General features: G+C 44.9%; 3 protein-coding genes and 1 pseudogene across 15 annotated transcripts; 3 read left to right on the top strand and 1 right to left on the bottom strand.

Annotated features, from left to right (window-relative positions):
* Positions 1-12,640: 12,640 nt before the first annotated feature.
* Positions 12,641-24,538, top strand: Reeld1 (reeler domain containing 1). Its single transcript, XM_060363329.1, is given in 11 exon segments — positions 12,641-12,653; positions 14,333-14,603; positions 15,134-15,137; positions 15,239-15,275; positions 16,995-17,199; positions 19,904-20,067; positions 22,180-22,252; positions 22,254-22,427; positions 22,893-22,956; positions 23,720-24,392; positions 24,504-24,538. Coding segments are annotated over 11 exon segments (1,713 nt in total).
* A 20,718-nt stretch (positions 24,539-45,256) lies between these two features.
* Slc10a7 (solute carrier family 10 member 7) lies at positions 45,257-255,356 on the bottom strand. Of its 12 annotated transcripts, XM_021645308.2 has the most exons (12): positions 255,022-255,333; positions 249,370-249,452; positions 240,570-240,706; positions 235,859-235,934; positions 186,337-186,375; positions 104,669-104,704; positions 86,257-86,340; positions 81,832-81,997; positions 80,936-80,987; positions 72,385-72,458; positions 50,538-50,683; positions 45,257-47,692 (listed from the first exon to the last, which is right to left on the bottom strand). In XM_021645308.2, exons 1-12 carry the CDS (start codon positions 255,119-255,121, stop codon positions 47,663-47,665), a joined length of 1,023 nt encoding a protein of 340 aa, XP_021500983.1. In that variant the 5' UTR covers positions 255,122-255,333; the 3' UTR covers positions 45,257-47,662. The 12 variants fall into 12 exon arrangements, with proteins under 12 accessions (XP_021500983.1, XP_021500984.1, XP_060249186.1 ...); XM_021645309.2 differs by lacking the exon at positions 186,337-186,375 and having other exon boundaries at positions 255,022-255,332; XM_060393203.1 differs by lacking the exons at positions 45,257-47,692; positions 50,538-50,683; positions 72,385-72,458; ... (1 more) ...; positions 81,832-81,997; positions 86,257-86,340 and adding an exon at positions 104,358-104,488 and having other exon boundaries at positions 255,022-255,319.
* A 400-nt stretch (positions 255,357-255,756) lies between these two features.
* Positions 255,757-259,461, top strand: LOC110553403 (RNA binding motif protein, X-linked-like-1). 2 transcript variants are annotated; one of them, XM_021645316.2, is made up of 2 exons: positions 255,757-255,907; positions 257,926-259,461. In XM_021645316.2, exon 2 carries the CDS (start codon positions 258,032-258,034, stop codon positions 259,196-259,198), a length of 1,167 nt encoding a protein of 388 aa, XP_021500991.1. In that variant the 5' UTR covers positions 255,757-255,907; positions 257,926-258,031; the 3' UTR covers positions 259,199-259,461. The 2 variants fall into 2 exon arrangements, with proteins under 2 accessions (XP_021500991.1, XP_021500990.1); XM_021645315.2 differs by having other exon boundaries at positions 255,775-255,907; positions 257,880-259,461.
* Positions 259,462-279,041: 19,580 nt separating this feature from the next.
* LOC110553400 (ATP synthase F(0) complex subunit C2, mitochondrial-like) lies at positions 279,042-279,354 on the top strand (annotated as a pseudogene).
* The last annotated feature ends 9,004 nt before the right edge of the window (positions 279,355-288,358 follow it).

Raw genomic sequence — 288,358 nt, 5'->3', positions numbered from 1 at the left:
GTAGGTTGCTTTTGGCAGGATGGCCATTTTTACTATGTTAATCCTATGTTAATACTATGTTCATGATTCATGAACATGGGAGATCTTTCCATCCTCTAATATCTTCTTTAATTTATTTCTTCAAATACTTTAAGTTTTTATCATAGAAGTCTTTCGATTGCTTGGTTAGACTTAGCCCAATATATTTTATATTATTTGAGGCTATTGTGAAGGGTGTTGCTTTTCTGATTTCTTTCTCAGTCCATTTGTCATTTGTATATAGGTGGTCTCTTTAGTAAAATGAAAGGGCTTTTTTTGTATAATTCAATATAAAGCAAATTACAGGTACAATCCTACAGTACAAGCAGTTGTAGAGAGATCTAATCGTATTTTAAAAGAGATGCTGAATAAACAAAAAGGGGTAACAAAGATCCCCCCAGAGATAGATTACATAATGCTGTATTAACTAAAATTTTTCAGTGCTAATGAGCAAAAACCAACAGCTTCTCAGAGACATTGGATTATGAAAAAACAAGACAAAACAAACAAACAAAAAAACTGCTGAACTAAAGCAGCCTGTTTATTTTAAGGATGTCTTAACTTCAGAATGTGCCAGAGCCCACCAGCAGAGTGCCTGAGTGGGGAGTGGGGACAAATCACACTATGCATGGATCGGCTTGAGAGGGCTGTCAATCTGACTGAAGCAGCTCGGGTTTATTCCAGGGTTCATTATTTACAGGCAAAGCAAAAACAAGTCACATCAATACAAAAAGAAAAAGGTGTGGAAACACTGAAATTCTTTTCAAAAACTACTTCCACAGGTGAAAACATAATAAAGCAGCTTAACAAGCAGCTCTCCACACCACAGTGTGAGTCCTGGTGATCCAACTCAGCTCATCAAGCTTGGCTGCAGGCTTGGCCACAGGTGTGTTACTTTAGCAAGAGGCCATCCGCATCCAGGTGTGGAGGCTTCTGGGTTACCTGGAGCATCCGGGACCGTCTCTTAGGCTGGCTTTGTCTGTAGCTGCGTCCCACGGCTCTCCACAATAAGGGGAGGCATGAAGTGTGTTACCCTGGGGAAGGGGTTTCGTTTTTTGTTTTAACAGAAGAAGAAAAGCTATGAATTCCTTCAAATTAATAAAGCTTATATTTGACCAGGGAGACCTCCTGAAAATCTTGACTATAGGCATGAAAGAAGAAAGCAAGCAGAACAAAAAAACAGATAACATGAATTGCTGATCCCTCTATGTGAGAACAGCTCTGAGACTGGCTGACACATGAGAACATGCCTCTACATAGCCAATAAATTTTATTGGCTGGGCTGGAGAGATGGCTCAGAGGTTAAGAGCATTGGCTGTTCTTCCAAAGGTCTTGAGTTCAATTCCCAGCAAGCACATGGTGGCTCATGACCATCTATAATGGTATCTGGTGACCTCTTCTGGTCTGCATGTGTACATGAAGGTCAAACACTATACACATAATAAATCTTTTTTAAAAAAATCTTATTGGCTACAGAGTACTCAGGACTTATCATGCAATCCTTTCATATGGTATGGATGAAAATTTATATTTCAGTTTAGTTTTATACTCCAAACTGACTTTCAAGAAAGACAAAGACAAAAAGCTGAGAATCATCTTTAGCTGAATCATCTGCACATTTCAGGCAGATGTTAATACAAACATGTTTATTACCTTTAAAAGTTTGTATATTTACAGAGCAAAAGGACTAGACACCAAGGAAGATAACACAAGTAGCTCAGATGATCCAACTGTACAGACTGCCTCAATAGCAGTTTCCTCAGAAATGTGTATCCAGAGCAGCTTCTAACCAGGTAAAATTATTTGGCATCACAGACTGTTCCAGCCAGAACTTCAGTTAAGCCCTACACTTAACCATCACACAGAGACTGGGCAACAGATGATACAGCTTTCTTAGGACTTGGCCATTTTTCCAATTTCTTAGGGCCCCCCAAAGATGCTGTCACCCCTATACATCAAGAAGCAATTCTAAGAGAACAATGCCCCATACCCCAAAAATGGGGTGGGTGGGATTTGGTCATTCAGTGGATGATAGATATTTGTCATTGTTTAAGAGGGGTTGGTTACAAGTTGGTATTGGTCTTGGTCAGGGGAAACAAAATAAAGGAGGTTAGACTCAGGACTCTCTTTTTCTGTTTCTTTTTCTTTCCTCTATTCTTTTTTTTTTCTCTCCTATATAGTGTTAGGGGAAAGTGAGGAGAATGGATGAAAAGGAAAAAAGAGGGGAGATATAAAAATGATAGTATATCCTTATCTCCCCCCCCCCTTTTTTTTTTCATTCTTTCTCCCCCTCTCCTTTTTCCCTTAACACTAGATAGGAGAGAAAGAAGGATAGAGGAAAGCAATAAACGTGGATATAAGGATGACAGAATAAAAAAAAAATATTGAACCTACTTTTAAACTAAAGAGCATTCAACAAGCCAAAAATTTTACATTGATATAGTTCTTTGTATATTGATACAAACTTAAGGTTATTTTTGTTATAACATACTGTACATATATATATATATTTAACTCTTGTGTAAGGTATTGCGCCTATGAAACACATTTTAAAAGGTAATGTGAAGTTGTAGGCTTTGAAAACTGCTATTACAAACTGTTTAAGATAATTAAGAAATGCAAGTTAATAATCAAACTTATGGTCATGTTAGGTACTAGTTTAGTTATTTACAAAAATAAACTTTATGTAGCCTCTTGTAGATATTTTCAGTTACTCAGATAGAAAATAGCTAGAAACAGCAACATTTGCTTATTCATGTATATTGAGATTGATAGATGGTCTTTTAACATCTACAGGAAATGGCACTTAAAGATGTTTTTATTATTAAGAAGCTTTTTTGGTTTTTTTGTTTTTTTTTTAAGAAGCTTTTTTGACAGTGAGACATGTCTGCTCCTGGCAGCACCCCCATTCTACTTCAAAGAAGATGATGGGCATCAAAGAACCCCCATATGGGATTTGTTTCTAATGTGGCAAGCTAGCCACTGGGCAAGAAATTGCCCTTGCCTCAACTGCTGGCACGCTGTCCAAGCTCTGGACAAGCAGGACATGGAAAAAGTCAACTACCCAACTTGGCTAGAACAAGGTAAACAAGTCATTCATAATTCCCATTGCATAAAAAAAGTCTGTCTTATACCAGGTCAAAAGGCTGAAGGCGATGCCCCAACATTGCAGAGGCATCCTAGGTGACTGTCCAAGCAGCAGCTGTCTCTGAAATTTCTATTAGTTTTGGAAGCTGTTTGCTCTGCACTTGCACTTGCTGTCTACTTAGTAATGTTTACTCTTCCAGGCCTCTGATGGTTTTGAAAACTAGATAGTTGTAGTCTCACAATTAAGCTTAAGTTGTTTAGTGGTTAAGAAAATGTTTTGAGGTCTAGAAATTTTCTCAAAAAAACCAGCCAACTCTGTTTCATTGATTCTTTTTGTTCTTTTTGTTTCTGTTTTATTGATTTCAGCCCTCAGTTTGATTATTTCTTGCCACTTACTCCTCTTGGCTGTGATTAAGTCTTTTTGTTCTAAGCTTTCAGGTGTGTTGTTAAAATTGCTAGTGTGAGATCGCTCCAGATTTTTTTTAATGTAGGCATTTAGTGCCTACATAAACTCCCCTCTTAGCACTACTTTAATTGTCAAGTAAGTTTCAGTATGCTACGCATTAGTTTTCTTTGAATTCTAGAAAGCCTTTAATGTCTTTCTTTTTTTGTCTTGACCCATTTGTCACTCAGTAGAGATTCGTTGTTTCCAGGAGTTTGTAAGATTTCTGTTGTTTCTCTTGTTGTTGATCTCTAGCTTTAATCCATGGTTGTCTGATTGGATGTGGGGAGTTATTTCAACAGAAAAATGTATCTTAATAAATGGGCAGTTTTGGAGAAAGTCCATGAGGTGCAGAGTAGGAGGTATGTTCTTTTCCATTTGGGTGTAATGTTCTTTAAATATCTGTTGGGTCCATTTGGTATGTAACATCTGTTCTCTCCAGTGTTTTTGTTTAGATTTTGTCTGGATGACCTGTCCATTGGTGAGAGTTGGGTACTGGAGTCTCCCACTGTCAGTGTGAGGGCCAACATGTGATTTAGGCTGTAGTAGCATTTCTTTTACAAACTTGGGTGCCCTTGTCTTTGGGGCATAGATATTAAAAATTGGAACATCATCTTGGTGTATTTTTCCTTTGATGAGTATGCAGTGTCCTCCTCTACTCTTTTATGTAGTTTTGGTTTGAAGCCTATTTTGTTAAATATTAAAGTGGCTACACCTGCTTGCTTTTTAGGTCCATTTGCTTAGAATATCTTTTCCCAACCTTTCACCCTGCGTTAATGTCTATCCTTAACATTGAGGTGTTTCTTGGATGCAGCAGAAGGATGGATTCTGTTTTCACATCTCTCTGTTTTGTGTCTTTTTATTGGGGAATTGAGACCATTGAAATTGAGGTTAATTATAAATGATTGTTGATTCCTCTTATTTTGGTGGTGGTGGTGGTTGTAGTGGTGTTAGTGTGTGCGTGTGTTTCTCTTTTTTTTATTTTGTTGGTGTGAGATTTTTTTTTTATTAACTGTGTTTTGACTTTCTCATAAAAAGTGTGACTTTATCATAGGCCCATCTATGGTGATTGAAAGTTCTGTTGGATAATCTGGGCTGGCAGCTGTGATTTCTTAGAATCTGCAGCATGTCTGTCCATGCCCTCTATCTTTTAGAGTCTCTAATGAGCAGTTAGGAGTCATTGAAATAGGTCTACCTTTCTTTATTACTTGGTCTTTTCCCCTTGCAGTTTTTTAAAATATTCTTTCTTTGTTCTGTATGTTTTGTGTTTTGTTTTAGAAGTGGTGAGGGGATTTTCTTTTCTGGTTCAACCTGTTTGGTGCTCAGTAAGTTTCTTGTCCCTTTATAGGCATCTCTTTAAGGCTAGGAAAATGTGTTGATAATATTTTCTGGACCTTTGGGTTGGGATTCTTCTGCTTCGTCTATACTTATTACTCTTAGGTATGGTCTTTTCACAGAGTTCCAGATTTCCTGGATGTTTTGTGTCAGGAGTTTTTCAGATTAACATTTTCTTTGACTAATGTTATAATTTCTTCTATCGTATTTTCAACATCCGAGATTCTCTTTTCCATCTCTTGTACTCTTTTGATGAAGCTTGTCTCTATAGTTTCTGTTCAAATTCCTAAATTTTTCATTTCTAGAATGCCCTCAATGTTGTTTTCTTTATTTTTCTGTTTCCAGTTTCAGGTCTTGAACAGTTTTATTAGTTTTCTCCAATGTTTTGTTTTTTCTTGGGGAATTTATTCATTTCTTCCAGTTGTTTGTGTTTTCCTAGATTTCTTTAAGGGATTTATTGATTTTGTCTTTAAGGACCTCTATCATCTTCATATAGTTGGGCTTTTCCTTGTGCTTCAGCTATGTTGAAATATTCAGGGCCTGCAACGGTAGGATAGCTGGGCTATGGTGGTGACATATTGCCCCAGCTGTTATTGTGTTTTGAGGATGGCATCTTGGCATCTGGGTTTGGAATGATGAAGGTCTAGGTGCTGATTTCTAGTTTTGTCTTTTGGGATGGGTGTTTTGTTCTTGGTTCCTGTTTTCTCTCTGGATTTTCAGAGTGTGATGACTGTGTATTGCCTGTTGAGCTGGTGTGTTCACAGGGAATGCCTGCTGGTGTTGGAGGTTGGATAACTGGCATGAGTTGGGGGAAGGAAAGTTGGAGGAGAAGGTCTTTGTTATCCACTGGGATGGGGTCACAGAGACAAGGGAAACCACAGCAGGTTTCCATCTTCAGAGCTGGGGGTGAGACTTGTGGGGACCGGATCTCAGGAGAAGCAGAAGAGGTCCGGGTCTGCCTTCAGCCTAGGTGCTGCACTGAGAGGGGCTGTCCCTGAATGGAGGGGTGCCTGCTGGAGTTGGGGGGAGCTGTCCCTGAATTGGCTGGGGGGGGAGTGCCTGCTGGAGTTGGGAGGAGCTGTCCCTGAATTGGTGGGGGCTTCCTGATGGAGTTGGGGTCTGGGATAAAGTATCAAGTGAGGGGAGGGAATTTAGGAGGGGATAGTTTGGTTGGTGGGATCCACAGGAGATGTGGGTAGGGGTGAGGAAAGCCTGCAGTGCTGGGGAGGAGGGCATTGGATCTTGGGGAACAGAGAGAAGGTCTTCAGGCAGCCTACCTGGTTTTCTGGCTGGTGTGGCCTGTGTTGAAAAATATTTTAAAGAAAGAAAATACACAGTTCTGACCCAGAACTTTGACATTTCTACGATTAAGCAGGATAGGTGATGAACTCATTTATTTCTTCCCACTGTGCATAGGTAGGAAGCTTAGATCGCCTTCTGTTTTTGTCTCTACTTTCTCCTTTCCTCCTTTCCTCCTTTGCTGGAGACTGGACCCGGCGCCTCTCGTGTGCCAAGTACCCACTCCATCCCCTTGCCGTGTCCCCAGCTCTAGCCTACTGCTTACAGGCTGAGACTGCCCTTGCTCAAGGTGATAAACGACAGAGGATGATATTTAGATACGTGAACATAAATGCTGCATTAATTTTAGCAAAGAGACAGTGACAGGTATTCTCATCATTTAAGAATTCTCTGAGAAAGTAGCCTTGGGGGAAGGGAGGGAAGACACCTGCAATGTCCAATAACATGAGGAGGACTCGGGGAGTGAAGTTATGCATTAATGGCGTTTTCCTATGCATTCTGGGAGAAAATGTTCTACAGTCACTTCAGAGGGTGATAGTGGGCTTCTAGGCTTAGAATGTGAGGTCTATAGTGAGAGGAAATTCTAGGTTTTATCCAGACCTTTGCCGTGGATAGAGAAGCAGGAAACTGAACTCGTGTCTTTGATAAACCCTCAGGAGTCACCACACCCTATTTTTCTTGATCGTACAATGACTGTTTCAACTGCATGGAGGTTGGGGGATGACCAGGAGCTGTTCTGCAGGAGCCTGGACCTCACTTCCTGATTAGTCCTGACGTCAGACAAGTTAACCTTTCTGTTCCTCATTTTCCTACTCTGAACATCTTAGAGAATTACAGTAAGTTCTGGCCTTTTGAGTCCTTGAAAAGCATGGACTTCTAAGCTGAGAGATGCCTGTATCATGGTTAGCTTGTACTTCCAGTTAAGTTATTACTGTTGTTGCTTTTACTGTATGTGAGGCAGATGTGCATGAGCGCTCATGCTCGTGCCTGCGTGGAATCCAAAGAAGGATACGAGGTGTCGCCTTTCTATCACTTGCCATCTTGTCCTCAGTAACCCTCCCATCTCTATTCTCCACAGTTCTCAGGGCACAGGTGCTGCTGCAACAGCTGGCTTTTACACGGGCTGGGGATCCGAGCTGGGGTCCTCATTCTTGTGTAGCAAGTGCCCTTGTCCACTGAGCCATCTTTCCAGGCCCCTTACAATGTGCCCAGCGCTGCTCTGTGGTACTAAAGCACTGTGCCTAACGCAACTGCGGGAGGATTCCTGCTCGCCAGGGCCTTAGAGCTAGGTTTGGAAAAAAAGGCAGCAGACCTAAGGCAGGGCAGCGGTAGGCCAAGTGCCTCTGTAAGGATCAGGTGCGCACACAGTGATGCTACATAACAGCTCCAGATAGAGAGGTTCACCAGAGTTCCTCAGCTGCCGCTGAGCACTTTTCAAAGCGAACAGGACATTCTCTCTGCACTGTAGGATCTTCCCTTTGTGTGCTGCTGTAGCAGCATGTGGCCACATGTCCCCTAGCCATTTGTCTCATTGTTTGTAATTTTCTGCTGCTACACCAGTCTCCATTACCAGCCCCAGAGAGATGGAAAGTGCCTGCTATTCATCTTTATAGCCCCCAGCAAGTGACCTGCACTTGTTGGCACTTAGTAAACGCTGGCTGGAGAATGAATGCCCAGACCACATTTCCACCATTTATAACTGACTGCTACCAACGTCCGCCTTTCAGATGCTGCACTGATTGTATGATTTTTTCCAAGCTTTCTAAATGCTGGTCATTTTGATGACCCCCTTAGCCTCCTTAGCAAACAGTTCCCAAAGTTTGTGAGTTCTTCCTTTTACTTCCATTTCCTCTTTCAGCAACTCAGTTGAGGGGTGTGGGGACTATTACTTTGTCTTGGTATAGCTACAACAAACTGCTGACCCTCCCACCATTGTAAGCTCTTTCCAGCCCTCCTCTGCTCTCTGTTGATCCCTCCCCATCTGTCCAGACTCCAAGATCTGACCAACTCCTCTTGCTTCTATTGAGTCTTTCCAGCTCTAAGACCACAGTAATGTGGTTTCTATCTTTCTCCCGATGACAGCTTCTAATCACTGCCAAAGTAGCCAGTCCTTACTATATCCTTGTGAGAAAGCTAATTCTTGCCCTATTTTTACAGATGGGAAAATTAGGGTTCTTTAGTATGAACTCGCCAACAGGCCATTCAGCTGACATTTGTTGTCTAACTTCAGAGCTCTATGTATGAAAGAGAGACAAGATCTCACTACATAGCCATACTGACCTTGGACTTGGTTTGGCTTCTGAGAGAGTGCTCAGGTGATAAGTATGTGGCGGAGTTCTTTAATAAAATAAAATGGCACCTTCTGGAGAAATTCTGTTGCTAGTTCTTTATATCAGCAGTGTATGTCCATGTTACTTTACAGACAGTAACCACGCCAATGTAGAGGGTGAGCTGGGAATATGGATTAATGGTGGCGTACTTGTCCTGTGTACTCCAGGCCTGGAGGACCGGCCCTCAGCACACCAAAGAGAAGAAGGAAGGGAAGAGAGGAGAGGTGGGGAGAGGGAGGGAGCAAGAAGGAAAAAGAAAGAAAAGACCTCACGTTAGCTAACGAGGAGAGTGAAGGACAGGATACGTGGACAGAATAGCTCTAAGCTATTCTGGATTTTAAGGGAGAAAGTATAAGAATCTTGCCTCTAAAAAGGCAAACTTAAAGTTGAGCTTGAAGAGAACTATGGAATTTTTTCCTAAAGACAATCTGAGCACGTCAGAAATCTGTAAGAATTTTTTTTACTTCCATTTTAATGTATCAAGACATTAAAATGTTCATTATAACAAAGGTACTAGAGTTGGCAGTGTCCATATGGTCATTCCAACAGAACTTCATGACCACAGAACAAAGTTAAAAAATGTCCAGAAGAGTAACTGCAGGTGTGCTTTCTGGGACTGTGAAGCAGAGGTCCAGAAGCAGGCCTGGACTGCCAGCTGAACAGCATCACACCGTCCAGGGATGCTCTCAGCCAGGAGTGATGCAGGACGGTGTCGGCGCTGGTGACTGTGGACCAGACAGAGTCCATGGAAAGATGTATTTATTCCTCTATTTTTGTCTCTAAATAAAACATTAAGGACATGTCTAGTTCTCTCACTGGAAGAAATCTAAGAGATTATTCAATTCAGACATTTTATTTTATACCTGGGGCAACCCAGAGAAGTTAAGTGATTTGCCAAAGAACACAAAACGTCTGATTTATAACCACAGAGCCCACCACAAGACTTTCCTGTGTGTGGCATGGATATAACTGTTCTAGTCAGGACTGAGGGTGACAGTGTAATGCATTTTGTCCTGCTAATATATCAAGTCCAGCCAAACTGCTAGTATGAAATGACCTCCAACCACGCGTGGGAGCAAAGCCATGCTTTCTTACTTTGTAGGAGCAAACAGCTGTGTGTGCGCAGGGAACAGGACCGGAATCCTGCTCGCTGGTGCCTGACTCTGGCTTCTTTGCTTGCGGAATCTCCCTGTCACTCACTCTGCCAGCTCCTGGGGACTTGAGGATGCTTCTGCGAGCACAAGCACCCTGTCCCCGTCCCTGGGCATGTATGTTGAGCCCTTCCCGAGACTCATGCCCTACGCCACATGCTAACTCTGCATTGTTCTCCACCTCATCGACATGTCACAGGCATCTTGGCATAGAGTATGGAATTAGCTTCATCTTTCTTCTGTAGATGAGGATACAGTGCGCAGAGTGCTCTGAGGAAGCCTGAAGGTGCTGTGAGCTTTAGCAGGCTGTGGGAGGACTGGGAGTCATGCCTCGCCTATAAAATGGAACAACAGCATTGCAGACTCAATTGTTTCAGTGAGACAAATTTTGTTTTCTTTTTTGAGAAAGGGTTTCTCTGTGCAGCCCCGGCTGTCCTGGAACTTGTGCTGTAAACCAGGCTGGCTTTGAACTCTCAAAAATCCAATGGCCTCTGCCTCCCAAGGGCTGGGATGAAAGGTGAGCGCCTCCACCTCCTGGCTACAATGAGGTAATCCATTAGCTACTTTGCTAGAGTAAGGTACTATTCTGTGTCAGCCTGTACAAACGCATACTCCATGTACTGCTGGGTCTTCAGGATGCATACCTCATCTTACACATTTTGCTCATGGCATCTTGAAGCTGTCAGGCCTGATCCTACAGCCTCACCTTTGTTCACCCACTTTCCCTGGCACTCCCTGGTGCTACCACTTCCCAAGTGTGCTTTCTGAACACTTGCTGTTCTGCTAGTCTGAACTGAGAGGTGCTACAAGTGAAAGATATAGACTGAGGACCCGGAGAGATGGCTCAGTGGTTATGAGTATTTGCTGTTCTCGAAGAGGGCGGGAGCTCAGCTCCAGAACCCACGCAGCAGTTCATAGCTGTCTGTAACTCCAATTCTAGGAATTCTGACACCCTCTCTGGCTCCATGGGAACCCATAAATGTAGACCACATATATGCAGGTAGGCAAAACACTCACACATATAAAAATATTAAAAAAAAAGATAGATGCTGAATACCAAAGACTACTATATAAAAAATGCAAAATATCTTGCTAATAATGTTTGCACTGGTTGCATATGAAATATTATTTCTAACTTATTCAGTATGTAGATACCCTAAAATAAATGGAATTAGCTTTAGTTTTTACAAGACATATAGGAAACTTTTTTTTACATATGGCTTCATTCTGTTTTTCAGCATTGTTTTTTTAAATAATATATTTAATTTCATTTTATGTGCATCAGCATGAAGGTGTCAGATCCCTTGGAAATGGAGACAGTTGTGAGCTGCCATGTAGGTGCTGGGAATTGAACCCGGGTCCTGTGGAAGAGCAGACAGCGCTCTTGACCACCTAGCCATCTCTCCGGCCCCTCAGCATTGTTTTGTAGAGTCGCTTGCTATGTTTTGTTGTTTGGGGGAGATGAAGTGTCACGGGCCCGAGTGAGCAGCAGGCTGCAGACCTCACCTCACAAACAAGCGTTCCCGCGGCAGGCGACCACGTGAGCTTAGAGCACACAGGGAATAGCCGTTCTCCAACCACCCAGAGCTCTTACATTCCTCCTGTTTAGGAAGGTTTCAGATTTCCTCCATCCTAGTGGGACAGAAACTCAGTGCCCTGGGTTTAAAGTGTTTCATCTCTTTGTGGAAGGGCTTGTGGTGTGTGTGGGGGGAGTGTGTGTGCTGCAGTTCTAGGTAACAGAGTGTTTACAGTCTCATTTACACTGTAAGACCTGGGATCTCACAGCTCAGGAGTTCAAGATCACGCCCTTCCCAGAAACTCCCCCAGACCAAGACTCGTTGCAAAAGCAAGAGGTTTATTAACCATTGTACAATGGGGTCACCCCTGCCGGTCAGCAAAGAGTGGCACCGGGAGACAAAGGCCTTTAGGTTTTTAAAAGAAAAATTGCGGGAGATTTGAAGTTGCAGTTTTGGCAACTTAGGATTGGATGAGGAAGCTATAAAGTAAGATAATTGGTTAGTCTTAGGTGCTCAAGCTTGGCCAGTCCAGCCAAGTGTGGATGCAGCTGCAATTGAAGGTGGGGTGGTTAGCTCATCCTTGAAGATTAGGGGCTACAGACTTTTGGCTGGAGGTCAAAAGCTACTCAGAAGAAGTCTAGGTTTGTTGCTAAGAAACACTATCTCAAGGACAAGGGTCTGGTCCTCCTTTTGCTGAGTGAAGGTCATTGCTTGCTTGCCCTTTTTTTATATCTGTCCTCACAGATAGGGTCACATTCCTTTACTCTCTGGAAAGGTACTAAGAGGCTTTAGCTTAACCTGGACCTAACTCAAAACTATAGGCTTTAGAAGACATATAGGTTACAAAGTTAGCCTAACCCTTTCAACACTGGCCAATGAAAGTCTAACAAACGCAGCTTCTCAGCTTCTGCGCTTTGCTCATTGAGTCACTCCTTTCCTGAGAGTTTTCTGAAGTGGAGACTAAGCACCTAGTGAGGCAACCCCTCTCCCTGGAGCGAGCCTCTTTCCTCACGCCACGGTCACTATCAATCCCAACGTTCTCACCGATAACCTACAGGAAACATCAAATCCTACCAAGGCCACCTGCCGTCCCCAGGTCTATTCTCCGTCCCTGCTGCACTGACCCTGCTGTGTGTTATTTGGAGACACACCCCCTGCGGCCCCCATTTGGAAAGCTATTAGGCCACAGGCTCTCTGCTGTTACTGAGGTGATTCTGGGTTGGTTTTGTTGTTTGAGACAGTATCTTTGCACATAGCCCTGGCTGTTCTAGAACTCACTATGTAGGCCAGGCTGGCCTCTAACTCAGAGATCTACCTGCCCCTGCCTCCTGGGTGCTTTTAAAAGCCCAGCTTTTTTTGTGTTTTTTTTTAGAGAGTCAAGTTTGTACCCCAGGCTGGCCTCTAACTGGACATCCTCCTACTGCAGCCTCCTAAATGTTGGGATTCCAGGCATGAGCCACTATGTCCAGCTCAGGTAAGTTCTAAAGTCTGCGAATTCCAACTCTAGTATAACACATTTGGAAAGAGTACTCTGCTGTGAAACTTTTTAGTACCAAGCTTTGCTGTTAGAAGTCGGTCCCAGGAGTAACTTGCTCACCCCACATTGACTCAGGAAGCAGAGAATGTTGTGATCTGTTGGATTCAAACGTCCTCTCTTTGGTGGACAAACCAGGATGGAGACATCTGCCCTCTGCAACACCAGGCACATGTAGTCAGCCCAGCGCTTTCCAGCTCTTCTCCCAGCTGTGATCAAAGCCACAGTTAGAGGTTGAGGTTTGTATGTGCTTCTAGAGGAAAGTCATGGGGTTTAGGTTGGATTCAGACTCGGAAGAATGGTTCATGGTAACAGCTGCTGTGCTTCCTATTAGGGGAAAGACTGGGGAAGAGAAAACACTGTTTACAGAGTGTGCCTGTGCCGCTCTGCCTGGGAGCTGCCCTACCCACCCTGAAGAATGGTGGGTGTGCCTTCGTGAGTGAGTGGTTTTTCAAGGTTCGTGGAGACAGATGGTAAGACGTGACCCTCCAGATCTAAGGTGGGAAAGTGTGAGTTTGTGGCCTAGGAGGAGGCTCTTTCACTCTGCCCCTGTGGGCACCTATGTTTGATCTGGGTTGTTTGTTTGAAAGAACACCACTCTGCTACCAACAGGGGCTCTGGGGAAGTTCCCCAGGGGCTCTTGTGAAAGAACATGGCCAATGTTTTGGGTGCCTCCCCTTAAGACTTCAGCTTCATCTCATGGGCACTGTCTGATCACGTCTAGGAAGCTGCAGCCACACCCCCTGGGGAACAGAGCTTTTGACGGATAGAGCCTGCGTGGAGTAAAGCTATCAGGGAACAGCACTGTCTGTGGCACTCTTAAGATGAGCCTGGGAGGTCACTTTGCTCCCTCCCGAATGCACCTTAACCCTAACCCTGGAGGTGATTCCGTGAATAGTACTGGGCATGATGTATGAGTCACCTGGATTCCTTTCTTCTACTATTGTCATCACTAAAGCTTTTTAGAATTTATTTTTACCTTTTAACCTACTTGTTGAAAGGTAAGACACTGCCTTTCATTGCGAATAGTAGCCAAACTTTAACAATGTTTAGGCATTGTTAAAGGCAAAAACTGTATTTTTAAATGTCCAAGATCATGCTAAATATTCTGGAGCTCCTGTATTTGCACAACTAGTATGGTACAACTGTATGACAAAACTTTCACTGTGGAAACACACACATCTAATCACCCACGGCAGACCTAAGTGTGTACCCCACCAAAGCCCAATTTGCTGGACCAGTGAGTTTTACTGGGGCTTCTTACAGGAATGTGGGTGGAGGGTAACTCACGGGAGCAGAAATGATCAAAGACAGCTGCATCACCACAGCACGGGTGAGAGTTCACAAACTTTGGAACTCAAGGCACACAGCACAGCCTGCAGGCAGCTCAACAGGTTGGGGAGTGGCCCTCCCAGGTCCCTCAGTTGGTCTAAACTTCTTCTAGGCAGCTGGTCTGGTCTCAAGTCTTCAATTCAGTGTTTAGAAATTAAACCATCTCCATAGCTGGGCTTATGCTTTTGATTTTGACCTTGGGAAATAGCACTAAAATTGCCTCAGAAGCAAAAGGAGCCTGGGATTCAGGCCAGCCATGTCTGAAGACCTCACGTCATTTTCCTAAGGACAAGAGCTAAGGCCATTGTTTGTCACATTTCAGAAAAGCACAGGACGAGAGCCCTCGCTGCCCCTGGCTTCCAGCTCAGCTTCCTTTTCCCAAGGTGCCAGCACCCAGGCCTGTGAAGACATGTGGCCCAGGCACACACAAACCCAGCCCGAGCAGCCTGGCACCCACCATGTCCCCATCCATACCAGTAGGTCTTCCAACTTGCCGGAGACAAGATTCCAGGTTTGTGTGTTAGTCACAGGAGCCCAAGGCCTAGTGGAAAGTACCTAGTGTTTGCTGCAGGAAGGAGCCTCCTGCGTTACAGCGAGGCTGGGCCCACCAAACAACCATTTGCCTAATCAAAGCATGCAGTTTTTGTGTTATGGAAGCCATGCAAGGGCTAATGTTTGTGTTGACAGTGCACACTGACATCATTACAAACTACCATTGGTCATTTCTGTGAGATGCAAATATATCTTATTGTAGATAACTACTGTGTTTACCCTGAACACACGTAACATGTGTGTGTGAAATATGCTTGTGCTCATTTATCACTAAAATTCATTCATCAATGAACTCTTCAGGAAGAGATGAAGTGTTATTTTACTTAAATATAGTGACTGTTTCTCTGTGTGGTCTGCGCTGTAGATGAATGCAGTAAAACAGTTAAAAGTAAATAAAATATGCCTGGCCTTCGTGAGTTCGGTCTCCAGCATCAACTAACTAACTAACTAACAACTAACTAACTAACTAACTAACTAACTAATTGGAAGACAAACAGTTCCTGATAACCTCAGGTCTTTTCTTCTTCCTCCTTCAGTTTGGTTAGGCTCGATATTTCACATACGTGAAGTCATATGACATGTCATTTTGCTTCTGGCTTACTTCAGTTCTGTGTTTTCAAGGGTTTCTGTTGATGTTGTAGGGTACATCAGAGAGAGCGGCCTGGAGTTACCAGTTCAGTATGGCATTACAAGGTTTATAGGGCTGGCGCTTGCAAACAAGTACTGTAGTTTTCCATAGCCCTACGAATCTTAGTTGAAAAATCATGCATTTAATTATTTGCTAATTTAATAGATAAAATAGCACCTTGTATATTTGTAAATACTTTTTTATTACATGCCTGTCCATGCTTGAGTATGGAGGTCAGAGGACAGCTTGCAGGAGTGGGTTCTGTCCTTCCACCATTTATGTTCTAGGGGTCAAACTTGGGTCATGGGTCATCAGGCTTAGCAGCAAACACCCTTATTTCCTGAGCCATCTTTTTGGCCCATACTTTTAAAATGGTGACTGAGCTTATTATATTTTCTGTTTGTTTCGTTTCATCATTTTGAGGCAGTCAAATTTTGTATATTTATGCTTATGTTAAGTATAATAACTGTAATAATTCTATCTATCACTGTCTCGTGCCAGGCAAAGATTCTGCAAATACTCTACCTCTGAGATTTATCTTCAGCTATTCTTTTTAAAAATAATCTATTTTTGTTTTATGTACATTGGTGTTTTGACTGCATGTATATCTGCGTGAAGGTGTCGGATCCCCTGGAACAGGAGTTACAGACAGTTGTGAGCTGCCATGTGGTTGGTAGGAATTGAACCCAGGTCCTCTGGAACAGCAATCAGTGCTCTTAACCACTGAGCTATCTCTCCAGCCCTGACCCTTAGCTATTCTCTATACATTTTCTGCCTTATATGTTAATAGTTTTCATAGTCCATCATTTGTCTTTTGATTTTATCTACATTTATTTTTTTTTAATATAACAAACTTTATTCTCCTTGGTTTTCTTTTTTTCCTTTCTTTCTTTTTTGTGTATGGTGGATAATTCAGTACAGTGTAATTGATAAAGTTCAAAACCCCGAGCTAAGCTCCATGGCTCCCTGTACAGAAGTTTGCTGAGATGCATAAATTTGGTAGCAGGAAAGTGTTTGAGTGGCTTCCTTTAGCAGCTTGTGATGCCTTCATTTGTTGGTTCATTACAATGAAGTGATAAAAAAAAATAAGTGAACACCAAATAGTTATGAAAAAAAAAACAAACTTGTTTTATTTCTGTTTCTGTTTTCCTTAAAGGGACATTCCTTTTTTTTTTTCTGAGAGAGTTTCTTTGTGTAGCTCTGGCTGTCTTAGACTCGCTTTGTAGACCAGGCTGGCCTGGAACTCACAGCAATCCACCTGCCTCTGCCTCCCTGAGTGCAGGGATTAAAGGTATGCACCACCATACCAGGCTTAAAGAGACATTCTTAATTTCAATATATTTTTTAAAAAATGTTTGTAGGGTTTTTGTTGCCTTTTTACATTCCTTTAAAATATTTCTCTGTGTGTGTGTGTGTGTGTGTGTGTGTGTGTGTGACTACATGCCATGTGTGTGCAGGTAACCATGGAGCCCAGAGAGGTCCTCAGATCCCTGGAACTGGACTTTCGGGCTGTTTTAAGCTGCCGGACATGAGTGTTGGGAATGGAACTCCTGCCACAAGAGCAGCAATTGTCCTTAACCACTGAGTCATTTCTCCAGCCCTTTATACAACTTTTTATCCAAAGGGAATTGATTTTGGCATGAACTAGGAGTTCAGTTCACTCTTAAGGGAAGGGGTGGCCTTACACGTAGTTTTGAGAGTGGCAGCGGGACTGGATGGAGCATGTTAGGTGACTGGTTGCCTTCTGTTGCAGTGTCTGTGAGGAGCAGGATTCTTCATGGGGTTTCTGTGGCAAGCACGCACAGTGGCTGATCACTGGATAGCCGGCACCTTTGTCTTCACTCCTCGCCATTCTAAACTGATGGCTTGTTTTGAAGAGGCAGACACCGTCACTCACTCTGACGAGTCCGTGAAGAGGAAACTCTTGTTCACGTGGAAAGCCCCTCCCCAGTCTATGGGGGACATTAGATTCCTGTAAGAGAGCACAGTGTGCCCCTCAGCGCGCATACTTAGTTTGGGGTGGGAGGTCCCTTTCTGCTCTTTCCGATTTCTCTTCTCCTCATGTCTGTTTTAGAATAGGAGCTGGGTCCCTGTGGCTGCCTACACTAGGGAGCCTAGGAGGAGTAACTAGAACAGAATTGCGCCCCCAGCCTGCCCCGTGCCATTATTCACAGTCCTGGAATGTGATGGTCCTCTTCTTCCTGGTGCCCATGAATCTTAGCGACCCCTGAAATGTTTTAAAAGAGTAGATAGCAAGAGAGAAGGGAGAAAAACAGTGAAGGGGGCTGAGGCAGATGGACAAGCGGGCACGTTCCTGCTCCCGGTCTCCGTGCCCATGGAAGTGGGCAGAATAGGATGGATGGGACAGCACCCTCCTGAAGGTCCACCAAGGGAGGCTACGGCAGGGGGATTGCTGAGCCCAGGAGGTCTGGCCAGCCAGTGCCACAGCAGTGCCCCATCTCAAAAAGAAAGCAGGGCTGGCACAGCTCAGCCTGCAGAGTGCCTGCTGCACAAGAGTGAGGACCTGAGCTTAATCGCCAGGACCCGATTAAAAGGGGCATGTGCAACCCCAGCGCTGGGGAGGAGGGACCGGCAGAGCCTGGGTCTCACTGGCCAGCCACCCTGTCTGAATCAGTGGCTCTGTCTAAACAGGTGGACGATTCCTGATGAATGACACCCAAACTGACCTCTCTCTCTCTCTCTCTCTCTCTCTCTCTCACACACACACACACACACACACACACACACGAATGCACACATTCACACATGTGCACCTGCACACATATGAAAATGTACATGCGTGTTAATTAATAAAACCAAACTGGGCATAATAATGCCAGCATGTACCTCACAGGGCTTATGAGGGTGAAAGAACAGTGTGTACAGTTTTGGCCTGTGTGTGCCAGTGTGTGTGTGGGGTGTGCCAGTGGGTGTGTGTGGGTGCCAGTGTGTGTGGGGGGGGTGCCAGTGTGTGTGTGTGGGGTGTGCCAGTGTGTGTGTGGGGTGTGCCAGTGGGTGTGTGGGGTGCCAGTGTGTGTGGGGTGTGTGCCAGTGTGTGTGTGGGGTGTGCCAGTGTGTGCCAGTGGGTGTGTGGGGGTGCCAGTGTGTGTGTGGGTGTGTGGGGGTGCCAGTGTGTGTGTGGGGGGGGTGCCAGTGTGTGTGTGGGGTGCCAGTGTGTGTGTGTGTGTGTGTGCCAGTGTGTGTGTGTTGGGTGCCAGTGTGGGGGGGTGCCAGTGTGGGTGTGGGTGTGTGCCAGTGTGTGTGGGTGTGTGCCAGTGTGTGTGGGGTGTGCCAGTATGTGTGTGGGTGTGTGCCAGTGTGTGTGGGGGGGTGCCAGTGTGTGTGTGTGGGTGCCAGTGTGGGGGGTGCCAGTGTGGGTGTGGGTGTGTGCCAGTGTGTGTGGGTGTGTGCCAGTGTGTGTGTGGGGGTGCCAGTATGTGTGTGGGTGTGTGCCAGTGTGTGTGTGGGGGGTGCCAGTGTGTGTGTGGGGGGTGCCAGTGTGTGTGGGTGTGTGCCAGTGTGTGGGTGTGTGCCAGTGTGTGTGTGGGGGGTGCCAGTGTGTGTGGGGGGGTGCCAGTGTGTGTGGGTGTGTGCCAGTGTGTGTGTGTGTGCCAGTGTGTGTGGGGGTGCCAGTGTGTGTGGGTGGGTGCCAGTGTGTGTGGGGGGGTGCCAGTGTGTGGGGGGGGGTGCCAGTGTGTGTGTGTGGGGTGCCAGTGTGTGTGGGGGGTGCCAGTGTGTGTGTGGGGGGGTGTCAGTGTGTGGGGGGGGTGCCAGTGTGTGGGGGGGTGCCAGTGTGTGTGTGGGCGGTGCCAGTGTGTGTGTGGGGGTGCCAGTGTGTGTGTGAGTGTGTAGCAGTGTGTGCCAGTGTGTGTGTGGGTGTGTAGCAGTGTGTGCCAGTGTGTGTGTGGGTGCCAGTGTGTGTGGGTGTGTGCCAGTGTGTGTGGGGTGTCGGGGGATGAGGATGCAGCTTGCCGCAGCACCTGTATGGAGCTCAGGACACCTCCGAGTTGGTCATCTCTCTCCACTGTGTGGGTCCCGGGGATTGCTTCCCCCAGTGCTGGAATCACTTGTAATCTACCTCACCTGGCTTGTAAACGCCTTAAACGCTTAGCTGAGAGTGTGTGGCAAGTTGAAGAACTGACGATGAACACCTTTTTGAAAAAGATTTCTTTATTATTTATACACTATTCCACCTGCATGTGTGCCTGCATGCCAGAAGAGGGCACAGGATCTCACTATAGATGGTTGTGAGCCACCGTGTGGTTGCTGGGGATTGAACTCAGGTCCTCTGGGAGAAGCAGCCAGTGCTCTTAACCGCTGAGCCATCTCTCAAGCCTTTTAATTGAGTCTAAACAACCAGGCAGACACACGCTGATGAAAACGGAGAGTTCTTTGGCGTGCTTTTGGTTTTTGTTTGGGGATACTCTGCAAGTGGTCCCCACATACCTGTGTTTCCAGGAGGAGTAACTGATGGCGATGCTCGCTCTCCTGATAGCTATGGACTGCTACTGTTTAAAAGGAGGGAAGTCACCCCAAGGGAAGGAAAGAGCCTCCCTTCAGTTCTGCGCACTCAGACTTTGGCGCTTTAGCCTCTCATCTGTTCTCTCCCCGTAGGGGGCAGTCCAGGGCATGACTTCCCGGAAACTCAGCCTATGAATCGCTGATTGTGTTTCTGCAGTCTCCCAGTGGTCGAGTCATACTCTGCTTACTGGGCCAGGACTGAATCGTCTGTTGTGTCTCAGCATAGGGGAGACCCTTCTCCCAACCCCCACTGCGTGCAGCTGGGGTCACCAGCGACCACCTCGTGGCGGACGCCAGACGCTGCTGAAAGAACTGCGCCAGGTACTGCTTGCTCACAGCCCTGGCTGTCACCATCATTTTTAAGTGCTTGATTTCTACTTGCGGCTTGCTATTGCAGGTTCCTGTCCCTGAGAAACAAGCAAACCACACCAGCCCCAGCAGCTGCAGCTGCCTCCAGGGATGGTGGTCACAAGGGGGACTGCCTGCACTTTCAGCTTCTGCGGAGGGTTTTATTAACTCAATATATGAATCAAGTTGGCCTCCCAGGGTGAGGGCAGTTAGAACCACGCTGTGAAACCAGGAGAGGGCACACACCTTCCTGGAAGAATGCTGTGCTGGCAGGAAGCACGATGTTTCAGTTCCCTTGGTAGGAGTACCACACCCTCCTGCTTCTCCTTCTCCTCCTCTTCTCCCTTTTCCTCCTCTCTTCCATCCCCCCTTTTTTATCATGCTGTAAAACCCCACACAATATAGATAGAGGGCCTCAACATCACTATGTAGCCGAAGATGACCTTGAACTTCTGATCATCTTGCCTCTATGTTCTAAGTGCTAGGATTACAGACGCTCACCACCACGCCTATTTATCCAGTACCTAGGGCTTCGTGCATACTAGACAAGCAATCTACTGGCTGAGCTATTCCCCTAGCCTTCATCCAGTGATCATTTCCATACTAGGCAGAAGGCGCTTGGCAGCCTAGACTGGAGAGGAGAATGGGGAGTAAGAGGGTGTCTCCCTAGGAATCCACCTTTTCCCACTTACCTGCCCGTGACTTTCTATTTCATTGCCTGTGGTCTTTTGAAAAAGGAAATAAATAAGCTAAAACAAACAATTCCAACCTCCTAATAGCTCTCTCCCCCTCCCTGCCTCTCTCTGTGACACAGATATCTGCCAGATGAGAGCATCTTAAAAGTGCTTTATGCAGGTTTATTAGGCGCTGCTCCAAGGAGGCTTCACCTGCCCCAAGGAACGGAGCCAGGAAGTTGCCCTGTCTGTGTGAACCCTGCCTGCCATTTCGGTCACTGCTGCAGCTGACCCTTGCTGCTGCCTCTGTGCCAAGAACCATGCTTCTCTCCGGCTTCAGCATCCCTAATCTGACTTTGCTCCTCAAAATCTACTGTTTTAGCTCCATTTTGCAAATGAAGAAACTAGCGATCAGGGCAAGAGATACGGTTGAGCAGTTAAGTGTGCTACAGCTCTTGCAGAGGACTGGAGTTCGGTTGCAGTACTCACAAGCACTTGCACCTCTGTCTCTGGGGGATCCAATCCTCTGGCTTCAGCACCAGCATCACTCACGTACATACATATGTGTACACACACATATGTATAGAACTCCCTTACACACATATATGTACTTAAATGAAGGAAATCTTTTCTAAAAAATAAAGCAAAGAAAATGATTGTAGAAGACACTCTCCAGAGTGAGGGCCAGCTGGGCAGAACTTGAATCCGGATGACAGTCTCTCTCCGTGGGGTGCTCCTGCCCGCTCACTGCCCTACTTCCGCTGCTCTGGGCCCTCACATTCGAAAGGGTAACTGTTCATCTGCCTGACAACATTAGCTAGATGCCAGTGGCGAATCAGATGGTAGAGGAACAATGATTTTGTCTCCACTCACAGGAGATGCTGAAGTCATTATTGTCACCAGGGAAACTTAGTGTTAATGTTATGGCTGAAAGTTCAAAGGCTTTTGAAAAAGAAAAATCTGATTTTCAATGTTCTACTTTTCTTCTCATTAGAAGCAGTTTTTGGCAGAGATGAAAAGCTACATAGGGTATTTTGGGAGCTGAGGAAGTCTTGAGTGAATGTGTACTGTTAGATGTGGGCATAGCCATGTCAAGGACCAACGCCTCAGATCCATGGAACAGCAAAGCCTTCTCCAGCTGGTGCTCAGAAGGGTGGCAAACTCTTTCTATGTTGACAGTGTTTGTGCAAGTAAAAATGTTTATAAACTATTAACCAATGTGTGCAAAAGCTAGCAAGCATATCTCCCTTCTCCCTGATATTTTCAGAGACTAGCTAAGTTCTCACCCTGTGCAGTACATAACACAAGTTCTGAGGTCTTTTTGTCGTATCTTCTGGTCTCTTTTTTATTCCTAGTGTCCCTTTATCTTTAACACACACATTCTCAGAAGCCTTTGCTTTTACCCCTACAGGAGCTGAAGATGAGAGCATCATAGACGCTGCTCTTACTAGCATTAGGGTGACGAAGCTACCTGGAGATTCAGAGTCTGTTTTCATCATCTTCACACACATCTACTGTAAGCAGCAACGGTCTGCAACCCAGCAGAGAGAGCACCTCAACCCTGTATCCATCCTTGGATGTCCATAAGTTGGAGAGGCATGTGACCCTCAGAAAAGGCATCCTGGACAGCCTTGTTTCCATCTCAAGCACCCACGATAGGTAATTTACACCTGATCACTGAGTCAGACAGGGTATGACAATCACTTAGGTGTTTTGGGATTCTGACAAAAAGAAGACGGTGGCCAAATTTATCCTTATGTGTGTGATGTATCTTCATAGAAGCAGGGCTGCTTGTTAGAAGGGCTGGGTATAATAACTCAGGGAAACTGAACTCTGAGATGTTTGTAATAAATAAAGTACACGTTTAGGATCTACAATATACTTTTAATATAAAGTATACATGTATACTTTTGTATTAAGTACTATACAAATGGCACTGCTCATGAGTTATTTGTCACTTTTCTCATACCTCTCCCTAAACTCTTCTTTCTGGTGCCTGTCTCCAAAAGTCAGGATTTATTCCAGAGAAATCTGGATACGTTAAAACACAGAATCTATAGGAAGCATAGTCTTTTGTGTCAGACACTTTATGACTCCTTCACTCTTTCAATTTCCCACCTTGAGGACTCAGGATGACCTAAGCTTTGATTCTTTGGAAACCTTCCTGCTCTTGGATAAGGGTGAACAGGTAAGGGTGTGCATGGGAGTGAGGATGGGCATTTTAGCCCCAGCATGGGAAGTGTCCTTCTGGGAAGGAGCTGACAGATGAGCAGCTGGAGTCAGAGAGAAAGCACGTGTGTGTTGCACGGAGTGTCCTTGTCCTAATCAATACCAGCCTTCCCAGTCTCTGCAGTGCCTCCAAAGTTATTGGAAACTGCAGAGAATTGATGGTTTTAGTGATCTGTTTTCCCACTTAGCTTTGCTTAATAATTTCTCTTTCCTCCTCACCCCCTTTATAAAAACTGGCCTCAAAATACTCTGTGTGGTACCAGTGGTCAGATCAATGGGCAATATAAGACGTACATCGAGATGATTTACTTTCCTTTTGACACCTCAGAAGGTACACAAAATAAAACATGGTATAGTATCACTTGAAACTATTGGCATCTACGGTAAGAATAAATAGCATATCATAAACAGGCATCTTTAGTGCTCTCTTTCAACACGGATCAGAGAGTTTTTTGTTTCAGTCTGGAAGCCTTTTAAAAGACCCCAAATTTGTTTTTGCGAGTAGGCCTATGCTCTAGCAGGCTTTCCATGAGCTGCTCATCCCTGTCAATAACAGATACATACTTATCTCTTAGTCCTTAACTAAGGGGGTTCTTCTAGAGCAAGCAAGAAGCGAGCCTCCAGCTGCTGCCCGCGAGTCTCTATGGAAGACAAGTGAGTTGACAAGTCTAGTTGCAAATCAGGTGACGATCAGCTCCTTTGACTTCATTTTTCTCCTGTAGGACAAAATGACAGTCTCTAATAGGACCATGATGGGCCCTGCTCTGCACACTGCCCATATTCCCAAGCCTCAGCGCTTCCTGTCTCCTGAAGCCTTCAGTGGGGATGGATCTGAGTCAGCCACTCCAGTCCCTGACTTCCATATCTCTAGTGAGTCCAGGAGCCAGTCAGGCTCCTCAAGGGCCTCTGGTAGCTCCTTGTATGAGTCAAAGTGCAGGAAACACAGAGTGGAGGACGCAACTGCAGAGCATGGTATGGGATTCCTTAGCAAGACTGACCTAAGGGCTGAAGTGAAGCCAGAGGAAGCCAGTGTCCCCTTGGAGACCCAGCTCAACAGTCCGCAGCTGGGAATCTTGATTTGCCTCTCGGCCACCCTGGGCGTGGCCCTGGCTGCTGGACTCTGCTATCTGTGTACTCAGTACTGCTACAAGCGGACAGCAAGGGTCCTTCAGTGAACTACTGCAGATGCTGTTGCCAGCAGTGACAATGGGGAGGCTGTGCATGTCAGGAGGGCAGGTGATAACCAGATCTCTTCCTGCAGGGGACAAGAACACCGTGCTCTGAAGAGAACCTTGGACAGGATCTCAGTGGCTCCACGGTGCGTGTCAGTGAAAATGGAGCTGATAGGAATTCCTGATGAGGCCCAGGCCCCACTGCGCCTGCTGTCAGTGTGCGGTGAGCTCAGGAAGCAGCAAAGGAACAGATTTATCAACAGAGGGAATTCTTCTCCAGCTTTGTTGTCTTAATGTCTGTAATTTTGCTTCTCTTTTTCCTTCTTGCAATTAGACGTTCTGTTTGAAGAGTTAAACTCGACACAATGAATATTGTATAACCTGCTCATTAGCTGGACTCCTGTGGCCCTGACGCTTCCTCTGTTGCCTTAAGGAGCCTGCAGAAATAGACGCTCTGTCCTCCGTAGTCTCTCAGCCTCATCTTCTCTAACCCTTTGAAAAAAGTCGTGCTGGGGTTTAGCTGTTGCAAGAAAGAAAGAGCCAAACTCCTCCCTGCGCTCTCTAAACCACCCCAAAAGGAGTTTTCTTTTCAAAGCCAGAGTTCCAAAACTAGCTGGAGGTCTGACTCAGTGGGACAGGCGTGGGTGAGGGTAGTCTGTCTGCCTGCAAGCTCAGGATGCCGGTAGAGCACTGTGGGAGCGCAGCCGGAGCCAGCAGCTTTAGAGAGCTTGGTGGAGCACAGCTTGGGAAATGCATCCACGCCGCGCAAAGCCACGAGTGGAACAAGCAAGACTGCATTAGGTGCAGGGCCTGGGGCTTCCCAGCCTTTACACTTGATGAAGGACTTGCCTTCTCCAGCAGCTTGCAGACAGACTGCCTCTGCCAAAGGTGAGGCTAACAGTTACCTGAGCAGCTTGAGGAACAGCTGTTACTGGCTTATCAGGGGAAGATAGCATCGTGGACGAAGACGATTGCTCTCCTAACTTTATGAAGATTGTTTGGTTTAGCAAGGACAGCACAGGTAATAGCTGGTGCCAGAACACCAGGTCTGAGGCCACACCCTGGTATCTTTGTGTTCCTGGGATTAGCTGCCTTCCAGAGGTAAACCCATTGCAGAGTGACCATTTGTACTACTCTGGAGACATAACATCCCAAACTTTGGAGGGATATTTATCTCTACCTTTATCTTTACGGTGAGGCAATAGAAACTTTGTGGTGCTGTATTTAGCCCTCCTGTAACTTGATGACGAAAGGCTCAGGAAGTCCTAAGAACAAAACCCTGGCTGTCCCCCCGTTCAACTGCAAAGACCCTTTGTGTAAATTGGATGTGAGAAAGGTATTGCTCCTGTCTTTTCCTGCTGATTTTAGTTCAGTGGGGATTGAATGCGACACTCTGTCCACCTGCATCCTGGGCAAAACAGCGCTTGGATCCTTGGGTTCGTGAAAACCTAGGTAAATTGTATGTTCACAAATGAATGTGTTCCAAGAACGCTGTGGAAAGAAACAAACGTACTTTATTCCAGTGAGGGCCACAAATATTCCTCCCACATATCGAACAAAAAGACATCTTTTCCCTAAAATGAAGACAAAGATCTCACTAGTGTGTACCCTCACCTGGCCGTGCCACATCACACGTACCATGCATGAACACTTTTGAGATCTTCCAGTGCCAAGAGGAGGTCTGCCTGTCTCTGTTCTTCTCTGTGTGTATGTCGAAAACAATGCTCTAGTGCTTTGCTATCTGTTGATGCAGATCAAACTACACCAAAACGTGGTACATAGAGACAACCAGTAGCACCACTAGTTTTTCACCTCACCTTCCGGGGTTCTGGGACTACATCTGTGTTCCTTTATGTCTGGCCCCACTGCTTATCCCTTTCATGATCCTGGGGCCATCTAGGTGGAGCCGGAACGTTCTTGATTGTGAGAGGGCTGCAGCATCTGTCAGTACTCCCTGAAGAGCTCCTGCTGGCTGCTGACCCGGGGCTGTTGATGACGGTGGGAGCAGCTGGGTTCCTTTCCGTGGCTTCTCACACAGCGGTATTCTCAGCGGAAGTGTTCCAAGCTCTCCTAGGGCTTGGCCTTGGGTGTTACACGGTTTTACTTATGTCACCGCTAGCACTTTTGGTCACGGTAAGCAATAGGACCAGCCCTCATTCCGAGGGGTGGTTAGCAGATTTCACTTTTGATGGTACACGAAGGGGTGACTTCACAGCTGTCCTTAATCACTGTACCTTCCAAGTAGACTTCTCCACTGTGAGCACTTGTGTGACTGTACAAGAAGGTTGTTTGTCCCTGGGGAATGCCTGGGGCCAGCTTGCCTACAGAGCAGCCAACATGTGAGAGAAATCCCTGGATTTCAGGGTGTTGAAATTAGAGTCTCAGATGTCTCTCAGGACCTCCTGATTTCAAAGCTCCATCTCCTGCTTGTGACAGTGGTTTGAAGCTTTTGAAAAGTGGGGTCTGGCTGGTACAAGTAGAGCTTGAGGGGTGAGCCATTGAAGTTATAACTGACCGTGATTTGACCATAGGGAGCTTCTGCCACACCCTTCCACTGCCATGGTCTCTGGCCTGCCCTCCCGGACATGATGGCCTGGAATTCCCCCTCACTGTGAGCCCAAATAAATCTTCCTTTACACCTTCAAATAAAAATAGGTTTTATTTGTCGGTGTCCAGCCCCAGCAACAGGAGTCCTCGACAGATAAGCTTAGGCACTCTCCTCTCAGGTAGGTGGGGTTTGATGTAAACAGTTGTGGCAGACCTCTACGTCAGAATGGTGGGTCACAAAAGTATGCTTTTGGTATTAGCAGAACGAATGTGCACAGGACTGAGCTGTCTGCGTGTGGGCAGCTCACTAGCCTGACATGCCTTCATTCTCAGTGACACCCCACAGCAGACACTCTGTCTTCAAATCTACTCTTTGGTCGCACACACAAAATGTTACTTCCTTTCCATGACGAGTACTTAATTATTAATACTATGATGAGATTGGTGATATAGTTGACCTCTGGAAGCAGGGGTACCTGAGTCAGATGCCCAGAACCCGTGAGGAAACACCAGATGTGCTGTGTATTCTTGGAATCCCACTGTCAGGGAGGTGGATCCCGGGGGTTTTCTGACCACCAACTTAGCACAATTGTTGAGCTCCAGACCCCTGAGAGACCCTCCTCAAAGGGGGTAGATGCTGAGGACGGCACCCAAGGTTTTCCAAGTAGACATAGGCGTATGCACAGCCCCCACACTCGCACACACACAGAGCATGCTACGCATTAAAGAGTATTCCATGTAACGTGGTGTTCCCAGAGGCCCCCCACTTGCGCCCTCTTCTTTGCCACTTGAGGCCATCATGGCACACTAGCCCTCATGGTAGCCAGTGGCTGTCATTCTTACCACAACACAGATTTTTGCTGGTACATTTTAACTGGACTCTTTTGAGAAGGGCAGCGGGACTCTGTGAGCCTGCAGAGCATCAGGGGAGCCCTCTGGTTGCTGCAATTTTGAAGGTCCTCTAAACTTGGCTCAGAGAAACCCTGGGGGAGGGGATAGGAAATGCTAACTCAATCTGAAGGCTCTTACTAAAGCACAAAGCCATTAAAGTAAAAAAAAATGTCAAAGGACTCAAAATAGCTTTTTCTTTTTTTTTCTTGTAAGAACAGCCACAGAATTGTTCAGCCAACGTTTTCTTGGAAGAAAGAAGGTTTGTGGCTAAACACACATTTAAGGAAGACTATTGGAATATCAGTTGCTAAAAACTCTATTTTAAGCAAATGCTTTTATATCTATTGTGCTGGTTTAATGACCACAGCTCAGAGGGAAGGGTGGGCCTGATTTTTAATCAATCAGAAGCTATTTCTGACATTTCTAATTAATTGTGCTTTGTGGATATAATTTTGGTAAATTGTAGCCATGTACTCTATAACTTTGCTGGGCTGTGTCTCTGCTGAGGCTCTCCGCATTGATTTGCTGTTTTAATGTTTGTTTCTTTTTTAAAAAAAAAATTAATTAACAAAACAGGTCATCCAGCTAATAACTATTTAAACAAGTGCCATGGTTTATTTGAAAGTTGTCTGGGGAGGACTGGCGATTCATGAATAAATTAAAGATGATGCTTAGTCCCTCCCCCCAGCCTAGACTGCTGGGTATTACCCAGATCTTCTGGAATGGAGGAGTTCTGATGATCCGTCACCCTAGCTTTCTCCTGGCCTACGTGTGGTGCATGCTGGGAATTTCCTTAATTCAAGTGGAGAGCATGAAACCTGAGAACTCTGCTCTTCCTGAGATGGCTCTGCTCTGCCCTGGCCACAGGGGCTTCCGTGTCCTGGTATCAGGGGCACCCTCATGATACTCATATTTTGATGTCTGAGTGCTCCGGTTATTCTGTGCATGTGTGTGCGTGTGTGTGTGTGTGTGTGCATATGTGAGTGTGCGTATGTATGCATACAGGTGTACATGTGTTGTTTGTGTGGTATAGTGTATGTGTGTGTTTGTGTACCTGATCTGTATATGGGTGTATGTGTACACATATGAGTGTGCACGGATGTGTGTGTGTGTGTGTGTGTGCATACGTGTGTGCATGTGCACCAGTGGTTTGTGTAATGTGTGTGTGTGTGCGTGTGCGTGTGCGTGTGTGTGTGCGTGTGTGTGTGTGTGTGTGTGTGTGTGTGTGTGTGTGCAAATGCATGTATGTGGAGGCCAGTGTCAGCACTTACTTTGGGATGATCTCTCACTGTGTGGAGCTGGCTGAGGAGGCTGGCTTGCCAGTGGGCACCAAGGATCCTCCTGCCTGTGCGCCCGGGCTTCAGGACCGGGCGTGGGCCACTGCACCCAGGTACAGGCACTGGGGATTGAATCTTGGCCCTCATGCGGCATCTCCTCACACTCTGCGTATCCAGGTTTCTACATGCAAAAGAAAACATTAAATGTTTTAAGAAACTTCTTTTTATTTACAATGATGGTTGGAGCTGCCAGGAAAGCTCACTTTTAAATGTCAGGTCTTTGACATTTCTAGTGGATTTCTGTCTCTCTCTCAGAATAATATGTAACATCTGACGGGGTGGAAGGTTGTCCTTGGACACCTGGCTGCCAACACTACCTGTTGCTGATTTCCACACGTTCCCAGAGCTGCCGTGATACCCCGAGGAGCGCATAGCTCCGTTCCCCTCTCTTGCTCTTGAATCACTGTCTGGAATTTCATTTCTCTAACCCCAAACATCAGAACCTTGTTTTTATGTTGCCTCGTGAGAGAGGCCCTTTGTCTACAGCCACTTCTCTTAAACACTTGGCTGTGAGCCTAACGTTTGGAGGCTGAGCCATCTCTCCAGCCCTACAGCCACCTCTCCACTACTTTACACCCCAGGCCTGGTTACTGCCCGACTGTGCTCTTAGCCCCCCCAGACCAGAGTGCTTCCCGGAGGTGAGAGCCTCATCTGTGCCCAGCACCATCTCAGAACACAGTTCCCACTGCGCTTCCCTGCCGCACAGCAAGTCATCCTGTTTCCCGAGTGCTGGTCTTCACTGTTGGTGCTGTTAGAAATGACCCTTGGCATACGCTGACTTCGAACATTGTGCACCTCGGGCGTCTCTGGGATGCTTGGCAATGGGACCAAGAAGCTTTCCTTCACACCAGCAAGTTCAAGACCTGGGGCAACTGTCTCTAGGGCAGGAAATAAGCTCGTGCCTCAGACCAAGGCTCCAGGGAGTTCTTGGTGGGTTCTTGATCTTAGACCTCACCTTCAGTCTGAGCTGGGACAGGAAGGAAGCTGAAGGCATCTTCATCTGGAAACGTGGGTTTTGTTTGTTTGTTTTTCAGCTTATCGTCTGCAGCAGGGTTTTTCAGCCTTTACACTATTAACAGCTGGAGCCAGCAGTTATTGAGATGGGGGAGGGGCGCATTGGTGGTGTAGCTCGTTCAGCAGTATGTCTGCTCCAAGAACCTGAGACTGTGTGTGTGTGTGTGTGTGTGTGTGTGTGTGTGTGTATGCACACGCATGTGTGTTAATTATAGGCTTTAGAATGAAGTTTCATTTCCTACCCGGCCCCATCCTCATGGAAAGAGTGGAAAGGTTTGGATAGAGAACTAAGATTCAAAACAAGTCTGGGTGGGAATGGTGGTATGTGTCTTTAATCCCAGCACCTGGGAGTCTGAGGCTGGAAGACAGCCTGGGCTACAAAGACAGTTACAGGCCCAGATTATTTTTCTTGGTAGATTTTTTTAAAAAGCTTCTTTTCCAATCCCCAAGACCCAAACTTGTTCTGTGGCGAGGGATGGCCTTGAACCTAATCCTGATCCTCTTGCCTCCACCTGCAGAGTGCTGGGTTCACGGCGTCTGCTACCACTCCTGGTTTATGCCGTGCAGGGATCAAACTCAGGGCTTTGCGCATGCCTCGTCACAGCCCCAGTCCTGACACTTTACTTTTAAAATCTAGTAAGATAATAAAAGGTGCTATTTTCTCCTTTCTTCCCTGATCTTTCCCTCTCCTTGCCTTGAGGCTCTGAAATTTAGGGCTCCAGCAAGCAGACAGATCAACTGTTTACAGGCAAAAACAAGGCCACTGGGACTGGGGTCTAGGGCAGTCTTCTGTCCCTGATTTCCAGACCCACGTGTCTTTCCACCAGTTTTGGTGGCCCGTTTGTTTCAGTGAGCCTGTTAGAAGCTGCAGATATCTCAGTGGCTCTGGAGAGAGAGAGTCTGGAACGGAGTAGGACTGCTGTGATCCGCCTGCAGCTGCTGTTAGACCAGCAGGATGCAGGGCCTGGGGGACAGATACTTGCGGTAGGCCAGAGTAGGCCGTGACCTACTGAGCTGTGAGTTGAGGAGAGGTGAGAGAACAAAGGAGACGCCTCGATGGGCCCACATGGCAAGGGTCATCCCGCTGCCCAGCTGAGGGCCACTGCCTCAAGATGGTGCCTTACTCCATCCCCACCACCTTCCCTGGGCTGGGCTCCACATCTCCTTTCCTTCGAATGGCACCTTGGGAGCATCTTCATCTCTTTGCTGATTACAGATTTTTTTTTTTTGCAAAGTGTTTTTTTACATTATAGAGGAAAGAGGCTGCCTAGAAATATATTCCATAGGATATTAAGGAATGCATTTCTTTGATTTATAGACAAACATGGCAAGGTTGCTTGAGAGGCAGGGAACCAACGAGGGTATCTACATGGACTAATGATTAATTATTATATCTAGAGTGCTGTTTTCCCATCAGCTGATAGGCTGGAGACATAGAGCAGAGCTAGCTAGGTTAGCGCCATGGGTCACACAAGCTGCCTCTGCATTTTCAGATTACACTATCCGTTACAGACAGCACCTTCTCATTTAGAAACATAATTTGTTGTTCTCCCACACCGAAAGAAAAAAAATACTGACATTTCACATGCAAGGCAAAGATTAGAATCTCTGCACAGGACTGCATACAGTAGGTGGCGGTGTCCCTGAGCAAGGACACCAAGTGTGGTACTGAGAGACTGGGAAGGTAGTGGCTTGTGATCTTTATTATGCAAATGCGCAGCCCCGAGCCGGGCTGTTTAACCTCATCAGGGAAATGTCACTGCTCGTTTCAAGCTGGAAATGTAGCACAGGCATTAGTATTCTAAGTTATTATTATTATTATTTGTAGGGCATGTGTAAGCACAAGCCCTCTGATTAGGCTGAGTCTCTACTTGCCCAGACTGTCTGGGGCGGAACATCAACTCCTTGTATTATCTCAAACAGGCAAACAAAGAAACCAGCAGTTGTCTCTCTCCTTGACGCTTGTTGATGGAGGCATTTTGCAAACCTCAGTGAGTGCCACACCTGGGTAACGATGGCAAGAGCTTTCGTCAAGTCCAATTTCTGGCCCCAGAAGCTCAGGGTTGGCCTGGCCTCTCTCCTGCTGCAGAGGTGATTGACAGAAGCTTAAAGAGTGGAGTGAGAGTCAGGGAGAAGGTACTTCTGAGGAGAAGAGTGGCGAGGGGGAACAGAAAGGGAAGGAGGGGGCTTAGGATGGCAAATGTCTTCTACCCTCCTTACGGGTCATTGCTGTCCGCAGAGCATGGAGAGAAGTAAGGCAGCAGAGCCGGCAACAAACATCACTGTAGTGAGGAGAAAGCCAGACGGTCAGTCAGCAGCCCAGGGAGGTTGAGGACAAAGATTGAGCATCTTCGAAACCCAGATAGTTTGACCTCAATAGGCAGGGACTGCCTTTCAGAAGAGAAAGCTCCTTGTGGGGGAAATGGAGTAGATAAAATTAAAACGTTGCACTAAAGAAGTAAAGAAGTTGAAGTAAAGAAAAGCGAGTAGTAAACTCTCCCTCAGCCTGGTACTAGGGAGCTCTAGTTTAAATCTTGAACCTAAAAAACCCCTACCCCAAAGGCCTACGGGTTAATAGTGTAGTGCTCAGCTTGGTTTTATTAGATACAGTGTGGGGGAGGGGAATCTTAGATCATGGGGTATGCCCTTAGAGGGGATGGTGAACTCCAGTCCCCTCCTCTTCCTCTTTGCTTCTGAGCTGCTTGAGGTAGGCAGTTTGCTCTACCACTGGCAACCGCTGTGCCATCAAGCCATGGACCCAGCCGAACATAGACTGTGAACCTTTGTTTAAGTTGCATCATTTCAGGTATTTGGCGTAGTCACAGAGAGCTACAGCAGAGATGGATCTAATAATAATTAGTGATGGAGGAGGAGCTCCTCAGAGCTTCCCTTGTCCACTCCACATCACCCCAATACAACACTGGCACCAAAGCACCTGATGTTTCAGGAGTGGGGTCCATACCCCTATATCTTCAAATAACTTTCCAGAGGTTCTAGCATGCAGCCAAACCTGGGCACCAGTGCCTCAGCTATGGTGAACATAAACTTCATGAAAGTAAGACTCCTGGTAAAGTTGCTTGCTCCTAAATGCAGGGCAGTGTCTGTCACAAACATGAAATTGAATTAGCTTCTACTAAGTACAGTGTGTGATAGCTCTGTGAAAGAAACAAGTCAGTGGATCCTCTGCCTTTTGGCTAAGACCACCGTAGAAACTTGTCGTGCAATCAGGCCATTTGAGATCTCTGTGGAGAGCTGTCCCGCCAGGGCTCTAAGAGCCATGGTGCTAGATACACGTTCCTTCCTCGCTATCTTAACAAGACGGAATCCGTGTGGGTGAAGACAGCAATTGTCTTACGTGGCCGGCAGCCTGCCTTCTGTATTTGAGTCTGAACACCCATAGACTGCTGTGGCCCTCAGACCTCGTTAGAGATGTCTCTTGTACAGTGTGTGGTGGTTAACACAGGAACAAATTGGCCAAAGTGCAGGGTCAGCAGAGCGCTCAGCCACAGATGGGCCGCCTCCATCACACCTCTCCTCCAAAAGGCCCAGGGACCATTAGAAAAGTGGGGAACACAGAAAGACTGTTAGGGCTGGAGGCCAGAGAAGACCAGAGAAAAACAGAGGCTTCTTGATATGACAGGACCTCCACACTCGAGAATTCACAGCAGCATCCGGACCACGAGGGCTGGCTCTCCAGCACTGCCCCATTGAGGGGCAGGGCCAACCCTCCCTAGTGCTAGACTCTGAGGGGTAGGTTCAGCTCCCCCACCTGTCACAAGTAGCAAGGGGCAAAGCCGTATCTCCTGGATCCACCCGCCAGCGCTTTCTCACTCAAGTACAGCAGCTGGTGAGGGCTGGGACCAGTTCTGTGCAGCCCTCAGACATCAAGATGCCCCCAGCTGGCAACCCAGACCAGGGACATCTGCGAGGCCTCTGGAGGTAACACGGGCCATGAATGCCGACACAGACCTCTGTGGCTGTAGGGCCAGAGACTCAGCCCTCACCCGGGTGGCAGCGCAGGCTGCTCACACCACGCTGCCCCTCACCATCCTTGCCAGTTCCTTGTCTCTTCATAAAGCACACAGCGTTCTGCGCCCCTTGCTCTCCCAGCTCTCCACCGCTTACTTGCTCATCTTCGTGGCACAGGGCCTCTGCGTGTCTTCCTCCCAGGCCACGCCGAGTAGCTAGGGGCCATTCTGCTATGTCGATGAGCACCTCAGTTAGCCATTTGTTCTGGGCTTCTCTGGCACCTAACCCTCTGGAACCTTTGGGCCGCTTAGGCAAACAGCGCCCCTCTATGATGTGACATGATTCACATTGAGGTTAAGGACAATAAGGCCCAGATCCTGCCTTAATGATGACAAAGCAGCTCCTCAAAAGGGGCCTGCTCTTGACAGAAACCCAGCATGTGAGGCCGGCCAATCCTCAAGCCTCACCTGTCCTTTCCTTGCTCCTCATCCTTCATTGCGTTTTCCCGCAGGGTATGTCCATCCCTGAAGTCCAGGAGCCTCAGACCCCAGGTTGAAAACTGCTTCTCAGAGCACCCCCTTATTTGAAAACCCCATTCAGGTCTTGCTTGTACCACGTCAACAACCTCCTACCCTCCTACCGGAGGAGCTGGTGGGGCGGATGGACTCATGGTGCTGCTGGCAGAGGAGAGGTCAAAGGTCAGATCTGGTGGCCTTTCCTTCCTCCTTGTTCCTGCTCAGGGTCAGGCCAGTGAAGAGTTTTGTGTAAGTAGAAAGCGTCTTTCTCCCAGAGTCAAGAGATCCATTCACTGGTGGGCTGAGGCCAGAACTGGCCCAGTGGAGGAGCGTGGGCCTGTCATCAGGATGTACGCTGCGGGACTCTGAAATCACCTTCCAGGTCTGGGTGCCACTTGAAGGAGCTAGTGAAATGGCATATCTGTTTACATCCAGAGCCGGCATGCCATCCCCACCTCTCCTCTGTACCATAGCAAGAGCCCGCCATCCAGATGTTCAGACAGCTGCAGCACTGTGCTGTTACCCTACCTGACACTGTGAGGCAACCGCATAAAACCTTCGTGCCCAGTGGGGTGTGGAATTTCACACACACACACACACACACACACACACACATACACACACACACACACACACACACACACACACACACGCACACGAGAGTAAGATATGACTAAATTCAAAACTTCATGGTGCTTTGGATGAAATCAACAGGTTTGGGCAAGCATTTTCCTGTCCCTTAAACTGAGTTTTCACTTCTGTGACACAGAGATGCCGTGATCTACTTGATAGATATATTACGAGCGATATATACTGTGGATCTTAGCACCCAGCCTTGACATCACGAGAAAATCAGCGTTTTACCACTGGGTTCTGAAATCTCAGAAGGCACAGCTGAATTTCCTTTGTTTTTGTGTTCTCAAATCCACACACAGTGACTATCCAACACACAGTAGGTGCTGCAGCATAACCTTCGGAGAAAAGCCAGTCTGCATAGAGCCTCTGCGTGGGTGCTCCATTGTCCTGCTGGTCTCCTTCACAGCCCTTGAAGTGATTTATTTCCTTACGTGTTGTCTGTCCTCACTAGACTGTAATTTTTCCGAGGTCAGGGCCTCTGTCTGTCCTGCTGGTCAGTCTAGACAGCGCCTTGTACAGAGTGGCTGCCCAAGATGCACTTGCCCAATGGACAAACCCATGAAAAACCCCTGTTCTGCTATTACTGCTCCGTGTGGCAGCGGTTTGCAAGGCCTCAGAACCAGTCCAAACAGGCGAGAATTATTTGTCTTCACAGAGCTCCCTAAAGAAAGAGAGATTGGTCAGGACTCGCGTCTTCTCACAGAATTCATCTGGGACCCTTTCTGCAGGACAACCCACTTCCTCGAGCCTCCAGGAGGAGGCCCTTCCTTCCAAATGGAGCAAAGTGAAGGGTTTTATGATGTGGACAAGGCTGCCTCTGAGCCGGAACTGGGGCCCCGGGGCAGAGGGGGCAGGGGAGCGGGGCTGGAAGAGCGGTGGAACCCAACCCTGTTCCCGGGCTGTGCACCACTGAAAGGCTCCAGACAGCTTGGGCACGGGGCCAGGCTGCTGAGTTCCAGTGGGAAAGCTGACCTTGGCCAGGAACAGCCAGGAAGAGGCACAAATGACTCATTGTCCTGTATCCTCCAAGGTGAAGAACCCAGCAGTGTGTGTGGCCTGTGAGGTTGGACGCTCTCGCAGCCTTGGCTCCTTCCTCAGCCAAAATAACAGAGCCGCGAGTCAAGCGCTCAAGCCTAAGGACACATCGGCACATTTTCCCATTGTCCTTCCCGACAAGTCCCTGCACTTCCAGTTTTAGAATATCCTTATAACACTATTTCCAGCTTAAGCAGGATTTCTTAAAACAAAAACAAAAACAAGCAAAAAACTGAGACAGTCTTCGTGTGTGTGTGTGTGTGTGTGTGTGTGTGTGTGTGTGTGTGTGTGTGTGTTTGTGCAGTTTGGTAGAAACAAGGTACAACTCAGTGAAATCCCGACACCCCTCTGGGCACAAAGACGGCGTGATAAACTTTCAGAGCACGCGTGAAGGTCTCCCTGCAATGCTTGCTTTTACTCGGAAGTTTGGAATCCCAAGGAGTAATTTATAAGATGGGTTATTGCGCCTAGATTTCCACTAGAGGGCAGTCTTGGAAAATATTTATAAATATACATTTCAGAGCTCTGTCTAGGAAATAGCGCTGTTTTGTGTTGTTTTAGAAAAGAGAGGCCCGTCTAAAATTCCAGGGCAGGCTCTTGTTCCATTCTTCCACCAGCACAACTAGAAAAACAGGCCAAGAGAATCGCTCTCGACGCCCGGTCCTCTTATGCAGGAGGCGCCAGGCTTCCACGGCTCTGTCAGCTCCAGCTTTGTCCTGGGGGGTGAGGAGAATCACCTGATGTGGGGGGGGGCTCTCGCTTGAGTTCAGCCTCCAGTAAGGCATAGCTTCAGCCGTTTTCTCCCAAGAAAGCAGTGGCCGGAAGTCCTCAGAAAAGAAGCAGGAAGGATCACAGGGGAAGCTGGAGCATCCAAATAGCTAAAAATAGAGTTCCCAGGCAGGCAGCCGCAGGCATCTCACACCGCGTGTAAATACGTGTGAATGAGACAGCTCACGCCTGAGTCTGGGGGGAGTCTGTGCACATTTTCTATATCTCTTTCTTTCTCTCTTTGTCTCTGTCTCTCTCTGTCTGTCTCCCTCCACACCCCCCCCCAAAAAAAAAAGAGAGAACATCTCCATTGAACTCCATGGCTAGGAGAGATGGAAGAAAAGATTATTCTTACGTGTTTTCGTCAATGAACTTAATTATTGCAATAAGTGATAAACTAAAAGTGCTCTTTGGCCACTAAAATCTGTTTCTGGAGCATGTCTGATGCACACCCTCAAGTCTCCCAGCTGGACATTGTGTCATCCCGCATGGCCCCATTTTCTTCTGGAAACAGCCCTGTGTGTGTGTGTTGGTGGTGGTGGGGGAGGGGCTGTCATCACCATGCCCTCTGTTTAGAGCAGCAGACAAAATCCAGGCCAGGCCAAGTGATCAGAGCAGGCCTCACAATCACGGTGCTAGGACTTGGGCCAGGAGTCGGCCTTTGTTTCCTGCTCTGCGCATCTGCCCCTGCCCGGCTGGCTGGGAGCGACTAGGATGCGACTGACCTCAAAAGCAGGCTGTAGCAACGCCAGGACAAGTCCCCGGTTCCTCCCGGATCCAGGCCCGAGAGAAATCCCAGCGGAGGGGGCTGCTTCCCTTTGGTGTCTGCTGGGGCTGGGCCAGCCAGGTGTGCCCCTTTCCGGGATCACCACAGCCCGAGAGAAGGTCAAGGCTGCCTCTGCCCAGGGTCCTACCCTTCCTCAGGGTCATTCTCCTGACAGCCTTTGACCCTCTGTGGACCTCTCTGGGTGGGCAGGGACAGCTCCGGAAAGCTGGCTTTGGAAGCTTGCTGTTTCCGCGAGGGCAGCCTGAAGATGACAGTTGAAGCTGGCCCGAGAGCTTGTAGGAGAAAGGGGGCAGCAAAAGGGCCGCCAAAGAAGCCAGCTACGGCCTACAGACGCTGGCAACAGACAGTGGATGACGAAAGAGCAAAGAGAGAGCCCTGGGGCTGTGTGTCCTCCATGCTCAGAGGTTACTTCTACAACACGTTGCTCGTCACCCTGGTGAGTCTGTTCCAGGGGACTGAACTCTCATTCGGAAGGGATACGTCCATGGCGGCCACGCATTAGGCTAGAGCCGCTTCGGCCTCAGAGATTTGGGTCCAGCAGGAAATCGATGTTCCAAACTTCTGTGTGAGCAGCTACAAGAAGGCATGTTTCTAGTTAGTCATACCATGTGTCTGCCAAAGGGTCAGACCAGACTGGGAGATGTGCATTCCATCACTTCTAGAAACTCAGCAGTGGGGTAAGACAGCCCCGGCTGTTGCAAGTACTCCTGGGAGCAATCTCTTGCCAATTTCCAGTACTATGGTCTTTCCCCCTTCAGTCTAGGTGCTATAATTGTCTGTTTACCCCAGATTTGCACCAGAGAAACCATCCAAGTCTAGCTTGGTGCACTGGTACCTCCTGTTACTTGCCAGAGCGTGGGCACGACGGTTACTTAGAGCTGCTGCAGCGCGGAGAGCCCACTCCTGCACAGGCCACGAGCCAACAACGCTGGGTGCACAAACGCTACATCGGCGGAGCTCTCTGCACAGCCTGCAAGGCCTGAGAGAGGCTCAGCCCTCTCCGCCCAGTCCCTGCTTGCTGCTTTCATGACTGTGGGGAGGGTTCCTGCACGCCTCGCTTCAGGAGCATTCATGAGCCTTGTAAGTTTGGTTTACTTCCCAGGTCATATGGGTCACGTGAGCACCCTGGGGTACAGGTCGGGGTGGGGCAGAAGGAACTAGCCTCAGAACATGAGGTGTGGGGTAAGTCCATCCAACCACCTGCCACTGTCCTAACAGCCGAGTTGAAGGGGCAGTGAGGAAGAGGAAGGACGTCTTGTGCCAGAAGCAGCTGGGGAATTCCTCATTCTCTCGCCCTCACGGTTGCCCGGTTGCCCAGCTGCCTGGAAGGTCCCAGCACACACCAGCCAGGTTTCCTACACCAGGGGGCTTATCTGCTGTGTGTCTCCAAGGCCCAGCTGGCCTTACACAGTGCTGTCAGGTTTCACACTCTGGGAGCGGGTAGGGGGATCTGGAAGTGCGGAACCAGGTCAACTCCTGCCCTGCTCTTGCCAGAACAATCCGAGGTGAGGGAGCTTCTCTCACTAGGTAGGGCACCTAAAGGAAAGCGCAATGTGTGTGCATTTGAGGGGCTACTCTTTGGAGCGTTTTCAGGACCCAGGAGGGGGAGGGAGGTGTCTTTGTAAGTCCCTCTAGCCTGGTGGTGAGAGGGGTCAGAGGAAGGTGTAAGCAAACACTTCCTCCAGTGTTAGTATCTTCCAAAGGCTCCTCCGTGTGTCCAAGGCTTGGAGTTCAGCGTCTGGTGCTGTGAGGGCTTGGTGGGCCCTCAGGAGACGGGTCTGGTTGAAGGAAGCTAGGCTCTTGACGGTGTACCCTTGAAGGAGACTGTGGGAATCTGCCACCACGGTCTCCTCTCCTGGCCACCATGAGGTGAGCAGTCTCCTCTGCCATGTGACCCTGTGTGAGGTACAGCCCCAAACGTACTGGGTCCCGTTGACCGTGGACTGGAACATCCAAAATTGTCAGTTAAGGCAGACCTTTTTTTCTTTACAAGTTGATTGAGCTCAGATCTTTTATTTTCTCTTCAAAAAATAAGCAATATTTTATTATTTAAAAATTTTTTTATTGTTTTTTTTGTAAAGTTCACATTATGTACCCCAATCCCACTCACCCTCCCGTTTCTTTGTATCTGTCCTCCTTATAATCTCCTCCTCACAAAAGAAAATAAAAACAAAGCAAAAATAAATAAAAATAAAATAAGTAACCAAACCAAACCAAACAACAAAACCGCATGTCACCATGGAAGCTGCAGCGTGTCCCAGTGTGTCCCAGAGCGCACCCTTCTGTCCACACATCTTCATGTGCAAATGTTCACCGCAGTGAGTCGTTAGTCTGGTCCGAGGCCTCTGGCTTCTGCTGCGCCATCAGTACTGGATCCTCCTCATGGCTCCTCTAGGACGTCCTGCCGTTGCTCTGTGTCATGGAGATCCTGCACGGATCTGCAGGACCGGCCCCTTCATGTGCTGTAGCAGCTCACAGATGGGGTAGATGTTGGGGTCAGCTCAGAGCCCTGGATCTGAGCCTGGCTGGTAGCTGAGCTGGTCAGCTCGCCAGCTCTCCCACACCCACCCCACCACGGCGAGCTCTCTAGCACTGTCCCCGGATCCTCACCCAAGCTGCAGCCTGCAAGGGGCAGGGACAGCTCTCCTGCTCTCACACTCTGGCCTTCACTACCAGGGCCAGCTCTACCGTGCTGCCCAGGCGAGGTGCAGGGCCCGCTCTCCTGAGTGTGTCACAGGCGGCAAGGGGCGAGGCGAGGTGTGTGTGTGTGTGTGTGTGTGTGTGTGTGTGTGTGTGTGTGTGAATCCCCTATGCCCATACCACCTTATGTTGGATGAGTGGCAGGCATCTGAGATCTTTTTAACAGTAACGTAAAGCCAAGTCACATAACACCTCAGAGGGAATCTGTAACACCAGTCATGCAGAGCTTCTTAGGGAAAGCCCCTCTGCCTCATCATGCTTTGCTTGCACTGCTCAGTAGCCCCAAGCCTTTCATAGGGACAGGGATTTGGAAACCCAGCCTATCTCAACCCAGCCCTGCGCTGCCGAGCTGATCCTCCAGGCTGCGGTGAGGTGAGCTCAAAGAGGGTGCCGCTGTGGAGTCTGAGGGGGTCACCCAGAACAGCCCAGATTCAGGCTGCCACTGGCGCGACATACCTTCCCACACCACGCTCCCGGCTAGCGGGTCCCTTATTTGAGCCCCACATCCTTCGCCCTGCACTGCCCCATCCCCTTCTGGGATGCTGGCCGTGACCGCTGGGGAGTCAGAGCCCCTGTGGGAGCTGATGCTCCGTGCAGTCCGCAAGTCAGCCTCGAGGCCCTCCGTGTCCCCCGATACATGTGAGGTGCTGTAGAGCCGAGAAGGGACAAGGCTGGCGGTGCGCTGAAAACATTTTCTTTTATTATTAAAATGTGTGATTTTTCAGGCTGCCAAGTCAGTGAACCCAGTTCAGGACTCGGTATCAAAATCCTTTCCCAGCTGTTTTCTGTGGCGATGTTGGCTGCCTTTGTTTTGATGCTGCAAAGTCAGATTTTTCTCAGTTCCACTACTTCAAATGACTTGTTAACGCTGTCAGAAGGAAAGAAAAGGCAACTGATTAATAAAGTGCTCATGAAAAGGGTAAAGGGAGAGTGCTGTCAGGCCCTTGCAGACACCAAATGCAGCTCTGTCTGACCTCAGAACGCGGCCTGACACAGGGGCAACCATACAAGGCTTGCACTGTGTCTCCGTAGACCTGAGAGCAGCTTAGCGCCAAGTGTGGTATGGACACCCGCCTGCTGCTTGGAGACAGAAACTCATTTCCCATCTGTCAAGTGGCCTGACATAGAGCTGGTAATGATTTTCTGTCAGGCAAGGCTTGGCTGGATTTGAACCTGTGACCCAGAGGTAAAGGGCAGATGTAGGGCTTCCTTTACACAAACCAGCTGCTCATGCCTTGTTATGCCCAACTCAGATCTGACTAGTGCCTGCCCATGCTTCCTCCTCACACATACATTTTGGTTTTATCCTATCTCAGCATTAGGCTGAGTGGCTCATGTCCTGAGGGACAGGACATGGAAGGCAGAGGAAAGACATAGCTGGAAGGTCTGTTGGACTCCCCTAGGGCCAGAAGCTACATACTTCTCCCAAGATGGATGTTTGAGCCTACCCAGGACCTTTGCATGTTTATAGAGCAGCAAAGGCCACAGGAACATGGTCTGGAGGGGCTTTGTGGGGCTCTCATCAATTCTGGGTTGATTCCATCACTGTTGGTATGCTTTTTTCTGCGTGGGCATAGGTATGTGTTGGTGTGGAGGCCAGAGGACAGCCTTGGTGTCACTCATTAGGAGACACCCACACTGTTGTTGTTTGTTTGTTTGTGAGAAGGGGTATCTCATTAACCTGCAGCTTGGCGATCAGGGTAGGGTGGCTTGTCACTGAGTCTCAGGGTGCTCCCGCCTCTGCTTCTCCAGCACTGCAGCTCCAGCCAACCTGCGTCCTCCGTGTGATATGGGGGCTCAGACTCAGCTCCCCATGCTGTGTGCCAAGCTTACTACCAACTGAGCAATCTCCTCAGCCTTCTCCTGATTGGCTGTTACTTTAAGAAGGGGGCGGACTCTGGGAGCGGTAGGTGACTCCGCAGGCAGAGACAGAGAAGTTGAGAAGATGCGTGTTCAGAAGCACAGGGCTGGCACTGCCAAGACCCAGTGAAGTTTGTGTTTTGCCGCTTGGGAGCCATGGGGCTTGGTGTCTGGTCTCTCCTGGGCCTCTACTGCCTATCTTTAAAATGGGAATCATTTCCCCACTGTCAAAAACCATAAGAAGCAAAAGGGCACAACTTGTTCGTAGTAGCTGCGCATCTAGCGAGTGCCTGGTACCCGGTAGATGACAGAGTGTTTCACGGCTGTGTGGTGTTCCTGAAGGAGAAATAAACAGCCTAGGAAAGGTATGTGAAGATTGCAACAGAGGGCCACGGAGGGAGGTAGAGAGAAAGGGCGGTTTTGTGGATAGAATCAATAGAAAACTATCTGGGTACAGAAGCTGGGCTGGGAAGGTTGCAGCAGAAGAGAAGCCTGTGGTTGCTATGCCAACAGAGGAAGCTGGCTTGGGGAGGACAGTGTGGGAAGGAAGGCGGTTACCAAGCTTTCATTCGCGCGTGTGGGATTAGAGATGCTTGGAGACAGCCATGTACTGAAGCCCATACTGTAACTGGAAATAGGAGACCAGAACTAGTGATTTGGCTGCTCCTGCTTGAGGCCAGACACTTGGCTGACATTACCCAGAAGTTCCCACAGATGGGGTTGGTGGAGAGAAAGAGCATTCCCTGGTGTGGTGGTTTGACTAGGAATGACCCTCACAGGCTCATGTGTTTGAATGTGTGGCTGTAGGGAGGGGCGTTATTAGGAGGTGTGGTCTTGTTAGAGTAGGTGTGGCCTTGTCGAAGAGTCTCACAGTGAAGGTGGGCTTTGAGGTCTTACATGCTGAAGCTATGCCCAGTGTGTTCTGCTGCCGGTGGATCAGGAAGTAGAACTCCCAGCCCCGGCGCCACATCTGCTTCCTGACTTGATGATGATAGAATAGACTTAATCTCTGACCAATTAAACATTTTCCTTCATAAGAGTTGCCGTGGTCACGGTGTCTCTTCACAGCAAAGGAACATGGACTAAAACACCTGGAAACAGTAACGTTAAAGACAAGTTGGTGCTGGGTGAGGATGACACCCAATGGAGCAGAGGGGACATTTTAGTTCACACTCAAGTGGCAGCCCTCAGAGAGGGCAGTGACCACAGTGACCGCTCAGAGGCAGCTCAAAGGTGGCTGATGCAACTGCTAAAGACAGCTCCTTCTGCCGCTAGACTCAGGGACATTTGGGGTAGGTAGGAAAAGGCAAGGCCCAAGTGGCACAGGTGGGCCTGGAGGACCTCTGACCAAGTCCTTGCCTTTCTGGGCCTTGGGGATGCAGCCACTTAAAATCCAGCATCCGGCGTCTTCACTGACTCATGAGACAGACACACATCCCGGCCACTCGCTGACTTCTAGAGACACTTAATAGTCTCCGTAAGAGATCCCTTGCATAGACAGGAATCCCGCAGCATGGAGGCTGATTTGTGCCAGCCCCGGTCTGACTACACACGACGTGATTTGCACTAGCTCCACCCACCGTTGACTAATCACCACTGCCTCCCCGGGAGCTCAGCGAGCTCCAGGCACTGAGACAAACTGGTTGCCGCAACTCTGTCAATCCAACCTCCTCACACTTCTCACTGGCTCCGTGAGCCGAGGCGGGATCTCGCTCTACCTTCAGTGTGCTCAAGGAACCTTGTAGAGGACACAGGGCGGTGGCAGAGTGTGACAGCCCTAGTCAGAACGTGCCCCATGTGAGATAGTAAGTGATAGAACCTGACATGGTGGTGGGTTTAGTGTTGGAAAAGGTAGATGAGGCTCCAGCCCCAAAACAGCGCAAGTGGCCACATTGACAGCAACTTATGCTCTGGGAATTTTAGGGACCTTAAGGAATCTTGGGGGTCCACATGGCTGAGCTTTTGAAGCTTGGAAGGGCCATCAACAAGGAAAGCACGGATTTCCTCAGCACGCATTCTCATCTTCGGCCAATGGTCTCTAGGGGCTGGTGTCCACGGCACACCTTTGAATCCTTAGGATTTGTGAGCTGAGACACATGGATGGAGAGCAGCATCCTCGATCAGTCTGGGCTGTGTTGGTTTTCTCGTTGCCGTGACAAATTACTGGGCAAAAGCAACTCTCAAGGAAGGGATGGCTGAGCTCGCAGTTCGAGGGTGCAGCCCGCTGTGGCGGGGACGGTGGCGGGAGTCAGACACGGGCCAGGAAACAGGGAGGGAGGCCTGCGCAGCAGTGCTGGGCCTCAGCCCACGAAACAGCACTACCCAGTTAGGGTGATGCTCCCTACCTCGACCAGCTCATCCGAGAACTCCTGAGGTATCTATTCAGACCTCAGCCACCCTGCTGCCTGCTTTTCACCGATCCTCTCCCTCCTCCTGCTTCTCTCCACCCCTCGCTCTCCCTGTCTCTTCGTTGGAACAGAACTAGAAGCCAGCGCCCTCGAGCACGCGTCTCCTGTGAGCCACACTCCCAGCCCTCCTTCGTGCACTTTGGTCTGTGTTCACACTCGAGTCCTCTCCCTCCTCACCCGTTTTCTCTTTTCCTCATTTCTGGGACTTCTCAGCTCCATTTTTCTAGCCAGTTTAAAATGCCTCCCACTTACTTCATCAGACAAATCTGGCATTCCCCAACATAACTGGCTTGCAAAAAGCAGCCCTGGGCTTGGGAAAGGCTTGCCAGAGCGTTGTCTTCTCCACTAATCGACACTGCAAGGAGCGGGGTGAGCCCACACCCACCGCCTCTGCACCTTGTTGCTGTTTCCTTTGGCTCCTTAAGTCTGATGCAAAGACAGCGTACTAAAAATGGCTTTATGGCGTGGTGTGGTGCAGGTGGTGGGTATGGGTGGGAGGGAGGATTATGACCTGGCTGTCTGCTCATCCACATTTGGCGCTGCCCTGAGCTGAAGGGAAGCTAAGAAATCCCCGGAAAGCTGTGAGTGCATCAGAAATCAGGTAAAAACGAGCCGTGAGATTTCCAGTGATTCCTCAAGTATTCTCTGTTTAATCATAGAATTATTTTTTATTTTCCATTCATTATAAATAACCCACTTTATTACTTAGACATCCTTTTGAAAAAAATTTGGTATTTAGCATAAACACTGAGCATCAACCAGAGGTGTGTCAGTTTAAACAGAAACAGAAGGATTAAAAAAAGTCCACAGAATCTTAAATTTTGGAACATGTGTAAAGACTGCGTTACTATCCCTTAACATTTCAGACATTAGAAAACCAAATTTTAGGTGGAAAATGAGTAAACAAATATAATCCTATGCATTATTTTCATAAAGACATTTGGACAAACAAATATATCAAGTAGAGATTGACAGTGTATAAACATGGGAAACTATTTTAAGCTGCTAATTGAATCTTAATAAGCATAAATTAAAATAAATTTTGATTTTCTTTTTTGCTCGCTATGAAAAATATGCTAACACATTTGTGTAAAAGGAGAAGTAGCCACAGACAAGTTACTAAAGCTACCAAAGCTTATTATATAAATCAGATTATTTGACAACAAAACACATTTTTAAAGCAAAAGATAAAATGTTATCATAGCCTTTTCAGTTGAACTTTATCCCAGTCACTCCTACTGCAGGCCTTACACAGAGAGGTAGATAAGTTGGGGGGGACACCAGTGTTCAAATGACATGACGAATTCTGACTACAGCTCTGGAGGCACTTCCTCGAAAGCCCGGAAGGCGTGTAGGGATGAGATGTGAAGACCTTTCTGCTGTGGAAAGCTCACACTTACCAAACAGACTCACTGCGCCCCTCTCCCCAGCAGAGTGCCCTCGGCTTGTTGAGCATGGGTCTTCACAAGCTCACACTTACCAAACAGACTCACTGCGGCCCTCTCCCCAGCAGAGTGCCCCTCCGCTTGTTGAGCATGGGTCTTCACAAGGCCAGACCAGGGTTAGAGCTCCAGTGAGCATTAGGGGGTTCTGAGACACAGAGGACCGGAGCTAGCACCAAGAAACCACGCTAACCACGACAAGCCCAGGGAACTTGGACTTCATGGTGGGCTAAAACCACCACTACCAATAACAAAGGCAGCTGCCGAGGAAACAGCAGGGCCTCGGTGAGACCCACGACAACTCTGTCTGTTAAATCAAGAAAGGACGGCATTCCGGGAACACAGGAAAGGTGCTCCCAGCACTGAGCACGTAGCTTCGTTTCCCCGCTGGGTCTGGCTTGAGCTCTTCTGGCCACTGGAGGCAATATCAGAGACTCCTTTGGAGGCTGATGCCCAATTCCAGGCCTAGTTCTGTTCACAGCTTGGGGAATGGATGGCCTAGGTCTTGCGGACCAGCTTCCTTTCCACCTGGCTAGGCAGTGTGGACATGTAACATTCGCTCATGCCCATGACCTTTTATTGTCTTTGACTCCTAAGGCAATATGATTTGACTTCTTAAGAGACGTCGTGAACATTTGTCAAGTAAAGGACGTTCTCACTCATAAACTGCCTCGAATGTCTTAAGTGCGCTTAACTAAAGGGTGTAGCGGGCAGTTTGGAACTGTAACAGTAAAAGTGCCGGGTCCCGGCTGTGGAATGTGAGCGCAGCTCGCTGCTAACTGCCACTCTAAGATGGACTGTGATGCTTCAGTGTGTGTAGCTGGGCTGTTGTGAATGTGCAAGTGAAATGAGAAACAAAGGGATTATGGAAGAAAGAGGAGGAGCAAACTGGGATGTGACTGAAAGCCTCCGGAACCGGTCTGTGTTTACCTCAATACTCACATCAGGGCTTTCTTTGAAGCAGCTTATAACAGATTTAAGCTGTTCCCCCACACTCTTGTGACGGGACTGAAGAATTTCTGGGGTGTGCAGGGACTAATTGAAGGGATGCCTGGAGAAGACGATGTCAAGGAATGAGGTACCCTGTGCTTCTCGGCATCTCTCGTCTGTGACCCCCGCTGAGTTGATAAAGAGGCACGCCACAGTCTTAGAAACAAAGAACCTCGCAGTGAATCAAAGTGTGCACATGAGACTTTGGAATTTTTCACTGTCACCAGGAGGATGGTTTCTGGATGCTGTGACCTCATTTCAAACGTTACAGTAACTATTGGAGTTGTTTTGCACAAAAGGCAGTACAAAGAAAACCTGTTAGCTTTTTGTCCCTTACTAAAACTTTTTTTCTGCATTAGGGAAAAAAATTAAGTCTAAAACACTGTACGGCCCCTGGAAGTAACCAACGGAGTATGTTTTGGAAATAACGCTCTTGTCAAAAACATTTTAAGGCACTTTAAACAGGTATATCATTTTTTTTCTGTAAAAAAATAAAATAGGCATCAAAGCAACATTCCCAAGGACAAGTCCTCAGAACCCTTGTATGTACAAGCCTGTACATATATACACGGCTTCAGGAAGCCGAGTCCCGAGTCATACTGTTGGTCTTGTCAGCTTCACTCCCTGCAAGAAATGACAATCAGAGTTAGAAATGACAATCAGAGTCGACGGTGTCCACACACAGGCAAAATGTCAGCTCATACCAGGTAACACACGTTGCTGGAGGGGAGAGGCCACCCATGGATGCTAGCTTCATCCTGAACGTCCCCGTAGGTCCCAGGGTAGTACTGCCACCCCTGGAGGATGGCAGATCACCTACAGGAGGTGGGCCTAGTGGGAGATAGTCAGGTCATTGGGGCGTGTCCTCAGAGGGGAACATAGGACCTTGCAGGGGCCTGCGTTCCCTACCCCCGTTCCCAGCAGTAAGAGGAAGGTTTTTTTTCTTGCATACATCCCCACCATGACCTGCTGCTGCTTTCACAGGCCCCAAAGCAACACAGCCAGTTGACTATGGACAGGAACTTCCAAAACAAGGAGCTACAGGAAGCCTTCCATTTAAGCCTTCCATTTTCTTAGTCTTGGTATTTATTACAGCAACCGAAGGCTGACTGGCACCCTGTACCATATGGCCGATCCTACCCCTAGAAACAGACCCTCTGGCAGCTCCCTGCCCAGACGACGGTCATCTCCCTGAGCCCGGCCTGGCTGTCTGTATACTCCTGCTCTGCACTAGTTGGATATTTGGGGGCTCATTATTATTTGTAAAACACAGGTAATGATGATACCCCGAAGGCTTAGTCTTAGTACTTAGTCTACTAGGTAACTATTCCAGGTCTTTGGATTACTCTAAGTTAGCCAATCCTAAATGGAGAGCCAACAGCATGGCCCAATTAAGTCTCAAAAAAATTTGTGACATTTAGAAGAAAACCCCACTCCAATTAACTTTTTATTTAGCACAAGTGAATATTGTTACCTATAGTATTTGCATTTTCAAACAAGTTCTTCTTGTATTTTCTCTTGTAGTATTGACTCTAGGGCTTTGTGGATGTTAGGTTAACGCTCACTCACTAAGCCATACTCCAGCCCGTCTAAAATTTCAGTTTGGCACAGGTCTCACTAAGTTGCCCAGGCTGGATTTAGTTGCCCAGGCTGGACTTACTTAGACTTATTTTGTAGCCCAGAATGGCCTTAAACCTGCTATTCTCTGCCTCAGACTCCTGAGTAGTAGCTAGGATTACAGCCCTGCTCAATAAGGCCCAGCTAATTTTCATTTTTTTTGTCACTATTAATGTGTATTCATTAATACTGAGGCGGAAACACACACACACACACACACACACACACACACACACACTAATAAAAGGAATCTTCAAAGAAGGTGAAAAGAGAAGTCGACAGAACCAGTGTCCTGCTGGCTGAGTGCAAGGCTCTGTGGCTGAGCTGGGGCCTGACACTGCTGTCTTTGGTCACTGAATTCGTGATGACATCAGAGGGGCTAAACTTCTCAGGTGTGACTCAGGGGCTTGCTGGGAGTCTTGTAGAGTGATATTCGGTTTCTGTTATTGTGTTACAGGGTTTTCTAGTTCTAAACCTAGTACCGGGCTCCCTACAGGACCCTGGGCAAATCATCTAACTCTCTCATCCCGTGTCCTAGCCTGTCAGATGGACATAGCAAGTTCTGCCAGAGCGTGGCTGTAGCTAAGCTGCAGAGCCAGGCAGGGTGCCTCAGTGTCCACTGCTGGCCAAGGCAGAGAACGGGGCCTGCCATGCACACACAGCGCCAGGGGGGTGCAGCCTGTGGCCATCCTGTCATCCAGGACACTGGGGACACGGCAGAGGGCGCTCTGCCACTGGACGCCTCTTCTGTTAGCAGTCACTGCCTTGTGGACACACCAAAGTTACTCGTGGCAGGGCCACACCATGAGGACAGTGTCCACCGTGACACCATATTCTCTGCATCACCTAAACTTCTTTGAGCCAATGACTGTTATTTTGGCTAATAGTTTTGGAAATTAAGTCTCAAGGACCTGCCTATTATGTAATGATATTCTGTGCTAAGTATGGGGAAATTAATATTGTGTGGGCTCCTGATAGTTAGCTTTTATATTTAATTGCCAAACGCAGCTTTACCATTATGGAAAATTAGAAGTGAAAATGGTATTCTGGCTAAGTCCAATTTCAGCCGCATCAGCAAAGCATGGCTGAAAGGTTGGGGCCCGCAGGTGGGCTGTGCAGGAAGCAAGGAGCGTCCATTTTAAACATCCCATCAATATTCTCATCAATACCAGGGTGCTAAGGAGTATTCGTGCGCAGTACAAGGATTACTGCCTTTATAAAACACATTCAACCCATTCTTCCTGGTCAAACTGAATGGACCAATGTACACTGTAATTACACACTTATTTGTATATGAGTGTGTGTGTGCATACGCGTGTTCTTGTGTACAGGTATCTTCTTCAGTTGCTCATTACCTTATTTTATTTTTTTTTAAACTATTGGTATTTCAAGACGGGGTAGCCTTGGCTGTCCTGGAACTCTCTCTGTAGACCAGGCTAGCCTTGAACTCAGAGATGAACCTGCCTCTGCCTCCTGCGCGCTGGGATTAAAGGTGTGTGCTGCCGCCGCCTGGCTACTCATTACCTCCTTTTTGAGACAAGGGCTCTCCTTTGTCTAAGTGGCAGCCCAGCTTGCCAGTGGGCCGCAGGCTTTCTGTCTCTGTCTCTGGGGCTGAGAGTCGGAGCGCACTGGCATGCCCAGCCCTCTCTGTGGATGCTGCAGCTCTGACTTGGGTCCTTAGGCCTGAGCAGCAAGTACTCTATTCCAGCCAGTCATCGCCCGAGCCCATTAGTATATTTCACTAATAGAATAGATACACTGATATACCAGAGCAATTAAGTGTATGGATCATTTGATTCCAGAAAGAGCATTTCAGTTCATCTGGATCCCATCAGTCTTTGCACAGTCTCACCTTCTGCCTCGACACCATCCAGGACTTTATGGTTGGCACCAACACACTTCCCAGAAGGATCTGAGCTGGGTGGTAGATGAGCAAGGGCACAGATATCAGTGAGAGATGCTCATGGCCTGCAAACACGATCTTCAGCATCGGAATTCCTGTCAACAAAGACAGAAAATGCAGAGACAAGTTTGGGCTGGCATCAAGTTAAAGGCATGCTCCATGAAAGCCAGAACTCTGGAATGACCTCTTACGCTATTTTCCCCTGTGTATTCACAGACCTGAAATGGGAGGCTCTCAGATAAAGTCAACACATCTTCCTTGCATGACATAAAGCTCTAAGTTCTGTCTGGGACAGACGAAAAGGGGAAGGTGGTCTGCGTTCTGCGGCGCCAGCACCTCTCACTCAAAAGCAGCAGCTCCTTCATCAGGAGGAGGAAGACTATGAAATGGAGTTGCTCTGGGAAGGCTGGGAGGACTGAGGAAAGGTTAATTGTGGCTCCCTTCTTGCTGGTCGTTAGGGAGCCCCAAGGACACAGGAAGAGAGCGTGTGGTCTAGATAGCCATCTCGGGAAGATGCTCGAGCTGGGCGAACAGCCTGAGATGGAACCCCGGACCTCACAACGTGTAAGCATGTGCTCTAGCCACAAACCCTGAATGTCATTCTCATGGCTAAGGATCCCAATGTGCTTTCTAGTCATGAAACAACTTGGTATATAACAGGTAAACTGCAAAACTAGCGTCAAGTGAAGGACTCCATGGAACCCAAGCAGACGAATGGTTAACACTTTGTAAGAGCGGGCTGTGCCCATTTCTAGGCAACTACCACCGAGGACGCCTTTGGCTTCTTTCGCTAGCCAAATCCCGACACCAGCAGCTCAAGGTGATTACCCATTACTTTCCAATGGCCATGCTCTTCTGCTGTGTACATATGCCAGCTCTCAAAACCAAGTGCTTCAAACACTCAGCTTTCTGCTGGTTCCTCTTCCATGGTCTCTGATAAGGGCCCAAGCTCCTCAACAGCGCCGAGGGTGGAGCATAGGTGGCTTTTTATTTACAACACATCGGGGAAGGTTGGCTTTTTCGATTATTTTTAGCCTGCTAGTCAACTTCAAACCTTCATGCAAAAATGTATTTCCTAGCGCTCTCTTTTCCAGAGTTGCACAGACCACTGATGCACGATGAGAACACTCAACCCTCCCGAACAGGAACCATGGCACACGCGGAGACATTTCCTGTCTTCTATTTCTGTGCTCCCTAAAAACCCTCAGAAAATATGACAAACAAGACAAAGAACAGAGGAAAACAAAATATCGTAGCCCTTTAAAAAAAACTCTTAAAAATCTATGTGTTGGAAGGTCTGCAGAGCCTAGGATGCACGTATCACTCCCCTGTCTAGACAAGCCACATCCTGTGGCTACACACAGAACCCAGAGGATAAGGACGTTTGATGAGCTCTGCTGCTCCAGAGGGACTTCCAAGAAGGCACCAAGGGGAAGAGACCCAGCAAGGAAGAGCACTGAGGGGGAGCACGTGGGAGCTCAAAGGGAATAAACTTCAGACGTTCGGAGAGCTCTTGTCCTTAAAGTGATGAGAGCAGGCTTTCTGACTAAAATTTAAGAACTGTCGTTGCTCAGCTAAATCATCCATGTCACCTTTCTGTTGCCATGTATCCAGGCTCTTTGCCTTTCTCCAGCAAGCTTAAGTGGGTTCAGAGAAGAGGCCAGGGGTCTGGTGCTGCTGCTCTCAAGTCAACAGAATGAACTGCAAACTCCACAAGCTAAGTAAACACACACCAGCGGCTCCCAGGACTGCCATGAAGCAGGCAGGCAAAGCAGAAATAAAGGCTCACAGCAGCTTCATGCCAAGGTGCTGCCCTTGGTGACATCACTCATGACGCTGTGTGCACCGACACCCGAGGGCGCAGAAGAGGGGCTGGTGTGCGCCTGCTCCCTGTGCAGTCGGGCTTTGGCAATGCGGCCCTCCGGACTGTGGCTTCTCCAGGACAGCAGACTCCGAACTCCCCTGACCCCCACAGCACGATGGTGCTGGGATTCCGCGTGGATCAAAAGCAAAGCTACTGTCAGGACCACACCACGCGGCTGTGGTTTGACCTTCTAGAAGCTTTGTGTGCTGGTGGTCTTGCCCTTCTTTGAACTGAAGGTCTGAAGCTCTCTGGTGCTGCAGGTCCCTCTCATCTTCAAACACACCTTCTGTTCACAGCGATGCAGTGAACGTCGGTCCCTTGGCTGGCTGTACCCTCGACGGTCTTGCCAGTGTGGATGTGAGGACGGAAGGAACTGGGAGGCTCGTTGCTCCCACTGCTCTGCTTCAGCCAGCACTGACTTCTTCATGGGACGCTGGCCGTCAGCAGCTAGCTATGGCAGCTCACTGTGCGCCCGGGGTCTCTCTGGAAGCCTGTGCCCTGCTACCCACTCTTTCTCTAAGCATTTGGTTCTGAGAGTCCTACCTCGCTTGGTCCCAGCTTCAGCCACTTCCTCCCAGCGAGACTCCTGTGCGTCCTCGTGGCCCTTCCCCGCTTCCATTTACTGAGAGCGCAGAGCTACTCTGCTAGCAGGCCTTGGCGGCGTGTTTCTCACTGGGCTTTCTATGACAGTCGCTTGCCTTGCTTGAAGGAGAAAGGATGACCTGCAGCCGTGCACACATTTGTCACATCGGATAGGACCTTCTCCCCACCACTTTATGCGCCGACAAGACTTCCGCGGTGGTTATTAATCACATTTCCCATCGCTAACCTCCCTAGTGACCAATATTAAACACAGGGATGAAAATTATATTTCAGAGGTAAGAAGCTTGGTGTCAGTGATGAGGCCTGAGTCCTCCAGTGTGTCCGCTGGTTGTCGCAGACACCTCAGTGACAGAAGGGCACTCGCGATGAAAGTCGCTGTAAAGTCCATCTTACTTTTCCATCATTCAAACACCTGCTTTACTTTTCTAATTTTAGGGTTCCTCTCAAATTATTTGTTTCAGCGTTGCTTTGTTTCAGCTGAGCGTGACTGCAGCGGACCCTCATATCCTCCAAGGTCTGGGTGGAAAAAGGAAGGCGGGAGAGGTAGAGACACAGTGTATTTCCCAGTCAGCAGATCCTGTGCTGTGGCTCTGCCTGCGGTGCCTCCGCCAGTTGTCCAGGGACATCTGGACAACAGCTAGAAGCCACAGAGGAGCTATAGGGTCTTCCAGAAGCCACTATACCAGCACACTTGATTTCTGCCACTTGGCAATGGAGCTGCCATGTTGAATCAGGAAATCACTACAGTTTTTGTTCCAGCAGCTTGTAGATAGAGACACACTCTTGCCCTCTTCTCTTCCAGGGTTAATAGCTCACTGAACCTCATCGCACCAGCACTCAGGTGTGTTGGCTTAGTCCCAGGCTGTACCTGAGCCCGGTGTTATGGCTTAGATCTTGTGTTCCAGAAGGCCCAGCCATTAAAGGCTTGGTGTTTCGGGACATATTGGAACCTTTAAGAAAATAAGCCTTATAAAAGGAACTTAGGTCATGTGGGCTGTGCCCCTGAAGGGTCAGTGGGCCCCCGGCCTCCTCTCCTCTCTCCTTTGGTTTCCTGTTAAGCAGGAGGCAGAGATGCTCTGCCCTTCTACCGTGTACTCAAAGTTGATGTTCTGCCACAGGCCCAAGAAGACAGCGCTATGACCATAGACTATAACCCTGGAAGCCACAGGCCCAAATAAACCTCTTCTATTTCAACTGCTGACATACCCAGGCACCACATCAGAATGTTGGCCACTTCCTACTGAGGGCTCCTTGAGCACCCTGAGTGCAGTCTGATCACGTGGAGGCATGCTGGAGCCCTCTGCTCTCACTGCTCCCTGCATCCCAGCACCCATGATACCTCTGGGCTCCTCTCCATCCCCCTCGGCTCAGGCTCCACGATCTGCCTCACCCCCAGGCCTTTGCTCAGCTTCCTTTGTCTAGATGCCCGTCAGTTCTCGGTACCCACTTTACCCGTTAGCCCTCTGCGCCTGGGTTGCCCCCTCTGAGAATGTAGCCTACAGCCTTCAGACTGACGAGCCCTTCTCCACATGACCCTGCTGGCCCTCAATCCTTACCACAGCCTGAACCTTCATGTTTCCTTCAGCAAGTGGCAGGTCAGCAGAGGTTTGTGATTCATCTTTGAGGGTATAGTAGGCGCTCATAAAAACACATCGAAGGAAGGGCTTGTAATTTTTCCAAATTCCACAATAATGCTACTATACAGATTATCACCTCCTCTTTACTACATTTGTTAATTAGGAAAAAACCCAATTAGCAAAAACTAAAAAACCCAAACAAACTTACTTGAGTTTTCCTTTTAAAGTAAAATTTAAATACGAGATTCTTTTCATCTTCCTATCACAGCAGTAATATAAATGAAGCAAATTAATTTTAATGCTCCCAGGTTCTGACTCTGTGTCAGCATGGTTGACAGGATTCAAGCAGACTTTATGAGATGGCATTTGACTTTATGGAAGCGAACACTATGCACACACTTACAACTTTACAGGGACTTTGAGCTGTCATGCTGAAAAATGTTTATAAAACATTAATCAAAAAATGCCTCTTTAATACAATGCATTGTCTGAAAGATGTTAGAAGGTGCATGTTGTAAATGGATTCCTTTTCTGACTAACGTAATTTCCACGGAAAGCATTTTCCCACTGCTCTCCTCGCACACTGTGTGGGTAGATAAAGAGCACTTTCTCCCCACATTACTACCTGATCCGAGCACTTGGGAAATCACTAATGTACAGCGTGCCATATTTCCATGTCACACATGACACATTCGTCTAAAATTATCCAACAGGGTTTGACACTGCAGCACATTCCATAAGCAGAGCTTTCAACTGACATCTGCCATGCAGGAACTTCAAGAACGTGCTTTCTTCCACTAACAAGCGAGTAAGGGCTTGCTTTCATCCTACACCCAGGAAGGAGGGGATGAAACGGGGTGGACAAGAACACGCTCCCCCTCTCACTTAAGTATGTTTATTTTATGTTCTTTGAATTAGAAAATTCCCTTTGTATCGCGCTCAAGTCGCAACATTTGCTGCTTTGTGTTAGATGAACATTTCCTGACTTATCTTTGAGAAACGGGCACATTTTCCCCCAAGATTAAACATGGCCTTTTCTTTAACTGCCATGCAAGGCTGTCCTCTGGTTCACAATAAAAAGGTCTAGTCTGCAACACTGTTCAGAATTACCTACTTGTAGCCGCACAGTATTTTCATCATCATAAGTCCTTCCTTCCTTCCCTCCCTCTCTCCTTTCCTTCCTCCCCTTTGAAGTGGTTTGCCTCAGCTTTGTTCTACCTGCTATGGCTGTAAGGAGAGAAACAGGCTGGCCTCCTGCCTTCCACACTGGTTTCTGGCGGCTCTCTCCTGACCACATCAACGAGTGACTACCATTGCAGTCAGTCCCTACTGTTCCTGGCTTACTGAGAATCCACAGTTCAAAGCTTGAGGCCAATTATGAAAAACGCTTAGAGTTCTATGGGTTCTTGCCTCTTTGCACCAATTTTCAAACTCATCATCTCAGCTCAGCTCATCAGGTCCAGCTCAGATCAGACAGGCCTCCCTGTCTTCAGACTCTTCCTCTCATCAATCCTAGAAACCACAGCCAGATTAATCTTCTCAAAACACATTAATTAAAGCCAATGCCCTGATCGCAAGATGCAGTGAGTTTCCAGGGCCCATTCATCAAGTCCGGTACCTCCTCAACTTTAGTGAGAGATAATTACAGCTGCCGTCATCTGGAAAGTGCCACTGACGTGAAGGGCTCGGCCTGCACAGCTCGGCCAGTCCTCACAAGGCCCCTCGGAAGTAGGCGGTGGCTTCGTCACCCACTGGGGCTGACGACTTCATGCCGGTAAGGAACCTGTCTGACCCCACACCTGTGAAGGCGGAACTAGACCTGCTGTAACTTTTTAATTACAGATCTCTGAGGACTCTACTAAAGTAAACTTCACAGATCATTTGCTGTCACCGGCTCAAGCCTTGAGCATCAAGCTCAACCTTGGCCTTTCTCTTTATGTATCAAGGCCCATGGGCTCATCAAGACTTGGCTTACATCAGCCTCCACCTTAAGGGTGGCCTTCCTCCTGACGTGTCTTTTGCAGAAACAGGACATGCTTTCTGGTTATACCACATGCTCTAGTATTGACTTAGGGCTCCATCATTTTCTTTCTCTAACTCTTCTACTGAGTTTAAGGATGGGACAGGTACACAGCACAGAAATGATTATTTCAGAAAACGTGTTAATACTTCCTATCCTGAAAAAGACAGTTTTAGAACAAATCCGAGTCACTCCACTAGATGCTGAGGCTAATGTGTGCCCTCTCCGCTCGGGGAGAGGAGTACAAACTGGCAGGGGAGACAAAGAGGACTGACAAAGAGCGTGCAATCTGAGGCAGTGGTGAAGTGTCCGGCAAGGGCTTCCGTACTCCGAGGGTCTGGACACACTGGCTTTCCCGCTTAGCTGAGAGATGGCACACGCTCCACTGACTCCCTTCAGAGGTCATTCTCCTGAAGCCATATGACTTGTTCTCCATTTACACGCTTTCTCGGAGTCTCACTGACTTCTGGAGGGGAGCTCCTGGCAAATCTGGAATTCAGTTCTTCTCTCTTGTCATGGTTTCCCACTTTTGTTGACTTTGTTCTCAGGAACACCATAAGTTTAGCATCCAAATGTGCGACTTCTTGTTACCTCATGTCTCTCTCTATCACACGCCTCTCAGGAAAGCTCCTGCTTGCCCTAAAATTCGTCAGGAGCTCTAGCAGAGCAGTCACTGTGTGAGGAACATGGCTCTTCTTTTCAAACATCAATAGATGAAGTCCCCTCACTGCCACACAAGCCCAGGCACACACACTCACTGTTCTGACTGAAGACAGAAGAGTCAAAGTGAAACTCACGAGCACTGACTTACAGTCCTACTATGCATAGATCCTAGAGCACGGAACAATGCCATAGCAAGGCCTTAACCACAATCTCGGGATCGGTTAGAACAGGCTCAGGCTGACCCTAAATCAAGCTGGTTTTCAGCAACAACAGCCATGGTTTCAGGCAGGAGTTTAATTCTTGTTATTGTGTATGTGCAGGTGTATGTGTGTGGGGTAAAGCGCTGTACAGGTCTGTGTGGACGCCAGAGGTCAACCCTGGGTGTTGATCCTCAGGAGCCGCCCACCTTGTCTTTTGACACGGTGTCTTTCCCTGGGTTCTGGTTAGGCTTGACTGGCTGGTCCATGTGCTTCAGGCCTCTGCCTCTCTCCACCCTCCACCCCACAAGTGTGTGCTAACATAGCCAGCCTCTTCAATGTTCTGGGAGTTAAACTCGACTCCTCACGCTCATGCAACGAGCACTTTACACACCAAGCTTTCTCCCCATGCCCCGCCCATCATTCACGGAATCAGCGGCCTGGCTGTACAGTGTGGCATTGAGAAGCCTGGAGCTAGAGCCACTCCTGGGTAGAGTCCTATTTACAACTGCTGCCTGTTGATCTTGGTTGGGCCAGCTATTCCAGCTGCTTCACACCAGTCAAATGAAGCTAATTTCTCACACTTGCTCTTGAAGATAAGGAGGAAGAGAGATAACGCAAACCGTTCATGTTCATGAGTTCCTCCCCATTTAGTGGGTGGTCAGTGCATGGCGCAGTGCCAAAGCCAGGCAGATGGCAAGTTCCACCCAGTAACAAGTCACTGCGCAGCACAGATGAGTGGGCACAGAGTGGACTCCAGAAGTGAAAACAGCGTTTGCTCCTTTTACTGTCGCTCCCTCGCAGAGGTTATCCAAGACCAGCTAGCCACTTTGGGGTGGGTATGGTCCATTGCAGAGGTTATCCAAGACCAGCTAGCCACTTGGGGTGGGTGTGCATGGCTCGGCTGGTTGTCCTGAGAGGCTTGTGGGCTACGTTTCTTGTCTAGGTGGTGTTTAAACTGCACGGACCTCAGATTCTGGCCATCACTCCGGGCTTTCCCCAAACGGAAAGGAGACACGATGACACAGAGCATATGAACACTAATGATGGTTTTCTGTTCCAGCACTCTGAACATCCTAATATGCAGTGTGGGCATATCCTTGCCTCGGGCTTGCGTCTTCCAGCTTCCTTGCTCCGCCTGGCACTCCACTCGTAACTGCTTCTTTCACGTTGCCACCGATGTGAGGCACCATCTGGGCCTGGGCTAGGACTTCACAGGCCAGAGGGAACTATTTCTATCCTTCCTATACAGTAGGGCATCCCACATGAGGTGCAGAGAGACAGAACTCTCCAGAGTTTTGCGCAGCGTTCCAGGGCTCAGGGCCCGTGGAAGCTGCTGGACACTGAGTGCTGCCAGTGGCTCGGGGAGGCTGGCAGGCTCCTCTGTCTCCAGCAGCCAGAGGGTATCTTGTATAGTCTAACAGACACTCAGAAGGAGAACAGTACCTTCCAACCTGAGGCCTGCGTTAGGCCCGTTCTGCCTCACAGGCAGGGGGACATCTGTGTCAGCCGAGCAAAGAGTGCACAAGAGGCCCAGGCATTCTGCTGTCCTTGAGGGCCAGCTGCTTCCTGCCGGACCAAGCATCACTCTCCTGCCTACATCTCTGCCCGTGCAGTGGCAGCGACTGCAAGCCCAGTGTTCCCTGCAGTGCAGGCTGGAGCTCCTGTGCTCCTCTAGAGAGTTGCTATACAGAATTTCCTACAGTCGCCCTTCCTTCATATTTCAACAGTAGCATTAAAAAAGCAAAACAAAACCTCCTTTATTGGAAATGAACAGGCTTGGGAAAGAAAATCAACAAATAGGGCGTTGTGGAATAAATGCCTAAGGCCACCATGAGGAGAAGCGGCCTCTCTGGTAACCAAGGCCGTAGAGGGAGGGGTAGTGCTCACACCTAGGTCTTCCGGTGAGGACACCTGGCCCGAGGCCAGGCAGAAGCCACCTGTAGGTCTTGTCTGTTAGCAAGGCAGGGGGGGCCAGTGAATGTCTGTTCTGAGAGCACACGTCCGTCCACCTGTGCCAACCGAGAGAGCCAGTGCTGCCATCCTCAAGGGTCGGAAGGCGAGGAGGCCTGTAGGAGAGCATTGCCCCTGGATACGCAGGTGCGGGTGAGGGTAGAACCCAAACACAGGCTTCTCAGCCTGTCCTCTCCATCGGCTTAAACTGGTAACTTGTGAGGGGGCTTAGGTGCCCCAGAACAGGGAATTGTGACAATATCAACACAAAACAATGGAGGCAAAAGCCTATGGAAAAGACTGTTTACACGGGAAGGCCTGCCAGGAAGGGGTGCCTCTTGGAACAAAGAGGCTTTTATTTACTTTGAACCAAAGATGTCTGATGGTTATTTTCAGCCCATTAGGAAAATTAAGGACAGCCTCTCTGCCTTTCTGCCATCCTAGCACTGTGCTGGAAGTTTTATGTAAATAAAGACGAAAGAAAAGCCCAAAATGAGCAGCTGGCATTATTTCTGTTTTGAAACAGGTATGCTTTGATTGGAAAAGATGTTTAATGAATGGCCTGGGTGAGCCCAGCAGACGCTGACAAGCAAACATTTAGCTCTGCCGACTGAAGGTTGCAGCCACAGAAGACGGGTACACCCTCACCTGACAGCACTGCAGGTGATAAGCAGGGCGGGAAAGCAGGGCGGGATGGAAGAGCTGAGCCGAGCAGCCTTCCTGCCAACACTGGCTGCAACTTCCAGGAGGCCCCCACGTTTGTGGAGACGAGGTGTGCAAAAACTAAGGAGATGACTCCTCTAGGCTGAGGAAGCTATGTGGGTGATGGAAATTGAACCTGGGTCCTCTGGAAGAGCAGCCAGTGCCCTTAACTGCTGAGCCACCTGGCCAGCCCACAGACAACTTCAAAGACAGACTTCCATTGTCCTCATAAAATGTGAAAACATTAAACACAGAGTATATTCTTTCACATGATAAAAAAATAACAGAAGGTGGTACAAATACCCTTAACATGGCCATCACACAGGAAAGGCTCCATCTGTCAACACTGAAGTCCTTGTCTAATTCAATAGAACTTTTAAGATAAATTTTATTTGTATCTTCCCTGTATGAGTATTTTGCCTGCGTGTATGTTTGTGCAGCGCATTCATGCAGTGTTTGGCGAAACCAGACAAGGAAGCTGGAGTCCCTGGGACTAGAGTTGCATACAACGGTGAGCCATGTGGATGCTGGGAAGTGACCTGGACCCTCTGGAAGAGCAGCCAGTGCTAACCGCTGAACCACCTTTCCTCTCCCTTGGACAACTTTCAAGATGGGCTTCCATTCTTCTAGGGAAAAAAAGCACCCACTCCTTTGACACAAAAGAGCAGCCGACGCCCTGAAGAGAACTTGGATTGATTCTGTCACTTCCTAACAGTCAGTGGGAACTTGAGAAAGGTGGTCAGTGTTAGTTAGAGAGTAAATACGAGTAAGCTCTGACCTAGATCCTCACTAAGCAGACTAAATATGCACTTGTGTTGTTGGCATTACTCTTGGTTTTCTAGCAGGAATTTTCTTCTCCACGATATGTTTATGATGACAAAAATCTCAGGAGTGATGGTGCCTCTGACATACAAGAACAAGACAGTCTTGTTAGACAGTCTTGTTAGAGAGTAAATACGAGTAAGCTCTGACCTAGATCCTCACTAAGCAGACTAAATATGCACTTGTGTTGTTGGCATTACTCTTGGTTTTCTAGCAGGAATTTTCTTCTCCACGATATGTTTATGATGACAAAAATCTCAGGAGTGATGGTGCCTCTGACATACAAGAACAAGACAGTCTTGATGGGGATTATTAAAACCAGTTATTTGTCTTTCCATCCATTCCTCTTAAAAAGAGTGACTCAGCAGGGCCAGGGAAGTGAGTCAGTGGTTAAGAGCACTTCTGGTGGTTTGAATCAGAATGGCGTCCACAGGCTCAAATATTTGAATGTGGAGTCATCAGGGAGTGGCACTATTTGAGAAGGATTAGAAGGTGTGGTCTTGGAGGAGGTTTCACGGGGGATGGGCTATGCCAGGCTCAGCTCTCTGTTCTGCTGCCTCTGGATCAGGATGCAGAACTCTCAGCTCCTTATATAGCTCCCCACCATGATGAAAATGGACTAAACCTTTGAAACTGTAAAGCAAGCTGTGATCAGGCTCTCTCTTCATCGCAATGGAACAGTGATTAAGACACTGCTCTTACAGGACTGGAGTTCAGTGTCCAGCACCCACATCAGGTGGCCAGTAACAGCTTGTGACTCCAGTTCCTGGGGACCCAATGCCCACTTACAATCTCCATGGGCAATCTCACATACATGACACACATATACATACACATGCATACACATAAATCTTAAAGAAAGAAAAGGCTCACATGCAACTAAAAATAAAGGAGGAAAACCTGGAGTCATATTTCTGTGTTTTATTTTGGCTTGAAGTTGGTTGCTAATGTGCTCCCCATTTTTTATTCAGTCTTAATGGCATAAAAATTGAGAAAAAAAAATCCCATTTAGAAGTTTTCTAGCCAGAAGAACTCGAGAAAATCCTGAGTCAATTCTGGAAAGAATGATTTTGGCTTCTTTTTTATCTTCCTGTTTCCTTATTTGACTACTTAATAAATGTATTTAATCTGGCACAGGGAATTTTAATTTTATAAAGCTGTACAGTCAACTCTGTTAGCAAACAGAAGGGCACAGCCTTCGTGGTGAAGGGTGAATGGACAGGTAGCCAATGGGTGTACTGGGGGGGTTGGCCAAGGCTGCACACTGGAACTGCAAGGGCTAGTGTAGAGAAGAGTGCCTGGTCTCCAGACAAGGAAGTTCCTGAGTGTGGGGAGAGCCTGAGGTGGCACGACTCAACTCATTCTGGGCCACACCTGCTCGAAGCCTATTTAAGGACATGGAAGAAGGAAGCTTTTGCTCTTTGCCTGCTTGCTAGCAAGTCCATTCCTTCAACTGGCATTAGAACCTGCTTTTCCAGGATTCCGGTGTGTACTGAGACCAGCTGAGACATCCAGCCTCATGGACTGAGCAACTTCTGGATTCTTGGGCTTTCTGTTCCTAGCCAGCCATTGTTGGATTAGCTGGATTGCAGCCTGTAAAGCCATTTAATACATTCCCATATATACACACGTTTTCATTCTGTAGGTTCTGTTTCTCTTGAGGGCTCTGATGAACACAGCCAGCATCTCCCATTAGTTCTGTGCTTGTCCACTGTGATTGATCTTTGTCTGGATCAAAGCCACTGATCTTCCCAGCTCTCCTGGTTCTCCTATCTACCCCAAAGAATGGCAAACAAACAAACAAACAAACAAAAAAACATTCAAACTTGCAAGTTGAGCTTTGTCATCTGTCCACCCAGCACCGTCCAGTGGCTTCCTCTCTCATTTGGATATAAAGGCCTCAAAGGGGACCAGGGAGGCCAAGTCTGGCTGTCACCGGAGGGTCTTGGCATAGCAGTTTTAGCCTCATTTGATTTAGTTCTGTCCCACCCCAATTATGTTTCCTGAAGCGTGGGCTGCCCCTCACTCCTACCTGCCGCTACCCCAGGCCTTGATCCTCAGCCATCACTGTCGCCGGTGATTGCTGTGTCCCTTCCCTTGACCTCCATGTGTTCACTTCCTCCTCCTCTCAGGTACTTGAGTCAGTGTCCTTTGGGCCAGAGACCTTTGCAACTCCTCCTGTGCCCTGCTTCCTGTGGCTTTATCTCTCCACAGCACCACACCTCACCTGTTGCTATCAAGGGCTTGCCGGCTTGCCCTCACTAGAAAGGCAGCGGAAAAAGGCGAAGCATCTTGTGTTTGTTCATTGCTGTACCCCTGGGGCTCAGAGAGGGCTGGCACACAGCAGGCACCAAAAGGGCATTTGATGAATGAATATACGGAGAAAATTAGTTGTTTTAACATTTTCTTGGCTGTACGTGTATATGTGCACGTGTGTGTGTGTGTGTGTGTGTGTGTGTGTATGTGTTTAATGTTTTTCCTCAGGTGCCATCCATCCTGTTGTCTGTCTGTCTGTCTTATACTCACAGCATGTGTCAGAGGTCAGAGGACAACTTGTATGAGTCAGCTCTTTGGTTCCACCATCGGGTCTCAGGACTCAGACTCGGTTGTCAGGCTCTACGGTGACGCTTTACCCACTGAGCCGTTTCCAGGCTCCCCCCCCCTCCATCTTTGGAGACAGACCTCTCACTGGCCTGGGGCTCACTGATTAGGACCTGCTGGCTGGCCAGAAAGCATAGGAATTGTACCGCACAGCTGCGGTTTGGATGAGGTGCGTGCATTTAAATGCTCGGTCCCCTTCGGTGGAGCCTTGCGGGGGAGATTCACCACTGAGCCAGGCTTTGAGACTTTATAGCCCACCACACCTGCAGTGAGCGTTCCCGCTTCCTGCCTCCTGTGCGGTGCATGTGCGTGGCTGGTCTGGCCACGGCTGCTCTGCCCTCCTCACCATCGCGGACTTTCCCTTTGCCTCTCCTTACGCTGCTCCTGCCATGGTGTTTACGAAAGCGACAGAGAAAGAACCGGCGCATCTACGACATCCCCAGTGCCCAGGCTCCCGGCGTGAGTGGATGCATGCCGCTTTTAAAGGCGGGTTCTGGGTATCAACGCACATCTTTGTGCTTAGGTAGCAAGCCGCTGGCTGACAGAGCCTCATCCTCAGCCGCCCACAGCGACTGGTCTTTAACTCTTTGGCTGGCACCCATGCAGACACTCTCTGCCTCGCTGGCTTCCTGCGGTCATCTTTTGAGGTGTGTCTCGTTTTCTATCTGCCTCTCTCCTGAGCACTCTGTGAGAGGCCACTCAGTGCCCACAGCAGATGCCCGACTGCCCGTGCCCGTCCCGTGGAGGGGCTGCCGCTGGGGAGGGAGGGGCTGCCGCTGGGGAGGGAGGGGCTGGTGCCCTTTGCCCCTCAGCGCAGTTCAGGCGCCTCTCTACTGTAGAGCATAGCGCTGGCTGTCATTAAACACGTGCTCCCTGGCTCACGGTGTCTGGCTCAATTAGGGGAACTTCAGGGAAGAGACATGACCAAATAAATAGCTGGAGATGAAGCTCCGTTCGGTGCCTGCCTGTTGACGCGTTGGCTGGAACTTGGAGCGCGGCATCCCCTGGGTGAGCCTCCTCACTTCTAACGCGGCACGCAGCGCTGCTCTGTGATGCGCACTTTAGTATTGCTGGAGGCAAACTTGCTCAGCACTAATAACGACGATAAGCCCTCTGCCACTCACGGGGGGAGGGGGCACCGCCGGGTGGGAAGGCGCGGGCGTGGGTTCTCGGTGGTACAGGACGTGGCAGTGGCCTCGCTGGAAAGGGTGGGAGGATGCCACGCTGTGTTGCCCTTACTTCTACGGCACGCCCCTCTCAGAAGGACGGGGCTGACGGGGCTGCGCCGACGAGTACAGCTCATCTTTGTAACTGACTGGGGAAACAAAGCTTCTGACGCTGAGAACTGGCATTAAAGAGCAATAGACGTTTTCTGTAAGGGTTACTTCCAGAAGCATGGATGAGAGCTTACCTGGAGGAGCAGGGATGTCTTACCAGGGGCTACACACGGAGAAAAAGTCCACCCCTCTCCCAGCACCACTGAATGCGATGGATCCTCAGGGGGGTGTGAGGACTTAGAGCCCTCCCGAAATATTTTTAATTGTAAAGAAGCCTTGGCTGTTCTACTTTGACTCTTTCATTAATTAGGCTATATAAACGTAGTTACTTCCGTTTTCCTAGGAAAACCATAGTTAGGGTAAGGAAACCTGAAAGTTTCAGCTGAGGACATTTAAAAATACTACGTTTTTATAGACAGAAATCACCTTGCCAGGCTGGACCTCACTGGCGAAATGATTAGCCAGTGGCACATCTGAAAGCTGTGCTTCTGAGTGTATTTCTCTGTGGCCCCCCCCCCACCTGCAGCATTAACAGGGGCAGCCTCCGTTCGGACCACAGCTGTAAGCCGAAAAGGAGGCAATCAGAAAACTTTAGTGTCTTTATGTGAGCGGGCGTCTGAATGCAACAAGTTTTCTCTCAGACTAGAACCAGGAATTAGTATTCATCGAATGTGCCACTGTGCAATCAGAGGCATGTTTGGGTTCTGAGCTAAAGGGTTCAACTGTAAGTAGAACCCCGCTGTGGTGAAGGACTAGCCAAATCTCACAACAGGTTTAGAGAGTCAAAGGTGCCCCATCCAGGGCTTCAGGAGTCAGCCTGAGAGAACTTGGGCACGAGAACGCGGACCGAGGCTGTAAGCCGGACACCTAGCTCTGTCCTTCCTGACGCCCTCCTGAGCCTGCAGGATGAGAGCTGCAGTTCCCACTCAGCTACAGACCGAGCAGGCAGCTGACCATCTGGGCAAGCAAGCACAGACCTTCCCCAGGAGTGTGCGCAAAACTGGGTGGGGCTCAAGCTCTGCCGTTCTCAAGGGCTTCGTGTGAAGGCCGTGGGACCTGCTGGATTCTCAGGATAAGCAGGAGGGAGTTTCTAAAGTTTTAGGCAGTCCGCAGGGACACTGATGGTAGCCCACTTACGATCATTATCATGCAAAGTAGCAAAGCAGTAATTGTGCCAATCCAAACCTCTTTCTGAATTCATTATGCTAATTAGTAAGGTCTCTAACTGCTTGAGAGCCAGATAGCAACAGTGTTCGTTGTTGCTGCCTCCTTCTGATCCAGCAGAAGCTGAGCACTCCAGTGAGAACTGCCACGGGGGCAGCTGGTGCTGGTGTCTCAGCTGAGGGCACACATGACCGCAATGCAGTCGGCACACAGTATTTTACCGTAAGTGACTTCCTGTGTGGCACTCTGCACAAGGTGTCCCTGGCAAGTACCCAACTAGTGCTGGCTGTTGTTTTATCATCGACACTAATGACAGTATTGAATAGATCGACAAAAGTTATAGAAACAATTAAAAACAAAGCTGAACAAAATAATATAAATGAAACAATTTTTATATTGATTCAAGAATTAGTGTAGGGCTTTTTTTAAAAGATATTTCAGTAGAAATTCAGTGAGAGGACACCCCAAACCAGAGGCTTCACAGTTGTCTCTGTGTAGTTGGGGGCTGGGGAGGGTGGAGCCTTGTCCCAGGCAAGGTACAGAGCAGAGCTGTCAGGCCTCTAACCTATTTCAGCGAGCTGCAACCAATTCCGAGTCTCAGGGTGAAGTAGCTTTCTAACTGTTGGCGGGATCAGAAAATAGTCGGTGGGCATCCGTCCAGAGCAGGGGAGAAGCACAGGCACCCGGTGCTGGTCAGCTGGGAGGGCACCCTGCATGGCATTAGCTCAGGCCACAGAAGCCTCAAACACGCTTCCTTACCTTGAATCTCATACCTCGGACACAGAACCCTGGGGTTTCCTAAGATTTTTGACCACAAAATCTAGCTACACTCTCAGGGATCTCAAACTTAGTACAGAAAGACCAAACAGCCCGTATAACTCTGAGACATGCACTTTGTTAGAGAAAGCATGCCTCCCTCTTTCTAAAAATCAAAACCAAAACAGAAAGGCCTAAGACAGAGTGCCTTTACGTCTCTCTAGCATGGTCCCTAATTTTAGTGACCTCTCCCCATGACACTGTCAAATGGCATGCCACCACCCAGCCTGCCCTTCAAGGCTGTAACCAGGGGCGAGCTGCGGACAGAACTGTTCAAGGCTGTATTCCAGAGATTCTATTTCCCGTCTTTACTCTGGATTTCCATCCCCTCCTTAACAGCCTGTTGTCAAAAGGCACTGCAGCTTGTAGCTGGTGAGAATGGGATGTCAGCAGCATTGCTCATGAAAAGGAAGGCTGCCTCAAGACCCACTGGAGAGGCTGGAGAGATAGCTCGGCAGTTCTGAGAGCTTGCCGATCACTTACGAGCTGGGATCCCAGAGTCTGCATCAGCTGGCTCGCAGATGCCTGCGACTCAGCATCACGGGTACCACACCTTCTGGCCTCTGCAGGAACCCACACGTTTGTGTACATACACTTACACAGACACACACTGATACATGTACACACACACAGAAAGAAGACCCACTTGAAAATAGGATGATTTTGATTACAATAAAGAAAAATAAGAGATGAGTGTCAGGATAATGAGAGATGTTAAGTATTCTGAAAATGTCTTAGGAGGAGAATGTATTCATAACTTTCTTGATAAATAATTAATAGAACAATTCAAACCCATGCCAAAGTTTTATACATACCACAGTACTGGCCTCTGTTAACTGTGTGAGCTGAGCTCTTTTCCTTTTGTGAGCTGGGAGGTACAGGCTTCCTGGTCACCACAGGTGTGTAGGGAAGAGGCTTCAACAGCCGCTTTAAACAGTGATGCCCAGTTCTGTGGTAGTAAAAATCCTCATGCATCAAATGCAGTACATCTGGGGTAAGGGGACCACCAGATCTGCAGAGTTTTGTATTGCGATTTCATGTCTTCTTAAGAAAAAGATCAAACTCTTCTTTATGTTTCAGTTCTAGTTGAAGTTCATTCTTTATCAACCTTGAAAAGCTTCCAAATAAACTTGAATAAAACGTCCCTTTGTGATTTTGTTCCTCTTAAGCGTTCTTTGGACAGTGTCAGGATTAGAAAAACTACTTTGTGTGTGAGAGATGCATATGGTGTGTGTGTGTGTGCGTGTGTGTCAGCATGCCAGTGAGTACACATGAAGTAAGAGAACAGCCTTTGCTATCTGGCCTGACAGCTGGCCCAGGGCCCGGGCTTTACCGGAGCATCTCCCCAGCCCTTGAGGATGCTTGTTAACCTCCTCAGCGGCAGCTGCAGCTGCATTCCCTTTCTGCAGCAGAACTTTCAAGCACTTTCCCTCGGACGCCTAAGAGGGAGCTTTATTTCAAAGAGAGGGAAACATCAGAAGCAGACCTACAGAAACTTCGGCTCGCAGGACTGAGGACCACGTGCACCTGCTCAGCGTGGCAATGGCGTCCTAAAGCAGCCCCAGCTGATGAACGACCGGAGCTGGGATCTAGCCTAGAATCAGCCTGGGTTCTCCCCGTTCCCTCCTGAGTCCTCCAAGCTTCTTACCACAGTGGTCACAGACTCAAAATGAAGTGTGGACAGCATGAGAGAGCGTTGCCTTCATTTGCCTTTCCACACAAGTGCCCATAAATGGCATTTATAAGCCATTGGTAATGAAACACAATTTAAAATTTAAATGGAATGCATTCAGTTCAGAAATGCTTTTATAAATAAGAGAAAAAGATGGGACTGTCATTATTGACTGTCAATAGCTGAACTGGTCTGAGACAAAGTAATTTTATTTTGCTATTTATTACAAACCAACAAAACGCACGCTCGACCTAAGGATCTCAAACATCCTGAACCAGTCTCTTCCTGGGTGTAGCAAGAAAAGTTTTCTACATATGTGAAACTCTAGAAAAGCAAAGTGATTTGAACCCCCGAGAGGAAAGGATAAATAAAAGTAAAATACCAATTCCAGGGGCTATCTGGGATCTAATCTCTTTCTTGATGAAATCTATTGACTGTGCACTGAGCCATTCCTAGCCTGAGCTGCTCTTCAGTCTCTGCTATGTAAAATATCTTCTCATTACACTACTATCACCACCGAACTGGAGAATAACCGGCAAGAGTTCCCGGCTTCTATGGCAACCCACAGCCAGGGCTGCTGTCTTGAAATTGCCTCCGACCCCAGCTGGAGCAGGAGGAGCATGGCAAACAAGCCCCGTAGTATTGTTTTAGATGAAGCACAGGGATAGCTCTGCACTTCCTCCAGGCTTCCTCCCTCAGTGAATGAACTCCAGGGAGCCGCATCACGTCAGGCTTTCCAGATGGATTATGTGAGGCCATAGCTCAATGTCATTTCCAATAGGAAGCCTCATAATTAAAGGTCAAATAGTCACTTCATCTGCAATCAATCAATAGAAAAAGTACTAATACGAAGAACTAATCAATCAATGGCAAATGCGCTAATAAAAGCAATGAATCAAATTCAGCACGTGTGTAGATGCGAGTACATGGAAGAGACCAAGACCGGGTGAGGCACGAACAATAAAATAAAGCAAAGGTGAATGCATGCAGGATGGTGAGGAGGCTTCCCGAGCATCATTAGTCACATGGGTACGGCTGGCCTGCAAGGGGTTATTCCGGAATAAATTAGGTAGAGTGATAAACTGTAATTTCTAAGTTTCCCTTAATGTATTTTACTTGAGGTGTGTGTGTGTGAGTGTTTCGTCCCTGTGTGTGTGCGGTGCATGTGTGTGTGTGAATATAAAGTCACTGGAAGAAATATTACGGCAGTATTTGACACAGGAGAAGATGTGTTTGTAAACTGCCAACAGCTGTATTATAATCTGTTATATTTCATCTTTGTGTGTAAAAAAAATATCACTCTGGGTGATGTTATGTGAAATTTCCTTCCACTTTCTGGAATGCCATTCCTCCCCATCCCCCCCAGAATGTGATGTTTTTCCAAAGCAGACAAAGATTTCCATCTGGACAACGACTGGCCTGCAGCTCAGGTCATTGAAAAGACACATTCTCTGCCACCCTTGGGGCATCCAGGACACCAGGAGAGGGATATTGTGAAAATGAATGGAGCAAACTTAGTGGATTTTACAAGTCATTCTAGCAATCAGCCCCGGGGCCCCTGGTGTATGTGGAGACAAAGGTGCTTTGTCCGAGATAAAGAGAAGCCATGAGGCATACTGTAGGAGGAAGCTGAAGAGCTCCAAAATTGGCAGAATATATGAACTGGCTACAATTCTCTCGCCTGAGACCTGGAGAGTCCGAGGCCAGGTCAGGTATTTAGATGTTTTGGTTCTCAGACCCATCAGGGTGAAACAGCTAGGGACTGCGTGATCAGCTAGGGACTGCGTGACCAGCAGCTACCGCGTGTCTCAGCATCACTGCATGGTCACTAACTACCACACTGCCTTACTGTCACTGTGTGGTCACGGCTGCTATGTTACAATCGCTGTGTCGTCACTAGCTGCCACTAATTTTACCATCCCGGAAGAGCCAAGTGTATAGTTCTTGGGAGAACTTTTTACATGCAAACACAAACCCAGGTTCATCCAATCCTTTTAGCAAAACAACTATTTCTGCAAACCAGCTTTCAGAAAACAGAAAGAGCAAAGAGTATGGGAAAGGAAAAGAGAGAACCTGGATTTGAACAGGTTTGCTTATAAAGACAGATGCCAAGCCAGGCACGGTGATGCACAAACTACTCCCAGCACTTGGGAGGCAGAAGTTGGCGGACCTCGAGGCCAGCCTGGTCTACAGAGCCCCAGGCAGCCAGGACTAGATAGAGAAACCCCATCTGACGGGGAGGGGCAGTGAGTACCGGTCACCCCTGGGCATGCTTCCTACATTAGTTTCAACTAGTTGGTGTTTGCTCAGAGAGAAACAGAAATCATTATTCAGTTCCGCTTCTCAGTCCACAGCCAATCCTAAGACGGCGGCGGGTTGATAGCCCATTGCAAGACAGGCAAGAACGCACACTGGACAGCCATAGTTAAACTTGTGCTCTAAGACCATGGCTCATCCAAGCCCCTCTGACCCCCTGACCTTTGGGTGCATCCCTTATGTCATATATGGCAGCTATAACGATGTGGAACAGAATGTGAGATGCTTTCTTTGAGGGTAACAGCTGATCTACGGCTATTCTAGGAAAATCTACGACTGGGTCATGTGACTGGAACCATGGGCACAATAACACATTTATACCTAACATAATTAATAGGAACAACAGTACTACTTTATGGAGGACACTGAGTGCTGGGCAGCATAGCCAGCTGTGAGAAACATCTGTGGCTGCCCATGTTCTGTCAGGGACTGGTCATTTACGATCCACCAAGGACTGTGCTGGGAACCTGACAAAGCTTGTCTTTACTAGACATCAGCCCATTTCACAGACAGAGCCAAGTTCAGGGAAGTTAACGGCCAGCATGTTACCAGGATTGGAATGCAGAGCCCAAAGCTCTTCCCTTCAATGATGACTGCCGAGACTCCAACCCACAGGCAGGAAGTACTCTTCAAAGACTGCGTCTCAGTTTGAAATTATTTTCCAAACTTAACAAAACTGGTGAAGACCCCACAACCAGCTTTGTTTAGAATTTAAAAAGAGATGAAATCTATCCACCTTCTCGTTGACGAAAGAATGTTTTGAATGTGAGTAAATTCAAAGCAACATTATGGTTCCTCAGTCTGTCTCTCGAGTGAGTCACATTTCAAATGCAGAGGAATTTTAAAGTTGAGTTTTTACACAACATCCCAACAGCCCCACAGAGTTCACAAATAATGCATTTTGCAACAGAGTTCCTGATTACTTAATGACTTTTAAGGACCGAAGAGGTGGATTCTAGATGTCTCAGAGGTTATTGCGATAATGCATTATGCTAAGCCAAGGCAGACACCGGCATTACTCTTCTTAATCTTTTCCATTAAATAAATACCACTTTCCCTTTATTGTTGATCTAGTCAAGTCACAATAGTTAAACTGCCTTTGTTGAAAACAATAATATTAAAAAATGAATTTCAATTTAACATCAGTCACCAAACTAGAGTAATAGCATTTATTATTCTCATCTTGATTTGAGTTCCCAGAAAAAAAGGGCAATGTTTTCTAGAGACAAGTCTAGAGCCTTCCAAGGAAAAGTTTTTGCCAATTTCTTTTGCAGAAACAGGACTCCTAGACCCCTAGCCAACTTAACAGTTTGCTCTGATCATTATTCACAAGAATTGAAAACATGGTTGCATATTAAGCTAAATCCTGTGTTATGAATTAGGCCCTTGGGAACTGGTGTGGTGAAATCACAGTTCTCTGGAGCAGCGGCGCTCTGCACTTGGCTGTTGTTCTTTGTCTAGCTGTGCGCACTGCCCCGGTCCATTTAACTTGACAATGTGCGTCAACATTATGTAGAGTGACAGTGTTTCACCTTGGTGACTCACTTACCCAGTGTGAGCGACTTGTGTGTAGAGCAGAAGATGATGGCCACCGTGTCTGCTGCTGTGAAGCCCGAGTTGTTCCTGGGGAGAAAAGGAGAGGTTCTTACAAACCTACAGGAAAAGCCAAGCACTTCCCACACCAACTGTGTCTGTCTTCGTGTTAGCATCCTGCGGATCAGTCCTGTGACAGAGGCTTCTATGGACCAAAATGCATGGGTTTCTCTTTAGGGAACCTCAGTTTCTAAGGGCAGGTATAGGGGTTTAGAAAATCATGAAGGAAACCTAGGAATAGTAGTAGTAGAAAAAAGAATAATAAAATATTCCCTTCTGTCTTAGAAGGTTTCTAATGAAGGGGTCCACATTTCCCTCATCTCCCCATCTGTAACTGGGAAAAAAAATCTTTTTTTTCTTTTCTTTCTTTTCGAATTTTATTTTTTTCTTATCAGTTACATTTTATTAACTCTGTATCCCAGCCGTGTCCCGATCCCTCATTCCCTCCCCGTCCCTCCCTCCCTCCCTCATCTCCACCGTGCCCCTTTCCAAGTCCACTGATGGGGTGGACCTCCTCCCCTTTCATCTGATCCTGTTTTATCAGATATCTTCAGGACTGGCTGCAAAGCCCTCCTCTGTGGCCTAACAGGACTGCTCCTCCCTTGGGGGTGGGGAGGCCAAAGAGCCAGTCATTGAGTTCCTGTTAGAAATAGTCCTTGTTCCCCTCACTTTGGGAAACCAATTGGTTACTGAGCTACCACAGGCTACATCTGAGTGGAGGTTCTAGGTTATGGAAAAAAAATCTTAATCCCTCTTTAGAAAGCCCCCCCGCCCCAGTAGGTCCTACATCCTGCTCCGCTCACTCACTGGAGGGAAGGTGTTAGGGGCCACTCTTAACCCTGCCTGCTCATGTGCTGCAGCACTCCTTGCAGATCTCTCCTGGTATGATCTGGGGTCTGGTGTCCTCTGGGGTGACATTCCAGAGTGGCCCTGGAGTGCAACAGGACGCCTTACTGTCTCGTGTCTAACTCACATGTCCGCACTGGGACTGTCCTCTTGTTCTTTAAACACCATGCTGCATGACTGACATTTTTCATCCCTTTATTCCTGTGGTAAGCCCAACAGAGAGGGAACCCTCAGGCCAACACCAGAACTATGACAGAACAGGAGTGCAGATAAATACTGTATGTAAAAGAAGGGGCAAGTGATGAGGGCAGGGAGGAGGGAGAGAAGGAGGGGTCCTGTCATTGGAAGAGGGGATACCCTGTCCCCTGGAGGGCGGGATATGACCTTGGAGCACACAGCCTCCGAGGAGGTTGGGGATGGTAACCCATGGTCCCAAACAGGAGCAGTATGCACGCCGGCAAGGAGCAGATTCTTCATGGTGGCTCATCTTCAGGAAGACTGGCTTGTGACAGGTGTGGATTTGGATGAGGCAAGTGGAAACTCGAGAGAGATGTGATCAGACTCGCTCTTTGAAAGTACTCACACTAACGGAGCAGGCTGAGACTCAAGATGGAGACGATGGCCATAAGTGGGGAGCTAGATGGGCCAATAAAGAGCAGGAAATGGCCATACAGAGGGTGAACGACCAGAAAGCCCACTGCTAGATTGAGAGGCACACTGAGTAGCAAATGGGAACAGGATGTAAGACATAGACACTGGGGTTGGAGAGTCAAAGAGTTGATGTTATAGAGTTATGGTTGCAAGGGAAGGAGGGAGGAAAAAGAGGGAGGGATGAAGGGGCAGAGGAAAGAAGAGAGCGGGAGGGAGGAGGGAGATATATGAAAACACTGATAAAGGACCAGGCAAATGAGGTAAATGGAGTTTTTATTAATGTATTTATTTATTTTGAGCTGGAAGCAAAGTAGAAAAACCATGTTGGGTGGAAAAATAGAGAAAACCCAGGAGTGACTCGTGTCATGGGAGGCATTGCCCTCACTCAGGGCTTCAGGGAGTGAGGGAGTGTGGTAGGCTGAGGAGGAGACATCCCTGTGGGAGGGAACAGACATCTGTGACACAGAAGACCTCAGCCACATGCAAAGGCCTCACTCTGCTTTTTCCCGTGGGGCGCTTGGAGGTGTTTTCCTTTAGTGAACCCGAGTCTGCTTGGAATTTGCTCTTGTTCAGATCACAGCACATTTCCAGCGGGTCCAGGAGGCTCTGGTTTGACCTGGAGCTCGACCCCCTACTTCCCAGAAACGCACTTCCAGTGTGAATCAAGAGAGCACATGAGATTGCGCCTTTGTTCTGCTGGGGTCGGGCTGAAGCTGTGCGGGCTGGACACTAACTCCACAGGAGGGATGACAGGATGGAAACACTGAACACTTGTGCTTAAAATCTACGTCCTCCAGGGCTGGCCTGACTCCAGCCACCCCGTGACAAGCTCCATCCAGCTATGGCCACGTAGTCCTCCCTTGTGAGAGTAAGTGACCACATCACTGAGCGCAACTGAGCACACTTCCGAGCACTTTACATCCAGTGTCTTCTCAGGACAGCCGTATAAAGAGGTGGCCTTTCTGCCTTGCTTCTTCTGAAGAGGGACCGGAAGCCCAGCACACCCAAAGTCACAAAAAAGGAAGCAGCCTGCCCCAAATTCTGGGGTCAACTTATCTTCTCGGAAAGAAGCCATTAAAAACAAAATCCAAAACCACTTCAGAATCTAATGGGTGGGAGAGAGCAGCTGCCTGGGTCAATGGTAACCCTTGTGCACACTTGGTAGAGGGTGGCACCAAGCCACAGCCAGAAAGCCACAGTGTCCTGCTCATCACCCCAGCCAGTGAGGATTCAAGTCGCCTCCAGAGCGAGCATCTGCGTGTGAACTAAAGCAACCGTGTTACTTTTCATATTCTCACCCCACCGTATCTCTTTTTAATATTTTCTTTTTATGCTGCTTTTATCATTGCTTTTGATCACTTTGGCTCCCCCAAGGAGGTGCTTACTTCCTTTTCTTCTCAACTGGTTTCTTAAGAATTCTCTCTAACAAAGGTTGCAATCAGTGTTTCCCACACGATATTTGTTTTGTCTTCCTCTGTACCCACAGAGGAAGGCATGTCAGGTTTCTCTAGCAGAAACACAGAATGTGGGGCAGAAAAGGTCCCGAGAGAGAGAGAGAGAGAGAGAGAGAGAGAGAGAGAGAGAGAGAGAGAGAGAGAGAGAGAGAGAAGAGAGAGAGAGAGTTCTGCCTAAGCTGCTGGAGGGACCTTCCCTGTGATGTTCCCTTTGGGAGCCTTTGTCTTGCCTTCTAACAAGAAAGGTCCCATCACCTCATTGGTCGGAACTCCGGGCTCAGGCGCTCACCTCCAAATGTACACAGACAGACGTGGGACTGACACAAGCCTGCCTGCCGTCTCCCTGCAGCCCCGTGCTGCGGCAGGAGGCTGACACCCGTACACACACTTTCCCATCTCCTTTCTTAGTCACTACCCAAGTATCTTTCATACATTTTAAACATTATTGCTGCCCTTTTCTAAGCTTTTCCACATCAACACAAAACAAAACTGGGGCAGTCTCCCAAAACTGCAGAAGCTCAGCGCTGTCGCTGAGCATGGCTGACCTGCAGCTGGCGAATCAAGCCTCATTTCCTAGAACTGTGGCAGAGAAAGGGGACCCGGACCACACCACAGACAGGAGGGCCAGCTCCCACCTTCTCTGCTGTTACCAGTTTTCAATGTGACAGATGCAATCTTGATGGCGTAAGTGTCCCAGGGTGCCTTACACTTGTTGAGGACTTCACTCTGTGCTGGTCTGCGTGCTGAGGGTTCCATGAATTTTGCTCTCTCAGTCTTCTTATGAGATACATACTACCTCTGATTGCTTTTATAAGGAAAAGCAGCACAAATTACAAGCTGATTGAGTGGGGCTGATGCCTGAATCCACTGGGTCTAGTGTTGGGATTTTGGACTCTAGCACCACTCTACAAACAGACAAATGGGAATGTAGAATGATCACTTGCAAATTAGCTTTAAATGCTCTTTGGCATGGTGACATTCCAGATCAGGAACCCTAAGAAATCCTAATTAAAGAAGCAGGAGGGTGGCAGAAAAGCTTCATTTTCGAAGCTAGGTACCGGCTTTGTATCAACCCCCGTCATCAGCATGGAGCTGCATGCTGCAGAAACAAGAGAAGGATTTCAGCACTGACATAGGTTTCTTTTCCAGACTGGTCCTAGTTCTCTTGCACTCGTAAGAACATGGAGGAGGAAACTGCGGAAGGGAGAAAGGGATGGGGCACAGACAGACTTCACTGATGACAAGTAGGAAACAAACAAGAGTAGGATAAGAAAAGAGACCCCAGCGAATTACAAGTAGGAAACAAGCAAAAGTAGGATAAAAAAAAAAATAGAGCCCAGCGCAGACACTGGACCTATTGTAAAAGCCATGGCACCTGAAACAAATGTTTTGTGTGTGTCTCTGCGAACTTGAAGAACTCAGTTAAACATTCTTTACAAAGACTCTAACTGAAGGATTACCAGCTATAAGATTTATCTTTATTATTTTAAATTACTTGTATGTGTGTATCTGTGTGTGGTTATGTGCACACTGAATAGAGTGCTCCAGGAGGCCAGAACAGGGCATCAGAGCGCTGGAGCTGGAGTTACTACCTGAGTTACTACCGGTGGTTGTAAGCCACCTAATGTGGGTGCTGGGAACCGGACTCCAACCCTCTTCAGGAGTGGCAAACAGTCATGAGCTGAGCCTTCAAATCGCCAGCTCCACTATTACAAATTTTGAAAGCAATTAAAATACACTTTAGAGCAACGGTGAATGGCAAAGCCTTCTGCAAATATGAAATGAAAATAGATTTCAATTCTAGATGTACTACCTGAATGAATAAGCTGAATTTTGGGCAAGTTCCTACATGAAACTGTAAACATGGATCCTCTTCTGACAAAACAGCAATGAAATGTAACAACAGCACACCGCTGTCATTGACACGAAGCACCATATGAACAACCCCTCAGACAGAGGCTGACATGGGACAGGCAGTTTTCCTCCTCCAGTCAGATACTTATGAACTCTCAGTTCGGAAACAGCATGAAAACCAGCTCCTAAATTTTATTCCTTTGAAAACTGCACAAGTTTTAATAGAGTATTTCTGGGCTATAGGACCATTACCCCAGAGCATGGGCACATAGATAGAGCTATTCCATACCATGGTTTGCCAAAGAATGTATATGTCTGACAGTGGGTTAGGGCAAAGTTCAAGGCACAGCTGAATACAGTAGAGAAGCAGAATTTCAAGACCAGGGTCCTAATGAAAGATCAGTCTACTGTATACTAGTAATTGAGGGTTTTAATTGAATTAGTCACAATGCCCTTCCTCCAGCACCTCAGTAATCCCACCCCATCCTCTATGCTTTTTAATGACTAGTTTTAATTGTAAACTTGGCAAAATTCGTAATTATGGAGGAATGGAGGTTCATTGAAGGGTTGTCGAGCCCAGGCTGACCTGTGTGTATGTCCGTGGAGCACTGCCTTAATTAACGAGGCGGGAAGCTCTGCCCACTTTGGGTAGCACCAGTCCCTCATCAGGAGATTCCGGATTGTAGAGAGTACAGGCAGCTATCTCAGCACTAGCATGCATTAAGACACTGCTCTCCGCCCTTGACTGTGGATGTAATGTGGCCAGTTCTTCAGTTTTCTGCCACCTTGATTGTCCTGCAGTGATGGACTGTAATCTGGAACTGTGAGCCAAATACATTCCTTCTGACTTGCATTGCTTCTACAGGGTATTTTATCACAGCAGCAGGAAATGACACCAGGATGGTTTTCAAGGAAATGCTCAGTCACTAATGGAGTGTCTACAAACTCTTATCATCTGACATGACCAGTTTTGTGACCTCTGCCACAAGGAACAGCAAACACACATTTTTCTCTGTGACTTAACTGCTCTAGGATTTAGTTTCACTTCATAAACCTAACCTAAAATTTAGAAAAATGCTTCATATTAGAGCAATTAATTCTTTAAAAAAAAACAAAAAAAACAAAAACTACCCCGAACGATCAGATAAATCAAGTGCACTGAATGCCAAGAACCTAGAGTGAGGTCCACAAACCAGGCAGGGCGTCAGGCTTCGTGAGAGCCCAGGCCTTCTTCCTGTGAGAAGTAACTGTCAGCAGCAGCAGCAGCCCGCGGGCCTGGAGACCTGTTCCAGCCCCTGAACTAGCTCTGCTCTGAATCTCCTTGCCACCATCCCACCGCGTCCTGCTTATGCTCATGTGCCAACATGTGTATCACTGCTGCTTCTCCCACAAGAGCCGCTCCTTATGGTTATCTCTCCCAGGAAGCCAACCCCAGCTCCGGACCACAGGTAGGCCGAGTGACCCCTCAGAAGTCGCGTATCTACTCTAAACTCATGCGGACTAGAATCAGCTCTCTTTTGAGACTTCACTTTGACATTGTTCTCACTTCCCAGGATTAAGTGACATGTATTGAATGAATTCCACCAGTAGAAGTGGCATTTTGTGAAAGCATTTAAGAATAGGAAAGATGTTTTGAAAGATGGTGATTCATATTGAGACAGGAAAATTGCCACAATTCTAAGGCCACCCTGGGCTATATCGTGAGCATCAGGCCAGCCTGGGCTACGTAGTAAAAACTTCTTAAAACAAATACACAGGCACACACACAGCAGAGAAGCTGGACTAGGACACGGAGACTAAGCTGAACACAGAAACAGCGCCGGTGAGGGACAGAGATGAGAAAGCGTGAGTTTCCTCAAGGAAACAACAGATTTTACATCAACTCAAAGCTTAGGCAGCATGGACATACATGATCTCTCACAACCGTAAAACAGACTCACAGGTGAGCATCGCTGTGCAGGCTCTGGGCAGCTTTGGAGATAGTGGAACACAAATGCCCACCAGGACCCCACCACTGGAGCCGTAAGAAACGTGTAAGAGTATACTTTTAATCCCAGCACTCGGGAGGCAGAGGCAGGCAGAGCTCTGTGAGTTCTAGGCCAGACTGGTCTGCAGACTGTGTCCAGGACAGCCAGGGCTACACAGAGAAACCCTGTCTCAGAAAAATAAAAAAATAACCAAAAACCAAAAACAGGGAATCTTATGAAAGAAGGGGGAGTTAGAAAGACCTGTAGGGGACAGGAGCTCCATAAGGAGACCAACAGAGCCAAAAAACTGAGCTCTGGGGCCTGTGAAGAGAATGATACTCCAACCAAGGACCATGCATGGAGATAACCTAGAACCCCTGCACAGATGTAGCCCATGGACTCAGTCTTCAAGTGGGTTCCCTAGTAAGGGAAACAGGGGCTGTCTCTGATAAGAACTCAGTGGCTGGCTCTCTGATCACCTCCTCCTAGGGGGTGCAGCCTTACCAGGCCACAGAGGAAGGCAATGCAGCCAGTTCTGATGAGACCTGACAGGCTGGGGTTAGAGGGAAGGGGAGGAGGACCTCCCCTATCAGTGGACTAGGGGAGAGCATAGCGGGGGGGGGGGGGGGAGAGGGAGAGTGGGATTGGGAGGGGATGAGGGAGGGGGCCACAGTCAGGATACAAAGTGAATAAATTGTAGTAAGTGATAATAACAAAAAAGAGAGAAAAAAAATCCCACCCTCCCACCCAACCACAACAAACCAACAAAAGAAATGTATATTAAAAAGTTGAGGCTAGCAGTGGAGTTAACTCTTGAATGAGGGAAGCGGATTTGAAACTAGAATATGGATGACAGAATCAGGTGATTATCTACAAAATGATGACAATAAGGAGTCCAGCTTGGGGGATTCTGGAAATGGAGATGTTTTTTAACAGCTGGGTGTGGGGATGAACCTCTGTGAGTCTGAAGTCAGCCTAGTGCATATAATGAGTTCCAGGACAGCCAGGGCTGTGCTGTGAAACCCTGAATGAATGAATGAATGAATGAATGAGTGAATGAATGAACAAAAGGCTCAGGAAAGACCTTGTAGGAGAGGTAGAAAGAATGTAAGAGCTGTAGAATGCCATGGAAGTCATTTTTTGGTCATGAAATGGCAGTTGTACTCATGAACTCACTGAAGCTATGACAGGCCAATGAGACGGCCAAATGTGCCAAAACTCAGTGCTAACTGGACTCAGTGGGTTACACAAAGGGAGAGGTTATGAAAGGGGAGGGAACCTGTTAGGGATGCCTACTAGAGAGCAGAGGAGAGGGTGGCCATGATCAAGGCACATGGTTTATGTGTGTGAATTAGTTGAAAATTAAAAGACAGTCTATTTAAATAGAAGGAAGGGAGAGGAGGTTTCAGAGAAGAGACTAAGGGCCTTTTAAATCTTGCTAAGACAGTCAGGGATGATATCTACATGGTAGCAATAGTTCCGGGACATAGGAAGAAGCCTAGACAGGCCTCAACATGAAAGTGTCAGCAGAAAGCTGCCAGTGAGGCCAGGAGAATGGAGGGGCCAATGAGCATGCAAGGGAGACCAGACAAGGGCCCAGCACAGACCCTTCGCTGATGTCTCTAGTCTGAAAGCGGCAGCATTGACGGAGAACGGTCAGTGAGCCGAGGAAATATAAGACACAGCAACAGCGTAGCCAAGTAAAGAGAGTAACAGGAGATGCCCAACCACTTACCGTGTTGAGAAGATGAAGGTCAAAAGCATGAAGCTCAGCTGCACGGAGACGACTGAGGGAAAGACAAGAGAGGACAGCGGGCTGAGTGGGGTCGGTCACGAGTCTCCTGGAGCCTCTGAGCTCCACCTAACACCTGGCTGACATTAAAACCAGCCAAATCCACACAGCACGCAACAGACAGAAGCACAGACGGCTGGGCGGAGGCTGTTCTCGGGCGCAGCCTGTGGCGTCAGCCGAAGCTCTGGAACCCCTTTGCCTTTGCTTTACTGCTCTCATTTGTTCACTTAGAGAGAACTGGCTTATGCTAGGACCTGAACAGCACAAATGTATACATAATGTGCACCTTGAAATAACTCATCTCGGTGTTAAAGAAAGATTATTTAATATTATAGTATCCGTAAAAGTCCTGCTTGGAATTCCAGGACGACTAGAATACAAAGTTGCTTTTTAAGCGTTAGCAGCTCCTCACAGTTACAGTCTGCGGCTCCTGAAACGGGAAAAGCCACTCTTTAGATAAACTTCATTAGAAGCCACGCTGGAAACTTCACGTTATCCAGCGCAGCTGAGTTACTATAGATATGCAGTAACATCATATGTCACAAATTCTTTTCAAGTCACTAAGAGTGCAGACTGAGTTGAACTTAATTTGGTGACACATACTGAGTTGAACGGGACCTGTATTTAACACAAACTACTGCAGCTCAGAAAGGGGTGCATGAAACAGGAAAGCAGATTAAGGTCTCCAATGTAGGGCTGCTGTCTTTCTAGAGCACATACAGATGAAATCAAGCCACTGAGTAAGCCCAGTAGTAGTTAGCAGAGGCTGGGATTGCTTCGCGGCGCTGCGGAGGCGTCAGGGACCCCGCGGCCAGCCAGGCCGTCCTTCCCCGACTTACTTATGAAGAGTATGACGACGAGGCTGAACACGTCCAGGTCGATGAGCGGGTTGGAGAACGTGTCGCAGAAGGTGGTGTAGATGATCATGAGCAGCACGCTGCTGCTGACCACCCCGAAAGGGGGTTTCCTTCTCTCCAGCCAGTCCTTGATGTGCCTCCGGACAATCTGAAACACATCAACAGGTCCCTCTACAGTGAGCCGTGGGAAGTGGAACTGGGCACCGCAAAGTGATTCTGACAGCGCGAAGACAGAATGGGAAGAGGATAATTTGGATGATGGCCACAGTGGATTTCAAAGCTTCTTGGCTTCCCCACCCTTCTGCTGGGGAATTCAGCATCGTGTGCCGCTTCCACTGGGCGTCCATAATGAGAGGGAATTTTCAACCACATTCAAATCCACCCTTAATCACGCCAAATGCTCTTTGCTAGCTGTCACTGAGACATGCCCATCGAGCCTCCCCCAAGTTTATGTCCTCTGCTAATCTTAATGGATGTGTGTAATTACCACAGCCCCCTTTGCCTCAACAGACAAGACCAAGAGCGACTCTGGGAATCTCGAAAATCTGACATCTTCAGGAATTTCAAGACAGTAGATAATCGAAAGTGATCCATGGAACATATTAATATTTAAAACACCAGCAATGCACCAGAAGTTTTTAATTAAATTATAACTCATGCTTGAAAAGCAAAAGTGCATGTGTTGTGGGAGTTTAAATAATTCACATCTGAGTATCTAGAGTTTTTTTGTGAATCCAAAGACAAATGCCATTTGTATGCTTTTAGAATTCTAAAATTAATACTTAAAAATGAATCGACCTGTCCTAACTTTTCTATAAAAGGACTGGTGAAATAAAAGTTATAATGTAGCACCTTCTTATTTTTAAGACCAAATCAGGTATTTAGAATCAGGACAGTTTGAATACTGCTGATACTGCTTGCTTGGGCATGAGAGGCAGCTACGCAGTGTCCTCTTTCTTTTGAAGGTCCACCATCAGGATGAGAGTGGAGAAATTTTAAGTTTTGATTTACACACTGTCCTGCATAACTGAATGTGAAATTTCATGATAGGATGAGTTACCGGGGATCCATCAGCAGTAATGAGGTCAGGGAACCTCTGTACGGTGGTGGGGTTCTACCCTGCCATTAAGAAGGCTAAATTTTCAGTGGAGCACAGCCTTAAGGATATTGGAAACAAAACAGGCTGCAGTCTCCTCTCCTAGCCATAGTTGTATTTTCTGCAGTTTTAAGTGCCAAGTTCACTATGAGTGTGGCAAGAGAACGTTCAAGAAATAAACAGTTCACAAACCGTGAATAAATTTGATTATAGCTTATTATTGCAATTACACTGTATTATGGTTGCCGTTAATCTTTTGCTGGGCTAACTTACAACTTAAGCTTCACATATGTCAGTGTGTGCGTATCTGTGTGTGCAGAATAAAGCCCCTGTTGGGCTCACTTCCCTCTGGAAGCCTGGTGTCAGGCTTCCACCAGGCTGTCCCCACTGGGGATGACGCGGAACACTGTGCTCCCTCAGTCGAAACTCTCGGTGGATAACAGCCGAATCCGCTTCCCTCTGCTCAAGGAGTGAGTCAAGTGACTGTGCGTAGGGAAGAGTCTTGGCAGAGAGCTGACCAGCTGGTATCGGTGCGGGAGCACAACCTCCACGGTTGTGGGGATGTAGAGGGTGAATATTACAGACTCGTCAACAATGGTTGGGGTTCCTTTAAAGTGGATCTTATTTAATAATTGGCTCACTAAAATATTGATGGGGAAGGAGAGTTTTCAGACCTTTTGGCATTATCTGATGGAGTTCGTTATCTAGAGTCGGAAATGTACTGTGTAGAGTAAGAGCAGGGCTGCTGCCCGGTGTTATGGACCATGAATTCTGGATTAACCATGCATAAGGTATCATGGGTAAGAAGATGGACCTAGTTCGAACATGACATCATTAAAAACAAATAAGTCCCCTCTCTGCAACAGATTAGAATACATGAATCCAATTCCCAAAGTAAATGTGTCCATCTCTCTCACCCCCACCCCCAATAAGTAAATAAAAATGAATGGGTTGGAGCTTGGAAGCCAAAGCCATCTTAAAACCAAGGCAAATCTCCAATCATCCATCAACATTATGATCAGTAATTTGATTTGGTTAACCTACCAGTCTCCTCAAAACCTCGTTACAAGGCATTCCGTCTTATGGTAGTGTAGGATGCCTTCACTACGGCAAGAAGCAAGGGTCCCTCAGTCAGAACCCTCTTAGTCCAAACACATCTACGGGTCAGTGCTGGATACTCAATCTTGAGGAAAACAGCTACAAGTTGGGAACTGGATGAGCCCACGAGGGCAGGGAACAACCCTGGAGGGAATCAGAATGCTGGGAGATTTCCAGTCTCAGTGTGGTGTCTGCCCATGTTCCCTCAGCCAAGCATTCTACATCTTTCCAGCTCCACAGAGACTTGCCACCTTGCTTAAAATTCAATTGTTGGAGCAGCTGTTTGCACTGTGCAGTAAGAAAGGCGATGGGGGAAGAGCTGCTGATGTAACAGATGTGGTCTGGCCACAAGCTTCAGAAAGTACCATCCCTCAGTTCAGCAACGCCTTTTGTCACAGTCAGACCGTTCTATCTGCATACAGACCTACGTGTCAGAAGAGGGCATCAGATCAGATTATAGACGGTTGTGAGCTGGGATGGTGTGGTTGCCGGGAATTGAACTCAAGACCTCTGAAAGCATACAGTGCTCTTAACCACTGAGCCATCTCTCCAGCCCTCCCCCCACCATGCTCTCTTAAAAATTTGTGTCATCTAAAAGTTCTCCAGACTTTAGCTTTAGTGACAGTTTTAGTAACCCTATAGAACCCAAAGCTTTGCTAGAAAGACCAGCATATCCTGAGACTTTTCATGAGAAAATCCTCAGCAACAAAGACAAATCAGCATGAGGTGGGAAGAGGCTCCAGGTGGGATGGCCAGGTCTATCTTTGTTTAGAACTTATACTAAATTAATTTGTCCTCAGTGCTCAGAGAAACTTAGGCATTAAAAATTAAGTGACAAATCCTCATTAGCTTGTTTGCTTTTCCCAGTAGAGAAGGGGGAAGAATTTCCCACAGGAAGGCTTTCATTTTATTGTCTCATCTTTAATATTTTGATTTTTGTTATTTTAAATTAAGTAGCAGGCAAGGCTATGGGAAAATTAAACTTGACTGCATTTCCAATAAGCTGAGTTTCACATCAATTGTAATATGACTTCAATTTAGTAACCAGTAAAAGTGACACATCCCAGGTGAAAAACGTTGACGGACAAAGATAACTTGGAAGGGCAATATTCATCATTTTGGTTTTCTTAATCTTTCTGGTCAATGTATTTCCTTACTTCTTCTTTCTACTCTGTCTTCACATTTATAAATTGAGTTTGGAGTGAGAATATATGATAGATAATTCTTCATGTTAAGCCTGAGTTTTAAAATTTATGTTTCTTCATGGTGGGTTTGGGTTCTTTAGTGCTCACCTTTTATTGCAATGAACTGATGTATTTTCATAAAGGTTTGTCTCTTTATTAACGTCCTGGTGAATGGATGTAAGATGGGTTGTGTTAAAGCCAATGTTTATACTTTTCTCTTAAAACGTTTGATTAACTATTGATCAGGTTTAAAATAATAGTAACATACTTTGAAAAAGGTATAAATAATAAATTGGAATAATAAACATCCATTAGTTATCACTCATCTAAAAGTGACAAAAAGCATCAGTTTGGGAAAATTCCTTCCTCTTACTTCATTCCAGCCTTAGACTGATGCTACAGACATCTTTCTGGGGTTACCACCCGCAAGGGGATCCCAACAACCTGCATGAGGTAGAAAAAGCTCATCACAGGCTGAGTCAGGGTTTGCTCTCGGTTTGCTACGAGAACCCAGGTCAACGTACAGCCTGCAACCAGGCTGTGCACGACCCTGAATCCCTGGCTCGCCTTCTCTCGACAACCAGGGTAAATTATTAACTTCCCTGTGGCTCATCTCTGAAAAGGATATGACAACAGTTACAGTCACATAACTGAGAAACTGACTGGGTCAAAGATGCGTTAGAAACAGCCTGTGTGAGGGGAGTGATTCTCCTTCTGAATTCTGGTCCTGGGTTGGTGATGTGTCTATCACCGTTGAAAGCATATTCCATCCCACACGACAATGTACCCTACCACACAACTATGTAAAGCAAAAGAAGGACTGAAAACATTTCATAGCCAATTCAACTTTGTACGTGTTTGGGGTTCTTGTGTAGAAAACCAGCAAGGAAGTGGTTTAATGTTAACTGAAAGTTCAAAGATGAAAATGTGTATTTTCAGTCTTCTTTTTTCCTTCTCTGTCTTCATGCGCCCTGACCTAAGAATTCACAATATGACCTGTCCAGAAAAGAACAGCTAGACGGCCCTTACCTGTCCGATAATGAGAGGAACCACAACTGTCATGAACAGCTGAGAGAAAATGGATGTAAAAGGCACAGACGAGGATGAGCCAAGCTGCAGAACAGGAGAACAGGAGTTAGACTGACTGTAAAGCAGGGATGAAATACTGCTGTAAGTCAATACTACAATGAGGAATTTTCATTTCTATGGATTTCTTTCACAAACCAAAAATCTAGTAGTAATCAACAAAGAACGAGTGAGTTACCTCTGACTTTCTACATTTAACATAAATAGGTTATTGTTTCAACATGTAATTCTAGTGGAAAAATAAGATTGAGAAAAAACTGAAGTTACATAATCATCTTAAATTACTTTTTTATTAACACAAAGTTGGCTGGTAGAGTTATTACACATATAAACCACAACATTTCACCTATAGTCATAACTTCTGTGATTATTGCATCCATTTGTAGATCCCTAGAATAATAAACAAACATGCCTTATTCTTTTATCAGGACAATAGTTTTATTGATGCAAATAAAATACTTTCTAGCTTTTAAGTCAAAGACAAATGAATCTTAGATCCTTTACAATTCTTCATTACATAAGTTCTAGCAAACGAGAAATCCTAAAACATAACTTCTTTTTCCTCTTTTCATCTCTCTGTGTGTGACATGTGTGTGCATGTGTCGGAAAGCGGCTGTATATGTACCACAACATGTGTGTGTAGGTCAGAGGACAGCCTCAGACACTGGTCCTGGCTTTCCACTTTGTCTGAGGTAGGCTCTTTCACTGCTGTGGACATCAGGGTAGCCGGCCCACACACTGCAGCCATTCTCCTACCTCAGCCTGGCATTCACTGTAGGACGACAGGCATGCTCTACACTATGTTCAGCCTTTGTAAGGTTCTGGGTATCTGAACTCATGGCCTCAAATGCTTGTGTGGCAAGTATTTACCTCCTGAGACATTTCTCCATTTCAATACACCTGTTTTAAAATTTGTATGCCCCACCAAGGATGATAAGCCCTACTCTTCTTGCGTTTTTAATTCTTTCTTTGCTAACACTTGCCATTTTAGTCTCACAGAGATCCTATATACTGAAGCCTTGGTGTTTTTCTATGTACACAGTCACATTATCATCAACTATTAAGAATCAGTTTCCCTGTAAACTTTCTCACCCTCTTCCTGGTATTCAAACCTCTCTGGATCAGTGATGGCCTGGTTCATTGGTGTTCATATTTTTCTTCAGTCCTTTCTGTAACTAAGTTCTCCCAAGCCCCATCCTCTCCCTTGCCCCTATAATTTGTTTTACATCCTTCTCTAGATTGAACCTCAAATTTCTTATTTACTTGTTGAGTCGGTGTTAAAAATGTCTCTCGGAAAATAATTTTGTGAATCAACCATGGCAGGACTATTAGAATTACACCTGACTTTTCAAATTACACCCAGCTGTTCAATGGAGAGTCTAAAAGCCAGAAGGGCACGAACAGATTTTCTACATATTCTAAGCGACCACAGATGCCAGCCTAAACTACTATACCCAGCAAAATTTCAATCACAATATATGAAGAAAGACATTCCACAATAAAATCAAATTTAGGTGTATCTCTCTATAAATCCAGCTCAGACAGCACAATTATGAAAAATTTAACCTGAAAATGTTAACCACATCCAAGAAAACACAAGGAATAATATCAGACCAGCAAATCAAAAGAAGGAGGAAACTCCCACATCCCACGACAAAATAACAGACACTGCTCATTGACAGCTCTCAACATCACAGTTTCAATTTTCTAATAAAAGGACACAAACCAACAAACGCGATGCAAAAACAGAACCCACTCTCCTGCAGCATCCAAGAAACACATCTTAACATCAAGGATAGATATCATTTCAGAATAAAAGGATGGAAAAAATATTCCAAGCGAATAGATTCAAGAAACCAGCCGGTATAGCCATTTTAATATCCAACAAAACAGACTTCAAACCAAAACTAATCAGAGATAGGAAAAGGACGATACATATTTGTCAAAGAAAAAAATTCACCATGAGGATATTGAAATTCTATGTATTTCTGCACCAGACACAAGGGCACCCAAGTTCGTAAAAGAAACACTCCCATGGCTAAGATGCATACCGACCGTCACACACCGACTGTGACTTCAGCACTCTACTCTTGCCATCCGGCATTAGGCGAGTCGTCCAGGCAAAGCTAAACAGAAACACTGGCGCTAACTGACATCATAAACCAACAGACTGAACAGAACACTTCATCCAAGCACAAAAGAGCGTACCTTCTTCCTCAGCGGCTGCGGCACTTTCTAAAACTGACCACATACTTGGACACAAAGCAAGTTTCAACAGGTTCAAGAAAATTGAAATAACATACTGCATCCTTTCTGACCAGAGTGGATTAAAGCTGAGTATCAGTAACAACAGAAACAATAGAAAACTACAAACCCCTGGAAACTGAACAGCTCACTACTGAGTGAAAAACGGATTAAGAAAAAATTAAGAAAGAAATAAAAAACTTTTAAGAATTGAATGAAAATAGAACATATTCAAGTTTATTGGACAAAATGAAAGCAGTTCTAAGAGCACAAAGTGCCTACATTAAAAAAAACAAAACAAAACTTGGAGAGATTTCACACTAGCAACTAAATGGCACACACGAGAGCACTACAACAAAAGGAAGAAAGAATGCCTCAAAGGAGGAGAGGACAAGAAATAACCAGACTCAGGGCTGAAATCAGTAAGACAGAAACAACGAAAACAGTGCAAAGAATCAATCTCAAAGAGCTGGTTCTTTGAGAAAATAATTAAGAGTGACAAACCCACAGCCAAATTAACTAAGAGGCAGAGAGAAACTATCCAAGTTAACAAAATTATAGATGAAAGGGGGGAAGTTAACAACAGACACCAAGGAAATCCAGAGAAATATAAAAACACACTTTAAAAGTTTGTGTTCCACCTAACTGGAAAACCTAGCAGAAATGTTTAATTTTTTGATATATCACCTACCAAAGTTAAATCAAGATCAGATAAACAAATTAAACAGACCTATAACTCCTAGAAGCAACAATTAAGTTTCCCAACCCAAAAGAGCATGGAGCCAGATGGTTTTAGTGCAGAATTCTTCCAGAAGAATTAATGTCAGTATTCCTCAAATTATTTCACAAACTAGAAATACAAGGAACATTGACAATTCATTTTAAGAGGCCAAAGTTACCCTGATTCTTAAACCACACAAAGACCCAACAAAGAATTACAGACCAATTTCCCCCATGAACATAGATGCAAAAGTTCTCAGTAAAGCACTTGCAAACTGAATAGAAGAACACATGAAAAACCAAAGCACCCACCAATGCCAGGCAGGCTTCATCCCAGATGTGCAGGGATGGTGTAACTGAGAAATGCAGTCCACCAAATAAAAACATTTAGGAAGGGCCTTTGACAAAATCCAAAAGTATGGAAAAAAATAGGGAAAAAGAGACAGACCTCCACAGAATAAAGGTAATTTACAGCAAGCCCATAGCAAACATCAACCTAAATGGAAACTCAAAGCAATTTCACTAACATCTACTTTCAATAATTAAAAAAAAAAGTAAATAAAAGTCTTTTCATCACTCTGGTAAATTTCATGAAATTCTTCTACAACCCTTAGTCCCAATCTTTATAAATTCACAATGCCAAGATTGTGTGTCCCACCCATCAGGGGACCTACTCTTCCCCCCCTCCTCGAGACAGGGTTTCTCTGTGTAGCCTTGGCTATCCTGGACTTGCTTTGTAGACCAGGCTGGCTTTGAACTCCCGGCGATCCGCATGCCTCTGCCTCCCAAGTGCAGGGATTGCAGGTGTGTGCCTCCAGGGTGTGGCCGACCTATGCTTATTTAATACCGGTTTCAGCCCTGAGCACTGTCTCTTGATTTAACTGTCTCCCAAACTGTGACCTCTAGCCCCTTTCTCACACAACTGACGTAAAGGAAAGCAATGCAGAGAGAGAGTCAAACAGAAGAGGTGAGGCTGTGGAAGATCTGTGCACCACATCTCTGGTCTACCAACATGGAATAGCAGGCACTGTTCTTTATGTAAAATGAAAATAGTAGGGTATCAATTGCACTCTCCTTATATCAAAGATGTCCCCGAAGCACGGAGTGCTCAACAAATACAGCTGCCCCACACACAGTAACCCTAACCTTCTTCCTGATGCAATGGTTGAAAGCAGAAAGAAAATAGGTACAGGGTGAACGTCCAATAATAACGTTTGCGATGCTTTATCCACAAGGCTGAGGGTGTCTGGAGAGAGGCAGCAGGTTCTGGTTCCAACTGCTGGGTAACACCAGCCCCTGCCTGAAACCTCGGGGCTCAGCTCCCACACTCCTGGCTCCTCTTTCCACGCAACTTTATTCATATTTAGAAATGTTTATGTGCTAGGGATATGCGGTGTTCTCCTAGCTGGTTTAGTCACCATATTCCCTCTGTAAGCTCACAGAAATAAACTCATTTCAATAACTTTTTAAAATATCATGTATTGTCACTTCTTCCTTCTCTAGCCCACTGGATAGTTACTATTTAGAACTCCACATCAGCAGCAGGCAGGAGAACACAGCAGTGGTTGGGAAGGAAGCTATCCAGAGTCCCCAGGGTCCATTTGTCCTTTACAACACCTGAGACCTTTGAACTACTTGATTGGAAACACAGGTTACAGTGACCCTCCTCCAAGATCCTGTCAGATGAGCAATGAGACCAAGCTATCCAGGGATGTAATTAACTGGGTTCCAAAAGGCACAGGAAGGGAGGCAGGGATGCTGGCTCCGAAAGGGAAGAGATCTGAGTGTCGGACGGAGGCTGATTTGAAATAAGTCCTTTCTTTTGACTTAGCCAAAGACCTACTACGCGGTCAGTGTGAAACTCAAAGGCGCCCTTGCAGGGTTTTCATGCTCTGCAGTGCTTCTGGCATCCGGGAGAAAGGACACCGGGCAGCTGGCACAGCTCAGCACATTAGAACACGGAGAGAAAAGCACAAGTTCCAACCACTCTGCGCAGGCCTGATCTCTGCTGCTGGAATAATTGCTTCATTGAACGGGAATCCTAATGTAGAAAAAAGGACTCTGGACATGATGGACAGCTTCCTCTACCAATGGGCTTAGTGGAAACCCCAGTAATCAGCAGGACAAGCCTGCATGCTCAGGACCAAGCACCTGGCCTGGGTTTCACAGAGACACCACATCTCCTGCTGCCATGTTTTAAGATACAGCACATGAAACGTACAATGCAGTTACTTGATCCTTGCAGAAATATTGTACCTTAAAGGAGAAAACTCACAAATAGGTTGGCTTTGAGGCTTTAATAGCTTATACTGAAAAAAAAAAAAAAAAAAAAACAAACAAACATACATGAAACTCAACATATGAGACCTTAAGTCTTTTATGTTCAGTCACTCCTTTAGGGAACGAAGAAGGCCGAGAGAGAGAGAGAGAGAGAGAGAGAGAGAGAGAGAGAGAGAGAGAGAGAGAGAATGTGATTAGTGGAAAGGGTGTAAACACATTACTCTCGTATAACTCTCAAAAATAAATAAAAAGAGAGAAAAGATGAGGTTTGTGAGCTGGCTTGCCAGTCACCTAATATCCATGAACTTTTCCCTCTGGAACGTCTGTCACCCTCCTCCCGCTGACACCTGGATGCAGTTTAAATCTTATTTCTCAGAAATTCTTTCCAGAACTCCTTCCAAATGCTGAATTCCTCCCCTGTCTTTTGTGGCCAACAGTTCCACTGTGCCTCTAGAATCCCGAACTCATTTCCAGATCTGTCTTTTCAGGGAGAGAACATACTTCAGGAGGTCTGCACACTGGCTTGCTCCTGGTTTACAACTAGGGAAATGCCTTTAAAATTATATATTTATTCACTTTACGTCCCGACTGCAGCCCCTCTCCTCCAAGTCCCCCCCTCACACGCTCCTCCCCCACTCTCCTGTCTTCTTCCCCACAGAGAGAGAAGGGGAAGTTCCCCATGGCTCACAAGCCACCCTGGCACTCTGAGTCTGCAGGACGGGGTGCGTCCTCTCCCACTGAGGCCAGACGAGGCTGCCCAGTTAGGGGAACATGATCCAAAGGGAGGCATCAGAGTCAGAGAGGGCCTCCCTGCTCCAGCTGTCAGGGTCTCACGCAGACCAAGCTGCACATCTGCTACGCATGTGCAGGGGGCCTAGGGCCAGTCCAGGCACTTACCACATCAGAAACAGCAAGAGGCCTAGTTAGACCAGGCTGCTTGGCCCAGACATCTGAGAGACACAGATGGGCCTTGGTGGGACTAATGTGCCTCCTGAGGCTCCTGGTGCTGCCACAGCATGAGCTGGGTTCACGCCTTGAGAATCACGAATCTAATATGCGCCAGGCGCTCAAGAAATGTGTCCATTCTTGACTGCATAGAACACACAGGCCTGACATGGTTTCTTTTCACTCGCCTAACGTGACATGGTCTTAGGTACCACACAGACCCAAGAAAGGATCAGTCCAGCCCCCCTCTGCGCTCAGCCATCTCCCACAATTACTGAGGCAACACTGACTGTAGACTTCTGTGTGAAGGTCGCTGGACTAAATGTTTAATATGTGGTAGAGAGCTTGACTCTCACAGAAACCCCGTGAAGCGAGCCTAACTACTAATCCCACCTCAGGGACTAACAGCTGGACAAACTGGACATGCTCACTGCAGCTACAAAGTGACGGAGGGAGGACTGGATCCCAGAGGTGCAGCTGCGAGGCCTGCCATTCCCCTCCACAGTGACTCCAGAAGGTTCAGAAGGTAGGCACGGTGACAGGAGTGGAGGCCAAAGCTGGGTTCTCCTTGTCCTGCTGGTGTGTGGGAGGGGGTGGGGAGTGACTGAGCCACGGGACAAACCAAGCCATCTGACTGACGTTTCTCAGCCATCTCAACAACGGTACATAATTAGTGCCAAGTTGACTCCTAAGAGGGATGTTAATTTGGCACACACAGTGGATACCCCAGGGCTTTAGGGCTTCATTTTGGCAGAGCAAGATTCAGTGGAAGCATGGTTGACTGCGACCAACATTGACTTTAACAGCGATTTTGCTTGGAGAGTGAAACATTCCTGGTTGAGGGCAGCCAGGCTCAGGAAGACAAATAAACGGCAGCTCGGATGGAGAGAGGCTGACTGGCTGCGGCCTCAGCCATCAACCCAACAGCAGGAAACAGAAGGAGCCATTTTGATCGTTCCTGAGAGGGAGCTGACCTGCAAACTGTCATTAGCGCACGGGGTCGTCACCTATTCCGTGGTGTGATTAGCCTTTTAGCTCCTATCGGGGGAAACCCATTAGCCGCAGGCATTGCTATTTGTGTCTCTTTTCTGCTATTAAAACGTTATTGTATTAAATAATTTACTCCTGGTGATTGGCCCTCACTTTCACTAGGAAAAACAGAAAGAGATATGTACAGTTGATATCGTAGAATGGCAAATGCCAGCCAAATGTATTTTCCTGGAAAAATCACTAAGAACTAGTTTGCGACATAGTGAAAGATTTACACGCACGCACGCACGCACGCACGCACGCACGCACGGGCACACCTGCTCCCTGCCCAATTTCTGCCTCAGCCTTGGGGGAGAAAGGGAGGAAGGCCTTGCTTACTCTTGGATCTAACCTTCTTACACGAAGAAACACCATGCTCCTTCCTGTTGTGAAGGCCAGCATTAGGGATGCCTTCCCAAACCTTCCTGACCCCTGCGCTTCCCATGAATGACAGATCAGCTTCTCATGGCCTGCCCTTCTCTCTGTCACTCTTGGCTCACAGAGGAGCATGCAGACAGAACTGATGCTGCCCTGAAGCTGAGTTTATGCGTATGCCAGGCGACAGATTCAACGTCCAAATGACTGGGATTTTTTCTTTTTTAAATCAAGGCGAGGAGTATGGCTGTTAGATTGTTAGACAGCCATACTGATTCAGTTGTTTACATCAAACTAAAATTGGGTTATTGCATAGAAAATAAGTTGAGTAGAGGAAATAATAATCTTTTATTTTACAGCTAAATGCATGACATTTATTTCTTCTCTGAGAAATAAAATAGGTTTAAAATATTTTTGAAAGATAGTATGTAAAGTATGGTTTCATTTTTATGTTGACTTACCTTTTTTCATCTTTATTGAGGTATAACTGACAAAATTATATATTCAAAGTACACAAGGTAATGAGTACGTATGTATGATGAGATGTGTCACAATCAGGCTATTTAACATACCCATCGCCCACATAGTTTCCCTTTTGTGTATCTGGTAAAGAATCTAAGATCCACTCTTTAAAGGAATTTTAATCACGAAATGATTTAACTAGAACCACCATGGTATGATTAGGTTCTGACACAGTTTTACTAATCTGTAAGCTGCGTCCAGTTTCCCACGCACCCCTGAACCCTGGCATTCATCATTCTAGTCTGGTTCTATGAGTTTGATGTTCTTAGATTTCCTCACATGAATAAGATCATGTGGTACTGGCCGATCTCCTATCTTCATTTACCATCTCTAGTGTTTATCAATGCAATATGCTACTTTATAGTATAAGATGAAAAGTTACTTCCAATTACTTTAATGGGTATGAGTTTTTAAAATTATTGTTGTTGTTATTATTTGGTAGTTCTGCACATTAACTTCAGGGCAAAATGAATACTGCACCATCAAGCTGCTCCCCATTCCGGATGGAAACCATGTGTACATCACAGGTTCTAGTTACTCAAAACATGTAGACTGTAAGTGAAATGCACCCTGCTAAACTGTAAAGTGTCCTCTCCTAGCCAAAGGGGAGGCTGAGGGCGAGAGGCAAGAGATCTTCAGAGATATTCAAGAACAAATGTGCCTCTCCACTTGCTGACCAAATAGTTCATGTTGTCGATCTTGAGCTTGGAACTGCTCTGGTGCAGTTCCCTGCTCCGCCCCCAGGGGCTGGGGCTGGAGCAGGACAAGTGACAGGCTTGACCAAAGCAGCTTCCTGAGTTCACTAGGTCAGGGAAGTCTAAGGCCAGGCCTTTAGAGGGGGTGTCACCGATGTCATCTCTAGAGTCATCTCTAGTGAAACTGCTTCCCAGAGGTGTGGCTACCCCTGTCTCCCTATTATAAGTCAGGAAGACGTGTGTGTCTGGGGGTGGGGCGGGACACACAGCATTTACAACAGGTTCCACAAAAGCCTGGGAGAACAACTTCTCTGTGACTAACACACACAGGAGAAGACAAGCTATCTCAGCTTCAAGGGAAGATCCGTCTTAAGGCATTTCTGAGTATGAGCCATCTCCGAGTGGCTCAAGGGGACAATCAAATGGCCGGTTCCTCTCCATGTGCTCTGTTATTGTCAAGGCTCTCTACATCCCATTCATGTGACAGTCGATTATACAACCATAACTGGGAATATAATATAGAAATAATGAGTACAACATATGACTTTAACAGAGGGTGCTGGCTAGGTTTATATCAACTTGGCACAAGTGATGGTCATGTGAAAGGGAACCTTGGCTGAGAAGATGCCTCCATAAGATCAGGCTGTAGACAAGCCTGTGAAACATTTTCTTCATTAGTGATTGCTGGGGGAGGGTCCAGCTCATTGTGGGTGGAGTCATTCCTGGGCTGGTGGTCCTGGGCTCTATAAGAAAGCAGACTGAGCAAGCCAGGAGCAAGTCAGCAAGCAGCACCCTCCTGTGGCCTCTGCATCAGCTCCTGCCTCCCGGTCCCTGCCCTGCTGGAGTTCCTGCTCTCACTTCCCTCAGTGATGGGCCGTCACCTAGAAGTGCAATAAATCCTTTCCTCCCCAAGCTGCTTTTGGTCCACAGTATTTCACCACAGCAAAGGCAGCCCCGACCAAGACAGCAGTATCAGCTGTTTCTGTTTACAGTTACAGGACGGAGAATTGAGATTTTATCACAGCTGGCCAATTAGCAGGAAGAGAATGATGGCTGTAGTGATGGAGGCTGCTCCGGACCCCTCCTTTCAATAAACTCCCATGAAATATAGTTGGGATCACAGAGATGGGTAAGTCACTTTTTTCTCTAAATTTCTTCCATATTCTTGTCTTCTGTTTACCCAAAATAAGTATTCAGCTCCTTCAAGGCAGTTAGTATGTTTTCTGTGTATGTAGACTATAAATGTTCAGAAAATAGTAATAGTGCTAAAGATGGTCTTAAAACTGCCTCTAAAGAGTCAGGCTTCCTAAGCATACCCAGAAGAACCTTTGACCCAGGCTAAACACACACTGCCCTGTCTTCTTTACCAGTTGTGCAATCTGGGTTCAGTTATGGAACATTCTGGAAGCTGTTTTCTCATCTAAAGTTGCGCCTGTCTGCCACATTCGCAAGGAGCCTGAGGCAAGAGATACTCAGTAAACATCACTCTGCCTTCCCCACCTCCTCAGTATAAAATGAGTATGGATTGTCAACGTGATATGATCTAGAACCACTGAAGACACAAGTCTGTGAGGGATCGTCTAAATCAGGCTAATTGAGGCCGGAAATCAGGGTCCCCCACAGTGCATGAAGAGGAGAAAGAAGCGACTTACAGGGACTCATCTTCCTCCGCTTCCTGAATGCACATGCAATCTGTCTCTTCCAGCCCTGGAACACAACAGGCTGTCTTTTTCAGCTGTGAGACAACAGAAACTTTCCCTTCCTTTCAGGCTTTGTCAGGTATTTCTTGTCATAGCAAAAAGTTAAGTTACTAAAACACTTGGAGAGACAAGGCGTCTGACACAGAGTTGTAAGAAAGCAGGACTACACGGGGTTAAGAACAGCTGAAAGGGACTCTAAGAGTAGAGGCAGATCAGTAAAGCCTAGTAGGTGAAACTGCATGCACTGTCTACGTATGAGTGTGTGAGTGTTCCATTGCCAGAGGGACTGATAAATAGCCATTCACTGGATGCAAAGCCAGACTGCTGACAAAGCAAGTCATATGAGAGGCTGGAATAGCACCCGGGCACAAGTCCCCACTCACTAATGCATCTACTACAGGGCTACCACGCAACATGCCATTTCAGGCTTGAAAGTTCTTGTCCAATCCTGTCTATTACACGCTGCTGGGCAACGAACACCACAATGGTCAACAGTATTAGGGACAGCCACCTCGAAGAAAGGAAAGACACAGTGACCGTGGACTTACACACGCAGACCGTGTGCTTGCACAGACCTGACGGAAGCAGAGAAGTCTCTGCTTACCTTCTCATGTTCTTCAAACATTCATTTGAGAAAACTGCCTTTGTTCTATGAACTACTTCCTGTTTAAAATATATTACTGATATTTGTGATACTAAAATTTCTGCCCTAACTTCTAATTATCTATGCATGTGTCCTATTTTTTTTCCTTTTAAACCATCAGCTCCGTGAGGCAAGGATCGATGTCTGATTGATCATTCCAGTGGCCACAGTGCACAGTTAGTCCTCAGACCCTGAGTAAAATAACATATAGTTCACTTCATAGTGAAGAACGTGTGACTTCTTTCCCCGGCCAGGGGGAGGGAGGACGGTTCGGGTTCGGCTGAGATGCTGCCCCTGATCGCTTACTGATCACCTGAGCTATTCAACTCAGCCGCTACTCAGCACTGCTGTTCTCCTTTCCAAAAGAATTTATAAGATAGTAGGCGCTGGAGATAAGGTAATGGATAAGGAAACTCTTGGCTGGGTGAAGTTGAAATCTACTGGACACTCACCACTTGTAACTTTGTTCTATGAAGAAAGTCTCTACAAGACTCACCAAGGCATCGGGCACCTGTGGTGTGGCCAACCACACTGACAGGCTCAACCCTCTTCACAGGTCACCCAGCTTCTGCCAGGTTGGTGGAGCCTAAGTCCTGGGAGCCCCCGCGCTGTGGAAGTTCTTGCTTGTTCCCCTCCCTCTTAAGCTGTCATCTATGACTCTACAATAGACTTCTCTCTAACGATGTGGACTATGTATTTCATTCTTTGAACTCTCGTGATAACCTTCCTCACATGTGTGCGTATATATGCACACTTACAGTAATTTGTTAAGTGGATGCAGATAGTAACGGAGAAAACTAGATGTCTCCAGTTGATTCTGTTTCTCTATAGAATCCCAATTCCGAACAATTAAGCATGGTAGTACAAGAAAGAGGAAATGTGTTTCTTTATGTTAAATACAAAATTTTTCTCTTAGAACGCCATTTAGCTAGAGCACTGATGAAGCTGAAGGAGGGAGGAATGGAGTTACCCAAGGGAGAGAAGGCAGGTGAGATGGAGAGAAGGTAGGTGGAGATGGCAGCAAATGTAGGGAGGGTGAGGGTGAGGATGGCCCAGGGCCGGGTACCACCCGCTGCGACCACCCGGCAATGCACTGTGCATTCCCCGCCTAATGGCCTCATGCTTTCTCTCTCCTCCACGCTGCAGTGTCTCCTGGATTTGCTTACTCTCCACCGCCAGCCTTATTTCCTACTTCTCAGAGGAAAAGTAAACAGAAAGACAATGCTCTAGAGTCCTTTCAACTGATTTTCTTGCATGTCTCTTCACAGGATTCATCACTATGGATGGGTTCTCTGATCAGCAGGCTGCACTCACTCCCTGTGAAGGAGCGCTCCTTCTCCTATTCACAGGAGAAGGCTCCAACAATTCATCTTCATTTTAGTTAAGTATCAAATTTCCCCTCTGTGACTAGATTGGTCCTTTTTATTAAAGATTTATTTATGTATCATGTATACAGTATTCTGTCTGCATGCAGGCCTGGGCTGGTGGCTGCCCACACAACTGGTTAAAACAGAAGAGGGCACCAGATCTCATTATATATGGTTATGAGCAACCATGTGGTTGCTGGGAATTGAACTCAGGAACTTTGGAAGAAAAGCCAGTGCTCTTAAGCTCTGAGCCATCTCTCCAGGCTCCTACATAAGTCTTCTTAATTCAAATATGTAACTAAATTTTTCAGTTTAGAACATCTTTTCTTGATTCTTTATTAACTTTGGCAATGTTTTTTGTATCCTTTATTAAAAAATTAAGCCCAATGTTATCAATTACTCTTAATTTTTATGTTTCTTCTTTCATTCTTTCCCAAGTACATTTCAACCATGCTTTGACTATATAACTCTAGATAAATAGCTTTTGCTAAGATCCCCAGTGACAACCATCTTGTTAAACCAATGGCCAGATCATTTTAACTGAACCATCACCCACATCCCACGCCATATAAATCTTCTGAAACACATTTTCAGCTACACTCCTCCGGGGCATGAAAACCTCTTCATGCTCCTCCCAGGCAAATGGCTATTTCTTGGTCTTCTTTGTGGATGTCTTAATAGTACAATGTTCTAGAGCTTGATTTGTGATTTTGTTTTCTTCCATTCTCATTCCCCCCGCCCCCTGTCAAACTTTAAACTGCCCTTGATGCTGAGCTCTTCCCAAGGAATATTTATGCTTTAGACTAGACCGATAAAATGCAGTGGGTTATGACTGGACCCTGGTTCTAGGTCTCTGCCTGGATGTCTTGAAGGCAGATCAACATAAATGTGTAATACTGGACTTTTTGTGAGCTCCTTCAACATGCCCAGTCCCGTACTCTTCCTTATATTATAAACTATAACTTCAACACTGCAAAGGCTGGGCTTGGAGTTACCCCTGACCTTTTCCTCCCTTTCAGTTTTACTTGATCAAGTTTTATATTTTAACTACTCCCCACCAGACTTTCAACTACTTTGGTCTAAACTAATAATTTGTCTTGCTATGATGCTCAGCAGCTTTACCATGGCCACCCTGTCCCCACCATCATCTTTTTATAACCTAGATAGTCTCAAGCTAGTATCCAGAATCAGGTCAATGGTTGTCGTGCCCACCTAATACTCAGGGAAAGTATAGGATACTTCCCCTAGGCAGAAGGATCAGGATTCAAGGCTAGCCTAGGCTACATAGTGAGACCCTAGAAAAAAAAGGGGGAAAAAAATCAGAAAAATGGCATTCCTTTACTAAAATTCATTGTTGTTTCTTCTTTCTCTCAAATTAAACCTCCAAATCTTTGGTTTTACATGATTTTCTTATACTGGTGATATCAGAATATTCAATTCTTTATCTCCTGTTCAGAAACTACTTCCTCAACAAGTCTGAACTTACTGCCTAATAAAAACAGCAAGCTCCTCCTATTCCCGACTGGGACATTGTTTAGTCTCTTTGTTTTCTTTTCTTTACAGTACTCACACACTCAAATACACTGCAGTCTTCCTTAGTTGTTTCTTTCCACTATGACAAAGCCACTGTTAGAGTAACGACATATCTGTTCTGCTTACTGCTCTATCCATGGCAGAAGACAGTTCCCAGAACATAAAAATTCAATTTGCATTACTGAATAGGCAATGAGTAGATTTAAATATCATTTTTAAGTAAATACAAGATGACGGGTAGAGTTTAATTTAAGATATATATTATAGAATACATTGATAGAAGTAACTATATAAAGGAAAACGTGATAATGTAGAAGAAAAGGGGAAATATGCACAAATTATGCCATTAAGTAGACAATAGGAAAACTGGACTTAGGTGGGAGAGAACAGAGCTCACCCACAAAATCAGCAGAAATACAGGGACTATGGTGACAGATGCAGGCAAGTGGGGCCTGGTAAATTTCTATTTCTCACTAATTTTCTTTCTGTATTAGTTGATATGAAGAGAGGCATTAGAGATACGAGATGCTAAGAAAAAAATATGAAATAATTCTCCAGATTAAAGAGGGAATGTGGCAGGGACTATCAGAGAATTGTCAGACAAATGGTCAGTTGCTGGGAATTCACGTAGGAGCAGTTATCACACTGAAAATGGCTCTAGCATGGTCAGGTACATGACAGAGCCAGGACTAGTGATGTATGGGCAAAGATGGAGCAGTAAGGAGGGATAACAAGATTCCTGATGTAGTCTGCAATGATGGAATTATAACCAGGGAGCATGGAGCTAAGAAAAATGAGGTGTGAGAGTGTAGGGCCAAAGGTAGGGTGGGCATGGTCAGGAGACATTGAAAAATGACCAGGTTAAAAAACTGGCCATTTCAGTGAGTTTGAAGAATTTTGGACTTGAGCATATATCATGCATTAGGAAGCTACTGATCAGAGAGAATGTTGAAAAACTTAATTATGAAGGGTCTGCCTAATGCGGTAGTTGGCTAAGATGTAGGGAAGGTAGACTTGCTGGGGTTGGGGTCTGGAAGACAGCAGTGAGGAATCCCAGGGCAGCACGGAGAAGAAAGCAATGCAAAGATGCTGGGCCTGAGGGAAAGGCGTGGGGTTTACAGTTATCGTAAGGAGAGAGCAGGCAGTGTAGACAGACGGTGAGACACCAAAGGAAGTAGACGATTATGCAGAAGACAGGGGAAGTGACATGGAACAAAGGATAGGGTGTAAAAACAATCCTTTACTCCACTGCAAGGCTCCATGGCAGGAGATGTTTGCAGCTGAAATACGAATCAGAGGACAGGCTTCAGTTGGAGCGAGACAGTCAAGGCGATATTCTAAGAGGTTAGTACCGGGAACTGAGATTTCACTAGCAAAATCACACTCGTTAGCAACTCTGTTGTAATAACAAGCAATTTTCATCTTTAAAATATGCTGTGGTAGTTTGCAGGTTCATATTATCTGTTGGGCTCTGTAACAGCCCACAGCTGGGCAGCTTAAGCCAACGGAAATACACTTCATAGCTCTGGAGGCTGTGGGTGAAAGCAAGCGCAGCCGTGTTTCCTCAGACAGGCGTCTAGGAGCATCTCTGTCATGTCTTCTCTGGCAGTCCTGGCTGGTCCTTGGCCGGTAGGTGTTCCGCTCTAATCTCTGCCTCCATTGTCACACTGGGTTCACCCTGTGAATCTCGGCCTCTTTGTTTCACTAGGACACTAATCATATTGGGTTAAGGGCTGCACCCTCTTCTGGTATGACCTTATCTGAACTAATTACATTTGCAATGACTATTTTCAAATAAGGCCACTTTGGGGTTCATTGGAGGCTGCTATGTCGACAGTAAACATATCTTGAGTATAAAAATTCAGCCCATAATAGGGGTGGGTAAAAAGAATATATAGTTCTTCTGGAATGTGTTTGTATTTTAAGTCTCTCAACCATTTGTCCAGCTCAATAAATAAAACCTGGAACCCAAGTGTTATATAAATTCCCATCGTAAAATATACAACAGCCCAGACAGACAAAGGAATGTGTGCCATGAACGTGAACTAAAAGTCAAGTAACGCAGAAGCAGCTACTGACGTGGGATGACGCTCTGAACCAGCTCCCACTGCTCACAGGGGAGCTCGGACGACTCGGCTGAGGGCCTCGGTGTGCCTTTCAGTACTCTTAAGAGTCTCACTCCTTCAAAATGTCAAACCACCTAACGTTTCCACAGCTAACGTTTCTACTCGGCTCACAGTGCCGAGTAGAGGAAAGCTTGTAATGATGTGATGCTGAAACCCTCATCAGCTGAGAAAATGTCTTGTTATGACACGCAGATGGAAAGAAGGGTAAGGCAGCAGTTCTCCTTTAATCAAAATAGGGCACCAGGCGTTCCCGGACTCAGCCCCTTAGTTGTGGCTGAAACTCTGTCCCCACACTCTGTGTGTGTACAAGGGCTTATGTGTGTGTGTGTGTGTGTGTGTGTGTGTGTGTGTGTGTGTGTGTGTATGAATGTACACTGTGAGGCCAAAGGTCAACCTCCAAGGCTTTTCTGTTTCTTCTCCACCTTTTTTGTTTTGAGACAAAGTCTTTTTATTGTCCTGAAGCTCCCAGTTTGGCTAGGCTGGTCGGCCAGTGAGCCCTGGGATTCCCTTTCCTGGCACTGGAGTACGTACAAGCATGTGCCTTCACAGCTGGCTCTTTACAAGGCTTCTGAGACCCAAGCTCAGGTCGTCCTGGTGCCTAACAAACACTGTACCGTTAAGCTGTTCCTCCCGGCACCCACAGCTCTGCTTAACCAAGTCACAGGAATAATTTGGTAATGCACAAGACCCAGGCTCCGCAGCCTGTTACTGGGCGCGGGCTGGGCTCTACACCTGCTTTGTGACTCTCAGACCAGCCTGCATTTGTCCCTGCAGAGGACTGTTCCTCTTGGGAAACCAAATCTTGGTCAAAACCACTAGCGGATAATTCCAGCTCCTCAAATCTAATGTGCAGTAGGCCCATAGCTAACCATTTCTTTTGAAGGAATGCAAATAATTGACTCATTGTATATTCCGAATTGCAGCAGCCCAAATGCAGGAGGTTTGTTCTGCTGAGGGAAGTGATATGATGACTCTTCCGACCTTGGCAGGGTGGAGCCGACATTTCAGGAGGCAAGGTGAGGTTGTGGCTTATTACTTGAAGGTAATAGCTTTCATGAAAGATGCAGAATCCAACTGTTTGATAGTATATCTAGCCCCTTCGCCTTCCTACACAGCTGGTAAGAAATGAAGACTCTCACTCTATTACTCTAATTGAATTCCAACTTGGGTAATTATACTATAATTAAATAAATTTTCCCCATAGTTTTAATTCACTGACAAACAGCTTCATTTCATTCCCAGACACGCATCCCCACTACAGTTCCATGATAAGTAGAGTGATTTATATTTAGGAGATGTGTGTGTGGAAAAACTGCACAGTTCATAAAATATTTTAGGTATCATTTATGATTACATATGCTTTGCTCAGCATGAGATAACATTAATTTCTATTATAATCTTTCATCTAATTTCTCATATCCTAGTGCCAAAGGAAATAAGACAGTTAATTAGCATTCTTGTTTTCAGAACAACTTTTGCTGAGTTACCCAGTGGCCTGTCTATCTACTTGTAGTTTTGGCCTTTTCCCCCTTACAGCATATTTTGTTGTCTTTGGGAGATAGAGGGCATTAGGTGTTTGTTTTCCGTTTTTGAAACGGAAATGCTGTGGTAGTATTCCCAAGATCAGGGAGCAAGTTGCAAAAGTACCAGCTTTGGGATCTCAGCTGCCTCAGACCTACTAGGGAGAGGTTCTTTCTCTCAAAAACCGTCCAACACTAGGTCACTATTAATCACTTCGATTTACTAAGAAAAAAACAACGAGGAGGAGGAGTACATGTGTGATCCAGGCCAGAGGTCACGGTTTATGATAATTAATGATTTATTCAGGAGTGGGAGGCCTAATCACTCAGGCCAGATGTTGTCCTTGGATGGCAAAACTGTGGGGTCTTCTACGTCTCAGAGTTAATACTCTGGGTCCTGCTGGGAGGGGCGGCTCATGATGTGATGCCAAGTTGGACAGAAGAATCCAGATTTCCGTGTGATTCTAAAGACTGACCTTGAAGGTTTGAAAAAGGCTTCAGGGGAGTGTTTTTCCCTCACGGTGCTAGGATGCAACTGCAGGACCTTGAGGAAGCTGGGAAAGCTGTCTACCCCTGAGTCACATCTGGAGTCCAGCAGATAATAGTTAATACAATATATTAATGAAGGGTATGAAAGGCAATATCAAAATACTCACAAAAAGCAGCAGGAGCACAGGAGTTACAACAATGCCCTGAAAGAAATGAGAGAAAACGATCATTTACTGGCCGAGAAACAATACTTCTTCCCCCTGTTTTGATGGGAAGGCTAGTCGTGTCATTCCTTTAACATGAGGAGAGAAAGATGGCTCTCCTATATCACATTAATGTCTCCTTAATGATTATTTATATAAGGCAACATTAAAATTACAACCACCCAAAGCTCCTTAAACTTAACTTTCCTCTGTTTAAACCTAAATTCCCTTCCCTGTTGCTAATGTCCCGCATGGAAGGGATCTGGTAGTTGGCAAGTCTTCTCATTGAAGGCTTTCCACTCTTGCTTGGGTAAAGTGCCCCTTTTTGAGGGAAGACAGGTGGTTTAGTCCCAGTTGGGGTCCTCTCCTGAGCAAAGACCACGTCGGCTGTGATGAATGAGATGTCGTGAGTTTGTAATGTGAACTGATCTCCCCTAGGAAATGAGCTACGATCTCAAAACTCATTTCACTTGATTAGACTCTGTGTCTCCATGGTGGGAGGAAAGTCTTTCATCTAATTCAGCCACACAGGACCACCTCAGTCCCTCTGCCTCCCCCAGGCAGAAATGAGCAAAAGATTTGTTTTCTTCGATGACAGGGAACAGTTTGAGGCTGTTGTCAATGAGGCAGGATACAAGCTTTTAGCTTTCTTTAAAAGTATGCCACCGAGTTGGGAGTTAACATGACAGGTTTCACTTGAGAACACCAGATGATGATGCGCTCTCTTAGTTCTTTATTTCTCAGAGCTTTGCTGTGATTTACACAAGAAAAAGCATTCCATATTTTTATTAATGCACTCTACTTGAGAGTTTGAAATTTTAGAGTCTGAATGTGTATGAGAGAGAGAGAAAGAGGGAGAGATAAAGAAAGAAGGACAGAGACAGAGAGACACACAGAGAGACAGACCCAATGCTGTCTTTTTCACTGATTAAAATTCTCTGTGGTATTTACAGAGACACCTTTAGTCTCTGCAGGTGCTACACAGTTGTGAATAGAGGACAAGAGACTTAAATGATAAGAACAGTGACGGTAATGATTCTTTTAGCTTATATTCATGTGACTATCCTTATAAAACTCTCATTATTGAATAGAATGAATACTGTTTATTATACACACTTAAGCAAATGGCAAGAAGAACCAGCAACTTAATCTAAAGATCATACTTTCTAAATCTCTTCATCACAACATGCACTGTGCCTTGTCAATTCCACGGGTTTCAACGAAGCAAGTTCTCACTAGCACATTCTGGCCAAAGCCAAAATGATTTTAAAGTAGAAAGGGTCCTGAACACAGCTGAGGTGGAGCTCACAGGAGCACTGCTTGTCCTGCGGGCACCGGGCTCTGAGTGTGGGCACCAGGACTTTATTATAATAAAAAAAATAACAACAACAATAAAGAAAAAAGCTACTCAATGACAGCACACATCTGCTACGAGGTGTGTATGGGGGTGGGAGGACAGTCCATTCTCTCCTTCTACCATATAGGTCCTGGGGATTGAATTCAGGCCGTAAAGCTATGGCAGCAACTGCGTTCACCTGCTAAGCTCCATCTTCAGCCTGAAAAGCTGCTTCTGTCCTTTAGGGATGTGAAATATATCTAAAACCTGGGTGGAATTCCATCTCACCCAAAGTAATGGAGTAGTGGAAAAAATCTGGCTTGTGAGCCACTCAACTTCATGCCAAGTTTTAGGAATGCTTAGCAAGCGTATACTTAAACGCCAACCCACATCTTGCTCCTTCCTGGCCGGCCCACAGTGAATCCAACATGGCGGCTACGTTTCAATAGCTAACAGCCCAGTAGGACATATTGCTCTAGGGACAAGGTTCAGTACGGAATGAGCTAGCTGTAAGGCTACACAGTCTGGTGGAATTTACCTTTGGGAGACTTTACGGTGGAAGGGTTGCGGAGGTTGGGGAATTAACAGAAAGTAAGCCGGCAGGAGAAAAGGCTCGCCCAGGAAGGCAGAGGTACCCTAACGCCGTAAGAGGTTGAACAGGAAAGTACAGAAATGTGTGAAGTAGAGCAGGCAGACACCAGTTCACCCAAAGCCTCAGAGGCCCGGGCTCTCTGCATCAGCAAGCTACCTCGGTATGAGGAGTCAACAGTCAATACTTTAGTACATGGAATACGGATTTGAATTGGCTTATAACCTAACTAGTTTTCACCTGTGTCCATTAATTCACCTAAGCACAAACGGAAACTTGCAGTATGTTAACTATGTCTTGTCACCAGCACTAGTAGCCCTTCTGAGAAGCAAACATTGACACCTGTGTGGGGATACGAGTTTCTACTGAGGAGGAAGGCTGAGCGCTGTCACTGTGCTGACGTTTGTCTTGCACTAGACTTGGTGCCCACTGGCTACCTCATAGTGCCTAGGGCCCATTGTTCTTCCCGATGCCCAATTCGTTTTCTCTACAGTAACCTGATGCCAACAGGATTAGTAAGAACATGAGTACTATTAATGCACTTTGCTTCAGCACACTCACGTATGTTTTAAAATGTGACCCTCCCCTACTAATGGGATTAAGTTACAGTGTAGCTCTCCCTTTCCTAAGTAAGAAAAGAAGGGTTCTGAACAGCCAAGCAACCCAACCCGGTTACACAGCAGAGAGGGAGTCATCCAATTACAAAGGCACTGGCCACCGAAGGCAGATCTCAAGCACTGGCATCACTTTATGCGAAACTCCACCTTAACACGTGTAGCAGACGCCATCCAGCTGTGACCCCAGGTCACAGTGACTCTTCGAGATTACCATAATTTCCTAGCTTTCTACCAAGGACTAACAACATTTAGTTCTGAGGTCTCAAAAATTTGCTGATAGTTAGGTTATACCTTGTAATTCTGGTTTGAATATTCCTCATTATTTTTCAATAAGGCTTGTTCAAGCTCATTAACTACAGCATCACAAGATAATGCTGAATCCCTTTTTCAGTTATACTAGGAACCGAGTCACCTCCAATGCCATTGGTTGTGATATGAGCACTATTAAGCACGGGTGAAGGCACCATATTTATTACTAAACTTGTTACTAGCCCACATTCATGAAGTCATCTCGTCAGCTATTGTGCTAAGAACTTTATGTCTGTTACTTCATGAAACCCTCACACCCACTATGTGCCCTGCACTATAATTATCCTTAGATACGAGGCAAGGAGCGGGCCCTTAAATACAGTGAGAACTCCCTCCTTAACTTCAGAACCCATACTTTTGAATGGTGATTACACAGCCTTTCAGGGGCGAGCAAGATGGCTCAGGGTAGAGGTGTCTGCTATCTGATGATGTGGGCTTCATGACCTGCGTTCAACGGCTGGCCCCCAGGTAACAGTGGAAGGAGAAAAACGACTCTAGGGAGATTGTCCTCTGACTCCCACACGTTCGCTGGGGCAGGCCCCTCCCAAAAGAGAGTAAGTTAAAACCAAAGTAAAACCTTTGCTGGAGAACTTGTTTGTTTGTTTTTAAACTCTGTTTTATTTGGGGTAATTTGGCCTCTATCTCCCTTCCAACTCTACATAGGAGAGAGAAGATTAGTGGGAAGAGGGGTCACTGGCCCCTTTACTTCTGGCTGTTGAGGGTCAATGGATTCTTTCAGAGCTATACCAATCTCTGTCACCAGCAAATGCAGCCAGCAGCCTCCTCCTGGAGTGTGTGCCCTGAAGTGTTTCTCTCCACCTGTCTGCTCCAAACCGCCAAACTGACCGTCTCTGGTCTCTCCGAACTGCTACTCACTAAACAGCATGGCCATATGCTACTCATTCTCTTTCTGGGCTCTCATACCTATAGCCTCAGAGCCTTAGACCACGCCCCTCTCTGTACCAAACATGGAAGACTGTTCCCAGCTGGCAAAAGCCATGCCCTGCACAAGACAATTAACAGTTGTGGACAAACTAAAACCCCACACATGAGATTAAAACAAAAACGTAACATAACTGAGTTTACAGAGAAACCAAAACTTCCATTACACTTTATGATAAATAGTAAGCCATTTCTTGGAGTTCTATTTTAAGAGTGAAATCATAAAGGACACACACTAAGTGTGTCTTTCATTGAGATTGTAAAGTGAGCCACTGTGTGACGTGGCTAATACAGCCTTTAAAGCTCAGGTTTTGCAAACAGCAGTGGTAAAGGCGGATGCATACTCAAAATTTAAATGCTGACGGCAATAAATGCCAAAATCTAGAAAGTCAAATACATATGGGGTTTACGAAAGTCTCAATTTAATTTTTTTTCTCCTTTCTCTTCCCTAAGTAACACCTCCGCGATGGAAAGCTGGTGTCAGATAAAGCCTTCTCTGCAATGCAAGGAAAACTCAAGCCAAAAAGTGCCAGTGGCTTTCACTGTCTCCTGAATAAGTTCCCCAAAATCCATTTACACCTCTGATGTGAGTCACGGCGTAAACATATTCTAATGACTGCAGGGGGAGGGGAGGGAGTGTCAAGTCTATGCTGACATGCAGACTTATGCAAATAAACAAAGAAGCCGGTGACAGCAGTGGAACAGAAGTGTCTCTCAGCAAAGGGCTCATAAAAAGCAAACCTGAAATGAACTTCTCATCCTATTTTTAATAGAAAAGCTTATCTGCTGTAACAGCTATAGTGAGCCCACAGTGACTGATGTCTGAGGCCAGTCTCCAGGGTACCTTATAACTTCAGTACAAAAAAATGGTAGGTCAGTTTTGCAAAAGATCTTGGGACCGCTTGGTCTAGTCCTAACCTGTCTAGCTCCTGCACATCCTCACAAGTGATGTGAGCTGAGTGGCCATGTGTTGGCCAAAGAACCACCCAGACAGCACTTGCTCTTCCCAATCAACGGCTTGGCCCAAGGTCCCGTAAGAGGGGAAACACTTTCTTAAACTAACCCCAAATACCAGCGTTGTTGGAGCAAGTTAAGAAAAGGGCCAGCTTCCTTTTTCTTGCCAAGGCCTTTTAACTGACTCTGAAGTAGAATCCTGGCCTCTTTAGCTCTTTCCTCTGGGGAAATGTTGAAGTGATGCTGCTGTTAGTGCTAAGACTTCCCCAAAGTCCTTGGTTCCTGCTACTCTTCCTCCTAGGCAGGATTTGAACCTTCTAAATGTACTAGCATCAAGATGAATTCAGACCCACTTGATAGAAATGTCCTTGGAAATGAGACAGAAAATGAGGCCCTGTCCTTGTAGTGTGGAGCCCAAGCCACTGGACTTCAGCAACCTGGCCTGGACAGGCATGCCTTTCTTTGACTCCTGTGACTATTGTGACCTGACTATGAAACACATGTTAATTTACACAGATGATTTGTCTTATAGAAAAAAAAATGGCCTGAAAGATTATTGTTTTATTGGCCTGTAAGAAAAACTAACCAGTTCTGGTGGCAACGTAAATGCATGTAGTATGTTTTTCTGGTGGCCTATACGTAATATGTATGATGGCCTCGGAAGCCATTTGCTGTGCCAGCGCCTGGGTGTCCGAGCCAAAGTCCAGCCTGTTTGCTTCATGTGGAAATTATGCTGCTGACTTTCTGAAAACTGAACTCTGGCAATACCTTTCCTTTGTGCCTTGTATGTACGTTAGTGCAAAAAATAACTTTAAAAAGTTGACAACCTGACTCCTTCCACACTCTGCCTTTTGCCTTGTGGCTGACATATGAAGGTATGGTAAATGGCCAGGGAAAAGCTCATCAGGAGCAAGGTTATGACAAGCCGGTAATTTGTGGTTCTGGTCAACAAATTCACAGCATTGCGTTCTAAAAGGTGGTCTAGGCAGTTCTAAAGAACCTGAATTTAAACAAAAGGGCAGGATATGCAGTCAACACTGATGTGATGCTTAAGCATCAACAACAAGGCAGGCCAATGAGTTCTTTAAGGAAGAAATAGCCCTATGTTGAAGTATGTGTCTGTGATCCAGCACTCACATAGTGAGGCCAGCTAAGACTCTGTCCTCCCCCCAGAACCAAGAAGCAACCTAACGTCAAACAACAATGACGATAGTTATCACACAGCACACCGAAGGCAAATCTCAAAGAGCTCCGAAAGGACTCAGTAGCGGTGAGGAGGCAAGATGGGGGGGTGGGGGTGAGGAACCTTCAGAAACTCTCACCAAGGAGCAGAGGACAGCGCTGCTGGGGGACCCAGCCTGAAAACCCAGCTACACAGAAAGGTGGAGTAATCCATCATAAGGAGTTTAGGTCCGCCACAGTGCCGGGACATCACAGGAAGAGTTTGCACAGTCTTGAGCGTGGGACGAGAATCCGTGGGGACGGCATAGTGACAGCTTAGAAGACTGAAGGGAGGAAACTGGCTACTCGAGGCAGAAGTGGATATGGTTTTAGAGATGAAGACGGAGAAACAGAAGATGGGGAAGGCCCTGAAGATGAATGGATCAATTAGTTGAATGTGGCTGACAGCAACAAGAGGGAAGGAAGAATAATTTCTCAGTTGCCCCGAGTTAGGTGATTCTTGACCAAACACAAGCCCACAGAGCCAATTACTCAGCCAAGATGGCCCTCGAGAAGAAAGACTAATTTTCCTTCGGAAAGATAAGCATGAGTGGTCTGTGAGGCCTACAGCTGGAGATGGAGCAGGTGGCTGTATAGGCCTGACGGTGAATGTTTCATCCAGAGAGTGAAGCGCTGAGTGTCCTCAGCACACAGCTGCTTGTTTCCTGCTACAGACGAGGGCTGAAGCTGGATCTTTTCTAATAGGTAGAGGGCAGAACAGACCAGTCCTTTCTCCTTGGGAGATTCTATTCAAGCAGCCCTGAAAAGACCATGAAGAAAGATCATGAAGAACATAGGGGTTGGGGGCTGGGAAGTGGCTCTGCTCCAGCAATATACTAAAACACGAGACAGAGCTGTCTTCCAACACAGGAAGCACCCAGTAACTTTGTCAACATTGGGTCAATTGAACAAACACATCAGCAAGCTCGCTACTGCGTTCTTCAAATACAATCATAGAGTAATAACTTCAGACAAGGAAACGATAACCAGATAATCACTTTGTAATGATTAAAAAAAAGAAGCAAAGAAAAAAAGTTCCTCAAAGAAAACAATGACCCTTGACACCATTTCCCAAATAAAGAACGATTCTGACCAATGGAAGTGACGGCTGTCCACCTCACAATTTCTTCTCTTGCTCTTTCAGTGGACAAATCGGCTGTCCTTTTGAAATCCAGCCCTTGGCAGACTGGACTGTGGTCTCAGAGCCAGCAGTAGAGGGCTATGCCCCAGACCTGGTATTTCCTAATCTTCATTTTGGCAAGCTCCCTGGATAACCCATAGGTGTGGCAACATTCAGAGTGATCGGACTGAGAACTAGAGCGGAAGCTGAGTCGGGCTGGATAATTATCTGATTCTGTGCAGTTGGAACCACTCCATTTGGCTGTGGAATCTGGAAAGCAGCCAGGGACAACAGGTAAACAAACAGAAATGGCCACAGGTGCCCTGGAGGCAATGGCTGGCAGATCTCTGTGCTTTAGGATTGCTTTGGATTAACAACTATATTTCAGGAAGAAAGAGGTAAACATGCTATTCTAATAACTTGGCATCAGTGGACCCATGCTCTTCCTAGAACACCACAGCACATTTCTTTACAACTCCTTAGTAGCCACTATGTGATTAACCAGTTTTCAGTCTTCCCCAGCTGGATGTCAAATGACTTATCAAATCCTTTCTTCCTTCTCTGGTGTGCATCATGACATCAACACAAGTCCAACTGCTGGTTCTGTAGGATCTGTCACAGTCAGCAATCACGATGTCACTTTTCTCAGGACTTGGTTAGGTCATCTGTCCAAGGCAGCAGACAGAGCCTGCTTATCTTGGGACAACTTCCTTTTTTGAATATTCACTTTAGTATTTCTGATCCAAAGATGGTTCTCCTTGCTAAAGATGATGTGAAAGGAGGGGCCGCTGGCGAGGGAAAAATAAAAATGCTGAACTAAAGAAAATTAACTGAGGGCCCCAATATTCAGTATTCAGACTTACATATCTATTACTGCTACATAATGACAGGTGTTAATAATGAAAAACCATGTCAAAATGTATGATTTTTCTTTTTGTTCTCATATATATATGGGATCGAACTTGCTATGTAGCATGGCCTTGAGCACCTGTGTCCACCTCTTAACCCTAATCCTAGAATTACAAATATATGCCACCATGTTTGATTCTCCTTTTACTTTCAAGCTAAATAATTACTCTTTCTCTACATCCTGTATTAGATAGTTAGCTGCTAACTTGGCCTTTTCTATGTAGGCGAATGGTGGGAACTAGAAAAGATCATCCTGAGTGAGGTATCCCAGAAGCAGGAAGACACACATGGTATATACTCATTTATTAGTGGATATTAGACATATAATATAAGATAATCATACTAAAATCTGTACACCTAAAGAAGTTAGGCAAGAAGGAGGACCTTGGGTAAGATGCTCAATCCTCATTCAGAAAGGCAAACGGGATGGACATTGGAAGAGGGAGAAAACAGGGAACAGGACAGGAGCCTACCACAGAGGGCCTCTGAAAGACTCTACCCAGCAGTGAATCCAATGATCCAATGAGACTCATAGCCAAACTTTGGGCAGAGTGCAGGAAATCTTATGCAAGAAGAGGGAGATAGAAAGACCTGGAGGGGACAGGAGCTCCACAAGGAGAGTAACAGAACTAAAAATATCTGGGCACAGGGGTCTTTTCTGAGACTGATACTCCAACCAAGAACTATGCATGGAGATAACTTAGAACCCCTGCACAGATGTAGCCCATGGCAGCTCAGTGTCCAAGTGGGTTCCCTTGTATTGGGAACAGGGGCTGTCTCTGACATGAACTCAGTTTCTAGCTCTTTGATCACCTCCCCCTGAGATGGGGAGCAGCCTTACCAGGCCACAGAGGAAGACAATGCAGTCAGTCCTGATGAGACCTGATAGACTAGGATCAGAGGGAAGAGGAGAAGGACCTCCCCTATCAGTGGGCTGAGGGAGGGGCATGGGAGGAGAAGAGGAAGAAAGGTTGGGCTTGGGAGGGGTTGAGGATGGGATGGCTACAGCTGGGATATAAAGTAAATAAATTATAATTAGTAAAAAAATATAAATTAAAAAAAAAGAGTGACAAAAACAACCAAGGAACAATCAATGCCCACAACACAATGGAAAAGAACATTTTCTGTATTTTCAAAGGAAACTTTGTGTAAATCTTCTGAACATTTACATATTTGAAACATCATAAGTGAACATCATAACATCACAAAGAAGTGCCTTAAAATTTCTTATCTACAGGCAACAGGCCTAAGAGGCAGCAGGAGGGAATAAAGAGAAGGATTAGTCCTTGAAACTATACTATAAAGACACAGGCTTCTGGAGCCACGGCAAGATCATAGCTGCCAAAGGTTGATTCTGCCTGCAGTGTGGCTTTCCCGGGGACTCTGAGAGCAGGCATCCATTAGGAGCACAGCAAACACTACGCACAAAAAGCCCAGCTGCCTACTGTCCAGAGGCTGACTCCATATGACCGAGTGGCTGGCCAAAGTTCTCCTGGCCTGAAACGTATCCCTAGGAACTTGTGGAGCTTCTTGCTTTAGACTCAGTGCTTTAGTGGTGCCTTAGTTTAGGTTTTATTGCTGTGAAGAGACGCCATGACCATGGCAACTCTAATAAAGGAAAACATTTAATTGGAGCTGGTTTACAGGTTCAGCGGTTTAGTCCATTATCGTCATGGCGGGAAGTATGGCAGCATGCAGGCAGACATGGTGCTGGAGAAGGAACTGAGAGTTCTACAAATGGATCAGCAGCAACAGGAACAGAGAGAGACAGTGGACCTGGCTTGAGCATTTGAATTCTCCAAGCCTGTCGGCAGTGACATGCTTCCTCCAGCAAGGCCACACCTCCTCCAGCAAGGCCACACCTCCTCCAGCAAGGCCACACCTCCTCCAACAAGGCCACACCTCCTAATAGTGCCACTCCCTGGAGACCAAGCATTCAAAACTATGAGCCTATGGGAACCATGTCTATTCAAACCACCACAAGTGGGTAGCAAATATTATGAAGAAGCCAGCAGCCAGCATTTACTGAGAAATATATCCAGTAGGAACCTTGTTAAGTGTTTTTCATTGTATATCATTTAAAATCCAAGTAAGCAACCTAACTGTCAGTTTACACACGAGAAACAAGGGGCCTATAGAGAGCATGGCTAAACGTGAAAAGGCAGGTTTTAGGACAAGAGTCACATTAACAGCTGAAAGGTCAGGAGGTGGCCCAAGAACAGGGAGAAGAGGGGTAGAAAAAACAAAACAAAACAAAACAAGGAGAAAACAGGAAATTCAAAAGAGTGTATAGTCAAGATGTGAGATAGCAACACAAATAAAATTTCATTCATATATATATGTATAATACACACATACACACACACACACACACACACACATATATAGTCTCCTGTTAAAGGTGTTTGAATAACTTAACCTATGAAATAACTGGAGTAACACATGATCTGGCTTAACAGATTACATGTATGTTTGCTACTCAGATCACTGGCATTCACAGTGCCTCACTGATGCTAGGCACTTACGGAACATTTTTGCTGGACCACTGAAAGGCTGACTGGCTGAACGGAGGATGGATAAATGAATGAATGTGTGTCCACACGTGCTTCGCTCAGGGCGCACACAGCCACCTAATGAGAAAGGCACCATCTCAAGTGCTTTGTAATAATGACAGCTGATACATGCTGGCTGCTGACTGGGTTTGTATCCTCAGCCGCCTTATGCTTTCTATACACATAGCTCATGGAGTCCTTCAACATACTTACGACAAAGTACTGTTCTGACTCTCATTTTACAGACAAGAAAACAGAAACAGAGAGGAGAATTGCACAGAAATTTAAACGCGTGGAATGGGGTGGAATGGGAATCCACGGTGCCTGCCACTATGTGTCTGTCTGCACCCCGAGTAAGAGCTATTAGCGGATTTAGAGACATGGAGGACATTGGCGATGACCACGATGAAACCGAGGCTCAAGGACACTCTGTCAGCACTCACCGCTGCAGTTGGTGAAAGCACAAGGACTAGTGGACAGGGTACCACTTCCCACGCCTTATCTTTCTACCTGATGGCGCATGGGCTCAGCTGAACACGTGGAGGACAGTCTACATTCAGAAGGCCCAAAAGCCTGAAGTATATCATTTGCTTCACATAAACAAGCAAAGAAAAAGGAAAGGTAGATGAGAACTTTACAACACACCAGACACAGAGGCTATTGAAGAAAATTAAATCTTACAATAGGTGCTCTCTTCCATCTGACCACTTAAACCAAACCAAACAAAACCAAACAGTCCCACATGCTGACACAGGTAAGGAGAAGGATGTCTACAGCGTCTGCAAAAGGTAAGTATGTGCAAGGGGGAAGCAAGGGGCACAACAGGAGCCAATAAGGACAGAGGAAAGAGGTAACGGAATGGATGAGTGGTGGCAACTCTGGGCCCCAGGGATTTCATTTAAGGCCGCTGGGAGGAGGGGGAGGAAGAGGAGGAGGAGGAGGAGAAGGAGGAGGAGGAGGAGGAGGAGGAGGAGGAGAAGGAGGAGGAGAAGGAGGAGGAGAAGGAGGAGGAGAAGGAGGAGGAGGAAGAGGGCCTTCTAGAACAATTAGAAATTGACTTCTTTTTAAAATAAGGCACCAAAAACAACAATTTAATCAAAACCAGTGTTCAGATTTCTTCCAAAGCTTTAACATGAACAGACAGAAAGAGACCTCTATGCGTGTGGAATGGATGGGCTTGGCAGAGCTCATCTCCTCCTTCTGCACGTGTTTACACGACAGCACACTCTGCTGTGCTGATCAACACCGAGTAGAGATGGATGAGATGAGTAGAGACAGCTACATTCCATTTGCCTTGACTCATGCATCAGCAGTCTGATTTACTCTAGTTTTCACGATCTTCATTAGTGAGAATCACCCCTCTGAGCAGAGAAAACTAGCCTAGGGTTTTCACTCAAGAGAGGCTCCAGTCCAGAGAAAATGAATTAACAACAATGTGCCTAAAAACTTTATGCAACCCTCCCCCGCCCCATGAGCATCACTGGTCCCCATTCTTTCATCCCTATCCACAAGGCAAAGAGGGGTAAGACTCGGGCACCAGGCTGTCTCTCCACAGTATTTCCCTACCTATATCCCACTGTCAAGGTCAGTTAAGAGTCAGTTTCCATCTGGGCACGGTTGTGCACACCTGTAACTCTAGCACTTGGGAGGCAGAGGCAGGCAGATCTCTGTGAGTTTGAGGCCAGCCAGTCTACAGAGTGAGTCTAGGATGGCCAAGGCTACACAGATAAATTCTGTCTCAAAAAAAAGAAAAAAAAATCAATTTTCACTTAGCACATATGATTTAAAATGGAATATATATATATCAGTGGGTAGGAGAAGAAAGGTGATCCTGGAGTATGAACACCCGAGACACAGATGTTGGATTCCAAACCTCTCTGGGGCAGGGGTAGCCCAAGCCTCGCTGACTGGAGCCAGGAGGGAAGACAGAACAGAGCACTTAGCTGGCAATAACTCCTAGAAGGGCCTGGGAGGTGGTGACGGTGCTCGTGCTCTGGTACAGAGCTGAAGAGTAAGACCATACCAGGCAAGTCTGAGGACCTGAGTTTGCATCTCCAACGTCCGTGGAGAGCAGAGAACATCAGCACACCTTCGGAATCTCAGTCCCCAAGGGCAAGATGGAAGCTCAGGGGCCAGTTAGCCTGGCGTACGCAGCAGCAAACCACAGAAAAGCAATCCAAAACCCTGTCTCAAAACACGGAGGTTAGCCTGGACCTCCGTATGTGCTCCGTGGTGAGTGACCGTGCTCACCACACACACACACGCACACGCACACGCGCACACGCGCACACACACGCGCCAACATGTTCAAATTTTACTATGTTAGTTAGGAAAATGCAAAGAAGCTGCGGAAAGAACTTTTAAAGTATTAGACTTTTCATCCCTGAGTTCTGAGGGTAAATGGTTAAAACCAATACTGACTCATTTTGCATAATTCCCCTCAATGTTTCAGCTAAGAGTCATGCCAAAACACTTACTTCTAGGTCTTAATTAGCGAGTTTTATAAATAAGGAAAAAAAATTGGAGCAGAAATCGCTGCATTTATTGTTACACTACATATGTATTGGTTGTGTGTGTGCTTGTATGTACATGTATTTGCGTGTGTAGGTCACAGGACAACTTTTTGCAGTTGGATCTGAGGCAGGGTCTCTCTTGCTGTGCTGCCTACTCCATAGCTGCCCTGTGAGCTAGCCACTTCCCGCTCTGCCTCCTGTTTTGGCAGGAGTGCTGGGAATTAAACCCAGGCCGCCGTGCTCAAGGCTAGGGTTTCAGACCCTGAATGTGCTCTCTAGCACATTTGTTTTTGTTGCTGCTGTCTGTATTTTGAGGCAGGGTCTTTCTCTATAGCTGAGGTTGTCCTCAAGTTCAATGACAGTTCAGCTTCCGCCTACCAAGGGCTGACGTTACCACAGGAGGTTAGACATTCACTTTTAATTATATTCTTATAAACGTTTCTTCATCTTTGGAACTTTTAAGTGCAGGAGGGTAAGAAATGAACACCAGAAAAATCACAAGCACATTTAACTGGGTCTTTAAGGAAACTGAAAAATCTATGTCAACATAATTTTTCTAGTTGCCCAGCAGAGGGCAACCACTACACACGTTGACAGTTATTTAAAAACACCCTCCAACAGATTCGAATCTATACACATCGAGTCAGTAAGAGCCATGGGACGTTCAAAGCAAAACTATACAATTCAAGCTTATAAGCTGACTTTCACTAGCAGGCAGCGCTCAAATACCGCTTACAGAATTTAAGTAATTAGGAAGAAAGACCATCTAATAAACAATTAGCATGATGATCAGTAAGACCGTAACTGAAGGCTTTCAACCAAAGGAGGTGTCAGTTCGTATGACAGCTATCAACAGCCGAAATATGAAAAGGAAACAAAACGCTGTTCTCACTACCCATCTGACTGAATTTTGGTGTGCCTCATTTGTAAATAAAGCTCAGATGAATGGTTTGTGTTCAATAAGAATAACAGAAAAGAAACAACAACAAAACCAAATCCACTCAGATGTTTGCAAGGTACACATGGCTGTTTTGGTCCTCTGAAGCCTGAACTCTTCACGTCCCTGCTCACGTGTTAAGGACTGCAGGCCTGAGCAAACTACTGCACCTGCGGCCCTGTGGGGAGCCGTGCTGTGCCGCGCATTTCACCTGGACACAGTGTTCTATGTGCTCACGTGTTCCTTCATCTAACGCTTTGCTTTTTTTCAGTTCATGTGATGTGGTATGTGTTCACATGCATATGCGTTCACACGTGTGTGGGTACCTGTATGCAAACGTACGTGTGCTCGTGTGCATGTGGAGGCCCCAAGTTGACACTGGGTGTTTTACTCAATTGCTTTCCACCTCAATCACTGAAGCAGGAACCACAGGTGACAGGTTTTGGCTACCCCAGCTAGCTAGCCAATCTTGGGATCAACTCTCTGTCTCCTAGCTCTGTGCTGGGATTGCGGCAGCCACCATGCCTGCCTGGCTCTTCTATGGGCCTGGGGATCTGAGTTCTGGTCCTCACACTTGTGGGGCAAGCTTTTTATCCACAGATCCATCCATTCCTGACCCATTCAACACTGTTTTTGCATGCTCACAATGTGACAGATTCTACAGGTTAAGGACACAGATTAACAACGTTCTCAGCATTCTTGGAGTTTACATGCTGTGCAGTAACCCCCCACAACGTAAGTAAAGTCTTCTGAGAGGATGGATTTACATGGTGGATGGTTACCCATCTTCTAATAACGGTCTCTTAATTAATTAGAGAATTAGTGTTCTCAGTGTGGAAGACTAGTACAAGCAAAAGCTGAAATGCTTCATTATTTTAACACTCACTGCCCTTGGACCAAATAATACAGGAATCCCATTAGTTGCACTGAAAAGTTAAAAATGAAAAATAGGATTTTCTAATACCCCACTAAACCAAGAGACATGAACTGTTTCTAATGAGTCCTTCCAGGAACAGGCAGTACATGTGCCCATCCGTGGCTGGGCTGCCTGCGGTCAGCCAGCTGCTGCGAATGACTCGGCTTACAGCCGCGATGCTGTGACCACCCGCACTTTGCCTTTCCTTACTCAACTGCATTTCTTCACGCTCTTCCTGCAAAAGAGCATTCTTTTACTTGACTTATTTGGTTGTTTTTAAACACAGGAGTTATTTCACTCATCTGTGACTCCCCTCCATTCTAACACAAGAAGTAGTTATACAATTTGGCTGGCACTGATAAGCTCTGTGGTATGTGCTGTTGACTGGTGTGATGTTTAGGATGGGGGCTCGTGAACTTCAGAAGCAGCCTGGGGCTAGGACCTTTAATTGATTACAGGGTGACAAACAATAAAAGGAAAAAGCGTCTGCACTGGACAAGAACCCAGAGTAACTGCGTCAGTTCCCACAGCAACAATCTCCCATCGAGGATGCCCTGCTGTGAGCTGGAACAGGAAATTTTTATAACAGATTTGGCGTACAATCATCATTTCTGTAGCGATCCACTTAAAATTCTCGGTTATACCAGTAACACCCTTTGTATCGTTGCGTTTGGATTACTGCTTAAAGCACACATTTGCTTTCACGCCACATTTCATTTACAATGTGGTCACTGGACTTCCAAAATTTAGAAAACTAGTATGCAAAGGAAAAGCCGTGGCACTTGGTGGCGCTGTGGGACCGCGCAGGGCAAGCAACCTGGGCAAGTTCTGAGCTAGACGAACTGTCAGGGTTGACCCTGCACACCCAAACACACATTAAACGTTTTGTGTATAGTCCCCTCTCACGATAAAGCCGCACGGCGCTGAAGCAAGCTCAGCAGAGCTCCTCCAGGAAGACACAGCCGCATTTCCAATCCCTTGTCCTAATTCCTGCGTCCTTAAAAACATGCTTTTTCATATAATGAATGCATTTTTGAAGCATATTCTTCACTCAGCCCTTACTTTTTTATTTACTTTAAAGATATTTTCATTTAAGACTAAAGCAAGTCACTGAATATGTATTTTTGCCAAAGAATTTTCTGCTAGGAAATTTCTTCCATCACCAAGCACACTGATCTTGGGCTGTGCCCTCTGCCGCCCCAGGTGTTACTGCTCCCCAGGTGTGGCTGCTTGTTGCTGAGCTGCCCCTTTAGACCCAGCTGCCAGTTCCTCAAGGTAAACAGAGGAATTAGGCAGCAGGCAGGAAGATAAAGATAATGTATACACTAAAATTCAGACGGAACTCACGGCGTCTTCGTAACCACTCATCTATGCCTGCCCGCTCACTGGGCCAACCACGCCCCCCCCCCCCCCCCCCCCCGAGCAACACATCTCAAGGTAACACGGTCAAATGAAGTCGTGCAAGTGACTTGTCATCTGTCCACAAGGTCTCCTCACACATGCCTGCCTCTCCGTAAAGAATAAACACTGCTCGTGGGAGGAACACAAGAGTACAAAAGTATGAACTGTCCAAGACGAACTATGGCTCAAAAATCTCAAAGCTAAAGAACTTCATGTTGAATGGACGGAAACCTGTGATTAGTTTAAGCTTTAAAAGGACAAAATTTATCCTCATTAACAGTGCGGGAGGAGGGTACCATCACAGGTACATGGTGTGCTAAGAGCAATGAAAGTGAATTTTTAACAAAGGCAACGAAATTCACGTTTAGGAATGCTGTTTTTCGAGTCTGTCAAGGCAAGAGGCCAGGCTGAGCCAGGCACCACTCAGAACAGCCTCGGATGCCTTCAGACGGCCCTCCGTGCCACCGTGAGCCCTGAACTTCCGGAGACCACAGAGGACAGTCCTCAGGCTGGCTGCACCGCACAAGTCAGATCTTGAGAGGTAATCGGTGCAGCTGCAGTATCTGTGGGCTGGTGACCTGGAGGAGCGGCACACATGGGAATCGCCTCACTGAGTGGGAGAAGCCTTACCCCAGCATCCAGGGCAAAAAGATGCTGCTTCAGGAATTGCAAACCTGTACTGTCAAAACATAGGTGACTCTGTGAACACTAAGACCCATCTGGAATCTTTGGAGAATTTACAGTCAGGAGCAGAGAGATGGAGAGCGCAAGGGCAGAACTAGCTTAGTGTCCTGCGGTCCCCATTCTCTCACCTTCTGTAACCTCCTTCTCAGAGTCTCTGTGCTCAATCAGTACCTTCACCTGAAACACTTCTCAGAGTGACTGGGGCCTCCCTCAGCCCTCTGAAGGCCAGGGGGATGAAACTCTACTTCACGCCAACAGCAGCACTCAGCTCATTGGCTTTCTCCTTCCACGGCCTCACCTTAGCACACAGGCTTATCTAGAGGGCATGAGATGTGATACTGCTGCAGATTCACTATGCCGAGGGAGCAGACTCCGCTGTCGGAGGCCCAGCCCATGAGGAAACAGATTGGCCCAATCTCCTCACCAGCTGTGGGTTTAGTTGGAGATTTTTGTTAATTTTTTTTCATGGAGCTTGACATTATTTTTAAATTCACGCTTTCCTAGATTTCATTTTAATTATGACGAGTGCAGACAGATACTGCTCATATAAATGAAAGCTCTCTGGCCCTCAGAAGATATTATGAATGAAAGAGGTTCCAAAAGTCTGAAGGTGACTGCTCACGCAGGAAGCTGCTCGCGCCTTGGGATGATTTTCTCTGCGTGCACTCATGGACCGTCTTTTACAATGGCTACGGTCAGGGGCTTGGAGAAGGAGACATACTTCGGGTACACAGCAGTGACACGGTCAGGCTCTTTGGGTGTGCTACAGGTCAGAGGTGAATCCAGGCGGAAGAGAGAACGGAGGGCACCTAGAGTGGGCAGCGGTGCCTGCTGGCTGTCAGCTGGGAGTCGGCCCTGTCTCTCAGAACAGACCACTTCCCTCCATCTTCTCCTGCTGCTTAAGCACTGGGAAACTGCAAAGGAGCCTCCACAACGTGTCATCTTTCACTGGCTCCTCACCTTGTCATTGAAAAGTGCGTGAGCTGCTCTCCCTCTCCCCATGTCCACCCTTCCCATTCTCTGTCTCTGGGTCCTGGATCCATTCCCTGACTGAGCTGTTCCTTCCCACCCGCTTCCTGCAGTCAGTGAGGAAGCCTTCCTGCCAACTGTCTCTTCCTGCTGACTCTGCAGGCGGCACTGTGGGTCCCCTCAGCACCATGCAGCAGTCACAACTTCCCTTTATTTCCACACCTCTCTCATGTGCTGGGGATGCCGCTCAGTGATGAAGTGCTTGGCTATCCACAAGGCTGGGGCTCTGATCTCCTGCACTGCAGAGCGACCAAACCAACAGGAACTACACCTCAGATTGTTTTACTTTGGCTCTATTATTGGGCTGTAAGTTTCTTACTTTTATACTAGCCACTTAACTATTTTTTTTTTTAACATTTTAAAGAATTAGCCAAGCGTGGTGGCACATGCCTATAATCCCAAAACTCACGGAGGCAGAGGCAGGAGGATCACTGTGAGTTCGAGGCCAGCCTGGTCCACAGAGCGAGTCCAGGACAGCCAAGGCTACATAGAGAAACCCTGTCTCTACCTGCCCCATGGAAGAATTTAATGTTTTTTAGTGTTTTCCATGTATGTTTGTGCACTGTTCCCACACAGGCCGGAGGGCACGGGCTCTCCTGGAACTGGAGTTACAGACAGTTGTGAACCACCATGTGGGTGCTAGAAATCAACCCGGGGTCGTCGTTCAAGATCCAGCACTCTGAGCCTCTCGGCCGTCTCCCCAGGCCCCACCTTAGTTTTTGACATGGGGAGCCTTACGGATTCAACAAGGCTAGCTGGCCAACAAGCCCCAGGGGCCATCTTGAACCTGAGCTCCCAGCGCTGGGATCGCACAGGCATAGCACCGAGCCCGGGGTCTTATGTGAGTGCTGAGCTCTAAACACCAGCCCTCATGCTTGTGCAGTGACAACTGGGCCATCTCATCTCGGCGTCCTCCATCACACTGTGCCATTGCAAGTCACCACACACTCTGCAGGCGTGCTCGGTTCTGAGCCAGTACGTGGTGTGACTGGAGGGTCCCCAGCAGCGGATGAAGACACCACCATGCACAGAGGGGAGTAATCCACGCAAGACAAGCAGTGTTTTAAAGTCAGGATTTGAAAAAGCCCAAGCCTACAGCTCCATATTGTGGCTTTTTTTTTTTTTTTTCATTTTTTTACCCCCCCTGTAACTCCCTCCCTCCATCCCTCCCAATAACCCCCTCTTCTCCACCCATGCCCCTCCTCAAGTCCACTGATAAGGGAGGTCCTCCTCTCCTTCCTTCTGATCCTAGTCTATCAGATCACATCAGGAGTGGCTGCATTGTCATCTTCTGTGGCCTGGTAAGGCTGCTCCGCCCTCAGGGGGAGGTGATCAAAGAGCAGGCCAATCAGATTATGTCAGAGGCAGTCCCTCTTCCCATTACTATGTAACCCAATTGGACTCTGAACTGCCCTGGGCTACATCTGTGCAGGGGTTCCAGGCCATCTCCATGAATGGTCCTTGGTTGGAGTATCAGTCTCTGGAAAGACTCCTGTGTCCAGAATTTTTTGTTCTGTTGCTCTCCTTGTGGAGCTCCTGTCCTCTCCAGGTCTTACTCTCTCCCCCTTCTTTCATAAGATTCCCTGCACTCTGCCCAAAGGTTGGCTATAAGTCTCAGCATCTGCTCTGATACCCTGCACGGTAGAGCCTTTCAGAGGCCCTAAATGCTCATTGCAATATTGTGGCTCTTATGGATTAAAAGAATATGGACTTAGCCTCCATTGATACGGTTGAAATTCAAAACTATTTTCCTAGAAATCAATGACTAATTTACAAACTTTAAGAAGCAATTTGCAAACTGAAGGCTTAATAAGTACACTGCTTTTACTGCTTAAACGGTGGAATATGTTCTGAAATTAAACGGTATTTAAAAACAAGTTTTAAAAAGTCATTTTATACAAAGGCTTTATTAGCTGTGAGATCTGCTTTCTAGAAGTAAAGGGCAGTCTAAGACATGAGGATAAAATAAAAAAAAACAAAAAAAAAAACAACTTTTTTCCTGGCTGTACCAAAAAGCCAGGAAATATCAACCTAAATAAATATTCAGTGTACAATAGTAAAGGCTTACAGAAACTCTGTGTTGTGAAATCATGTTTTTAAAAGGGAATTAAATCAAACTAAAGCAAGAAGTTTAAAATCTCAGTATGAAAATACGAACAGGCCCCTTTCTTATCTGAATCACAACTTTCAGCTTTGCTCATTTCTTGCCACGAAGTCGAGGATGACCTTGGATGTATGGTCTGTACCTCCCAAATGCTGGAATCATGCAGCTGTGCCACCACTGCAGGCCCATGTGGAACTGGGATTTCATTCAGGGCTGTGTGCAGACTAGACAGGCTCTCGACTAATGGCCAGAGGAATAACAATGCAAGAGCTTAGGGTAACTATAAATCCTAACACTGTATCATCTATCTAACAATCCATATTTTTATATTTAAATTCAATCTCGTTTATTATAGGATTTTTTGTTTTATTCAATGATAATTCTAGGACACCTGTGCTATGGTGGGCACATGATAGAGGGCCAGAGAAATACCATGGCAAAGGGTATTTAGTTTCTACCTTGAGCCAATTTGCAACACAAAAAATGGCAAAGCAAGACGCTGGGGACAGTGAAACACTCACCCAGATGGGCAAGGGGCTCTGAAAGAGACAGCTGCTGACCTGGGGCTGGAGTGAGTGTGGACGGCCAGGGAAGGCAGAGTGTGGTGCCAGGTAGTAGCCTGTGGTGGGGAGGTAAAGGCTGAGGAACCGAAACAGCATGAACCAGAGATTGTGCTCATGCCAGGCCCAGTGGGTAGGACACGAAACAACACATGAACTTCATGCAAACCACTCATAAAAAGACAACTATTTAGTAGCCTTCTCATCCTCTATAAATTAAATTAAAAAGGGCAATTAGATTATGGAATGCTTCAAAAGATGCCATCTGGAGCTTAACTTTCCTTAACCCCAAAACTTGTGTGTGTGTGTGTGTGTGTGTGTGTGTGTGTGTGTGTACCAACCACGGAACTATCAGGGAGCCCCATGCTGGGAGGGTGAGACAGGATGATGAGTTAGCACGTGACCCTGACCACGTCCTCCAGTCACAGCGACTGAGCGCAGTGTTCTCTGAACAGTATTTATCGCTACAGTAAACCTACTCCTGGAATTTCTGTTAGCAAGGAGTTATTTCTATTCAGAAATGGAAAATTGGAAGACCTGGCCCCCTCACCATATGGTAATCTACACTGCTGTGTATTGGTGCCGTCTTCGGGGGCCCAGGTCATCAATTATGCATAGAAATGTACGGTTACAGCAGTAGCCAGTGTCACGAGCCTGTCAGGGCTTTCTTAAGAGGAACAAAACCATCTGACTGTCTGCTCTTAGAAAATCCAGCACAGGTGAAAATGAGGAGGCTCCATGAGAAAACAGGGGTAATTATCAATGTCGAGGTTGACTTTAGGTGAGGAATGGTTTTAAAAGCACACTAGAAGCCAGAAATGTAACGAGGTAGGGGTGGGGTGGGAAGCCTTAGAAAGAGACGCAAGGAAAGGTCCGCACTAGCTCATCAAAGGCGCACTTTGGAATACAAATTCATTTTTTTTTCACATATTTGAGGGAAATAACAAATAGGGGTCACAGGCTCCCACCCCCCTGAACCAAATCCAATAAGCTCTGCATTTACAACAAGGGGTAGTCATGTTATTTCAAATAAAATGCCTTGCAATCACCAAGCTGACTGAGTTGTGGGTTTTCATTCGAAATGAATGAGGTATGTTTACAAACTGACCTGGGAACTCTTGGACCCTGAAAATGAACGTGAGGAAAATGCAATCTCAGCTAATCTTAAGGAATTCTCCCATTATGCCAAGCACAGCGGAAGCTTTCACTGGGATTTCAATACATTTATTTCTACACATTGCTGCGAAAACTTAGTTACTCTCTTCCTCTTGTGGGCGGCTGGGTAGCAGCTGGAGCGCTGTGTATTTAAACAGGGAATGCGGCCCTGGTTCCCTCTCCCCACCTACAGGAATGTGCTTGAAAAAAATTAGGAAAACTATTTTCTGGGAGTGAAATGAGTTTATTTGGTTTGTTGCAAGGTATCTGACAGGCTTATAAACACCAATGAAAAGTAAAATGCATAAAATAACATTTAAATTTTCTGGAGCCTCACATCCTTAAACGCATATTCTCAGTCGTCAACGTTTTCTGGGTGGAAGCTTTGACACCTCATTATGGTGTGTGTGATGATTTGACTACCACCTAAACATGAGGTACAGTGATGTCATCACTTTACATTATTTTAAGGAGGACTCCGCAGTCACACTCTGTCATTACCACAGGCTAGATCACACAGTGTACTTCTCAGTCACATTTTGTAAAGCTGAAAGCAAATTTAAAACCAGGACCAAAGCATTCGAAATGCCTGGAACACATGAGAACCAAAGCCATTTTCTTATATATATATTTTTTAAATTTAAAGTGGCCATAATTTGCTGATCATTTGTAAAGTATAATTTAGCAAAGTAGACTTCTACAAGTGCTGAAATATTTGATTTTCCCAGCTCTGATATTTCTTCTAACAAATGATTTATACCCGTTCGTGCATGAAAAATTCCCATATATTTTAACTTGTGACACTGAGGGCCGTGGCAGGGAACTGAGCACTCCTTACTAGCCTTAGCTAACACAAAGCTACCGTCTGGCACACGACCTGTTAGAGGCCCACTCTGCGCCTCACGCTCACGCTTATTAAATGCTTTACAAACTCAGAAACTGACTTGAGACCATTTTGAAAATCTTTTACTATGAATTTTTAAGTTCATATTTTATTAAAACATGAAATGGGAGGAAAAATTTCAGCTACCTGACTACCATGCAGAATACAGTTTACATACGTTATTCCAGTCTTCAGAAAATCCATTGGCAAGCACTGCTGCAAATGGTGGATAACCTGCCAGGAAGGACACGGCCACCAAGGCATCCTTCAGTTACTCGTCACTTAGCACTCAACCTCATTCAAGGCACAAGGAGGCAGGGTTTTGGACGTCACACACCTCCCTTTTCTTTCCCTGACTGCCTGACTATTGACAGACCCTTCTACCCCAATCGGAACACGTTTGATTTCTGTCTATAAACAGCTACCACTTGTCACTGTATTTAGTGACTTATCATCCCACCCCCAGTCCAGTGTCTTCTTTTAAACTGCTGAGCTCTCTGTGTCTACAATAAGGCCTGATTGTTTAAAGTAAGCTTCCGGTGTCTGAGTCATGGCTACGGAGCTCAGGTTTGCCCGCAGGTTTCTTTAATTCAAAGCCTGTTCCTCCCTGGCCACAGCTGGTTTACTTTCAAACACAGCACATCTATAGTCAGTTTCCAGAAGCTGAAACTGAAGGAAACAACATCTCTACGATGCCTCCCCTGCCTGCTATCCCTCTCCAACAGCCTACAGCTGAGAAGCTGCTTCAGTCAGGGAAGAGTGAGGGGTCACGTGCAGACAAAGAAGAAACGTGTTAACTGTGCGCTCAGCCTGTGCTGAGTAATGAACACAGCATGGGTGTGAGCGAGAGTGCAAATCTCTGGATGGATACAGTTCCTGCTCTGCTCATCAGCAGTGATGTGAATCAGACGCTACCCATGTGGAAATGGACACAGGGCACCTTCCGTATGCAGAGGGCCCCGTAAGCTTCGGGCAGAGGGGCAGACGGGCAGACGAGATGAGCACATGCTCCAGCCTTCACTGTCCATGCACAGCAGTTTGTATTTTGTATTTTATTTTTCAAAACAGGTTTTCTCTGTTTAGCCTTGGCTCTCCTGGACTCAGAGATCCGGGCTGGCCTCGAGCTTAGAGATCCGCCTGCCTCTGCCTCCCGGAGTGCTGGGATTACAGTGTGCACCATGTGCCCAGCTGCACAGCATTTTTTTTTACCTCTTTTTTGTTTTACTTAATGTGTATAAGTGTATGTCTGTGTGCCATGTCCATATCCAGTGTCCACTGAGGCTAAAAGAGGGAGTCACATCCCCTGAACTAGAGTTAAAGATTTATTTATTTATTATTTATAAGCACTCTACCTGCATGATGTGAGCTAGCAGGCCAGAGGAGGGCACCAGATCTCACTATAGATGGTTGTGAGCCACCATGTGGTTGCTGTGAATTGAACCCAGGTCCTCTAGAAGAGCAGCCAGCGCTCCTAACCACTGAACCATCCCACTAGTCCCCTTAAGTATCTTCTTAAATGTTAATTTTTTATCATCTCTAGAGGTAGACATGTGAGTGTCTATGTGTGTTTGTGCGCACGTGTGTGCGTGGTGTCTGTGAAAGTGAGAATAAGGGCACTGAATCCTCTAGAGCCGAGTTGGAGCAGCTGTGAGTCACCGGGCATGGTGGCTGGGACCCAAACTTATCCTCTGAGAGAACAGCAGGGACTGTCAGCCCAAGCCGCTTCTCCAGCCCCATTGAGATATTTAAGTGGAAAATTTAAAAAGGAAAAATGAGCGCACAGCATTTAGCTCCCAGAAAGCTTCTTTCATTCAGAAAAGACTCCTATGACCGTAAAAGAAGACAGATTAAAATGGTTATGTTGTCAAGTAGGTTAAAACAATCACTGTCTTAGTAAGGCCACTTTCACTCTGGTGGTTAACTTCCATTGTCAACCTGACTAGATTGCTGTCACCTAGGAGACACACCCTAGACCTGCCCACAGAGGCTTATCTGAGAGGAGACCGCCAAGCTGAATGTGGGCTGCTCTAGCCCATGAGCTGAGGTCCTGGACTGGATGAGAAGGAGAAAGCCAAGTGAAGTCTGGTATCCCGTCCTCTGCTTCCACTTGCGCACTATTCCAGGAGGCAGGAGTCACGGCGGTGACCTGCTCCCACCGCCATGCCTGCCCAGGAAAGGAACTGCACCATTCTCTGAGCTGCGGGCCCAAAGAAGCCTTTCTTCCTTTCACTTGCTTCATTTTAACAGCAACTCTGATGCCATCGATAAGGAAGTAAAGCAACTTCCCAGCTATAAAGAAAGATTTGCAGCAGCATCTTGAGGTGATCTCCGGCCCTAGCCCTCTCTCGAGGTGATTCCTACACAAGGTAAGGGCGTGGTAGCTCAGAGATGGCCAATATGTCTGTAGAAGCGAGAGGACCTCAGCAGCCTGGCTCCCTCCTTGAAAGGCGTGGGGCTAGCAGGCTGTCAGGGCAGAAGGCGACCGTAGGAACGAGTGAGAGTTCCCACAGCCCAGCAAAAATGTACTAGTTTCCTCATGAGCCAAGGAACCCAGAGAAGAGAGCAGGCCCCCACCGGCCGAGTAAACCTCCGGAGCCAAAGCTGCTGTGGATTTTCCGTAAGGATCGGTGCCGGGCCCCCCGGCTGGAGTCGGATGCTCCGTGAAGATGCTCCCTGAAGCACCGCCACAAACAACCCGCCCAGAGCAGCGCTCAGCCTTCCTGGAGCTGCACCCCTTCACACAGTTTCTGATGGCTGACCCCTACCATAAAGTTGTTTCCCTGCTACTTCATAACTGTGATTTTGCTATTGTTACATCCTCATAATGTAGATGTGTGCCAGGTGACTCCCAGGCTGAAAACCACTGCACAAAGAGAAAGTGTGCTGTGGGAACATCAAGGCCAGAAGACAGCTGAATACAAGACCTCGCCAAGTCTCCTCCAACCCCTCTTTCTCCTACGTAGCTAATCCTAGGGGGACAAAGACCGGTTCAAGACAGGAGAAGATGGGAAGCAAGGACAAAACAAACCACCCACAATTTTCTTTTCCACATTGCGGATCATGACTGAGTGGATGTGGGAGGGGAGGAATGAAGAAGAGGCGGCCCACTTCAGCTCTGCCTCTGGATAGATGCATCCACTGTGATGGGTGTGTATCTCAGGGTGGAACCGCTAAGCCCTGATGCAGCCGCACACTTAGCGCCCCTCCGCACTCATTTCCACCGGCAGCGCCTGGGACCTCCACCCACCGCACACCCACGTCAGGCTCTGGGACTGACAGTCTCACCCAGGCCTCGCCACCGACACAATGGTGGCTCACGGCAACTGTGATGCTTGTTTTTCATACACATATTGAATATCTGGATCTTTCATGCATATGTTTAAATCCTTGACTATTTTTTTAAGGAGATCATGTAGTTTTTATTGATTCATATGCGGTGTTTTACCACTTGGCACAAATCTTCTGTTGAATAACTGAAACAGGACGTGTGTACCAGGTTTGCCATTTGCAATGGCAGCTTTGGGAAACAGACGTATCTACTTGTCATGAGATGGAGCTCAGCAGAGTTCTCATACGGCTATGTTTTAGGGCTTAAGATGCTGCGTTTTCTTCAAGTGGTCTGGACTATTTGCATCCTGGAGAAGGACTGGAAAACCGTAAGTTCGCTGTGAAATTTTATGCAAAAAGGGAGTATTTGAAAGTCTGAAGCAAATGTGGAGGCGTGCCAATGAACGAGGAGGAGAGTGCCGGCCACTGACTCCCAGCTGGCTCCTCCGGTAAATCAGCGGAGCTCAGCGGGCTGCAGACATTTTCCTGGAGGTAAGTAGATCATGTCTTCCTTTTTCAAATGGACAATCCTCCTCATGAGCATGAGACATGTGATTTATTAGGCAAGTTTATTATGATATGACACGGTTTGTGGAATCAGAAGACTTTCCATTACAGAATATATGCTGAGTGCCCTAGGGCAGTCTACACAAAGACGTATTTCCCTTATAATTAGGTTTTCTTAGGCATTAGTATTTGCCATTGGAGATGGTGTGTCTTTATGGAGAAGACATGCTAGTCAGGAAGGTGGAAGAATTTGCGATCCCTCTGACTACCATCTTGTTCATGTCCACAGCATTGAGTGTCCATGATTGTGTTATAAGGTTTGATTTGGATTTCTACTTTATTTTTCTCTCTCTCCCAGATGTCTCCAAACTAACAACCGGGAGCCATCTTTGACCTCTCCCACATCAGCTATTTCTAGTAACTCATCAAGCATGCTCTGTTCATGCTTGCTTTGACACGTGCATCTGCTTTTCAGTCCTGCTGCCGCAGCCTTCCTTGTGATACTGTTACTCTCTCCTTCAGTTACTGCATCAGCCTGGTCTCCACCCAGCCCGGCTAGAACACACACATTAAAATTCTCGCTCTAGCGTTTATATGTCAATTAGGAACTTAAGAGTCCTCGTCTATAAAATGAAGACGGTAATCACACCCGTCCGAGAAGATTGGTCTCAGCGTTAGATAAACAGCAGAAAGTGGTAGAGTGATGCTAGGATGGCCACGCCTCACGGGGCGGGTAGAGCCACCCCTCACACACTGAAAAAAAAAATGACCAATGACAGTGTTTTGTTTTGTTTTTAAGGCTGAGAAAGTATTTTCTGCTCATCTCAACTAAGTCAAAGATATGGCCAGCACATAAATGGAGTGAGTGGATTTGGAAGGCTTCACAAAAATTATTTTGATAGACTCAGCTTAAGGGGTGGGGGGCGGCTCCAAATCAAAGACAAGAAAAAAGCTGGTTTGCTTATCTCAGTTCCCAACAGATGTACACTTTAAGAAAAACAACCGCTAGCAATACACCATGGAAAGCCTCTTCCTTTTATTTCATGGTGTCTCTGTGAGGCAGATCACACAGAAACGCAGTGGCTGAGCAGCAACGTGAGTCAGGAGCAGGCCGTGAACTGAGCAACCTGTAAATCTAGCTCCATCGCTGTATGTAAAGACCACACTCACAGCGTGAGATTTAACATATAACACACAATCTAAGAATGGTGTCTGCTGACAGGGTACAGCTCATGGTGCTAGAGGAAGACAACACAGCTACATGCTATCTTATAAACATTGAAGACGATCAGTAACAACACTGACTTGGAATTGTTTTTTTCTGTTGAACTTTTAGAGAAAGTGCCTCCTTATGCAGCCCAGGCTGAGCTACCATGGCTGCCTTTGAATTTGAACTTTAAAAACTTTCATCTGGACACTTAACTTTATAAGGCATGGTAAAAGTCACCTATGTAATTTAAGAAAAACAAAGTATATGGCATGTTTTATGCATTGTCTTTGAGACCTGAAGAACAGCTACCAAAAGTTTTAGCATGAAATAGTTAATTCAGGCCTGAAGTATAATAAATTCGAACTATCTTACTATTAATGAATAAAATTTTAAAACCATTACTCTCAATGGCAAGGAAAGAGTGATGGTCCTGCCAGGCTGTAGTGTGTGTGTGTGTGTGTCAGTGGAGTCTGTAGAAGCACTCCATACCTCAGCATGGTGCAACAGATCCTATTCATAGTCACACTTAATGAAAGAAACACAGGATGAGAGCCATATTCCATCCCGGGTCAGATAGTGGCCTGACACAAACATGTCTGGTTTTGCTCTTGCAGCTTCCAAATGTGGAAGGGAAGGGGCCCCTGCTGTATGCGGCTCTACAAGCCTTCGCGTGTGGAGGGCTCACAGTGCTGCCTGTTTTCTCTGTCAACAGCACTGTGATTCTGAAGGACTGGAAAACAAGCTCAATTGTTACAAGTGACAGTTGCTGACTGATGGGATTCTAAGTAAATCTTACCTCAAGGTCTATACTTTCCTGTGCTTTACAAATCTATATAATGGGCTTTCTTATGATAAAGAAATAATAGACTGTCTTTCAAATAAAACGGCTTTGAAAAAGAATCATTTGGAAGAAAGCGTACCCACAATTTATTATATTTCCCAGGGAGCTTTCTAAGGGTTGCCTTTTCCTTTGTGACACAAACAAAATTTCTTCTGTTTCCAATGCTGAAAATGTTCTTGGGCTGGACAACTATGACACACTTGGTAAAACTCAAATTCACATTTAATTTAGTTCTGCTTCAGACTCTCCTCTTCTGCCCTACTTGAAAGCAAGGCACATTTTCCCCCACGTCTGTAACCATTGCCTCAATCTTGAGTTCTTGGGAGAATGCATTTATACAGCTGTGAGCTCTGAGATATCATAATCAGATGCTACCAAGATGAAGGCTGGCGTGTTAATCGTAGTTCTTCTAACAGTGATGGCTTCTGTTTCCAGGAGAGGGTCTTTTAAAAGGGCAATACAACTCTAGATGAAAACAACAAAACAGGAGGAAAACAAACTTTGATATTTTCCCAGCACTCTCTTACACAGTGCTGCCAAGGCGGCCTTCCCGTTCTAAACTGTTCTGTCAGTGGGTGTGACTAACACAGGAGCCATTGCTAAATGCAGCTACTAAGCACTGAAAGGTGCCTACTGCAATGAAGGAAACAAGCTCCCAATTTCATTTGATTTTTTTAAATTAATTTAAATTTAAATTTAATTAGCCACATGTGGCTCCTTATAGATTAGATAGCTCAGGTCCACAAAGCCTCAATTGTCTGGGAAGCGCTTCTCGGTGGGGACACAGGAGCCAGCTCTATTTTAAGACTATTTGTAATGTTTGCCATATATTGAATTTGAGAGCTCTTTTCTCCTGTCTTCCTTGAAAACATACATTTAAAATACAAATTAGTCAGAGCCTTGGTGACTGAAAGGCCCTGCCGGGTTGTGAGGTCATGGGGTGGTTTACCAGAAGTCGGGTTTTATCACATGCCCTTCGCTTTGCTCACTGCTTCTGAGGCTCATCTCTAATCTACTTTATAAATTATGTCTGATAAATACCCACAAAGTGGCTTCAGATAGTCAGCCATTAAAAAATTAAAACAATAACTGTAGAGCCATTAATAAATGTCAATCAAAAAACTACCACAAATGACAAAGAGATCTAAAACCCTATCCCAGTTACACACACACACTCACTGCAGCCTACTGCCCTTACCCAGGTTTGGGAAAGACCTAGAAAGTTCCGCTTTAGTATTTATTATACCATAACTCACAATTCACAGCGCCAGACTTCTTTCTAATCAATTATTCGTTAAGATATCTAGCATTTCTTTGGAGCCTCTTACCTCGACATCAGAATGGTTTAAGAGATGACAAATGCGTGTGTACCTTTCAGAATAAAAGGACTTTAAGCAGGTTTTGAAAATAAATGAGAACAAGGCTAAGAGACGGGAAACCAGCCCTTTTAGTCAAAGTGGAGCTTCCGGCGAGCTGCAGGCAGCACACAGCATGAGAGGACGTGGCTCCAGAAAGCGCCCAAGTGTTGACAGCTGAGGAGGAGCTTGAAAGCTTCGAGGAACGAATGCTCTGTCAGTGGCGCTGTGACAGCAGCCCTTAATCAGGGCTGCTAAAATCTCCAAAGCTGCTGAGGATCACTCAGGTGAAATTAATCTACCCCAGTCCTCAACGCTGAATTAGCACGTTCCTCTTTTTACAAAGACAGCAATGTGACTGAAGAGAACAAAGGGCAGTTCTGTCCAGCCTCAAATTCTACAAGAGAAGCCTTAAAGACTACAAATGAACATGAGGTGCTCCTTTCAGCAGAAAGCCCCGATACGGAATTGGTGTTGTGTACTATCAGTTTTGCAATGAATATGCAACTAAGGTTGTGCATGACTCTACAAGTGGCGTTTGCCCACATGTACGAACATCCACACTCAGGAGGAAGCACGCTGCCATCGGTGAGAGAACTGCCAGCAGTGTCCACAGTCACACAAAGAAGTCGAGGCCCCAAGGGCAACAGAAGAGCTGCCAGCACTGACTGCGTGCTGGCAAGTCTCAAGGGTCTTGCTGGGCAGCTCAGCTATGCGTGGGCACTCGGCACAGACGCTTCTCGGGATTCTGAAGAGCTGCAGCATCTCTTGGGGGCCTGCTGCCTCAGACTAGCCAGCCTCCTGTGGTCCTCACACTCATCGTTTGTATCAGCAATGAGAAAGCCAGCCACCGTGGACAGGACTGCGCCTCTCACACAGCTTCATGTCGGGTCACAGACCCCTGGGCTTGGATCACGCCCACCACTTAGCGCTGTCTGTGTAAACTAAGCAAGCTTTACAGGTCACTTGCACTTCCGTTTCCTCAGTGTCACAGGAAACGTTTTACCCCTCAGTGTTAGCATTGTGTGTGAACTGCATCGTGGAGCACTTCGGGAACCTTCAGAGATGTTGGTTAACGTCATCATTATGGGTCTCTTTGAACAGACATTTGAAATAATAGAACGGTTTCACTCTAAAACACCTGCAATCAAGGCAAATGCAGAGAATAGATGAAGAAAATGACTATCTTCTCTGTCTTTTTTCACACATGTGCATGTGTGTCATGCATGTATTCATGTTCACACGTGTGTGGGTAGGTGCCTGTGTGTGCAAGTGCACACAGTGGCCAGAGGATAAAACTGAGTGTCTTCCTTGACTGCTCTCTCCCTTATCTGCTTGAGGCAGGGCATCTTGTCGAACCCAGAGCTCACTGATTCTGCTAATCTATCTAGCCAGCTCAGCCTTGGGATCCCCTGATCCCAAGCCTCTTAAGCATGGGGGTTACTGGTGGGCTTCCACAGCTGTTGGACTTTCATGAGGGACATCTGGACTCCAGTCCCCATGCTTGGGTGGCAAGACTTTACCCACTGAGCCATCTCCCCAGCTCTTCACTGAGTACGCCTTTCCTGATCGCCTCTCTAAGAACGCTGTCTCCATGAACTTCCACCTTACGGCTCATACTCCAGCAGACAAATGAGGCTTACTCCTAAGGCTTGAACAGTGACAGAACAGAAAATGAGTAATATAAGAGGAATTATCTTCGATGTTAACAGTAAGTGATTTATTCCACAGCATAGCTTAGGAGATATGAACACATCTCACAGCAATCAATCAAATTCAGCTTTCACTTTCAACTCTTTCTGGAATAGCCAACGATATCGCTGAGCATACAGCGCGACTGTTCGGCTGCTGGTGTGGTCAAGCTGTGCCACTCATGGGCACACCAGCAGCTTCAAGTCTGAACGGAAACTGGGCTGGAGCTCTGAGGAAAGGTTAACCCACTCAATTTGACTGAGATAAAGGCCCTAAAAATAATTTGAGAGACAATTTCCTTCATGTGTTTAATAAATATGTGGCAGAATAAACAAAAATCACAGAAGCTGAAAGTAAAAAAAAAAAAAATCAATTAAAATAAAGTCACAGGGCATGGTAGAAAATTATTCCTGGCAGTTATTTGATATAATGTGGTTAGTAGTTCTCCTCAGTCAAATTAACGCAATTTGCCACTGTAGATTTACAGTCACAACCAGCATGCTCCCAAGAGGCTCGCTCTAAAAATCAGAGTGACGAAGTCCTTTAAGGCAGCTTGGCCTTTCTCTCCTGGGTGCAGCAACGAGGAAATCATGCTTCAGAAAGAATAATAATAATAATAATAATAATAATAATAATAATAATAATGAACCGACCTCGCCATGATTCACATTTGGTCACTGTCCCTCCTCAGTTTCCTCTTCAGAGTTCTTGCTTAGAAACCAGCCCATGAATGGCTGCACTGACGTCAGTTGTCTTTCTTACAGGCCTACCCACTCCTATCATGAGCTCTCTGCCACATTCTTGGCTGAAGAAAAGCTCAGGGAAGGTGGCGGCAGCCTCTGCTTCTGAGGGAGTCCCCTGACCAGGCTGGCCACTCGAGGCCGGGCCAGAACTCTCAGTGTTTTCCCCTTCAGCTGTCTGGCACGACAAAGGGAACTAGGACTCTCGAGTGTGCGGAAGCCGTCTCAGAACTCAACTGTTTCCACTCCTGTCTGCCTGCCCAGGGCTCAAGGTGCTGCTGTGAGAAAACTTGGTTTTACGAAAATAAAGTTTATTTTAAACTACTCTTATTTTTCACACATCATGTTCTTTCCTGTTTCCTGCTGTGGTTTGCATATGAAGTGTCCCCCACAGGCTCCTGCGTTTGACACTTGGTTCCCAGTTGGAGTTCTGGGAGACTGGGGACACAGAGCACTGAGAATTCTAGGCCCCATTTATGGAACCACTTTCTACTTCTTGCTCTGATATGGTGTGAAGGAGCTCCTGTCACCCGATCTGGGATGCCCCGGGCCCCACACCTCCATTCCCACCACAGTTACCCTCTAGTCTTCTCTTCCCTGAGGCTTTCTTTCAGGCAGGGCGTGAGTGTGTGCGTGCACTTGCATGTGTGTGGGTCACAGTTACACAAAAAGTAACTAATACTCATCTTTCCAAATGCTTACGTGGGGTGGGGTGGGGAGATAAAGCCAGTAAGGGTATCATGGACAGAGAAAGATGAGCTAGCAATTAACCTCAGAGGTTAATCTGAGGTTTTCCCTGATAACTTGAGAAGTAATCTTTGTACTTCGGAAGGAGAGAAAATCAAGATAACCACATCTGTGGATGGCATGCTTAACAACACCTTAGTAAAAATCCCTCAGACTCGGGTAATGAAGGAAACTCAGACTCCCCTTACTGGTGTGTTCCTGGGTACACTCAGACATATCGCTCTCTAGAGAAGGTTCCAAAGACGGTCTGTCCTCGGCAACCGGAAGCCCAATGGGAAGGCCGCTGAGAGAAGAGCAGATAATCTGCTACTCACAATGGAGAGTTACAACAGTCCAGGCGACCACCTGAGCCCCCGTAATATACTCTCTCCAGCCCACAGTCGGAGCCTCTGCAGCCATTGACCCACGCCCAGAGGCAGCGTGGAGGCTCACAATTAAAAGGCTTTGACCCAACTGCTGACCTCAGTGTCCGCTTCCTGCGGAGACTGTCTGAACCGGCGGAGCAGAGGTGCAGAGCTCGAATACTGCCCAAATTACTTCCATTTTATGGTCGCACTCACCAAACCATTAAGGCCCTATTAGTTCAGACACACACTGGCCAATAGCTCAAAACAGTCCACATCCATCGGTGTTTAAAGACGGTTACGTAGTTCCCAGCCATCACTCATCCCTTAGTCTACCAAAAATGAGTCCTTAGCAGCTTCTGGGACTGTTCATTGAGCAGATCCGCCTTGGAGCGGTCGTCGGCACAAACAGGGAGATTAGACCACCAACAGGAAGTTGGGGTCTTACTGTGACTGTTTGCAGATGATTGGATCAACTGCGTTCGGTACTAAATTCATTTTAACATGAATTTAGGACTATGTAAGCATATACATACATACATGTAATAACACTTAATGAAAAATGAGGTCATGGACTTGAAAGGAACAATGAAGGGTAAGACATATGGGGGCATGGTGGGAGGAAAGGGAAAGGGGAATGTTGTAATCATATTATAAAGTCAAAAATTAAAAAAAGAAAAAAACGTTCTCTCATTTAATTGCCGATGAAACTGGATAACTGAGACGCTCAGAGACGTAAGAAAAAAGCTTTCCTGGAGACCAAAGTTCCAAACTGGGGAGACGTTTAGCAGAAAGAAAATTGTTTATGTGAAATCTCAATGCTCATTGTGGGGTCCTCTGCCCTAAACTACTGCACCCACCTCTGTACCCTTTATCTTTCCAAAGGGCATGCCGATAGGAGTCTCTTCTCTTTTCCTGGCTGCTTTGCAGAACTATACCAACCGAATTTCAAGTCAAATATATGAGTCCTAGCAGAGGATGTAGGGTTCCTGATAGCTTCACAGTGGCCTGGCTCTTGACAGTTTACACAGTTCAAAGTTCACTCAGTGATTCATGCTACACAAATAGCTCTCAGTGGGGGAGGGGAAGAAAATAGGAGAGCAAGCAAGAGAGAGCCAACCTCCTGTTTCTTAAAAGGCATTTTGAACAAATGCTGATATCTTCTGGGAAAGAAGCCACCTAAAGGACTCACTTCAGACAGAAAGGATAGCATTAAAAGCACAACTGAGGAAATAAATTTTGTTTGAAACCAGCATTTGATATTTTTCACTTCTCTGAGCCAACCTAGAACCCTATCAAAAAGAGGAAAATAAATTGACAACTCCAGCAAGTAGAGCGTGGGAGTCTTCAACAGCGGCTCACAGGCTGTCTGAGCTACCTGATGACGCCACCGCAGACCTGCGACGGTGTGCTTACACTTACACGCAGAATTCTGCCCCCTCAAAGCTACTGACCATCGATGTTCAGGCTACTGTACTTTAGGTAATGTACTTTGCTTTTCCTCCCCAACTGCCAATATTTATTTTTAGTTTAAAGAATAACCCCATACACCGCATGTGCTGGGCTTCTGCTCCACATGTTCGGAGTGCCTGCTACACACCGGGCACTAAGTTTGCTGGCGCAGAAGGCCAAAAAGAGACTGCCTACATCACAGCACAGAACGCAGGAAATCTGGTTCCATGTTCTGAAGAAGAGCCATCTGGTTCCCATACACAACTGTACCAGCACACACCAGTACACAAACCAGGACCTCTGCCTCATTATCACTGGGATTACCACATTGTGGAGTTCTTCTCATACTGCCCCTTTTAAACCTTATTAACACTTTAATAAAGGAATAAAATAAAGGAAATACTTAATTACAAAAGCATGAAAGGTTTATTTTAATTTTTACACTCTCAGAGTAGATAAGGGGCGATTATTCAATTTAAACAGTTGTATAATCTCTGAGTGAAGAAATCCTGCCTACCATTTCATCAAAAACACTTCAGTCTGCTGGGCTGTTCGTCTGTAATGAGAACTTTACCACAGCAGAGAAAACCAGGTTCTGTCGGAACTGAACTTCATGCAGTCTGCTGATTCTTTTTTAAGAGTGGAATATAAACTTAGGTCCGGGACTTAGGGAGGGCTTTTATTAGCTTGAGTAACTTCTGCTCTGGCTGCCAGTCCTGTAAAACTTCCATTCCCGGAATGATGTACAACAGAGCAACAAGTATCTGAGGTTTAAGTTAGGGCGGAAACACATTGTCCTTAAAGTTAATTATCAGAGCTGTGTGGTCATTTGTGTAATTGAGCCCCAGAAGCCTACCCCAACATTACCATGCACAGTGTCAGGAGGAGGCTCAAGGTTAATCACTCATTTCCACTTTCAATCTGTCTCAATTACTGTTATGGGATGCTTCAATTAGTCACTCCCTCCCTCTCCTGGGATAGGCAGAAATTACAGATAACTCATCCCAAATAGACTCCACAGTTTGAACCCTTCCACCCGCCAGAGAAAACTCCTCACTGGAGACAAGCAAGATTTGGTGTCACCCACTCTGCAATCTGTCAGTGCCACTCTTTCATCAAAGGGGGCCATCCATCTTCAGGCAAGCAAGGGCTTCCTTCCCTTCCCCCAAAGGAGCAAGTTCCATTCCTACCATGCACTTGCCTCAAGACAGCCGTAGGCAATTGTTCTTAAAAACTACCCTGGGGTGGCCTGTTCTAAGACTAGGGGCTGGTGTGTGCGCTCCACCCCACAACACAGCGTGCACAAGCTGCGCGGCTCTAGCAGTGTGGACTACCTTCCTCCAGGTGTGTCTGCAGAAGCTGCTGACTCTCCAGGGAAGGGGCTCAATTTCTCCCAGGTCTGTCTCTGTGATCAGTCTCTAGCCAGTCCCAGCTTTATCTGCATCATCCCTGAATTTGCGGGACATCAACATCAGGGGACAATTACTGGTTCTCAGGACAGCTTTACTCAACAGCTTACAGACCTCTGTGGAATGGACTGGCAGATGGTAGGGGAGTCTGGGGCCATTTCTCTGTATGCTCAATGACTATAGGGAGCCAGCACACCCAGTGAATTTATAGAAGTCATAGGCTGGATATCATCAAGTGGTGATTGTGTGTTCTAAAGAATGACTTCAGAATGTACTGCTCAAGATCATGAGAATGACCAGAAGAATTTTAGACATGAACACACTGTACTAAAAACAAACAAACAAACAAAAAAACAAAGCCCCAAACCAAAAATCCTGGAGTTATTTTATAAAGAGCTCTTGATGGGCTGATAAGTCCTAAGTATGGAGATATTCCTAATATATAATAATGACTTCTATGAAAATTCCAGAACTCAAGAGATTGAAAATATTCCAAATACATTTAAAAACAAATCATTTTTACAATTTCCCATAAAAATTACTATATACTAGCTTTTCTCATCACAATGTATGTAGCTTTGAACACCATGAAATTCCAAAACTCAACCTTGACTCACAAAAGTCTTCTCTATTTTGGGCCCCAAACATCTGTGTACCTCAAAACACAATTAGAGTCATAGTGGTGGAGCAGAGCATGTAATGGGGAGGAAACCTGCTTTCCTTGGTACCTTTTCAGCTTTGTACAATTATAGTATCTTTTTCAGAAGCTGCACCTGTCACAGCGTGAATCCACTGCTGTCTTAGAGACCACTTTGCAAATTATCCAAATTTATTTCATTCTCTCGATCACTATAGGATAGGTTCCACTGCTCTCCTGTTCTAAATCTGGGCAATGTGAAGCTCAGAAGGGCTAAGCAATCGGCTGCTGATGTCACTGAGATGTGATCCTGTGTGTGGATAAATATGTGATCAGCCAGCTTCCTGTTCCTGATACAGTGTTCCTCTACTGTGGCTGTGCCGGTTGGACTTTATCCCTCTATAAACCAAAACAGAACCTTCCTTCCCTAAGTTGCTTTTCTTGGGGTACTTTATCACAGCAGAGCAGTAATGAATAGATTCCCTTCCTGGACCGTTTTGGATCAACTTAACACACACCAGAGTCATTTGGGAAGGGGGACCTCAACTTAGAAAATGTCCCCACCAGAACAGCCTATGGTACATTTTCCTGGTTGATGACGGATGCGGAAAGAGTCAGCTCACTGTAGGTGGTGCCACCACCCTGGGCTGGTAGTCCTGGGGTAAGAAAGCCACAGGGAGTAAGCCAGTAAGCAGCACTCCTCCACAGCTTCTGTTTCTGTTTCCGTTTTCAGGATCCGGTCTTGAGTTCCTGCTGACTTCTCTGGATGACGGACTACAAGCTGTGAGATGAAATAGACCCTTTTCCTGCCAGAGTGATTTTGGCCACGGTGTTTTATCACAGCAATAGACAGCCTAACCAAGGCCTGTGTAGCAGCCTACTGTCTAAGCATCGAACAGAATAAAGGATCACAGAACAAGCTTTCAGTTACGTGGCTTTGCAGTTGTCCAACAAGGAATGGAATAAGCTATGATATAATATGTAATATAAATACACACACAGGCATATACATAGTCTAACAGTGGCATAAGTGAAACATGAAGAGTCATGACTAGTTAGAGTTAAGATGTTAAGCAGGTATGTTTTCTTTTTTTGTTGTTGTTTGGTTTTTGTTTTGTATTGTATTTCAAGACGGAGCTTCTTCTCTGTGTAACACCCTGGCTGTCCTGGAACTCACTCTGTAAACCAGGCTGCCTTTGAACTCAGAGATCTGCCCACCTCTGCCTTCTGAGTGCTGGGATTAAAGAAGTGTGCCACCACCACCACCCGGCTACTTTCATTTTTATCTTTATACACTCCCTTTTTGTTCCTATCTAGTTAAGAACATAATTTTTGAAAACAGGACGCTTACATAAAGAATCTTTAAGGTATGAGTCTTCCTTCAATATTTTTTTTTAAGAGTTAAACACTGTTACTCAAAGAACTCATTCAGAAAGTCAGGCATAGTGGTGCATGCCTTCAACCCCGGGATTTGGGAGGCAAAGGCAGGCAAATCTCTGTGAGGCCAATCTGGCCTACATAGTAACTTCCAGGACAGTTAGGGCTACATAGAAAGACCTTATCTCTGAAAAGAGAAGAGGAGAGAAAAGGAGAGGAGAAAAGGAGAGGGAGCAGAGGGGAGGGGAGGAGGGGAGGGGGGAGGGGAGGAGAGGAGAGGAGCCTTTTCCAGACTGTAACAACCAACATAGCAAACAAACCAGTGTCTCCTTTCCACAGCAGTGTTCACTTCTTAATGACATTTTCTTTTAAATTTGTGTATATATATAATATATAGATGATGGGTCTTTTGCCTGCACGTGTTTTACATGGGTGCTCAGAATCAAACCCAAGCCCGCTGGTGCGCTCAGCCCTCAGCAACGTTTCCCTCGCCGACAAGGAACTGCCACACAAACACCAAGTTTACTGCACACATTCTTTCCTCCTTGTTCCTTGAATGCAATCACATCGCCTCTGCCACAGTACAGAAAACACTGGTTATCTCTGGCTCGCCTCTACAGCACGTCTTCCCCCTTCTCCTGATCCCCGCAGCAACCACAGAAGACAGCAGCTGTGAGCCAGACCCCTCCACAGGACTACAGTTTAAATGCTGTCCTCAGGGGCTAGGGATAAAGATCAGCGCCAAAATGCCTGCGTGCTACACACAGGCCTGAGGTTCTCTTCCCAACACCACTTCCCCTGACCCCTCCCCAAATAGGCCTAATACCGTGAGGCCAAACATAGTTAATGGACACCCTCACATTTTCTTGTGGCATTTCATGTCATGTGTTCCATACTTTTAAAACTTGTATGTTTTGTTCTTAGTTGACTAGTTGCATCTTTAAGCATTTGGTTTTGTCCTTCAAAATGTGTGTTAGAGTTCCAAGAAGAGCATAAGAAAAACCTGTCCGGCGCTCCTTGTATTCACCAATTCCCAGTGAGTATGGCTTCATTACTTTCTCTCAGCCCTCTGGCTTTCCGTGGAATGCACAGCATTCTCCATATACCCACATGTTGTCTGTCTGTCTGTCCTTCCAGGTCTAGCACAGCCACCTTTGTATTGGCGTACTTTTTAACTCTATTTTATTTATGTTTCTTAACCCTCTTTCTCCTCTGTCCAACCCAATCCCCTCTAACACCCCAACACCAGGCAGGAGAGAGAGGAGGTTAATGGGAGAAGGGGCAGAGTTCTCTTTAGCTACTTCCTGCTGGTTAGGGTCATCAGGCTTCTTGTGGAAAGTCCAATCTTTGTTTCAGTATAGTTCCAAGTTCTTTTCATCCAACTGTATCAACAGCAACTAGGAAGAGCAGGGGGAGCACCAGCAGCCGCCTTCTTTCTCAGAGCTCCTTCAACACTCTCGGGGCTCTGCCATTTATTTATTCCCTCTCCAGAGTCCTCAGATTTAAACTATCTTCAGCTGGGAAAGAGCCCCTATTAGAGCCTGCATGAGGCAAATAGTTTGCTGCTGTGGACAGTCTGAATCAGCCCCATATCCCAAACCTGGGATTAAAACAAAAACATGTTTACATCCACAAAAGCCTTTAACCCTTAAAAACTTCCTTCTCTAGTTTCTTCCAGTCTCTGTCCCCAGCTCTCCTTCCCTCCCAGCTTCTACTCATCATGGGGGTTGAAGCTATGATCTCATTACTCTAGGCAAGTAAGTACTCTGTCACAGCTGCACCCCAGCTCCCTCTGTCTCTTTTATGTCTCTTATTCAGGGATAAACCTCATATCCTAGTAGTTTCTAAAAACTGGTGGGCAGAAAACCCATCCAACATCAACTTGTATTTTTCAAAGCTTAAAACAGTTACTTTCAGACACGTAATAATCTTAGCTCTAAAATTAACCATACCAAAATACAAGATCACCAAAGAACCAGCCACGGTGTTTCAGGCCTGTGATATTCTCAGCATTTAGGAAGCTAATTGAAAGAAGATTGCTGTCGGCAATAGAATGACGCCTCGTCTGAAAACAAAGCCTTTTAATAAATGCTTGCAAGGAGGAAATTTTACTTTCCACTTCTTACTTTCAAAAACTTTACAATTTTAGCAACCTACTTAACTCTAGTAGTGAAAATATTGATGAAATAATAGCTCTTTCATTTTCAAGATATGGAGCTGTACACGTATGGCATCATTTAATTGCCACAAGGGCTTCAAGAAGTAGCCATGATTACCACATACCAGAGGAAAGTGAGCTGAGCGAGATCGAGTACTGTGGCTGATCTCACACAAGGAGGGTGTTGCTTGTGTAAGATTTTTGCTTTTCTTAGCTTTGTACTGTTTGTATTGCTTGCTCGACCTGAAGCAGGGCTCAGTGACTATAAGATGACTCATTCAGAAACAAACGATGGTGCCATGGGAATTCAATAGCCAAAGCAACAACAACAATAAAAATAACTCCAGCTTCCTAACAGACAACTAAAGAAAGGCTTGTGCTTCCTGTCACCACAAAGTGACATGATGAGGGGGATGCTGTAACAGATCAATTTGGCTTTCAACATTCTATTAGTCATGACCAGTAGCAACAGTTGAGAGGCATGTGCGTGAAACCCACCAAATTGACGGTGTCTTCTTTGGGGTGAGAGGGTCTGAGGGAAAGCAAGGAACTTACTCTTCTCCTTTTAGCTACTTTGGCTCCAGAGAACCCCCCTTAGATGGGCCTCTGTGGCTTCTCACCTGAGCATTTCATACTTCCTTGGAAAAAGCACAAGCCAAGAGTCTTTCATTATTAAACAGGGAGTCTCACTCCCAGCTCTCACTGTCAGGAGACTCTGTGAGCCAAGAATGACCTCCTGGCTGAAGAAGGCTCTGGAATCTTAAATCACCCTCTTATTTCTATTCTCAGCCTGGCGTCAGAATCACTCAGACATTTTGTTGGGGTCTTGGGGTGTTTGAAACGGGTTTTCTCTGTGCAGTCCTGGCTGGCCTGGACTCTGTAGACTAGGCTGGCCTCAAACTCACAGAGATCTATCCATCTGCCTCTGCCTCTGAGTGCTGGGATTACAGGCATGTGCCACCGTGCCCAGCAGGCATCTTGCTTTTAATACAGACAAGGAAACTGAAAGTTACTGCACAGAGCACTTGTTATCAACCCTGTTTCCATGTGGAGGGTCTTCTAAGCCACTGTTGTGCTTTAGCTCTGACACCCCCTCACACTGACGCGTGTGTCCACCCCCAGTTCAGACACAGAAAGTCTGATCCCACTGAGATGGCCTAACATAATGCCTGCGGGTAATTAGGTCACACGTGGAATATTTAGGAATGGATTTGTGCTTTTAAGAGAAGAGGCAGAGCTAGCCCACTTTCTACTAGATATGGATAGAGGCAAAAGTCAGCCTGATCTGGTGAGGCCCAGATCCTGACCATACTACACAGCACATGAGTTCCACCTCCCAGCTCAGGGAGTTCTGGAAATGCCTTCTACTTAAATCCCCTGAACTAAACATGCACGTTTCTACAGCTGTACTCAAGCATGCATGCACATGTAAGATCAGAGGTTATCTTAGCTAGGGTTTCTACTGCAATGATGAGACACCATGATCAAAACAATGTTTAATTGGGGCTGGCTTATAGCTCAGAGATTCAGTCCATTATCCTCACGGTGGGAAGCATGGGCTCACGCAGGCAGACATGGTGCTGAAGAGGTAGCTGAGAGTTCTACATCCGAATCAGCAGGCAGCAGGAAAAGAGTGAGACACTGGGCCTGGCTTGAGCTTCTGAAACCTCAAAGCCTGTTCCCAATGACACATGTCCTCCAACAAGGCCACATCTCTTAATGGTGTCACTCCCTATGGGCTAAACATTCAAATCTCTGAGCCTCTGAGACCATTTTCATTCAAACCACTACAGACATTACTACTGAGTGTCTCCTATCACTCTCCACCTTATTTTCTGAGACAGGGTCTCTTAAACAACATAGAGCTCACCACTCTGGCCAGACTGGTTAGCCATCAGGGCCCTGATGCGTGCCTCTAGCTGCAAACACAAGCCGCTAGACCTAGCAATTTGTGTGGATGGTAGAGATCCGAGTTCAGGTCCTCATGCTTATGTGGCAAGTGCTTTACCCACCGAGCCATGTCCCTAGCCCCCTTTTAAGTTCAGCAAAACTGTTAAATGCTTCAAGCCGTGGCAATATACATAACACAAACATTCCCAAAGGGATGACATTCTCTTTGGTCCAGTTTCAGTGTCTTTATGTCCAAGGTTGTTGATCAGTTTCCTTAGAAGGTACTAGGCAGGGAAGGAAAATAGTTGGAATCTGATGAGCTTCTGGCTTAGAATTAGGATGTCGGCGTATGCCACCATCAAACCTACAGAGCTCAGGCTGGACTGCTAAGGTCTGCAAAAGGCTACAAAACACAAGCCATTCCTCCATTGGGCTGTGAGATTTGTGAATAATGAAGGTAAAAATGTTTAGGCATTTAACAGATGGCCACTAAATGTAAACTATGAAAAGTTAAAATAGTTTAAGATGATATATTAATGAAAATGGTATCTACCTCTTAATTTAAAAGAACATTGAAAATACCCTAGGTTCTGCTATTCAAGGGTGAAGTAGCAGAATAAAAAAGTAAAATGCAAGGTTTTGTGCCTTACAAAACCCAATAAAACATGTTTATTAAACAAATGAGTGAATTTAATTAGTTGAATGAATAAATGAATAAAAATGGGTTCTTTGGCGACAAACAAACCTGGCATGAAACTGTATTGCACTGACAGAAGGCAGACATGTTTTATGACTACAGATCGTGGTACTGAAGGCAGGCCCTTGCTACAGGCCACAACCTATAGGCCAGGCATTTACTGAAGAAGGCTTCCAGATATAACATGTGTCCTGGAAACAGCTCTCCAGACTTAGGAGTCATTTCTGAGAATATAAGCATGGAAGGCCATGGGAAGATGGAACCCTCACTCTCACACCATAGCCTCTAGCTAATGAAGAGCCAGTCTGAGCTCATTTGGACCAAGGACACTGATACTTTCTTAAGTCTCTGAATCTCATCATCTTAAGGGGGGAAAAAAGACCTAAAATAAAATGGAACTAAGTTCTTTCTCTTAGCACTAAAGGATTTCTAAAACAGAAATCCTTACTTTGTGACGGCTGGGAGAGACACTCTAGAACACTCTGTGGGGACTGCTCCTAGTCTGACTTGCATGATCCTGTAGACGATGAAACTAACATCTCAGACCAATAGCACCAGAGGTTCAGAACTGGGACTAGGTGGCTACAGTGGAGGCCAAGGGTGCTCACCATGAAATTATAACGTAGGTTTAAAATAGCAAACACCCTAAGAGACACAGCAGTGCTCAATTAAGAACCAAGGTATCTTCAGACCCCCCAAAGGCACAGATTTGAGCATGCGTCCTGCCTCATGTCAAGTAACTCTGGACAAAAGTCTTCATTTTTACAAAGCCTAGTGCCATAATAATGACTTCTATGTGCCTTTGGCAGCAAGCTCTTACTTGGTGCCAGCATTCTTTAACTATGTGTGTCTGCATATGTATGTATTAGATGTATATGTCTACATGTATGTGTATTATACATACTCATGCATGCAGAGGCCGGCAGAGGGCGTCAAGAATCCCTTGGAGTTGGATCACACGCAGTTATAAGCTGCCATGTGGTGCTGGACAGGACCTGGGTTCTATGCAAGCCAGGCTTCTTAACCACAGCTCTCCTACCCCAGTACCTGTATTCTTAACACAAATAGGTCTCAAAGGTTTAGAATATGCTAGGGATGGATGAGGTACAGGAAGAAGATGCAGATTACTTAAAGACAATTACTTTAACCAGACTCTTGGGACTGGGATGGTTACAAACAGGATGAGCCCTCTCCCCCGTCCCGCCCCCCAAAAAACTGATAATATTTCCCTATCTGTTTCGCTGGTAACATCACTTGCAAATTATTCAAATTTACCCAGCTTAATGTTATTTATATTAGAAGTACCTTTTCCTTTAAATATAACTTCATATTTGCCAGAAATAATTTTTATTTGTTTTTGCTTTTCAAGATAGGATTTCTTTATGTAGTCCTGGCTGTCCGGAAACTCTCTTTGTAGACCAGGCTAGCCTCTAACTCAGAGATCTGCCTACTTCCGCCTCCTGAGTGCTGGAATTAAAGTTGTGTGCTACCACCTCCCGTCAAAATTTTTCTTTAAAACAAGAAACAATAAACAGTTGGTTGACAAGATGGCCCAGTGGGCAAAGGTGCTTTCTGTTCAAATTTAAAGATCTGAATTTGATCCCAGAACCTAAGTAAAGATAAAATAAGAGAACTGACTCCACAAAATTGTCCTCTGACATCCACATACATACATGCCTGCACATATATATCACAAACACCATACAAAAATTAATAATAATAACAGAAATCATAATAAACAGATGTAAAGATGAACAATAAGAATGCAAGAAAGATTTTAGCTGAAACTAATGCAACTTGAAAAGAAAAACCAAGCCAAGATTACTCTGTTTCTGTGAAGGTGGATCTTTAGGAAGCACGAAGGATACGTGTTGGCACAGTTACCCTGCTGGAAGTTAGGCACAAGACTTTCCTTCTTGTACAACAGGAGTAATCACTGCTCATTGTTTTCAATTTATCTTTAACTGGTACATTAAAAGGTGTACCTAGGGGCTGTAGGGATGGCTCAGAGGTTAAGAGCGCTGGCTGTTCTTTCAAAGGTCCTGAGTTCAATTCCCAGCAACCACATGGTGGCTCACAACCATTTATAGTGGGGTCTAGTGCCCTCTTCTGGCGTGCAGGCAGAAAACTGTATACATAATAAATAAATAAATCTTAAAAAAAAATTTAAAAAAAGGTCTACCTAATGCCAGATCATGGTGGCAGAGGCCTTCAATCCTAGCACTGAGGAGGCAGAACAGACGGATCTCTGTAAGTTTGAGGCCAGGCTTTTCTACAGAGTGAGTTCCAGACTGCCAGGGCTACATAGAGAAACTTTGTCTTGGGAAAACCAAAAAAACAAAACAAACAAGAAAACACAACAAATCAAAACCAAAAAAAAATATTATGCATAATAGTTTGATACCCTTGAAGTGTCTGAATATATGAATCCATCATCTAACATTTAAATGTCCTCAGTTCTTTATGGGAAAACATTCGGCAGACTTCCTTCCCCCACTAAGGTATGCGTCTAATGAGCACAGTGTGTAGGAATACAGGAAGCTCACCCCTATCGTGGCCATTTCTCCATCTTTATTACACATCTCATATGCATATTAGACACAATACGACAGAACCTCTCAGTATCGCGTCCCCAAATGTGCACACTGCAAATGTGTGAAGAGGAAAACAATGTCAGGTGTCCATTTGTCACGGCTCAAATCAATGTTTCTAAAAAGAGCATTCTGGACTTTGAGTTATTCTTGTTACCAAACAGAGAAACAGTCCATGTGACCATCACCAAGGAAGGAAAAGCGTAAAGACACTGCTAAAAGCAACCAGATTCTGAACTCTTTGACCTAGTTGAAGCTGAGAAATAAAGTGTGCCTCGGCTTCTCAGTATAGGCCACTCAGATATGTGGGGCGAGGGGCAGAGGTGGACTCAAAGTCAACTGCTAGGGCCTGAGCTACACAGAAGGCAGATGAAGTCTTGTCTTCTGCAAGTCAATACATCTTCTCGAAGGTCCCCGCACATCCCCAGCTCTAATCAGTAACTGTCATTAGAAGCTCTCATTAGGCGAAGTAAGTGTAATTAGAGCATCTTGCCCTCACAGGGTGTACCATACCAAGAGGGCCGGAAGGGTTCATAAATTAGTGCCAATTCTCTCTCCCTCTATCTACTTCCAATCTGCTGTGAGAGACAAAATTCATCTTTGTACACATTAAGTCAAAAGCCCACTGGCCCCTACAAAATTAGCCTGCACACTGAATGTGGCTACTTGAGGGTCTCCCTATTCCATTATGTGTCTCAGGAATATAAGAGGTAAAGTTTGCCATCAATAAAGCTGAGCCTGTCTGTTGAGTCCCACAGATTCCAAGGCATTAATAATTTAACCTCTTGTGGGAATTTTGTCATGGTGGAGATACAATGTCTGCAAATGGAGCTTGGGGGATGTTCACTGTGATCTATTCTTATGCATGTGCACAAGTGCTGTGCTCATCACGGCACACAGAACAATGCAGGGCCCTGCTGTCACTCCACAATTCCTGAGACTTGACAAACACGTTAAAGTCATTACACAAAGCATGATATATGGTATTCTCAAGTGAAGAATGAACGCCATGCTGTCACTGTACCTTATAAATTAAAAGGACTGGTAAATGTCCTTTTATTTCCTTCAGCTCCTAGGTATACACGCAACCCTTAAAAGACATGGACATTGAATGGCCAGGGGTAGTAAAGAGGAAGAAAAACCATGTTGGCCATCTCCTTAGAGTGAAAGTGTGTGTTTGTGTGTGTATCTAAGTGAGCAAGTAAGTGTGTGTCCATAGTGTAAATGCAGATAAAATGGTCTTCTACATGTACAGCGTACTTGTCATGATTCATCCTGTGATAACACAATTCTCTAATTACAGTTACTTACCTAATAAGAGCATTTAATGCAACTCCGGACTAGCTGCTGAGGATGCTGAGAGACTTTGGAAAAGTCTTTTCTAAGGAGACCTTACAAAAGATGCACTGACTTGCAGAAGACAGGACTCACCTGCCTTCTCTCTGGCTCTGTCCCTAGCAGTTGACTAGCCAGCCACTCCAAAATCTGGGTGGGTACACACACACACACACACACACACACACACACACACACAACTCAGATTTATTGAAAAACTAGACATCACCAAGGTCAATTATGTCATTTACTGAATTGTCTGAGAAAATATTGCATGCACAAGGTGATACTATTTGCAAAAACGGCACTTATATTTCCTCAGAATACTCCTTTAGAGATGAGCTAAGGCTGCAGCTGATTTTTTTTAATTTTGGATTTAGTGGTTGAGGCCCAGGGTCTCATGCACAGTCAGTGTGCACCTACCATGAGCCAGTGCCCAGCCCTCTGATCTTCATTTAAAGTTTTAAGATGGTTCTCATCCTAAAGCCTGAAGTCTTGTTCTAAGTCTGAAATCAAATGCCTCGGTCCCTGGTGAAATCTTTAGACTAAACCTTTAAATCCTCTTTAGCAAGCCCAGGAGGTCTCTCCACGGCAGATGCCGAAGACGGCCCTGCCCCAGCCACTGGAAAGAGGCAGGGCTTCCCTTCATTCTTTGACAGCATCACAGGAATCCTGCCCGGGGCCCTTGAAACAAGCCCATCTCTCCTCTGAATTGTTTTCTATGAGGCATTGCTGAAATAGCCACTTCTAAGTCAAGCACTCAGAAGTACATGCCTGAATCATTCCTCCTAACCATGAAAGTGAGCTAACTAACAACCAAGTTGATTAAATGTGCTGGTAATGGTTACTCGCTACTACTCAATGGCACTCTGTGTCAGGCCTCACCCCTACTTCTTACAAATTTTTTCCTTTCTTTCTTTTTTTGTTTTTCAAGATAGGGTTTTTCTGTGTAGCCCTGGCTGTCCTGGAACTTGCTTCGTAGACCAGGCTGGCATCGAACTCATAGAGATCAGCTTGTTTCTGACTCCCAAGGGCTGAATAAAGGGTGTGCTGCCACCACACACTTTTACATACATCTTTAAAATTTAGCTTTCACAAAAATTTTCATTTACAGATATGAGAATGTGTTCCCTTAAAAAAAATCAAGAAATACGTGTTTGGTCACAGTTTACAGAGAGTGGAAGAAGAACTCATGATATGGTCTATAAACACATTCTCTATCTACATTCGACAATATTTGGTTAAATCTGGCATGTGACTTTCTACGCTGTGCCCAGGAGCAGACTGCTGGTGCCGAGGACACAGGATGAAGAAACCTATCCATAGGAACGAACAGCTTGATGGCAAACTGGACAACCACACAGAGAAAGCCTGACTTGGAAGATTATGGTGCACTGTATTAATATAACTCAAATGCTGAACTTGGAAAGCTAAAGGTTATAAATCATTACAAGGTCCAACATCAAGTCCAAACACATCTACACTAAACATGACAGGTTTTAAGGATACCACATGGGTCTTCTGGAAGGCAATGGAGACTGAGGATCTACCAACAAGACCGATTCTCTAGAACATCTTCTGAAAGCTCAATTATGGGTTGCTTTCAGAGTAGGCTTGGTTGCTCCTAATTGCAATTTAAAGTATAAACAACCCTAAAAAAAAGATCTCATCAAAATGTTACATATAATGAAGATCAAATGCTCCAAAAACATCTAGAAGACCTCAATCAATGTAGGAGTCCTGGCATCTGCATTGGGCCACCATTACTCTGCATCACGGGGAAAATCTAATCAGAGTTGACAGCACATGTTCTTCAGCTTAGTACAGAAGGTCAATTTCACTGACCCTGGGGACTGCTCACCGGTAGGCTCTGTCTCTCCTCACAGTCCATGTGCGAATGTACACCTGATTTCATTATTTTCAGTCTTCTTTTCCACTACCCGTTTCATTAATATTTACCCCAGAACACCAACAATAAAAAGATTTTGTTTCATAGTCTTCCTTTCTGCAACATCATTAATGAATACTGAAATGGCTTTCCATGACAGATGTTTGGGAAAGGCAAAACCTATAAGCCACCAACGACGGAGGTAAGGATTTTCATGGTGACGCCCACTCATTTTACAGGTCTCTCTTGCCTCTGACTCACTCGAGGAGAGAACTTTCCATCTCCTTACACACTGTGGCTCTCTAAGCCCTTGTGCACCCAACACTGTTCATAACAAATGTACAGCGTGCTTCACACACAGACAACCACGGCTGCCCATGCGCAGAGTTCAATGCTGAAAATGTACCTTCTTCCCAAATACGCTAGGGTTAAACATACCCTTGTGTTCAAAACGAAGTGGCTTAGACGGAAAATCAAAACAAGTTAACGTGCATTGCACAGCTTGAATTCCTCCCTAGAATGTTATTACTTTGGTTGGTCAATAGTTCTATGCATTTTCTATCTTGAATTTTCCACCCCACACTTGTAAATAATTACAAATGCCATTTGTGGTTTTTTTTTTTTTCTTTTCCCACTATTGTTTGTTCAATTTGGAACTTTTAGAACTTAGCACTCATAAAAATCAAAAGGGAGCCTTCACAGGCTTTGAATTTGAGAGGGTGAACATTCTTTTTGTTGTGCATGAACCAAGGATCACTCTCATTACAGAGTATTCTGCAGCCTTCCCAGACACCCTCCCAACATGAGGTACCCCTCTCTGGCTGAGGCGCACCTTTCAACAGGTTCCTTTTCACATCCGTCCGGAGAACATTACTAAGGTAAGTAAGATTCTGGTATCATGTGACATTCTTGCCGACTGCATCCCTCTGTCTGACTCCACTCTGACCACAGGCAGGGTCCATTATGTTACATTTTAAACAAAGGGAAACTGATTAAACCAAAGTCACTCAAAAGGCTCAGAAAACAGGACGAAGCAGAGATGTGGATAAGGCCTGCTTCGCTGGAAGGTGTGCATTTAAACACAAGCCTCCCTCCCCTGATGGACATTTCACCAGCAGCTCCACGAAAGTGAATTATTTTGTGCATTATGGCATGAAAGCCAAAAGCTCATGAAAGCAGAGAAGGTTGATAGTTTTAGATTACATTACTCTAAATAAAGGAAGAATTGTTGCTGACATTGCCTTAAATATACTGCATAGTGACATGTGTTTGAAGGAATTACAGTTGTGTGGCACAAGTCAAAATCGAATTTATTTCAATCAACTACAGCATATTTTTAAAACAGGAAAAGCACATTAGGATACAAATATATAAAATGCCTTTATCAACTTTGCTGTTTGTGTACCAAATTGTAAATCTTTGCTTATTTGCAAGTAAAAAATATGTATATTGGTAAAACTGTGGGTTTGTGTATATACTCAAACAAAAAAAGTGATTTCACACATAGAAGAATTCCTGACCACTACTTCCTCAACAATTTGCTGGGAAAAAGAACTAGAAGGGAGGGGTAAGCCCTTTACTAAATCACCACTAAATGTTTAAACCCATAAAAGAAAAAGTAACTGAGATTTAGACACAAATAACCAAAGAAAGAGAAGAAAATAAACAGGGGAATTAAGTCAGATGCAGTGGCAGCTGAATCCAGACTTAGAGAGTTTACAGGGCATTAATCTGATATATGCTAAATTAGGTTTTCAAATTCTATAATATTTGATTTCTTTTCTAAAACTGGTTTACCCTTAATCCCAGAAGTTTTTCTTTAAATGATAAACTACAATTCTAAGTGGGATTTCTATTCAACCAGGAGTGCTGTTGTTGTTGTTTTAAGTATTTATGAATCATATTTATGATTTTATCCTCCCTAAACATTACTTTTGACTTTAATAAAGTCAAGACTGATGTAAGAGCTAAAAGATGGTTTACTGTGGATTAAATAATACTCATTTTGAAGCAAGGCCACTATCTGTCAACTAAAATAATGTCAGAATAGTTTTCAGACATCTGGGAATTTCTTCCAACTTCACAACCACAAGTTGTGGAAAAGCCACCAGAGATTTCAGAAGATAAGCCAGCAATACCCACAGTCCCATAGTTCTCACAGCTGAGCACAGCCAGGGTTAGAGCACAGCCCCGACAGTGCATGCAGCTGACCACAGGTACCTTCCCTTGTCTTCGCTATGGGAACCCATCCTCCAACTCGAGGATCTATGGTCTGGTCTACACCGGAGAGTTGGAGGCTGAAAGCTTTCCCCTCACATCCTGATTCATGGAACTTCTGATCCACTTCTCAGCTACCCCAAGTTCAAGCGACATTCAGGGTCAATCTGCGAAGCTCCGTCATCACCTTTCCATTCACACTGAAGCAGTGTTGTCAGCTCTGCGAGACGCTGAGGAGCAAATGAAAGACTGTACCAGCCGGCTTTGTGAGTGCACTCTGTACCAGTCGGATCTGTGAGTTTGAGGCCAATCTGGTTCACAGAGCAAGTTCCAGGACAGCCTGGGCTACACAGATACCCCCTGCCCCCCAAACAAAAATATACAAACAAACAAACTACCGCATCAGGACGTTGAGGCAATCACAGTACAATGTAGTCACTGTGTGACGTTAAAGCCTTGCTGTGGCTTTAAAACAGGGGCCGAAGAAACGCCCTTAAGAATTCTCCAGGGCAGGGAACATAAGGCAAAGGACAAGCAGACAAACAACAACATGGACAGTTAGGATACAGCATCAGTACTGTCTGTAGTGTGACCCGATCAGAACACAAACCTCCGAAGGGTAGGTACCCCGGAATTCCTGAAAATAATGTGGGCGTGCACATGTAGCCAGCTGATGCTGGTGGGTGAAGGAGAAAAGATTCTCCTGTACAGTGCAAACAGACAAGTCTCTTGTCATGAGTTTCCTACTATTTGACCCTTATTTTGGCAGTGAAATAGGAATTAGTAAAGAGGGAAGAGCCACTTAGAGAGGGTACCTGTTACACACACTTGCACACACACACACCACACAAAGGCACCAAATAAGAAAAATTACACTTTAAATTTTTTTTTCTTGTGGTTTAAGATATAGCTAAATAAGCATCAAAGAGATTCTTTACCACAAAAGAAATCAGAAAAAAACTCAGATTATGACAACCAGAAACACCAAAGAAGACGCTACAGTGGACCCACTTCCTACCAAGAATAGGACAGCTGTTGTAAGAAAGCGAGACAAGCATTGGGCTGGTGATCAGGATGTCTACTAATTTGTTGTAATGGGAAATAGGCTCATGGACCAAAGCATGCTGCAATTATTAGAGTTCAGAGAAGAAACTGTAGTGATATCAAAAGATATGGAAGATGAAATGTGGTTTGTAAAGGTTGTTTAAAGAAGGAGACAAAAGATAAGCCTCTCTTGAAAAAAAGGGGGGTGGGGACACACACACACACAAAGTCATGGTGGGCAAAGGGAGAACTGCCGGGGAACAGGCGCTCAGTCACAGGCTGGGGCTGAAAGATGCCCAGCCCCAGGGCTGCTCGAGCTGAACCCGGGAAAATGGCTCATTTGCGCTACAGATATTTAGTAAGCAATAGGCTAAAAGCATGGTGTAAACAGTGAGGATATGGGAGGAGAAATTTCAGACACGAATCGTCCCCTCTCAGACAGTGACAAACCATTAAGGAAGGCAAGACACCCTTGATTACAGCAATTTCGCCCAGACATTAAGGCAGGCAGGTGCGGTAGAAAGGACCAGAAAGGCACAGGGGGAAACTGCTGAGAGGCTAACACAGGAACTGACAGCCAAGTGCCATGAGAAGACAAACTCATGAGGAGCTGAAGAAAAACGAGCTAGCCCAGAGCAACAGCCCGGGGAAGCTTTGAGGCGACAACAGGCAAGGGGCTTGGGGGGAAGTCTAGGTGGCTGTGGATGGGGTGGAGATAGGGTGTGCGACAGAGCCACAGCGGGGGGCAGACAGACGACAGGACCCTGCTGAATGTTCTCAAGAATCTAGATGTTAACCTGGGGAAACAAAAACAGCAATAAAAATGTAAGTTTAAAAACTGGAAAAGTTGAGAGTCTGGTTGTACACTGTAAGGTTTAAATTCTACAAAAATCAGCCTGTGTTGAGTCAGGATTTTAGCAGGATCAGTATAGAAGCAGGGCAACCCCTCAGGGAATGGTCGCTGAAGCCCAGTAAGCAAGAGATAGCATCTTTGAACACTGTGAATGGAGATGAAGAGATGATTAACTCAATGTGCACTGAAGGTATCCAACAGGATGTTCTGAGAGCTATGGGGGTATTAGAGGAAAGAAAGAGAAGAAATCAAACAGCACCCTCAAATCCACATATAGTAGAGCCATCAGTTGAAAAAAGATACAAAGAAAAAACTGAGATGGGAAATCAATACCTTTATTTTGCATATGCTAAGTTTGAAATGTTCATTTAACATCCCAGTATTAAATTCAGATATCCCAATATCTGAAATAGTCATTCTGATATTCAAGTCTGCCACCTAGGGGAAGAGTCAGAGCTAAAGACGTCAACTTGGTAGCAGAAGCATTTTGATAGTTCACCAAAGGATGGGATTGAATGAATTTTCTTAGAGCAATACCAGGTATGAAAGCGGGCCAAGATCACAAGCAAGCACGGGGATGTTCTAGTGCTCAGAGATGTCACACAGAGCAGAGATGGAAACTGAGAAGCCATCAGAGACACAGATGGGGTCCCCAATGGCTCATGGAAATGAGGAGAAAGACAAGAGACAAGGAGTAAGGGATTCCTAAGAAGGTGGAAGTCACTGGGATCCTGCCAGGAGGAAGGACAGTGTTGTAGAGGAGAGTGCCAGGAAACACAGTAACAGGAACCTGTGATGGCAAGGGATGAGATGGCAGCCAAAGTGAGGAGCAGGACACCTGCCTCGAGTGTGTCTCTAAGAGACGTGAACTGCAGCAGTAATTATCTGGGGGGAATACTGCAGGTGAGACGCGAGAAGAGTGCGCCTATTCCCGGTCAATCTGCTTCTAATTCCCTGGCACCAGGAGAAGCACAGTGCAAGGGACAGAAAACAAGAACATCAGGTGTTAGCAAAAAGTATCACCACATTGCTTGATTAAGCTCCTTTCCCCATCAATTTCTTCTCTGCTTTATCCTCTAAGTTTTCACTATAAATCTGTTTAAAAGAAGCCTGAAACAACTGGGCTACAACTTGAATGCTGTGTTGTTTTGAAATTTATTCCATTCAATAAATTAGCGCATCCCAGAAGAGTTCTTGTTTCTCTCTAGAACCTCATGAACCAGCCTTCACTGCCTGCATTACTGTTACCATGCTGGTCTTCTGAAATCTCATTAAAAGGGTCCATTATTCTCAGCTTACAATATTATAAATCTACTCTATAGCTCCAAATTTTTCATTTGTAGCTCCAAATTTTTCCACAATCTGTCTGTAAGACAGTTGCAAAAACCTACAACCTTAATGACCCTGTTTCTTGGTACCAATATTCTATGTTAATTATCTTTTATGCCGTGATGAAAATGCCCAGCATAGGCAGCTTAAGGGGAGATGTCTATACTGCTCGTGGTATCAGGTCCACGATGCAGGCAGGCCATGGCTACGGTACAACTCCAGCCTTAGCATCAGGGTTTCTACACACGCATATGAAGGGAACAGGGAGACAGACTCAGCCTAGGGAGGGCGTAGGCTTCAAAGGTCTATCCTTAGCACCTAGACTCAATGCCCTCAATGCTTTTAAGCAGTGCCAACATCTGCTTTGAAACCAAACTTTCAAAACATGGGACTGTGGGGGACATTCTACACTCAATTTAGAGGCTACATATACAATATTTCTACTCTATGCATGGTCTATGGGTCTTAGGAATTTTAAGCGTCAGAATCTTGTAGATGGAAATATGGTCATTTATTTATATGAACATTTGTTATAGGTTTGCTGTTTGCTCACAGTTGTTTTCCTGTAGGTGATCAACTTGAGACTATTTTTCAATGAGAATAGGTATTTATTTCTTCTTAATCTTAAGACTTATTTATGTATTAAAGATTAAAAAAAAAATCACACTCATTCACATGTTTCTTCTTTACGGCATTAATTTAATGTCCAAACCCACTTGGTTGACAGAGGCGTCGCTTTAAACATAAATGGGAGGCGTGATCTCCAGGGGCCACTCTGCAGCAGTTTATGGTACTGACAGTTTTCTCTTCACCACGTTTCACGGAAAAGAGCCCTGGGGTTGTCTTTTGGGTTGTATACATCTAACCGGTAAAAAGTTCTGCTAGAGAGAGCATCCCACAGAAATGTGGAAAGTAAGGAGGCGTGGTCAGCATAACACCACTCATTAACAAGCACCTTGCCTCCTCGGTGAGCACACCTGCACGACCTCAGTGTCCCGTTTCTATGTAGAGGTTTTATTTCTAACCTTTCCGTATTTTCAGGACACCACTTCCTCTTTCTAGATCCACTGTGTGGGTCTGCATTCATCTTACTTGTGTTATTCATGATCTGAGAGTGGATTTTTTTTCCTTTCTATCCCTCCCTCCCTATACCTTGTCTTTTTCTGAGACAGTGTTTTACAGCGTAGCCCAGGATAGCTACACACTCCTGCCTCCCCCTCCTAGTGCTTCGATTACAGGCACACCACTATGTGATTTCCACTTCCCAGGCCAGAGTCCTAATCGTTCTCTGTGTCCTCATCTGTCAAATCCTCCTCCCCTCTCTTCAATTCCTCTGATCACTCTATAATGAACTGGTAAGCAAAATAATGAAATTTACTGAGGGCACTTGTTTGTTTGTTTGTTTTGAGTGCTGCCATAACTAAGAGTCAGAGCAACAATGAAAAGTGCTTTAATGAGATTTGCGAGAGTTACAGATAGAAAATGAATGTGGAAAATACTGTCAGCTTCACCCATAATGGGGGAAAATTATTTAAACACACACATCTCAAGGACAGAAGAAACTTAAAGATAATGAAGAACTGAGGATTCTTTGAAAAAAATAGAGAAAAAGAGGTTTTTTTTAATCTGTCTATATCTTTATCTACCTATCATAAGCATTTTGTTCTGCTTATAAGCCTAATTAGACAAATGCTCAAATATCTTGTATATTCAAGTTATGGAAGAACTAGTAAACAATTAGTTCATTATTCTTACCAATTTGCTCTTAATTCTATGCAATCCAGAGGGAGTAGAAAGAGCTGTGTGGCTCCTTGTCAATGTTACTTCTGAACAATGCAGAATTTTGTTCATATATTTTACATTCTTCAAGAAGATACCTAAATTTGTAGATCTGGGGACAAGTAAATTTGGGCAAGAAAAGTATATCTTCTTCCCAAAGCTATCTGTGCCATGTACGTACACACGGGAAGGCGCCTCTTACAGTAAAGGAGGTTTCTGGGAAAACAGGCAATCCCATCATGGAAACACTGGGGACTGCTGTGCCTCCAAACAGTTCAGAAGATCTGGAAGACTGCTTTGGATTTGGGGTAGTCAGCATTAAACAATGCCCCAATCTTTAATCTTTGAAAGTTAGATGAAGCTGTAGCTCTTCCACCAATAAATAAGTAATTAAGTCGTACATATATAATTACAGAATAAATTCTAAATAAACGTTTCAGAACTTAATGGGATTTCAAGCACCTGAACTAGATAATTCTATAACAACTTTGGGCTTTCTTTTGCTTTAAGAACTTGTTTTACAGACTCCTGGTAATACCTAATACATGATATTCGGACCCAGAATTTCTTCCCTGGTACCTTTCAGGGAAAAGTCTGTGGGGCCCTGAATCCAGTTGTCCCCTCTCTGCCATGGAGAGCACACAGCAGACATCCTGTTGATTGCCCTAGTGAGTCGCCAGAGGACTTGACTTACAAAGTGCAGACACTTGCTTGGTGCCCAGCTCCTGGGACTGGCCTTCGTATGTTCGCTCTGCAGTTCTCTCACATCTCATCCTCTCTGATGAGAGTCCCTTCCCACCTCCTATTTTCTCTATTTTCAACCTAGGGCATGCAGGCATCACACCATCACTAAACCTTGAGATGAAATGGACATTTTAGTTCCAATCCTCCATATAAATATGGAGGTGTAACTGATGCTCAAAGAAATTCACATATTTAATGTGTAAAACTCAAGTGGATTTGGACGCAGGCAATCTCCTGTGACACGCACCATCACCAAGGTGGCAGACCCAACCTCCCCCCTTTCCTTTCCTATGGCAACGATGGTGGTTGGGTCCAACTCTGAGGTAACATTACGATAGCCTCCCAGAATGTACAGGACAAAAGGGCGAAGAAAACCCACCAATCCCTGAACAGGAACACCCACCAATCCCCAAGCCCCCCCAAGCTCAGGAAGTCTCACCAACCCTCACCCCAGAAGTCTCAACCCTGGAAAGCACCTTTGCACCCTCAAGAAACACTATCTAAACCCTGCCTTCTGCTCAGCTCCCTGCTGCTTCTCACCTGGGAAGAGGCAGCTACCCTTCTGGGTTTTTTCTCTCCAAATAAATCTCATGTGTGAGAATTGTTGTGTGGTGTGACTCTGTGGTATTGCTGGCTCCTAATTGCCAGGATAGCTCTCGGAGCTCGGGAGAGCGTCCCCTTCCCAGAGCACAGCTTAACACTTTTACCGAGGAAAACCTTCCTCTGCATCAGCCACAGCAGAGCTCTAAAACTTCTGTAGGAGAAACCATTCCCCTCAGTGCTGCAACGCTTACAGTTTGACTGGTGAAATGAGAGCTAACAAGACAGTTCACTGACCCCCTACTCTGCTGTGAACAGTGAAGCAGTGCTTAAAGCCACAATAGCCAAACGGCTACCATGAAGTCACCAAGCATGAGAATAAGAGACCAACAGTTGACTACCACCAAGCAGAGAGATGAAAAGAGCCAGGGACTTGGTTACTCAACATGAAAACTAAGACTATCCACTTTCCATCTTCTTGTGGGAGAGGAAAATATAACTTTCCCCCAAAGTAGATGGACGCACACCAGCGTATGGGAGATCTTAAGTCTTTGGGTTTGTTTGTTTCCAGGCGCATCATATAGAGTGCATGGTGCTTTGCCCTGACACCACTGCCACTCTGAGCCTTACGGAGCGACCCCCAGTTTAGTGGTATAGACTTCTATTGCACTCTTCCTTTCAGAACATAGTCCCCTAGAAAGCTCAGTATGTTATGGCAACACTGAGGGCTGACTGCACTGGGTGTGGAAATTTCTAACCCTTTCATAAATTCTTTAGAGGGTCTGATTATTATTAGCAAAAGACAAAAGCTCTGAACTAAAAGTTGGGAACAAATGTATTTTCAGATAGACTCTTCCCTATTTTTGCAATTCAAATTTTAAACTGATACATAAAACATGTATTTTAAATTCTAATTCAATCACTTCCAATGAGTAGGACACACAGAAAAAGGAAATGTAATGGTGGCTGTCAGGCAGGATTCTGGGATGTGTGGACTCTCAAGGTGCTGCATCCCTCAGAGTCTGTGGTGGACACAGCTGTAATCCCCGCAAAAGCCAACCTCATCCACACAGCATATTCCATGTCTGGCCAGAGACACACAGCAAGACTCTGTCTCAAAAGACTAACCGTTAAAAATGCAAACAAACCAATACACCAATGGTTCTCAATTTGTAGGTCGAAACCCCTTTGGGGGTAACATATCAGGTATTTATATTATAACTCATTACAGTAGCAACATTACAGTTATGCTGCTACAGCTAAGTAGCAACAAAAATAACTTTGTAGTTGGGGCCCCTCAACATGAGGAACTGTATTAAAAAGGGTTGCAGCTTCGGAAGGTCAAGAGCCACTGGCATAAACCAGTATTTCTCAATGAGAGAAAAGCATGCTCCAAAGATAAACTTTGGAGACTTCCTCTACAAAAATAAGGACAGAAAACATATTTATGTTCAAACAGAAAGAATGACACATTAAGTGTTGGCGAGCTGCTCAGTGGCCAAAGACACCAAGTGCAATCCCCAGAAGCGACTGGTGAAAACGGAGAACCAATTCCCACAAGTTGTCTTCTGACCTCCACAAGCTCACTCTAGCACCCATGCATGTGAACGAACACACACACACACACACACACACACACACACACACACATGCACGCGCACGCACACATTCGTGTTCTGGCTCATACAGCTGTCACTTCAGTCTTTGGAAGGTGGAGACAGTAAGGTAATGTGTTAAAAGCTAGCGTGGGCCACACAGGAAAGGTTTGACTCAAGAACCTAAAGCAAAGCCAGCCAGATGGCTGAGCAGTTAAAGGGGGTTGCCAGCATGCCCAAGGACCTAAGCTGGATTTCCAGAGCCACATGGAGGGGATCCTATGACCTCCTCATGTGTGCCATGACCCTCCCCAATAAATATGTAAAGTTAAAAACAAACAAATAAAACAACTTTAAAATCCAAAAAATGCAAACAAAAAGCATATTCAAAACAAGGGCCATTTGTGAAGCTCAAAAACCTACGTTATACATGACCCAGTTCCAGAAAAGTCAAAACTGAAGGGCAAAAAGAGGAGCAGTGAGGGGTCTGGTGGGAGATGAGAGTCTGAGCCTGGAGAAGCTCTGAAGGTACTGGAATGTCCCACCGTGCATGCTGGAAGCGATTACTAGACTCTGTAGAACTGTTCATATTTTTCGTTGTGTTTTGTTGTTTTGCTTTGTTTGGTTTTTGTCGGTTTAGAGACAGGGTGTTTCTGTCTAGCCTTGGCTCTCCTGGACTTACTTTGTAGACCAGGCTGGCCTCGAATTCACAAAGATCTACCTGCCTCTGCTTCCCAAGTACTAGGATTACAGCATGCACCACCATGCCGGGCCTGTTTATATTCTTTAGAGGTAAACTTTACTCTATTTAATTAATTCCTTTACTTTAAAGTGGGAAAAATAACACAGCTGTGAACCAACTGCTAAAAAACCAGTTATTCCATGCTACATTAACTGATGTTCTAATAAACAGCCAAGAATCTGAGAGACAAACCAACTGTCCCCGTAGGTTTTAAGACACAGGAGATCTTTACAAGTGTCCAAGACCTTATGGTGGAATCAGTTCCTTACGGGAGCTAGACACCACATTCTTCATCAGTAGGGGCTCACACGAAGTGACAGCCTTTGCTGGGGGGCGAGGGTACATGATATGTCTGAGGATGAGCGTGGTTAAATCTCCCTGGCAGCTAACAGACTATCTCATCCAGATCTAGCGCCTGCTTCTCACAGTACCCAGCAAGGCTGGCTGGGTGACAAACATGGCCTACCTTACGGATGAGCTATCAAGGCCCAGTACTTTACATGACCTAAAGTCAGTGTAGAGACAGGAAATGACCATGGTATTCTGATCTAATGCTTTCCTCCCACATCAGGGTGCCAATTAAAGGTGACACGCCTAGAAACTTTGCCAAATCTCCAACTACCAAGCCAACTGAAATCCACACTGACCCACAAACATAACTCCAAAGCTTCTGCAATAGTGCCATAAAATTAAACTGCAGGTCAATTCATATGTAATCTCACAATACCCTCTGCAGACAGGCGACACTGCTGTCCTTACACATGAGCGGATCTGGACCAGGAGACACTGAATAACATGTCCACCGTTGTGCTGTTTCTCAAGGATGGAAATCAGATCCTCATCCAAGACTTTTGCCCTTTAAGTTCTTAATCCTCAAATCCCTAGCTCTGCACATTTGTAAAGAATGAGTCAAAACTTCAGCAGTTTCAAATATATCTTTGAATCTCAACATTAAAAAAAAATTTTTTTAAGGCAATATGCTGCCTGTAGCTTTTCTTCATCTCTAAAATGAGGGTTAAGTGCCTGTGTTTCTGTTTTGGAAAGGTGTACCTTGAAAAGGCTGAATTCTCCAACAGCAGGTACTTTGATATAACCACCCTCTTGAGTGTCAGCATGGTATACACACCAACTAGTCCCGGAGAACAAAGCAAACAATACAGAAAATGGGTAAAGATGTAATCCGGGACTCGTGTTGCCCTTAGAGAGCTACCTCTGCTTTCAAATGGTACACTAACTTTTTATAACAGAGCTTGTGGGTGGGTAAGTTAAAGAAGTTTTGCAAGCCCCACACAGAGCACTACCACAGAGGCAGCTGAGGGTGAAGGTGATACAGGTGATGACCTCAGAACTGTTTTCTGGTTTATTTATCTCTAATGGCTATTATTTAAAAACCAAGTGACAAAGAAGAATAATTTGACTGATTTATGTTGTTATCTGTTTCTACATTGTGTGTGTGGAGAGATGTATATCATTGTCTTGCTGGAATATAACTTGCAAAATGAAGTTCATTTTGCTTGTCAAGTGCAGATAAAAGGAAGAAGGAAAGAAGCAGTTTAAACGTAAAAGGCACCTTTTCCCTAACTCCTGAACTAGTTCACACAATACAATGAATAATTCAGCTGCCTGGAACTTCATGTGTGCAGAGCACGGCCGCAGACCAGCAGCATTTTCACTTCGAATTTGTGTCGCCTTTAGTCAGCCCGCTTCATCTGCATTTCTGACACCTGCTTCACCAGCTGGGAGGACGCTCCTCCGTAACCACCTCTTGCCTCCACTCTGTCCAGCAACATAAAGATGACAGTGTAGAGCACAGTCACCTGGCCGACAGGACAGGGGTGGCAGGCCTCTGCAGTGTTCTGCTTTACCTTAGGACGGGGCTTTTTAAAGCCTATTATTTACTATCACACTTTATATCCTGTATAAATAAATAAACAAAATATCAATGTTGTTTATAACAAAAATATGTCTTCTTCTGCAACAAATACCTGATCCCATACAAACAGAAGGAAGTAACTGCAAAGATGAGTAAGATTTGTAAAATACATGCCCATACAAGTTTGCTATTACTGCATTATTCATGCTAACATGATAGTTTTTTCTCAGCTTAGCCTATGTAATATGACTGGAGTTAAACTTCCAAGCAAATCAACACACAACAGCCAAATCCGGACCACAGACAGCCCACACGCCCCACCGTGAGCCACAGCTTTCTGGGGAGTAGCGAAGCCTGATGCTTTTCCACACAGAAGCTGCCTGAGGGGAGGAGGGAAAGTTGAGGCTAGCTGGGAGAAGACACAGCCTAGCACTGAGCACGTTCTGGCCTGCTCTTAGCAGAGTATCTGTCCTTCAGAGAATGTCGCTGTGAGTGCATGACTCCCTCCACTGCTTGACTCCCTTGTTGCGGGTCAACTCCACCTGCCTGCTCACCCCACTCTGTCCCCCATGTCTACCTTAATTCCAGGCACACAAGAAACACTCAGTAAATATCTCACCCAAACCAATGTTCAACTCCCAACCATGCTGAATTAGAAGGGAAACCGAAGGACTATTTATACTAGTCTGTTTCGTGTGTGTGTGTGGTGGCGGCAGCAGCAGTGGTGGCGGCAGCAGCAGTGGTGTTGTTTTGGTTTCTCGAGACAAGGTTTCTCTGTGTAGCCCTGAACTCTGAGATCCACTGGCTTCTGCCTCCTGAGTGCTGGGATATAAAGCGTGCACCAGCAGGCTCCGCGTGCTTGCGGCTATCGTTTTTATTTTATATGCACACACAGATCCTACCTAGCAAGGATTGCCGTAGAACAATATTTTCTATACAAGCTGATTCCCTCAGACAGCAAGCAACCACTCAATTCCAGATATTTTAAATGAGTCATTTAAACACATATAATGTATCTTCAGCCATCTTCAAAAACGGGCTTCACATAATTCAATCAAGTACAGATGCTTTATAACCAAAATTGCATGTTAAGTCCTCTAAGTCCTGTGGTGTAATATTTGTGACTGTCGGTATTAGTGAAGTCTCCAAGGCTCATGTCCCGAACCACGGGGACAGAGGACGACAGGTTAGACTCTAAGGCTCGTGCCCCGAACCACGGGGACAGAGGACGACAGGTTTGACTTCACACTTTGTTTCCTATTCTCAGTATTTCACGTTCTACCTCCGTTTCTTCACTTTAGGCTCCAGCTCCCATTAAGTTGTAATTTATTCTCAGGATGAACTAGAGGTGGCTGAAGCAAGCTTACATATCAATGAAATCCTGCACTGGAAATTTGAAAATATCAAGCAGCAAGTGCCCTTCTTGTCTGAGAAAACATCTGTAAAGTTCATTGAAGCCTGTAAGATGTCACAGACATATAAAACATCATTAAGGAAACTTCATTAAGAATTAGCAGGTTCTTCCTGTAAATGAAGCCATAGCATAACGCTTTGAGCTTGTTTCTCAAGTATTTTAGAAGTATCTAGCACCAACCACTTGCAGTAGGAATATACAGGATCCAGCGCTGAACTCACTTTAACCTGGTTTGAAATGGGATGACTCATGAAGTATTGAGCCACAGGGAGACAGGAGCACTTACGAACGCAGAGCGAGACTCACGATGTGCAAGCGCCTCCAACCCTGAGCATATCCCCTTTTAACACCATTTCTAACAAGACGCTCTTCAGGTCTGTGGAGATTAAGGGAAGCGGGCTTCTCTGGTGGGTACATTACACACCGTATCGCCAGGTGTGGGCAGAGGGCAGCCCAGTCTGACTTGTAGCAGACTGAGAAAAATGACGAACTCGGAGCAGGGGAGATGTCAAAGCTCAGTCAGAAAGCGCCACGGCATAGGAGTCACTCCACATGGAAGCCGGGGAGCGCCCACACCCCGAGGGCAGCAAGTTGGTGTGGGGTTAAGGCATGGTCAGTGCACAGGGCTGTCCACACACGTGGAGAGCAGCTGGACTCAACTGCAAAGACTGACCATGAGGCATTTCAGGAAACTGAGCAAATGCAATGCCTTCAAAATATCTTTATTCCTACTAAAAAAATCTGTTTAGAGAAGTTGCTTAAAAGACTTCCTCTGCTATGTGGAACACCCAGACACACTGTGTTCTCACCTGATGACCTTGAGGAAGTATGCTGGGATGTAGATGAGGTGCCACCCTGGCCCTGAAGAAGTTGGGTCCTGGTGGCGGAGGGTACAGATACAGTGTCAGATACACAGGTAACTATTTAAGATTACAACAAGCAACTTGAAGGAGTAGGACACTATTCCACAAGAGAACCTGGCTTAGATAGGAGAATTAAAAAAACACCTCTCTGAAAAAAATGATACTTATACTGGATCCCATGGAAACGCAACTCAGAGAAAAGGCGGGAGCATTTCTAGAGGCCTCAGTGGAGAAGCTGCACCTTTTCCCAGACCAAGAGGCCACTAGAATTCACTTCTCCCACCTCCCTGTCCTGGCTCCTCTCCTGTCTTTCTATCTGTTATGGTCTAAACATGAAAGGACAGGAGGTTCACTGATGGGGGCAGGCCGCCAACAGACTGGCTTTTGAGAAGGGCTGCATCCTGAGGGCATTGCCTTCACTGATGCATGAGCTTCCTGGTGGAAAATGGGAGGGAAAGATGGAGGCCATGGATGCTACCCATGTCCTTGGATGCTACTTCTTGCCCTGACCCGTCCTCTGCTTCCTGACAGCCTTGCACACCGCAGTCTCTGCTGCACACTTCCACAACCTTGGCCTTCTGCCCCACCACAGGCCTGAAATCCACAGAGCAGGGTCTATATATTGAATTCTCTAAAGCCACGAGCGATAATAAATCTCTCCCTGACTTCAGGTTTTTATATCAACTATTTTATCACAATGATAAGAAAAGTAACTGTCATGGAATCTGTCAACTTCTGTCCGTTGCTCCCTGAAGTCCCATTTCCCCAGGATTTCTTTAGCTCTCTCTCTCACTGCAAGTGTCCTACTCAAATGTTCCGAGACAAAATTCTCAACTATCACCTTAGAAACAATTGCAAATTCTCCTTCTTCATTTTTCATTATAGCCATACACCATTCAGCAGCTTTCCAATCAGTGACATGACGATTCTGTAAGATCAGGCCACCTATTGACACCCTAACTATCTAATTTACATAAACACACCATGGTGATGTTTGTACCACAATAAAATTGCCTGACTATGTACTTCTCAGGGAGGCATGACTACTGTCTCCTCATGACATACATATTTTGGATTATGAAACTAAAAGTGCTAGTTGCTATACCCTCACTAAAATGTGAGCTCCACACAGCTCAATCCATTATGAAATAAATGAGCCAGTGAGATTACTCCCTCAGAAGGGAAGTGATAGGTAAAGATAGACAGACAGACAGACAGATAGATAGATAGAGTGGCATGGGGTAAATGTGGAAAGGGGGACAAGGAACAGGCCGTGCAGAACTTTGCAAACTATAAAACGGCATTGACATTTATCCTCTAAAAACTCTGTTAAAGGACTTTGGACAGAAATATGACACTGTAAATCTTTTATTGTTATGCTAACTTCTATACAGAGAATGGGGCTGGGGTGTGGCTCAGCTGGTAGAGTGCTCGCAGAGCATGCACACGGCCCTGGGTCAAGCCCCAGCACTGGAGAAACTGGGCTTCATGCCTACAGTCTATGACTTCTGGAGGTATAGGGGCAGGAGGATCAGAAGCCTAAGGATATCCTTGGTTACATATTAAGTTCAGGGGTAGCCGGGCTATGTAAGACCTTTCTTAAATAAATAAATAACTGAATGAATAAATCTATGTCTACTCCCATCCCTGGATTAAGACAAATTTTGGGGTCACTCTATGTGATAAGGTGTACATCTCTAACACATAGGGATGTAAAGAAGAAGACATCTGCTCATCTTTTTATAATTGGATTTAAGGTTGTCAACACTATCTCTTAAAAAGTAAACATTTTTTCCTAAGTCTTTTCCCACTGAAGAAACAGGAAATAAAAATGTGCTGATATAAGGACTCAAATTCTCATGATGTAGGCTCCAAAACATAATTCAGTTAGTGCTTTCAGCTCATAAAACCATCTCTTTGAACAAGAAGGCACATAGAGGTTAAGAGTTGCCCAACTTTCTGATATTCTGTAGCTACAAATCTGGCTGAGAGCTTGGTAGTACGAAAAAAGAGATAAAGTGAGAGAAACGCTGGTGATTTAACCTCCAGTGTCCCCTTAAGGACGAGCATCTGTCACCCTGACAGCAAGGTGAAAGGTTTGCTTCGAGTGTGCTCATAACAGGCCTCTCTTCCCTCCTCCCGGGGGACCTGTGATTTCAGGCAGACATTATCTGAATGGATGATGATGAGGAGAGGGAGGAGCCACAGAAAGGGCTGGGGGAGAAGAAGAGGTGAGACCCACATAACTCAGAGCCTTGTACGGCGATGCTGCTCCAGGGACCAGGACACAGATTTACCGTGTGCTATTCCTCCTCCTAAGCTTCCACTTGAGGCCAGAATAATCAACTCCATAAATTATCACAAGCATTCGAATGGTGGCCAGCTAACAGCACTGTTCCCGTCGCTAGCAATTACCAGAATGTTAGAAAGCAAGAGTCCAAGGAATGAAAACAGACATAAATATTCACACACACACATCCAGGCACACGCGCACACGCACTTTCTACAAATCTCTCAGTTTTAGGGTTAATAATTCCAATGTAAAAGTCTGCTGCAGGCTTAAATCTAACACTTAAAATGAGCTGGTTTTTATTCTCTGTAACAATACATAGCGCAAATTAGCATTAATTGAGGATGCTCATGGTTCACAAAGGATAACAGGATCTCTGTCCTAAGCACTACACCGCTCATACTGTTTTCACAATTGTGCAAAGGACACTTTTAGGTGACAATCATTCATTTCTGAGCATTTGATCCTAATTTAATTTCAGGAAACACAGGCATTCATTCATGTATTCCTACGTGGAATGAAATTTTGTCAATGATAGTATTTTAATGTTTACTTTAAAAATTATCTTCCCTGAAATTGGATAAAATTACAATTATCCATTTATTTATGTTCTTGTTTAACTACCCCTGTTTTTAAGTACTGTCAGAAGGGTCAAGATTGTTTTTAAGAGAAAAATCAACTTTTAACATAATGAACTCAAACAAAGCTGATAAAGAAGTTACATATTGGAGAAGAGGTTCAATAGGTCCCGTGTTTGCCATGCTAGCATGGGAACCTAAGTTCAGATCCTGGACACCCATGGCAGCCTGCGCCTGTGATCCCAGTACTAGGGAGGCAGGGCAGGAGAGAACACTGGAGCCCCTTCGCCAGACTGCCCAGCATCATGATGCGCTTCAGGGTCAAACTACAGCAAAGAACGGAGAGAGTTGGGGGTTGGGTTTCAGAGAAAAGGACATCCCAAGTCTGGAAGAAAACAAGAGGGAGGGGAACTCTGCCTAAAGACTTTTACACTATTTTAAGATCCAAGAATGCTTGCTAATAGGTATCAGCATGTCCATCCTGCACAGCACCTCCCTGACCAGTATGAACCGGACATTCATCTCACTGTCTTTGCTCGGGACACCACTGTTCCCATGCTTATGTTCCTTGCACTTCCTGGAAGTTCTGACATAAAATGTTTCAGGCCCTTTCAGAGAAACTCCACAAGTGTAAATACGCAAGGAGGGAATGACAGGGACCCTTAGAAACAGGAGTTTACCTGCTGGGGACATGTTGATGGAGGGGCCCAGGAGCTGGCTTCAAAATAATCACCAAGAGAGGGAGCATGGACTGGACGGGGACAGGAGGGAGCTAGACTGTCACCCAATAAAGTTTAAAGGAGACACACAGGACCGAGGAAGAGCACTGTGTGTGCTCTTAACATGCTTAAAGGAGACACACAGGGCAGAGGAAGAGCACTGTGTGTGCTCTTAACATGCTTAAAGGAGACACACAGGGCCTAGGAATAGCACTGTGTGTGCTCTTAACATGCTTAAAGGAGACACACAGGGCCTAGGAATAGCACTGTGTGTTCTTAACATGCTTAAAGGAGACACACAGGGCCGAGGAATAGCACTGTGTGTGCTCTTAACATGCTTAAAGTGTCTAGCAACTGGAAAACTATTGTTAAGAAAGAGGTTTAAGAAAATGCCATACCCAGGGACTAGACAGAGAGTCTGAACACAGGGTGATAGGGTTTTGCTGAGGGGTGGGTAAGGGGGTTAGGGTGATGCCACTTCTAAAGTGAGCTGGATGGTAATAACAACAGCTAACTACATAAGTGTTCTCTAGAGGCCCCCACACTGCTAAAGACACAGTTCGGGGATGTGACTTTATGTCACTAGGTTAGAGCCCAGAACTGAGCGAAGTCTGTGGTCTGTGGTCTGTGCTTGCAACCCCAGTATTTGGAGGAATGAGATGGGAGAATCAGTTTAGAAGACAAACGAGGCTACATAAATGAGAGGCTGTCTCCTCCTCTTCATCTTCACTGGTTGTGTAGCTCAGGAGGACAGTGTTTGCCTAGCACATCAGAGGCCCTAGGTTGAATCCCCATTATAAAAAAGTTCTATTTTTACAAACAAAAAGGAAATAGTACGAAGACGCCTGCTATGTCAGGGCCTAGAACAGAACTTAAGGCTGTTTTTCTGCTTATTATTAGAAACAAAATCAGGTGTGCATACTACGAAAATGGATGTGCTTTCGTTTTAACATAAAACACTAAATCTGAATGTTTGATGCTAAATTCCCAATTATTTTGAGCTGATCATATCTGGACTTCATGATCATGAACACTAAAAACATGACTTTGCACAAATACGCAGTAGAAAATGGCAGAGTGTGTTTCTGGCCATTTGGAGATGCTTTTCTTTTTCTTTTTGGTTTCTTGAGACAGGGTTTCTCTGTGTAGCTTGGCTGCCCTGGAACTCACTCTGTAGACCAGGCTGACTTGAGCTCACAGAGATCTGCCTGCCTCTGCCTCCTGAGTGTTGATATTAAAGGTGTGCGCCTCCACTGGCTGGGTGCAAGCCATATTCTAAGCCCAAGTTAAAATTCACTTAATGATTTTTTAATGAAATGTCAACAGCAATTTTAAAATCAAACATTTGATAACAACACAATTCAAAGAGATGCTAATTTGATATTTATATATTGAGGAATGACATAAATAGTAAAATGTTGTTTTCTGTAATTAAAATACAGTTTCTGAAAGAGCAGAAAACTTAATATGCACAAAAACAATCCTGCCGTTCGTACCACAGAACAGTCTTGAACATGAGCCAAGGTGTTTCGGACAGTGTTAGCATGGGTTTACATGTGCGGTGGTGTGCAAGGAGCAAGGTGAGTGTTGTATGTCCGGAAGCACGGCAGCTGGGAAGCCGTGTGGGGAAGCACGGGTCAGTGCTGACAAGAGCACCATGGGCTTGGTACACTGGCTACTTTCCAACTTTTATTCTACTTATTACTGTGTTTACGGTGTGTGAGTAAGTGTGCACATACCAACGCATGCATATGAGGTCAGAAGACCATTTCTTTTTACCATGGGTACCAGGGGTTAAACTCAGGCTGCTGGGCTTACAAAGTGAGCTCAACACCTCCTGGCCATCACAGCGGCCCCAGTTATGCTGACCTTTGAATTGGGTTTTGGTTGTTGCATGTTTGGAAACGTTTCACTGTCGCCAATTTTCCCAACCCTGACAGCTAGGTGCAAGACCCCACAGCGGTTTCAGCCCATAGCCGTGGCTCAGAGCACAGTAGGCAGCGGTGGACAGCAGCTGTCGGAACCGCTGAATAAGCAACAGGAAAATGTTGCCTTTTCTTCCATTCTTGGGGTTCTTTGCAAGACAAATTAAAAGCCCCAGTCAATATTCATCATCTTGGTGGACTCAGAAGAGCCGCAGGTCAATCTTCCACTACCTAATGCACCAATGCACACACCGCTGACCATGGACACACCGCTCACAGTGACACACCGCTCACAGTGACACACTGCTCACAGTGACATACTGCTCACAGTGACACACTGCTCACAGTGACACACCGCTGACCACGGACACACCGCTCACAGTGACACACCGCTGACCACGGACACACTGCTCACAGTGACACACTGCTCACAGTGACACACTGCTCACAGTGACACACCGCTGACCACGGACACACTGCTCACCGTGACACACTGCTCACAATGACACACCACTCACAGTGACACACTGCTCACAGTGACATACTGCTACCAGGCCATTTCTTCCAATATACCACTTTGGGCATGATCTACTCCTTATCAAATCCTTCAAAGCTGAATCCACATACTATTCAGCTAAACTGGCTGGCCAGTGAGTTACCCAAGACCCCCTCCTGCCACAGCTGGGGTTCTAGGGATGCCCCACCATAACCCACTTGTTCTTTTAATGTGGATGCTTACAAAGCAAGCACTTACCCGTCCAGCCATCTTCCCAAGACCCTATAACTAGCATACAATAAAAACAGGGCCACTGCACACGTGTGTTGGGCATTCACATACACAGATAAACAAGTGGATAGATTTGGACACTTAAAATAACACTTAAAAATGATATTAAAATACACAACAGTAAAATGGGTTATTTAACAAGCATCTCTCTTCTGTGTCGCCCACTAGAACTTGCTGCAGTGATGAAATGTGTTGAACGGGACCGCACTGGGTCATAGCCAGTGCCTGGTATGACTGAAGGACTGAATTCTCAGCTTTAATTAATGTGCATTATTTTTATGTGTATGGTGTGTGCATGTGCGGGCACACGTGGCCACGCACAAAGGCCAGAGGTCAAGTCAGGAACTGTTTCTTAGGAGGCATCCACCTTGTCTCTTGAAGACAGGCTCTCACGGGCCTGGATCTCGCTGATTTGCTGGGGTGGCTTGTCAGCAAAGCTGAGTGTCCTCGCTCTGCTCCTCTGGTGCTGGCTCGAAGCGCACAGCACTGTTCTCAAATGCAGGCTCTGGGCTCAAACTCAGGCCCTCACGCCTGTGCAGCAAGCACTTGACCATTTACCAACCCTGGCGTCTCCTGAGCACCTAACTTTCCCCATTTGATCCGAAATGGCTATGGCCTGCGGCTGCTATGCTGATTGCAGGTATAGGTGATGCAAGCTGGCAACCCCAAAGTCTCTTTGCCTCTTGAATTGAGAAGTAAAAGAAATGCCTTTATAGCAGAGCTATGCAAGATCACTGGGAGGCATCAGAGAGGTTCCGGTGTCAGGGAGACGTCAGGTCCAGGGAGTCAATAAAGGCGGAAAGCAATCCGAAGCGGAAGCAGAGCACGCAGGTGAAATGACTGCTGAGTCCAGCTATCTGAGCAGCATCTAGAAAGCAGACCCCGGCCGGAGTGGCAGGCTGTCTGCCTCCAAGGGCAGCATGCCCTTACTGCAGACGCAGACAGACCACCTCCAACAGCCTGCTAGGATCACACTTGGGAGCTACCTCTCCATCTTGCTTTTTCTAATGCCAGGTAAATTTCTTATTCAAATGTCTTCCCATGCGACACTAAACATGAAGGAAGAATGTGTGGACTCCGGTGCCTACAGGTTTCCTGTAGTGGTTTGTCCAGTCTTAACTACATATTAGGAGAGGATGACACCTAGCATTGCCTGGTCAGGACTCACTGGATCCACTCCTTTGAGACAGAGCTTCCAAACATGACCTTGGTGAAGAGAGATGTGCCACCTATGTCCCTAACAGTGACGTGCTCAGTATTCAATGCAGGGTGACATCATGCCTTCACCAAAGCTAAGAAAGAAACTCTTAGATTTGGGGTGTGTCAACTGTCGTTCTAATAGAGAACTTCTTCCGCGGGTTGTGGTGGCACACGTCTGTAATCCCGTAATCCCAGTGCTCAGGAAGGCAGAGGCAGGTGGATCTCTGGGAGTTCAAGGCCGGCCTGGTCTACACAGCGAGTCCAGGACAGCCAGGGCTACGCAGAGAAGCCTGTCTCACATGTACCCTCACTTGCAGTTACTCCCACGCAGACAAGAACAAGAAAGGGTGGCGACACCTGAGACAACCAAGACAGATGCGCAGTGCTCTCTGAGGCTAGCATTAGTCTATGGCATATTTTTCATACCAAACTGATGAAGTCTTGAAACAAGTGAGGGCAGGAGTGGAACAGACAGAGAAGGTAACATGGAGATCTGTATCAGGGCTGAAGACGGTTTTCGAGGCTACTCCTTCCGGAGCCTTGACCCTGCTATCTAAACAGACTGTGGAAATTCATAAAGGAGGAGAAGCCATTGTTGGGGAAGTGTCACCCTCAAGCTGTGTGTTTTCTATGCTTTGAATCTAAAGTACTTTTACCTACTTGCTTACGTCAGTGGAAGCTTTGACTCTTTTCTTGTAGCTAAATATTCAATTTTTGACTTCCATAATTGATTCAAGATTCTACAGGTATCTAATGATGCAGGACTCATGGATCTCTGAGGTGAAACACTAGGAGGTAAAGAGCCAGGCTGAAGTCCTCTCCATTTACTGAGGTCCTTGTGTCTCTTACATTCCCCTCCTCAATTTAAAGAGCCAGAAAGTAAAGGGAAGCGCAACAACAATTTTTTTTTTCTCAATAAGCAAAAAAAAATATTATCCCCTATTGATGACTTAATGAAGGGAAAGACTGAAAACGTTGACTGTGTCCATCTGTGTACCTCGGCAGCCACTGGGCAGGGATCTGCATGGCTTTTACTGGGTGGCTCCAGAAGTACAGATGTCACAAGGAGATGGGGGAAGAGTATCATAAGGGAACAGAACCTGTGGAGCACAGGAAAATGCGCAGAATCAACTAACCTGGACTCATAGTGACTGAGCCGAGGAACCTGTGGGGTCTGACGTAGGGCCTCTGATATATGTTACGGTTGTGAAGCTTGGTCTTCTGTGGAACTCCTAAAAGGGTGGGGGAGGGGCAGGGGCTGTCTCTGACTTTTTCGCCTGCTGTTGGGACCCTTTTTCTCCCATCGGGTGGCCTCAGTCCGGCCTTAATGCAAGGGAAGGTACCTGGTCTTATTGCAACTTGCTATGCCATGCTTGGTTGGTATCCCTGGGAGGTCCGCCCTTTTCGGAAGAAGAAAAGGAGAAGATAGGATGTGTGAGGAGAGGGAGCAGGGGAAAAGGAGAGAAGGAAAGATGTAGTCCAGATATAATATATGAGCAAATACATTAATTAAAAAGAAAATGGAACCAATTTCTCATATAAAAAACTACACAAACAAACAAAAATGCTGCTCATAGCTATACCTTCCTTCTTTTAGTATATGAAGAGTCCATCTCTTGAGGCATCTCTGCACCGCTGGCTGAGTGCCTGCTCAGCCCCTAAACTCCCTCATAAAACTGGGCATGTAGAAGTTGAAGGTCGTCCTGGGCTGCCTGAGACCCTACCTCAAAAAGGGGGGAGGAAAGTTGTGTTTTCTATAATTACCTATTCATACAATAATACACGTTACCATATAATCATTTTCCAAAGCTCCTCCAGTTAGTCACATCGTCACGACTTTCTATGTCATGCTTAACAAATTTTGCCCCGTGACCAGATGGTAAGACCAAAGCCACAGCAACGCTCTGCGTTAAGGACCCCAACCTCAGCTGCAGAGGCTGTAACATGAGGCCCTGAAAGGACAGCTGCAGCAGCTTCGCTCTGCCGACAGATCACGTTACCCAGTTCCTTGCTATCACCTGTGCTCTTTTCCATTAGTTTTTTTTTCTTCTATTTTATTTTTCTAGTTTTAAGTACTTCCAAAACCATTTAAATATGTATTTGACCTAGTTTTTATAACATCATTGAATCGGTTCTCTTTTCTTTGAGAAAAGGTCTTATGTAACCTAGCCTGGCCTTGAACTCCTGATTCTCCTGCCCTCTGGAGTGTAGGATTATTGTTACATCACCAAGTATAACTCCTGAATTAGATCTTTAATTTTCAGCTTACACTTTTACCTTTTCTCTAGAATACTGTCGGTACTCTCTGGGACAATGAATATGACACTTGGAGGATACAGGAATGCCGCTCTGACGCTGTCACGCGGAAAAGCACCAGAGGAGGCCATGGCAGAAGCTGATTTCCTTAGCCAGTGTCATCATGAGCAGATGAGGTATTTTCAAACTCCTATTTGCATCAATAGAAGCCCCAGATGAGTATCAATGGGTTAAATATTCAATCTATATTTAGACTGTAAAGTAAAAGAAAATACATATGAATTTATGTCAAATGTGGCATAGAGAAAAATTTCATGTACAAAGATAATGGAGAAAATCTACCAAGGGAAAGTGGGATAAGTTGGACAGACATAAAAAAATGTTAATTTTTACAACTATAAGGAAAATAACAAATCCTTGCTCTTGACACATCTGTAAATATGAACTCCAAATAGACCACAAGGAAAAAAGTTAAAACCAAAACTGACCTGTAAATGATAAATGATAAATGATCCGTGTCCAAAGTAAAGACCTACGTCCAAGTATGAAGAAACAGGCATTCCACTTCTTTTTAAATGGCCAAGAAAATATGAACAGTCACTATCCGAAGAAGACACACAGATGGCAAACAAGCGCATACAAAAGTGTCGTCACCCTGAGCCAGTGAGGAGCGGCAAGGGGAAGCCATGATGCTCTCAGGAATAACTAAAATCCAAAACTACTAAAAGCAAGGGCTGGCAAAGATGTAGAACAACTGGACTCCCCTTCAAAACACAAACTCAGCTTATGACCCAGGAACTTCATAAGTTCTCCCTGAAAGAATGGGAAGGTATGTCTACATATTTTCTACACACAAATATAGCAACTATACTTATTATGTTTGTCACACACGAACATAGCAACTTTATCCACAATAGCCAAACACAGGAAACAAGTGGTCAGCTCTCTAGCACTACAGTGAAATATCTTATAGAGATCCCTTACAGAAAGAAAAGGTTTACGTTGGCCCAGTTTTAGAGGTTCCATCTGTGACGAAGCAGAGCACTGTTTTTAGGTCTCTGCTGCGATGCTGGACAGCAGCAGCAGGGAGGGGGCAGCAGAGCACCGAACACCTCACTGTCAGGGTTCCTCTGGTTTCCCAGTGCCCTAGGGATCTCCACAATGTTCCTTCTAAGACTCCCAGCACCTGCCAGCAGCAGCACCCTAGGGACCAAGCCCTTAACACACAGTCCTGTAGGAATCATTCAATGTCCCAAGTACCACACAACCTTAATTAAGCTCATCAACAGTCACTTACTGCAATGCAATGTGACTTAGCAAGGGGCATGTTTGTGCAGCAGCTTGACAAGAGCCACAAAGGGAAGGTGTCCAGGCTCAGTCTGAAATACAGCACGTGAAGGCATGCCATTCACAGGACCCCCTGGAAGAGGCGAAGAGGGGATACACTCAGTGGTTAGGAGCTGAGCCAGGAGAAGCGCTGAGAACAGCTGGGCGTGAAGGAGCCTCTAAGCAGACAGAGATCACCCTACCCTGACTGCAGCCCAACATACATGGATACGCTCGTCAGAGCTCAGAACAGAACACCCAGTGTAGGCAAATATTAACGCCTAAAGGGAATCTCTGTAAATGTGACACGGAAATTTGAAGTTTCTGCCAACAACAACAAAACGAGCAAACAGAGTCAATGAAAGGTATTTACAATGGACAAAAATCTATTAATCTTGGTAAATGTTTGTTTTAGAGGAAGAGAAGTAGGAACGTGAGGACCATGTGACCATTAAGAACCAGGAGCTGCTGGCAGCTGGGCCAAAAGCCATAACACTGAGTGGTTTTCATAGCTTGGGGTTCAAAGTAAGGAAACATAATCTTAGTTTTAACCAACTTATAAATATCCAGAGCTGTGTATATTTACTTATTGTTGCCCAAAAAGATTTTGGGGCAAATACTTTTTCAGTTTGGAAATGATGACATTTTAAAAATTAAAAATAAAAAGGAAAGCATAAGGTATTTGTTAAAGGGTAATAAAATAACTAGTCAATTGGCTAGTTCTGTATTAGTAGATTTCTTTAAATAGTAATGAAATCACTGCTTTAAAAAATCCATCATTATTAAAATAAAAAACAAAATTTGCCTCAACCTCTACCAAAATTAGATTTGTAAGTTGCTGGTCATTCCTGTAATTAAATCTACGTCACAAATCTGCAAGAAAAATGGCCACTGTGACTAATGCATTTACTTGCTACACCAGTCCCATCAGGCCGCATAGCATTATGTAAAGATTCTGCACGTTTTCATTAAATAACAAGACCATTTTTTTATTTGCACTGATTAATTCAGATAAGAGTTTGTTTTTAAAATGACTTCAGATTCAACTGTGAGAGGGTCCTCCTTCGTAAGCACCTTTCCCTAAGCACTTTGACATACTCGCCTAGTGTTGGACAAGCACAGTACAGAGAAGAGACTGGGAAAGAGACAGGCGCGTTTCGTGGGTGGAATCCCTGATTCGGGGATTTTCCTCATTTGTCCCAAAGGGTTCTAACTCATCTCTTGACAAAGTGATGAGAAGCCTCAGAAAGCAGTTTCATCCAGGACACATGGAGAGATTTGGAGAATAAGCTGACTCACGCACGGGCAGATCCTCTTGCTATTGGCTCTAATTTCATCTTTTGGAGAAGGAGGGCAGGCAGGGGAGAGCCAGTGTAGGCTGCAGAGTTTAGCTACAAAGCAACAGCAGCTTTTTCTCACGTGATTTAATATCTGCTATCTCTAGTCATAACAAGATAGTTTTTTATTTATAGTGTTGCTGGGAAGTTTGGGCTTCAGATAAATTCAAATTTTAAAAGCGGATCTGATTTAACAAACAGTGTGCTGATGTGGCAAAGTCCATAATGGGGCCTGAATGCTGGCAACTGCACTGAGGGAGGCCCCTGCCATCCTGCTTCTTCAATCTTTTATTTATCTATGTTCTGTGCTTTTCCTTCAGTGTCTAGATATAAGCCGTGCACTAGCGGCGCTCTGAGGACGTTCAAGTGAACTTTCTAGATGTGAGGTGGGAAGCTACAGCCTTCCCTGGACATCTGCAGGACTCACCAGCTGAGAACACCAAGGACTCTGAGCTTGGAATGTCAAGCATCCAGAGCCAAATTATCTTGGGCCTTCTTCAGCCCTCTCAATCGTCCTTATTGTCCTCGTTGTGCGAGCTACTATCTTTGGAACAATTAATTAGGGAAGTCCTTTGGAATGTACAGAAACCTAGCTCCCCACCCCACAAACCAAAAGGCTACAAGGACATCAGCGAGCATCTGAAGCTGAGAGCAGAGAATCTCATTCGCTAATGTTTTAGGACCTGCCTTCATTTGCGACTTTCTGTGTTCCTGTGTTCTGTTACTATAAAAGCTTCCTGAAAGTACTTCCATGTTAAAATATGCAATTTGTAGAAGCCTAAGTCTGTCTTCCTCGGCCATGGTCACTCATATTTGGCTTGAGAATAAAATGTTATCCCTTTTACATGAGTTTTGCCTCTTGTGTCACACTGCTACAAGAATCGGTAGTATCGCTTTGTCGTAGTTTGTGTAAGCTGGAATCCACCCTGTTTGTTGAGACAGGCTCTGCCCCTGGTCTGGGACTCAAGGAGTAGGGAAGGCCGGCAAGCCCCATGCTCTCTACCGTGCCTGCCCTTGGGGCTGACACCACAGGACAGAGCACAACACCCGGTCTGCAGCTGAGGGCTGGCTGCTGCAGCTAGCACAGTGCTGACCAGGCCACCTCCCCAGCCCTCAGCAGTATTTATTAAAGATCCCTGAGCTTTGAGGGTAAACCGAGACTCCAAATAAACAATTTCCATTGGTTAAAACCAATGTCATCATTAACACTGAGCAAAATGACCTCCTCAAATCCATGAACTAAATATACCCTAGGCTGAGGGAAAAGAAGGAGGAGGAGAAATTCAAAGTCTGGCCTCCAGCACTCAGGAGACTCAGGCAAGAGGAACTGGAGTTCAAGTCAGACCCTTGCAGAGAGGAAGGAGGAGAGGAAGGGAGGGAAGAAGAGGGGAAAGTGAGTGTTGGAGGAGGAGAGGGAAAAGGGAAGGGGGGACATTTTATGCCTTCATTAACACTCATTAACAGCGTCCTCACTGTTTTTGCTAACGAAGGCCCTCTTCTGGGACACAGGCAGCACACTCATGTTCATGCAGGCAAACACTCATACACATAAAGGAAAATAATACATCTTTAAATTTTTTTTCAAAATCTAAAAACAAACACCTCTTTCGAATGAGGATGTAATATACAAGATGCTGCTCTTGAAATGTGTAGGTGTCATGTGGGATGCTGGGGCACATCACTCTGTGAGACATTCGGGCACACGCGTTATGCGGGACACATGGACCTATGTACTATGTGGGATATATGGGCACACGCATTTGGACATCATCTTAGTTATCCAGAGCACACAGAGCTACTAAATTCTATTCAAACCTTATCAAGAAAAAAAATCTCAATTCCCTTGCTACGTTCTACGATAACAATAAGCTGAACAACTAAAATAGCCAGAGGAGGAAACAGCTTTAACTCCCTAACTTAAAGAAATCCTCAATGGCACAATTTCAAAATACTCTCTTGGTCCAAAATTTATGTAAATTGAATTCATCTATCATTAGTTATTACCAGTATGCCACCATTAAAAAAGTTTTATACAACAATTAGTTCTTAAAATCACTGTGTTTTAATTAGACCTGGGACATTATTAAACTAGCATAAATGTGTACTATATTTTATTTGTTATACCCAGATGCCTGCAAAATCAACAAAAATACCCTTAAAATACCCTTAGGTCTTTCTCTAAAACTTTTTCTAAGAAAAGCCTTTCAAAGGTTCCAGGCAATCAGAATTAACCTGAAATACCAAGGTTTATCAGAGTCTATTATATACTAGAATGTTTATGCGGAACATTATGATACGCGTTCTCTGATAGGGTATGTGATGGAGAACATACACCGGTTCTAGGACGTGCTTTTTGTGTATACACATATGTACTATACACAGACATAAGGAATGGCCACTCATAGCACATGAATATGCACAAACACACACGTTCGTACACACACAGACAACGATCATTACTCATAACCCGAGAACAGCCACTTGGTATATCTTAGAGCTTATAGCACCAGCAGAGATAACTTCTTCACTTGGTGGATTTCAACAGTCACACCCAAAAACATCTAAAATCAGAGACTGGACCAAAACCCAGGTGTAAATTTTAGCTCAAAGCTGTTTCTACTACATCAGAGAAGCATTTTCTTTGAGTTAACCCTAGTGTCAACATGGTTCTATAAACAGATGATACAGCTTGTCCACATTATCTAGGGAAGGTACCTGGTTCAGTTAATACTCAATGAATACTCACACTCAGCTTGCTTTCAGTAGAGTGGCTACTACCTATGGGCACAGATTCCTTCATAAAGAAAATTCCCAGACAATAGCAACACCATTCTTACGATTTATAATTCAGAAGTCTCCCTCCATAGAGGGAGTCCTCTTTGTAATCCCAACTCAAAGAACAACTTCTCATGTCGTTCCACTGTAAGTTCTTTCTTCAAATCTGTGTATACTTTTGTATATTCCTCATAGGGAGAAAGTACAAGCTGGCTCTTGTCTTGTACATTCCCGTCTTTAGTGACAGAAATTGTGGTAAACTGCTACATTTCACTGATGGGGTGTGACTGTGTGGCTAATTTCTGCAAGAAGATATTCGTGGAAGGATGGTGTTGAGATTTCAGGAATGCTACCGTGTGTATGCGAGCGAGCGAGAGAGTGAGAGGAAGACGCAGCTCCAGCAGCTGTCTTGGCTCATAAGCCAACAAGTAGGTAAGGAAGACACATGCTACGGATGGGAGAGCAGGACATGCGGCCTGTCCCTAGAGACAGAGTCATCGTATTTGGATGAGGCCTACAAGCATTTCATCAACCAAGGGCTGCTGTGATTATGTCAGAGAACGAGGGAAAATAGAATGATCTGTTATTACACTGGGGCAAAGCATGCACAGCCGCAGTTTTCATTCTCAACCACTGCTGGCAATCTTCAGCTTTAGCAAAGAAAAGGAGAGAAGAGGAAGGAAGGAGACGTAGGCCATGAAAGACACCTCTGCCGCGCCATAGTCTACTGCCCGGTCTCAGCTGGAGGCGAAGGCCCTTGGGAGCACGTTGCCTGTGGCACTCGGTGGCCACCATGTGTCTACAGGAACATCTTTTCTTTAGAGTCTTAGCTTTGACATTGCTCTCCTTTCTGAGGTGCCCCATACACAGGGCACTGCAACAACCTTGTATTTCTTTGTACTCTCCGAAGCAACTTGAAAATTACCTATGTGCAACCAGACTTCCATAAACACTTTTGATCCATTAGAGGCATTAAGGTTTAAGAAGAAAAAAGTGAAAAAAAGGAGGAACAGAAGACTCAGGAGTAAAACACACAACGTAGAAGGGAAGGAGCAGCGGGAGGCGGTGAGAAGCCCCTGGCGCAAGCTCTCCTGTTGGGGCCCGAACACGCATCCGAGACTGAGAGAAAATGACCAAGGAGCAGCAGCGGCCAGTGTGAGGCTCAAGCTACAAGCAGTGCTCCCTCTCTCCAAGGAGGGGCAGTAGGCTTCTTTTCAGCCACTTGCCCCATTACCTCATTGCATTTTCTCAGCTACCACGGGCATTTTCATGGGGAAGCAACCCAAGTTAGGCAGCCATGCTTCACAGTGGATGTGCATGATTTCAGGCCACGCCAAAACTGACTTCCAGAAAAGGGTTATTTTTAAACAGACTATTACTTTGCTTCTAAGCCCAATAAAAAAAACAACAACAAACAAACAACAACAATAACAAAACCCAAAACACAACATCTGTAAGAGTGGGACATAATTCAGAAATGTATGTCACAGAATTCATATCATCCAGAAGGTCGATTTCAAAAGCTATGTATCATTTGGTAGAATCGGTAGTGGGTTAACAATGTGTCTGAAAGCTGAACTATCATCGGATGCACACAGCACACAAACAAGTAACATACAGAATATATTGAGCATGCATGACGGGTATTTTCCCTGGACGCATAAACCAGTTTACAATCCACTAGTTTTATTCCCAGTCATTTGTAAGTCACTATACTACAGGGCGCTAAATGAGTTCTGCACCTAAATCAGATATTCTAATTTATTTTTATGAAGTTAACAAATTTGTAGTTATAAGTAGTATTATTAAATAATAATTAACTGTTTCTATCTCCATTCTTCTGTAACACAAATCAAATACTGTGATAATTTATTTTAAAAATAATTATCTAAATGCTAAAACAACAGCTTCATAATTATACTGGTTCTGCTTGTAAAGGTAGAACTACTTTTGAACCATTTTATTTATACTTTATATTTCAATCTCTAAAAAAAAAAACCTACATTTTCTTGCAACTCACATCTTCATACATTATATCTTCATATCAGCTTTTTGTTATTGTTCCACAAAGATTTCTCAGTTATAGCCAAGATCATAAGCAGCTTCTTTGACAGGGAAATGTAGAAAATAAATGATGTGTCAACCATAAATTAGCATTCCCTTTCTGACCAGCTGGGCCATGTTTCCTTTTCAAAATCCTCTGTCCCATGACACTAAATAATAATCATGTAAAAGAGCTCACTAAGTGATCAATATATTGACATAACCTCTATAAAGAGACACATAGCATTTTAATTGATTCCTTGAATCCATTAACGGACTATTAAACCTGAGCCTCCAAAATATATTGTAAGAGAACATTCACTTGTTTTTACTTATTAATTTTCCTCAGGGCTTAATTAAAAGATATGTGCAAAGATCCCAAAACTTCTATATTTAACCAAGAGTTAAAGAAGCTCAGCTCTTCCTACATCTTCATAAAAATTAAAACAGGCAAAGTTAAACCACATGTACTCACCAAAAAACTTCCAAATGCTGAATTAAATATCGCAGCTGCCTAAGGAGAAAAGAAATGGGAGAAAAACTCACCAAAAGTAAACAGGACCAGGACAAACAAAGATTACCATGCTCCCTTTTCCCACTGGCCAAAACCCCAGACACTGACCCTGTAAAGTTAGTCACTGCTTTCAGAGCTCGACAGTGGCCTAGAGTCTACTAAGATAGATGGCTGCAGCTCAGGAATCCATCAATAATGGGTCTCAGAAGCAGGCAGGAAAAGGCTTGCCAGAAGATGCTTCAAAACAGTCCAAAAGATCCATCCCTGATAGTAAGTCAAAGCCTGGTTGTCATTGATTTTGCTGCTAAAGTATGAAAAACCAGAGGTTGATATTTATGTAACAATGGGTATTACTAAGATGGGACAAGAGTAAGGCAAACATTAATGGCTCCCTGCCAATGAACTGTCATCACTAGGTGAAAGCTAGTGTCCCACACTTCAGCATCAAGGACAGGGCAGTTGAGACCAGAGCTATTGTCACGCTAATCATTTCTGGATTAGAAACAAGCAGGAAAACGTGCAATTGTTACCCCAAATTAAAGATGAAACAAATGATTCAGCTTACCAAAGCATCCTTGAATACATGGAGGAGTCTATACACTTCTCAACAAAGTCAGTCCCTGTGTTCCATGAAGCTACATGCCATAGTCTTTATGGCTTTTCACATTAATCAAAAGGGGGAAAACCTTGTACAACATCTGATTTGATGAGAAAAAGAAAGAAAGGCAGAAAGAAAAAAGAAAGAAGGAAGGAAGGAAGGAAGGAGGGAGGGAGGGAGGGGGAGAGAGAGAGAGAGAGAAAGAAAGAAAGAAAGAAAGAAAGAAAGAAAGAAAGAAAGAAGAAAGAAAAAATGAGAGAGAGAAAGAAAGAAAGAAAGAAAGAAAAGAAAGAAAGAAAGAAAGAAAGAAAGAAAGAAAGAAAGAAAGAAAGAAAGAAAGAAGAAGAAAAAAGAAAGAAAGAAAAAATGAGAGAGAGAGGGAGAGGAAAAAAAAAACCAAAACTAGGAAAAAGACATAAAGAGGCAGAGAAAACCTACTCCAATGCCCAGCCAGTCCAGAGCAGTGTCGGTTAATCGTTATGGACATTCCCAGCCGCGACGTAGAAAAAGAGGGCGTCGGTTTAGGAAGTTTGACTTAAGTCCAAAGCTCAGCTAAGCTGTAGCTGAAAATGCCTTCTGCTCCAGAAGAGGACGCAATGAGAGTGAATGGGTAATGAGAGCGCTGGCTCCAGAGAGCTTGGCTCTCTTATGCCACTTCATAATTAATTCAAAGCTTTGATAATTTCATTAGATTTCTCCTTTGCTGGTCCTATCAATAAAAGATGGCACTGGACCCCAGCTCCTCTGTGGCATGAACACAGGCAACAAGCACAGACCAGGGAAACCTTTGCTTCCTGACAGGAACAGTGGCATATGGCATTCTGTGTTGTACTGGGAGAGATGAGGAAGAATAAAAAGATTCAGCTACATAAAATATTACAGATGACAACTATAAAGTACAGCAACATATTTGAGGCATCTTCCTAGACTTCCACTGGACAATTCCAGGAAAGTTCTGTGCACAGAGAAAAACAAAAGCGGACATTTGTGTGTTGTGGTGAGAACAACAGGGAGCGCCAGCGTCCTTCCTGCATGCACGTACTCCCCGACAGTCCGTACACGTAGAGCAGATTGCGTGCTTAAGATAAATTTAGCTTTTTCCTTCCAAATCACCTTCAGTCCTCTTTACTAACCTTATGCTGGAGAGCACGTGGATCTGCCTAGCACTTACAGAAAGGTGGAGTTACTAAAGGAGAACTCAAAAGCTAAAGTCGAGAAAGTACTACTCCTGACATGACCCAGTCCCCTGCTCGCCTCTGCGATCCAACCACAGGTACTGCTCCATGTGGATCAGCTGAGACAACGGAGCTGCCATGACGAGATGTGTTAGGTACCTCCCTGGCTGTTTTCAGATTGTGGGGCTCAATCTGAATGTTGTTTTGCCCTCCTCCCAGGCAGTAAACCAACAGCTTTTGTTAAATGGTTAGTTTAGGGTTCTAGGTGCTCCTAGGACCAGATGAAGCAAGGCACCGAGCCCAGCTGGGCTCAACTGTACAGCAGCAGTACATGAGGGAATTATGATTTCCAGAGTTCGGAGGCTAGTGATAACAGAGCAGGCTATCATCTGTGACATGCACGTTTTCTGATGTGAGGAGGAGCGTCCTGCTCCTTCACAGTCTACAAGGCCTTCTCTAAACGGAGTGCTCTCCAGTTCCTTCCCTGCTCATCCTACTCCCAATTTCCCCAAGTTCCTGATCTCATGCCACTTCCTACATCTTTGCTCTCTGACCTAAAATGACTAATTCCCCTGTCAAGAGCATGAGTAGGTCTTAAACAACTCGCCCTTACCTTAACGAACCAGCTTCGGGACCACCCTGCCAAGTTCTCAGTGAGCTGGGACCCCGCACGCACCTTCACAGGTCTGCACTCCACTCACGGGTACCCTGAACAAACCATGGCTGCAGCGAGGGCACTCTGAGCTTATCTCTGCCACAGGCCTGTCCACTCTATCGGACTCTGTTCACATGCCTCCCTGCCCCACCGCAGGCAAAGTTCTCCTAAGGAAGGAACGTGATGAATTCACCCTAAGCAGGAACCGAACACATTTACAGAATTATAGACATAAAGAAGATGTTTTGGAATTCCAAAGTCCACCTCCCTTACTAAACTGGTCGATGTGTGGCAGAATCCAGGGACGACAGACCCAGGAGACTGGATCTGATATCTCACACCATCAAGCCAAAGCCTGTTTGGCCTTTAATTTCTTTTTTACTGTATCGTCTTTCTGTATTCAGACAGGACTCCGGGATGCGGGATGGTAAGCCATTTCTTGCTCATTTTCATCTCTTTGGGCCAAAACATAACTGGTTTTAAAATAAAGTTAGGAGTCTAGATCATACTGCGCATGCTGGTAATGGCTCTTGCTGGCTGCTCCCCAGCTCCCCAGTAGCCGCTGAAGCTAGAAGGCTCCAAGATAAACAATGGCAATGCAAGCATTTAGCTTTTAAAGCAATGCCCCCTCATCCACCACCCCCCCCAATTCACTACTATGCTCACATTGATTTTTTTAATCTTTAAAGAAAATACAAGATTCGTGAAAGGAGATGAGATCTGCGCTGCCACAGGTAGTTTACTCTGGGTTCTAAGGCATTTCCAAGTTTATTGTTGCAGCTCGAAGCTGGAGGCTCTCCCTCCAGACGCTAGAGCTTGGGCTCCAGCCCATGGTGCCTTGAGAAAGCGCAGAGCACAGGCAGAAAGTTCCCTCACTGGGGATATAATGCCGCAAATATTACTGGGGCCTCAGCCCCTTCCTATCCCCCTTTTCTGTTTCAGGTAAAGCAGCCTCCTGTGCTTCCTGTTCTGGTCATGATGCGCTGGCTACCACAGGCTCAAGGAACAGGGTCAGGCCACTGGGAGTCTCTGAAACCATGAGTCAAAAATAAATCTTGCTTATTAAGTTGTTTCTCTCAGTGACAGAGCTAGCTAACATGCTCGAGAGAACAATTCTAAACCCCATACCCCCCTAGAACGTTTCATTACAAGGATCTTGTCTTATCTGTTCAGGGTTGCCCCTTACTGCCTAGAAAAGCACTCATAATACCTTCTACAATGGCTACAAAACTTAAAAAAAAAAAAAAAAATCAAAAGTGACACAAGGACTGTGAGCGGAATGTCTTACACAATATCCTCACTACTAACCTAACTCCAATTCTATCTGCAAAGCGTAAAACTAAAGTAATTACACTTGATGGGCAGCCAGCTTGCCGGCACTGGAGAGGCACGCTGCAACGGTCTGCTCACACCGAGGGGACGGCTTCCACCACACTGCCTTGTCAGCTTTCAGGATATCTAATACGGTGTTTCCCTGACATCTCAGTACATGTTCTGTAAGACGCCTTTATGAAGTTGCTTGGTAAAGTTCAACTTTCTTCAGAATCACCATGGAATCATTTAAAATAAGTTTTCTTAGAACCTGAAAACAACCAGGACAGAAAGCTTCACAATTATCGGAGCAATCGTTTCCATTCCTAAATGGAATACTGTCAAGTTCTACTTTGGAAAGCCTGAAACTCACAAACCCGAGGAGTGCAGAGCTCCGGCCAGGTTTCACGCTCCGGACTTACATACACATGTCTGGTCTCTTATAATATCTGCACACTGCTGGGCCTACCAAGTCTTCTCATGGTATTATATCAAAGTTTGTCTTGGTGGTAGTCCTCTCTGCCCTTCCTTTACACATCTACTAAGCAAGAAATTAGGACCCACATTTACACAGAGGAAGAACAATTTGTTGCAAGTTAATTTGTGAAGCTCTTGGCTTTTGCTGCTGAAGATCCTGGCTTCCGATTACAGTATGAAGAAGCGTTTCTACGATGTTAAAAGGATGATTATGGCCACCCTAAATCTCTAATACTGTCCTAAGATAAACAGCATACATGGAGAAAGCCCACAAGTCAGACACCAAACACAACCTCAGCACCTGTGAAAAGATGTCGAAACTGGGCCAAGGTGCCCTTCCTCTTCACAGTTTAGATGGAGACTAGAAACTAAAGAGAAGAATAAGCAATGAGGAGTCCCAGAAGTACTGTTTCCCTTGCTCTCTTCCTTCTACAAAGAAGGCTCGTCTATTTTCCTTCCTCTTGAGCTGGGGTTAGGAAAGACATTTACAAGCAAACCAACAATGGAAATCACAAAAGTTGCCCAGAATCAAAATGAGCATTGCTTTCCCATGCTGCTGACTGACATCCATATTCCACGCTGGCTGCACATGAGTGAGCGGCCATGTTGGGGGAGCGCTTACAGGCATAACGGTGTGCCACTCGGACCTGAGCAGATGGGGTGGGGGAGGTATGTCAACTGGGAGACGTGGTCGCTCTTTCTGTCCAGAAGCAACAAAGGTGGGGAGCTGCTTAGAATAGACCACAGGCAGGGGCAAGGGGAAAAGGATGGGAGTTTGAACAAGGTATGCGCCAGTTCTGTGCTGGTGCGAAGTTATCTCCAATGCCTCGGAACACAAGCCTCCGTTCTGCACTCTCTCTGAGAGGCCACACTCAAGAAGAGACTCTGGACAGAAGCACCAAAGGCTGAGGTGAGTGTGTAATCTGAAGTGCAAAGAAGCACGGTTGTTTAATGACAGTGAGTAAATCCAGATTGCTACGTTTGTGACCGTGAGATCTCATGGAGCAGCTGTCAAGGGAGGTTGTACCAAAGTACCTCGGGTTTATAATTCTTGCCATTCAACGAAAGGATTAGAACACAGCGCTCTGTATATTTAGCAAAATGAGACAGATTCTTGGCACACAGGAGTCAGGCCAAGCCAGTGTGGTAAAGTATAGCAGCTGATACTGCAGTAATGGCCCCGGTGGAAAAAACCCAGGCTCTGGCTGCCACGGGAGGGTGGGAGCTGAGGGATAAAGCAGAGTGGAGTGCCGAAAGACTGCTCCTCTGAACGAGCAACCAGTGACACAGGGCCTGCCACAGCCTCTGATGCCCTATGAGCTGATGCAACCAGGGAGACAGACAAGCAGGACTTGAGACACTCTGGAATCAGGTGTGGCGATTCCAGACTCCTCTGTGCATTTCTAAGAGCGGAACAGGTGCACGTCTGTGGTCTTGGCGGAAGCTGCTTCTTACTGTGATGTAAAGACACCAGGAAAGGAAAGATGGCGGCTACAGTCCGTGACGGAGGGAGGAGAGCATGTGCTGCTCCCTAGGCTTGCTGAGCTCACCCCCTTCCCTCTGCATGACTTCTGTGGCTACTGCACACTGAATCGAGAGAGAGCAGTGTGTGGGCAGCATTTGCCCACCCACCACTCCCCACACTGGCAGCGGCCAATCTGGCAGACTCTCAGGTGGCCAGGGCTCTGCTCCTCTCACATGGTAAGTGTTTTTTTTTCAAAATGGGTGGAAAGAAAAGATGAAGAAACAGAAAGCTTAAACACAGAAGATCTGAGGAAGTTGCAAATATCTCTGGATGGTATTTTCTCAGAAATGTCAAACATTAGCACAGATATGGGAACCTGTCTCTTACCACCTAGGACCTCAGAATCAGCAAAACCTGATCACGGACTTCCTATAATGGCTATGCCCTTCCCTCTCCAAAATGCCTCTGGAACCTTCAACGCCTCACAGTCAGTCTGATGACCCCAGAGTGGATCAGCAAAACTAACTAGGAGCCGTCCCACTCCATCCCACTTCTCAGCTCCAAAAGTCAGGGCTTCCTTCTTTGTCAATAATGGACCTCGCTGGTCGATGAGGGTTGGGAGAGACAAAAGGTCAAAAATGGGGAGCTGGCAAGATAGTTCAGCAAGGAAACGTGCTTGTGCCAAGCCTGATAACCTGGGTTTGCTCCCTGGAACCCACACTATAGAAGGAGAATGCTCACCTCCCACAGGTTTCCTCTGACTTGATACTTAATCATGGTATGTGCGGCACACATACACACCCCAAACAAATAAATAAATGGTTTTTTAAAGGCCAAAAATAAAAAGCAAGATTCCCATATTTTAATTATCAGCCCAACAGACCATTGCTCATAATTTGTGATATTTAGACATTGGGGTTCCTTAAACTTACCAATCTCTATCCGAACAGCCAGTGTTAGAAAAGCCAATTAGAATGTAAAAGTTACTCTTAAACAGAATGGTAGGATGTCTCCCCATCTAGACATGAATCCTACACAAATGACTAAGAGCAAATGGCCTCCTCTTTAACCCTTACAAAAAGACCTTTCATTCTGTGCTTCCATCATCTGGTGGTGGGGGTTGGGGTGGGGTGGGGGGAGTGGTGAGGAAGACATTGAGAGAGACAATATAAAACTACCTTTATGCCCTTATGAATGAAACTGATTTTTAAACAAATAGCACACGTGAAAAAGAAAAGGCTACTGAGCTTACAGAGCATTCACCAATTTAAGGAAAGACTCAGTTTGGAACACTTTTAATTCTTAGTCTAAAAATCACTGCTGGAATTAACACAATTACACGTGTTTACAATTGTTGATACATAGCCTACTTCAGGGTAAATGTTTGCTATCAAGTTGCTGTTCCAGGAGAAAAATAATTCTAATTTCTGCAGGTCCATTTCTTGATACCATGGTGGAGAAAAAAAAAATTATCTTTTATCTTGAGGTGAACAGTGTTGCTGTTGTTGTTTGTAACTATTCCTCTCAATTCAGGCATGGAAAAAAATATGCAAGTTCCTGTCTCTGGGTACTAAATTGAATCAGGTGTCCTCTTCTCTTAAGAAAATTAAGTTGCTTTTGTGCTGGCGTGTTTTAATGAGAACAGAGCCAGCCGACAATGACAAATGGCAATGACACCGGAGAGAGCGTGCATGCAGGACAATCTGTGCACCGTGTAGCCTTACAGCCTATTTTTCACTGACTACTCTGAATGACTTCGCTGTTTCTTAAGGGGCCTATTAATCTCAAATTTAGTTATTACACAACATTTATTTGAACATATATTCTGTGGATGATGACAGTTAATAAAGGAAATCTTTCACAAGCTGTATTTTTACATATTGTTCCGAATACAACTCCTCGTCCTTTGATGGTATTGATGGAATAGTCTACATGTTTGTACCAGGCTTATTTGTTTTTAAGGCACATATATTCAGATTCCTTCTTAGCACATGGGGACTCTTAAATAACTGTTAAAATGCATAAAAAGAAAAAGTCCAAACGCAAAATGGTAAAAGTAAAAGGACACGGTAACTGTTCACCAAAAATCGTTTAATGTGCAAACTGACCCTTCTACAACAAACCAGGAGCCTTTTAACACTTTTCGAGCTCAGGTACCTAATAAGCAACAGCCCTTGCATACCAATCCACTCTCTCGATACACACAGAGCCAGAGACATGGGGCAAAATCAATTTCTTGAGGTGCAAAAAGAACCAAATAACAGCTCCAGTGCTTTACTCCTTGGCATGCTTTTCTCATAAAACACCAGGCACTGACAACAGTGCAGATCCTGTGTTTCTAGGCAGAATAAAAGGATCCTTTTCACATTTTCCTCAAAATATTTATCAACTCAAATAGATCTGTCAGTTCAGGCTGGTGTTCTGGCTCTGGGAGAAACTTGCTTTAAGTGAAACTGGTACACAATAATAAAATTTCACGACTGCCTGGAGGAAGTCTTGCAAATGTCCTTTATCACTGAGATGCTTATTCCTGCTCAGTTTCAATGAAATCAGAATGTTCTAGTGGGCAGGATCCTGAGATTCCCTGGCAAGCCCTTCACAGTCAAGAAATAAAACTCCAGAGGGAAAAGAGGTCTTTCCCAAGCCATGAGAATAGCAGAAACCCAGAAGAGCAGTCCCCCCCCAGACATTCCGCAGCCCTCTCCATTACAGCCGCACTGTCTAGGTCAGAGTTTAAACAGACATCCATAGACAATGGCTTTTACACATAAATTATAAAATAGTAAATAAACACGCGGAGGCAATATTTTAAAGTGGTTATGCTTATGTGGGATAATGGGATTATAGGCATTTCCTCCTCTGTGCTGGTCCTTGATTTTTAAGGTCTTTGTATTGTCTATGTATTTAGTGAGGGGACAAAAGCATGAAATAGCTGTTGGATACTAAGCGTAATTAGAAACTTAGAGGCTTGCTCTTCAACCTCTGGGCGAACAGAGCGTAACAGCGTGTCTATGTCAGGTGACACTAAGGCTGAATGGCCTGAGCAGTGTCAAGAGGAAACCACCACTAGCCATATTCACTGTCTCATCTCTACGGGGAGGAACGAAAGATGGGAAGAAACGAATAGCAGGCCTTCACTCAAAACACATGAAACCTGCTTTGCTCAGACCACATTAAGCTTATATAAATATCTTGAATGAAGATAAACAGAAATCAGTTAAACTGTCACACAATACTTGACATATCTTTTGATAGTGTCAATTTCCTGATGTTCCTGTAGTTTGATTTTTCATCATCTTATCAGTTCCCAATCTCCACCAAAAAAGAATCAACCAAATATTCCTCTACTCATTTAATTGTTCAACACAAATTTGTTAAGCCTAATTATAAAACCAGGCCCTTAGAGTACAAACATCCAACATTTATAGTGTCACTGTTAAGGACAATAGCCTAAACCAGAGTCAATGACTTCGAAGAGTTAAAAAAGAAAAGAAACTGGCAATTAAGGACTCTGCTTTCCTTCAGGGGTGGAAGGTACATTTCAGTAGCTCCTAGTGGCACACAACAAGTATATCTCTGATCAATTAATGGAAGCTCTATTCAATGCCAACCATGGAGGGAGCTCTCAGCAAACCAGGAGGAAATCTGGCCAAGAACTCCCCTGGCACTTTATGTAGAAGGGCATCCTCAAAACGGAAGTGACAACCCATGTCAAAGCAAGCTAGTGTTTCTTACACATTTTAGACTCCAGCTACTCAACTCTGTTATTTCTGCTCCTTTCCATCCATTAGGGCTAGGGACTCAGAGCTTCTTAAGAGGGCAATGGATCAATCCCTCAGCAATAGCTCTCTCATCAGCTTTTCATTAGCAATAAAATCGCTTTCCTACCATCTTCGGGGAAATGAACTTACTGTAGAGTCACGGAGCTGCCATGCACCTTCACAGGCCATGCAATTGAGGCTCTTTCCCTCAAAAAGGTGATGCCACTGAAGCCACTACCAACAAGGCCTGTCTGCCCTTTCAGAGTCAGAAGCTGGCTAGCTCTTCTAGAGTTTCAGATTCAGAGCACATGTCAGAAATCACATTTTCAATACCAATTTCTTCTCTTTTCTGACAGATTTGAGATTATTTTTTTTTTCACAAGGAATCGCCCTCATTATTGCTATTACAAGTCCTGCGTAGTAAATGTTGAGTTGGCTCAAGAGGAAGAGACGCCAGTATGTAGTATTGGCCCTGATATAACGTGTGCATGTACATACCCCATGGTGCAATACAGAGCCTAGAAGACAGGTTGTGTGTGTCTGTTCTCTTCTTCTACCCTGTAAGCTCTGGAGATGCAGCTTAGGTCATTAGGCAGCGAGTGCTTTTACCTGCTGAACCCACCACACAGCCCCCAACAACATTTCAAGATGAAATAGTAACTTCGTGTAATCTCACTGAGAAAATACAAGATGAAGGAAAATCATTTTATAAAAGCCATCTGAAGATATAAAATAATAACCGTCATGTACATAGATAGGCACAAAGGCTCTTATAAATTTGAATTACTAGAATCTCACAATATGCAGAAATCCCCATTGTGCAATGGGATGTACTTTAGAACTAAGTAACTGATTTATGATTTGAAAAATCAATCAAGGCCATTTACCTTATCAATGATTTTAATTAATTTATTTATTTATTTATTCACTTATCAGTGATTTTTTTTAAGTGGCCATTTCAAAACTATGTGACAAAATTCAAGATGGATATGGTGACACTTGCTTCTATTCCCAGGACTCAGGACGAGAACCAAACTTCAAGAGCAGCCTGGGACACAGAGTGAGACACGTATAACTGTAGTTAAAAACTCAAAAAGCTAGAGGCTGGAAAGATGGTTCAGCAGAGAATGCCCTCAGTGTGCAAGCCCAAGAACCTCCACAGGAGCCAGGTGGGTGGGACAGAGCACCAATAATCCCAGCACTTGATTGAAGGCAGAGAGGACCCACTAGGGCAAGCTGATTACCGAGGCCGGAGAAGCTGATACTCTCTGGGTTCAGTGAGAGTCCCTGCCTCAGCAAGCAAAATGAACTTCAGCCTCCGACCTCCACACACGTGACGTGCCCACAAAGAAGACAAATGTGCATGTGTGGATTTTCCATGTGGATTTTCTGTCTGGTGAGGAGACCATTATGAGTGAACACCTGAACACTAAACCCAATAGTAAATACCCAAATGTTTGGAAAACAGCAATGAAAGAGGGTGTATCCTCACTGCGTTTCTCTCTAAGCCTGGCAGTGAAGACCTGGAATAAAAGTTCAGAGAAAAGAAGCCAGCTAGGCCACGAAAATGGCATTAACTTTTTTAATTTGCAAAGAGAAATGAAACTTAATTTGGGTTTACCTTTTAAATGCCTCTGATAATTATAAATGAAATTTAAACTGCCTTCAAAAACTGGCTAAAACAGTTATTGGCCAGCCCTCTACTATGTGGAATCGTCCAGTGTGATAACCAGGCATGGTTAAGGTAAAACAACTTCCCCTGTTTTGTTATAAAAGCCAACCTGCAGTCATCTGCCTTTGTACATCTAACTTCCAAATTCTGTGGTTTCCTGCATAAGCCTGCATGTATTTCTTTCATGCATTAATAAACTTTAACTTTTCCTTCCTAATCTGGTTTGATTTTTACCTTGACTGTCATGAAAGTCTTAGCTGTGAAATATGGAATACAGCTAGAAAGGATGAAATAAACCAGGAATTCAAATATTCCACTGCCCCAGCTCCCCTCAAAAAGAAGGAAAAGTAGGTGCTGCTTTCACTGCTGCAGAGCATAAAATCTACATACAAAACAACATACTTCCATACACCAACAAGGAATAATTTTAAATGTAAATTATGCTACCTACAAGTAATATAAAGACAGGAAAAAGATACTGAACATGGTTTCTAAAACCTACAAAACACCAACAAGAGAAAAATTTAAATTCCTAATTAGCAATGTGGTTCAGGGGGGTGGCTGGCAGTAAAATGCTTGCAGTGCGGGTACGGGAGGGACCTGAGTTCAAGCCCCCAGACCCATGGAACCAGATGTGTAATCAGCTAGCACATGCCTGCAATACCAGAGCTAGGGCTGGAGGGATGTCTAGGGTTCACTGGCCAGGTGGCCTAGTTCAAGAGCTTGCCTCACAAATAAGCAGACAGCCATCCTGAGAAGTCACACCCAAGACTGACCTCTGGCATCTATACATACACACGTGCATGCTCTCAGAGCTGCCTAAGTATTCCCACAGACATACTCCGAAACACAAATACATTTTAAGAGCTATAGTTTTGTAGCTATAGTTAAAGTTCCAGTATTAACATGCCAAAGCTCTCATATCACCTAGAGTCATTGTCCTCTAAAGCATCAACGGGGCTTTCAGAACAGACTAGGTCAATAAGCCAACTTTCTAAAATTAGCTTTATCTGCCTATTGTGCTTATTTTTCAAGGCATCACTTTTCCTAAGAAAAAAAGAACAAGAACAAAGTTGGTCTCTGCCTAATTTCAACACTTCCTGAGAAGCCATAGAGAGGAAACTGACTGGAGGGCAGATGGACTGCTGACCGAGGTGCACAGAACAGCAAACAGAAGGAAAAGAAAAGATAAAGAGAAGCAAACACAGAAGAGCTTCTGCAGGCGCAGACTGCAGACGAGAGTGCTATGGTAGCTCAGTGGGGAAAGCACAAAGTCACCAACTGAGAGCTGCTGGGCCCCACGGCAGCCCAACACAGAGCCAAGGAAGAGTTAGCCATGAAGCGCAGTCGGAGCAGAACCGTTTGATCCAGCCAACGTACTAACTGAGAATCAGAACATAGGCTTTAGAAGATTATTGTGAGATCTAGTAACATGGCATCATATAAAATGTCAGAAAACCTATGGCCCAGCTGATGTCATTTATACAAATGTCTGTTCTCTGACATAGGAAACAAAAAGTAATCATAGCAGGTGAAAAAGGAACATTTCTAAAAGGATCCCCGGAAAAAACATCATCTTTCCTGCAGCCACACCGCACCGGCTCTGTGGCACAAATCTCTGCGGGTTTCCTCGGGGGTTCGTGCTTACTGAATTTACACGCCTTCCACCCCTGCATCACATCACAAACAGAACACACACAGCTTGTTCCGTCCAGCTGCAGGAAGAGATAGGATTTAATTACATGAATGCAATCCCAAAGTCAGTAAGGTGTGAGCCAAAGACGGCAGAAGTGCTTACAGCAGAGCGGGCACAGGCGGCGGGAGGGCTCAGGGCGGAAGGTGTCTGTGCCACGCGCCACAACCTACCCCAAGACTCACAACTCCTCCAAGAGGTCCTCTACCACACAGGTGCACTGTCACACACACTCTCCAGTACATACGATGTAATAAAAATCATTTTTAAAAATAATAATAAAAAGTGGTCAGTGGGCAGGGATGGAACTCAATGGTACTATGCTCGCCGAATATTCTGGAAGCCCTAAGTTCCATCTATAACACAAAAAATAAAAAAAGTGATTAGAATAACATCTTAAAAGTGTGTGTGTGTGTGTGTGTGTGTGTGTGTGTGTGTGTGCCTGCGCACGTGCCCACTCGCACTCCTACCTGTGAGTGCAGGCCATGGCACACGTGGGAAGCTTAGAGAATGACCCCGGAGGTCAGTGCCACCTTCCACCCTGTGTGAGGTGGGGTCTCCGGTGCCACTGAATATAACGTGCTGGCACGCTTCCAGGAACTCTCTGGTCTTCTACCTTCCACCTTGCTGTAGGAGGATGGGGACTACCACCTGCCATTGTCTTAGGACAACTCTCTGTTTAGATATGTCAACAACTAGCAAATGGTTATGACTCGGATTTTGCTAAATAGATAATAAAAGATAAGCTCACTATTAAAATTTAAAAATTTTTTTTTCAAATAAAGACTAATTGAATACACTTTTCAGCACCTATGGGATGCTGATTCTGTTAGGTTAGTTGGGTGAACTTTCTCCTTTACAGTTGCCATTGATCATGTGAATCTTCTCTGACTTATACAGAGGGCAGCACAGGGTGATTCTTTTTATGTCCTATAAAAATCACAGCTGAACCTGGAAACAACCCAGATGTCCCTCAGCTGAGAAACAGATACAGAAATTGTGGTACTTTTACACAATGGAATACTACTCAGCAATCAAAAACGAGGAAATCATGAAATTTGCAGGCAAATGGTGGGACCTAGAAATGATCATCCTGAGTGAGGTATCCCAAAAGCAGAAAGACACACATGGTATATACTCACTTATAAGTGGGTACTAGACCTATAAGATAGGATAACTATACTGAAATCTATCCACCTAAAGAAGATAAACAAGAAAGAGGACCCAGGGTACAATGATTAATCCTCACTTACAAAGACAAATGGGATGGACATTGGATGTAGGAGCAAACAAGTAACAGGACAGGAGCCTACCAGAGAGGGCCTCTGAAAGACTCTACCTAGCAGTGTATCAAAGCAGATATTAAGACTCATAACCAAACCTCCTCCGGCAGAATGCAGGGAATAAAAAAAAAAAAAAAAAAAAAAAAAGGATGGGGGGTGGTTAATACGACCTGGAGAGGACAGGAGTTCCACAGGACCAAATATATCTGGACACAGGGTCTTTTATGAGACTGTTTCTCCAAACAAGGACCATGTATGGATGCAACCTAGAGCCCCTGCTCAGATGTAGCCCTTGGTAGCTCAGTATTCAAGTGGTACCCTAATAGAGGAACAGGGACTGTTTCTGACATGAACTCAATGGTGGGCTCTTTGACCTCCCCCCACCCAACTCCCAGGAGAAGCAGCCTTGCTAGGCCACAGAGGAGAACTTTGCAGCCAGTCCTGAAGACACCTGATAAACCAGTATCAGGTGGAAGGGGAGGAGGTTCTCCCTTATCAGTGGACTTGGAAAGGGGCAGGGAGGAGATGAGGGTGGGAGGGTGGGATTGGGAGGGAAAGAGGGAGTGGGATACAACAGGGATACAAAGTTAATAAACTGTAATATTAAAAACATAAAAATTAAAAAAAAAATCACAGCTGAGTTTAAAGACAAGCTTCAAGGCATCATTTATATCTATAAACAATAGAGTGATCCCGACAGAAGAGGTAGAGAAAGTCACCCAGTGTCCTAACCGGACAGTCGCCTAGCGGGAAGGGGACTTCCTGAGAGGACATGACAGCTGACGGCGGCTAAACTGGAATGACAAGGAAGAGCTTCCAAACACTCTTCCTTCCCACACCATTAATCTTTATCCGACTCTAATATACTATGTAGATAGGATATATATGAGTATCAAAAATACATGGCAAGGAGATCACACAGACACTAAAAAGTGCAACAGTAGTCAGCAAGCAGCAGAGCACTAAACAGACTTAAATTTTTATTAAGGGGGCCCTTCTGCTAGTGACTGGAGGTGGATTAGCTTAGTGGGCCATGCAATCGCCGTAACACCACAACTAATGGACTGCCAGGAGATGATTTAATAAAGAGGCCCAGGCTGAACAGCGGGGTGTAAGTAACTCTGACAACCTGAGGCTTTCTTCTGGTCAAACGTTTTATATCGTAAGTGACTTTCCCTTAAAAAAAAAAAAAAAAAAAAAAAAAGGCCCGCGAAGATAACTCACAAACAACAGCAGCCCAGATGTTCTTATGTAAGTTCAGCTGAGTGGCCTTGTGGGCAGGTGCTTCCACAGGCCCCACCTGTAACAGGGTTAGCAGCTCGTTCAACAACGCATTCAGCAACTAAGCAACAGAATCACCGTAGAGGTCACCTCCTAGTTACACTGGAAAATAGGAGTGTCAACAGCGGGGTGGCAACACTCAGGGAGGCGAGGCAGGCAGATCTCTGTGAGTTCGAGGCCAGCCTGGTCTATAAAGTGAGCCCAGGACAGCCAGGACTACAAAAGAAAACCCTGCCTTGAGAATAGGAGTGATAGAAATGAGTGGGGTGAATGAAACTATTTACTGAATAAATATTTCTGTAAAATATTTTAAAAGAACTATGTGTGTGTGACTGAGAGGGGCTTGGGGAAAGGGGTACCTTTCCAGTCCTGATAGGCCAGCATCAGCATCTTCATCAGTCTTAAAAATGTCACATTTTGGGCTGGCGGTATGGCTTGGTCGTTAAAGGCTAGGCTCACAACCATAAACAAAACGTCACACATTCCACTGACCCAATGATGCCACTTCTAAACACTCATCCAGAAGGGTTTGGGGACTTAGCTCAGACAAGGATAGGTCCTCCCCTTAGCTCCAAAAGGAAAAAAGAATATCTAAGAAAATGATACGGTGACAATAAAAGACTTTTCATAATAGCATGTTAAATAATAAAATAAGTTTATGAAGGGCTAAGGACACACTGAAAACACCTAAAAATGTGATTATCTACTGGTCAGCAAAGAAATGACTTGGTTATATTTTCTCGATTATCACTAGAAGCATATAAAGCTTTTAAAATAAAAAGAACCATATAGGGACATAAAAGCTGGCCCCACTGTCCTGTGCAGTACAGCAATCAAGTAGTTTGTTGACAAGCAGTGTGCTGTGAGAATGAATGGCAAGAACCTTTCTCTTGGTACTCAGGCCAAAATTACACCTAGGCATGTGAACATGTAAACTAATCGCTTCAATATAAATAGCAGTAACTGTTTGTTATTAGAAAAGAACCCTTTTCTATCATTATCAAAGTGATCATTTCTAAAGGGAATAAATCACAAATAACTGAAGACGCGGCCGTGGCCTGATGGCAGACTGCAAGAAAGACAAGTCAGGGTCTAAGACCACAGACTGAAGAGGAAAGAGGAACGCTTACATGCTGAAAGCCCCAGAACAGGTTTTGATTTCCTTCTAAACAAAGCTCATTATACTCTTTGGAAAGCCTTCTCTTTAACCTATTCCATATAAGAGGTGAGGCAAGTCTAGTGTGAGATTCTTAACTTGTTTTTTAGACACTCAATTTCCTACAAAATGAAGACATGGCTTCCGGTCTGCAGCTGCCCATCAAACAGCTCCACACAGAGCTGTTTGCAGACAAGAGCCGCTGCTGTGCCTGCTGGAGTTACCGCTAAACTCTCTGTAAATAGGGTGTGGTGGTGCACATCTGTACTCCCAGGGAAGAGGAGACTGCAGCGAGGCGCCAAGGTTGGCCAGAGTACACAGCGAGACCCTGCCTCAAATCCCAATCAGTTAACTACTTGATTAAATTACAATTTTCGTTTATAAAGACCACCAAAGTATTGGGTAGTCTGTGGGTAACACACTCTTGCCCCTTTATCTCTTCTCTCTTCTCCATCTCTTCCTTTTTCCAAAACCTCTGCCCCAGAAATGTGAGTATCAGATTATTGAGGAAAGCCACTAGAAACAGGTTTATGAGCTTACTATCTTTCTATTTATATACACACAAGAAAATAAATAACTTGAGAGAATGAAAGGGTTAGGCTAACTTTGTAACCTATATGTTTTCTAAAGCCTATAGTTTTGAGTTTTAGGTCCAGGTTAAGCTAAAGCCTCTTAGTACCTTTCCAGAGAGTGAAGGAATGTGACCCTATCTGTGAGGACAGATATAAAAAAAGGACAAGCAAGCAATGACCTTCACTCAGCAAAAGAAGGACCAGACCCTTGTCCTTGAGATAGCGTTTCTTAGCAACAAACCTAGACTTCTTCTGAGTAGCTACTGACCTTCAGCCAAGAGCCCGCAGCCCTAATCTTCAAGGATGAGCTAACCACCCCCACCTTCAATTGCAGCTGCATCCACACTTGGCTGGACTGGCCAAGCTTGAGCACCTAAGACTAACCAATTATCTTACTTTATAACTTCTTCATCCAATCCTAAATTGCCAAAACTACAACTTCAAATCTCCCGCAATTTTTCTTTTAAAAACCTAAAGGCCTTTGTCTCCCGGTGCCACTCTTTGCTGACCTGGCAGGGGTGACCCCATTGTACAATGGTTAATAAACCTCTTGCTTTTGCAACGAGTCTTGGTCTGGGGGAGTTTCTGGGAAGGGCGCGATCTTGAACTCCTGAGCTGTGAGACCCCAGGTCTTACAAGAAAAACTACTGATTTTGCTTTGAAAACTATGTTTGGGCTATCTTAACCTCCTGTGATTTAAAGCTTATCCCTGAGAAAGCTTATGAGAAACAAGGGTTTGTGGGCGTAACTGAACTCTGGCAGCCTTGTGGAAAAAAGTTTTTGATCCAATTTCTCAAAGGTAGTGCTTTTTAACATTTTTTCAAAAGTTTCTGTTTGTTTTGCTTTGTTTTTTAATGACATGTATGTGGTGCCTATGTGTATGTGTGTCATGGGAACGAAGGTGCCCACAAAGGCCATAAGAGGGCAGCAGGCCCCCTGCTCCTGCAGTCAGTTTGGAGTTACCTGAGATGGACACTGGCAGCTAGCCATGAGCTCTGAAGAGTGGGACTAGCTCTTAAGGACTGAGCCATCTCCCCAGCCACTTGTCACTGACAACAGCCAGCATGCTATACTGAAACAGACAAAAAGAAGCCAGTCTTGGTTCATCCAAGGTTACAGTGGCAGCCACAGAGAATCTATTTATCCATCAAATAACCACCGTAGCCTGAAGGTTGCAAGGACTGAAAAATCAGGTGGCATTTACCACGTCCTAAGCATTGTCTGCAAGTCCCAGCCATTCGCTCTCCAGAGTCCTGAGGCATCTAACTGTGGTCTGTATCAGCCACGAAGTGAGTCAACTTGCACAGACAGACTCCTTGAGAACAAAAATGAGGTTACTAAAATCAGCCCTCCACCTCTACCCACAGTTAGCTTAAATTCAAGATCTGAATCATAATTAAAGATTTCCCTAAGATGTCATTTAGCCTGCTTTTTTCTTCCTTCTCTGCATTTCTGTCCTTTCTAATCTTAAAGCTGAAAAAGGTTTACATCTTTTAGAGAAAAATGTGAATGTCTTTCTTAAATGAATTCCCTTAACTACTCCTTACATCTACTTTCTAATCCCCAACTCACTTAATTAAATTCAGTGTGAATTTAAATTGCAATTAACATCTTTTGAGGGATTACACAGTCTAATCGGAATTATACAGTGAATATTTGAAACACATACATTTTGTTACATTATCTGAAATGCAAATTGGGAGTCCAAAAAAAGATGTTTAATAAAAATGTATAGGACTGAAGACTTTATTATGGAAGCTAAGGGGCTGGAGTTGAGCCTGGAGAGAACAAAGCATGGACACAAGTACAAAACAAATTGCCTCACCTCCAGAGCCCTTGGAATTGGCCCCACATGGCTCCCATTTGACTTAGCTTCATCACAACTGAAAAACTCACTTCCAAGGGTTTGGTTAACCAAACTGAGTTCCGTATCTTTGTCCCTGTATCAGTAGCTCCCAGTCTTAGAAGTGATGTAATACAATTTTTATAAGGACCAAGTATGTTTTTCTAGCCAAGTACAGGGGCTCATGCCTACCATCCCACGACTCTGGAGACTCTGGAGCAGGGAGTACTGCTAAGAGGCACCCTGGGCTACCAAGTAAAATCTAGACCAAGACTACAGAGCAGGTGCTGTCTCCAAATTGAAGGAGGAGGAGGAAGAGGAGGGGGAGGAGGAGGACGGGGAAGGAGGAAGAGGAGGAAGAGGAGGAGGAGGAGGAGAAAGAAGAGGAGGAGGAGAAGAAGAGGAAGAGAAGAAACAAAGCAGCAGCAGCAGCTGGATGATAGTAGGGAACAGCTTTAATCCCAGCACTTGAGAGGCAAAGGCAGGAGAGCTCTGTGAGTTCAAAGTTAGCCTGGTCTATGACAGCTAATGCTACACAGAGTAACCCTGTCTTGAAAAACAAAAACAAAAACAATTTAAATAGGAAACAACAACAAAATGTTCTGAGTAATTTTTGATGGGATGATTAATTTATTCCATGACTGTTTCTTCAAAATAGCATCCTAAAAAAATAAAAAGCTGACCCTCACAGAACATCTGTATTCCAGAAAAATGTTATTTTATTAGCCTCACAATAAGCCTGAAGCATGATTCCGTTCTATAAATAGAACCATAAGGCTCAGAGAAATTTGTCAGTTGCACAATACCTGACAGAAAAAACTTAAGAGGAGGCAGACTTTTCTGGACTCAGGGTTTCAGAGGATTGTAGCCCATCACATCTACAAGATCTGACAGTGGGAACTAAAGGTGCAGAAGCCTGCAAGGCCCATCTCTAGTCACTTGCTTCCACCAGCCAGGCCCCATGGCCTACAAAATAGTGCTGCAAGCTGGGGACCAACTTCTTGAAGCATAAACCCATGAGAGACATTCCTGAGTAAAGTGTTTAGGAAACACCAAATTTACAGAATCCAGGGTGAAAATAGATTTCACTTCTGAACTCACACTCATAAGAGGTAAACACAAAAAAACATGGTTTACCAGTTCTGCATAGCTAACACCTCATTTAGGGGAAAACCTGCAGACCATAATAATCCTTCCAATTCAGAAGTTGCCTTTGTCTCTGATGGGTAAGCTTTGAAAAGAGTCTTTAAGAAGTTGTGTATTTGGGGTACTTTCTGCCAACCCCAAGATACTACTGAAAGCTAGGGTTGGTTCCTGAGGTAGAGTTGAGCTTTATCATAGAGATGGGGAATTGCCCGCGCTATCCACATCTCCAGAGCAACCTTCCCCTTTTATTCTCAGGGACTGTGTGTAGCTGTCATCTCCAGGCCCTTGCACTGTCCTCTCCTTGCACTGTCTGTCCCCTGCTGGCTGACATGTTTCCACAGCTGCTGTGGCTCTGCGACCCAGCAGAGTGGACGAGTTGAGCTAGCTCTTACTTCTTCCTTTGAGATCATTCATACATGCTCAGTGATCACGTGACAGCCACCTACAGAAGGCGGGGTTTAGAGCCTCTCCAAGTCTGCAGGCGGCCCATGGCTAAGAGCACTGTGCTCTAGCTGAGGACCCGAGTCTGGTCTCCAACACCCACAAGAGGCAGCTCACAACCACCTGAAACTCTGCCTCCAGGACACCTGACATTCTCTTCTGACCTCCACAGGCACCTGCATATGTGGGCCTTTGCGTGTGTGCATACATGTTCACACACATGCACACACATGCAGGAACACACAAGTAAAGCAGTTTTGTGTATACTCCTTACAATGCCTTCTTTCTTTGCTCGCCCATGCTCCCATGATCAGCGTCTATGATCCATGTGATAGGTCATGCCTTGTGTGGTATGTCTGAGTAAGGTTAACTGTGGATACACTGTGTGCTTTGTGTCCCGGCAGTTCACCACAACTTGGCTTCCAGCACCAGGGAATAAGGAGACTGAAAGCCCAGGTGTTTGAGCCAAGAGAGCTCTACCTCATGATCAAACTGTTGGTGGAATGATGGGCAGGCATGGTTGCTCTGACTCCCCGTGTGATGCCTCTGCCAACTCACACAGCAGGAAAGCAACCTTCACCTGAAGCTGAGCAGATGAAAGCACCATGTTCCTGGACTTCCCGACTCTGAGAACCATGAGCTAAGTCAACCTCCATCAGTATAAATATCTAGCCTGCAGTATTCAGTCACAGCAAAAGCCTAACAAAGGTTTGGAGAGAGGACTAGAGGTGGTCTAGTATGTAGTTAATTGTCTGCAACAGTGAGGAGACATGCAAGCCTCAGAGGGCCTGGACTTAGTTTACCCAGGTCCGCACAGTCTCTGGAGGGTGCGATGGTATCTGCTTACATTAATTTTGCGAGTACTGAAATGAGCCATGCAAGGCCTTGGCACTGCGAACACTAAATGAACATCGCTATTCCTAACCGCCCATCCAAGCAGCACCACAGTAGCTGAGGGCACAAAACCTTCCATCAGTGACCTGCAAACTGAGAGTCCGGAAGCAAACACAAAGTTCCTGGTATATTTGAAAGCCTACACACAAACGACTTTTGACGGAGGAGGAGGCTCCGAGGGTAAAGCGAAGCAGGAAACCTGCGCTCACTCCTCAGCCTGGCATGGCACAGCCTGCCGTGAACCCAGCACTGGGGGCACAGTTCGCTGCAGAAAGGGAGGAGGCCAGAGAGGCTGAGAAGAGACTTCAACCAAAGGCACAGAAGGCCTTCTGGAAAGCAGTACCACAGAGGTAAGAGAAGCTCTAAGCCAGAGGCCTAGGAGCCTGGAGTCCCACTGAATCTGAATGCTATCCTTAAAATCAGCATCTGTATTCAGTCAAGAAGAATGCGATCGATTCTGCAGTATCTGGGAAACTAGGAAACTAGAAGTGATCCCTGTTCTCAAGAACTTGTCAGTCTGTAAGAGAGCTCAGTGGGTGAAAAAGCCAAAGCTACTTTAAAAGGCAAAGTATGGGCCAACAAATGGCTCAGCCAGTAAAGGCGCTTGCTGTGACACCATGAGTTTAATCCCTAGGTCCCGCACAGTGGAAAGAAAACAAATTCCAAGTCATCCTCTGACCTACATAGAAGTGCCCTAGCACATGTATGTCCCTTGTAACACAACAGCTAGATAGTTACATATATAGATAGATAGATGATGACAGATAGATACGTAGATAGATAGATAGATAGATAGATAGATAGATAGATAGATACAGATAGACAGACAAAGATAAGTAGGTAGGTAGGTAGGTAGATAGACAGATATAGATACATACATACATACATGTAATTTTTCATTAAAAGCAAACAAAGTGTAGTTGGTGGTGCATACCTGGAATCGCACCACTCAGGACACTGAAATAGGACTGAGCGTGAAGACAGGCTGGGCTACACTTGGGGGTTGGTGAAGGGGCACAGACTCCTTCAAAAAGACAAGAAGTGTCTTTAAAATCAGGCCTTCTCTAGGGCAGACTTTATTATTTCCCCAGTGTTGGGTCTCTCCATGTGCTCCATAGTCACTGTTACAGTAACTATGATCTTCCAGCCTGCCTAAGTCCTACACTACCTGTTGGGAGAAAGGGGACATAAAAAAGTATGCTCTTTTCACTATCTCTTCACCTCCTTTGTGGGTGTAGGCCTTCTTTTAAAGTCCTTTCTCAGTGTTACCAACCAGGGCCCACGCTCCGTCTATTATTTCAAATGCTAAAGGATGCCCTGGGCCAGAGGACCTCTGCAGACATTCCCAAGGAGACCCCTGATCCCAAAATACAGACTCACACTTTATCCAAGGATACAGTGGACATACAGATGTACAACCATGAGCAGATATGTGTAACATATATATGTATGGTATGTGCGTGATGGGTGAGTATGCATATGTATGTGTGTTTGTGTGACGTGTTATATATGTATGTGATGTGCATGTGTGTATATGTGTGTTTGTATATGCATGTATGTATATGTGTGTTTGTATATGATGTATGATATGTATGTCTGTGATGTGTGGTGTATGTACGTGTATGATATGTGTTTTTTTGAGTATATATATATATATGTATGCTTGTGTGCATGTATATGTGTGGTATATATATGTCTGTATTTGTATGTGTGATATGTGAATAGGTATGTATGTACATGTACTTGAGTATATGTGTGTGTGTATGTTAGTGTGTGTGCACACAGATACCAGAGGATAGCATATCTTCTCCTCTATCACCCTCCATTTTATCCCCTTAAGACAGAGTATCTCCCTTTTTTGTTTTTTGTTTTGTTTTGAGACAGGGTTTCTCTGTGTAGCCTCGGCTGTCCTGGACTCACTTTGTAGAACAGGCTGGTATTGAACTCACAGAGATCCTCCTGCCTCTGCCCTGAGTGCTGGGATCACAGGCGTGCACCTCTGCGCCCGGCTAAGACAGTGCATCTTACTGAACCTGGAGCTTGCGGTTTTTCAACTAGATGAGCAGCAAGGCCCGCTGTCCTCCCGTTTGTGTCAGGTGGGCACATCCGTGTTCAGTTCTTGCGTATAGGTGCTGGGAACACTCGTCCTGTGTGCACAAGCATTCTTATCCGTGAGCCATCTCCTCAGCAACAAAGACCCTTTCAGGACAAGTCACCTTTCTGCTCTGACACGAGATACCACACAATTTCCATGCTGAGTTAAAATAGTGTTTGTGAAGTTACGTTTTCATGAATGTAATCTTGTGGGGTTTTTTTTTGTTTTGTTTTGTTTTTCAACTAGACATAGATAATTGTGATTACCTTATGAAGCCCAGGACAGCCCCGGTTTTGTAAACTTGCTGACATGAGGATCTGAATTCTCCTTATAACTCTACAAGCCGCCCCAATCACACACAGGAACGCTGATCTGGGAAAGAGATGCTGGTAGGCACAGCAGCCCCGCTGCTCTCAGTCCCTTTGTGTGTCCAGGCTCGGTGCATGTACCATCCTTGTAAATATCACCCACTCAACAGGAGGAGTGCCAACTCCTAAGAAAAGACACAAGACGTGTGCAAAACAATGCCCAGTCACATGCCACCCTCAAACTGTCCGCACTCACACATCCTCTGACAGGAATTTCAGCAGGTTTCTAGACATCAAAAACCACATTCTGCACTACAGTGAAGGTGATACTAGAAAGACTGAATGAGTCCAGTGCGTTTGAAATTCCAGTCGGTGGACAGTGAGGAGGATGAGGAGCGAGTGGCAGCTGATGCTTCTGGGGGAGAAAGAGTCTGTCAGGGTGTGGTCACTAACAATCAACCACGGCCCAGAGGAGGAACTCACACCTACCTGTGAGTGTAAGCGCAGCACAGAAGAGGGGAAGTAGGAAGGGGTTTGCGAGGTGGGGAGGAGTAAGGGGTAAATACTACAAAAAAATGCTTGAAATTCTTAAAGAACCAATAAAAATATTATATTAAAAAAGGAAATTCCACTCATACAAAATACATAAAGCCAAGAAATAGCCTAACCTCACCTCACCCACTGCAAAGATACCCCTTTTAAGCTGGTTTTTAAACCTGTATCAAAAATGACGAGAAATAAAACTGATGGTTTAACACAAAATATAAATCCATTAGTATCCTAAAAATACATGTTCTATAAAATATAACAGAATAACCAGAGAGTGAGTAGTAAATGATAGAGGCAAAAGGAAGAGTTCCTGTTGATACGGACACTAAATGAAGAAGTTAGAGCATCTCCATTTCCAGTATCAACTGAAGAAGCACATCCCAGCAGCAAATACCAAAACATCAGCAATGAAACCAAGGCTAACAAAGAAGTGAGAATAAATAAATAAATTAATTTAAAAAAGAATGGGGGGCTTCACTGAGCACTAGGATAACTTCCAAATAAACTTTCCCTCTCTACTCAGGGTAAAATCTTCCGGCAGAGCTCCTGCCCTCATTTGCATATCTGTGCAAGCCTATTCTCTTTCCTTTTTTTCCTTTCAAGGCCCTTTGCCCTTTCAATCATGAAGCATATTACGCCACTGTCAGGCCAAAGCAGTTCCTAACAACAGGGAACCCAGCTGGGATGGGAAGAGGGCAGCAGGCTCATGCATTAACATAATAATCCAACTGTGTTCCCATAGGCCCTTAGGGCAGACAGCATATTAGGTAGGCCTCCTGTGCAGACCCCGGTGGAAGCTGCCTTTATCACCTGCCCATCAACCTGTGGCAGCCCGAGTGGGCTCAGAGCGCCAGCCCCTGCCAAGCAGTGGTGCCCAATTACCTTACCACAGAAGACAGAAATCCATTTCTCTGGCTGTTTAATGTGCTCAGTGCATTTCCTTATTTGTGATTTGAATCTGCACTTCAGCATCATTTCCAGATTCACTTCTTGCCTTTTAACTTTTTTAAAGTCAAATTGTATAAAGTCCATTCCTCAACAGCAGGCAGGAAAGGGACTCAATGGGTGACTAAAAACAAAGCCCAAGTTGGTGTGAAGCCTAAAGATTCTTCCATCAGTTCAAAGGACTTGCGTATATGGAAGGTCATCTCTATTTCCTCAGGGAGACAAACCAAAGGAAAAGGGAAGAAGAAAATAAAAGAGGCAGTCCTAAACTCTATTCTTTCAGTAGAAATGTTCACCATATCTGAGCCGGTTCTCCCAGAAACTGAGCTATGAGCACACTGACCCTAGCAAGGAAAATGTGCATAACTCATCACACCTCGCTCAAGGAAAACTGAGAAAGAGGTGAGGAAGTACTTTTTCATTCTTAAATTATTATTGAAGATCAAAAAAAGAAAGAAAGGAAGGAAGTCAGCCCCCTGTCCACATGTGAACTCTATGCTGAGTTGCTCAGGGCCTAAAATCTTTGCTGTGTTCCATGTGTAATTCTCTTTCCAAGCTTCAGTCTGCTCAAGGAAAGGCAAGCCCAGGGGTGAATGCCAGTAAGAGGGGGTGCACATTACCTAGCTCAGCTCCTCTTCAAGTACAAAAGCTCAGACGACAGTCAGTTAGCCAGCAGCCTCGCTCCTTGAAATCACTGCTTTCGGTTAGAAAATGAAGGCCTGTGATTTGCTGCTCAACCTGACCTAGAGAGCCGCCTTTAGAAATAACTGCCCATCTGGCTAAGGAGACATTTTCCGCTGATCATGGGCTTCGAAATAAAAGTGAGTTTTCAGGGGTATTTTAATAAAAAATGAGTCCTCTACTCAAACAAAAATGTATTTATCTACCATTTCTATGAATTTTAAATGTTAAGGAAGCAACACTGGTATTTAAGCCAACACCAAGTCTTCGGTGTGCTGTCTGATAATTAGGTAAAACTTAAGAAAGGAGAGCTACTACGTCTACAGCACCCAGGTCTTGAGGAGTTGTGAGCAGCGGCCAAAATTCCACATTCCATTAGCAGGTGGGGGTGAGGCAGTCCACAACCTGCCCGTTCTTTCTGTCCATACACCACACAAGGCTGTGTGGGAAGTGAGAACCCCAGCAGGAAGACATTTGTTTGCTCTTTAACAAACAAACACCTGGGGAAAATTCAAGTCAAGGAGAAGGAAAAACTCCTGCAAAATGTTTTCTTCTGTGTAGAAATCTTGAGCCATTTAAGTCTCAAAACAATAGAATGTGTTTTAGGGTGATGGAAGTGTAAATACAAAATACTTTAGTCCATTATAAATATTAATGCTGGTATGTGTGTTAAACAACAAAATTATACACATCTCCTTGATCTGTCGGGTTCCAGGGGTTCGTTATTCTTCATAAAGTCTTACATCTCGGCAAAATGCTCAATAGAGCGAAGTCATTAAATGTCGAAACCTGATTTTTGATTAAAAGACAATAAACAATAGCTCTGTATGGTGGATAAACAGTGGCACGGACTTTATTTCTTAGAGGGGGCGTGCTTCCACTGTAGGGAAAACAAAAGAAACACATTTGTAGAAAACAAAAAGGTAGCTATCCCATTAGTAGGAAGTGAATTTTAATGTAAATAACAATTTATGCAACAGCTAGAAGAATCTGGCCTCTAAAACAGTGGCAGAGAAGGTAATAGGAGTAAGATTCATGTTGTTTCTAGATTTGGCAATTCAAACTTTGATGAGCTTAAAATTTTTTAGAACACAAATACTGAACATAAACACATTATTTAAAATTTGAGTAGGTACAAATATCACTAGGAAATCTCATATTCAAGTAGAGTATTGCAATTTAAACTTCTGCGCCCCCCAGCGGAGTTGAAGCTGCTCTCTCCCTGAAATGCACTACCTTCACTTGATTTTACCAGAGCTTGGACTCTCCGGAGAATTACTTCGAAAGGTGCCTCCTCTTCCCACACAGGCGCTCTGACTCTCAAGAACTCTACCCACCCAGTTCAATTTGGTGTAGACACATCTTCAGAGATGGGAAACAGCTAGCATATCTTGACATTTCTGCCAAGGATAAAATTAAGTATAAAATATCAAAATTACATGTTGAAACAGATGCCATCTTGCTTTGCTTCCTTCTGAATAGACCTTCAGCTGTTGAGGCACAATATATTTTTCCCCAGGCAAAATCCCCAGGCTACAATAACTGAGTCTCTTGTCTTCAGGACAGCTTTCCAAACATTATCCTTACGTATCTGATTATCCATCGGTTGTAGTTCTATTTCATATTTAATCACGCAAATCATACTGTAAAAGAGGAAAAACATTCCATTTAACATATTACTCAGCTGCCACCGAGGACAAGTTAATTTTCTAATATTTCTCAATTGTTCACCTTTATTTTAGTAGTGGAGTTAGATGCCACAAGGGGTCAAAAGCTAATCATTCGTATACCCCAACTTAAATCTGTCTCCAGGACTGTGGCTTTGAGCAGCATGCTACCTGGCCCTGGAAACAGGAATCTCCCATCAGCCAAGACTGCCCCCCTCAGCCTCTCAAGGTGCCTCAGCATCAAAGATTCCACATTCCAAATGTCTCAAGGTCAATACTGTAAACTATAACTTGCTTAATTGGGAAAACTTATTAAATAAAAATCAAATACACTGCTAAAAAATTAAAACCCTTAGACCATTACAGACTAAAACTAAAAACTGTAAGGTTGTGTGCTCAATCCCAAGCTTTCCAAAGCAAGAAACTAAAATGCATATTAAATCATTGCATTCCAACAAAACCAACTTGATTTATACTGCAAACATTCTCACTTAACATTCAATTCTATCAGCAAAGTTTATGGATTTCTATGTCAACATCCATTCAAGTACTAAGTCATTTGTATTACGTTTAAAAAAAAGAGTTTCAAAAGGAGATCTTAACTGTCTGCTATTAAAATTTAGTTCCTAGTTCTAATAAAAAACCCTTCCATACAGATGACATAAAGAAACAAACAAAAAACAGGAGAAAGTTTGAGTGGGAAGGGAGGTGGGTGACATATAAAAAACACGGAAGAATAAGCAAATAAAAAAAACCTATGGAGATGCCTCCTGGGTAAAGGATTTGCTCTTCAAGCATGAGGACCTGAGTTCGAATCCCCAGCACCCATATAAAAAGGTAGGCATAACTATGCATGCCTATAAAAAAAAAAGTGAATTAGAAGCAAAGAAAGGCAGATTCCAAAATGGCCAGCCAGCAACCAATAACCAATACAGCAAGCTCTAAGCCACACAGACAACTTCACAACGTGAACAAGAAAACTCTCCTAAATTCATTAATACCTACTGTCAAGCATAATTAAGCGCTTCTCTAAACACAGGGTGGTATAGTGACAGCCACAGGTAAGCGTGCTGGGAGGGGGAGGGCCAACTAGTAGCAGTGACGCCACCCAGGACAGCTGAGAACTAGTAAGAGGGAAGTAGACAGCAATGCTGTATTGGCAACTTCTAGAAGGCCAAAGAAGAGGGGCCTCGTGGTCTTCTCCTTAGCAAATGCCCATATAAATGGAGAGAGACAGCAGAAGTGAGAGGGAGGAGAGAGGAAGAGACAGGGAAGAAAAGGCTGGGGGACTGATTCCATGTACATGCACGTAAGCATGAGAGAAAGGCCACAGGGAGTCCTCTGAAGTGGGACAGAAACAGCTGCCTATCCACAGCAGAGAGGAGGTGTTTCATCCACTACCTCAGTCCTAAAACCACAACTCAATCTCAGGGCAAACATGGCTGTAATCAAGTCCAAGAGGTTGACAACGTGGAACAGAAAAAAAGTTTTGTTTCGCTAAAGTCTCTTTTTAAATTAATCCACTCACTGAGGCTCATAAGCATTTACAGCACAATGGCTAGAAGTGACTCAACCTGAACAGAAAACAAGGAAGACAGATAAGTGAACTGGGTTAGTGCTAGCAAAGGGTATGGATCGCTTTGAACTGAGGCAAGCAGGACCATAACCAAAAGTGTAAAAGTGAGAACAGAGATAGACTTCCACAAGAAACATTGAATCACATCCTAAAGAGGAAGAAAACCAAACCAAACCAAAATCCAGTGCCCCCTTAGCTCTTCCTGCACAAGGTAGCTTTCTTCTTGCTGGGATACTTCACTCCAGAGAGATACATCAAGTGCTACTAGGGGCTTCATTTTCCTCAAGGAGTTCAGAGAATCCTTGACCACTACATGAAGAATACAAACTCTGCTCTACATGGCTAACACATATCTCCAATTATACTTGAAGACGTTTTTACAGCCTTTGTGCCAAGTTTCCATTGCCAGGTCTTAAAAGATGAATTGCAGCATTTTAAAGCGCTAAGGCTGGCTAACTGTGTCTGATGACAGTAGTTAACTGATGCTTTTACTGCCTGTTGTTGCTACATTATAGTGAGGAACGGACGGAGAGAAAACAGATAGGAAGGTGCAAAGCTCTGCTGCTGAGACTCTCACTAAGAGCCCAGACACCAAACATCCGACCTGGATTTGAACATATTCCTTGGGATAAATTCAGCTATGAGCTTTTAAAGGTCCTAGAATTACAAATGATCTAAATAGCAAATGTATTGGTATGTCCCAAATTTTTATGACTAAAAAAAATCTCAAGTGTAACGCAAACAGATAAAGGATGATAAGATTTCTCAGCAAGTATCAGTAATACCAAAGGGAAGAGAGAGTCTCCGATTAAGAAGGGGCAGAGTTAAACACCTCTGAGATTTATTCTGAATTCATTTAAAAACCAGGAAGCTGTGCTCTCATACCCGACTCAAAAACAGTTTCAAAAAACAGATTCAAACAGTCCTTTACAAGCAAGGATGCAGGGGTGAAAAACAGCCCTGTGCACACCTAAGCGAGGTAGCGCCCCCCTCTCTCCCCTCCCCCGGTTTACATTTCAGCTCCCGACTATGCTGCCCTCCTCATGGCTTGTCGATTGGGGCTAAGAAAAAGAGCTGAGAGAGTTAAACGAACCATGTGCTCTTTTCACTTCAGGTTTGTTTGTTTTCTTTTGTTCTGTTTTGGATGGTAAACTTCTCCTAACTAGCTACACACACACACACAAAAAAAAAAAATGATCCAAACAGAAATAAACTCACTAAAATTTAAGGTTATTCCAACAAAAGGGTTAATTAGGAAAACAAATTTTCTCCGACTGTTAATAATAGGAACAACACACACTATGTGCCCATAAGTAATGCGCAGGTATCTTTGATCTTCAGCCCCATGCGGTTTCTGTTGCCTACTGTAGCCTGGCCTCTGGGACTCTCTCAGAACCAGACATCTGGCTACTTTGTTGTTTCAGACTAATCTCCTCCCCAGAGAGCTCAAAAAATGACACCAGGCAGGGAGGGTCCAGGCAAGGAGGGTCCTGGCAGGGAAAAAATGACAATTATTAGCAAATTCCTTCCTGAGTCAAGGAGAGTAACAAAATCGACTTCAGATTTCTATAGGTCTTCTGGAGTACCTCAGTCCTCCAGATTCACCCTGGGCATGGTTTTAAAGGGATGTATAGAGCAGCCGTTAAGGCCCATCAATCATTGCTGCAAATCCACTGAATGTTAATCATTGGCTATTGTACTGTGTAGGAGAAAGTTGTAGGGAAAATACAAATCAGATTAATTTTTCACCCATCTGTTAGGGCTGGGTGATGACTGATAAAACAAAGATTCTTAATTGTCAGCTGAAGGCTGACACCAAAATTGTGGGACAATGTCTGAGATCTGCAAACACCGTCACATGCCTCCCATTAAGGCAACTCCCTGGCCTATTTATTTATTTTAACTGTGACTCACTTCCCTTTTTTCCAAAGAACCTGGGCCACCAACCTCCTGAAAAGGTTTTATAAAGTGGGTTTCTTTCTTTGAGATGCCTCCGAGGAAATAAAGAGTGAGAAGCAATGCAGGCTGAACAATTTAAAGCCAAGGATAAAAATGTTATTTTTGTGGTCATGGAGTCATCAATATTTTCCCCAAGGCGACAAATTACCATGAATATCTTAATACCTGTTTAGGGATTATTATTATTCAAGCCCTAAAATCTATACAGTCAGAGGAAAGAGAAAAGAATTTTCCATTTGTCCCACAAACGGAATATAAATCAAGTAGGATAAATGTTTGATAAGAATTCTGACACTTTATCCTAAAATCACATTTCATCTATTTCTAATATATGATTGCAAATTTTGGCAATATCTGAAATTATATGCAGCATGATATTCATATTGCTCTTGAACGGTGACAGTAAACTGACCAGACTGTCAAAATACCCAAAATACTCATGCTGGGACTAGTGTGAGGAAAAATTCCCATTTCATGCTCTAACTCTTCCTGGTAATAGTGATGAAACTAAGATGGAGGACTTCAACCATCACTGCCTTTTACTGTGAACTCCATTCCCTATTTTATCATAGTGCTACCCATGCTAACCCCCATCGTAACAAAACAGTGACTAGGATATTCAGCCAAATACAACCTACTGTTACAGGTGAAAAGCGTCTTTATTTTCTGTTTTGTTGTTGTTGTTTTGTTTTTATGATTTTGTTTTTGTGTGTGTTTGTTTTTTCTTTCTTGCTTGCTTTTCTTTTTCTTTTTTTTTTCTTTTTTCTTTTTTTGAGGGTTTTTCTGGCTGTCCTGGAACTTGCTCTGTAGATCAGGCTATCCTCAAACTCAGAGATCTGCCTGCCTCTGCCTCCTGAGTGCTGAGATTAAAGGCATATATCACCATGCCCGATGGTAAAGAGATTCTAAACACCAAGGAAAACAAATGTATTACTGGTATCAGATCATCATAGTTCAAAACAAAGAGTGAGTTGGTGAATAACAATGAAGAAATATATATGTGTTTGTTCTAAGACCGGATTTCATTTACAGCCTAGGCTGGCCTTGAACTCCTGGTCCTCCTGCTTTGTCTCCCAAGTGCCTGGATTACAGGTGTGTGTTGTATGGACAGCTAAATTTAGAAATCCTAAACTGAGTCAACCAGACAGGACACTCAGTTTCAAAGCTGAACTCAGGGGCTGTGTGCAGTGGCGCACACCTGTGATTCCAGCACTCCGGAGGCACAGGCAAGTGGATCTTCCTGCGTTCCAGGCCAGCCTCGTCTACAAGCAAGTCCAGGACAGCAAAGTCTACAGAGATACCTTGTCTCAGAAGGAAAAAAAAGGGGGACAAGCACAGGTAACTTATTTTCTTACCATAAAGAAAATTTCTTTTATTTCTTTGGGTAAGAACTTATAATTTAGGTAGATCCTCAAGTGAGTTAATGGTTTCCATTTGTTTAGAGTTTCATATCGAACACAAGCTGAAACATGATCTGAATTCCCCAAGACTCTATCTACCATCTTGTTCCCATTTCTTGACCCACTGAGAGGAAAAAATACACAGAGGAAAACGAAATGAATGAAAATTAATATAACTAAGTCAATATCCTGTTGGTTCTATTCTATTGTCCAGATCTCCCAGGAATTTATGGTTTCATTTGACTGTCTCAAGATTTTCTTTTAGGGGTGGGAGGTGTGCATGTGTGTGCACATGTTCATATGTGTGCACACATGTGTATGAGGGGCAGATGCACACGTGGAAACCCAGGGTTGATGTCGGCAGTCCCCAGTGGGTGTCTTCCTATCACTTCCCACCTTACCAGTGAAGCAGGTCGCTCAGCTGAATTCACAGCTCACGGATATGTTCTAGCCTGGCAGCCAGCTTTGCTTGGGGATCCTGTGTTCCCACCTATCCAGTGCTGGGATTACAGGTGGTCACCAAACCTACTCAACATTTAAATGGATTCCGGGGATCTGAACTGTCCTCATGCTTGCATGGCCAGCACTAACCATGGAGCCATCTTCCCAGCCACTTGACATCTGTGAGTTTTTGTTTTTGTTATGTTTTTCAAGACAGGCATTCTCTATGTAGCCTTGGCTGTCCTGGACTTGCCATCTAGACCAGTCTGGCCTTGAACTCACAGTGACCTGCCTGCCTCTGCCTCCCTAAGTGCTGGGATTACGGGCGTGATCCACAGCACTCAGGCTACATTTGTGAGTTTTAAAAGCTTCAGTTCCCTTGGCTGACCAGCCATCTCACTGCAGAAAACAAACAAAGCTCTGCTGATTCGTTTTGGGAGAACTTCACAGCATTCCTTTAAAAACAGTGGTCACCTAACAGGAAGTTGTGAAAGTCCTAACTGGGGCAAGACAACAGCAGGGAGCCTTGGCAGCAACCCTGTTCCCACAACAGCAGGGCAGAGCAGGACAGACTGAGGCCTCCTAGAAGGTTGGTGCTGTGTGGCAGCGTGCTAAGGGATGTCCTGGTGAACCGTGGAACACCCACTGTACAGTGTCTCCTAGAAAGCCGTCAGAGGTACCACAGCTCTAGCAGGCTGCACACCATGGCAGCTTCTTGAATCTGACATGCCTTTATCCCAGCACTCAGGAGGCAGAGGCAGGCGGATCTCTGCGAGTTCAAGGCAAGCCTGTTCTACAGAGTGAGTTCCAGGACATCCACAGCTACCCAGAAAAACCCTCTCCAGGGAGGGTAGTGAGCAGAAGTCTAGGATCAGCGCTTGGAAATTTCAGATGCTTCACTTTGGTCTGAAAAATGGTTATAACCAGAGGAAGACACTGCAGTGACAGTAAGGGTGACGGCAGCAACAAAGGTACCAAGGACCATGCAGAATCCTTCTAGCTTGTTAGTGGAGAAAACGAAAAGGCTAAAGAGCCAGGAAGACAGCTCTGTGTACAAAAACATGCATAAGCCTGATCTGACACACAAGCCACAGCAGAGAGAACTGACTCTTGAAAACTGATCTCTGACCTCCACATATGCACTGCGGTACATGTGCATCTGTGCATGCGAGGCACACCCAGAAACATACATGTCATGGATGAAATAAGATTTGAAAATCCAAGCTGCCAGAACAGAGAAAAGCCAAGGGTGGAAAGGAGGAGGAGAGAGAATATGGTAAACATATTCAGGAGCACATACTTTCTAGTGCAGACCTGGCATTCAGAATGCCCACACTGCCTCACTCCCAGAGCACTAGGATTCCAACTAGAAGTGACCATTCCTGGCTTAAAAGTACATTTAAAAAATACAAAACGGAAAAGCAAAGGCTCCAGGCCTGGAGAGACATGGCTCAGCGGTAAAGAGCACTTGCTGCACCTCTGTGGGGCAGGAGCTGCTTCCTAGCATCTTCATCAGGGAACCCACAACCGCCTGTTGCTCCAGTTCCAAGAATCCACCTGCATCCTCAACTCCCCCTCACCCCCTTGACGGTACCTCCTACGTGCAAGGGGTACACACACACACACACACACACACACACACACACACACACTAAAATAAAAAATGTTAATAAAGACAGTTTTTAAAAATCAGGTAAATGAGGTGCGTGTGGTGGCGCACACCTTTAATCTCAGCACTTGGGAGGCAGAGGCAGGCGGATCTCTGAGTTCGAGGCCAGCCTAGTCTACAAAGTGAGTTCCAGGACAGCCAGGGCTACACAGAGAAACTGTCTCAAAAAGCAAAACAAAACAAAACAAAATTAAGTAACTGTACTTCTTTCTTCTCACGTTTAGGAAATGAAAAGAATCCTGTGACCCAGCTTAATCAAGAAGAAAGAATAGTAAATTTTTCTTCAGCTTATCCTCATTAAAAAAAAAAAAAACCCAAACATGATTTTCTACACCAACAGGAAAAATAGTACACTGAATTCCTAATCTTTGAAGTAATAACATAGCAGCCAATAAGACAATGCAATATTCAATTAGAAAGTGCAGGTCATTCAGATAAGCTGTCTAGAGAGCAATGATTAATTTATTGCCAATTAACTCCATCCAATAGACTCCCCAGTTGCTATTACTTTATAAGCCAGTCTTCTAATAGCGATGGCAATAACTTAACAATGTTTTGTAATTTGCAACGTGTGTTCACAATGTTAAATTAATCATCTGACAAGACTGTATTAAGCACTATACACACACGGGGGGGGATATTTCATATAATGTAATGACTGTAATAAACTCAGAGGGGAGGTAGGTACATAGCAACAGAGTTCTAACACGGCATTTATTTTTTCCCCTTTATTTAAACAATCTTTAAAGAAAAAAAAAAGTGTGATGTCTTCCTGGAATTTCAGACACCATTTATAACAGTTGATATCTCATCCTGTAGGAGCAGAATTCCTGAGACAGAGGCTGCCTTCCCCTCTCTCTCCCACTAGCACAGCCATTCTCAATCTGTGGGCTGTGACCCCTTTGGGGTCAAATGACTTTTACAGAGGAGTGCCCTAAGACCACTACATTACAATTCACACAAGATATTTACATGACAATTCGTAACAGCAGCAAAATTACAGTTACGAGGTAGCAACAAATGTAATTTTATGGCTGGGAACAGCCCAACAGGAGGACCTGTGTTAAAGGGTTGCAGCATTAGGAGGGGGTAGAGGCGACCTTCATTCACACTGTCTTCAGGTGTGTCTGCATATTCCATTGTTAAATGAGGAACCCGCAGTGAGCTGAATGCTAACAGATCCTGGTATTGTCATTGCTATTGAGGAATCTCCGGTCTCAAAGTTGTGTAAAAATAACTACCCAGTTACCTCTGGTTGGTTAACAGAGGCTGAAGAGCCAATGGCTGGGTAGAGGAGACAGTAGGTGGGACTTCTGTGCCCAGCCTTGGGGGCGCAGGTGGCGAGGGGGGGGCGTATCACCAGGGGGTCAGGCTGAGCAAGCCCTAAAGAGCAAGCCAGTAAGTAGCACCCGGTGGCCTCTGCACTAGCTCCTGCCTCCAGGTTCTGGCCCAATTTGAAATAAGGCCTTTCCTCCTGAGTTGTTCTTGGTCATGGTGTTTCATCACAGCAATGGTAAACCTAAGAGCAACCCTAACTGAGACGCTTCATTCTTTGTGAGGAGTGCAGATCTGCTAGTTTTCTAATGTGCAAATCATTTTTCCATAGAAGATGTTTATGTAAGTAGATGGTTTAACATCATTCAAAGTCACAAAGGGAAGAAGGCAAACGGGGATCCAACAGCTAAAATTGCTCTGCATGTTTTTCCATCCCTTGCTGGATCTGAAAATGCACAGCTAACACCAGAGAAGTTATTCATGTCTTTTTCATGGCTGAGTCTGCTATAGAGATCTTTCACTCTCTTCCACTCAAAGCACTATTTCCTTGTAGGCACAAGGCTAACACTTACGGGGGTTTCTGCCAGAAGGCTATGGTTACCTGTGTGGAGACAAAGCAGAACAGGTATAAGCAAGTGAAGCCTTCCAAGTGTGTGTCCTGAATTTTCTGTAAAAGTTCGACATCAGGCAAAGAGTGACTGGAAATGAATTACTGCCTTAATCATCCATTGAGTGGTGGCTTGAATGAGACATGCCCCTCCCACATTTGAACACCTGGTCCCTAGTTGGTGGTGCTGTTTGGGGAGAAGAGGAGCCTGAAATACTTTTGAGGAGAGCCTTGCTGGAGGAAGTATATCACTGGGGATGAGCTTTACAGTCTCTCCCCATGTCGTTTGCTCTCGGCGTGGTGTTTGCATTGGAAGATGGAAGCTCTCAACTTCCTGCGGCCATGCCTGGCTGCTGCCATGACTTCCCTTCAAGGTGAACTCTTAACTTTCTGGAACCATAAACCAAACTAAACTCTTTTATAAGTCGCCTTGGCCATAGTGCTTTATCACAGCCAAAAAAAAAAAAAAAAAAAAAGGTTGACTAATACACATGCTTAAATTGAGATGCTTATAGGGCTAGAGTTTTTGTACTTTTTGGTTTTTTGGTTTTTTTTGGTAATCTTCTAAGTACTCACTAATGTGAACAAATATCCAAGTGTCTGAAGAAACACTGTGCCTCTACACATCAGTTACAGCATAAACTGTGGATGGGAAACCATTTCCTCCATCAACTTAAAGCTTCAGTGAGACACACAGGACTTCGCAGTATGCTATGCTAAAGATGTCTTGGATGTAGGAAAGACCAGAAGACCTTGGAAAAGAGATAGGAAGTACTTCCTGAAGGAAGAAGGCTACCCGCCACAGTCATTTTTAACAAGTTACGGGCTTGTTGGTCTACTCTCAGGCCAACCTTTATTTTTCTTAGAAGGTGGCCCAGGCATTAAGGCACGTGTGAGCTTTGTGTTCGTCACCGCCTATCCTCCAGCTGGCTACAGACAAGGCAATGTGAGCCAAAGGTGGTGACGCTGAAGAGCTAGCCAGGGTTTCCACTCAGGCCCTGTCAGGCTTGCATTCTACAACCCCGAGCAAATATCTTGGTGGTTTTTTGTGTGTACTTTCTCATCTGTAAAACGGGACAAGCAGTGTCGACTTTAAAGAGTGTTCTGCAGAATACAGGGATTCTGCGGGGTAGTGGTGGCACACTCCTTTAGTCCAGCACTCAAGAAGGCAGAGGCAGGTAGAGCTCTGAGTTTGAGGCCAGCCTGATCTACGGAGCAAGTCCAAGACAGCCAAGGCTTCACAGAGACCCTGTCTCAGAAAAACAAAATAAACAGTAGCACAGGGATTTCGCTGCCAGTGGCCAGCACTCGCTGCCAGTGGCAATGAGAGCCACTTCAACTGCAGCCATCTCCTGCAGTGCCCACCACACAGGCCCTTGCTGTGCCCGCTCTGGGCACACACGCTACATACAAAAGTTTCAAAAACGCACTTATGCAAAGCCACTGTGTGTGTAATACCTTTAGTTTTTATGACATTTATTTTGCGTGGATGTGTGCAGATCTACGTGGACACAACATATCACAGTGGGCACGTGGCATTCAGAAAATAACTTGCAGGTCAGTTTTCTAATCCCACCACGTGGGTTGGGGGATTGACAGGTTGTCAGGCTTGGTGGCAAATGCCTTCACCACTAGGCAATCTTGTCAGTTCTGCAATGAGTATTTGTGATGAGCTATTTTGATAAAGAACTTACTGCAAACTGAAATGAAAGTGAAGGCATATCAGTCCCTTGTTCTTGCTAAGGAGGGTCACACCTGTCAAGAAACATTTTAAAGCTAAGTCGTAATGAAGTTAAGCACTAACTGGTAGCTGTAACCTATAGATATAGTTCCCCTCATACAGTTTCTTAGGATGCCTAGTTGAGAGTGTGTGTCAGAGTGAACATAACTTTAATTAGACTGAACTGTGCAGTAACATTACCTCAAGGCCCATATGAGAAAATTGGCAAATGAGAGATACTTCTGATCGCAAACGGAATCATTCCCACAGTAGGCTCTCTAAAGTGAATTTTCACAAATGAGAAAATATGACTGCGACATTATTCGATTCTATCCCCTGGCTGATCCACCCCTTCTTTGTTTTGCTGCAGTGAACTCATGGAAACACCATTGTGACAGACGGAGAACACATGGTCTTGGAATCACTTAGATGTCAGGGACTTCATCATTGTCCAAATAGATGTGTGAGGCCGTCACAAGCATAGGAGGAAACAGAGTCACTAGCTAACTCCCTCAGACTTGCTTTGCTGCTTTTATTATAAATATTCTCACGCTGCTTTAAGGAATAAAAAGGAAAGTAGTCTCTGCAAAGAAAACTCACAAATTGGCATCTAAATAAATAGGAAAAAAATCTGATTAAGGATGAGTGTGGTGAAAGATTGCTTCTGACAGCAGTAGTGAAAACTTAGAGGGAACTAGCCGTGACTGATGGCACGACCCTCAACACCTAGAAATGAGGGAGTGAGGAGGTTGCTGACGGAGGACCATGCAAGCTAAGGAGACTGAACACAAATTTAAAAGGACAGTGTTCTCCAAGTAGCCAGCACCACAGGAAATGGCTGTGACAGGAAGCTGAGCATCCCCACCATGGTCCGATGTGGAAGTCTACGCAGAGGATCAAAGCCGACGACTCATGCACAGCACGGACAGCAGCTTCCCCTGCAGCACAGGGCTCGCCACCCTGTGATGCACAAAAGGGAGCCAGTGAGTATATATTCTTCATCTTTTCCAACACACAGGGAGGAGAGAGAGAGGAGTAAAGGAAGGGGGCCAAGTGAAAGACACAGAGTAGTTTTATTTGGGGGGAATTCAGCTTCTACAGGTGGAATATATTTAAAAACCACTGGATTCTAATCATGGTATACAAATTCAAGACCAGGTCTGGCACTTGGTCAAACACAGCTCAGTGAGTGCTCTCCACATATTATGACCATTTACACACACAGCTCAGTGAGTGCTCTCCACATATTATGACCATTAGTTTGGATGCAAGTGTTCTTGAACACGAGTGATCTTGAGGATCTCACTGCACCCTTTTCACTAGATGCTCTCATTAGATACTTATTGCACACAACTTGGTATCTGCAGAAAGCAAGCAGGTCTAAAAGACTGCAGCAAAGAGCAAGCAAGACCCGACAATTTCTGTACTTCATAATAACAGCCACATGCTAAGCCCCTTTAAGTAAAAGATGCCTGCTTAGGAAGCCTTAAATTCATATAGACAATGAATTAAAGTATAAACAGCTACAATTAATGACCAAGGCCACAAGCTAGCTAAGGATGAGGGCAAAAGAAAAAAGCTGACTTTTCATGTTTAATTTCTTCATATTTCTGTAATCCTCCAAGACAGTAAAATACTGACAAAAAGCTCATTTTCAACAGTAAAAACTTCAGCCTGGTAGTGGTGGCACACACCATTAATACCAAATCCCAGCACTCAGGAGGCAGAAGCAGGTGGATCTCTGTTCAAGGCAAGCTCAGTCTACAAAGAGAGTTCTAGGACAGCCTGCACTACACAGAGAAACCTTGTCTTGAAAAAAAGGAAAAAAAAAAGGATAAAGAAGACACACACAAAATGTGGACATGAGTCATATAAGACTGGTTAAGAGACCAAGTGTAAGTGTTTCGTTATTTAGACTAGCATTTCTTCAAAATCAGTAATGGATCCAAGAGCCGGCCTTAGAAAAGAGGCTGAAGTTTGACACGGTCACTAAGCACACTAAATCCTCACGTGACACGTTGGTGACAGGACTCATGCTGATGCTGCGATATACAGGAGAGTTAGACTAGAGGCAAATGTCTAATGTTGGCAGAAGACGGGCACCTGTATGCTTTGGCTTCTTTCCGGGATGGTGTCAGGATGGCTTTCTGGGTGCTAGAGTACGGGAAATGCCTTGTTTTTCATTCAGTCCTTTTGGTTCAAAATTCTAAAAACAATCTTCCAGGTAGTGATTTGGGTTCCCATGCCTTTTTCTTCCCTGAAGATGTTATCTTATATAGCTGACATAAATATTCTAGGTTACAAAAAAAAAAAAAAAAAAAAAAAAAAATCCAAGAAGAAGCTAACATGCTAATAATTAACTGGAGTTATCCAATTTATTAAATGTATTTGATCAACCACTATCCTGTAAATCTATTTAAAATACTAATTATCTTGTATTAGTAATTTAATATTTATCAATTTTAGATTGCTTACTAAACTGAAGCTCTTATAAAGCTTTTACAAAGATCTTTGGTTTAATACACACAGAAAGATACAGCAACTAGCCAATATATATTTTTAATGAATAAAGCAACTAGGTGAGTAAATTTATAAGAACGAAATTATGTGGAAAGTAAGAGCTAGGCGTAGTGACACAGTCCTATAATCTCAGCACTGAAGAGGCTGAGACAGGGGGACCACGAATTTAACGTCAGCTGAACTGCAGAATGAGGTCCAGGCAAATCCAGATCACCTATCAAGAGCTGGTCTGAAAGGAAAGGAACTCAGAAAGAGAAGGAGGGAGGAAAGGCAATGACTCAAAACACCAACTGACTTTCATCTGTGACAAGGCTCTATCCTGGGAACAATGCTGGTTCCTTCTTAAATGTTCCCTCATTCTTTACAAGCATTCCTGCTGCAAACCAATCAGAGCCATGTAGGTCATCGGTGAAATCTGTATGGAATTATAATTGCCCTTGAAAGAATAAAGCCTGGGTCAGAGGGGAAGGGTTAGGGGAACCAGTAGATGAGCAAAGGTAAAGGCAGGAAAGAAAAGCATGCTTGACTCCAAGGCAGAGCAAGCCGTGCTCAAGCACAGCAGGACGGGTAACGGCTACACACCTAAAGCGGGACCTGGTTACTCCTCCCCAAGAGGAGAACAGTCCTAACCACAGCGCCACACAAAAGAGCAGGCCACACGCTTGCGCTCTAGAGGGAAGGATTCAGAAGCAGGAATCTGGCCGGCTTGAACTTTTTCAAGATCAGGTCTCTGGAATCCACTCCACTTGGGGTGAAAAAAGAGCTAACCACGAAGAATCAAAGCAATAACATGAATGAACAAATTCAGCGAAGAGTACCAGGAAACAGAACTAAGACTCTGAAGGGGCCTGAGTGACCTTGGCATCAAAGACTTAGAACTGAGTCTTGGCCACCAGACTTGGGGACCAGCAGCCGTGAAGAGAATTATTTTGCCCACTGTGGAGAATGGAAGATAAACTAGAAGGCATTGGAATTAAGTGAGAAACGTCTGAGGTAGATAAGAACCTTGAGGAAGCATATTTCAACCCCATCTACAACAGCTACATTAAAGCCAGTCAGCTCTTTCTGGTGCTGCTAAGAATGCAACAAAGCCAGAAGGCGCACTGACAAAGGAAAAGGGGAGCAGTAGAAACAGAACCCCTTGTTGTTGCTGTCCCTTCATCTAAGGGAAGTTTAGGCCCCACTGTGGTGAGTACAGGGGGCTGAGTGCTACACAGTTGCCGGCTTTGTAAGAGGGCGCAACATTCATGGCCTTTTCTTCCCACTGCCCACCAAAGGAGGCATAGGTACCCCCCCGCCCCCACCCCCGTGAGCGAAGGAGAAAGCCAGGATGGCTACAAGTGACTGCTGAAGACAGTGACTGACAGGTTTCCCTCTCCACCAGGCCCTCCCTGGGTAGAGCAGATTTGCTCTGACTGCCTTTATAAATGTTTCAATGAAGGCTATCTTCATGCATTGGATTAGCAAAGCCAGCTCCCCACTGATAATGCGAAATAACCCTGAAGTGCTTCATGCCTCCCTGATAAGCCAAACACTGAACTTTCCTTCTCCATTTGGACTGTGATGATCTTGACCTTTCACCTCTAGCAAAAAGCTCTGAGCTGCACGTTTAAAGTTGGTAATGAGAGCTTCATTTGCTTTCCAAGCAGTCAGAAAACCTCTTTTAAATACACTAAGGTAGTTGTGACCTTCACCTGTGACTTAAAAAGTTCACCACACATAATAAAGATCTTTACTCAGGGGCATTCTTAAATGTCCTTTAAAGAGTTCTGGACACCAGCCCCATTGATGAAACCACGCACACACTTCTATACTGCAAATCAAAATGTCTCTTTAAAGTATATTTGGAGTTCAAGTGTCTATTATCAAAGGAGTCTAAAATCCGTCTACCTCATCAATACTATATCATTAAAACTCCTCAGTGATGTTTCCATTTGAGCATGCTGTCTTAATCCTAATGCCTCCAAGTAGCAAACACAGGCAAGTTTCCTAAGTGGGACTCAACACCTGTGTGTATTTGAGACTTTTCCACACTAAGAAAGCAAAAATTTAATGAGAAACGTCCCCCTAAAATGATTTCACTCTTTCTATTTCTGTGTAGTTTCTAAAATGAGCTAGAGGTTTGAGTCCTCTCGAAGGCAAGCAGACTGAAGCACAGAACGCAAGCCCCCTCAGCATGCTGCCTTAGAACAGTTCCTGAGCTGACAGAGGCAGAAGCAAAGTCTAGCCTCCTCTTCCTCCCTCTTTCTGGCTAGTGGGTCATAATACCAGAGATTACCCACTGACCTCTCCTTTCTTTCCCAGAAGTCTTCATGTGATAGCACCTCCTACTCCACACATGGGGGCAGAGAGGCAAAGGCCTTTTTACAGGGACACCAGAACAAAGCAGACTGACAGACCTTTTACGCCCCCGTAACTATTCAGCCCAGTCATGCCCTCCATTACTATACGCTTCCTGCTTTGAAACAGAAATGCAGGCTCCTGAGGCTTTGGGTCCCCATTTCTGAAATCTCCCCCCGCCAGGTAAAACCTGAGTTAAGCAAGTTCGCTCTGCCTTTTCTCACAAAGCGATCTTCTGTTACAGACTCTAAAAGACGACTTCTCTCTCGGACCAAAGTCTCGTGCTTGTTCCCTGTGGTAAAGATGAGAAAACTCTTAGGTGAAAACTGGTAGCTTGACTAGGCTTAAACACCTAATTCTCTTTCTGAAGCAGGCAATAGGCACAGAGGTATGGTTATGCTACGAAATGTGTGTACGAGTTCATACACCACTGATTTCATACGTGAAAAGAGAGTAGCGAGGCCCAGCATCAGACACTGGAACCCGACAGAGCAGGCCGAGGCAAGAACTCAAGTTCACTGTTCTATCAGCCAGTGGGGGATGAGAGGCAAATCTAAATGCCTACAGGCAGAGTCCTCTGAGGCGGAGGGCCTACTGTGGTGGCTCCAATTACCAGGCTCAGCCTTAGACCGGATAATGCTTCTAGCACTTGCCATCAGATGGGACGCTCCTCTCACTTTGCCCCGACCTTATCTGCTGGGATTCCTGGTGCTTTCTCCTTTCCTTTTTCTTTCTTCCCTTCACTTTGCTATTCTCTTGTCCTTTCAGAAATCTGAAGACAGAATCCTTACTTACGTTTCTCTCCCATTTGTTTTAATACTAGACTCTCAAGGTCGTGGTCACACAGCTCTGCAGTTTCTTCCAGCAGTCAGGACCTACTCTACAGTTTAGAGAATGCCCTTTGGTCAATTCTCCTTCTAGGCTTCCAAAAGAAGAAAAACTGAGGCAAGAGGAGGTAGCACCTCTCATCCTGAATGCTACCTTAGCTGCTACTTTGTTTTGAGAAAGCCTTAGCATAGATGAAAGAACCATGTCTTTGCAACAGCAATGTGAAAGACACATAACTCTCTCCAAACATAGGGCAGTAATTTGCAGACTTTTAAAAGATACATTTCTTCTATAAAAGGACTTCCCACAGCAGTTACTCTCAGTCCTAAGTAACATAGATTTGAATAGAATGAGTCTCTTATCAAGCACCATAGATTTAAAGGCTTTGAGAGGCTTTCAGGGGTGGGGGAGATGATAAAATTTTTTATCCCAGACCTTTACACTTGAAACAGAAATATAACTAAGTAAATGAACATGTTTTTCAGCAATTATAGTATAAATTATATATAACTAATATATATATATATATATGCCTTTTATGTTATAATAAAATATATTTTTTATTTTCTCATACTTTGCAATGCGATTAACCTTATTGATTTTCCTACTATTTAAAACTAGCTACAAATGCACATGTGGTCTCAAACAGACACAACATACGGACACGCACGCGTGTACATGCCACTTTCACTGGTTGTACATTACAATTTTGTAGTTCTGAGGAACTGCACTTAAAATACTGGACTAAATAAGTAACAGTTATGAAAAGAGTCTTAACCATATTTTTAGCATTTACATAAAGACAATTTAAAACTCAGATGCTACAAAGTTAAGCCATTAATCTACTATACCCCTAAACAGCATTTTAAAACATGTGTAAAAGGAAATGGCTCAGAGGGGAGAGGTGCTTGCCTCTAAGCCTGATTACCTGAGTTTGATCCCCACAACAAACTGATTCCACAGGTTGTCCTGTGACCTCCAAACAGATAGTGGAGCACAAGTGCAGAAGCCCTCCCCCTCCCTCTCCTTCCCTACTTCCCTTCATCCCTCTCTCCCTCCTTCAAGCTCCTATATAAGAATATTTAAACTTTCTTCTAAAGGTCACCCTCTCCAATCTCTGAATTTCATTCTTCAGTCTGCAAGACAAGAACCCAAAAGCCCCTGGGTCAGGACAGCTTTGGTGGTCACCAAGTTTCCCAGACCCTGGCTTCCAGAAGAGAATACTCCAACATGGATAATATCCCTTGTTGCCAGAGGAAAAGTTGTAAGTTAAAAGGAATGTAGTAACGCTTTCAGCCTGTGACAAAATCTTCAAAAAAGGAATAATTCCCTGGGTGTGATGGTCCATACCTTTAATCCTAAGCACTAGGGAGACAAAGGCAAGCAGAGCTCTGAATTCGAGGACAGCCCAGTTTTACACAGGGAGTTCCAGGACAGCTAAATAATGGAACCCTGTCTTAAAAAAACAAAACAAGAATAATTTTATTAGAAATCATTTAAAATAAAAGGTCTATAAATAACTCGGGAAGAGTACATATTGCTCTTACAGAGGTCCTGAGAGACCAAAAGGTTAAAAATCAGCTATTAATTAAGGCTTGAACTAGGTGGGTGGAGAAGTCCAGGAATGCCCTGAGGGGAAGAGCCACCTCACTGCATTCTTTCCCCACCCACTAGAGATACAGTTGCTAGGAAACTGGTCCATCCCCTAGGGAGGGACACCAGGTCATTAGTGGTCTGGGGACCTTCCTATAGCCAATCAATTCAAAATGTAGCATTTTGACCAACAGATGCTTGCCAGGCAGGAATGGCCCCTGCCTTGGGCATGCTGGGATGGACCAGAATCTTTAAACCACCCAACTAACCTGAGCACAGCGCTCGGCTCTCACCGCTTCGGCAGTCAGGGATGTGGACCCAAGCTGCAGCTTGTAATTTGTAATAAAAAGAACCTCATGTATTTACAGCGGAGTCTGTTTATTCCTGGTCTTTTGGGGTTTGTGAACTGGGCAGAACAGACCCAGGTTCAGTTCTCAGTATCCAAATGGTGACTATCGCCTAGAATTCCAGGCATCTCTGCCAGACTCAGTAGTGAGAATCCCCTCTGTGACCCTCTAATGTCACTTCCCCTACCCAACCCCATGCTATGGCTACTGAAAATTCTCTGTGCTCCGTCCACATGTTGCTCCCACCAGATAACAGGCCCTCCAGACTTCCCTGCTAACTCAGAAAGAGCATGTATCGTGAGCAAGGAATAAATCTGAATACATGTAAGGTCTGACGCTGGAGACTTAGGAAGTTTTAGGGATCCCATCATACCCCGCATCCCAGACCAGACTCCCCCACACATGACCCTACACAGCGGTATTCTGCGTGTGAGCAACCCCATGCTTTCCACTGCTGAGTCCACACCTCTGGAATCAGTCTTGACTCCTCGTTTTCTCTTGAGTCGCACATACAGTTCATTAGCCTATCCCATGTCTTCAAAACACTGCTGAATCCGAGCACCCCGGTACTACCCTTACTACCATGATGTACCTCAAAGGACACTGGTCAAGCTAAGAAGGCAAGCCACAGAACGGCGACAATGCTGACCACGCATATACCTGACCAAGGGCTTTCTGTCAGACCCGCCAAATTCTCAGTGCTCGTAGTAAAGTAATCCACTCAATTAAAAAAATGAGCACAAGATTTAATAGGCATTTTAGCCAAGAAGACATTTGGATAAAGGGTGAAGAAGCACAATAAAGATACAACACTATTTGTCACTAGGATATGCAAATTTACTCAAAAACCACAATATGATAACACTATGAATATATTAGAATGGCAAAAATTTTAAACTGACAAGATCAAGTTAAAATGAGATTGCAAAACATAGATTTAAATGTAAAATACATAAGTTTAAATAATGATACAACCACTCTGGAAGTTTGTTTAGACATTTCTCTCAACGGAAAACATCCATTTGTGATATAGAAAGAATTCTGTCCATTGCTGGAAGCTGTCCATTTCAGAAACTATCAACAGGAGATTAAACTACATAAAGATGATTCCCCCTTAGTCCAAAAACAAGGAAACCTCAAAGGATCCAGCTACTCCACTAACACATTTTCCACTAGAGAAATAGCAGTGCATGGCCTAGTCTAGAAGTGTGCGTGAATGCTCAACCCTCCAAACTAGAAGCTGTCCGTGTCTATGAAAGGAGGAGTGGCTAAGCAAACTGTACCGCTGCAGAACACCACTCAGGGGGAGAAGCCTAAAGAACAGAAAATGAATGTTTCAAAACAATTACAATGAACAAAAGAAGCCAGGGAAAACCAAACGGCAAAAAGAGATCATGTATGGCTCCATCATATAAAGCTCCAGAATATGCAAACTAGGCTAAAGGGACAGAAACAGATCCAAGGTTGCCTGGGTCTTCAAGAGGAGTGCTAGAAAGAATGTCAAAGGGACACAGGAGGCTTTTCAGGGTGCTATGGTTTACGTATGTCCCCCATGCCAGATGCAGCGGCATGTCTGCAGTCACAACTGTTGGGGAGGCTAAGGCAGGAGGATCACTGCAGCCCGTGAGCTCAGGGCCAGCCTGAGCAACATGGCAAGACGTCACCTCCAATGCAGTGGTTCTCGGTCTTCGGTCATCATCCCTTTGGACGTCAACCGATCCTTTTACTGGGATCGTCTAAGGCCATTAGAAAGCACATATATTTACACTATAATTCACACTTACACTACAGTAGCAGAATTACAGCTCTGAAGCGGCAACGAAAATAACGTTATGGTTGGGATCGCCACACCATGAGGAGCTGTATGACAGAGTCACAGCACTAGGAAGGTTGAGAAGCTCCAGAGTGATCGCACTGGGACGTGTGGCCTAGTGAGAGCCACGTTGGAAAATAAATCAATTCTAAATAAAAGGGAGCTTAAGGCTATGGAGTTCTGCTGTTTCTCAGGAGCTCTCTCTTCCCCTTCAGCTTTCACCAAGGGGTGGGACAGCAAGAAATCCTGACCAGATGCAGACCTCTCAACTAAAAGTTCCCTCCTTCCCCAACTGTGAGAAATAAATCCCTGTTCTTCATAATTCCCCAGGCTCAGTATCCTGTTGGAACAGCACGAAATGGACATAGGAGTAATGAGTGTGCTCATTGTCTTGAGAGTAGCTATTCCTATTAAGGGAACTGCATTCAAAAGAATGAGATACACAATATGCTTAGCTGAATTGCCCCGGCTCTAGATTAGATGTATCAAACTGTGGCAAATAAAACTACTTGGCATATAGAAACTGCTTAAGTTAGCATTCCTACTCCATTTTATTACTACTCCAAGAAGCGAAACATGGATGGAAGAAAATTTGCAACCACAGTGCTTGCCTTCACTTTAAATGATAGTTTCACAGACATGGAGGAGAGACAGACAGACAGACAGACAGACAGATAGGTGGTAGATAAATAGAAGAAAGATAGATAGATAGATAGATAGATAGATAGATACGTAACTAAATGACAGCTAGTAACAGATACAGATTGATAAGAGAAGTAAATAGGTAGATAATGACACATAGATCATAGATATATAATTAGATGATAGTATAGAAGTAGAAGATAGATTGATAAATGATACATACATAGACAGTAGATTGATAAGAATATAAGTAGGTGCATAGATAATAGACTGATGACTGATAGATGATTGATTAATAAATGATAGATGATGGATATAGTTTATCCTGTGCAATGAGCTTAACAAATCTGTTTTTCAAAAGAATATGTAGCAGGCATTCAGTAAAGTATTCTTAGAAACAATAAGTGGATCAAAATCATAAAAGGAAGCAGAACACTAGGGATATAGTAGGAGACCCTACTATATGTTTCCCGAGAGCACTTTCTTCACAGATGAGAACGGGAGAAGAACAAGTGGAAAAGGAAGGGCCTCAGCGTAACTTGACAGAGCCTTGTAACCAGGGAAGGAGCATCTGCAACAGCTTCCGAAGACAGCCGAGGCTAAAGTCGAACATATTTTTTTGCCACAGCTAAGTAATTGCTTCCACCTCATCCTAGAAATGTGGCCTGATTTCTAATCTGATATCATCTGTATATGCCACTAAATCTTTCCCAGCAATTATGTGTGTGTGTGTGTGTGTGTGTGTGTGTGTGTGTGTGTATTTTTTTTTTTTTGAGCTAAGACTCCAGCCTGGAGTCTGTTAGGAAGAGCTCCTCTATTGGAGTACTCTGTAGTTCATGCCCCAGCTTCCCACTGAGATAGGAAGGTCATCACCATTCCTTTACTGTTCCTTGCTCTTCTCTGTGAAATCCCAGGTCCACTCATCACCAGCTTTACCACTGACCTAATACACACAAGCAACCACATTTTTCATAGATGGCTCACATAAATTTTCTTCAGTGATTCTTTTATGTCCAAAGTGTAGTCTTGAACCAAACTGAAGCACAGCACACACACATTTACATAAGGTAATCCCCGTAGCTCACCTCATTTCCGCCAACCGCCTTGGTTAAAATCACAGCAGAGGACACAGGGGGCGGCATGCAACCTACTGTCTGCAAACTGAAAAAGAAAAGAAAATCCTATTGTAAATCGCTCTCTGTTTCCGATTATGAGTAATTTCCACGAGTCAGTCCTAAAAGAGCAGAGCTGAACAGAGAAAACAGTGTTACCGATGTTAAGCTTAGACATACGGGACAATGTGGTCTAGAGGATATGATAAATGTGTGGGCCCCGAGTGCTCAGTACCTTCTGTAGGCTTAGATGGTTCTATTCAGTTATTTAAACTGTGTACAGTGGGCAGAGTGCTTGTTTTAACATGCACAGTGTCCTGGGTTTTATCCTTAGAACCACATAAAATGGTGATTCATGCCTTTGCTCTGAGCAGAGGCAGGCAGATCTCTGAATTCAAGTCCAGCCTGGTCAACAGAGTGAGTTCCAAGACAGGCAGGGCTATACAGAGAAACCCTGTCTCAAAAAATCAAAATAATAATACAAATAATAAATAAGACATGCCTATAATCCATCCCAGCAATATACAAGACCCTGTCTCATTAAAACAAAACACAACAAACTTCGAATATGGGATTCAAGAAGCCACTAGGCTATGTTAAGTGGAGTCACTGAACGATACTCAAACTGGATGACCTAATCTTGGCTTCCTGCCACAGATACCTGCAGGGACTGATACAGTGGTCCACACCTATGGTCCCAGCTAATAGGAAGATGAGGCAGAAAGGATCATGAGGTCAAAGACAACTGGGCAACACAACAAATGTCAAAAGAAGCTCTCCCCAAGCCTCAAGATGACATCTAAAGCTCAAAAATATTTGCTAAAAGTTTACAGTTTTCAGTTCTCAACTTCCCTCTCCTCAACAACATTCTCATGTTGTAAAGTTACACACATCTCAAATTCAGATGCCATAGTGAATTCTTCTCACCACCACCCCCCCCCCCCCCCGAGACAGGGTTTCTCTGTGTGACAAGCCCCTGGCTGTCCTGGACCCACTCTGTAGACCAGGCTGGCCTTGAACTCACAGCAATCCACCTGCCTCTGCCTCCCGAGTGCTGGGATGAAAAGCATGCACCACCACACCTGGCTAAAGACTTATTTTACTTAGGTGTTTTAGATGGTTGTTTGCATGCATGTTTACACACAGACTGTAGTGAATTCTAGTATCTACTTCTGTGTAGACCAGGCTGGCCTCGAACTCACAGAGATCCGCCTACTTCTTCCTCCCACATGCTGGCATCAAAGGCATGCACCACTGTGCCTGGCTTCTAATACCTACTTTAAATTTGAATTATGTTCATACATCCATGGTCATGATCGTGAGCATATTCACTCAGTTGATAGAGAAAATAAACTTCATGCCAGGCAAACAGAACTATGGGCAGCAAATCTAACATCTAAAACTGAATACAATCCTCAGCATTTGAGAATATGTTCTAACCAGGAGCGAAGTTCAGAGAGGACATAGTGGGCACAGACACAGTGAAGAGAGGCCCAGGTGTTCAAGGGCAGCCTGAGAAACATATTGAGACCTGTCACAAGATAAATAAAAAACAAGGGGATCTGGGAAGATTTGTTCTGTTTTTGTTTGATGTTTGAGACTTGGTCTAGCCTTAAACTTACTCTATAACCCAGGATAAGCTAAACCTCCCTCTCCTCCTACCTCAGTCTCCCTGGTGCTGTGCAGCAGAACATTTAAAATAGTTTCTTTGTTCTGGTTTGTTTGTTTGGTTGGTTGGTTGGTTGGTTTTTTTGAAGCAGGGTTTCTCTGCATAGCCCTGGCTGTACTCACTCTGTATAGCCCTCCTGGACTCACTCTGTAGACCACCCTAATGAGAAGCTTCTCCCCCACGTCTGGACGCTCACACACTGCTGAGTGGCTCTACCTCCACTCTGTGCCTTACTTGTATTCTACCATGATTCTGAGGTGGTTTGTACTCCTCAAGCTAACTAGACTTAGTTTTTGTTGTCAATTTGACACAAACTAAAGTCACCTAGGAAAAAATAGCTGAAGAAATGCCTCAATTAGGATGGCATATAGCACTGTGTGTGAGGCATTTTCTTGATTACTGACTGATGCAGAACCTAGCCCACGTGGGCAGCGCCACCATAGGCAGGCAAATGGGCCTGGGTCATGGAAGAAAGGTCAATCAGAGCGCAAGCCAGTAACCAGCATTCCTCCTTGGCCTCTGCTTCAGCTCCTGCCTTGACTCTCCTCAGTGATAGACTGCTACCTGGAAGTATAAGATAAAATTAACCCTTTCCTCTCCAAGTTGCTACTGGTCATGGTGTTTATCGAAGCAAAGGAAGAGCAAAATAGAACACAAACACAGCAGTGTTTCTATTCAAACTCAGGAGGCCAAGGAAGAACAAAGGGATTTGAGAAGAGATTTACCTAAATGAGGGAGAGCAAGTTTGGGCTCCTTTAACACCCTGGGGTGGACATGAGGAGACCACCTGTTCTATTTAGCACACAGGTGACAGGTGCTACTCTCCTCATAAAATATCACCATGTTATTGGAATGCACTTTCTGATGATCACATTTTAGTAGCTAATGCTCTTGGCTTGGCACTTCTCTGTGAGCTCTCTCTCATATACAGCTTCAAGGCACAGATTCTTCAGCCCAGTATTTCAACTCTGCTGACCTGACCCTCAAGTAATTTTGTGTCTCTCACTAACGTATCATTTTGGAGCCCTTTACTCTAGACATACACAAATGCTGTTGGGTTTTAACTGATATGTACTCTCATTTATCATGCATACAGACAGACAGATGGATAGATAGACATACAATACACAGAAGCACACATAAATAGCAAACATACGTTGTATGTATTCAATCGGATTGGGAATTTCCTGAAGAAAAATAAAACAACATGTTCCGACTCCTTACATGCCCTATGCACAGCAGATGCTCAGCACTTCCAAAATCTTAGGACACAGGAGCACATCATTGCTCTGAAATGACATCATCGTATCATGCGGTATTTTACCTCTCCTAGGGAGAGGCAGTGCTCTTTCTCGGAAGCACAGTATGGTGAAAAGTACGTTCCTGATCTCCCTTCTCTGCTCCTAGGCCATCAGAGTCCCCTAGCTCAGCAGAGAAGCCTTCATCTCCAGGTGACTGACACAGCCCTCCAACAGAGAGGACTGAAAACTCGACTCTATAACCAAGGCTACCCCACACACTTCTCTGCTGCTCTCCCACATTCACTAACCTCCATCCTTGTTTCCCCAGTTTCCTCTCAAGCACCTCTATTATCCATTGCAGCAGAAGATTTCAGTGCAAACGGGACTCATACCACGGGCCTCCCTCACTCCAGCCAACTTCCTGCAGCTCCCAGAAGGAGGTCTCAACACTGCACTACAGTGATGAGACTGCACAGCCAGCTCCTGTGTCCTTCCACCTCCAAGTCCTACTGTCTTTCCACCAGTCAGGACATGCGCAATGGGTTGCTTTCCTGAACCTATAGCACTCCAGGCTTGTTTCTGCATCACTGCCCAGTACACTCTTTTCAGTGCAGAGAAAATTATCCCCAAGAACTCTGGGAGAAACAGTTTACCAGCAGCCTGGCCACCCAACCCACTGCGCCACGTTCCCCTGACACCACTCTTTTTTACTTTGCCCAACCTACTGACTGTTGCCAACCGACTCCGAGTCTCCCTGCTGGGCGAACGCACTAGCACGTGGCCACTTTTGTTTGCTGTTCTTTCTCCAACATTTAAAATAATCCCTGGCACATAGTAGGGCTAAACAGGTAACAAAGAACTTATGCCATAGGTGGAAACATCTGATGCAGACATCATTAAGTATGGTTAAAGTATGGTTTTCCTCATTTTATACAGAGAAAAGCAGGTCTAAGCTATGAAATAGTTTTACTGGCAGTCACACAGTATGGCAGTGGTAGGGTCAGAGGGCAACCTCTGTGGCTGGTGTTTTAGCAGCTATAACATGCTGAAGTGAGGTTAGTGTTAAACTATTCTAGTTAATGTTTCAATTGTTAATTCTTTTCATTAAACATAACATTTACCATGAAAGAAAAAATCCCCATAACTCTGTTAAATTACCTGTATCAACATAAAATAGGACAAGTGTAAAACTAATTATCTCTCCCACACATATACGTTTATTATGCATTTTTAAAAAGAGACGTTATGCTCAGTCATTATCATCTAAAGCTTGAAAAGATATAGACAGCCAAGGTAAGACAGCAGCTTTACATTCCCACACAGACAGATCTGAAATCCTCTAGTGAAGGAGGTTGGGGTGTGTTTGTGCAGGCCCAGAGACCACAGGAGGACATCAGGTATAATACTCCCTCAGTCTCCCTGACTCCGTCGAGACAGGGCCCCTCACTGAACATGGCTCTAAGCTGATGGGCAGCAAGCCCTGGCAATCCTCCTGCCTCTCTGTCCCTCAACCTTGAGGTTACAGGCATGCTCACTCTGAATCACTCAGCCATCTCCCTAAGCCCTCTCTTACAATTCTTAAATTAAGCGCAGGGTCTACTTTAAGATTCTGTTAAACAATTCTCTCCTAAATCTCTGCTAAAAACCTATTGTTTTAACAGACAATGTTTAAAAAGCAGTCTCCTTTCCTAATAACACACAAGCCCTTTTGTTTATAGTTGCCATAGAAACTTTGGTATCAGCAGACCTACTCCATCAAAAGGTTTAAACATACCCTTTTAACAGCCACTCGTTGATGGACGTGACTGACAAGAGCTGAAGAAAGAGCCATATTGTCGTGGGGAAGAAGGCAAGTGTGAAGATCTGGATGAAAAGGTGCAGTTTCAAATGCACCAATGCACTGGTCAGCTCCTGCAGGAGTGAAGGAGAAACGGCCACGGTAAGCAAATGCAGCAAAGAGCACACTAGTAACGTGACCTCACAAGCGTCAGCTTTGAATGTTGCGTTGTTTCTACTCTTAGACCTCTACAAGCATAGGTATGAGACAATTAGAAATTATTTCTGAGCTATCTAATTTCCTTCAAATACATAACATGCTCTAAGATTCAAATCTGTACATTTCCGGACAGGACAGCATTAGATAACTAGCATTGCAGTGGTAGAGATTCAAAGACTGGTCATGCTAAAAATAGAACATGTTTACTGCCATTAAAGATTATCTTAAGCCGGGCATGGTGGCAAACGCCTGTTAATTCCAGCTCTCTAGGAAGCAGAGGCAGGCAGATCTCTGTAAGTTTGAGGCCAGCTTGGTCTTCAAAGTAAGTCCAGGACAGCCAAGGGCAACACAGAGAAATCCTGTCTCGAAAAACAAAACAAAAAGGAAAAGAAAAATTTCCCATGACTTAGCACACTATCGCCGAGTCCACTACTCACTACTCATTATATGAAATTTACCAGACTCTGATTTGGGAAGCTGTCACCAAATCTACAAATAATAATTTCTAAAATACACTCTCTGCCAAGAGGTTCCTTCCATGACTGACCACTCATTGCAATTCTTTGTTAACATTTCTGTGAAATAGCCATATGTGCGGAGCTGAGTTAACCTAAGTACATGGTCATCTCATTTAATTCCCACGAATACTCCATTAGATGGAGAGTATTACCCTACTATGCTGCTGAGGAAAACAAGAATGAAAACACCTACAAAGCGAACAGCAGACCAAGCTCTTTGCCGGCACTGTCAATCAAATCCAGGTCTGCTTCTACTGTGGCATTACAAGCTGCCACAGGAGGATAAAAGATGCACATGTGAGACTGGGCACTTACAGAGTGGTACAGCCATAGACAGAAAGGCACATTAGACTGGAGGGGTAGGGTAGCTCAGTTGGAGGAGTGCTTCATGCACAAGCCCTGAGTTTGAATCCTAGAATCACATAAACCAGATATGATGGCACACACCTGTAATTCCAATACTTGGGAAGTTGAGGCAGAAGGATCAAGAAGTTCAAGGTCATCCTCAGCTGCACAAAGAATCTGAGGCTGACCTGGGCTACATGAGAGCTAAAACAAAACATATTAAACATGTTATGAGTCTCACAGCCAAAAAAGAGACTAGTTAATGAATAGTAAATTTAATTCAAATATATAGGTATATATACATATAAAATGTATACATACAAAAACATGCATTTATATTTGCATCTAAATCCCCCCTAAAAAAAGTGCAAACCTGGGCTCTAAATCCCCCCCTAAAAAAAGTGCAAACCTGGGCTGTTACGGCTTGACTATGGAATGTGGAATGTCTCCACAGGCTGAGGTGGCAACGGGCCCGAGGAGGCGCCACTACAGTGAGAGGTGCTAGAAATTTTAGGAGTTGAATAGCCTGGAAGAAGTCACAGGAGGTATGCCTGGCCCCGCCTCTTCCTGTGTCCCCGCTTCCTCTCTGCCATGAGACAAGCAGCCCCTGCCAAATAACCCCTCCCCCCCACAATGATACTCAGCCTCACTTCAGGACGACACAACGGAAGAAGCCAAGCAGACTGAAATCTACAAAACCAGAAGCCAAGCAGACTGAAATCTACAAAACCAAAAACAGTCTTCCCTTTTGTTTATCCCAAGTATTTGTCAGAGAGAAAAAAACAACAACAAAAACCTAGCACAGGGAAGAGAACAATTAAATAGGCTGAAGTCTAACCAGTGCTGTGATCTATTAACTGTGCTGAGGAGGAGGATGTAGAAGATTAAGATCTTACACTCTACCACTGGCACAAGCTGTAGAGAGAGCATTCAAGAAATGCTGAATGTAGCTAAGGGTGGTTCAGTAGAGAGTACTTATCATGTACGGACAAAGCCTTGGGTTCTACCTCCTGAACCCCACCCCCACCTCACAGCAAGACCTGCCTTTAATCCCCAGAACCCATGTTTAAACAGCTGGGCATGGTGCCATGTGCTTGTAACCCCAAGATGAAAGAGGCAAAGACAAACAATCCCTAGGGTCTCACTGCCCAGCCAATTTATCCTACTTGGTGAGTTCCAGACCAGTGAGACCGTCTCACAAAAAATGGGGTAGGGGACCAGGGACAATGTCTGAGGAGCAATACTGGTATAAACATGTATGTACACGCAGATATTAAAGACAGGGAGAGGAAATAAAAAGCAAATAAGCCTATAAGACCCATACTTATTTATGTGCGTTTAAGGCGATACATTCAAATATACTATCATGAAAATGGTTCTGCGGGACAGCTATTTATACATATACATATGCGGGTCAAATTCTACTCCACAGCACATAGCGATACAGCAGAGCCTCATGAGTGAGAGCTTCACACCAGGGCTCTGACTAGGATGCAGAAAGATGGTAATTATACATCAATTTCCCTTCCAGCTGTTGCTTGACCTTCCTCAAACTTCCTTTCTGAGCGTCAGCACCTGGGCTGTGGGCTTGAAACCAAAAGTTTAGAATTTGCTATACTTACTTTTCAGCTAATGGGATTTCTTCAAAAGTCATCATCAGTTTAGAAAACAAGAACAACAACAACAACAACAACAAAAAAAAAAAAAAACAATCCAAAGCAAAGAACAAAAACCTTCTGAGGATCCTTTTGCAGGCTCTGAGTGCCCAGAGCTTTGGTCCCGGGTCTTGTAGCCACCGTCTGTCTAAATGAGCTGGCCTGACCACTACCTACTTATTACAAGCTCTCTGAAACTCTAAGTTTGGAGGTGGACATTAAGGTTTGAATTTCTACACAGGCTTATTCGTGTGTGTGTGTGTGTGTGTGTGTGTGTGTGTGCGCGCGCGCACGCACATGCACAAACTGAGGTATATGCAGGGACCCAGCCCTTGCAAGGGCATCCTCTATCACTTTCCACCTTTTTTTTTTTTTTTGAGAGGAGTCTGTCACTGAGCCTGGAGCTTATCACTTGAGCCAGAGGACATCATGGGATCCACGTGACTGCCCTAGCAGTGGCATGGTTACAGAGCAGGTCATTTGTCCAGCTCTCGCCTGGGTCCTAAGGGTTACAGCTCAGGTCCTGCTGCTTAGGCTACAAGCACTTCCCTGCCTCCCCGTTCAGGCTCCTCTCCTGACCGAGCCTGAACATACTTCCCAGCTAGTTGGCACCACTCTGGGAGGGTGGGATCTTTAAGAGCTGGGGGGTCTCTAAGTTAGAGCTAGCCCTCAGTCCACCCACACCCTCTCCTTTGTCGTGGCCATCCACGACATGAAGGCCTTGCACACACACGCCACTGGCAGGAGCTTCACTGTGTTCTCCCTGGCAGGATGAGTGGACTGAGCCCAGGGAAGCCCTTCCTCCCTCATGCTGTTTCTGTCTGGAAGTTTAGTCAGAAAGCTGCAACAGTAACTACTACATTAGCTAAACAGAACATTAAATTCAAGTTCACTGTACTTCAGTATAACATATAACATTTCCAAAAATTTTCCAGCAGGTTTTCAAAAATTAGAAACCAATAGTCATAAAACTGAAGATTCAGCTTACATCAGCATAGGACCCTTTATGAAGTTTCGTAAATTAGTAGGGGCTGGGACCAAGAGTCTGCAAAGTGCCTGCTCCACAGGAACAACGACCTGAGTTTGGATCCCCAGTGTCCATGCAAAGCACATGGAGGACAGAGACAGGCAGATCCCTCAAGTTTGGTGGGCAGCGAGTTTAGCCGACCGATGAACTGGGTGTAAGTGAGACATGCTACCTCAAAAGCTAATGGAGAGCAACAGAGACCACCAGACATCAACCCCTGGCCTCTGCGTGTTGTTCACATGTGCCTATGCCAACACAATACACACATACACCAATACACGTACACACACAAAGTAAAATAAATAAATATATAAACTAATTTTAGATTATGCATATTAAATCAATGTATGAGTAACACTCCATGAAAAGTTCAATATGAATCAAAGCTGGGTGGGACAAGCTCAAATACTTTCAAATAGACGCAAGTCAATAATTTACTGTCTCCAGTGAGCAAAACCGCACTATTCTAGGACCAAATTAAAAAGAAAATAATAATCATAAAAATCACAGATCCAGTTCAAATTAATTTAGGATTATTAAGTGAAAAATAAGTTATAAAACCGTTCTGTCCTGCTTCCTAACTGTTGGACCACCCGTGAAAACAGCAGCGCTTAGACATGGTCTAGCATTATACAGTAATATAATCTACGTTAAATGGCTCTTGAAAATGGATGACTGTCGTGCTGGTTTGAAAAGGGTCTTTGACAGAGGAAATGGCTTTGATGGCTACTCAGATACCACAATAAAGTACAGGATCGAAGTCCTTCATCATTACATCCAAATTAGCTGGGTAACTCAGAAGGCTTCCTAGGTACTCACAGAAGCTGGTCCTTAGAGAGATGCTGATAGCTGTGACATTCTTCCTTCTTCAACTCTTACAGCCCACAAAGTTGGCTGCTTTACAGAATAATATTAAATAAGAAGCTAAGGAGTAAGAGATGGGAAGTCTCCTGACAGATTTCTCATGGCAAAAATAACAGCTGCAGCCATTAAATAGATACCAGGGGACATAGTTAGAGCAATGTCCCAACCAGAGGACTTTGGTAAGGCAGCTGCTCCACAAAGCATTAGCCAAGGCCAGCAGGAAGACCTCCAAGTCATGTCTGACCTGCACCAAGGCGCAGCAAATACCATTCTGCATCACTGTGCTCACACTGAGAACCAATTGTAAAACTCAAGTGTTTACGGAAAAAGCCTACCCCTCTAACAATGGCTACTTCTAACCAATAACATCTCTAAAGGCCTATAATTGAAAGAATGGAAAAACTCATCCTGCATCGGTTATTTTCAGAGAGGCAAACAATCAGTGAGAATATTGATAATTGTTGGGATGAAATTTATCTGTTCTAAGGGCCCAGAGAGATTGCTCAGTATTAAAGCACTGTTGTTCCAGAAAACCTGGGTTCAATTCCCAGCAGCCACATGGCAGCTCCCAGGTATCTGTAACAGTTCCAGGGAACCTGATACCATCACACATGCAGGCAAAACACCAATGCACATGGAAGGAAGAAAGAAAGGAAGGAGGGAGGGAGGGAGGGAGGGAGGGAGGGAGGGAGGGAGGGAAAAAAGGAAGGAAGGAAGGAAGAAAGGAGGGAGGGAGGGAGGGAGGGAAAAAAGGAAGGAAGAAAGGAGGGAGGGAGGGAGGGAGGGAGGGAGGGAGGAAGGGAGGGAGGGAGGGAGGGAGGGAGGGCAGGCAGAGAGAGAGAACATTTTGCCAGGTGGTGGTGACATACACCTTCAATCCCAGCACTCGGAAGGCAGAGGCAGATGGATCTCTGAGTTTGAGGCCAGCCTGGTCTACAGAATTGAGTTCCAGGACAGTCAGGAATACACAGAGAAACTCTGTCTCAAAACAAATAAAAAAAAAAAGAAAGGAAGGAAGGAAGGAAGGAAGGAAGGAAGGAAGGAAGGAAGGAAGGAAAAAAGAAATGTATAGGTTCCAAACACTACACAGTAATCCTATGCATATCAAAAAAATACCCCAATGAAAAGATTTATAACAGCCCAATAAGTACAGAATAAAAAATTTAGTAAAAACCAGTCTCCCATGGTATTTATGGGGTGACCTAAGAAGGAGGTAAGTTTAGTCTCTGAGTTTGTGCTCTGTGGCTGTGGTAAACACCATGACCAAAAGGAAGGATAGGGTTACTTCATCTTATGATTCCATCACGGAGGGAATTTGGGGCAGACCCAACCAGTTACCTGGCGGCAGTAACCAAGCAGAGACCACGGAGGAAAGCTGCTTTCTGGCTTGTTTCCCATGGCTTGTTCGGCTTCCTTTTTTATACCATCCAGACCCACTGGCTCAGAGGTGACACTGCCCACAGTGGGCTGGACCTTCCAATATCAATCATTAGTCAAGAAAACGGCTCCACAGCCTTCCCTACAAGCAGCCTGAGAGAATCCTTCAAATAAGGTTCCCTCTTTCCAATGACTCTAGGTTTGTGTCAAGTCAACAAAAAGTAGCCAGCAAAGCTTCAATCAAATCACACCAAAATACCACCCTATGACCTAACTAGCTACGTACCTGGGCATATACCCAAAGGATTCTATATCCTGCCACAAAAAAATACTTATAAATTTATGTCTATTGCCACTGTACTGACAAGAGCTAAAAAATGGAATCGGCCTAGATGTCCATCAACTGATGAATGGATAATGAAAGTATGGTAGATATACACAACAGAATATTATTCAGTAGTACATAAAATCATTAGATTTATAGAAAAGCTGGTGGAACTGAAAAATATCATACTGATGTAAGCCCAGCCCAGAATGACAAAGTCTGTATAATCTCTCACATGGGCATCCTAGCTTCAAGTTTCCACATTCTCGTATTAGTTTGTAGTATCTGTAGAGAGAGGTCAGGCACCAAAGAGTACTCATGAGAGAGGCCAATACACCTTCAGGGAAGGAGAAGTGTAGAACATAGGTGATATGAAAGAAAGGGGAATAATCGGGGTTAAAGTTTTAAGCAGAGATAGCAGGAAGGAGGAGATGGGGGGCTGAGTTAACCAAAACTAAGAATACATTTTAAAAGTCTCTGGAAACCCATTTTATAAGCAATTAAAACATTTAAAGGAGGAGTTTGGGGGCTGAGAAGATAGTTCTGTGGTTAAAGCAGTGGCTATTCTTTGGCTATTCTTCTAGAAGACCTAGATTCAGTTCCCAGCACCCACTTGGTGTCTAAAACCCAACCACCTTTTTAAGCTCTCCTGGGTAATGTACATACAACGTACACAGATATACATGAAGACAAGACACCACTACACACAAAATAAAAATAAATAAATCTATACAAATAAAATTTTAAAGTGTTTGAAAGGGTGAACCCCGCATGAGCAAACAATGCTTCTCCTGGAAGACATGGTTATCAATTGAAAATCTAATGTCAGATGTGAGATAGCTCCCTACAGGTTGCTGGTTAGGGAAAACCCAGAGGCTTTCAAAATCAGACAGCACACGTTTTTGCTCTTGGTTGCCCACAATGACCCAAGGGTATGACCCTATTGCTGCAGACACCGAGCACTTCAGTTACAGCGCAGAGAGCCCAGGCTTGCCTACACTCATCCGAAAAATTCTTCGCGACCTCGTTTTCAGAGTGCCAGAAGGTGCTATGCAGGTTGTTGGAGGATGAAAGTCATCAGTCATCTTGTATTGGAGCCTGGGTGGATCCACCAGCGCAGTATGCCACGACCGTTACAGGAAAGAAGTCTTGCCTGGAACTGTAAACCTGATCTAAAGCCCATGCTGCAGCCCTGGGATGAGGTGGTATGCAGAAGGACATCTACTATTGCTGCTTTCCTAAACAGGCTGTTTCAAACTGTATTCTAAATGTTTACATGCATACCCTAAGTTTATACTGTTCTCAGCCTTGGTCGGAGAAGCATTTTTCTACAGTAGAGAGCAGTTTATGCGAAGACTCATCCATTTCCCTTTAGCGTGTGTGCATGGTCATTTTTATTTTCTCTCCTCCTTCCTTTTCCTATCAACTCACAAACAAGTAAGTAGATTCAGGACCTAAATGGGGAGGCCTCCTGCTCCTATGCAGGAGCTAATCTCAGATCAAAGAGCCCCTTCTTACAATCCCTTGCAGTTTTGGCTAGATGCCGCCTTTCACAGTCCTGGCTGCAGGAGAAAAGGTGATCAATTAGCTTTCCTCCTCAGTAGCAGCGAAGCCAGTCCCTAAACCTAGAGAAGGAATCCTGGGCGCCCTCACCTATTCCTTCTTCCTTCAATCATTTTCCTTGACCCTGAGCCATCAGTTCCACGACCTAAGAGACAAAGTGGACCGGGGATTCTGCATCCCGTCCCAGATCCTACCCTAGACCCACACTGGCAACTGAACTTTAGAAGACTTTAACAGCCTTGGCTATCCTGGACTCACTTTGTAGACCAGGCTGGCCTCAAACACACAGAGAGCTGTCTGCCTCAGCTTCCCAGGTGCTGGGATTAAAGGCTTGCATCACTACTGCCGAGCTTTCAGACATCGTTTTTTTCATAGTAGGTGAGACATACTATTGTAGTCTTGCTTTCTGTTTCTTTGGTTACATCCCTTCATAAGAATATTTCTCATACCAATTTCCTTATTAAAAGAAATGATCTGATCGTTTGGGTGACCATGATGGCACGAGTCTTTAATCCCAGCACTCTGGAGGCAGAGGGAAATGGATCTCTTAAATTTGAAGCCAGTCTGATCTACAGAAAGAGTTACAGGACAGCCAGAGTTACAAGAAAAAGCCCTGTATTGTTCAAATAAATAAATCCAAAATAAACAACAAAAATTATTTACAAAAAAAAAAAAAAAGAAAGAAATGGTCATCAAAAAAAAAAAAATACGTCTTCTAATCCCCTCTCTAGGTCCTCAATCTAAACTGTGAGGTTCCTACGTGCTAGTCCCGCTGCTGTCCAAGTCCTTCTGTCACAGCGAGGCCTTCAGACAGTGAACAGCTGCACAAAAGCCCCCAGAATTTCAGCCCTCAGGACAAGCTAACTTTTCTGCACTGCTTTTCACGCACCACAGATGACAGTACCTCTGTTTTTAACGATAATCCACTGTTGAAGAATATCGTGGCGACAGCGACATAGGACACAGTTATCTCTGGCTTCAGTGGTCCTGGAAAGAGAACGATAGGTTACTGTTAGAAGAGCTTTTGCATCGGGTGAGCTGGTCTGAAAGGAGCCGCTCTGTCACTCTGTAAAACGACTTTCAGCATTAGTGCTGCCCCTAATGTCCACATCCTCCATGTGAGGCATCTTCTGTGATGCCTCCTTATTTCAGAGAGGACCTCAAGGGTTAGGACCACGGCTTTCTGGTTCAGCACACTATCCTCAAACCAAGAACAAAAGAGTTCACCCGACAGTGGGCAAACAACAGCCTTCACATACACTTCAGTACCCGATCACAGAATCGCTCCTGATGCTAACAATCAAAATGTCCATGACACAAAGATGAATCACAGGAGGAAATACATAAATAAAAGCATATATTTATGCACACATCCAGTCCTGCCCAGCAGTATTCACTGGACCAACATGTAGCAAGCACTACTGTATGAATGGCTCGGTGAACACAGAGCACCTATTGATACACTGCTGTGATTGTAACTATCTAGCTGTGCCATCCCTTGGGCACGTTGGTAAACCAGAGAGGCTGGTCCCTGACCTCTAGAGAATCTTCTCTGCATATGTATTAATGCTGAGAGGACCACAGAAGCTACCTGTCTTTAAAGGATCAGCCGGGATGTGTGCTAACCAAAGGACCAACACTTCAGAAAATATGCAATTTGTAGAAAAATTCTATTTTATACAAGTACAAGTGGCTATCCAGAAGTGGGTTCATTGTGCCCCATTCCTTCCATCAAGATATCTGGCCATTTTAGAAAACCTTCCAGTGTCACATTTCTGGCAGTCAAGCGTGACAGTGGGATAAGTTGTAGAGATCAGGAGTCCTGCTGGATGTTCCTGGAGGCATAAAATAACCCTCAAAAAACAAACAAACAAACAAACACTGTGTCTAAAATGTCAACAGCACCTAGTCTGAGAAGCTGGCGTATATACTTTTTGGTTCTCCTGTACTGGATTAAGTAGTGTGTTCCTGAAAGTCGTATCTACACAGAATCTGTGAAGGGGACCATGTTTAGAAATAGGACTACTGTAAAGGAAATCAAGTTAAGAAGAGGTCTTACTACAACTGGGGAGTCACCCACCAGCTGTGTTTGCTTGTGTTCTTGTGTTTGCAGTACCAGGGATGAAACTGAGGATCTCACACATGCTTGGCAGGCACTCTAGCCTGAGCAACACCGGCAGTCAGCCCATGACTGGTATTCTAAAAGGGATGTTTGTACGCCAGTATATAGTGATGACCAGGCAAAAACTACCACACCCTAAGGAAAGCCAAAGGTAAACACCACAGGCTAACTGAAGCAAAAAGGCAACTAACTGCTCTAGAATCTCTGGAGAACATCTTGTCTTTGGACTCTGGCCTACAGAACTGTGAGAGGATGAATTCTGTCATTCTGATGTATCTCTTGGGCAACTTTTTTGCTAGACTAGTTTGCTTCAAATCACATAACAGGATCACAATCATACACACATATATATGCATATATAAACATTATATATATGATATATGTGATACATATCACAAATAACATGATCATAGAGTCCCAAAACCCTCCATCCTTTCTATTGATATTTTCAACATATGATAGATGACCAAATTCTGAAAGAAATCATTATTTATTCATTCAACAAACACTTGTTAAGCCACCAATATATCTTAGGTATTTGTAAGACAACATTAAATAAAAGAAACAAAAATTTTCTCAGTGTAATAAACTATTTCATATACCTGGCATTAACACAAAGCATCAGGCTGAGACTGGGAAGGCAGGGTGAAAAGGGACAAGCATGAAAGCCATACCATTTGTGGCATATAATTTTAAAAAAGAGGTTCATTCTTTTCAAAACTATGAGCATATCTGTCTCAACAGCATACAGGCACAGACTTCAATTACTAAGGAGCTCAGTTAAGGAGCAGAATTTAAAGGCAAGAAATATGACTCAAATTAAAAGCAGATTGTTCCCAGTAATTCTAACCATCTGAATTTTAAAAGTAATGTCATTTTTACTCCCCCCACCTCAGTCCCTCACTTTTTCTCAGACCCTATTCTTGTCCCCTCTGGATCTGTCCACAGTGGTACCTCCAGAATTTCTAAAGAAGATCAGACAGAGTCAGTGACATGGTTACAAGCAAAAGACAGGGATGAATCTAAAGACATACGTATATAAGTGACACATGGTATATAGTTCAGTGGACGAAACCTGAACTTCCAACGTTTCAAATCCCAGAGACAAGTCACACTGACTCCTGTTACACGAGATGCATATCTAAATAATTTCAATCCAAGAAATGTTTAAGGCTCTCCCAGGCTATTCATAATGTTCCTGTCAGTGAACAGGGGCTCCTCCTTGACACACACAATTGTTGGGAACACTTCAGGACTACAAATTACCCAGGACAATAAAAACTAGCCAAATACCTAAACAGAGGACCGACCTGAAACTAGGGTATAAATCTGTCCCTCTTTCAAACTAATGATCTTCCAGGTCATCGCCGAAACAGTACGATTCAGATCTTCCTTTTTTCTTTTTGAAGATAGGATTTCTCTATGTCGCCTTGGTTGTCCTGGAACTTACTCTGTAGAACAGGCTGGCCTCAAACTTACAGAGGTCCCCCTGCCTCTGCCTCCCAAGTGTCTACCTGTCTCTCAAGTGCTGTTATTAAAGGTATGTGCCACCACTACCCAGCTAGATTCTGACCTTTATAAAACTCAGTTGGTGTTTTCCTTTGCCTTTAAAACCAATTCAAATATTAGTAAACAAAAATGGTATGAGCTCACACAATCAAAAAGGGGGAGGGGACACTAAGAAAATGAAGCCATTTTTTTAAATGGCTTAAAACCCATTATTTTTATTTTGTTTTCGGTTGAAACCAGGTCTCTCTATAGAGCTCTGAGTGTCCTGGAACTCACTTTGTAGACCAGGCTGGCCTTGACCTCAGAGATCCACCTGCCTCTCCCTCCAGAGCAGTGGGATTAAAGGTGTGTGTCACCTTACCTGCCTTGCCTAACCTTTTTAAGGGGAAGAAAGAAACTCTTCTGGAATGCTGAGGGGACTAGTAACATTCTACAGAAGCTGTGGTCGTCTGCCATCAGCGTCAATCTCACCTCCAAGCATCACCCAAAATATCCTAAGACTGCAGGGCTTGAGCTCATGCTTTTAATCTAGAAAAGGCAGATCTCTGTGAGAAGGCTAGCCTGGACTATAGCTAATGGCAGGACAGCCAGGGCTACATAGTGAGACCCTGCTTAAAAACGAATAAATTAAAAATTAAGACACTCTTAAGATATGTGCATTAAGATGAGCCTGGTGGCACACGCCTGTAATCACAGCACTGGTTGAGGGTAGGGGCAGGAGGATCTCTGTGAGATCCAGGCCGGCCTGGTCTACAGAGCAAGACAGCCAAGGCTACACAGAGAAACCCTGTCTTGGGGGGGGGGGGGTAGATATGTAAGTAATAAATATACTTCAACATATTTTTCTAATGGAAAAACACGTTTCTCTAACATTTAGCTAACTCTGCCATGTTCTTAGAGACTAAATATCGACCTCTGTTCCACCCGGCCTTTTGGGCCTTCTCTTTACAGCAATTACTCCCTCCCCGGCTCCTGCAGCCAAATTCATTACCATAGACATTTCCACTGTTATCACAAAAGAGAAAGCCTGGCCTCCATTCTCTCCTAAACTCACCTCTGCTGTGACATCTGGCTTTAGGCCTCACCATCTAAAACAGAAGCGGGTGGGGGGTGGGGAGGACATGGGACTTGCTGAGGACACAGCTCCTGTGTGTGCCAAGGCCCAATATTCAAACCAAAAAAAGAAAGTGGCATGCTACTTTAAAAGATTTTGTCACCTCTAGCTGGAAATATTCTGCTTCTACATTTTCATGATTGGGGAAAAAAAAATCCTGCATTAATACCATAAGGATTGTTGGAAAATGGAACAATATTTCTAAGACACAGTATCGTACAAAAGTTCAACAAGCAGCCTGGCTTGGTGGTGCACACCTGTGATCCCAGCACTCGGAGGGGAGGCAGAGGCAGGTAGATCTCTGTGAGTTCAAGGCCAGCCTGGTCTACAAAGTAGTCCGGGAACCCTGTCTCAAAAAAAAAGTTCAATAAGCAGAGTCCAAGAGAACAAACAAGATCACAGAATCTCATTATAGGCCAGAGCAAGAAACCCCAGGGCACTGACTCACCACCCAGCACGTCCAGCAACCTTCCTGTCCACATAGCCTCAGGGAACTGACTCAAAGCTGGCACGGCAGTTACAGGCCACACACCACCAGGAAGTTCATCTCAATGCTGGGCAGATAAGGAGATCTAGGCCCAAATACCGTAACCAATACAGGGTGCACTGTGCGTCTCCTCACAGACACTAGAACTTCACTTCTCACAGCGCCAGGGAGGAGAGCTCTTCCTTCGTTTGACAGAACTCAAAATTCCAAACTTCTTTCCCAGAAGCTCACAGAAAGGCTGTATCTAAAATTAAGTGGCAACTTCAGAAGGATAAATGATAAAGTTGTGGTCACAACCAATCATACTATATGTTCCATTTATATTTTAAATGTTAAATTTTTAAAAAATTAAATAAAAAGCTTCCCTATCGACATTCACTGTTCAAATAATCCCATTCAAACTATTCCAGAAGCTACTTCTAAGTAGAGAATAGGGATGGAGGTGGGGGTGGGGCCGCTTACTACTCTGAGAGATCATCCATTCATTTCTGTAACATATCAACAAGAAGGTACGATTTCAAATATCCACATGGGCACATTGAAAAAGATCTTGTGTGCTCACGCCTGTCCTTATCTGGACCCATTGCTTGATTTATGCACTCAATCTGTCAATACGCCTGGAACCGACCACCCAAGGTCAAAAACAAATGAACTGAAGAAATTCGATTAATATCTATGAAAAGCAGAACAAGGTTGTCTCAAGTTGGGGGTGAGGGTATAAAAAGCCAATGACGCTTCCCATGTTCCCAGCAGTGTCCACAGGCCAAATGACAAAGCTCCTAGTATTCGGAGAGCTGAGTGGGGTCCACCCTTCCCTGCCAAAACATAGACTATGCACAGCCTCACACAGTCCGCAACTGTTGGACCGCTGCTGTGGCAACGGCATCCCAGCAGCACACGGAAGTAGGTCCTGCAAGGAAAGAGTGCAACGTGTCAGTCGAACTGGGAGTTTCGGAGCGTTGGCAGCTCAGGCGCACTATCGCTCCCCAACACAGGCGCCACAAAAGTCTGAGTGCGGGGCAAGGGCGTCCTTCCCTTTTTCCCTTTCTCCTTCTGTCATTCTTTCTCCCCTCGCCCCTTCCTCTCCAACAGCCTTTTCTTTCTTTTTTTTTTTTTTTTTTTTTTTTGGTAAGGTGCAAAGGGAGGAGTCGGAAATGCACCTGATAACGAGGTCCACTCCAGGACAGATAGGGAACTCCGAGAACTCCTGACACCCTCAAGTCCCTAGGGATGGGAGGAGTAAGTTTCCTCCCTGCCGCACCGAGCAGGCAGCCCGCTCTGCAGCCCCCAGGGGCCGGCTGGGGGCTCGGCGCTCGCCACTTACCCCCGTGCACGCCAAACGACGGCTCCAGCTTGGCGGCGCCGATGGCCACCACGATCCCGACCATGAACCACTCCTTCCTCACCCTCTCCAGCAGCCTCATCTCTGCTAGGGAGGGTGGGTTTGGCTGGCGTGTCCGGCCGGCCGGCCTCCCGAGCTGCGGTCCCTGAAGCCCCGGGGCGTCTCCACACTTCCCGCGGCCCCTCCAGACATGCAGCGGAGCGAGTCAGAGCGCTGCTCGTAAACCAGGCGGCGGCGCGGGCGGCGGCGAGGCGAGCCGGGAGTAGTAGTACCCGGTGACGGGGAGCCTCGCTACGCGCCGCCATCACTACCACGCGCCTCCGAGTAGCTGCGCACCTCGGCCCCGGCCCGGGGGACGGAGGACGGCGGCGCACCCGGCGAGCGCGGAGGACGGGGGGGTGGGGGGAGACCGTCACCCGTGACCCCGGCGGGACCCGCCGCCACGCGGACGTGGCCGAGCCCGGGGAAGCCCGCGGAGGGGGAGGAGGGCGAGGCGCCCCGGGCGCCCAGCCTCCTCCTGGGTGTCGCCGCGGTGAAGCGATAGCGGCGACCCGCAGAGCCCCGCAGCACGCCTCCCGGAGAGAGTCTCTCGCTCGGCCCCGAGCCCGAGAAGCGCGCGCGGCAGGCGCGCGGCTGGCTTCCCGGCGTGGCGGCGGCGGCGGCTGCGCGCGCGCGCGCGCGCGTCCCGGGTTTCCCGGTGCGCGCGTCCTCGGTGCATTACGACGACGGCCGACGTCGCGTTGACGTTGCTGGGGGGAGGGGAAGCCATCCGCGGCCTCTGGTTCTCGGCGGGAGCGGCGGCGGCGGACGCGTGTGGCGACCGGCGCGGGAAAGCGGCTTCCTAGTTGGGGAGGCGTTAGCCCCGGGGGTAGGTTGAAAATCGGTGGCCGAGCAGACGTCCGGGGCGGCGGCCCCCGCCTCCCCGCAGCGGCGGCGGCGCCGGGAGGGCCGGGAGGGCCGGGAAGGCGGGCCGGGCCTTCCCGCCAGGTCGGTGGCCTGCCCGGGCCTTTCCGCCCGACCGCCTCCCCGGCCGAAGCCCGCCCTGGGAGTGGGGGGGACGGCCGGGACGGGGCTCATCTTCCCTGGGGGGCGGCGAGAGAGCGGCCCAGGCTCCTCCCCACCCGTGTGCTGCGCGTGGGCGGGCGAGTCCGGAGGCCGCGTGGTGCGGGCCTTTGCCTGACCCGGGAGCCGAACCACTAAAGCAACGGGACAACCGAGAGGGGCCCGGGAACGCAGAACAAAAGCAGTGAGGGTCGAGAAGCAGGGTGGAGGGTCTGGTGTCCGACCCCCGGTGTCTGGCATTGCGTTCTGGCGAACCTATGACATAGTTTCACGAATGGTCTTCCGAGCATCAACCCTTCCTCTTTATGCACCCAAAGAAAGAAAGGAACAAAGTATTGTGGGACATTTTGAAGCAGCCTGGTATCGGCTACTTGAATAGTTTACTATGGAACGTAACGTTCGAAAGAGATTGTACCAGACTTTGGTTCTGAATGCATTCAAAGCTTGAAAGAGACTCGGCGTGCAGTTTGCTCTATTTAACTTTATCTTGCTGACATGACTCGCTATCCAAAAACTAAGCTGCTTTAAGCAGCGGTGCTATCAGCTCTCAGTTGCACAGCCCCCACTGCCGGGTAGTTATGCATCAGGCAGCATGAAGAAAAGCTAATCTCAAGATAAAAAGAACGTAATAGGGAGACATTAAAACAATTTACCAGGCAAAAGAAGTACATGGAGTGTGATAAAAGCTTATTATAAAACAATGGCAAGGTAAGTGAAGTTTTAGGAAGCAAAATTTATAACGATATTCTTACGGTAGTTTTCTTGGTTCAAAAACAAAACAAAAAAAAATCAAAAAACAAAACAAATACCAAATACGTCAGTCATCGAATACTCTCAGAAGGTCCCCACAGGAACGGTGCTGCCTAAGTAAGTCAGTCTGCCCACAAAGGCTTCCTAGAGATTTTTGAACTGTTTACAACAGAGTCTTAATTCATAGAAGAATATTTTAAGGATAGTTCCTTGTAAATTGTATTGTTGAGGACTGTATTAGTTTGCTGGGGCTGCTATAACACCCCCCCCCTCCAAAAAAAAAACAAAACAAAACTGGATGTAGTCAGACAATAGACATTTTTGTTTTACCGTTACAGAAGAAAAAAGTCGAGAATCAGGGTGTTCCCCGAAGGCGCTTTCCAGCTCCCCGTGGCTTTTGGCATTCCCTGGATTCCTCAGTTTAAGGTCCGAAGCTCCAGCCTCTGCCTGGCTTAGCATCACATACCCTTCCATATGTTTCTAATGGCTGCAGCATCGTTCACTCTGCACCCACCTTCAGCGCCCCCTTTTTCTGTGTGTATCTTAGAGCCTTACTTGTCCATGAATTTAAAATTTAACCAGATGATCCAGAATAATGGTTCAGATTCCTTTAGATTAATTATGAGCACATATCCTTTCTCCAAATTAACTGCTCAGTGAAGTCCCCTGTAGAAGCCATGTTCTCCTGAAACCTTGGAATTTTACTTAAGGAATCAGATGTTTGTAGGTATGGTTAGGTACAGTTCTTTAAGAATGTCCGATGAACATATGTATGAGAGCAGGTGTCATATAAGCACCCTGTAAAAGTAGAAGCAGAAACTGAATTGAGATATCTGTAAGCCAACCACTAGAAGCTAGGAGGGAGTTATGGTACAGATTTTTGTTTGGCTTCCAGCAGAAAACTCGCCTTCATGCTTAATGACTTCCTGAACAATAAGAAAATTTGTGTTTTGAAACCCCTACACCCAGCCCTTTTTACAGTGCATTGTTACAGCAGCCTGAGGAAACTAATACAATAATATTCACAGGTACTCGTGTGCAGTAGTCCTAGCGGCTTTTCTGTTCTGTTCTGAGACCCAGCAGCTGTCACCGGTGAGCTACTTGGAGGGCGAATTCGGCGAGCTTGTAGGAGCTTGAAACCTTCACAGTCCCCTCCAACTCTTACCAGCTGGAAGGAAAGATGGTTGAGGCAGATCGCCCAGGAAAGCTCTTCATTGGAGGGCTTAATACAGAAACAAATGAGAAAGCCCTTGAAGCAGTATTTGGCAAGTATGGACGAATAGTGGAAATACTTTTGATGAAAGACCGTGAAACCAACAAATCAAGAGGATTTGCTTTTGTTACCTTCGAAAGCCCAGCAGATGCTAAAGATGCAGCTAGAGATATGAATGGAAAGTCCTTAGATGGAAAAGCCATCAAGGTAGAGCAAGCTACCAAACCATCTTTTGAAAGTGGCCGGCGTGGACCACCTCCACCGCCAAGAAGCAGGGGCCCTCCCAGAGGTCTCCGAGGGGGAAGTGGAGGAACAAGGGGTCCTCCTTCACGTGGAGGATACATGGATGATGGTGGTTATTCCATGAACTTTAACATGAGTTCTTCCAGAGGACCACTTCCAGTTAAAAGAGGACCACCACCAAGAAGCGGGGGTCCCCCTCCTAAAAGATCGACGCCTTCAGGACCAGTTCGAAGCAGCAGTGGAATGGGAGGAAGAGCCCCAGTGTCACGTGGAAGAGATAGCTATGGAGGCCCACCCCGAAGGGAGCCCCTGCCATCGCGCAGAGATGTTTATTTGTCCCCAAGAGATGATGGATATTCTACGAAAGACAGCTACTCAAGCAGAGATTATCCAAGCTCTCGTGATACCAGAGATTATGCACCTCCGCCGAGAGATTATGCGTACCGTGATTACAGTCATTCCAGTTCCCGTGATGACTATCCATCCAGAGGCTACGGTGATAGAGATGGGTATGGTCGGGATCGTGACTATTCAGATCATCCAAGCGGCGGCTCCTACAGAGATTCCTATGAGAGCTATGGTAACTCACGCAGCGCACCCCCCACGCGAGGGCCCCCACCGTCTTATGGAGGAAGCAGTCGCTATGATGATTACAGCAGCTCCCGCGATGGCTACGGTGGAAGTCGAGACAGTTACTCCAGCAGCAGAAGTGATCTCTACTCCAGTGGCCGTGATCGTGTTGGCAGACAAGAACGGGGGCTTCCACCTTCCATGGAAAGAGGGTACCCTCCTCCACGTGATTCCTACAGCAGTTCAAGCCGAGGAGCGCCAAGAGGAGGTGGCCGTGGAGGAAGCCGATCTGATAGAGGGGGAGGCAGAAGCAGATACTAGAAACAAGACTTTGGATCAAGGTCTTCATTCAAAGAAACAAAAGATGGAAAGTCTTCTGTCGTAACCACCCAAGGACTACTAAGAGAAAAGTTGTGTTACCTTTTTAAATTTTTCTGTTTTAAGTTCCCCTTTTTGTGTTCTTGTGAGGAAAGTAAAACATGATTAATTTTGATATTATGAATTGCTTTCAACAAGCAAACGTTAAATGCATAAGACTTGTACTAGTGTTGTAATTTTCCAAGTAAAAGTGGCCCTAAAGGCAATTTCCTGTCTTGATTTTTTTTTTTCCCCTTCTCCCAGTAAATGAGTTGAGCAATTTTAGGAGCTTTGAGGAGCCATCTAGCAATTTAGATATCCTTTGGTCTCTGGAAAATTGACTCAACCAACCCTCCTATATAGATAGGCTAACTATTAGAAGTGGTAGAGGGTGGTCGGGTGTTTACTCTGGGATCTCAAGGCAAAGCAGATGCACACAGCTAGTTCTCCTTTCCTGACATTTCTTGAGAAATAAACCTCCCTTTTCTCTCCCTTTTTTTGTTTTTCGTTTTTGTTTGTTTTTGTGGGTTGGTTGGTATGTTTGGATGGGGTGGGGCTGTTCGAGACAGGGTTTCTCTATCCATGGTTTAGAAACCATGCTGGCTTTGAACTCACAAACATCCTTCTACCTCTGCCTTCCAAGTGCTGGGGTTAAAGGCATACAATCTCACATGTGGCTCCCTCTCCTATTTTGTAGTTTTTGTCTGATTTTTTTGGTTGTGGTTTTTGGTTTTCAAGGTTGATCTGTGTTGCCTCGGCCAGCCTGGAACTTGCTCTGTAATCAGGCTAGCCTTGAACTAGATCCAGCTGCTGCTTCTGGGTGCTGAATTTAAAGGTGTGTGTCATTGTGCCTGGCTTCCCTTGTCTGTTTGGTTTTAAGGTGTGTGTGCCTGTGAGGTTATGAGCATCACTTGCTTATAGCCTGTGGAGCCCAAAAAAGGGTGATAGGGTTTTATTCTGTAGCCCAGGCTGGCCACAAACAATGACCCTGCCTCATCTCCCCAGGGATAAGATTATAGGTGCGTAACATCGTTCCAGGCTGTCATTTTTCGAGGCTATTTAATTGTATCGCCTCGTCTACATTAAAACAAAAGTGGACCCTTAAAATCAGAAAGACCTGGTAAGTTGTTTATTCAGTAACTATTCCTTTGGTCCCTCACAACAAAGTACCTCTCATTAGATCTGGAGATGTAGCCCAGCCAGAAGGTATGTCTGGTTTGCATGACAGCTTGGGTTCAATCACCAGCTGTACATAGGTTGAGCGGGAACTGAGTATGGTGTATCCCTAGCACTTGGGAGATTGGGGTGGGAGGATCTGGTCAAGGTTAGCTTCAGCTACATGGTACCTTGCCAAAAAAAGAAAAATATTAAAAAAACAAAAAAAAAGTAAGATTAAAAAGTTAATTTTTTCTCATGGTTCTGAAGATTGAAATCTAAGAACATAGTACCAGCATCTGGTGATTGCCTCATGCTGCATCCAAACATGAAGTCATGTAGGTGGCTCTGGCCGTCAGGGCTGCCCCACCTCTTTCAATTGCAATTCCCTCCCAGAGGCTCATTTAAGAATAACAGGAATTTGGGGCCTGTTTCCATGCAGTTGGAGAGGACACATGCATACCATCACAGGTATTGAGTGAAGAAAATACCTCTACTGTGTGCCAGGCATGTGTTGGGTGCTGAGTATTCAGTAGTAAAGCTGACCTCTAGGAGCTTAATGAATGAGAAAAACTGCTGGCTCAGTGGACATAAGTTTGCTGTTTAAATGTGAGGATCAGAGTTGAGTGCCCCAAAACTGAAGGTAATAGGAGGGGTATGGCCGTTTGCCTGTGGTCCCAATTGCTTTGGTGGTAGGCAGGGATTCATCCCTGGGGCTAACTAGCTAGCTGGTCTAGCTAAATCAGTGAGCCCTGGCTGCAACAGCGAGCCAGCAATGGAGAGCAACTGTGGAAGACACCCAGAATCAACATCTGGCCTACACAGACATACGCAAGCATGCATACCACACACAAGAAATGACAACAAGTTGTGATTTGTGGCAAAAGCAGGTTTATTAAGGGTTCTCTCTGGAGAAAGCATCCCTGAAAGCTGGAGGGTGCAGAGGTATGTGGGAGCGCTCCCAGGTAAGGAGGAGCTGGATTTTATGAACTCAAGCCTGTGGCTAACTAGGCAGGGGTGGGAAAGGCTTGTAGAGAGCTGGGTAGGCTGCAGATGTCGTACAGGGTGTAGGTTTTGTCAACAGGTTCTATAAAAATTAAGAATTGGGGGACTTTAACCGAACATATAACATGCCCAGTTTTACTGAAGACTTTTATTGTCGAAGTCATTCAGTCTAGACAAATACTTCAAGAAGAAATTAATAAATCAGGTGAGCTTGAAGCAGCAGTTAATGCAAGAATTGCTAGTGTACACAGGAACACTCAGTTGCCTGTCACCTCTGGAGGATAATGAATGGGGGAAATGAGCAAGGCAAACCTTCCCCCAGGAATCTGGAGCATGTAGATAGTTGTCTACAGGCGTGTAAAAAGGGCTTCAGTAACGAGGGGTTTCACTCAAACTAGCTTTGGGACTTTTCTATAGATTGTGGAAACCAAACAGTTACCTAACTGCTAGATTCTAGCAGAAGCCTACTTAGTAAGCTTTGGTTTTGGTTTGTGTGCTCGTACTGAGGATAAACCTATGGTCTCACATCTGAGAGGGCCAGCACTACTACTCAGCTGTATCCCGAGTCCTCTTGTTTATCTGTCTGTCTGTAAATTTTGAGACAACATCTCATTAAACAGCTCAGGCAATCCTTGAGCTTGGAGTCTTGTTCTGAGCCTCCTGAGTTACTGGGATTACAGGTCTGTAACACTGGCTATTTCATTTCTTTGAATATAGTTCATTTTCTTTTCATAATGCTTATAAAATGATTGCCAAAACCATATAAGCCTGGGCCATTATATTTGATGAAATGGTAATAGGAATTCTATGCCATGGGCCTGGGATTAAGTGACATAGTGCATATGCGCTTTCTTACATGGAATAAATAAATGGTCATACATTCATGTATTTAGCAAATGTTAGTTGAGTTGCTGCATATCAGACACTAAGCATTGAGTTTACAAGGTGAGAGACAAGATGGGATTCAGTTTTCCTTGAATATTGTAATAGTAACAGAAAAATAAACTGTGCTAAGACCATGGTAAAAAGAAAACAAGGAAATGACTTTGTGGTCCATCAGTTTGGGCTGCTATATGAAGGTAGCAGAGACAGGGTGACTTAAGTAATAAATGTGTACATTTCACTCCTGGAGAAGTATGAGATCAAGGTGCCCATAGAACTGTCCAAATGAGGCTTCCACATGCTAGCTTGCAAGTGAGCATCTTGCTGTGTTCTCACATAACACAGAATGAACAAAAATGTCTGCACTTCTTCCTGAGACACGTTCGCTTTAACAACTGCTTTTGTCTAAAAGCCCACCATCTAAACAGCACCATACTGGGAAGCCAGACTCTAAAGATGTCGGTTTGGGAGGGGGTTCACAAATACCCAGTTCATAACAGAACCCTGGGAGCAGAGACTCCAACCTCCGGAGAAGCCCAACATGCTGTATCAGGTGAGTACTTGAAATAGACCACTGTACAGTTTGTGTGTGAAAGCTCTAAAGGAACACTGGCTCTGTAATGAGCATTGACTTACTATTGACACTAACAAACCACTATGAATTAGTATCTCCAGGCTTATTATTTTACAGGTATGAATCCTCAAAAGTCCAAATACATAACCCTGGGCTCAAATCAACTTGCCAGCAGGCCTGTCTTTCTGAAGGTTCTTGAAGAGAATTGCCTTTCCAGCTGCCTGTATTCCTAGGTGCTCTGCCTTCTGCCTTCATAGTCAGCCATGACCCTTGAGTCCTTCCTGGGAGGAGTCTGCTTCTCACTCTAGCCTTTTGCTTTTGGTTGGTTGGTTGGCTTGGGGTTTTTTTTGAGGTGGTTCTTGAGATTAGATAGATAGATAGATAGATAGATAGATAGATAGATAGAGGTAGGGGTTTTATGGTGTTTCTTGAGATAGACAGGCAGACACACACAGACATCTGTCCTGGACTCTTAACATACATACATTGAGAAGGTGGGGGTGAAAAAGGGTTTCTCTATGGAGTCCTGGCTGTGCTGGAGTGTGCCTGCCTTACGTCACTGAGATCCTCTGCATCTTGAGAGCTAGCCCTTTTCAGTTATGAAGACTCTTTTGATGGTGTTGGTGTTACATGCTACCTGAGTTTCCCAAAGGACACATGCTAAAGCTCTAACCTTTAGTACTTCCAAATAGGACCTTATTTGGAATTAAGGTCCAGATAGGTGTTTTGAGTTAAAGGCATTAGGTAAGCACAGGACAGTAAAACCAAGGCATTCGGTAAGCCCGGGACACGTGTGGAGGGAAGACATGAAGACCTACAAAAAAGTGGGATGACATGATACTGAAGAAGTGAGGGTTGATGGCAAATACTGGTCATGTTACAGAACTTACTGCTGATTGGATTTAGGTGAGTGAAGGAAAAACAAATAAAAGATGACTTGTAACTTACAGCTAAGTCCATCAGTGCAGGTGAATGTAAATATCATCCAAAAATACGTAAGAAACGTGGATGCAGAATCTGTGCAAAACAGTGTTAGAATGTCTCTTAGATATTCAGGTGGGGACCAGGAATTTGGCTAGGAGGTTCACAGAGGAAGCTTGGAGCTGGAGATAAGACTTTTAGGAGTCACTATGAGTGGTCCAAAACAATGTAGAATTGGATTAAAGTCCCAAAATCCATGTTCCTCCAAACAAAAGCACGGTCAGGCCTAACACAACAATACCCCAGTCCCTGTCACCAACTTTTGTCTTAGGGTTTCATTGCTGTGAAGAAACAACATGACCAAGGCAATTCTTATAAAGGAAAACATTTAATTTGGGGCTGGCTTACAATTTCAGTAGTTTAGTCCATTGTCAAGGTGGGAAGCATGGCAGCATGCAAGCAGGCATGACGCAGGCATGACGCAGGAGAAGGAGCTGAGAGTTATACATCTTTTTAATTAAAAAAAAATTATATGTACATGATGCCAGAAGGGGTCATCAGATTACATTATAGATGATTGTGAGCCACCATGTGGATGCTAGGAATTGAACTCAGGACCTTTGGAAGAACAGAAAGTGCTCTTAACTACTGAGCCATCTTTTTTTTTTTTTTTAAGATTTATTTATTATGTATACAGTATTCTGCCTGCATGTGTGCCCATATTTCACTATAGATAGTTATGAGTCACCATGTGTTTGCTGGGAATTGAACTCAGGACCTTTGGAAGGATAGCCAATGTTCTTAACCTCTCTCTGCATAATCTCTCCAGCCCTCTTTTTTTGGTTTTTCTTGAAACAAGGTTTCTCTGTAATAGCTGGTTGTCCTGGACTCACTTTGTAGACCAGGCTGGCCTTGAACTCACGGAAAATCCACCTGCCTCTGCCTCCTAGCGCTGTGATTCAAGGCGAACGCCACCATGACAGGCTGTGCTGTGTATCTTGATCCTAGGCAGCAAGGAGGAGGTTAGATTCTATACTGGGCGACCTCAAAGCCTGCCTACACGGCCACGAACTTCCTCCAATAAGGCCACACCTAATAGTGCCACTCTCTATGGCCAAGCATTCAAACACATGAATCAGTGGGGGAGAAGTGGGGGACAACCCTGTTCAAACTACCACACTGAAGTTGCCATCCTTAACAAAGTGTAGGTGGTCTTCTGGGCTCTGTAACAAAAATGTTATACACTTGGTAACTTAATGAGCCAAACATTTGTTTCTCAGGGTTTTGTTTGGTAGTTTTGTTTTGGGTTGGTTAGTTGTTTTTGGTTTTTCAAAGCAGGGTTTCTCAGTGTAGCCTTGGCTCTCCTGGACTGGCTGTGTAGACCAGGCTGGCCTCCAATTCACAGAGATCAGCCTGGATTACAAAGTCGAGGACAGCCAAGGCTATACAGAGAAACCGTGTCTCAAGAAAATTAAAAATAAAGTAAAATCACCTCCTTATTCTGCGGTAGCCTGATGGGTTTATGCAATCATGTTTTCTGTTAAGCCTCTTCTTGCAGTCTTGAGGTGAGGTTTCCTGCTTTCATGCCTTATCTAAATGTTGTTTGACTTTTCCAGGAATGTTCTTCTATTTCCTTGAGTCTAAATCTAATCCACCAAACCATTAAGTTCCTGCACAAATATCTGCTCCTTAAAGCTTGTTGTGTTTCCAATTAGGAGATAATCACTCTGTTCCAAACTCCCTAACCTCTGCTCTGTCCAGTCTAGACAAAACCAATGAAGACAGCCTGCATGTCTGGTTCAGTTTTTGATCCCCATCTCCATCTCTTCAATGCATACATCCATTTGGGGGGGTGGTATTTAGAAAAGAATTCCTTGAATGAATACTATGGTTAGATTTGCTTTGATATAGATCTTATGAATGAAAAATTCCCTGTATCCTTCATATAATTACTATATAAAAATACACGGTGGGTAGGTTATAATGCTGAATGAATCTGCACTTTCTATTGTAGTTTTGCTTGGGGTTTTGAGACAGGGTCTCTGCGACAAGCTTGTCTCAGACTCAAAGCCATCCATGCCCCTGCCTCACTCTCCCAAGTGCTTGAATTGCAGGTATGAGTCACCACATCCAGCCCACATTCTGTGTTATACACATTTTTTTCTTTTATATTTCTGTTACTGGAATTTGGAGATGTCTCTTCACGGTCGCCAGATGATTCTCAGGAGACCTCGCTTCCCTCTTGGGGTTCTTAGTCTCATTAGTAAGAGAATTTAAGGATGAACTCAAATGGAAGTTTATTAGAGGACAGTTTATTAGAGTTCACAAGAAAACCATTTGTGGGCAGGATGTAAATCTCATCAGCTGCCTTGAGAAAGAATGAAGGAGACAGGAAAAGGGTACCCCATTTGAGTTGTAAATATGAATGTCTACCACATGGCAACCAAAAGATGGAGAAGGAGCCTTTAGAGAATAAGCAAGGAACCCCACAGATTTAGAAGAGGCATACTCAGCACCTGGCCAGCAAACAAGAGATTTTAAAAAGGAAAAAGAAAGATTGCAACTTTTGACTCAGAAAGATAAGGAAAACAGCACACCTCGTGGCAACCTCACAGTGTTGGAAAAGTACTGGAATAGGTGTGAGAATTCTAGGGGAGAGAAAAGCACAGCATCTCATTGAAAATATAATCATTCCCCCTGTCTCTCTGGTATCTTCTTATCAGTAGTCCCTTGGCCAGGTGATTGACTAGCCCAACTAGAATGTTAGGTATCTACTCACACACAACAGAAAGTCTGCTCTCTTGACCAGGAGTTCTTCCTTAATAGTCTTTATTACAAGACCTCTTCTATTGAGTCACACTTGCAGTTCGCAAAACTATTTTAAACTCTTTGTAGACAGAATCTCCCTGTAGTCTTGGCTGTCCTGGAGCTCACTATGTAGATGAGGCTGGTTATGAACTCTCTCAGAGATCTGCTTCTGCTTACCCTAGTGCTGGTACTAAAGGCCTACGCCACCACATCCAGCTAATATTTTAAACTCTTGATTACTTGTGCTTTTTCTGTTAATTTGGTTTATAGTTTTAGTTTGGTGACTTGAACTTTTGATGTTTTATTTCAGCATTCTAAAAGTGGAGTTAAATATTCAGAGCAGCAGATTTTTAAGAAAATCATGAGTTCTGATTTGGTCTTGGGTGGTTTGAGATTCCTGTTGTACATCTTTGATGCCAAGAAGTCATCTGAGTATGTGAGTCCAGAGATGTGAAGGCATTTAGGTTTGACACATATGAAACAGCTAGCTATATCCCTGGGGAAAAATCATGTAAGGAGTGTTGATAAAGGGAAGAGCTGGATAGAGGATCAGAACTGTGGTGCTAAGAAAGAAAAGGATAGAAGAAAATAGGCATGTGGAATCACAAAAGACTGAAGAGTTTAAGAGAAGGAGAAGCCATCCAGGCCAAACACTACTGAAAGGATCTAACATGCAAGATTATGACTTCGACAAGAGCAGTTTCAGTTTTTGAAAAGTGGACATGGAGGCTATGATTAGCAGCTTTTGTAATGAATTTTTGTGTGCAAGCCCTTGTGTGAATTGGTGATTTGCTTCTAATAAACGAGATTTTGCATGAGTGGTTCATTAAATAGCTACCCAATATAGAATCCTGTCTGAGCCACAGTACAGCCCCTAAGATGTTTTTAAACTATTTTTTATTCCTTGAGATTTGCATTTGTTTAGTTGATTATTTATTTTATATGGGCAATGTATTCAGAGATCCACGTAAAAAGCAAGTAACATTTCCCCAACAGCAGCCAGGACTTGAGACATACAATGGACTCCCTATGTACTTCACCCCCTTCAAAAAAAAAAACAAAAAACCACACACACACTGCAAAATCTTAAAAACAAATTTTGCTGCATCTTAATTTGCCAGTCATCCAACTAAGCCACACCCAGATTTCTGACCCAAAGATGCTATGCTTTAAGCTTCTAAATTGGAAGGCAATTTATTACACTGAAATAACTGACCCTAAGCCAAAATATGAAGCATAGAAAAGTACCTAGAGGGAGCATAGGCACTTCAGTCATGTTTTGCAATACTGGAGATATATGGTTCATCTAGAGAACTGTGGAACAAAGGATTTACATTTAAATTTGAATGAAGTATCAATAAGATTGGTTAATTAGAAAGAAATACCTTAGCCAGGTGAGGTGGCACTAGCCTTTAATCCTGGTGCTCGGAGAGACAGAGGCAGGCTGATCTATGTGCATTGGAGGCCAGCCTGGTCTACAAATCAAATCCAGGACAGCCAAGGCTACACAGAGAATCCCTGTCTCAAAAAAAAAGGGGGGGGGGGAGGAGGGAGGGAGCTACAGGGGGGCTACAAAGTGAATAAACTGTAAATAATAAAACTTTGAAAAAAAGCAGGGAATACTTTAATGTTGTTGGAGAAAATAGCAGCTATACTATTATAATAGATGCATGTGTTCATCTCCCATTTTCTGCCATGTCTTCTAAAAACCAGAAGCACTGAGTGTCATTCTGTATACTAGGGAGCTGTCTGGATGCTGGGGAATCCAAAACAGCCCACGCTCGCATTGAGCTTTTTCTCCCTTCAGCTCATCCTTCCAAGAAACCAATTCAGCCAGAGCCCTGTCTCTTGGTTAGCTCCAGATCAATCTGGTTGACAACCAAAATTAATCATTAATTAATCATTTGACACCCAAACCCAAATCCTGTTTGTTAGAAGAAAATCAAGTCACAAAGGGCCTGCAGGTGAAGATCCATTTTAGAAGCTGCCAACCACAGCTTTCGTGTCCACCTCTCAAACCAAAATTGCTCTTGTTAAAGTCACAACCTTGCATGTTAGTCAGATCCTCTCAGTAGGCTTCTCAGTAGGCCTAGATTCCTTCTCCCCACCCTGCAAACTCCAGTCTTTTGTGAGTCCACATTTTGGAGTAATTTGGGCATCTGAAACTCATGATGGTATCATCTATGTTCCAAAAGGTGTAGGTAGCCCCATCTCTAGCTTTGTCAACCTGAAATTGACAAGGATTTTCTCAGGCCGACTACCTCCCCTGCTGCAACTTTCCTCAGTGGAGCTATCCTTTCTCCCATTGTTCCCATAGACTCGTGACCATCTTATGATAAGAGTGTATTCAGCCCAGCACCATAGAGTCACTGCAGTCTTTAACATTCCCAACACTGTTTGAAGCTACAAAGCACGAGTCTCCTCTGAGACTCAAGGCCAAGAGTTCCAACACACAGTAGCACGGAATATACATCCCCATTCAAAATAGGGGCTGTGAAAGCACAGCTTTAGCCTCAGCCTGGCTCTGTTCCATGCCTGTTGTAGATGGTTATTAATATTTACTATTGCTTTATCTTCTAGTAAAGCTTGCTGCTAATCTTAAACAGCTGTATAACCAAATCACCACACAGAGTGGGTTTTTAGTTAACCTAGGACACAATGCTGGGCAATATTTACTCCCTCCTAAACCTCCAAGCCCTCAGTTTCCTAACATTTAGATTTCCCACATTATACTTGCTTTTTGTGAAATCTTAGGTCTGGTTCATGCTCCACGTCCTCCCAAGATCTCTCCTCCAGCTCCCCTCTCGCCCCTTCTCCTCCCCCTCATCCCTGCCTTCTGGCTCCTCTTTCCTGTCATCTGGCTCCTCCCTGCTCAACATTGTGTCTAGTTGCTTTATATTGTCCTGTTTACACAAGAGTTGAGACAGAATGCTTAGAATGAGTATCATATTGCAATATCCGATTGAAACCAGAGAGTTGGGGGTGGGGTGGGAGAGAAATCAGTATTTGAACAAGGGTAAGGTGTATACATTAAAAAAAAAAAAAAAAACATTATACCAACATTTCCCCCTTTAAGTCCAATAAAAGGCTCCTTTTCTTTCAATACAATAGTAATTATGAAATTATGAAAACAGGTAAAATCTACATGTGCAGTGTCCAGTCCATGTGTATTTAGCACATGGAGAGGGTGTCTTAGGAGAAAGTATCTGATTATCCTATCTATCTTGACAAGTTTAAAGTTCTATACCTAAATTAACTTTTATCCTTATTGGTATTACCTATATGAAAAGATTTCTTAACTTCTAAACAACTTAAGCTTAATTGTGGCACTGTAACTATTTGGTCTTCAACCCCATCAGAGACTTGAGAAGGAATAAAATTAGTTATGAGAGTAAATAGGAAGTGCATGTTAGCAGCTTCCAAAAAATAAAAATTGACAGAGAAGTTTGCTGCTTAACAGTCACCCATAACTATAACGTTGGAGCATCATCTTCAGCCTTCTGCTGTAATTATTCTTTTTTAAATTTATTTATTTACTATGTATACATGTTTTGTCTACATGTACACCTGCACGCCAGAGGAGGGCACCAGATCTCATTATAGATGGTTGTGAGCTACAATGTGGTTGCTGGGAATTGAACTCAGGTCCTCTGGAAAAGCAGCCAGTGCTCTTAACCTCTGAGCCATCTCTCAAGCCCCATCTTCAGCCTTCTGGCTCAGAATATTTTGACAGACATATATACGTGAAGCAGGAACTATTTAGGACTTGTTTACCCTGTCTTGGCAGAGTTCGGCAGTTGACTTGTTCTGCATTTAAGCTTGCCCATTTTAGGCAGACTTTGTCTGTTGTGAAGCAAGGGTAATTTCTTTACCCGAGTGGCTTGTTTGCCACATTGGAAGCCATCTCCATATGGAGGTTCTTCTATGCTCATTATCTTCTTTCAGGTAGGCGGGGTGCTGCCAGGAAATGACTTGTCTCATTGTCAAAGAATCTTTAAAATAATAACATTTTAAATGCCATATTCTGTAGGTCTCTGAAGTTTTTGAAGACTACCTATCTTTATGTAATCGATTTGTATACAAAATCATATCTATCTGTTAAACCTAGGATGTATACTCCTGTGATAAGTTAGACTAGTGTCTGACATGACTATGAGTTGAATAACTAACAATTAACTTGCATACCTAATATCCTAACCACCTTTTAATAGTAGTTTAAAAGTATTGGAAGTAACCTTAACTTTCTATCAATATACTAAAGCTTATACCAATGTATTAAAAATACTTCTTTTTGCATCAATATGCAAAATCCTATACCAGAGTTAAATTTAACCTTATTTGGGAATAACAAATAAAACCTTAAGTTGAGTAGATTCAATAATCTTTTTTTTTCTATTTCTATAAAATACCCCTTTATATTCCTTGTTTTACTTTGAATAAGACCATTAAAAATAAACATCTCCCAATGACAATAAAATTTCATTGCCATAGCAAACAACCAAAAACATACCCAACCCCCTTTAAGGAAAATTGGACACCGTTCTCATAGATTTCTTCTAGCTGACATTTTGGACATATAGAAATCCTGTAGGGGGCCCAAATAAAAATGGTTAATTAAGCAAGCAATAACATTTGTGGTCCAATAACATTTGAATGTTGAGAAATTTTAGGCTTAATAAAAGTCCTTTTTGGAACAGTCTAAAATGCTGGATTAGTTAAAATTAGTAGCTTTCTTCAAAGTTCTTTTGGGAGCAGGCTTTGCTGAGAAACGGCAATTGAAGCAGTTGAGGCAGGAACAGCAGAATGCTAGAACATGCAAGATGCTGGAACAGATGTGTCAATGTCTCAGCATGCTGAAGAATGATTCTGTTAGGTTTGATCCAGCGTCTCTGGTGTCCAGTTCTTTTGTTCTGCAAACATAAAACTTCTCAAAAGCATTATACAGTTCTAAAATTATAAATGTATGAGATGTGCAGGATGAAACTAAACTGTAAGCTAATTTTATCTATGCAAATTAAACAGGTTAGCATAATGCATTTTGAGGATATTATAGCCAAGGATTTATTGGCCAAGTATTGTTGAAGTTCTGGCTAGAGACATTTTTTTTTTAAATCTCTCAGAGTTGTTCCCGTGTAAAGGGATCAGAACAATATAAGTTACCATTATTATTAAAAATACAATCATTATCATGTTGAAATCAAAACAAGGTTGGATAGATCAAAACATCTTTTTGGGCTCTTGTGTGCCTGTTGTATTAGGCCAAGTTGCTACCTATTTTCCTAGAGAAGCCTCCCATTAGAGAGACAAGCTGGTTGCCTTCAGCAATAGAAAATGTATGTTTTAAGTAAACTTTATATAAATTCCTTTTTAATTTAAAATATAAGCAAACCGTAGGTATCTTGTACCTATCTTGAGGTTTAGCCCTAGATTTTTATATATGTTGTAGCTATTTGTCCTATCCCCATTTATATATAGAATGGGTAGTTATGCCTTTATAGCCAAACTTTATTTAAACTCCCTCTTACCTCTAGCATTTATATAAACTCTCTTAGTATTAGCATATAAGCTCTCTTACCCTTAGCATTTAAGTATACCCTAGGCATCTTGTACCTGGACTTTACATTGATAGTGGCTATTTTTTGGCTTGCCCGTCTTTTATACAGAGTGGCCTTTATAGCCAAACTTTATTTAAACTCCCTCTTATCTTTAGCATTTAAGCATACCCTAGGCATCTTGTACCTGGGCTTTACAATGATAGTGGCTATTCTTTGGCTTGCCCTCTTTTTAATATGGGATGGACAGTTCTGTTTTTTAAACATATGAATATAATTTTTTTTAGTTTTTAGGACTAAACTAGGTTGGCATGTATTTTGCCATCGTTAAGCCTCTTTTGTCTTTTTTACATAGGCACAACCAACATTATTCCCCTGTGAAAATGTCTCACGTTTAAAAGGATAAGGCAGTTTTCAGAGCAGTGTTACCTATCTTTCTTTACATAAACCTACAAAAGATGTGAATCCAACCTTTAGAGCAGTAAGGACATAACATCTATTATTAAGAAAAAAGAATTTACATGGTAACCTTAAGGAAAATTTTGGATTTTTGAATCTTAGACTATCTCTGCAAATGGCTAAACAGCAGGAGTTGCCATCCTGGCTTTTATTATGTAAATAAGCTTGATCCAGAACTCACAGAGATCTGCCTGTTTCTTTTTACTTTGTGTTGGGAAGGCATGTGCCTTCACCAATTTGTTCAGATATATATAATTTCAAATCAGTATATTTGTAACTCAAAGCCTTTAAATGAAAATCAAACAAAGAGACAAATTTTTAAGTTTGGAATCAGTTGTGCCAATTTACGCTGTAACAAACAAAGCCCAGTTGGTTATTTTAGTTGATATTCAATAAATTGGCGGACCCTTACCTGAAAGAGCTGACAAATACCTTGCAGCCAGAGAGCTTTGAATTTTAGCCGTTATTAACCTAATTATTTGGATGAGTACTATTGTCTGTAACTTAGTACCCCAATCCTTGGCTTTTTCCCCATTTTCTCTTGGAACTTTCGTGGAGAAGAACCAACACCATTAAACATATTGCAATCAGATCCATGAATATGACAGCCAAAATGAAGCCAAAAGAGATTAAAACACCCTCTGCCATGGCAATTTTTTATTTTACATGCAGTTTAGGCCAAACTCTGTCTAGAGGTTTCTCTGCCTCCAATTCCTTTCTTTCCTGCCATGGCTGTGGAGCTGAGCCAGTTGAGCCAGCCATGGTATAAAGGAACGAACCATCCTTGTTTACCCCTTAGTTAAACTGCAGCAGCAGCAGCCAGTTTCGTTATGGAAGTCTCAGGTCTGCCCACAGGAGGCTGTCTTTTGCTCCTGGGCAGGTTTAAGAGTCTCTCTTAAAGAGACAGTAACTGACCTGGGAGTTTTTAGGTTTTAAGTTCGGTTTGCATCACTGGGAGCTTATTCCCCCCTCCAAATTATGATAAAGTATGATTTAAAGGATGTGGATACTTAGACTAGTTGGGCGCCATTTGTTGTAGGCTGCGATTAATATTTACTGTTGGTTTATCTTCTAGTAAAGCTTGCTGCTAATCTTAAACAGCTGTATAACCAAATCACCACACAGAGACTGGGTTTTTAGTTAACCTAGAACACAATGCTGGACAATATTTACTCCCTCCTAAACCTCCAAGCCCTCAGTTTCCTAACATTTAGATTTGAGACAGGATGCTTAGAACGAGTATCACATTGCAATATCTGATTGAAACCAGAGAGTTAGGGGTGGGGTGGGGGAGAAATCAGTATTTGAATGAACAAGGATAAGGTGTATACATTAAAAAAGAAAAAATTATACCAACACATGCCTATAGCTTTCTTGGTGAGCATTTTCCAACATCCTTGGTCTACCATTGCAACAGGCTTACTTCTCCTTCACAGCTTCATGCCCAAGCTTCATTGTAGGTACTGCCTCTGCCTCACATTGCCTGGCTCTCTGGAACTATGGAACAAGACTCCATAACTCATGACTGAAAAAAACAGTACCATGGATACAAAGCTGCCAAGTTCTATTGCCAGTGCTGATGTAGGCAGAGCACCTTGGACCATAGTCACATAGCCTTCTGTGTGCCCTCCAGGCAGATCCTGGGGAAACACTTCCATAGGTGATGTTTTCTAGCAAGGAACCTTCTTCAGCAGCCACATTCTCAGTTCATTCTCTCTCCTTTCAAATAGATATGCATTTCAGAAAATGTAGCCTTTGGCAGACACTCTTGCCATCAGTCCCAGTACAGTTTTGGTGGAAGTAGTATACACGGGAAATCCAGTTCCATACTCAGAAGTAGTCAGTAAGGACAAGCAACCAATACACTGTTCATTGCATCCTTGAGAAATTAGTTATGTGGTTCCAACATATGTGAACGTTCTTGTTCCAGATGAGGAAAAGGAGCATAGATCAGACCAAGAAAGACTGAAACCTCACTGGGGAAAAAATATTCTTTATAACAAGTCAGCAATAAGAAGTAAAACATTTATATGAGGTCTGGAAACAATTCTAGCAAATAACTGGATAAAATGAAGGTTTAAATTTTTCTTTAAAACTTTTTAACATTGTTTACTAGGGATAGGGGTTGTCTTCCAAAGCATGGATGTAGAAGTCAGAGGACAAATTAAAGTAATTGGCTCTTTCCTTTTACTACATGAGTTCTGGGAAATGAACTCAGGTCATCAGACTCAGCGCTGGCAAGCATCTTTGCCTAAGGAGCTGTCTCTCCAACCTAGATGTAAAAATTTCTCTAAAGAGCACATAAAACAGGGATGTTTAAAGGTAGGCCCAGAGGCAGAGACACTGCACTGAACAATTGCATATCCTCCTCATTTCCTGTTATGTGACAAACCATTCCAAAAACAGAGGCTTAAAGTAGTGCTGCTGTGCTTCTCAGTAGGAGGAAGACTGCGTAAAAGGGCAGTTTGAGACCCGGAAAGTTTGGGGACAGCCTGGGAAACATAGCAGGACCTCACAGTAAAAGAAGAAAGAAAGGGTGTAATAAGTTATATCAGAAACCAGGAACTGGGGCAGTGGCGCACACCTGTAATCCTAGCACTCAGGGAGGCAGACGCAGAGGCAGGAGCTCTGTAAGTTCGAGGCCAGCCTGTTCTATAAAGCCAGTTCAGGACAGCCAAGGCTACACAGGGAAACCATGTCTCAAAAAGCAAAATGATAAAAGCTGGGAAAACATTTGGGTGGACGGAGGACAAAAGCGCATGCACAACATACACAGGTATATTGGGGACTGGAAAAGCATTTGGGTTGGGGAGTAGAGGGCATACATGTTTTACAGGTAAATGGAAATGCACAGGGAAGTCCATTGCTTTCTAGAATCAATAGATGGTAATAATTATAATGACAGAAAGTGACATGCTCCAAACAGCAGCTTCCTGGTCTTCAGTTACTTCCTTTGCTAACTTACACCTAATCAGTCACTGCTATAATATCAGTTCCTTTTATCCTCCAAAATTTTGCTCTTTCTCTTTACTCTTTTCTGTCTGTTTTAGTTTCATTCTTTTTTTTAAATACTATCCTAGTTTGTTTTGCTCAGTTCTTTTCATCTGGTCAGTGCAATGGATTCTACATAGTTCTTTCTATCTCTCCACATCTTCCTGCACTGCTTCTCCACCTATTTGTGATTTTCCCCAGCCTGATGGCCTGGAACACAATAGTTTCTGTATTCAAATATAAAAAGTTGAAATGGGGCTGGAGAGATGGCTCAGCCGGTGACAGCACTGGCTGCTTCCCCAAAGGACCCAGGTTCAATTCCCAGCTCACAACTATCTGTAACTTCACCGCCAGTAGTTCCAACACCTTCACAAAGATACACATGCAAGCAAAACACTAATACACATAAACACAGGCACACGAGTGTGTGGGTACAAGTTGAAATGGTAGGACCTCAGAACTTGTGCAACTGGGAGATTCACCTGGAGTGCTTGCTGGTCAACTCACACGGTAATTGTGACTTCTAAGTAGATAACTAGGTTGTCTCTTGTTAGTGGCTTCCAACTCTAACAGTCAACTATGATAGTCTCCTTTTATATATGTGCCACCAGAGGCTACTGCTTTGCAGGAAGGTCCCTGCCTTTTCTCAGGCACTCTAAATTAAAGAGTCTGTGACCACATGACTGACATGGTAACAACTAACCAATCCCTCTTTAGATTGACAGAACTGTACAACATTGACCTTAGAATTTGGAATGTCCCTCCTCATTCATTATTGTTCTGCATCAAAAATAACACCTGCAAATTGTTTTGAGGTTTAGCTTACAGAAAAACAACCCATCTGAGTCCAGAGCTACTAAAGCTCTTCCATCAAATCAAGGTCCTCTTTGGCTCTAGTCAGGGCCTAAGGATAAAAGGAGACAACAGTCTTCCATGATTGCAGCCCTGATCAGCTAGCTGCCTTCCTCAGCACTCTCCCTGGTCTCTGCTTTCCTCATCTGTAAAGCACTTTGTACTCTTGAATTCCCTAAGGTGGAGCTCTGTACCCATCTTCTCAGGCCCTTTATGACATTGATTTTCTTGTCACCAGCTCTCATCTCCTAAATATTGGCTTTCTAGTGGTGAGCAGCTTCACTTGAGTCTATTAATAACGCTAGGAAGCAAACAAGGTTAAAATATGTGTGGCACGGAATGCATAGCTCTTTTGACCTTTTTTTTAACCTATATTTTTATATTATCATCCCATTACCCTGTGCAGTGTACCTATTTACTAAAGAAAAGTTCCTTTAAGAGTTAGTGTACCAAAGCCAGGCATACTGGTACATGTGTTTAATCCCAGCATTGGGGGAGGCAGAGGCAGGTAGATCTCTGAATTCAAGGCCAGCCTGGTCAACAAAGTGAGTCTAGGACAGTCAAGGCTACATAGAGAAACCCTATCTCAAAAAAACAAAAGTGAAAAATTAGTATGCCAGAGCATTTTAGTTGATCTTTTAAACCCTTTGAACGATGTTGTTTTAGAAGCCACCAACAGTCTATGTTACACTTCAAAAGACATTTAAAAGTGGGCCTCTCACTGAACTGACCATCAGGGAGTCTGTCCAGGCCTGACCTAGGTCCTCCTGTATATATGTTATGGTTGTGTAGATTGGTGTTCTTGTTGGGACTCCTAATAGTGGGAGTTGGGGGTTGTCTCTGACTATTTTGTCTGCTCTTGGGACCATTTTCCTCCTACTGAGTGCAACTTCTCTTCCAGCCTCAATAGGAGGGTAGGGTCTAGTCTTATTGTAGCTTGTTCTGCCTTGTTCAGTTGATATCCCTGGAAGGCTGCTCTTTTCTGAAGTGAAACAGAGGAGGAGTGGATCTGGAGAAGAGGGGAGGTGGGGAGGGAAAGGACTGGGAGAAGAGGGAGCCGAAACTACGGTAGGGATATAACATGTAAAAGAAGAATAAAAAATAAATAAAAATGGTCTCCCTTGAAATGACCATGCCCACCTGTAATCCTTCCTCTTATACGCATATATCTCTCCCATAATGTTTGTGCTTAAATATATATTAAAATCTTTCCTTAGCCTGACAGGCAGCACACATCTATAATCCCAGCACTCAGGAGGCAGAGGCAGGGGATCTCTGTGAGTTTGAGGGCAGCCTAGTCTGCAAAACAAATCTAGGACAGCCACGGCTACCCAGAGAAACCCTGTCTTTTAGGGGAAAAAAAAATCTTTTCCTAATAAACTCCAACTTTATTCTAAAGAAAGGAAGAGTAAGAAGGTAATTTTTTCCATGTCTAATAACATAGGCAAGCCTAACCTCAGAACCCTGAGCAAGGTATTGTAGCCTACTAGTTTGGAATGTGTCCCCAAGAAACCAACTGCCTGTTATAAACAAGCTTGAAGTTGTGAAGAGACCACCACTCCAAGTGAAGTGTCTCCACAAGCGAACTTTACTCTTGGCCAAGAGGGTGCACTTGGACCATGTTTTTGCCTATTGGCTGCCGGCCTTACCTCACAGTCTTTATCAATTGTCTAGATTTAAAAGAATAAGTACAAAGGAAAGAAGAAAATTGGGTTGAGATTGGACATTTTATTTCTTTAACTTCAGAGAATGTAGCAGGGTCTTTACATAAACAGGTTTTACCAGGTTGGGGATGAAACAGTTGTATAAAAGTCTTTCAAGGTGGGGAGATAATATTTGAATTCCTTGTGTAAACACAAGTTTTACAGAGTTTGATAGAAAAGCCTAATATTTAATGTTTCTTAAATGCTCAGATTGAAATCCTGACTGTACTACTCTAATAATCATATGATTCTGGAACAGTCCCTTGCTATTTCTTACCTTCAGCTTGGGAAACAGTTATAATACTGACCTCTTATGGATTGTTAAGGTGTAACGTATCATGCTATCAGGTAGAAGGTATAATACTGAGCAACACAATTAACATCTCACAGTACTGTGCGTCAGGGTTGTTAAGGTGTAATGTGTCATGCTAGCAGGTGTGAGGTACAATGCTAAGCAACACAGTTAACATCTCACAGTACTATGGGTCACATCTTCTCTTTTCTATGAAAGCTTTGCACTCTCTTTAGACTCATTCTTTCTGTGCTGTGCATTTTCCTTTGTGTCATTTATGACATCATTTTCATGTACATGCTCCACTCCAGGTAGATTAGAAGCTTCTTAGAAATAAAGGTTGTGCATTTATTTGCTTATTTATTTATTTATTTATTTTAAAGCTTACAACCATTCATGGCAGCTAATGTAGAACTGTGAAGCATAAAGAATACTTTGGTAGCCCTCTCTGTCTTCTCTACCATGGGAGCATCTCTCCTGCCTAGACCCCTACCCCTGAAAATATATGCCTGCTCCAAGTTCACCTCTGCCTGCTCCTTGATCAAGAGCACCTCTCAGCTGCTGAGTTGTCCACTCTCTGCAGTGGAGTTGAAGTGACCACAGGTGCCAACAGATGAGGGCCTCAGCAGCTTGGCAGTGCTGTAACCTCTGACCTCACTCAGCTCTAGGCACAGCTCCAAACCAGCGCCATATCAAAGGACATCTACACAGCTGCCAAGTGTCTTTGGGGCTAGGGCTGCTACATTTGGGGTGGCTGTCTCTGGGGCTGGGATTGTGACTGTTTGGGGAGCCTCGTCATTGGCTATGCCAGCAACCCTCCCTTGAAGCAACAGCTCTTCTTCTATGCTATTCTGGACTTTGCCCTCTCAGAGGCCACAGGGCTCTTTTGCCTAACAGTGGTCTTTCTCATCCTCTTTGCCAGGTGAAGCTGCTCTCTCCACTTCCACCACCCATAGTTCTTTTGTGTCCCATCTGCTTGTATGCTGCTTTTCCTGTACCTCTCCGGGAAGTCTTGGGGAAGAGCTTGACTCAGAGTTTGTCAGAGAAAAGACAAATAAATAATTATTAATAAAACAGATAAAAAAACAAAAAACAAACAAACAAAAACTTTAGTAAATTTTTACTCAGTTTGTTAAAGGACAAAATTACAAAAATTCAATTTAATGATCCTAACTGGCTTTTGTTTTCTGCGTTGTTGCTGTTTTGTTTGTCTGGTGTTCTGAGACAGGGTTTCTTTGTCTTGGCTACCTTGATTGTCCTGGACTCACTTTGTAGACCAGGCTGGCCTCAAAAATCACCTGTCTCTGCCTCCCAGAGCGCTGGGATTACAGGCATGTACCACTGAGCCTGGCTTGTGTTCTGTTTTTTTGAGGCAGGGTCTCACTGTGTGTAGCCTTGGCTTGCCTAGAACTTCCTATGTAGATTTGGCTGGCCATGAACTAGAGATCCTCTTGCCTCAGCATCATGAAGGCTGAAAACAAAGATTTGTACCATTATGACCAACCATTAACTGCTTTTGTTTTTAACTTTAGAATCAACATTCTATAAAATAGAATTAATAGCCCCATAAGCTAAGGAAAGGGAATTGTTTCTATAGATCAAAAAAGACAGGCAGACAGTGACAGTGTATGCCTTTAGTCCCAGCACTTGGATCTTGGGAGTTTGAGACCAGCCTGGTCTTCAGAGCAAGTTCCAAGACATCCAGGACTATGGAGAGAAACCCTGTATCAAGAGAAAAGGAAGGAAGGAAGGAAGGAAGGAAGGAAGGAAGGAAGGAAGGAAGGAAGGAAGAAGGGAAGGAAGGAAGGAAGGAAGGAAGAAGGGAAGGAAGGAAGGAAGGAAGGAAGGAAGGAAGGAAGGAAAGAAGGAAGGAAGGAAGGAAGGAAAGAAGGAAGGAAAGAAGGAAGGAAAGAAGGAAGGAAAGAAGGAAGGGAAGAAAGGAAGGAAGGAAGGAAGGGAAGAAAGGAAGGAAGGAAGGAAGGAAGGGAGGGAGGGAGGGAGGAAGGAAGGAAGGAGGGAAGGAGGAAGGAAGGAAGGAAGGAAGGAAGGAAGGAAGGAAGGAAGGGAGGGAAGGAGGGAGGGAGGGAGGAAGGAAGGAAGGAAGGAAGGAAAGAGATAAAAGGAAAGGAAAAGCAAGGAAAGGCAGAAAAAAAGAGTGGGGCTGGAGAGATGGATTAGTGGTTAAGAGGACTGGTTGCTCTTTCAGAGGACTTGGGTTCACCCCCTTAGCATCCACATGGCTTCTCACAACTGCCTGTAACTCTAGCCGCATGGGATTTGACAGCTTCTTTTGGCCTCTACAAGCACCAAACACTCATGCACATAGAATAAAAATAATTTTTTTTAAGACAGGGATTCTTATAAGAGAAAACAATGAGTGAATAAATGAAAAGAAACAACCAAAGAGAGTGATGAAAAAATTATTGTGTATTAAAAGTCAGAGTTAGAGAGAGGACTCAGTGGGTAAGAGAATGTACTACTCTTGCAGAGGATGAGTTCATCAACCAGTGCCTACATGGTGGTTCACAACCACCTTTAACTCGAGGAGATCCAATGACTAGCTGCTCTCACATGCACATTCACACACACACAGACACACACACTCAGACATACATATATATATATGTATGTATATTATATGTGTATATTATATATATATAGAATTTAAAACTTTGTAAGACAAGGACAAAAAGACAAAAAATATAAATGTAACTAGTGAGTAACATTCAGTTACTTTCAGTTATCTATTTGCATAAGGATAGGGAAGAGTTAGCTGGACACGGTGATGCATACCTGTAATCCTAACACTCAGATATAGTTTCCAGAGAACTTCAGTTTATGATTTTAATTATGTCCCCAATACTCTGCCTCTTAATCCCACCAAATTGGGATTTGATTTCAATATAAAGAATTTAGGGGTACACAAATAATCCAGCTGTAACAATACATGTTACAAAGGACACATGAGGTGCATAAATCTGAACCTAATGTATATGACTAAAAACTCTTAAATAGGTGTGAAGGCTAACAACTAGTTATTTCCATGTATCTCAGTTTAGCTTCCTGGCTCTAATTATTTGCCAAGATACTATCAATACTCTCACCTCCTCAGCCCCACTCCCATACCCTCAGCCAAGAAAGAAGAGCACAGGCTTGTAATCTCAGCTGCTGAGGCAGGAGGATCACAAATTTAAGAACTGCTTATGCTAAAGGGTGACATTCAAAGCCTGATGTGATCATGGAACATGTGTCAAAATAAGTTAAATAGGAGGTGTTTCTGCAGGTTCTGGGTTCAATTCTCTGATACTGCTAAGAAGATTTTCAGAATGTATTACCATGGCCAGTAGACTTTAGAAAGACTAACTCCTCTAGACAAGTTAAAATGCCACATGGAAGCAGGATGTGGTTGTGCACTCCTTTAACCCCAGCATTCAGGGAGGCAGAGGCAGGTGGATCACTGTGAGTTTGAGGCCAGCCTGCTCTACAGCCAAGGCTACACAGAGAAACCCTGTCTGGAAAAAACAAACAAACAAACAAACAAACAAACAAACAAACAAAAGATATGGGCTCCCATCTTGGGGACTGGAAAGATGGTTCTGTGGTTAAGAGCACTGGCTTTGATTGATCAGGGTTCAATTCCCAGCACCCATGTGGCAGTTCACAACTGTCTATAACTCCTACTTCAGGGGATCTAATACTCTCACAGAGACATATATGTAAGCAAAACACAAGTGCACATGAAATAAAAATAAATTAACTTTAAAAATGTCACACAGAATGCATCGAATGTAGAGAGTGGTTGGTGTTCAGTTCAGCAACCAGTCCATACAATCCATTTATCACAGATTGTTGTCTGTGAAGAATATATGTAGCATGAAATATTATCTTATATTTTTCTTTTGAGAAATTATGTTATTTGTATTCTTTTTAATTATTTGAAGTAATCACAATTTAACGAAAGGTTTCATAAGGACATACGTAATCTCCAAGCTAACATATTTAAGAACAACTTTTTCGATAAAAGAATGCCTTTTTACGCAAATGAATATGTTAGTTCTAAAATTTTACAATGAAGAAAGTGCTGACTTTCTTTGCGGAGTCTTCGAGATAGCAAAGGTGACGCCCTACGCTGTGCGGTCACTCACAGCAGCACAGGTGAAGCTGTAAGGCTGCAGCGCGGTCATTCACAGCAGCACGCCAGCACGCCAGCAACGCTTGCATAATCCACAAACACTGTTGCTAGCTCACTGATTTCTAAAATAAATGTCCGCCTGCCCATTTCTCTGCATTGCTGAATGCTTTAAGGAGTGAAGACTGTTTTCTCTTTTGATATTGCTTCTCTCTGGAGCAACTCACAGACTAATATTAAGCAGTTATGAAAATTCCAATTCAAATTCAGGGAGCCATATTTTATATTAGACTAGCAATATAACTAACTACTCTCCGGCCCTCTGCTCAGGAATTTAGGTACTTAGTTTCGATTGTACTTGTGTAAGGGAGAGTTATGCGTGCTGATTCCCTCAATTCAGATGTGATTACACCCTCTTCTCATGGGTAGGAAGTAGGTTTGTCATTCTGTTAAACCACAGTGGGTAAGCACATCTCTTTGCAGAAGACTTTCTGCTCTGGTGGTTTGTGGAAGCTCTCTATCTAATAGTTTTTCAGCCTCTTAAGTGGAAATCTGTCTCAGGAAATTAAGGGGGGATAGGAGAGCAGACAGTCATGGATGATAAGCTATTGGGAGGTGCAGTAAATAATCGAGGGAAATGTAACTGAAAAGAGAGGGATCGTTTAGGGCGCTTAGATGACAAATCCACTTGATAGAGAGCTATTATACCTGTAAATATAGAAAAATGATAATGTTGACATCTCTTCATCACACAATCTGTGTCATTAATAAATGATGAAGGATAGAAAGAGTAAAAGAAATAAAGCCAACACTGCATTACAGTATCACAGAAGCACTTGGGGAAACTAGCTAAGCTGAAAATGAAGGCACAACTTAGCACTAGTATGGAGGGAAGAGCTTTCATGTGCTGTTCATGAACGACATAGGTTTTGTTGCTTAAAAATAGATAGATACCTTTATATTGTCAGATAAAAATCAATGTATGAAAGACAAATGTCCAGGAACAGAAGAAGCTGGTCAAGAAATGTTGAGAACTGTTGAATGTGGTGATGGGGGAGGAGGGTGCATTTAAACAGACAGATAAACAAACAAACAAATGTTTGTTTTTATGGTAATGACAAGCTGGCTGCACTCCTCCAGGGTGTAGGGTAGATGAAGGTTATATACAGAAATGGAAATACATTAAAGTTCTCCAGAGGATTTTTATCTTCTCCTTGAAAATTCCATAGAGCTACTCTATCTGATTGCCCCTGAGATGCCTACTGGGCTGTAAGTCCAAGCAAGTTAAGAAAAGAATAAAGGTCGAAGTAAACATGTCGCCCACGTCTCTGTGGCTTGAGGCTATGCATTTCATCAGGGCGGGCCACGCATTCAAAGAATAGGCTGGGATGGCCGCCGCAGGAGGTGCTACCTTAGAGCAGACTGCGGAGTGCATCAGTGCTGGGATGCCTCAGACCAGCTAGAAACAAGGCTGCTAGAAAGAGGCTACTTGCCTTTGTCTAGGTTCGAGCAATGGACTCTAACTGGGAAAGTTTATGTTTTCAGAAGAGGAGGCATCCACCTCTCTATGCCATACCTTTTCCTGATGCTGGAATGCAGAGACATGAGCTGAAGTCCTTGCAGCCATCTTCTTTTCAAGCAACAAGATGGGAACAAGCCAGATGGCCATTCATGAGCCCCAGTGTACAGAAACAAGCCTTCAGCTGGGCTTTCTATTACTCAGAGATAAATAGCTTCTATAATCTTTCCTCACCCTCTTCCTCAGGGTTCACTGAGCTTCACCTAATTTTTGGCTGTAGGTTTCTCTATCTGCTTCATTCATTGCATGAAGTCCCTGAGATGATTTTTTTTTTTTAATTGAGAAAAGATCTTGTCATATAAGCCAGGCTAGCCTTAAAAGCATGGTCCCTCCCTCATCCTTCTCAGCTTACCAATTATTGGACTGTGCCATTACAGTTGGATATTTTCATAAAGTATTGCCAACCATTGCTATAGTTTCTTGTGGAACTATTTTAGAGAATATGGAATATGAGTTCTGTTAAAGAGCAGTGAAGGTCTAAGGAGCAAAACTGGAGAGGTAAGCCATACATACACCCAGGTATTCAGAAAAAAGAGGTCATAGAGCTTGGAGTTTAGTACTTCCTTTTGCTTTCCAGTTCTCTTCTCTGACAGGTGACCTTACATCTCTTCAGCTGGGTACCAGCTACACTATCCCAGCAGTTTTCAAAAGAGGCTTATAGGTTGAATCCATACCGAATGGTAAGAAGAAGAAAGACAAGGGTCTGTGTATATTAGCTCTTAGTCATCAATAAATAGTAGCAATATTAAGCAATAAACATGAAGCTCGACAGATATTATGAACATTACTTAGAAAAGTTTCTACAATCAATTAGTTTGGTGTAGCCACATCCCTGGGGAGTTCCACAGCATCTGCCATCATCCCATATTTCAAACTAAAAGCTCTTTTTAAAAAGCTGCCTCAGGTCCTCTGCTTTGATGGGGAAAGCTGAACTTCTGTCAGAGACAGATCTTCATTTCCTCTGGATGTCAGTGGGTTAACTTGAAATGCCAGGGATATCCAACAAATAGTTTGATCCCTTCACAACACGGGTCCCAATATTTGAAGTATGTGTTGTAGAAAGCACATTTAAATACCAACCACCTAACCCAAGAAAACATGGTACAAACCTCGAGACCCGATGAAATAGCTGATCCTAAAACTAATTTGGAGTTTTAAATTGTTTCGGAAAGAATGCTGGTGGGAGCAATAAGGGAGTATTTTGAGAATGATCTGTTCCATGTATCTTTTCCTTCCTTCCTTCCTTCCTTCCTTCCTTCCTTCCTTCCTTCCTTCCTTCCTTCCTCCATCTCTCCCTCCCTCTCTCCCTCTCTCCCTTCCTTCCTTCTTTCCTCCTTCCCTCTCTCCTTCCCTCCCTTCTTTCCTTTCTTCCTTCCTCCCTTCCTTCCTTTTCTTCTCTTTTTTTTTGGAGACAAGGTTTCAAACTCCCAGAGATCCTCCTGCCTCTGCCTCGTAGAGTGCTGGGATTACAGGCATCCACCACCATGCCTGACTTCCAAGTCTCTTTCTCTTTCTTTCTTTCTTTCTTTCTTCTTTCTTTCTTTCTTTCCTTCTTCTTTCTTTTTAAAATTTATTTATTCACTTTACATCCCTCTGTAGTCTGCTCCCTTCTCTTTTCCCAGTCCCTCTCTCCCTTCCTCTTCTCCCATACCTCCTCCCTATTACTCAGGAAAGGGGAGCCCCCACTCTCCCTACCTCATTTCATCAGGACTGAGCTCTTCCTCTTTCCCTGAGGTCTGGTCAGACAGCCTTGCCACCGGGAATGATCAAAAAGCAGGCAACAGAGTGCTTACCAGAGTCAGTCCCTGCTCCTCTTACTAGGAACCCACATAAAGACAGAACTGCCCATCTGCTCCATCTGTGTAGGAGACCTAGCCTATGCAGGGACCTTGGTTGGTGCTTCAGTCTACACAAGTGTCTGGGCTCTGGTTAGTTGGCTCTGTTGGTCTTCCTGTGGGACTCCGATCATCTCTAGGTCCTTCTATCCTCCCCCCTACTTTTCCACAAGACTCCCTCATTTTTTTATAGTTTAAAAAAGCAAACTTACAGAAACAGCACAGAAGACAGATGTTAAAAGTATGTGCTTGCATGTAGGATCACAGAAAAGTATAGTGAATGGACGGAATCTACTGCATGATAAAGTGCTACAAACACCGTTTAGTTGCCGTTAATAAGAAATCTGCTTATTTTAAACAAATACAAATGCTGGCATTGTCCAGAAATTTTAACAGGTTTATTTACAATAGTTATAAAGTTGAATTATTGGAATATGTTTCCTGAAACATTTTTCTTGCATTAATGCTTTACATCTTGCATTTATATTAAAAATTTACACACAAATGAAAATGGAAAAACTGTCAATACCATATTTCTGCCCTCTATTTTTCCACTCACACTCATATACTTAGGTACCTTTGACCCCATGGGGAAAATACTTAACATTCAGAACTACTGATAACAGGAAGAGGAAGAAAAATATTTTTTTTGAGAATGAAATGTTTCCTCTCATAGTAGACTCTTACGCACGGTCTCCGCGTATGTAGCGTGCTAGCTGGATGTCTTTTGGCATAATTGTTACACGATTGGCATGGATAGCACACAAGTTGTTTCTTCAAAAAGGCCAACCAGATAGGCCTCAGTTGCCTCCTGCAAAGCACCACTGGCTGCACTCTGGAAGTGCAGATCTGTTTTGAAGTCTTGAGCAATTTCTGGCCCCAGACGCTGGAAGGGTCAGTTCATTGGATAACAGCTTCAGTACCAGGCCTGCAACGATGAGGTTCCGTCACCCCTCCAGTAGAGGGCGCACTCTTGCGAGCGGCTTTTGTAGCCGGGTATTTCCGGGGTGCAAACCCGAGGTCCTCAAACTTCACATCTTCCATTTGACTAAGTGGCTAACCCACAGTCATGGGTCTATTTCTTCACGAGTACAATTAAGTCATCAAGGAACAGAGTTAAGATCTGAACACTTAATTCTCAAAAATCCTAAGAAGTGACCTTCCTAGTTCCTAGCGATACATGCACTGTTATAATGTCAGCATTTTCTTACGTTATTATAGATTTATTCTCATATATTTTATAACATTTATTTTAACATATATTAGTATGTCTATTGAACTTTGTAGGGATGGTGTATGTTTATAATTGCAGAACGTGGGAGGTTGAGGCAGAAGGATCAGGAGTTCAAAGCCAGCCTCCGTACACCATGTAATGGTGAAGGTTAAAGTAAAATCCCTAGCAGCAGAGTGAGTGGTCAATAAAATGTCATTCTTTGCCCTTGTGTTTGGCCCTTCACAGGAGAAACGTCAAATAATGGTTTTCAGTGTGCTTAGAAACAAAACAAAGTGGCATAAAAGCCATGACTTTTTTTTTTTTTTTTTTTTGAAAGGGTCTCACTATGAAGCCTTGGCTGGCCTGAAACTTGCTATGTAGACCAGGCTGGCCTTGAACTCATAGTGATCTACTGCCTCTGCCTCCTGTGTGCTCAGATTAAAGGTATGGGTCACCACTTGACCTTTTTTTTTTTTTTTTTTTTTTTTCTTTTTTGATGTTTTGAGACAGGGTTTCTCTGTGAAACCTTGCCTGTCCTGGACTCATTTTGGAGACAGGCTGGCCTTGGACTCACAACGATCCATCTGCCTCTGCCTCCCAAAGTGTTGGGATTGCAGGCTTGTGCCACCATGCCTGACTGAACTTTTTAATGATAAGATAAAATAACAATAAGACATGTAATGCCTTTCTTGAATCTTTGTATAGGGCAAATATCATAATCTTCCTTTTCTTCAAAACAGAAATAAAATCAGGAATAGAGGTACATAACCATAATCTTAGTACTTGGTAAACTGATGCAGGAAGATGAGGAGTTCAAAACCAGTCTAAGCTATGGAGAAAACTGAAGGCCAGCCTTGTCTACTCAGTAAGACAGAGGAACAGAAACACATAGATGTAAAAATGCAACATTACTGCACTGTATCTAGTCATAGAAGAACATCAGAACCTCGGGCCGGGGGCACTGTATCTAGTCATAGAAGAACATGAGAACCCCGGGCCGGGGCGGCAGCTCAGTCAGGGAAATGTGCCCTGCAGGAGCGTGAGGGCTTGAGTTCCAGCCCAGACAACACCGTGCTTGTCGTCTGGCTTTCCCTGCACCTGCGCACCCCCACAGCCACCTACAGGATGAGCGCTGGCTGCGTCTTCCAGACTGAAGGTTTTCTAGACTGTTTGA

The sequence above is a fragment of the Meriones unguiculatus genome, chromosome 10, assembly GCF_030254825.1.
Source record: "Meriones unguiculatus strain TT.TT164.6M chromosome 10, Bangor_MerUng_6.1, whole genome shotgun sequence".
Taxonomy (NCBI): domain Eukaryota; kingdom Metazoa; phylum Chordata; class Mammalia; order Rodentia; family Muridae; genus Meriones; species Meriones unguiculatus.
The sequence above is the reverse complement of the archived record's forward strand: the minus strand, read 5'-3'. Positions and strand labels throughout refer to the sequence as shown.

Excerpts from the sequence above, each read along its gene's own strand:
- LOC110553403 (XM_021645316.2), top strand. The coding sequence starts at position 258,032 with ATGGTTGAGGCAGATCGCCCAGGAAAGCTCTTCATTGGAGGGCTTAAT.
- Slc10a7 (XM_021645308.2), bottom strand. The coding sequence starts at position 255,121 with ATGAGGCTGCTGGAGAGGGTGAGGAAGGAGTGGTTCATGGTCGGGATC. Across the intron at positions 249,453-255,021 it reads GTCGTTTGGCGTGCACGGGG|GACCACTGAAGCCAGAGATA; the intron begins GTAAGTGGCGAG and ends TTCTCTTTCCAG. Across the intron at positions 240,707-249,369 it reads GATTATCGTTAAAAACAGAG|GAGCTGACCAGTGCATTGGT; the intron begins GTACTGTCATCT and ends TCACTCCTGCAG.